This window comes from Sinohyriopsis cumingii, chromosome 4 (genome assembly GCF_028554795.1).
Source record: "Sinohyriopsis cumingii isolate HCF-2022 chromosome 4, ASM2855479v2, whole genome shotgun sequence".
NCBI lineage: Eukaryota > Metazoa > Mollusca > Bivalvia > Unionida > Unionidae > Sinohyriopsis > Sinohyriopsis cumingii.
This window is the reverse complement of record NC_142964.1, coordinates 53,240,836-53,486,147: the sequence shown is the minus strand read 5'-3', so window position 1 is coordinate 53,486,147 and position 245,312 is coordinate 53,240,836. Positions and strand designations below refer to the sequence as shown.

Sequence of the window (245,312 nt, the reverse complement as noted above, 5' to 3'; positions counted from 1 at the left end):
TGCAATATCCGATTGACGTTGGAGTATTGGTATAAGTAGTATATAAATTTGCAGTACTGGACTTTAGAATATTGGTGTAAGTAGTATATAAATTTGCAGTACTGGACTTTAGAATATTGGTGTAAGTAGAATATAAATTTGCAGTACTGGACTTTAGAATATTGGTATAAGTAGAATATAAATTTGCAGTACTGGACTTTAGAATATTGGTATAAGTAGTATATAAATTTGCAGTACTGGACCATAGAATATTGGTATAAGTAGAATATAAATTTGCAGTACTGGACTTCAGAATATTGGTATAAGTAGTATATAAATTTGCAGTACTGGACTTCAGAGCATTGGTATAAGTAGTATATAAATTTGCAGTACTGGACTTTAGAATATTGGTGTAAGTAGTATATAAATTTGCAGTACTGGACTTTAGAATATTGGTATAAGTAGAATATAAATTTGCAGTACTGGACTTTAGAATATTGGTGTAAGTAGTATATAAATTTGCAGTACTGGACTTTAGAATATTGGTATAAGTAGTATATAAATTTGCAGTACTGGACTTTAGAATATTGGTATAAGTAGTATATAAATTTGCAGTACTGGACTTCAGAATATTGGTATAAGTAGTATATAAATTTGCAGTACTGGACTTTAGAATATTGATATAAGTAGAATATAAATTTGCAGTACTGGACTTTAGAATATTGGTATAAGTAGAATATAAATTTGCAGTACTGGACTTCAGAATATTGGTATAAGTAGTATATAAATTTGCAGTACTGGACTTTAGGTTCTAAATCCGGTGTTCTCTCCAGGATTTCGCATACCACAGCTGCACAGGCTAGGCTGAGGCCTTTTTGGAGGGACAGAAACATCACGCTTGGGTCCAAGATCACGCTTATGCACTCCTTCATCATGTCCACAGTCTATATTCCTGTGCGATGTCAGGCATGGACCCTGACAGCGGAACTAGAGAAATGAATCCATTACTTAGAGATGAGATGTTGTCGAAGAATCATGAACATCTCATACTTGGACCAAATTTCTAATGAAGAGGTACGCATTAGACTCCAAAGTACAATTGGATGATATGAAGATCTGCTCACCACTGTAAAGAAACGCAAACTATGATGGTTTGGTCACGTCTCATGATTATTTGACCTGTCAAAGACAGTCCTACTGTGTACAGTGAGAGGAAAGAGAAACCGAAGCAGACGGAAAAAAGTTGGAAGATAATATCAAAGAGTGGATACAGATAGTATATAAATGTAAAGTACTGGACCAATGGGTATTAGTATAAGTAGTATATAAATGTAGAATACGGGACCATTGGGAAATCAGTATTATACAAAATGTAGACTTATGCACCATTGGGAATTAGTAGTATACAAATGTAGAGTTCTGGACCATTGAGGAAATTAGTAGTATACAAATGGAGATTTCTGGACCACTGGAATTAGTATAAGTAGTAAATAATTCAGAGTGATTGACCACAGAGTACTTTCAGTGGGAGTCTTTACATAAGCTGGGAAGACAGAACATTGGATATATCATCTGTAGATGGTTCTCATATTTAATATATAGTTTAACCTGCCATTGTTGGTCAAGCTGGTGATTAGATAAACTTGGCCTTATAAACTATACACAGATGGTTTTAATACAGATGGTCACCAGAGATATGAAGAACAGAAAGCAAGCATGCATTATAATGGAAAAGCTCAAACAGTATTTTGGACTTCTGAGTGCAAACATTGAAATATTTGTCCTGTAAATTATTATTTCTAAAAACTCAAACTCATTTTAGTCAAAGCTTTCAACTTTAAAAACAAGCAAAAAACAAATGTGGATTTGTGCCAATGTATTATAAACAGGAACTACAAGCCTGTAAATGGAGAGTACTAAAAAGGTCAAGATTATCCTTAACAGAGATAATAAATACAAATACCAATCATTTTTGTTTTTATGAGCAGGTGTTCTTCTTATGGAAGTGTCCAATAAGAAGAGTTTCACCGTACATACCATATGATAAGCTCATACTTGATAATAAAAATGGCGTTAAACCCAACAACAACAACAACAATACTTAATAATAAGGAATACCCTCCTCCTTTTATACTGTATATTTTGGTCTGTATGTACTGGTATCCAACATCTTATCATGGGATAAATACTGGATATTATAGACAGTACATGTATATACTGGTATCCAACATCTTATCATGGGATAAATACTGTATATTATAGACAGTACATGTATATACTGGTATCCAACATCTTATCATGGGATAAATACTGGATATTATAGACAGTATATACTGGTATCCAACATCTTATCATGGGATAAATACTGTATATTATAGACAGTACATGTACTGGTATCCAACATATTATCATGGGATAAATACTGTATATTATAGACAGTACATGTATATACTGCTATCCAACATTTTATCATGGGATAAATACTGTATATTATAGACAGTATATACTGGTACCCCAGATCTTATCATGGGATAAATATTGTGTATATTAGCACATCAGGTCTTATCAAAGGCAAAATATTGGGAATACTGACATCCCAGGTCTTATAGGGGTATAAATACTGTATATAGTCGCACCAGAGATCTTTTTATGAGATCAATACTGTATATTATGAACTATATATATTTTCTGTCACCCCAGGTCTTGTCATATGATAAATATTATATACACTAGCATATATATTATCATGGGATAAATACTGTACATTATGGGGTATATATATATATATATATATATATATATATATATATATATATATATATATATATATATATATATATATATATATACTGTGACCAGTCACAGTCATTGTGCAGGGACTTCTTTATACAGTTTATTTATGTAGTGTAGTATCCTTATTATTCGGTTTGACTGTTGACTGTTATAATAAAAATTATGTAGGAATTGTTTTATCTTCTTACCAGGTCCAAGAACATCATAGTATCCTAAAAAGGATTTGACTGTTCATCAGTTTAATCTTCTTTGTCCTGCTACTGAATGCAGTGTAATACAGAAATTTTGTGAATACAACTTTTCTCTTGCAATTTCATGGATTGCTGTGAAACCTGGTATAGTCATTATCTGATCATGACAAAATCTGTGAACTCCCTAGATATTTTGTAGAGATCTGTTTCTGCCATTGTTTTAACTTTCTTCTTGAAGCAGTATATGAAATAATATTGACTGCACTTTTTAATTGGATTACACTCATCATCATCAGTAATGCATGCTGAGAAATTAATGTAATCAAATCGCTTTCAGAAGAGATATCTGTATGCTTCACTATAAACTCATCTCCATCTTCAGGCAGGATGGGATGTGCAAGTTAGTTTTTGTGAAACAACTCTTTTTACACAGTGGTGTCACATCTGAAAACAGGTGAGACATGGGGAACACTTTTCTGATGGTACTCACTGATATCAAGGTTGACTTGGATAAAGTTTACCAAAGTAATTCTATGTCTTAACCTACAATGCTGAGGTGTTTTAATCATTTTAAAGGTCACATATTCATGGAGGATGACCCATGGTCTGGAAGGGCACTGTCTGCAATTGGTGAGCCAAAAGTATTTTGCTGTGAACAGTGCAATTAATGAAGATACTTGAAACAGTGCAATATATTATAATGTATTACCACATGTATTAATTCCTGAGCTGTATGAGTATGTTAAAGAATAATTTGAAGCTCAAATAGGTTTGTGCAAGATGGGTTCTGCATTTATTGATGGCTGATCAACAACAGGTTTGAAATTGGCAAATATAAAAAAGACTGATCCAAAATGTTTAAATGAGGTTGTCACTAGTGACGAGGTTGTCACTAGTGATGAGGTTTCACTAGTGATGAAAAGTTGATTTACTTTCCTGAACCCAACTCAAGATAAAATAAGAAAGTTTAAATTGGAGAAAACAAGTAGCAACCACAAATATTTTTGTAAGCAAAAGACCTGTTCATACAGGTCCCTATGCCTGACTCTCTGTACATTTGTATGACAATGCATCAGGTCCCTATGCCTGACTCTCTGTACATTTGTATGACAATACATCAGGTCCCTATGCCTGACTCTCTGTACATTTGTACGACAATACATCAGGTCCCTATGCCTGACTCTTTGTACATTTGTATGACAATGCATCAGGTCCCTATGCTTGTTCATACAGGTCCCTATGCCTGACTCTCTGTACATTTGTATGACAATGCATGAGGTCCCTATGCCTGACTCTCTGTACATTTGTATGACAATGCATGAGGTCCCTATGCCTGACTCTCTGTACATTTGTATGACAATGCATGAGGTCCCTATGCCTGACTCTCTGTACATTTGTATGACAATGCATGAGGTCCCTATGCCCGACTCTCTGTACATTTGTATGTCAATGCATCAGCACATAAACCTGCCATCATGACAGACATTTTGAAGAAGCACAGCATCCAAACTTTGTCATATGGCTCATATTTAGCTCTGAGCGATTTGTGCCTGAATCCGGTTATCAAAGATTTGCTGATGGGCAGACGATTTGAAAGCTGACAAATGGATGATAGTCCAGTTTTCCAGTGTATGAATATGGATAGTCCATGATAGTCCAGTTTTCCAGTGTATGAATACCATGATAAATAGTAAATAGCAAATGAATTTAATAACAGGGTATTCTGACTGAGGAGAATGTGTAGAGGTGCAGGGAGAGCACTCTGGGAGGATGCACCAATGTACTCTTTGCTAATAACAAGTTTGTGGTACAGTGCACCAATATTCTGAATTTTTGTATACTCCTCATACAGTCATGACACTCAATGGATATATTTATCTTGAAGGGTACCACTAATCATGTGCAAAAGTAGGTCACAGTGACCTATTTTTCTTCCTCTATAAATTTTGCAAGCTTTAATTATGCTTTGGCAGAGCAAGTGAGACATCATTTAATGGAATTTTATTTTATCTGTCTGGACTTGGACTTTTTTCATACAAAACTTTTTTATTATGACCAAGCAAAGTCACTAAATGCAGTCTTTTGAAATCTGGTAATCATATTTGTATTTATATGCAGATAACAGTATTTTATTAAGAGACCATTACAGCAATTTTAAATGTTTTTTATTCATTTAAAACTATGTTTTGGACTTTAACTTTTTTAATGAAAACACTTATCACAATTAGTAAAAACCACTAAGAGTTGACAAATAAAATTTTGGAACTGTATATATTTACTCATATTTGGGCCCAACTGCATACTGCATTGATCGAGATCTGTTGCCACATATGCACTGGCAGATCTGGGTCTATGCAGTTTGTTAGCAGTAATCAACAGAATAAACACCACAGACTCTGATCTGTTAGCACATTATCAAACAGCAGATCAGGATCTATGTTGTTTTCATCTAGACCTGACTTACAAATGAGTATATATGGTATACATGTTTGGTGCAATTATAGATAATTTAATAAAATGTTCATGCAATTATAGCAGTATATATGGTATACATGTTTGGTGCAATTATAGATAATTTAATAAAATGTTCATGCAATTATTGCAGTATATATGGTATACATGTTTGGTGCAATTATAGATAATTTAATAAAATGTTCATGCAATTATAGCAGTATATATGGTATACATGTTTTGGTGCAATTATAGATAATTTAATAAAATGTTCATGCAATTATAGCAGTATATATGGTATACATGTTTTGGTGCAATTATAGATAATTTAACAAAATGTTCATGCAATTATAGCAGTATATATGGTATACATGTTTGGTGCAATTATAAATAATTTAATAAAATGTTCATGCAATTATAGCAGTATATATGGTATACATGTTTTGGTGCAATTATAGATAATTTAATAAAATGTTCATGCAATTATAGCAGTATATATGGTATACATGTTTGGTGCAATTATAGATAATTTAATAAAATGTTCATGCAATTATTGCAGTATATATGGTATACATGTTTGGTGCAATTATAGATAATTTAATAAAATGTTCATGCAATTATAGCAGTATATATGGTATACATGTTTGGGTGCAATTATACATAATTTAATAAAATGTTCATGCAATTATAGCAGCATTTTCATCTGTTCACAATTTCTGACTTTTTAGGACTCATACATTTTGATCTGCATGTTTGCAATGGGGGGCATACATGTTCTACAAAGACAAACCCACACATGTAAGTAAGATACTTTGAGAATACATTATCACACTGATCACTGGTAGGATACCATGTTGCAGAAATATTTACCTTCTTACTGGATTGCTACATGATCTGTAAGTATCGTATATTGCCACTAGATTTAATAAAAAAAACAAAGTACAGAAAGAGTATTTTTATTTGTGAGGTAACATGTGGATATTGTGGTTGCTCCAAACTACTAATTTAATGACCTGACAAAACATGATCCAACCTGAAGAAAGTAGAACCCCTACCCCTATCACACACACATATCAGATGTAAATCCACAATTTAAACACTAAATTTTGTTCTTCTTTCATGTTTTGAAAATAAATCCAACAACCCCAAACCAACAAATCTGATATCCTGCAAGCATGAAGTTTTAGTGTGCATAGCTGAGGAAGAAAATATGTGCAAAGAGAGTGACTTCAGCTATTCCTGAACATCAGAAACTAACAAAGGAGTATATCCCTGTTGCATTTGTTTGCTTGGCAAATTAACAAAGGAATATATCCCTGTTGCATTTGTTTAGTTGGCGAATTTCAAAGCTGTATGGGTATGGTTTTTGAATAACTGAGATTCTTTGTTGATCAGATAAAAATGGTGTGGCCCCATAAATGAATGGGGCATATCTATCTTATCAATAACAAATGAAGTCATTTATGCACACAAACATTACCAATAGAGCCTCTTGTCTTGCAATTCTTACCTTATACCACTGCGTTTGGAAATAAGAAAGTTTAGAGGGCTTTACATAAAGGAAAACAAAAATGAAATTACCCAATAGATTTGAAATTTTAAAAAAAAATCATATAATCTAAGTAATAATAATAATAATAATGATATTAATCAGCATATGAGTAAACTTTACAGTGTACCTCTTAGAAAAGACTTTTAACCCCCCAAAATGATATGAAGAACACACACACACACACACACATATATATATATATATATATATATATATATATATATATATATATATATATATATATATATATATATATATATATATATATATATATATAAAATAATGATCATAATAAGAAGAACAACAAAATTAATGTAATAATATTATTAATTCTTTCTATGTCATGAAAATTATATTATGCCACATATAATTCATTTAAATAAATGCTAAAAAGAATAATATTTAAGAACTAAAAATGAAACATTTTCATGTTAAAATTTGGATGATATTTTTAAAGACTGAAATACATTTAAGACTTCATAATTACGGTATCTGCAAAATGCCTAGCTTTTTACAAATAGTCCATCGATGCTGTTATGGCTAGTGAAAATCAATCCTGGCTGCAAATACATTAACAAGGTCAATTATTACATTAATTTTTGTATTACATTAACAAGGTCAATTATTACATTAATTTTTGTATTACATTAACAAGGTCAATTATTACATTAATTTTTGTATTACATTAACAAGGTCAATTATTAGATTAATTTTTTGGTATTATTAGTATCTGGCCATGCATTTTTAAAAACACACTGTCACTCAGAAACAGCCTCCAGCTGTATTTGGCAGGGATAACCTATTCAAATTTGATGACCTATAAAGTCATATAACACAATAGAATATTCCACTACATAGTTCCAACTATAAGTGTCTGACTGGGTATTAAATACATATACGATAAGGTTCATAGAATAGCAATTACATATACAGTACAATGTGGGTTAGATGTTCAAAAACTGCCAAAGAAAACTCTATGTTCAAGTGTAAGTATACAAAGAATTTATAAAAACACTTATTACCAATCAGTAATGGGCAAATAATCATTAAATGGTACATGTACTGAACAAAAATCTAATGCCATTAAAATATTATATTATACAGAAAGTTAGGTTTTTCCCATGGATGGAAAGATCCTAGGTATATCACAGGTTTATTACCACTGATCAACACAGTTGCCAGTTGATGGCAAGGGGATCCCATTTTAAGTTCCAAACAGACAAATAAAACCATCCAAATTTTCAACATGTTCTTCCTCAGATCCCCATGTAAGTATCAATGAGACTAATTTTAACAAGCATATTTTAACGTGATCATAAATATAAAGTTTGAGTCAAAGACTTGTTTGTGATAACAAATAAAAGAGTACATAAGATAATTACATGAAACTTGCTACATGTTCAGAACACAAATTTTACAGAACAGGGCAGATCTAAACTATAATTAAAATATCAATTTTCTTGTGCATTTTTGGGGGAATCATATTAGAGCCATTATGGTATACAATTTATAAAAATGAGTTTTTGTATTATTTAAATTATTAGAAGATGATGAGATAAAAATATATTATAAAATACTGGTTTACATGACAAAAATATTATGAAAATAATGAAGTACGTTGGTATTAGGTATATACATCATCGTTCTATATATAAATATATTAAATACAATTCAGGGCAAATGAGAAACAACAGAACATATTGGTAAAAAAAATTATACAGCATTTCATTTGAAGAATTGTTTTAAAAAGAATGTTGCATCATGGAATGCAAACAAATCGAGGTCACATAAGTACAAATACCGATGATAGATAATTATATTTGGCTACTGATTTAAGTCAACTAAAATGTCAAATTCTGCATCTCATTTGCCCCTTGTAATGGACGGATTATTAATCAGCACACCTATTCCATTTCATTCACACAACTCCCTTGCTGACAGCGTTGAGGCCAAGGTAATACTCATCAGTTCAGGGAATACATTATCATACCTAATTCAAGCACAAACAATGTGATCCCAGTTATAGGACATAATTAATGTGTATGAGATTATTCACTTATAATTTTTCCATGTATCACATCCAAAGTAAGTCTACTTAATTAACAAGACCCCAAAGATATATATCTAATTAACAATACCCCAAAGGATATGTACCTAATTAACAATACCCCAAAGTATATGTACCTAATTAATAAAACCCCAAAGTATATGTACCTAATTAACAATACCCCAAAGGATATGTACCTAAGTAATAAAACCCCAAAGGATATGTACCGAAGTAATAAAACCCCAAAGGATATTTACCTAATTAACAACAAAGTACATGTATCTAATTAACAAAACTTCATAATCTGTTAATACTGGTGTAACAGTATAGTAAATGATATCAACATAATCTATTTCTAATATATCATGAAAAGAATGGAAAAAAATTATGACTTTAAGAAAACAACAACCAACAAGCTACCATGTTTCTTTCACACTGTCAATATCAGTCTTAAGAAATAGATGTAGATAAAAACTGGGCTCTATTAGCTCTTCCTAATTTAACTTTCCAATACACCTGTTGATGAAGCAGCAGGAGCAACATAAGCAGCACATTTTACACCTGCCCATGTTTAATAGTCAACGTGTTGACTTGGGAGATCATTGCATTACAAAGTTACAAAGCATTATTTTCTTATTAGACCCCTGATCTCAAGGCCCAATAATCTATCAAGATGCTTTATTACATAAGCTCAAGTCAACCAGAAAATTTGATTATCGAGCTCTGAAATATGTTAATTTGTAAAACCCATTTTTTTTAGCTGCAGAGTCCTTGAAATCTGATCTTTCTGTGCCTTAAGTGCAAGCTCTCCACAAACTCTGATCAAGGTAAGTGGTCTAGTACTAAGTTATTATGCAAAAGCCAGTTTTGTCCTTTGAACTGATCTGACCTGGAACTTTCAATCCCCTTATAAAGATGCCTTACTTGCTCTAAGTACATGCCATCAACATAATTTTGTCCAGGTCTGTGCTATTGTTATTGCAAAGAAACCATTTTTCTTCTTTAAATCACAGTTACCTTTACTTTTGATTTTTGATCCCTATTTCACTAGGCTATTTCCTTACCCAATATGCAAGACATCCACAAACTTTGGTGAAGATAAATGGTCAAGAACTAAAACCTTGGTGCATAAGTCATTTTCTTTTCTGTCACAGTGCCTTGACCTATGACCTTTTCAACCTCCAAATCAATTGGCTTCTTTCTCACCTCAAGTGAAAACTATCTACTAACATTTAGTCCACATCTATGATGCAGAACTAATGTTATTGTACAAAAAAAATCATATCTTTTTCAATTACAGTGACTTTGATCTCTGATCAAAAGATGCAGTCTTATTCAACACTGTCAAGTGAGGTATAGAGCTAATGTTACTGTGTGGAAACCATTTCTCTTCATTCATTCAGTGACTTTGACCGTTTACCTTTCCATTCCAAAACTGACAAGCTTCTATCTTGCCCCAGGTACAAGTAATCCAAAGTTTAATCCAGGTAAGTAAAGAAGAGCTAATGTTATTGTGCAGTGAAAAAATTCTTCTATCAGTCAGTCACAATGACCATGACATCCCTAAGTGCAAGATATCCGTAAAGTTTAGAACTAATGTTAATATTCTTCAGTTGCTGTGACCTTCACCAATTTTATGTAGTTCTTGTAGAGACTGGGTATTTATAAGAAGTGACCTCCACCAATTTTATGTAGTTCTTGTAGAGATTGAGCATTTATAAGAAGTGACCTTCACCAATGTTATGTAGTTTTCGTAGAGATTGGGTATTTATAAGAAGTGACCTTCACCAGTTTTATGTAGTTCTTGTAGAGATTGGGTATTTATAGGAAGTGACCTTCACCAATGTTATGTAGTTTTCGTAGAGATTGGGTATTTATAAGAAGTGACCTTCACCAGTTTTATGTAGTTCTTGTAGAGATTGGGTATTTATAAGAAGTGACCTTCACCAATGTTATGTAGTTCTCGTAGAGATTGGGTATTTATAACAAGTGACCTTCACCAGTTTTATGTAGTTCTTGTAGAGATTGGGTATTTATAAGAAGTGCAAACACTTCAATGTATGCCTCTAATAATCTCTCTGAAACACAGCTAGTCACTCGATTGTCACAGGCCCACTGAAATTTGTTATGTGACAGTACAGTGACATGTAAATCAGATAATTTGGATCATCTCAATATACAAGTGCAATAATTTGGATCATCTCAATATACAAGTGCAAGAAATGTTATAATACCATACTGGAACATAAAAACATTCTATTAAGAGTCCTGACAATAACAAATCCTGACTGAGAATGCGCTGTTTTGATGATACATTCTATTAAGGGTCCTGACAATAACAAATCCTGACTGAGAATGTGCTGTTTTGATGATACATTCTACTAAGGGTCCTGACAATAATAGATCTTGTCTGAGAATGCGCTGTTTTGATGATACATTCTATTAAGGGTCCTGACAATAACAAATCCTGACTGAGAATGTGCTGTTTTGATGATACATTCTACTAAGAGTCCTGACAATAACAAATCCTGACTGAGAATGCACTGTTTTGATGATACATTCTATTAAGGGTCCTGATAATAATAGATCTTGTCTGAGAATATGGTGTTCTGATAATAAACTGCATCCTCCAGTAAAACTTTAATGTCAGCTGTAAACAACGACTGAATTATAAATCAACCCATGCCAAAACAGTGTCCACTTTCCATAAAACCAATCAAAGACAAAAGGCACACTGAACTTCTGTTTTGTTATAACTCCATCAATTTAAACAAGTTGCTCTGTGGACTTCCTAAGCAATTGCAAGGCAGTGGCATGTCTGTCCTGACCAATTAGATGTGTAATAAACAATATATAGAATAGATTATTTATAACATTTCACAGAGGACTGGGATTTTTGGAATGTTATAACCAAAATTCATCAATTATTTTTCAAAACGTTTATGTACGTGTCCATGTAAGTGGACCCATATAAAATAACAATTTATACTGGATTTATCACTGTCTGACCTCGTATGTAATGGTAATAATCAAGCCTTTGTTTCCTGGCACCTATGTTAGAACTTTGTTATTTAGAACTTTGTTATTTACCAATTATGAATAACATGTAATTATAACACTTTTGTTACCATGTACCCTTGTTGTTATGCCTCTGTTATTTGACAGCCACCCTTTATCTGATGCATCAGGTGATAAAAACATTAGATGTATAACTGAACTTACTTCCTCAAGTGAATAACATAAATCAAATGCTAAACCCAAAAAACCATTGTAATAAAGGAACATTATAACAAAGCCTTTGCATAATAATTAGGAATTTGGCTGAAGAAATTAAACTCAAATGTTCTATGAGAGATAACATTGTATTCATGAACATAACGAAACGATCTTTACTGTAGATGGTTGATGCAGTATTCATCTTGGGCAAGTGCTTCGTCACAAAGTTAACATTATTTTCAGCCACTAGTATAGACACGTACAAGTAGTATAGACACGTACATGAACATATTAGGGTATGAGTGCTAAGATTCAATCTGCTCGAAATTTTGTATTCTGAATTATGCATATTAAAAAGGTAGATCATCATATTCATTTTTTTAAGCCAGCATAATAGTTATAATTTCTGATCATCTTCACTATCGTAGTTTGGTCTTCGTGTTTGATTTGGGGGTTCCTCATCAAAAGAAAGGTCCTCAGCAATGGCCCACTTCTTGGAGGAATAAACTGAAGAAAACAAAATTGAAAGAAATGCTGGAATTAATTTCTGCAAGGCAAAAAAACTGTTGAAAAGAGACTGTTCACAATGCATGTTGTTCTAATCACTTTTATACTATCAGTAGTTGTGCCATTTGTCTGAAAGACAACATTCACTGAACAAACGCTAGAAGCTGTTCTACAGTACCACACCCTGAAGAAGGTATACCAGTCATGTTATTATCAACTCTAATGAATGGCAGGTAAAGACTTAGAAGCAATCTGGTGTACACATTTGTTGCAAACATGCCATAAATATTGGAGACAAAAGATGGGGATATAGCAAAGGGCATAATTCTCAATAATTACACAGTGTTTCTACTACAGTCACATTAGCACAGATTGATCAGCTGGTCAATTGACATGTACGTTTTATAAGTCTGTATGCAATCAATAAATAACTGTTCCATCTAATTGGTGCCATTGGTACTAACTAAAAGTCTTGGATGCATTATAATGGAAACTTATTTTTCAAAATGGCAAGAATGAAGCTGTCATTCTTGTACAGGTTAAGGGTGGCAAGTACTATTTTTGCAACTAAGGTATGAAACTATTGCATTGTTTTTAAAAGAACTATGTTCTTCTAGAAGAAAAATAACTTTCTTTGGATACAAATAAATACAAATAAATATGTAAAGAAATTCTTACACTTAGATACATTTATTTGTGTGCATAAGTACTTTTAATTCATTAGCCAATAATAAATTCCTATGCCATGTTTTTGTTTATAAAAAAATCTTAATTCACAAGATTGTAATAATTCATTGGCATTTTACAAACATTATATATATTTATCATTATTATAATTTGCTGGTGCTTTACAAACTATGCATGTATTTATCATTATTATAATTTGCTGGTACTTTACAAACTATGCATGTATTTATCATTATAATAATTTGCTGGTGCTTTACAAACTATGCATGTATTTATCATTATTATAATTTGCTGGTACTTTACAAACTATCCATGTATTTATCATCATAATAATTTCACTGGTATTTTACAAACTATCCATGTATTTAGCGTTTAACTGCACCTCAGCACAAAATGGCAATATGTGTCACTTAGAAATCCTATAAAATCTAAAAGGTGAAGGATAATGTTATAAAATTAAATTATCAAATTTTAAAAATTAAGTGTTACTTAAATTATAAATCATTCATTATAAATCATAATGTGTATTACTGTAAAAGTTTTATAACTAGTTCAATTAAAATGAATGTTTACATTTAAAACTGAATGTTTTATATGTTCTAAACTGTTTTCTTCAAGGGAAAATACTGCACAACTGCAAATGTCATTCTAAATGGTCCTCACAATAGGTTACTTCCCTTGTCTTTTGCTAACAAGAAATCTGGGTCAGCTGAAGGCTTTCTGTTGAATTTTCTCTCAATGCTGTTGTTTGCATATTCTATGATAAAAATTATTTCAAGATTTCTATAGTTTTTGTATCTTCATCCATATTTTATGGCACCATTTGTCCAACAGTGAAAAGTCCATATGCCAGGATGCTTTGTGCCAAAGTTCTTAAAAAAATGTGTTTGCTATTTTTTATGTGAAATATAAATATTAGTAATTGTCTTTAAAATTTACCCAGCCAGGACATGGATTTTTGCATGTTCAATACATAAAACACCACATAATTAAATATGTCAATCAACCTGGAGCCAGCCTATCATTTATTTTCTATAGTTGGATTGGCAACAATCCTCCTTTAAAGTGTAAAATGGGAGGTGCAGATATGAAAAGAAAGGAAATTTTCATGGTGTAATCTGTTTGAACAAGAAAAAGCTGAAGACATAAACAGTAAACTTTTGGATGTGACGAACTGACAGATGTTCAAACTGTCACACAAACACAACAGCAAATGGATAAAAATAGGACTAAAGGTCAGATGGACTGAGAAATGAATCAACATGGAGGGAACAGATGCGTGTAGCTTGGATATGGATCAATGGATCTAAACCCAAATAGATAGGTGAACAAAAAAAATGAAAAGACAAATGGATGAATCAGCGAAGAGTGAAAAAGGGCAGATAGGCAACTGGTAGACAGATGGATGAAGAAATTGATGGCAAATTTATAAATGATTAAAAGTTGGAAGTGTGTAGAGAGAGAATAGATAAAATAATGGTCAGATTGAGATGGTGGAGATAAAAATTAACTTATAAGTGACTGGGATTGGAGTTTTAGACAGATAACAAAGCTGTCTGATGAATAATTGGATAGAAGCATGGGCAAACTTTCCAAAAATTCTTTAGAAATCACTCAAACAAGTGAAAGTCTTGTTAAAACAACTATAAACACCTTTGAACTGGATGGAAGAGGATGCGACTTATTTTGATGCGACCCATTTACTCATTTCAGACTCAAACCTCATGATACCCAACGAAAGAATGTTTCTAAAAGTTGTTTTCTATGAGCACACTATAACTGAAACACAGAACCAAGGTTCTAATGATGTAATATTTCTACATTTACCAAACTCTTGTCAACTCTTTCATTTAAATGCCTATTCCTCCTCTTCCCCCTAATCTCCCCTTCATTAACTACTGGCAGAAGACATTTAAATACTTTATTATAAGTGGCTTAATTATTATTGACGATAGAGCTGCATAGTATAGATACTGAATTCAAAGTGTATGCTATCAATGTCCTAGTGCTGGCTTTTATAAGTTTAAAAAAGTAGCAAAGTGTTACAATATTTATTTATTTAGACTTCTATACCCATACTGTATATTATTTTGCAAACAGTTGGGGGGATATTTCTCAGGTGTATTAACTGTTTGTATCTTACACATTCTCTGTGGATACAATATATATCACATCTTACACATATTACTTCACCACATTCTCTGTGGATACAATATATATCACATCTTACACATATTACTTCACCACATTCTCTGTGGATACAATATATATCACATCTTACACATATTACTTCACCACATTCTCTGTGGATACAATATATCACATCTTACACATATTACTTCACCACATGCTCTGTGGATATAATATATATCACATCTTACACATATTACTTCACCACATTCTCTGTGGATACAATATATATCACAACTTACAAATATTACTTCACCACATTCTCTGTGGATACAATATATATCACATCTTATGCATATTACTTCACCCCATTCTCTGTGGATACAATATATATCACATCTTACACATATTACTTTCACCATTCTCTTCATATATATAATACAGATCATGACTTAATGTGAAAACTGGGCTGTAACCATGATTTAATGTGAAAACTGGGCTGTAACCATGACTTAATGTGAAAACTGGGCTGTAGCCATGATTTAATGTGGAAACTGGGCTGTAACCATGACTTAATGTGAAAACTGGGCTGTAATCATGATTTAATGTGAAAACTGGGCTGTAACCATGACTTAATGTGAAAACTGGGCTGTAACCATAAAATTGTATTACTTTATCTGTTAGAGTTTTCTTCTCTATCCTTACCATTTATGCCAGGATTGTCAAGCATTTTACGAGGGCTTCTTGTCCATGGAAGGGGATCTTTTGGGGAGTTGTGAACATCAGATAGCTCAAATTCATCATCTGATGGTGCCACACTGTTCTTTATCAGTTTCTTTTTCTTCTTTTTTGCCCTCAGTTTCTTCACTGGTGTTTCTGATCGGACTTCTTCTTCTAGAACAAAGAGAAGAAAATTGACGCTTATTTTCATACAACAATAATAATAATGAGGATTTTGTAAAGCGCCTAATCTTTAGAAGCTCTAAGCACTTTACAACATCAGACAACACCTATAACATAAAAAACCCATATATAATGATATTATTACAAAAAACAAACACCATGAAATTAAAAACATAAAACATACTGAAAATATTTAAGGTAGGGAACATTATTAGGTCTTTAAGTTGTTCTTGCAGTCAAAATAAGTGAGTTTTAAGAGTACTCTTGAATAGGATCACTGTATCTTTAAGTCTAAGTTCAGTGGGCAATTCATTCCACATTGCTGGGCCCCGGTATGCAAAAGAACGTTGTCCATATGATTTCGTTTTCATAGTGGGAATAATGTGTGTGTGTGTGTTTGATCTCACCTGCACCATTGTGGTATTTTAACTCATGCCTGCCAGGAGATATTTCCTTTGCATCCTCATCAAGAACTCTGCGAGTGTCAAAACTTTCCTGTCCAAATTTTCCTTTCTTTTTCTTTCCCTTTTTCTTTTTTCCTGTGGTTTTTTTATTACCATCCTCCTGACTGTTAGGGACCTCATATGAATTGTCCAAGCTATTCACTTTCTTCAGCTCCTCTTCCCCTGATGAAATTTCCTGTTCTGTTGTGACCTGAATCCTGGACACAGACTGTGAGGATTTTCTAGATTGCCAAAAATGATCTTCCTTGTAAGAGTTATTTTGATCTTCATCAGTATGATGACTCCTCTCTCTTTTATGATTCTTTTCTTTCATATTCTCATCTTCCATGAACTTTGTTCCAAGAGGTTTTTGAAGTGGCGGCAATTTTTTTCGAGAACCTCTCATACTTAAGGTGACTATATTATCACTATCTTCATCCGACTTGTGTCTATCATCACCAATTGGGGAATGAACAGAGTCTCTGTTTGAATGATTATAACTGAGGAAGGTCCTTGAGGATTTGGGTGCCTTGAACCCAAGAATGTCTTCATCATCCTCATCATCCACTTCTGACCTTTTATGGTTTAACTCCCTTTGCTCTTGTTGTCCTTCAGTGAAGCCAGCAGCAGCAGCAGCCTCTTTTTTCTTTCTCTTTGCCTCCTTTAACTTTTCTTCCTTCAAATATAAACGTGATTTGTAATAAGTCAATCTTCTTACATCATTTACCTTGAAAATTTACAATATGTATATTATGATCATTATAGTTAATATTGCTGAAGAAAGAGGTAGTTGACATGAGCAGCAACTTGACTGATGAAAATTCAGACAGGCAACCACTGACCAGTGATTTGCAAGTGCCAGCGGAAGGAATACAACTAATGTAGAGACAATGTGTGTGTAGTTCTTTACTGTAAACTTAAAGTAATATTTTTCCATAATTTGACCAAACTCAACGACAACCCTGTTCCTAATTTTTTAAGACAATCTTTTGTAATGAAAAAGCTTTATTCACCAACATGTCAACCAATATATTTAAAAAATGGGATACTTGTTTTTTGTCCTCAAGGTATTGGACCATGTAATTTTAAATTAAGTCACAAAGAATTCTATGTGGTTTCCATCAAGGTGGTGGTATACATGAGACTGGTGACAAAACAAAATTGCAAATAATGAAAATAAATATGTTTCCAAATACGCAAAGGAATTGCAATTTATTTATATACAAAACTCAACAAAAGATATTACTGTAATGAGGTGATACAAAAATCTAAAATGTTTATTCTATAAAAGGTACAGAGTCCTCCAACTCACTTGATATGATCTCAATGAAACCTGATTCTATAACTATTTGCAGAACTGTAAATCAAGTATACTCCTGGTTTTATCATATAACAAACACTATTTTGAATAGAACTTTCAGAGGTAAAAATGAAGTTTTCAGGGTTCCTTCTGTTCACTTGATTTGATCTCATGGAAACAGGCTTCCATAACTCTATTGAAAACTGTAAATCAAGTGCACTCCTGAGTTTATCAGAGGAGAGACATGGAGCTTTGTACAGAACATCTTGATCAAGTACTACTCACTTGATTTGATCTCGAAGACATTGGGTTCCATAGGTGGCACTCTACAGTTTTGTTTCTGCATAGGGTTAGATTTTTTTAAGAAAAAGGATTTCCCAGCTTTTCCTAATTGGTTATACTAGCTGCATAATAAATATCTTGTATATCTTAGGTATTTTTAAAAGAACTATTAGCTCCCTTTATTTTGCTGCTTACTTTTGATTAGTGTAGGATGGATTATAGTTTATACAGCTAGCTTTACTTCAGAAGTTCATTTATAAAAAAAATTGCTAGCTCCGCTTGGTCATTTTCATTTCCTGAACTGATAAGAGCCAATAACTATTTATTTACATTTTATATCATTAGTAATTTATTCATTGCACTTTTAGAAGCTGATATTGTCTAGTCCGGCCAAATTAATGTTCCATATTTTAATAACTACTAACGATAGCATACTTTAAACTAAGTAAGACCGATTTTTCAAGAACATGGGTGCACATGGCAGAAGCCCCTTTGCTTAGCTGTGTGCTTAAGTCATCTACAATTTCACATGTACAGTATCCAAAGAAATTTCAGCCATAGTACACACAAGTAACATAGAGATATCCCAACATTCTCTCCATTGTGCATGTTGCAAATGCAAAACAAGTTCACCTCACACCTGTCACTCTCTCAGAAGTTCATAATATCTCAGAGCACCCCCATAACTATGTGCAGATTTGCAAATCAAGTGTGCCTTTGAGTTCATCATAGGAGACAGTTTTTCACACAACTTTCAGTGATCTCTATGAATATTATTTATAAAATTAAAGTATGAATAAAAATTCACTTCAATTTTTTCAATCATATTGACCACAAAAAGTATAAAAAAATGTACCAAAGCGTTTAATTGCTCTGTTACATCTATTTCAGAATGGTCAACTTATGCAATACTTGTTTTTCTTCCAATACATGTGTCCAACCATACACTATCGCAAAATTCCAGTCCTTTCAAGCTTAAAAAATATGCTACTCATGTATTCTGCTCATTTTAGCAACAGAGGTGCTAAAACATCATTTACTTACTAATGTGGAGTTCTAATGAATGACTGGATTGCTGCCCACATCATGATAATCATCATTTGCTAGGAAGCATGCTATTTCTTAAGGCCTTGCAGAAACAAAATTCTCTTGTGACTTTTCAGGAGATTAATGCCACCCTGGCCGTTCTTAAGAATTTGAAGGCTCACAAGCACATATACTTTCCTTGATCCAACATTTATCCATAAAAGACTCAGCATTCTGTGCATCAACTGAAATAGTTATCTGGCCTATACCTTCTTTGCTTTGTTGATGGTCTCTTACAGAATTCAGACATGGAAGGGGTTTAGGCTATGTCTTTTAAGTGCTTGTTCTGTTCTGACTTAGATACAATTAACATTTTACTGCAAATCTATTCTACGATATACCCTACTATTATCCTTATTGGTGAGTTCGAATAACAAGCAGTGCAAATGATCGCTTGTCCTTATAACATCTACTGCATGGACAATGGCTTCAATAGCGCATTGACAGATTTTCATTTCCCTAAAGAGAACCTCATTTCCCTACTGGCAGCCTTGCTGATTTGACCTCTTCTGTCCATTCTTGCCCTCAATCTGGTTTTAACTGGATAACCAAACCACTAAGCATGTTTAATTACCATGTAAATAACACTGCATAGCCATGTGGTTGTTGCGATAATGTACATCGTAATTTAATACAAGAATGAATTGTTGATTTAGCAGTGTATATTGATAATGGCATATAGTAGTGTCATAATACTGAAAATTTTTTGTTTCATCTCTTTCTCTCTCACACACACACACACGCATGCTCACACTCATGCGCATTAACTAAAACAAGATGTCAAGTTCTTTATTTATTTTTTTGTAATTTGATAATGAGATTATTGTTGCTGTAGAAATACATGTTGAAATTAATTTCTTGACAATGTGGACTCGTATTGTTGCATACAATTTGCCAATAAATAATGCCAATAACTAATACATGTTCAAACCATCTTAATCATTTTGCCAACAATACACAACATAACAGCTATATATGATGTAATGCAGATGAGCTTCCACAATGAGACATAATCCTTTCTCTCTCTCGTTCATTAATAACAACAATAATCTTTTTTATTTTTATTGTAATTAGAATCTTGAGTTGAGGCAGGGTACAGTTTCCCTGTCAGGGTCAGTATTATCCCTTGCCCATCAAACAAGGCAGGGTGTAGTTTCCCTGTCATGGTCAGTATTGTCCCTTTCCCATCAAACAAGGCAGGGTGCAGTTTCCCTGTCAGGGTCAGTATTATCCCTTGCCCATCAAACAAGGCAGGGTGTAGTTTCCCTGTCATGGTCAGTATTGTCCCTTTCCCATCAAACAAGGCAGGGTGCAGTTTCCCTGTCAGGGTCAGTATTGTCCCTTGCCCATCAAACAAGGCAGGATGCAGTTTCCCTGTCAGGGCACTTAAAACAGGATAATATCTCTTTGATGGACAAAACTGTTCAGCATTCCAAGTATTATTTTGAAGTTAATATTTTTTTAAAAAAGCAGTGCACATCTTGTGTTTTAAGCTTTAAAAGGGCAATTTCTCCATTAAGAACAGGTGCACTGCAAAGGTGGCAGGGTGCATCTCCATGTTATTTGCTTATAAGGGAAAACAATGTATGAAGAACATAGTAAAGCAGAAAATGAAGTAGGCTTTTGCAAAATTAAACTGGAGATGGTTCAAAGAAATAACACCACTAACCGCTAACTTTTCGAATACAAGTCAATAATATTGCTCCAAAGGGTTTCTGTAACACAGTCATGCATATCGTTTACCTTAAAGATGAACATTTAACTTTAAAATACAGTTTTCATTATTGAATGACAAAATTGGGGGTGGGGTGTCTAAGTGGTCTAAAGTTTGAAATAATGATGAAACAAATAAAAAACTCAACAGCTGATCTTGATCCTGTAGTTTACTAAATCTGGGACATAAACAGTGTGCTAGAATAATTTTGCTATCCTACATGGGGATACATACATAGAAAATGCCATACGAAGTGTGTATGTACTTAGATCCCCTCCAACACCATTCCCTGCCAACTGTACTTTAACACAGGTTGTTAGAATTTGCAGTACAATAAAAGTATAAAAAAAATTTAAAAATGAGGAAAGGATTTTTGTTTGCTAGTGCAATCACCAAACAAATATGATACTGCACTGGACGATGACCTATAATGAACTAAACATGTGCCAACTGTTTTTGGTCTGTACCTTCTTTTTGATTTCATCAATATCAAGGCGCCTAAAGGGATCTCCATCCACCATATCCTCTTCTTCATCCTCTTCAATTTCCTCAAACCCTGATTTTTTCTTCTCCTCAGCTTCCTGAAGTTCCCTGAAAATATATTTTTTTAAAAGTTGCATGTATTATCCTAATTCTAAAGAATCGAGTATAGATCCCTGTGATGCACAACAGACACTCCAAAAATTGAAAGTAACACGTGTAGTAAATATTTATTTTTTAAAACTGATCATGCTTGAATAATCAAGTTTATGAAAAAGAAATAACAGTATTTAAGAAAATATAACAATATATAATCATGTGTAAGTCGAGTCTAAATGACAGCTGCACAGACTCTGATGTGCCATCATATAACGCACTGGCAGATCTGTGCCTATGCAATTTGTTATGTGTAATATGTAAAACAAAATAAAAACAATATAGATCCTGATCTTCTGGTGCATTATGAGCTAGCAGATCATTCTACAAAATAGTCAAATGCAAAAGCAGCTGGCCTAGAAATCTGAATCAACAGGATGCTCTCTGTTGAAATTTTTTCTAATGCTGCTGACTACAAGAATCTCTAGTTACTTGTATTTTCAGCCATATCGGATGGCATGTCAGCATCATTGTCAAATAAAGAAAACTGTGACAAATTCTGTCCAAATTTTGTTTTGTTTTTTGTTTTGGTTAATAAAGTTGTGTAAATGCTTTCCTTCTTTTAGTGGTGGCTTGGCATCTTTTGTATAAATTTGAAAGCCCTTTTTGCTTGGGATGCTATCTGTAATGTTTGATCAAATTGTGCTGAGCAGCCATTCAGATTGTTTATATTTTTAGCAAGAGTGGCCATATTTGACAGCATATAAACTGAAAGACATCCATGCCAGAATGCTTTTTTGTCAATTTAGCAAGAGTGGCCATATTTGACAGCATATAAACTGAAAGACATCCATGCCAGAATGTTTTTTTGTCAATTTCTAACGGGTGGATAATCAGCAGCTACACAAATATGAAAGCCCTATATGGCTGGAAATATTCTCTCAAATTTGGTCAATATAATTGGGTGGTCTTTTACAAGAAGTTACTGAAAGGTTTTTCTGGGTTTTTTTTGTAACAGTGGCCACATTGGCAAAACTTGTACAAATTCAATAGGTTTTGTTTCTAGGATGCTGTCAAGTTTGGTTATATTCCCTCTAACAGTTTTGGAAAAGATGTCCTTTCAAGGTCTATCTAATTTTAGTAATGGGAGACATATTTGATTCATGATCAGAATCATTTGTACAGCTTGAAAGTCTTTAAGCTGGCATGCTTTCTGTCAAATATGATCAAACTCTGTTCACCAGTTTTGGAGAAGAGGTCACTATCAAAGCTTTTCTGTTTTTAGTGATGATGGCTATAACTGATTGCAAATCAGCATCAGTTGTATAAATCTGACAACCCCCATGCCAGGGTATTTTCTATCAAACTTGCCATGTCATGTTGTTTACAAGTTTGTTTTAATTTAGAGTAAAAGCTGCCATAAGGTATAATGGTACCAATTGCGCAAGACCAGGTGGGCGGAGCCTAAGGTGTAGGGAAGATTGCATTCAGAAATAAAGAACAACACTAGCTGTGATTGGTGCATTATGTAAGAGTTATACTTTCTGTTAGGCTTAAAAAAAAGTGTAGCCTCTTGGCAACATGTGAGTGTATGTTAATTTCTATTTAGATTATATTTTGTATTTTTTATGATTTTTTTAAAATATGGTACACATGGCTGAAAATGTGCCTGTTGTGACTAGATAACTCTCACCCCTGTCTAGTTCCAGTGGAGTTATCTCTCTTAAATGCAATGGAGTACCTGGTTCTGTCATTGTCAAATTGACAATCTAACACTGCTCTCTAGAAAAGTGTGTGACATGCATGCTAAAGTAGGATAGAAAATATATTTATTTCCCCAAACATTAGCATTAAGGTCTATGGAAAAACAATTGGTACCGTGATACCTAAAGGTAAGATCAGCTTCACAGTGTATCCATAGTAACGAGTATACATAGCCGCCATTTATAAACTGTCATAGTGTCATTTGGTAAAACAATGGATATTGAGAAGTTTTGGTCTAATATTGACAGACTTTTACATAGAAAATGTATAAAATCTTCAGAAAAAAACACATGCTGGTTTTGGAGAGGGGCATTTGATAAAGACGGCTATGGCAGACAGAAAGTTGTATGGCCAGATGGCTCAATATCAGTTGTGTCTGCTCATAGACTGTCATACATGCGACAAAATAATTTATTTAAACACAATATACCACGTATGGATGATTATGGTCACCTTTTAGATATTTCACATATATGTCATAATAAATCATGTATAAATAGTAAACATCTAGTTCTAGAACAACATGCCATAAACCAGGATAGAGAACACTGTAGGACTCAAGGAAGCTGTACCGGTTGCCATAGACCACTTTGTGTCATATAGGTAATGCAGGCTTAAGTGATTTTTGGTAATTTATTATTTACATGGTCTTCTTTTCCCCTTTTCTTTTTGACATTTGGCATTAATAGCCCTTTCTTGTAATTTTTTTTCTCTTGAAATTCTTCATACAATTTATAAAGATAAGTTCTTTTCTCACACCTTCTTCTTTTAAATGCCATTGACTTTTTGTATGCTTTATATCGTGTAAAAATTCTCTGCTCCTGAGCTAGTCTTTGAGCAACCCTAGTTCCAGATGAAATGCTACAGCCAATTGCATTGCATAGTTTTAGTATGGATTCCCCAGGCCCATTATTTAAAGAGTGCACTGCACTGTGTGCTCTACCAGGAAAATTTCTTGTCCATGTTATACATCTTGGTAATGAACGCCTTAAAACCCTATTTGCTGCCTCAACCTTTTGAGTATTTGTGTTTAATTTTGTTTTTTCCAAATTTAATGGTCCCAAACGATAATTAATACAACCCCGCAATATGCCCTCAGAGAGTTTTGTTACATGCATTTTAAAATTAGATGGCAAGTATGGACTTTTCTCCAACCAGTTACCATTGCATGCATATGAATTACACTGGTCAACAGTGAAATCATTACTGACTTGAAAAGGCCCTAATCTGTAGTATTTTGGTGTGCCGAACACGAATATAACCGTGAAAAATTTGTATTGGCTCTCGTTTTGAAGATATTCATATACCTCATTTTCTATGTTTCACTGTGTAAATTTCTCCAGTAGGACTGCAGCAACATCCGGAATAATGATGTAACATTGCATAATACCATCATGCTCACATCATCCACAGTTGATTGCATCATTTTCTGATGCAATGCAATACTAATGCCATGCGGCTGCTGAAGTAAGTTGACGTCAGCAGTGTACTACACATGTGTAGGCCTATTATACTAATGCCAGGCGGCTGCTGAAGCTGACGTAAGCAGTGTACTATATAAAGCCCAATCAGATAGGTTCAGCATTTAAAATATTTTAGACGTTGTGCGAGACAGTTCAAGCTACTGTTACATAAAACTTATTATTTTATCCATTTACGTACAATAAAGAACAGTAATGCCTCGAAAGTGTGTTAATACCGCGGACAATTTTTGCTATATTTGTGGGGAAGTGACATTTGCCAACCAGAAGAAAAGTATCAATTCTCAAGTGAAGAAGGCATATCATCTTTACTTCGGATGCAAGGTTGGTGACCAAGACAAGCCTTGGGCTCCGCATATATGCTGTGCTACATGTACAACACTGCTTTCACAGTGGTTGAATTGCAAAAGGTCATCAATGCCGTTTGCAGTCCCAATGGTGTGGAGAGAGCCAAGCAACCACCTAAATGACTGTTACTTCTGCTTGGTTCCTCCTCTTTCCGGCGGAATAACGAAGCGAAAGAAGTCGAGAATAGTCTACCCAAACATTCCGTCTGCATTGAGACCAGTTCCACATGGTGAGGGACTTCCTATTCCAGAACCTCCAGCAGAATATTCTCTTGATTCATCTGACGAAGACAAAGGTGAGTCGACCTGTTCTTCTCCTGGTCCATCAGCATGCAGTGATCCAGATTTTCACTGTGGTGCATCATCAACCCCACACAGAATAACACAGGAAGAACTAAATGACCTGATTCATGATTTGGACTTATCAAAGAACAAGGCAGAATTGCTAGGATCAAGACTCCAACAATGGAATCTTCTAGAAGAAGATGTCACAATTACTGCATATCGAAAGCGCCACCAGCAATTGGAGCCTTTCTTCAGAAAGGAAAGTAATCTGATATTCTGTTCCGATATTGAGGGCCTCATGAATGCTTTAAAAATCACTCATGACCCACAAGAATGGAGACTATTTGTGGACTCTTCGAAACTGAGTCTCAAGGCTGTGCTTTTGCACAATGGAAACATTCTTCCATCTATTCCAGTAGTGTATGCTGTCCACATGAAAGAGACATACGATAACTTAAGGCAGCTACTGAATTCCATTGAGTATAACAAGTACAGCTGGCACCTCTGTGGTGATTTGAAGGTAGTTGCCCTTTTAATGGGACTGCAGCAAGGATATACAAAATACATGTGTTTCTTATGCGAGTGGGATAGCCGAGCAAGGGAAATGCACTACATGAGGAAGGAATGGACTCACAGGCAGAATGTAGCCATTGGAGAGAAGAATATCCAACACCCAGCTCTGGTTGAGGCTCAGAAAATCTTGCTACCACCCCTTCACATCAAACTAGGTTTGATGAAGAACTTCGTGAAAGCCATTGACCGGACTTTGCCAGCATTCCGATACCTGCATGAAAAATTCCCTCGACTCAGCGAAGCAAAGATTAAAGAGGGAGTTTTTGTGGGTCCTCAGATTCGAGAGCTTTTCAAAGATGACCGGTTCAACAACTTGCTGGAAGGTGACGCGAAACAAGCATGGAATGCTTTTCGCCTAGTTTCTACAAACTTCCTCGGAAATGTTAGGGCAGAAAACTATAAGGAACTAGTAGAAGACATGTTGATGAAGTATAAGAAACTTGGCTGCAATATGTCTCTAAAGATTCACTTCCTTCATTCCCATTTGGATTTCTTTCCTAGCAACTGTGGTATTGTTAGTGATGAACACGGCGAACGTTTTCATCAAGATATCGCAACAATGGAACAAAGATACCAGGGAAAATGGTCCACTACAATGCTGGCTGACTACTGCTGGACACTCCTCAGAGATGCTCCCGAACAGCTGTACAAGAGACAGGCGAAGAAATCTAAGATGTAGTCAATGACTTGATTTTTTATAGGTAGGCTATTACAGTTGACCTTTTACTATTGGAATGCATTTCGTTATGTAAACATTAATTTCTTGCAGATTACAAAAAAACTAGAGCCAATTTTGCAATTTGACTGTCATATTCGTGTTCAGCACATAAAAATTGATAAGAATTGACTAATTTTATTTCAGTAACATGACTTTTGTAAAAATTTGTTGTCCAGTGTATCAGTACACAGACTATGATCTCCTTGGTAACACTGTACAATAGCATCTACACTGTATGAAAGGCAACCCTTGACTCTGTCAGTATCCCCATTAAGTTTATTAAAAGCATTTTCAAACTCCACCTGACACCGCTGACTCAAGTCAATGGCAAACCTTTGACACATTTTTTGTCTAGCAGCTTTGGTAAGCCCTGGCATCATGTGAACCAAATTTGGGCACCTTTTTATATATCTCCTATGGTTTTCAGAGAAATGTCTTGTGTCAATAAACTGTTTAGGGATAGTCTGAGTGATCCCCTCATTGTATAGGTTGACTGCAGCCCTATAGCTGCTTGTATCTGGATCAGTTGTTATGTTCCGCACTTCAAAATTATCTTCTTTTAGGTTGAGAAGACATTCCGAGGCCCAAGTTTCCTCATCACCAATATTAGTTTCCATACTTATATTTGCAGTGCAATCACAGGTCTTATTTGTCATATTAAGTTCATCTGATTGGTGTTGTATGTGATGAGAACACAATTTATTTTTAGTTGTTAGGGCAATAATGTCATTCTTTGATGTTACATTTTCAGCCTGTAAGTAGCAAACTTGTGTTGCTGGCTGAAATGGAGTTTTTCCAACACCAGAATACAAAGGACTATTGTATAAACCATCTCCTTGTACATCAATGATATCAGGTGGATTTCCCCTTGCGATATTAATTTCTCTTAGCTTTTGTCTCCGACTTCTCATATCCAAAATATTTTCTTGTATGATCTCTTTACAAATTTTGTTTGAAACCTTTTGCATCCCCTTTGTGGAAGGGGCAGGAATACTGGCAGACAAGAGTAATTTCCTTAGGCCAGCATTTCCCATGGACACTTGTGTCAGCCCCACTTGTAGCCCTCTATTTATACTGGCTGCTTTGCGTCCAGGATTTTTATTATACATTTCTTCATACAGATTAAACATTGCTGATTTATAACTGCATGTGTTGCATATTGCCCGTTCTCTCCAACCAAGGCCCCATTGTTCCTCAGACTGTTGGTCCCATTTCAAAAACCCCAAACACTTTGGGGATATTTGTGCATGTTCTCTGAAGACGCTGTTCCACATTATTTCATTCTGATGAACATTTATAATGCGATTAGTGGATGACTCCTCATCTCTGACAAAAAACAAGAACAATAATAACTACCCTGAGACTCTCTGCTGTACTTATATAAAGATATATATATATATAGATCTTTGATTATGTAAACACTCACATTCTGGCATTGTAATTTTCTTTGATTTAGTGCATGTAATTTAAATCACTTTTATGTGAAATGACTTGTATGACATGGATAATTAAGACATGAAAAGAAAATTACTACACATGTGTAGGCATCTCATTAAGTTATCTCCCTTCATAGCACAAATCTTTTCAAGAAATAAAAAGTTACATTTTCAGTACTTTTTCTGCCAATAATCAGAAGATTAATGATACAATATTACAGTATCACTAAATAACTATGCAAATTATAGTAAAACTGCTTCCATAATTTGTCAGAGCAAAGCTTACTGTTTATTTGTTTGTTTTGTTTTTTTTAAAATTATTCTTACACCAGTTTAATTGAAGCCAATTAATATGAACTTAATGTGTATGACCCATACAAATTGCATATGTCTGTATGCTTTACATTATTTACCCTTTTATTACAGATGGATATGCACACTGTTCCACCTGAAGTCTTGATGCAGGTAGCGGGCGTAGCAGTACCGGTGCCAATGGATTCTCATTGCTATGATTTGGCACAGCCTCCACATACTGATCTGATGTGAGTCTTATAAACTTTCTATTCTCTGTTTTCTGATCATTATTGTTGTCGTATGTGAACCCTTTATTGTGAGGTACATGTCCCTTTTGGAAACACACTGTCCTCCTGTTTTTAACTTCCTTGGATTTGCCAGGCTTAGTACTTTTTCTTGGCATTTTTCTGGTCTTGATTCCCCAAATTATTAAAAATTCCAATCCAAAGTGGTTAAAAGTTGTACTGTATAAGGTATGATTACAGTGTGGCTTATTGTATGAATATTAGTTACTATTTAGGGGAGGAAAGTTTGTTGTTTATGTTACAGAAGGGATGGGGGAGGCTGAACTGTGTGAAAGGACTGGGGTTAGTGACCCCATTTATTAAGAGGCAGTGAAAGTTGTTGATAGCCTAGACAATTTTTTAAGATTGGGTCATATCAACCTGTCCCTGATGTTAAGTTCTGTGTTTATGAAACAAATATAAAGTCCTTTATTTTAGATCAAAATGTCCTTTTAAGAGTAGAACAGGTACATGCTAACTAGTGCATTGACCTTTGACCTTGCTATTACATAATATGACATAATGTGATTTATCCCATATTGCCAAAGTGAAGTTAGTTAAGTGTTGATATGAATAAGACACAACTCATAGTTAAAAGAATTCATTTTATTTCAAAATATGATTTTGCTAGTGAAGCTAAAGTATGAAAACAAGAGTTGAAAACAGCTCAATGACATTTCTATACACATTCATATAAGACATAGCTTAGCAACTCATAAAACTGTTTTTCACAAGTGAGACTAAGTACATTTGTTACTTATACAGTCCCGAACCATTTTGCAGATTATAGGAAAAATTAAGGTTTGCTTTAGGTATAACGGTACCAATTGCGCAAGACCAGGTGGGCGGAGCCTAAGGTGTAGGGAAGATTGCATTCAGAAATAAAGAACAACACTAGCTGTGATTGGTGCATTATGTAAGAGTTATACTTTCTGTTAGGCTTAAAAAAAAGTGTAGCCTCTTGGCAACATGTGAGTGTATGTTAATTTCTATTTAGATTATATTTTATATTTTTTATGATTTTTTTAAAATATGGTACACATGGCTGAAAATGTGCCTGTTGTGACTAGATAACTCTCACCCCTGTCTAGTTCCAGTGGAGTTATCTCTCTTAAATGCAATGGAGTACCTGGTACTGTCATTGTCAAATTGACAATCTAACACTGCTCTCTAGAAAAGTGTGTGACATGCATGCTAAAGTAGGATAGAAAATATATTTATTTCCCCAAACATTAGCATTAAGGTTTATGGAAAAACAATTGGTACCGTGATACCATAATTGATGGTGGACTGGAATCTTTTGAAAATTGTTTTGAAAGATCTTCATTCTAGGATTCTTTCTATCAATTTTCTTCGGGTTCTATTCAGTGGTTTCAGAAAATCATTTAAAGGTTTTCATATTTGAAGTAATGATGGCCAGATCTGAAGGTGGATTGGAACCTGTAAAAAAAAGTTTGAAAGGTCTTCATTCCAGGATTCTTTCTGACAAGTTTAGTCAAATTCTATTGAAAGAATCATTCCAAGATCCTTTCTGACAAGTTTAGTCAAATTCTATTGAATGAATCATTCCAGGATCCTTTCTGACAAGTTCAGTCAAATTCTATTGAATGAATCATTCCAGGATCCTTTCTGACAAGTTCGGTCAAATTCTATTGAATGAATCATTCCAGGATCCTTTCTGATAAGTTCAGTCAAATTCTATTTAATGAATCATTCCAGGATTCTTTCTGACAAGTTCGGTCAAATTCTATTGAATGAATCATTCCAGGATTCTTTCTGACAAGTTTGGTCAAATTCTATTGAATGAATCATTCCAGGATTCTTTCTGTCAAGTTCGGTCAAATTCTATTGAATGAATCATTCCAGGATTCTTTCTGACAAGTTCTGTCAAATTCTATTGAATGAATCATTCCAGGATTCTTTCTGACAAGTTCGGTCAAATTCTATTGACTGAATCATTCCAGGATTCTTTCTGACAAGTTTGGTCAAATTCTACTGAATGAATCATTCCAGGATTCTTTCTGACAAGTTCGGTCAAATTCTACTGAATGAATCATTCCAGGATTCTTTCTGACAAGTTCGGTCAAATTCTATTGAATGAATCATTCCAGGATTCTTTCTGACAAGTTTGGTCAAATTCTATTGAATGAATGATCAGAAGCTTCAGCTGTTTCAAGATTTTCAAATTTTTGTAACATGATGGTGGATGTGCATGCATCTTACAGGTTTTCCTGCCAACATGCTTTGTATCTTCATTCAAATTCTATTTAGTTGTTTGGAGAAGTGATTTAAAGGTTTTTCCATTTGTAGCACCAGTGGTTATATCTAAGGTTTGGTCAAATTCTACTGAGCTGTTTTCGATAAGAAATTACTTGAGGTTTTCTCTATTTATAGTAACACTGGCCGTATCTGATGGCCGATTCCTGACAAATCTGAAGATCTTCGTGCCATTCTATCAAGTTTATTCAAATTCTATACATTGGTTTTGAAGAAAAATTATTTAAAGTATTTTTTACCCATAGTGGTCATAATTTACAGTGGCTGACCATCACTTCAAAGACCATCATGAGCTGACCATCACTTCAAAGACCATCATGAGGATACCGTTGAGTTTGGTCAATATCAGCTGAGTGATTTTTGACATATAATTTAAAGGTTTTTCAATTTTAGTAATGGTGGCCATATCCGATAGCTGATTTGCACCATTTGTATAAAATTGAAATAGTCCCCATGCTAGAGTGATTTCTGTCAGGTTTGTTTAAATTACACTCATAAGTTCTGGAGAAGAAGTTGTTTAAAGATTTTACTATTTTTAGTTATGGCAACCATTACATATAATGGATCAGTAAGCCTTGTAAAAACGTGAAAAGTCTAATTGCCAAGATGCTTCTGTCAAGTTTAGTCCAATTCTTTTCAGCTATTCTGGAAAAGTCATTTAAGTGTTTCCATTTTAATTAACAGTGGCTTTCTATTTTTAGTACTAATAACCTCGAGACCATCTGAAATATGTTCTGTTCGCCTTTCAACTATCTGAACTATGTAATTCCCTTTTTGTACATAAACAAAGTCTGCTTTGTGCAAACCAAAACGTACTCCTTAATTTTATTCATATATTTAACTGAACTATGGCATTTCCTTTTTGTCCCAATATAAAGTCTGATGTGTGCAAACTAAAAGGTACTCCTTAATTTTATTTATATATTTAACTGAACTATGTCATTTCCTTTTTGTCCCAATATAAAGTCTAATGCGTGCAAACCAAAAACTACTCATTCACTTAATTCTTATATCAAACCATACTTAGACTACAGCTTATGTCATGATACCTTTCCTCCTTCATTTTGCGTACACGTTCTGCCCTGAGTCGATTTTCCTCCTGTCTTTTCCGATCAACTTCCTCCATATCTTTGGCTATGCGATCTTCAAGCTTTTGATATATCTGACCGATGATGTTACACAGCCAAGTCAAGCCATTCTTGATGTTTGGGTCTATCTTCTTTCCAGTGCCCTTTATTGCACAGCAAGTTACCTGCAATATCATACAATCATAATCCCTTTTATTGTATAAACTTTTAAGATTTTTAAAAAGTCATAGGAGCTATTTTCTTGCTTTTTGGTTTTATTATAATTTTCTTCCGTCCAAAAAAGTTCAAACCAACATTTTAGATTCTCTTTCATTTTCGTTTTATGCTCCAACAGTAGTAGAGATATTTATTTAGCATAAGGTAGCCATCACTTGAATGCAACCAACACCTGTTTACACTACTTTTTAGAGTGATAATTCTCCAATCTAAGGACTTAGTGTGGCTCAATGAACTGTTTATTTTGATTCAGTTGAAGGCAGCAATTTAATTGGAAAACAACTGTAAAAGGTTACTTCTCATAGTTGAATATAAAGATAATAGTAAAACTAAGACAATATTCTGTAGTCAGAACAGTGCATACAAACTGAAAAAGGAAAAATGACTCATGAAATGGAGACCTTGGTCAAGAGCAAGGCTGAAAAGAAGGTCAAAGTGGAGATGTGGATTAGACTATGTGGTGGGTAGAAACAACTGCCAGGACATTAAAGGAATAAAGAGAGATCCTCAAAAAACAGGATTCCTACAAATAAAAGATGAGGAAATTAGATTGGACCAAAAGTGATATTTATAATAACCAGCATAAGTAATCAAAAGCACCTGTAAATTAGTAGTTTGTATACAGCTATTTCTTGCTTTCTGGAATATTTCATACAAGACTCAGTAACTTAACTGAAACCAGGGTTTTATTTTCCTATTTTAAGAAAGTTGGGCAAGTGCTTGTTTTCATGCTATAATTACTTTATCTACCTATATCGGTCCCATCATGCCCTCTGGGCATATCGGTCCCATCATGCCATCTGGGCATAATGAATATCTTGATTCCGCCCCTCTCCATATGTTTATTTAAATCCTGTATCACACCAACCTGTAGTCATTGATAAATGTTGTATCTATTACAATTTGTTACAATTTGACTGTATACTGGGCTAAGCAACCAAATTATTGGCCAATCAAAACATATGAAACCAAACAAAACTGGCATTAATGATTGACACTGTTTTAAACAGCTTTGTTATATTGTGTTTACTTAAGCCAGATCCTCACGAAAAACTCACCCTTTGATTTTAATCAAAAAAGTCAATCCAATTAAAATAACAAAAGGTTCTATACCGACTTTAGTGTTGGTACCCTTTATGAACTGATTAAAAGGATTATTTAAGTTTTAATTGATTATACAGAGAAAACACTTCTACATCTGATATTGCATTTGAAAAAACAATTATGCTAATTAAGGAACTGTATCTGTTCATATCTAAAAGACAAAATGTATTTTATGAACATATTAAAATTAGTTGTCAAGCAAGGTGATATTTACTATGGGAATAAAGTGAGTTGACTAAATTATTTTCACAATGAAGTTAATAAAAGATTTGGAGAAGGAAAATTCATGTGAAAGTTGAGGGGTAAAATGTATGACTTCCACTGAGTGTGAGGAAATTATTTTTCCAAAGAGACATAAGCCAGAAGCTGTGGCAACAAACAATGTCAAATATGACACTACCAAGAGACTAAGTAATTTTCGGCTTGACTCACAAGGAAAAATGTTTTGTAGTTATTGAAAACAATATCTCAGACTGGCACAGGTTGGAAATTAAACCAATGGTTTTATCAATGGATGAACCAATTAAGTTTCAGAACAGTTCTGGACCTCAAAAGGCCTGTGCAGCACATTATAGGCACGACATGAGCCAGCATGTGTAGAAAATACCTTAAGTTAGATTTGCTGACACTCCACAAGGAAAGACATCTTTCAAAACTAAATGGGAAAATAAAATGAGAGGTCAGTTTAACACAGCCAAGGAGATGAATGGGGTTGAACCTGGTGCTAATTATATGAACAGATTCAGGCAATGACATCATTCAATCAATCAGAGAAGAAGTTACGGAAAGCCTGAGTCCCAGTAAATTCTTTTCCATTCTTGCTGATGCAAGTAGTGATGCTACCATATCAGAGAAAGAAATAGTGTACACATGAGACATGGACAGAGGAAAACTGAAGCCTCTGATGTAACAAAATGTTTAACATAAAACTAAATTCTCTAAAGTAAACATTAGGAACATTATTTTGTTTGTTCGTTCTAAGGATTAAAGTTAATTCTTGACAAGAGTATTTGCAATTCTACAGGGGCACTTGTTTTGGCAAACTAGTTGTTCCAGAGTCACTCTTCTTCCAATATAAGCAGCCATACTTACAATGTTACATGGGCATTTATTTTGGTTGACGAGTTCTTCCAGGGACAGTGCATCACAGATATCCACCTCTTCCATGTGTCCTTCTATATCCTGCTTGTTGGCCAGCCTGTCAAGTAATGTCATAGTCTTAATATTTGAATCATTCAACATGTTATGGGATAAAATTCATACATTTACAGATATGCAAGTATTTGATATATGAGGATAATTAATTATCACATTATTTATGCTAATATACACTGTGCTTTCGCTATATTTCATGGGGTAACAATTTTTGTGGACTTTGTGCTTGCTATGAACCATAATTTAAAGACCCAATGAAAACTGACTCAAATGTGATGCAGAACCCCAACCCCAGTTATTGGTTTTCTTATACATAAATTCCTAGAGATTAATAATGTTTAGCTATTTGGATCATTAAATGATGTAAGTCCAATGAAATATAATCATTTCAAGTAGTTTATATTATTTCAATGCAAGACTATGTATATAGTGTCTGGGAACTGTTTTTTCCACTCACTGTCTAAAATCCATGCATTTTTAATCCAAAACAAAATCAAGATTATAACATACTAAAACAATTCTTCAAAACATAAGTTTTATTTAAACTTGATCTATACACACAAATCACAATTCATTACTAAAGTTCACACTCAATGATATTTGCAAAAAAACACACTGAATAAACATCATGCCAAGCAAGTCTTCTGGTACATGTACACATAAACATCATGCCAAGCAAGTCTTCCGGTACATGTACACATAAACGTCATGCCAAGCAAGTCTTCTGGTACATGTACACATAAACGTCATGCCAAGCAAGTCTTCTGGTACATGTACACATAAATGTCATGCCAAGCAAGTCTTCTGGTACATGTACACATAAACGTCATGCCAAGCAAGTCTTCTGGTACATGTACACATAAATGTCATGCCAAGCAAGTCTTCTGGTACATGTACACATAAACGTCATGCCAAGCAAATCTTCTGGTACATGTACACATAAACGTCATGCCAAGCAAGTCTTCTGGTACATGTACACATAAACGTCATGCCAAGCAAGTCTTTCGGTACATGTACACATAAACATCATGCCAAGCAAATCTTCTGGTACATGTACACATAAACGTCATGCCAAGCAAGTCTTCTGGTACATGTACACATAAACATCATGCCAAGCAAGTCTTCTGGTACATGTACACATAAACATCATGCCAAGCAAGTCTTCTGGTACATGTACACATAAACATCATGCCAAGCAAGTCTTCCGGTACATGTACACATAAACATCATGCCAAGCAAGTCTTCCGGTACATGTACACATAAACATCATGCCAAGCAAGTCTTCCGGTACATGTACACATAAACATCATGCCAAGCAAGTCTTCCGGTACATGTACACATAAACATCATGCCAAGCAAGTCTTCCGGTACATGTACACATAAACATCATGCCAAGCAAGTCTTCCGGTACATGTACACATAAACATCATGCCAAGCAAGTCTTCCGGTACATGTACACATAAACATCATGCCAAGCAAGTCTTCCGGTACATGTACACATAAACATCATGCCAAGCAAATCTTCTGGTACATGTACACATAAACATCATGCCAAGCAAGTCTTCTGATACATGTACACATAAACATCATGCCAAGCAAGTCTTCTGGCAATACAGACTGACTTAAGAGTCATCTTACCATGAGCAACTTTCCTCCACGTCTAAAGCTGCCACAGCCTGATGACAGCATTGAAGAAGAGGCAGTTGTAAAACTGTTGGCTGTCTTGGCTCTATTTGATATTGTACACTTAGACAAAAATATGTATTTTTGTATCAACCTTAATACTGTTTGATTTGTGCTCATACTGACTATAGTACTGTTCTAACTGTTCAAGCCAACTGAGTTTGTTGTCAGCATATTTTACTTTTTTCTTTATCTTTGATATTTGTTGAGGCTAATCCATGAAATAAAATATCTATAACAATGCAACCTTGACAGCAACAAACCCATTACAACTATGTGGAAATCTCTGGAGTGAGAGAGAGAGAGAACGAATTTGAGCCTGATGAAATCCATAAACTTGAATGCACACTAAGAAACCAAGAGGAAATCAAGTACTGATAGTTGTTTATATCTTTCTCTGGGCTTTTGCTACCAATGATATAAAGTTGCAATGGAGACAGCCACATAATAAATTCATGTAATATATTTAAAGCTTTCTTTTAAAACCAATAATATGGATCAAGAATATAATTTTAATTATTAAAATTTCTGAAGGTTTCTCTTCTTCTCTCTGTCTGTGTTGGTTGCTCTGTCAACTAGTAAGTTTATGTCAACTGATCATGAACTCTCTTTGAATGTATGATGGTAAAACTGACATACTATTTAACTAACAGAGAAACTGAGTGATTGATGATAAAAATCTAATATCAAGTCCCCACCCCCAATGGATTCAGTTTTTCTCCCCCCTCCATTGTCACATGTGGAGAAAAAAATCCATGAAAGAAGATCATAAAAGATTTTGTCTATGGAATGCAACAATGTCTCTGGACCTATGATGGTAAAATTGGCAGACTAACCAACAAACAGAGAGAGAGAGAGAGAGAGAGAGAGAGAGATGATAAAAACAATTTTATGGTCAGTAGCAAATGTAAAGCGAATAATAAATAATTTATATCAACTGTAAATAACTTTAAAGTTTTGGGATACCTCTTGTTATTTGCTTAATTCTCAACTTGTTTCACTGTGCATGCCAAGATTCAAATGTCCATGCTTTCCATGATTGGGAATCAAATGTCCATGCTTTCTGTGATTGGGAATCAAATGGCCATGCTTTCCATGATTGGGAATCAAATGGCCATACTTTCCATGATTGGGAATCAAATGGCCATGCTTTCCATGATTGGGAATCAAATGTCCATGCCTTGTGTGATTGGGAATCAAATGGCCATGCTTTCTGTGATTGGGAATCAAATGGCCATGCTTTCCATGATTGGGAATCAAATGGCCATGCTTTCCGTGATTGGGAATCAAATGGCCATGCTTTCCATCATTGGGAATCAAATGGCCATGCTTTCCCTGATTGGGAATCAAATGGCCATGCTTTTCATAATTGGGAATCAAATGGCCATGCTTTCTGTGATTGTGAATCAAATGGCCATGCTTTCCGTGATTGGGAATCAAATGGCCATGCTTTTCCTGATTGGGAATCAAATGGCCATGCTTTCCCTTATTGGGAATCAAATGCACATGCTTTGTGTGATTGGGAATCAAATGACCATGCTTTCTGTGATTGGGAATCAAATGGCCATGCTTTCTGTGATTGGGAATCAAATGGCCATGCTTTCTGTGATTGGGAATCAAATGGCAGTGCTTTTCCTGATTGGGAATCAAATGGCCATGCTTTCCCTGATTGGGAATCAAATGGCCATGCCTTGTGTGATTGGGAATCAAATGGCCATGCTTTCTGTGATTGGGAATCAAATGGCCATGCTTTCCATGATTGGGAATCAAATGGCCATGCTTTCCATGATTGGGAATCAAATGGCCATGCTTTCCATCATTGGGAATCAAATGGCCATGCTTTCCCTGATTGGGAATCAAATGGCCATGCTTTTCATAATTGGGAATCAAATGGCCATGCTTTCTGTGATTGTGAATCAAATGGCCATGCTTTCCGTGATTGGGAATCAAATGGCCATGCTTTTCCTGATTGGGAATCAAATGGCCATGCTTTCCCTTATTGGGAATCAAATGCACATGCTTTGTGTGATTGGGAATCAAATGACCATGCTTTCTGTGATTGGGAATCAAATGGCCATGCTTTCTGTGATTGGGAATCAAATGGCCATGCTTTCTGTGATTGGGAATCAAATGGCAGTGCTTTTCCTGATTGGGAATCAAATGGCCATGCTTTCCCTGATTGGGAATCAAATGGCCATGCTTTCGCTGATTGGGACACTGGCAAAGCAATCATCACTGTGCTCTACTTACTAATTTAAACCAACTCTCATGTTTAAATCCCATGTGTCTCATTTATTTAGTAAACAGGAAATGAAAATAAAAGTTCAAAAACAATGCAAATAACCAATTTCTAAACGGATTATGAATAGCTACAATGATGCAGAATTACATTTTCTGGGAATCACTGAGGAGGATGTGAACAGCTCACTCCCTAACATGCAGCTGCCTGTAAACAATCTTACACTCATTGAAACAAAAGCATGCGTATTTGTATATGGTATAAATAAAGTATATACACAGTATGTGTTCTGCACCTTTGATATGTACCATTTGTATAGATCTTTCAGTGAAAGGAAACTTGGCAAGCCTTGTTTCCTTTAATGAAAACAATTTATCTATATAATACATATATATGAGGATCAAAGCTATATGATTGCTGTATGGTGGAAAAGTAGTTGTGTTATTACAGCAGAAATGAAAGTCACCTTCTGTGCCACTGTGACAGACATAGAGTGGAGCCTAGTTAATCCGGACTCTGTTTATCTGGAAACCTCGCTATCTGGACATAATTCAACGGGAAGGGAATTCATAAACATTAATTTGCTCCATTAATCAAGATATCCGTGTTCCGGATCCGGAAATCAAAATCGGGGACCAAAGTGTAAAATTACTTTAAAACTTGTATTGATAATCTGGAAACAATCTGTCCACAAATAAGAAAGTTCGAAAAATCATATATGAAAATAGAGTCAGTCAGATAATACAGATTCACATACGCAAATTTGTAGGTGTGTCAATTTATCAATCTCTGATTGGTCAAATTCTAGTGGTATGTTAAAGTTATCAATTGATCATGTGATCATGTGTGTGGAAAAACTAAGTAGTGTGACTATACTGTAACCAGCAATTGTATAAACAATGTCTTTTTTAGCTAGTCACTGACGGGGGTGTTAATAATTAAATAAACACACTGGGATCAAATTGTCCATGCTTTTTGACATAACATATGGTAAATAAATTAAGTGTGTCATTGAGCCTCTTTGTTGTTTACCAATTGTATGTTTATTGACGGCTGTACAAATACAGTTGATTGATTTAAGCTGTGGACAGTATAGGGCTTCATTTCCAAATAAAATGGGGACATCAATTATCAGCTCATTAGCAGCTATAACAGCTGTAAAATACGACTTACAAAAATGACTGCATTTTATTAGCATAGCCACATTAATTTTGTATTCTGAGTAGACGTCAGCAATATTAATTTCGTATTTTGAGCAGACGTCAGCAATATTAATTTCGTATTTTGAGTAGACGTCAGCAATATTCACCTGTGATGACATAAAACACAATAGTGATGCCCTTGAGAATCTATGGTCACTATCAATAATCATTGCAGATAGACCCGCCAAAGAATCCAGGCAAACAAAAGTTACAGATTTCTTCAGGAAATTCACATAATAAATGTATGTACAGTACTTATATTTACTGTACATGCATGTACAAGCACATGTTATAATAATGTGAAATAAACACATGTCAATAAATGTATTAATTTATTTCAACCATTATTAAATACTGAGTACATTTACAGCTAGCATGTGTGACGTGTTCGATGTGATAATTGTCTAACCTTATATTTACTGTACATGTATGTACAAGCGCATGTTATAATAATGTGAAATAAACACATGTCAATAGATGTATTCATTAATTTATTTCAACCATTATTTAATATACAGGACATTTACATCTAGCATATACATGTACATGTATACGGTATGATGACATTGTAAAATAAAAATGCGCATGATTCAATTATCTGGAAAACTCTTTAATCTTCTCATATTCACTGGGAACAAATGTGTCTGGTTTAACGAGGCTCCACTGTATCCATATATTTTCATCTATCTGCTGTGAATTAATGTTATTTTTGAAGATAAAATGTTCCTCTCTGAGAAGAGATACAAGTTAAATCCCTTTTCATTAGGGTCAGGGGGTCATTCAATATTCAAAACATGTCTGTAAAGGCAGGCAATGTATTGGTCATGAGTCACAATGAATAGCCACATAAGGCTTCTTTGGATTTTCTGTTCATCACAGGTGTCTCAGATAAGCTGACTGTCTTTTTAATCTTGGTAAGGTGGGCAATTAACTAATCCATATAATGTCAAACTAAGATCAATGTAAGCCAGCAATGTTTTCATTTCCAGGATGGGTTAAAGTAAGCAAGATAAAGCAATCTTGTGAGAAACATAAAATTTGGGAAAGAACAACATATACCCATAATTAAAATCTTGTTGAACAGAGCACATAAAACAATCTTGATAATGTAATAACAATAATAATAACAATAACAACAATAATAATAATAATAATCTTTGGGGATGGTATTTGTTCAAAAGTCAATTTTAAAAAGTGAATCTGTACATAATGGTCACATTTGAACAAGTACATAAAAAATATATTTATTTGCAAGGCATCTATAAGGCACTACCAGCCTACAAAACCATGCAGTGGTGTATGACTTTTATGAAGCTTATAGAAAATCTTCATACTCATGTTGATTGTGTCATTGTTGCTGTTATAAAATGATATTTGAACAGTGCTGTCCCAAGTCTATTGAAGCAGATTGCCCTGCCCTGCCCACTCTGGGCGGTACACTGCCATCTTTGGATGGAAATAGTTATTTTCAATAAATGAGATTTAATAAATGGCGTATTTTAACATCCATTGGGAAATTTCAGTACACAGGCATTGGACGTGTACCATATCATCTATTGGGAAATTTCAGTACACAGGCATCAGAGGTGTAACATATCGTCTACTGTACACAGGCATCAGAGGTGTAACATCTCATCTATTGGGAAGTTTCAGTACGCAGGCATCAGAGGTGTAACATCTCATCTATTGGGAAGTTTCAGTACACAGGCATCAGAGGTGTAACATCTCATCTATTGGGAAGTTTCAGTACGCAGGCATCAGAGGTGTAACATCTCATCTATTGGGAAGTTTCAGTACGCAGGCATCAGAGGTGTAACATCTCATCTATTGGGAAGTTTCAGTACGCAGGCATCAGAGGTGTAACATCTCATCTATTGGGAAGTTTCAGTACACAGGCATCAGAGGTGTAACATCTCATCTATTGGGAAGTTTCAGTACGCAGGCATCAGAGGTGTAACATCTCATCTATTGGGAAGTTTCAGTACACAGGCATCAGAGGTGTAACATCTCATCTATTGGGAAGTTTCAGTACGCAGGCATCAGAGGTGTAACATCTCATCTATTGGGAAGTTTCAGTACACAGGCATCAGAGGTGTAACATCTCATCTATTGGGAAGTTTCAGTACACAGGCATCAGAGGTGTAACATCTCATCTATTGGGAAGTTTCAGTACACAGGCATCAGAGGTGTAACATCTCATCTATTGGGAAGTTTCAGTACACAGGCAACAGAGGTGTAACATCTCATCTATTGGGAAGTTTCAGTACACAGGCATCAGAGGTGTAACATCTCATCTATACCTATCAGTATCACAATAATGTCAGTGCTAATGGAACTACTGTTGAAATATACCAATCCATTTGCACCATGAGTGTGACAATACATCAATTTCGTAGCTCATGTATTGTGATATACATCATTTTCAGGTATTTTGGTACACATATTTTTCACCTGCAGCATTGCAATTATCTTAAAGGTAGAATGAAATTCAAAACTCAAAAAATACTTTACTGCCTCATAGTATTCTATGGTCCCAAACTTTAAATTTATACACAACTAAATTTGTTTGCATGGCAGCCAAAAATAATGGATGCAAAAAATCTAAGTCTCAAAAGGTTTCTCTATGCAACCTTTTTAAAGCATATCATATTTTGTTGAAATATCTTTAATGGTCTGAAAATTATGCTCGAGATAAAAAAGTGTTTAAAGGCAGACAAAACAAGTTTACAGATAGGCCGACAGTGGTAATATGTGAGACAAATCAACACCACAAAGCCAGGAATTTTTTTAGTTGTCAAAAGGGTCCCATAATAAGTCCTAATTCTAATTTATATGGACCTAAATCCCAGTGTAAAATATTTCAGACAGAATTTTAGCCATTTAATCCTGCAAATTTGACTCTTTGGTCTATTTTTTCAACAAAATGTTGGGCCCAGGACCAATTTCAAATCACACAAGAAATCCCTTAATGTAATAGATCAATATAAAGTCTTATTCTACACAATTGTTGAGAGTGATGGATTTTGTACAGGTACTGTAACTTTAAGACAGTTGATTTACTTACAGAAGCAATGGTTTTCCCGAGACTTGTGGGTTTTGCAGTAAATTGGTCAAATTCTCCTTAATTTCTTCTGTCCTATCTCTGGTGCTGGAATCCACCACATAAATCACACCATATAGTTCAGCTAGGTAATTTTTCCAGATATCACGGATCTTCTTTCCTCCCCCAAGGTCAAATACTGTAATCTCATAGTTTTCATGTTGCACCTTCTCCTCAGTAAATCCAACAGTTGGAGCTGTATCGAGAGGTTCTGTGAAAAGGTGAGGTACAGATATGTGTAAAGACACAAAGATCAATAATCCTCAATAAAATAATCAACTACTTGTATATTGATTCACTTTGTAAACAGTCTGTGCTCTTCTGAGTCTGCAAAAATGGTATATCCTCAACTAGGGAGTGTACGTAAAACATACATCCTTGAGTCTAAATGAAAAAAAATAATCATGTCTTATTTTTTGTTGACAATAGAGGACTTCAGTAAACCCCAAACCTTCTAACACTGAAATTTTAATTGGATCCTGAGGCCTTTTGGACTTCAGAGTAATGTCAAGAAACCAAACTATTCTTAAGGAAGCTTGCTTCTTAAATCTTGTAGTATTTAACTTTGTGATAATTGATACTTTTAGACAGCTAACCTCTCAGCAACCCAAAATTACATGTAAATGAATAAGCTGATGCACATTCTGTCACACTACCCTTAGCAGAACACAATAGTCATCAGACTGACAAACATCAGCAAAATTACACATACAGTAAATGACGATTAAAAAGCCCCAAATTATGAGTGTTTATAAATTCATCAAATTTACACAGGTTGAATACCATAAGCTCCACTTATTCCAAACACAAATAAATAAAGCATGCTGGTGGTTGAAGTTTTTCATTATGAGACATTTACTGGGACACTGATTTTCAGTACTGGAAAGCAGGCACTGATGATTTATGGCAGGTTATGAATCTCTGCAGATTTCCTTAAGTTTTGTTGATTTTACCAGTTTTCTTCACATTTAGTGCTATGGTAAAATACTACATGTATGCCTCCAAGAAAACTCTTTCAAAGTGTATGCACTGAATACATTTTATACAAAAAGACAGAAACTTACCACCAAAAAAGGAGAGACATGAGTAAAGGAAAGAGATTTAAATGTACCTCTAAATAAAGAATAGAAACATACCCCCAAGTAAAGCATTGATTATTGTTGTTTTACCAGCGCTATCAACTCCAAGAACAGCAACGGTTATTCTCCTGAAATCAGAAAAATAAATTTCATCAGGCATGTCCTATTATTCCATTAACAATAACATTGAAATAAGATCAAACAATTACAACATGATACCAAATGCATTTTGTGTCAAATCAACTTTAACATCAAAGGGTATATTCCTGGTATTTAAATACAGTTCATAAGTAATATTCTCCAGGCACTCAGAATATTAATTCTCTTAGTTTAAAAAATGACCATGGGTCTATATGGCTCTGACAGAAAATGGATTTTCAATATGGATTGAAACTAAACTGGAGGTTCCACCAATCAAAATATGTTTGACATATTTCAGCCATGATGTATTTAATATTACTATATGCTCATTTTTTTCTCTATTAACTTTACATTGTCATAATCGTTCAGTATTTTTCTATAATTTTTCATGCTGCATGACACGCATGTCTAAAAATAGTATCGTGTATTAGGAATTACTTTGTATGCAAACAATGCATGCTCATTGAGTACAAGCTTTAGGTTTTGGTTTTTTAAATTTGTTTGTGGATAAACTAAACAAGCTGTTTCATCCATTTGAGAATAGAGATGATAAAGTTAATGATGTGGATGCGTCACAAATGAAACTTTCAAATGAGCAAACAATGAATTTGTGATAATTGCAATGTCAACAGCAAATGCAAGAAACACAATAACTGAAATACCATTATGATCATTTAAACAGCTATTTAGGAGAAATACTCATAGCTTTTCACAAACAGAATGGTTCAGACTATGACCAGTGCTCTCTAGGGTCTAGAAAAATAGTACAGAAAAGCATTCTGAGGCCAAGCCAGGGCTATGCATAATCTATTAGACACATACCAATTATACAACTTAGTCAAACCACTAAATTCCAGAAAAAAAACAGAACTGAAGGTTTTGGTAGGAAATTAAGAGCCTCAAAGCCAATGAGCCAAGATAGTATTATTTCCACTGGCTATATGGACTGTCACACAGCTGCTTCGCAATATTCCCCCATTTAATTGTTTTGATACACTGTTAGGCTAGCCACAGAAGACATACAGGTCATAGCTGGGGTCCCTCCAACAGACAGCAAGCATGTGAAAGAGCATAAAATTTTGCTTCTTTAGATGATAATACGAATGGTAATAAATATACTAACGTTTATGCATCCTGAATTTCCTCAAAATGTACTTTCTTTGTTAGCTCTGCAAATCCAAATGACATGACCCATGTCATGGAAAACCTGATACACACTGAAATTGTACTGTACTTTCAACTAAAGTACATCCATCACAGACCAACTGGAAAACTTTTTTTAATGCGAATTCATTCAAACTATGACTCTAAATTACAATTTTAAGTGATCAAAATGAGACTTTTCTAAAACTAATGTCCAATGTGCAAAGAAGTTCAGATGTCGCTGGGCAGAGCTATTTGCACACTAATATTGCAACTGTGTATTGATGAATCTACAGTTGTATATTTATTTTTAAATACAGCATAAATTCAGTTACTTTGTTTCTTATTGAGTATTCCTTTATTATTATTTTTAAGCCTTAGGAAAAAAAAATGAGTATATAATAAAAAGGTTACCGTATTTGTATGGTAAATTATTAACTAATTTTTTCTGAATAATACTTCACTCCCAAGGTCATTTATTGTTGCTGTTGTAGGATTTAATGCCATTTTTCAGCACACAATAGACTATACATGGCAGCCAGTATTAATGGTGGAGGAAGAACCCGAGAAACCCACAGAAAGAACCACTGACCCTCGAGAAGCTACTGGCAAGCTTTCTCACATACCAACATAGGCCGAATCCGAGACTCGAACCCACGCAGACAGAGGTGAGATGGCAGTGATCCGTAACGGAGAGTGCTTCAGACCACAAGGCCACTCAGGCCCCATAAAAGTATGAAGAACTAATGTCAAGTTCATGCAGTATTATTCAGATAAAACTCATTCATATTTTCCCATACAACTGCAGTAATCTATAATTATCCATTTATAATACAGGAGGAGGTATGATGTCATTTTCTGCTTAGAATGTTGGAGGTCATGTTTTTTTTACTTTCAGCATCAAAGATTGCTATAAATCTCCTGTATTCTAATTGGAAGGTGAAAGTGGAGGTATTGACCATTATTTTCAATATGATTTTCAATCCTTGTGTATGTGAAGTCATCATGAGCCATTATCTTGATCACAGACACAACAATTTAGAAAACTGAAAAGTAGGAGAGTTTCAAGAGAGTCTAGGTTTATGGACCAGCAATGCAAAGAAGCTTGTGAAGAACAGTGATGAGGTGCGGTACACATTAAACATCTTTGATCAATTGTCAATGGTCTTTTTCAGTGTCACCCTGTTTTCTTAGGAAGGAAAGAGTTACTATTCAATCACTGCCAACATAATATGCGTTTTAGGCTTGTATAAGCCTTTGACTACTAAAACTTACTGGTAAACCCTCATTCAACTTGTGTGTCTTTTGTCTCTCCATACACTTAACTACTAGGGTTAAACAGATTATAAAGATGGTACAGGGTGCTAGTTTTGTTTATTTGGGGAGAACTGGGAAGTTTGAAACATCATGTTCATTAGTGTGTATAGGTAGGTGTTCATTAGCAGATGAATGGGAGACTGCCAACGACTGGTATGGGTAAATATATGACTAGGTGTTGTGTTGGTTAGCAGATGTTGCTGCTGGGGTCTTAACATCATTTTTCAGCACAAGATAGGTTATATACAATGGACAGTATTTCTGGTGAAAGAGGAACCTGCAAAAACAGGAATCTACTTGCAAGCTTTCTCATATACCAAAACTGGCCAAGCCTAGTACTCAAACCTACATGGACAGATGATAGTGGTCTACAAAATTATGCACTGTAGACCATTTGGCAGCCATATTGATTAGCAGGTGTAGTTTTTACATCACAATTCCCAATTGTGGTCACAGAGACCCTGGAGCCATTTTTGAAACCAAAAAGTATACCCTCAATCTTCAGACTACAGATGTATATTTTCAACATTACATTTTTCATTAAGGCTATAATCAACCATAATGTTAATCATATGGATTAATGTTACATTGAGGTCATAGCAACCCATTTTAAAATGATGGTGTAATGTTAATTCCCACTGAGGTAATATAACCCAAATTGAGGCTATATCAGCCCATTTTCTACTAACAGTTTGTTTTGAAGTTTTTTAACGTTTATTCTTTTTAGTAACAGTATACTTATTTCAAACACATTAAAAAGGTAATTGATCATACCTTTTATGATTTTTCTAACAAGTCTACAAACAATGTTTCTGAAATATAAATACTATAGAAATTTCAGGATGGTCTTCTTCAAAAATACATTAAAAGAAACTCAAATAGCCAAGAAGTAATAAAACACTTTTTGACTACAAAAGAACTCAATAAAAAGCTTTAACTTCTCTGAAATCATATATTTAATTACTCACAGCTTGTACCTTATATCATTAATTTTTTTTGGGTGCTGGTGGTAACAAGATTTATAGCTGCATCAAGAAAACTACCTTAACATACTAATCAATCAAATTATGTCACATTAGAGATTTTATCCTGAGAAAAGATATGGAAAAAGAGGGCTTTAAAAATGACACAAGACTGCATTGACAAACTTACTATAACTTTGTGTTTATTCTGCAAACAATCTTGTTATCCGTAACCACCAATTTAAGAGGACAAGTGGATTTAAAAGCCTTGCAATAAACTGCAATGCCTAAACAGTAAATAATGAAGGATACTTTTAGTACAGGAATTAGACTATGAACTAAAACTATATTATGTTCTTAAGATTTCAGAAACTATTTATCTCCTTAGTTACAAGCAGATTTTTAGCAAGTAATAAAATACCCAATATTAAAATCATTATTATTCCTATTTTAAAAGGAAAAACAACTCCTCACATATCAGTTAGTTTTGAATATCACTAAAAGCACCCTTAAATGACCCAAAATTTATAGAATATGGAAAAACATTATTTGCTTTAAAAAAATATTTTATCAGGCAAATCTGCAACCTATCACTTTGCAGTTGTTGAACGTGATAACTACTACAACACCGACGAAGTGGTGTGTGCAAATTCCAGAGTATGACTCACACTGGAGTCAGTAGAGGATCATTTCATTATATGGCTTAAACATTCTACATACTGCTGACCAATTGAGTGAGGATGAGATAAAGTATTTATAAATAATGTATGCAAAATAGCATATCTCTTTTACCTTTATTATTTATATTTAAGTGTTTGTTAGTTGTTTTTCATTTTTTAAAATAATTTCATTACATGCTATTGTAATGTAACATTGTATGTTGGACTTGACCTTGTCCAAAATTGAGTTCGTTTCTACTAGACCCAAATTGACTCTTTGTTATTTTATTCATTTTTAAAAACTAAAACATAGCTAAATTATAAATGGGTTTAAAATCAATATTATTATTAAGAGAAGTAGTAAATATGATTATCTGGGTCAAAGTTTTGGAATTTCCTAAGTGAATTATACATAATCCAGGTTATTGTTTTGTAAACATCAGAATTATTCTAGAAGGTTATTTTCCATCAGGTAATGTTTATTTTTAGAAAATGCTAATTGTGACCGAAGGTCAAGTAGAGAACTGTATAATCTTGCAATTGTGAGAACCTGGTCATTCATGCTTTAAGTTTTAGCAGAATCAAGCTGTATGTTGTGTCCAGTAATCTTTTTATTTTGGGCTGGAATCTTTTTCTTCAAGTGATTATTTTTTCTGAAAATACAAAAGCACTCTGATGAAATTCTTGGATAGTGACATTCACTGGAATTTATAGTGTATTCAAACCTGGAATTATATTAATGTGATTCAACAAAAGACTTTTGACACATCAACACTCTATAAGCTATCACAGACACTTCATTGCCTTTAGTTTTGGATTTATTTTGGACCTGTACTGTGTTTTATTCAGGACTTTAAATTACTAGGACCAGTTTCTGATCTAATTCTTGGCTTATTATTTTGGGATTTAATTTGCAATATTTAAGTTCTTTTATTTTTCATTTCCACTTTGTATTCTCTGGAAATAAATTATTTGTTAAATTTTACAAAGTTTGTTGTCTTTCAATCTTTTCTGTTACTTTTTTAAGGGTAAAGACTCAAAACAACTTGAATACTAAATGAGGTACAGGCCAATTCAAGCAAATAGGGCATCCCCTAGTCCGATAAATCATCCCCCAAAATCTGTGTTGATTTATGATGGATGATATGTGGGTCTGATGTCACTTGTTCATTAGAATGCACAATTTTGCTGCATGCAAATCATTCTGGAACAATCATGCATACACTTTAGACACACACCGGTAATTGGTAACAGCAATATCTAGCGCAAAATTCAAAAATGACCACAGATCTGATGGTTGTGCTATTACACATAGATTTACAAGTCACCAAACATAGAATTTACTCTGGAAATATAATGTACACCAATGTGTGCAGATAAAACTGGATGCGATAAATTGCAGCTGTCAATGAATAGGTGATATCGGTCCCTAACCCGAAAGTCAACATCATCAAGGGTGAGGGGTTGATTTATTGGTCTAGGCATCCCTGTGTAATTATTACATCATCTCATGTGTTTCTCTGCTATCATCTGTAAGTGTCAATTGTTAAAGTAACATTTGCCTAGCAGGATTACTGAAAAATATTATTCAGTCACTGAAGGCAGTTAAACCTATGCCTGATATGATGTGTATACAATAAGAGTCTTAATTCTAAAACTGTTTGACAAAAATACTGAAAAACAAACAAGGCCAATTTTATTGAAAGATTTCAGTTGTTTTTGGCTTTCCCTCTGGTGATGTTGACCAGTTGGGTAACTCCAACCACCCAGGAACACTAATGAACAAACCCAAAACGTCACTAAAAAAGGGCAATTAACCTCAGATGGACAATGAAACGTTAAAAATTTCAATTAATATGTTTTATGAAATTTTTTTCATGATTCATTCTGAATGTTTTTCTCCCTCTTTATACATTAACTATTTGGACTGTGTATTAAACAAACGATTTAACCATGTAAAAAAAAGGAGTTAAATCCATAAAAAAAACAAAATTGTTGGGAACAGGTATTTCAAACAAACAGTAAGCATCATTTTCTTGGTAGTAATACGCTCTAACACCAAACCAATTCAACAAAGCACAAACAAGTGACTTGCTCATGGCCTGGGTTAATAATGAAGCCTTATATAACTAGTTTCAGTATTTGACAGTACTAGTATGTTAAAATGAGAAGTAAACTTGATTCTGGAATATACATTACAGATTTTATAGAATTAACGCCATTTTTTCTGCACATAATATGCTATACATGGCGGCTGGTATATTTGGTGGGAGAACTGTCATTATTTATAGGTCAGTTACAATCATCCTCAGAGGTATACGGAATCACTGATACAGTAACACTGGAAGAACAACAATGAGCTTACCTTTTCGGTTGACGTCTTTGCTTGATACAGGATATACAGTTTCCCATTATGCTAAACATGTATTACGGTCTGCTGGAAACTAATTTTTTTCATGTGTTTTAAAACTATCTGCAGCCCAATAAACAAAAATGATTACACTGCTACATTAATATTGTAACCAACTTCATGGCGGCCGCCATATTTGAATCCAACGACACTGTTTACGTTAGTTTGTACGTCTCTATGAAAATATTTGGAGAAAATTTCTATATAAGTTGATGCAAAGGTAACAAAAAACGAAATATAAAACACACTGTAGACATTATAAATCCTGTAAAATTTTATTTTAATGTAAATTATTACCAAATAAAAATTAATCTTGTTAGACTTTCTTCCATATTAGAGTAAATCACAGAAAACTCTGTAACAGTACGGTGGCCGAGTGGTTAAGGCGTTGGACTTAAGATCCAATGGACGCATGTCCGCGTGGGTTCGAACCCCACCCGTACTAATATGTATATTTTTATATGTTTATTTTGGATACTTGTACGCAATATTAGGTTATTATATTATAGTTTTTATACTCAGCAATGTAATGATAATTTAAATAGCCAGTATAACCAGTGAGGAAAGCCAGGCAAATTCTTTATCTTTAAAATGCAAACCCTATGCAAACTATGAAAACTGTAGAGCACCACCTTAGCAATATAATTATATAATCATTATTATTTAAATGTCGTTTTTCATTTTACTGCAAGAAACACAAATCACAATCAGCTAACAATCTACTTGTTAGGTCTGAGGATCAAACCTCCGTACCAATAGGTTTTTTACACTTTTTATTATTTTGGGGGCATTACTGGCAGTCAGAATGTAACGAAAAGTGCAACTTGCTGGTCCAGTGACCCATCAGGAGCGAGTCAGGTGGTCAAACTAAATTTCATGTACATTTTTACCAGCAAGAAAGAAAAAAAATGTATTATTGTAATTTTGATGTCTGATTTTCTAGATCAAATCTGCATTAATTCTGCTGAGCATTTCGATGAACAATCAATGAAAAACAAATGCAGATAGAGGAACTTGAGTATTATAGACATAAACGGAGAAACATAAATATATTCCTGCCAGTGCAACACCACACCGCTACTAGATGATAGAGATCAATAAAGAAGCACATAGCAATTTGTGAATACAATGATTGGTCTACATGCATGTGTTCTGAAGACGCTCATAACAAGTACAAGGTTTCACATAATGCTTAAAGTTTAGATGATTTCCATATTAAGTATAAAGTTTAGATGATGACCATAAAAGGTACCACGTTTTGACGATGACCATAACAAGTGCCAAGTTTAGAGGATGACCTCATTAAGTGCCATGTTTGGATGATGACCTCATTAAGTGCCAAGTTTAGAGGATGACCTTATTAAGTGCCATGTTTAGACGATGACCTCATTAAGTGCCAAGTTTAGAGGATGACCTCATTAAGTGCCATGTTTATATGATGACCTCATTAGGTGACATGTTTAGACGATGACCTCATTAAGTGCCATGTTTGGATGATGACATCATTAAGTGCTAAGTTTAGAGGATGACCTCATTAATTGCTAAGTTTAGACGATGACCTCATTAAGTGCCAAGTTTAGAGGATGACCTCATTAAGTGCCAAGTTTAGATGATGACCTCATTAAGTGCCAAGTTTAGACCATGACCTCAATAAGTGCCATGTTTGGATGATGACCTCATTAAGTGACAAGTTTATATGATGACCTCATTAAGTACCAAGTTTAGAGGATGACCTCATTAAGTGCCAAGTTTAGAGGATGACCTCATTAAGTGCCAAGTTTAGATGATGACCTTATTAAGTGCCAAGTTTAGATGATGACCTCATTAAGTGCCAAGTTTAGACCATGACCTCAATAAGTGCCATGTTTGGATGATGACCTCATTAAGTGCTAAGTTTAGAGGATGACCTCATTAAGTGCTAAGTTTAGAGGATGACCTCATTAAGTGCCAAGTTTAGAGGATGACCTCATTAAGTGCCAAGTTTAGATGATGACCTCATTAAGTGCCAAGTTTAGACCATGACCTCAATAAGTGCCATGTTTGGATGATGACCTCATTAAGTGACAAGTTTATATGATGACCTCATTAAGTACCAAGTTCAGAGGATGACCTCATTAAGTGCCAAGTTTAGAGGATGACCTCATTAAGTGCCAAGTTTACATGATGACCTTATTAAGTGCCAAGTTTAGATGATGACCTCATTAAGTGCCAAGTTTAGACCATGACCTCAATAAGTGCCATGTTTGGATGATGACCTCATTAAGTGCTAAGTTTAGACGATGACCTCATTAAGTGCCAAGTTTAGAGGATGACTTCATTAAGTGCCAAGTTTAGAGGATGACCTCATTAAGTGACAAGTTTATATGATGGCCTCATTAAGTGCCAAGTTTATATGATGACCTCATTAAGTGCCAAGTTTAGAGGATGACCTTATTAAGTGCCAAGTTTAGAGGATGACCTCATTAAGTGCCAAGTTTAGACGATGACCTCATTAAGTGCCAAGTTTAGACGATGACCTCATTAAGTGCCATGTTTGGATGATGACCTCATTAAGTGCCAAGTTTAGAGGATGACCTCCTTAAGTGCCAAGTTTAGACGATGACCTCATTAAGTGACAAGTTTAGACGATGACCTCATTAAGTGCCAAGTTTAGACGATGACCTCATTAAGTGCCATGTTTAGACGATGACCTCATTAAGTGCCAAGTTTAGAGGATGACCTCATTAAGTGCCATGTTTATATGATGACCTCATTAGGTGACATGTTTAGACGATGACCTCATTAAGTGCCATGTTTGGATGATGACATCATTAAGTGCTAAGTTTAGAGGATGACCTCATTAAGTGCTAAGTTTAGACGATGACCTCATTAAGTGCCAAGTTTAGAGGATGACCTCATTAAGTGCCAAGTTTAGATGATGACCTCATTAAGTGCCAAGTTTAGACCATGACCTCAATAAGTGCCATGTTTGGATGATGACCTCATTAAGTGACAAGATTATATGATGACCTCATTAAGTACCAAGTTTAGAGGATGACCTCATTAAGTGCCAAGTTTAGAGGATGACCTCATTAAGTGCCAAGTTTAGATGATGACCTTATTAAGTGCCAAGTTTAGATGATGACCTCATTAAGTGCCAAGTTTAGACCATGACCTCAATAAGTGCCATGTTTGGATGATGACCTCATTAAGTGCTAAGTTTAGAGGATGACCTCATTAAGTGCTAAGTTTAGACGATGACCTCATTAAGTGCCAAGTTTAGAGGATGACCTCATTAAGTGCCAAGTTTAGATGATGACCTCATTAAGTGCCAAGTTTAGACCATGACCTCAATAAGTGCCATGTTTGGATGATGACCTCATTAAGTGACAAGTTTATATGATGACCTCATTAAGTACCAAGTTTAGAGGATGACCTCATTAAGTGCCAAGTTTAGAGGATGACCTCATTAAGTGCCAAGTTTAGATGATGACCTTATTAAGTGCCAAGTTTAGAAGATGACCTCATTAAGTGCCAAGTTTAGACCATGACCTCAATAAGTGCCATGTTTGGATGATGACCTCATTAAGTGCTAAGTTTAGACGATGACCTCATTAAGTGCCAAGTTTAGAGGATGACTTCATTAAGTGCCAAGTTTAGAGGATGACCTCATTAAGTGACAAGTTTATATGATGGCCTCATTAAGTGCCAAGTTTATATGATGACCTCATCAAGTGCCAAGTTTAGAGGATGACCTTATTAAGAGCCAAGTTTAGACGATGACCTCATTAAGTGCCAAGTTTAGACGATGACCTCATTAAGTGCCAAGTTTAGACGATGACCTCATTAAGTGCCATGTTTGGATGATGACCTCATTAAGTGCCAAGTTTAGAGGATGACCTCCTTAAGTGCCAAGTTCAGACGATGACCTCATTAAGTGACAAGTTTAGACGATGACCTCATTAAGTGCCAAGTTTAGACGATGACCTCATTAAGTGCCATGTTTAGACGATGACCTCATTAAGTGACAAGTTTAGAGGATGACCTCATTAAGTGCCAAGTTTATATGATGACCTCATTAAGTGCCAAGTTTATATGATGACCTCATTAGGTGACATGTTTAGACGATGACCTCATTAAGTGCCAAGTTTAGAGGATGACCTCATTAAGTGCCAAGTTTATATGATGACCTCATTAAGTGCCAAGTTTATATGATGACCTCATTAAGTGCCAAGTTTAGAGGATGACCTCATTAAGTGTCATGTGTATATGATGACCTCATTAAGTGCCAAGTTTAGAGGATGACCTCATTAAGTGCCAAGTTTAGAGGATGACCTCATTAAGTGCCAAGTTTATATGATGACCTCATTAAGTGCCAAGTTTATATGATGACCTCATTAGGTGACATGTTTAGACGATGACCTTATTAAGTGACAAGTTTAGAGGATGACCTCATTAAGTGCCAAGTTTATATGATGACCTCATTAAGTGCCAAGTTTATATGATGACCTCATTAAGTACCAAGTTTAGAGGATGACCGCATTAAGTGCCAAGTTTAGAGGATGACCTCATTAAGTGACAAGTTTAGAGGATGACCTCATTAAGTGCCAAGTTTATATGATGACCTCATTAAGTGCCAAGTTTAGACGATGACCTCATTAAGTGCCAAGTTTAGAGGATGACCTCATTAAGTGCCAAGTTTAGACGATGACCTCATTAAGTGCCAAGTTTATATGATGACCTCATTAAGTGCCAAGTTTAGAGGATGACCTCATTAAGTGCCAAGTTTATATGATGACCTCATTAAGTGCCAAGTTTAGAGGATGACCTCATTAAGTGCCATGTTTATATGATGACCTCATTAAGTGCCAAGTTTAGACGATGACCTCATTAAGTGACAAGTTTAGAGGATGACCTCATTAAGTGCCAAGTTTATATGATGACCTCATTAAGTGCCAAGTTTAGAGGATGACCTCATTAGGTGACATGTTTAGACGATGACCTCATTAAGTGACAAGTTTAGAGGATGACCTCATTAAGTGCCAAGTTTATATGATGACCTCATTAAGTGCCAAGTTTAGAGGATGACCTCATTAGGTGACATGTTTAGACGATGACCTTATTAAGTGACAAGTTTAGAGGATGACCTCATTAAGTGCCAAGTTTATATGATGACCTCATTAAGTGCCAAGTTTATATGATGACCTCATTAAGTGCCAAGTTTAGACGATGACCTCATTAAGTGACAAGTTTATATGATGACCTCATTAGGTGACATGTTTAGACGATGACCTCATTAAGTGACAAGTTTAGAGGATGACCTCATTAAGTGACAAGTTTATATGATGACCTCATTAAGTGCCAAGTTTAGAGGATGACCTCATTAGGTGACATGTTTAGACGATGACCTCATTAAGTGCCAAGTTTAGAGGATGACCTCATTAAGTGCCAAGTTTAGACGATGACCTCATTAAGTGCCATGTTTGTATGATGACCTCATTAAGTGCCAAGTTTACATGATGACCTCATTAAGTGCCAAGTTTAGAGGATGACCTCATTAAGTGCCAAGTTAAGAGGATGACCGCATTAAGTGCCAAGTTTAGAGGATGACCTCATTAAGTGACAAGTTTAGAGGATGACCTCATTAAGTGCCAAGTTTATATGATGACCTCATTAAGTGCCAAGTTTAGACGATGACCTCATTAAGTGCCAAGTTTAGAGGATGACCTCATTAAGTGCCAAGTTTATATGATGACCTCATTAAGTGCCAAGTTTAGAGGATGACCTTATTAAGTGCCATGTTTAGACGATGACCTCATTAAGTGGCATGTTTGGATGATGACCTCATTAAGTGCCAAGTTTAGAGGATGACCTCATTAAGTGCCATGTTTAGACGATGACCTCATTAAGTGCCATGTTTGGATGATGACCTCATTAAGTGACAAGTTTATATGATGACCTCATTAAGTGCCAAGTTTAGAGGATGACCTCATTAAGTGCCAAGTTTAGAGGATGACCTCATTAAGTGCCAAGTTTATATGATGGCCTCATTAAGTGCCAAGTTTATATGATGACCATAAAAGGTACCACGTTTTGACGATGACCATAACAAGTGCCAAGTTTAGAGGATGACCTCATTAAGTGACAAGTTTATATGATGGCCTCATTAAGTGCCAAGTTTATATGATGACCTCATTAAGTGCCAAGTTTAGAGGATGACCTTATTAAGTGCCAAGTTTAGACGATGACCTCATTAAGTGCCAAGTTTAGACGATGACCTCATTAAGTGCCAAGTTTAGACGATGACCTCATTAAGTGCCAAGTTTAGACGATGACCTCATTAAGTGACAAGTTTATATGATCACCTCATTAGGTGACATGTTTAGACGATGACCTCATTAAGTGACAAGTTTAGAGGATGACCTCATTAAGTGACAAGTTTATATGATGACCTCGTTAAGTGCCAAGTTTAGAGGATGACCTCATTAGGTGACATGTTTAGACGATGACCTCATGAAGTGCCAAGTTTAGAGGATGACCTCATTAAGTGCCAAGTTTAGACGATGACCTCATTAAGTGCCATGTTTGGATGATGACCTCATTAAGTGCCAAGTTTACATGATGACCTCATTAAGTGCCAAGTTTAGAGGATGACCTCATTAAGTGCCAAGTTTAGAGGATGACCGCATTAAGTGCCAAGTTTAGAGGATGACCTCATTAAGTGACAAGTTTAGAGGATGACCTCATTAAGTGCCAAGTTTATATGATGACCTCATTAAGTGCCAAGTTTAGACGATGACCTCATTAAGTGCCAAGTTTAGAGGATGACCTCATTAAGTGCCAAGTTTATATGATGACCTGATTAAGTGCCAAGTTTATATGATGACCTCATTAAGTGCCAAGTTTAGAGGATGACCTCATTAAGTGCCAAGTTTATATGATGACCTCATTAAGTGCCAAGTTTAGAGGATGACCTCATTAAGTGCCATGTTTATATGATGACCTCATTAAGTGCCAAGTTTAGACGATGACCTCATTAAGTGACAAGTTTAGAGGATGACCTCATTAAGTGCCAAGTTTATATGATGACCTCATTAAGTGCCAAGTTTAGAGGATGACCTCATTAAGTGCCAAGTTTATATGATGACCTCATTAAGTGCCAAGTTTAGAGGATGACCTCATTAGGTGACATGTTTAGACGATGACCTTATTAAGTGACAAGTTTAGAGGATGACCTCATTAAGTGCCAAGTTTATATGATGACCTCATTAAGTGCCAAGTTTATATGATGACCTCATTAAGTGCCAAGTTTAGAGGATGACCTCATTAGGTGACATGTTTAGACGATGACCTCATTAAGTGCCAAGTTTAGACGATGACCTCATTAAGTGCCATGTTTGGATGATGACCTCATTAAGTGACAAGTTTAGATGATGACCTCAGTAAGTGCCAAGTTTAGACGATGACCTTATTAAGTGCCAAGTTTAGAGGATGGCCTCATTAAGTGCCATGTTTGGATGATGACCTCATTAAGTGACAAGTTTAGACGATGACCTCATTAAGTGCCATGTTTGGATGATGACCTCATTAAGTGACAAGTTTAGATGATGACCTCATTAAGTGCCATGTTTGGATGATGACCTCATTAAGTGCCAAGTTTAGATGATGACCTTATTAAGTGCCAAGTTTAGAGGATGGCCTCATTAAGTGCCATGTTTGGATGATGACCTCATTAAGTGATAAGTTTAGACGATGACCTCATTAAGTGCCAAGTTTAGACGATGACCTCATTAAGTGCCATGTTTGGATGATGACCTCATTAAGTGACAAGTTTAGACGATGACCTCATTAAGTGCCAAGTTTATATGATGACCTCATTAAGTGCCAAGTTTAGAGGATGACCTCATTAAGTGCCAAGTTTAGATGATGACCTCATTAAGTGCCAAGTTTAGAGGATGACCTCATTAAGTGCCAAGTTTAGAGGATGACCTCATTAAGTGACAAGTTTAGACGATGACCTCATTAAGTGCCAAGTTTAGACGATGACCTCATTAAGTGCCATGTTTGGATGATGACCTCATTAAGTGACAAGTTTAGACGATGACCTCATTAAGTGCCAAGTTTAGAGGATGGCCTCATTAAGTGCCATGTTTGGATGATGACCTCATTAAGTGACAAGTTTAGACGATGACCTCATTAAGTGCCAAGTTTAGACGATGACCTCATTAAGTGCCATGTTTGGATGATGACCTCATTAAGTGCCAAGTTTAGAGGATGACCTCATTAAGTGACATGTTTAGATGATGACCTCATTAAGTGCCAAGTTTAGACGATGACCTCATTAAGTGCCAAGTTTAGAGGATGACCTCATTAAGTGCCAAGTTTAGAGGATGGTCTCAGTTAGGTGACATGTTTAGATGATGACCTCATTAAGTGCCAAGTTTAGACGATGACCTCATTAAGTGCCAAGTTTAGAGGATGACCTCATTAAGTGCCAAGTTTAGAGGATGGTCTCTGTTAGGTGACATGTTTAGATGATGACCTCATTAAGTGCCAAGTTTAGACGATGACCTTATTAAGTGCCAAGTTTAGAGGATGGCCTCATTAAGTGCCATGTTTGGATGATGACCTCATTAGGTGACATGTTTAGACGATGACCTCATTAAGTGCCAAGTTTAGAGGATGACCTCATTAAGTGCCAAGTTTAGATGATGACCTCATTAAGTGCCAAGTTTAGAGGATGACCTCATTAAGTGACATGTTTAGATGATGACCTCATTAAGTGCCAAGTTTAGACGATGACCTCATTAAGTGCCAAGTTTAGAGGATGACCTCATTAAGTGCCAAGTTTAGAGGATGGTCTCAGGTGACATGTTTAGATGATGACCTCATTAAGTGCCAAGTTTAGAGGATGACCTCATTAAGTGCCAAGTTTAGAGGATGACCTCATTAAGTGCCATGTTTAGAGGATGGTCTCAGTTAGGTGACATGTTTAGATGATGACCTCATTAAGTGACAAGTTTAGACCATGACCTTAATATGTATCATCTTTAGATGATGACATTAGAAAGTATCAAGCTCAGATGATTATCATAACATGTACCAAGTTTCACATGGATACATAAGAAAAATGCAAGATAAGTTGTGTTCACAAGATTCTGCTTGACATTGCATACAGTTGCATCACACAAAATGGGCAATAACTTACAAAAATTATCAGCACAAACTGATTTGTCGAACAGCTATCTTCAAATGATGTCCATACAATATGAAAAGTTTCATGCCAATTCTTTGAAAACCGTAAGATTATATTAGTTCACAAGATTATTTTATACACCAGTTGATCACTGACATCTCACTGCTGTTCATCTGGGTTGGTTAATGTACGTATGTGAGAAAGCTTCCCAGTAGCTTCTATGGGTTGATAGTTCTTACCAGGGTTTTCCTAGGTTCCTCCTTCACCGGTTATACTGGCCTCCATGTATAGCCTTTTGTGTGCTGAGAAAATGGCAAAACCCACAACAATGAATGCGAACATTGTTGTAACAGTGTGAATTTTGTAATGTTATGGCACAAGTGAATGTTGCAGGTGCCAGTGTGGCACAGCCAATTAAGTTGATGTGTTAAGTCTAGATCCTGGGCTAGAATATGGTGTTTTAATGTCCCTAATGAGGGAGTGATTTTTAATGAGGTTGCATTTGATAACAGTTGAGAAAATTGATCAAGGTGAGGTGAATTTGGTTCAAAGTATCAAAAATCCCAAGGCTTGAAATGTTGCAGAAAATGCATTTGTACTTACTGAAAAATTTGTTTTAAGCTGAAACTTTGCCAAGATTGGTTATTAAGGGAAGCAAGAAGTATGTGGAATTATCCAATCCTCGATGATTGTGCATTCATTTGGCAGTGAAGTAAACATAGATCCTAATTGGATAAGTAATGGCATGGGGTGTATTTGTCTGGTTTTATGTTTTATAAATGTTTTACATTGCAAAATTAGTCAGTCTGAGTGTTGCGTGAGGCAAATGTTTGGGCTCCGAGGAAGAAATATAGGGTACTTTCTTGTTAAATAAAATACCAAGGGACACATGCTGGAAGTCTTAAAAGACGATTCTGTAAAAGAGGAGACAGTTCCACATAACAATGGAGCAGGAGGCATAGAAGACCATTCATGCTGCAATTAAAAAGGCTGGAAGAAAGATTAATGTTGTCATTACAGGGTGGTGGAGGTGGTCTAATGCACTCATTTTTACTGATCACTGCAATCTCACCTCTGTCTGCATTGGTTTGAGTCTCTAGCTTGGCCTATGAGGGTATGTGAGAAAGCTTGCCAATAACTTCCTGAGCATTGTTGATTCTTACTGGGTTGTTCCCCAGTTCTTCTGCTGCCAGTTATAATGGCTGCCAAATACAGCCTATCATAAGCTGAAAAATGACATTAAAACTGTAGCAACCAACCGTTCTTTAGCTGTTCTTTAGCATACATTTGTTATCACCACACCTACTAAGCTATACACATGTATACGTGATTCTCAACAAAGGAACAAAGACATATCCAGAACATAATCGATGGTTAAACGAGTTTTACAGTTAGAAAACTGATGGTGCTATAGTTTGTCCTTTTGTAGGTCAATACCAACTATGTTACCAATTTATCACCAGTCACAACATCGAATATTTTCAAATAATACTTCCCTTAGGCATCATCATGTAAACTTTAGTAATTTCTTTGTGTTTATTGTATATCTTGTTTTGTTTTATGTTTGCCTTTGGCAAATACCAAATGATAGTCAAAATCACTTAGCCTAGTTAAAATCAAACTTTGCACTGTTCATTTTCAGTTTGTTGCATGAACTTCATCCCCGACGTGGGTGATCCCCTGCTGGATCCAATGCTTTGATGGGACTTTTATTTTCCATATGTTTTGTATTCTTCACTCACTTAGTCACGTTCAAATTCTTCACAATGCAAACTTTATCCTACAATGGCTTTAGAGCAAAAATGAAATGGGAAAACAAACAGGCAGATTAACAGAAACAGCAGTACGTTGTTTCTCGCCATAATTTGTGAACAAAACAAACCTCTGAACTGTTAACTTCACAACAAAATATTTCTTTTGAGTTTGATCAATATCTGCGATGCATGCATTTCTAATCTATTTCTACTAATATAAATTTGTGCAAGATGGCATAAGCAAAACCTCAAACTCATGATCATGGAAAATTAGTTTTCCAAATCATACAGTAACAGGTTTTTAAGTCTCAAAATTGCCCACCCCCTGCAAGTTTCATTAAAAGACTTTTCAAATTGGAACAAGGGCCCCAAGTAGGCCTGATACCACTGATCTACATAACAAATGACCATTTCACCAAACAGTGTAATGTAGTATTATAAGAACACATCCAATGTAAACAAAAACTTTTTACATCATATGAAGTTGACCTATTTTAAGTTATTGTCAGAAATAAAGGCATACTCAGTATAACAGACATCACATACAGCCGAATGTATCAAAGATCTTGGTTGTTAAGAACCTGTTTAACAAGTTTTTTGAAATATTTTGAAATCAGATGATAAATACCAATGTAATAAGCTCAGTCACTAAAATTCAAATAAACTCACTCATAGGTGGAAAACTCAACTGCTGAACCTAAGACAACGATGGAATCTTTTTTTTTAACTGAATTGACACAAACTCTGATCAAAATGCTGCCTCCAGAACAGGAAAAGCTCAACCAGTCATACATAAATATATATTGATCTGGCTCATAGTTCAGCTGATTGCTGATATGATTGTTTGGCAGGCATGATTTGAAACGGTCTAGAGTGCTGACAAGCTCAGCCAGTCAGATAATAGATCACCTACTTAATATGCACAATCACATTCATCCAAGATCATAATGACATGTGCCTATTTACCACATTTGGTCATAATCCTATTAAAGTCTCCAAAGTGGAAGCAAAGTCATCAATTCATTAAATAGTATTTCCCTATCTACCAAGTTTGATCAAAATAGGACCAGAAATACTGTCCCTATAGAGAAAAGAAGCTTAGCCAATCAGATGCGAGATCACACCTCATTGATACGGGTAGATTGCATTCATCATTATAATCATTTGTATCATGATGATATAAACATATTTACTATTATGTATATCTATTTTTGTAACTTCTGGTACATGACTTTATCTAATTTGTATAATTTGTATTCATGGCTGTAAGTTAGAATATCTTTAGTTTTGCCCATGTGGCCTGAGTCTGTTAAGAGTGTAATATTTCATACCGTGTATATTCGCTTATAACCCGAATAATTTAGGAAAAAATAAAGGCCTGGAAGAAGGAGGGTTGGCTTATCCGCGGGCTAATGTGTAAACTTGATAGTTTTTAGGTCTTTTTGTTGACTACTGTAATGACTGTTGATGTTGTTGTTGTTCTAGCGTTTAACGCCATTTTTCAGCACAAGATAGGCTATACATGGCGGCCAGTATAAATGGTGGAGGAAGAACCCTGGAAAACCCAGGGAAGAACCACCGACCCACGAGAAGCAACTGGCAGGCTTTCCCACGTCCCCACGCTAGCCGAACCTTGGACTCGAACACACGCAGACAGAGGTGAGATGGCAGTGATCCGGAACGGTGAGTGCTTTAAACCACTCAGCCACTCGGGCCCCCCTGTAATGGCTGTAAATCTTGGGACACTAACAATAATTTTGTCCGTGTTCTAAGACATAGGCATGTAAAAAAAGTAAAAGTAACTTTCGGTGACCCGACAATTATTAAACTGTTATAAAGTACTATGATTGATTTTGTTATTATTTTGCATGTACATATTTTCTGATTTCTCCAACACGAAGTTAAATAAAGGTAAATACAGACTTCATATTGATTGATGTTGATCCTAGTTTATCTCTATGAGAATTTTAGCCTTTATTATTACCACTATTCGTGAACATGTAAATTATGATGGTTATGTGCCTTGTACAATTTCGTTTTGCGACAGCAGTACGGGCCAGTTAATCATTAAAACCCTGAAACTGGCTTGTGATAAGAGGGAATTATGACTGGTAACTATACAGTTTAACATTGGTATATATGGTATAAAAATGCCAGGTGTTCACTTGTATAAGTTTCTTTCGTGGGAATGGAGCTATAACATATGGAGTTACAGCATTCGTAGTGATCATTCTTGGGATTTAAATTAATTGTGGACGATTTTATTGCTGTGGTTAACTTTTTGTTTTGGTTTATTTTTTTTAAATTTATGTATTATTGTAGAAGTAAAAAAATCATTAATTTACGTGAATAATGTTTAAACTTAACATTCTATTTAGTGAAGAAGCGAATTCTTTATAGCAAAGTAATTATTTCGTCACAACAATAATCCACAGGTGATACAACAGAACATGTTGGACTTTTCTTGTTTAGAAGAAATGAAAATCGAAGACATAATGTAATAATCAGGAGTTCTCTGCAAAATCGGAAGATATTATGAAATCGGAAGGTAGGTGAGAAGCGACACCAAAAATCGGGAGTTTTTTTCCTCCTACCTCCCTGCGTGAAAGTTGACGGGTATGGTGTAAGATCGCTTTCATCAAAACAAACTACAACTCAGCTTTTACGGTATTAGCATAATTTTCGAAGCATTATTTCCGAAACTTTATTATTGTATTTTGTAGATATCATAAAAGTTGAGCACAATGCCCATGATTCGACTCAAAGGGATGTACTTAATTCAGCACATAATCAAACCTACAATGTACATGCGGTGGCACCATTATGTAAATACGTTCAGTAGCCTAATTGTGAGCACTGAATCGAAACGTTGTTTGTTCATTGTGTTATCATACTGGGATTCCATTTTAATGAGTTTAGGTATTTACAATTTCAAAGCAAAGTAAAAACGTAATTACTGGTGCACTGACATAAAATGTCAAATGCAATAATGCATAAACAAACAATAATTGAGTCAAAAGGGATAGGTAGTGTTACAGGACCTCGCAATTGCTAAATCCTTGTTATCGGTCCATCAAATTATACACAAATCTAAATTAGGCAGAAACAATAAGAAAACAGAAATTTAAATAAATTACTTTTCAAACAAGTTTATACCATTTCTTTTTAATAATCATGCACACAAACCTACCAGTAGCTGGCTAATTGAGACAAAAACTACATAGGAATGTTCTTTTTGTTTCTTCTTTACTTTTAATTTCTACAGGCTATTGTAAATAAGAACAGAAATGCTTGCTCATGGTGTGAGACCATTTTATTGTTAAGATATGTAAATGGACAAATCACCAAGTAAAGCTGAGCCATGCATACTTTTAGAGGATGTAGCTAATGTTACAATGAATGGCATACAAATATGAAAGATGGCAACCACTGGGTATGCATATACTAAGACACAAAGGATTTTCTCATAACTTATCAGAACATTAAAGGAAATGCATTAAAATCATGCTTAAATCACACACAGCAAGGATAAATATATTTTTTTGCAACAGCTATTTTGAGATTATGAAACTTTTTTGTGAGATGGAAATGAGATTTAGCCATCAGCCAGGTGTCAGGGAAGAAAGTTGGACTTGTTGTTATCATTACAGTAGGATAATTGTTGCTTTCTTACAGCATGGCAAACTTTTTCAAACACCTATTTACCTGTAACCTCAACCTAAGCATTGATGTGACTCACATTTACATTTTGCCTAGCATTAACACGGGAGAGATAAAAAGCCAAAAGTACTGGCAGCAATTCTATGTAAAAAGTGACAAACCACAATCCATCAACCTGGAAAAATGGGAGAGTGAATGATGTCCACTGTTACTGCATGTCAGGTAGTATTTGATGTTTTGGCAAGCTTTTATTTAATAGGAAATAAAATGAAATAAATAAATAAATAAATAAAAAACAAAAATAGATATTAAATCTTATATTACAACAAAACACATGTGCGGTAGCAAAAGAAATTGGAAAGTAGATATAAATAGCTAGTAACAAAAAATCTTTAAAATTCCTATAAGGACTCGTATACATGGAGAAAACTTAGTAATTTTTATACATGATCTCTGCCTGAAAATACTGTTTTTACTTTTTAATTTAGTTTATCACTAATGACATGAACTATATTTATGAACAACAGAGAGTACATTTATTAAAAATCCTTTTGTCTACATTAAAATGAAATACTTGTTTCTATTTGAAATGTATAACGAAAAACAATTCTGAATTAAAATGGTTTGGTGTTGCTCCTGGTGACATGGTAAATAATTTGTTCACTTTGCTCAAACCAGTCCATTAATATTATTCAAATTTTCATTCCAATTAATATTAATATCATCCAAATTTTCATTCAGACAGAGTCATGAGACCTTTTCAGTGACTTTATTATAGAATTTATAATAATGTAGACATTAACATTTCATATTTCTAACCAACTCTTATATATAACGTTTCATTTCTATCCATGAGATAAAATCAGGAAGTAGACAATTACTGCTCATAAATCACAATTGGTGTGTAGCCAGATGGGTTTTTGCTCAATCAGCTCATTGCTATTGTGGAGTAATTCAACTCGGTATGAGAGTAAAGTTTTTCAAGGGATAAAATTAAGTTGTGGGCAGAATTTGAGGATTTGTCGATTTCAACAGTACAACAATTATCAGAGTTTAGTACACAGCTTCTATCGAACCTGTGTCCCATGTATTTAAAATATTTTGATAAACTTTCACATATACTCACTTACAGGCTGAGTCATACTGCAGAAACCCAGATCACGTAATGTGCCTACAGATCTGGGTCTATACAGTATGCAGAAGTAATCAGTAGATCAAACAACACAGACCCGTATCTCATTATGCAAACAACACAGACCCTTATCTCATCATGCTGCGGCACATAACTGTCCATGTTGCTTGCAGCTAAATTCATCTTATATGCAAGTATATACTCAGTTCATGCAAAATCAGGCACACCCCGACAGACCTAGATAAAAATCGTATTAATTATACATGTATAATAATACTGCCCCCCCATCCAATTCTGATATGTGCCTGTTTTGGACTATTGTGGGAGGTGGGGATGGAAGCACACTGTAGTTACAAGTGCCCCTGCAGCCTAAACATATTTTTATAATAAAGCTTTGATTGTTGGAACTAACAAGGAATGAAATAACAATTTTGATATTCAAAGCTAAGACAACAATGGAAAGAGCGGCATAATATGTTAACATTTATAAGCTCCATATCATGTCATAAAAACTGTATGTCACACTGTGGCACAATACTTTGCAATATGACATGGCAAATCAATTGATTGAAGCTTTTTGTTATGTGGTGAACAGAATCACAAATGTTGGTTCATTTAATAGGTAATTTATAAAATACTGTGCAACATGAAAAATACAATATGCTTAAGGTGTTATAACATTATTAGTTTAATAAATCTGATAAAAAACATATTACAATTAAAGTGTTAGTGAATATCTATTAACACTAATAAATCTTGAAATGTAACTTTGCATCAATAATGAGATCTGGAAAAAAGACTTGTTAACAACTTAAGTGTTTCAGTGTAAATCTTTAAAAACAATGTCATTACTGATTATTCACTTGCTTTTAAAGTTTTGAAGTATTTATGCAAATTCAAAATGTTCATGAATGTATTGTTTCCTCCCAAAATTAAGAAAATGACATGACATAAATATACATTTGTATACCAAGATTTCTTAAATACATCTTTTTTGGTCTGTGAAAAATAAATAACCTGGAAATACAAGTAGTTTAAAATATTATCTAAGTTAGAAAATACTCAAAAACTTTCATCACCTGATTTTTCTTTTTTAGTATACTATCTTATATAGTGGGGAATCCAGCCATAACTCAATATCTGCCAACCATGTGATGTTCTGAACCATATTATAGCAAGAATGATCAAAATTGGTAGAATGCATTATAAACTCAACAGCAGTACATTCTTCACAACAGAAAACTGGATTAATGCATTTATGAATGTGTGTTGTGGGTAGGAGAATGTGTGTCTTGTGGGTAGGAGAATGTGTGTGTTGGGTAGAGGAGAATGTATGTGTTGTGGGTAGGAGAATGTGTGTTGGGGGTAGGAGAATGTGCGTGTTGGGAGTAGGGGAAATAAACATAATGGCAGTCATTACTTCCTGCCAATTTAAATAACAGCTGGAATTAAGATATCCCTGTGTTTCATGAAAATTTCTGGTGTGTAATACCAGTATATATTACCTGTAAACTATAGGTTTAACTTACTTATTTTCACATGTTTGTCACCATGGCTAATGTTTGAAGTAGTGTCAGGTATTAAGGAACAGCTAATAAAAATAATCTGGAGCCATGTTTTAATGAAGCATGTTATGGGGGGGTTTATACTTGTAATGAGGAGTGTTATAGCGGGATTCCCCTGTACAGGTAAAAAAAACAACTGTACATAAATACACACAATTGTAGATAAATACATTGTGTATACCAATCTATTTGCTTATATAGTTTGTAAATAAAATGATGCATAAATAAAAGCATGTATCATCTGCTGTTATTTTAATTTTGTGGATACGTTTCCTTTCAATCATTATACCTTAAAGATAAAAATACAGGAAAAAGTGCACACCCATTTATATATAGTAAACACTAAAATGAGCACCCAAATCAGGACTAAACACACACGCACACACACACACACACACACACACTTATTGAATTAAAATGAATAATGTATTTATTAGTCTATTTTTTGACAAAAAATATATTTGCTTATTCTGAATATCACATACATATATAAATATATCATACAAAATTACCAAATATAAGAAAGATTTAATTTTTTAATTGGGGGTTAAATTTCATGATGGGAAATGCAAATAAAAAACTCCATGATACAATATGTCCTCCCAAGGCTTGATCAGAAAAATCAATGTGTAGATAAAAACTGTCACTTATTTTTTTATTTAAGTCTGAAATTACCATGATCACTGGTCAGTTATGATCACTGGTCAGTTATGATTACTGGTCAGTTATGACAAAATGAAAGGATAATTTTCCATATCTATACCTGCTGTGTTGTTGTAAAGAAAACAGAAATTCTGACAATCAGTTCAATCAGCAAATTAATTTTTCCATCAGATTACGTTATTTTTAATAATTTTTAAAATGAAAAACTGTGTACAAGCTGAATAATTATTGTTTGAGTTAAACTATGGCAACCTCTTTTGATATTACTGGTAATAATAAAAGTAATCACATTATAGTTCATGTACAAATAATAACGAACAATGATACTAATATTAGAAGACTTTATGGGAAATATGGATACTTTATGTAAAATGAACGTGACTACTGGTTTCATAAAAATTACTTGCAATGTTATGTCCAGAATATTACTAAATGAGCTCAAGGGTTGATTTATGATGGAATGGAGAAAGCAATTTATTCAAACTTTAAAAGAGTTCATGTTCATTCTTGTATGGGACTGATACAGTGCAAGTACATTTGTTGCATTACATAAGAACACTCTCACCGAACAAAGAGCAAGATTATCAAAATCACAGAATAATTTGTACAAAGACATTTCCCTCCTTAAATAAGGCTGGACAGTAAAACTCAGCTTGAAAGACCAATCATATCAGATACCACCTGTCTTGAGATAAGGTTCTCAATGCACTGATTTATTGATCATGTAGTATAATGACCTGCTTTTAGACCACCTGTCTCAAGAGACCATCTATCATGAGATACCACCTGTCTCAAGAGATCACCTGTCTCGAGCGACCAGATTCTCAGTATGCTGATTTATTGATCATATAGTGTAATGACCTGTCATTAGACCACCTGTCTTGACAGACCATGACTTTTTTTCACAAAAGGGGTGATCTTTAAAGACAGGTTTTATTGTAGAACGTCCATATGAATAGCACAGGACCCTAATTTATTAGCACATTATTTAATGGCAGATGGCCTTGACCTCAATGTTCTCAGTCAGGTGTGTGATATACTCTTGTAAATGTGGGAGTGTATAATTTCCACACTGGTAAATGTAGTAGATAAATTCCACACTGATAAATGTAGTAGATAAATTCCACACTGATAAATGTGCTAACAGATTAGTAGATAAATTCCATGTTGGTAAATGTGGCAGTAGATAATTTCCACACAGCTAAATGTGGTAAATATTGGAGAGGAAAAATTCCACACAGCTAAATGTGGTAAATATGGGCGAGGATGACATTCCACACATTGTGGTAAATATGGAAAAGGATAAGTTCCACACAACTAAATGTGGTAAATATGGGAGAGGATGACATTCCACACATTGTGGTAAATATGGGAGAGAACAAGTTCTAGACAGCTAAATATGGTAAATATGGGACATAATAAATTCCACACACAGGATGCACAATCACCATGATATCTATACCATGGTCTTTAATTCAATGACATTATATGTTTTAATCAATTATACAGAAGTCAAGAAAAAATATTTTGTTTCATTCTTTACTAATATTCACATATATAGTGTGATTATGTCACCACTGTTTTGATTTTCATGCAAAAAAATTGATACAAGATTACAAAAAGAAGTCAGGAAAACCCTACACATTTTAAAATGAGCCATTCCTTCAATATAAAGTCTAACCTACAGGTATCTATACAACACGACTGATAATTATTCACTGTGAGAGAATATCTTAATTTACTAATCCAACTGATAACGTCATGCTTTCTGAAGATTAAAAAGTGCTAATGAAACCTGTGTAAGGAAATATTTTCATGCAAAAGACAAATTTAAGATCTTCAATTCTTTATTTCACTTTCAAATTCATCATTTATATTAAGAACACCTGTTCATATCGATAAATTGTATCAATAAAGGACACCCACCCTCCCAAGTGTCCTTCATATCTGAATTTCATTGTTTTTTGACAAGCAGCATTAATTTTAATACCAAATGCTCTGAAATGCATATGATTAGCTCCATTTTATGATCATACATATCTGACAAATGTGTTCAGATGGAAGCAGTAAGCTCTTCAAAGCATAAAAGAACTTGCCCCCCAAAAATGAAATTTTATGATCAATATAATATTAGCAGATAGATACCAATCTACCATTCCATTAGGGAACTCATTAGTATTGTTAAATTAAAAAATGTCAGTTACCATATTCATCATATTAACCACATAAACCTTAATAAGTGCACCCCATTTCTTTTTGGTAAAACCTACAACATCATGATTTATGTATCATCAGCAAATAACTCTGTGTATCAAACAAATCTATTAAAAAAAAAAAAGGAGAAAGGCCATCATAGATAAGGGGAGATAACTCTTATGGCATTTACATACATGTGACGGGACACAGTTTATGACAATGTATTGGATTTCTTATTTTTTTAATTAAAAAATTATCAAAATTACATTTTAAGCACACGATGCATGTGTTATGTGGAACACAATATGTCTGGCAATAGATGTAAAATGGTGAAAAATAATCACACAGAATCATAATCTAACCCAAAGTTCACAATAATTATAGACAAGTCCATGAAAAAGACAAAACTAACAGTCCTGGTATGACAAACAATAAAGTATGAATAGATTCAAGAACTAAATTCCGTCCAAGAGCAATTTTCATCAGTATCTTGTGTTTATTTACTAACTGTAACTAATAACAGTTTAATGTAACATTAAAATATCCTAATTCTTTCCCATGTCTGTAAATATGAGATACTACATTATTGTATTATCCCTTTTATATAATACGTACATTCTTCTTTAATTAATGAGCAGTTCAATCTTTTCTTCACTTAATTTTCTTTGTAACGAATATTCCTGTTAAAGTCAGTACTCTATCACATTCAAATAATTGGTTACCCACAGAGACATTCTGTCCAGGGTACTGTTGACCTAAAAATGCAATATTTGCTTTAATAATTTCTATAACAAAAAAACACTTTGTAGAATTCATAATGTCTTTACTCAGTGTAGCATATAAATATCTGAAATACTGTATGCTAATACGTCAAGCCTAATTGAACTGCACAGACACAGATCTGCCATGACAAAATGTGCCAGCATATCTAGATCTATTCAGTTTGCAAGGAGTAATCAGCAGGGTCTAAGTTGTATAAAGCTGGACAAAACTTATATATGAGTATATATAGTAATAGAAAGACTCCGTATTTATATTCTCTTGATTGCATTACCACGCAGCAGGTCCTGTGAAATGCTTAGCGTTTCCATCCAAAAGATATTTTTTTCTAATTAAAAGATGCTGTTCACTGTTTACTTGGTAAGGTGTATACTCCTAATTCATTAAATCATGTTTACTTCATGCCAGATATATCAAGTACATCTGCTAAGCATCTGAGAGATTAATATGCATATTTCTCTAAATAATTTTTGAAGTAATACAGTGTATCAGGAATAATATTACTGCATTAATTTTGGCCACATGGTGGCACCATTTTCCACTGGAGGTCCCAGAATCTGTAGTTTGAAATATCCTAACAGAATGTTAGAAAAGTCTGCTTGCAGGACTTTTCCCTTCATTTGATTTATCATATGTTATTATGTTAGAACTGTAATTTAACCATTTCCTTATGGAAAGCTTGATGCTGTTTGCTTTTAGGTGCAACAAATATTCAGATTTTCAAGCATATATGTACAGTAGAAAATATGTCAGGTGAGCAGACTGCTCTTCTTTTCATTGCAATGTATTCCTTCCTTATTTAGAACCTTTTGTTTGAACAAGCTGTTTGGATAGTAGACAATACATACTGGTAATGATATATACATTTTTATGCAGTGAATTCCTTAAATTAAAAAATGTTATCATGGAAGACCAGAGATTCATCTGTCATAGTATATTTGGAGTTACACCAATTAAATGCGAAATGGCTATTTCTATAACTTCATCTCTAATGAACCAAATCATGTTTTTTATTTAAAGGTTTTATAAAAAATCTGAATGCAGTTTTTTTACTGTTTAATATTCTAGCTTGTTAACTTACGTTTGAACAGAACAGAACAGAATTTTTATTTGACATGAAACTAATTGGAAGTTCCATTTGATTACAGAACATTTTTATTGCAAGATAACCAGTAAATAACACAGAATGTTTATAAAGCTGACTAAATATACATTACGTTAGATAAATAACAGATACATTTGCTGACTAAATATACATTATGTTAGAAAAATAACAGATACATTTGCTGGCTAAAGATCCTCTTCCTCTTATTAAAGATTTGTTTGAAAAAAGTACTTTTTCTACACTTAAGAAAACATCTGTACAAAACAACAGCAAAAGTGTAAACTAAGTTTGGCTTACACCATACACAAAATGTTATAATATAATCTGCCATAAGAGAACACATGAAGAAAACAAATTACAGGAGTGATTAAGAAAAGGAGGTTAGACATGCCAGAAGCCTATGTGTTACATGTTCCCCCCAAAAAGACTGTTTTATAATAAAACAACCTCAGTTACTGTCTCCAACATTTTCTTGTTGGAATCATCCCTGGTGTATATACTAATATATAGATTACACCTTAGGATGACAATGTAGTATTGTTTAAAATTTTTACTGGTAAGGAACCACAAGTACCTGTACTGCATAGTGGACTAGAAAATAAGGGATAAAACGGCAATGCTGTCTGTGCTCACTTGTAACTTAGATCCAACAGCAAACCGCACAGACAGCACATTAATGGTCTATGATAAGACTAATTGGTAGAACAAACAGCATAGACCCTGATCCACCAGTGCAACAGTCATTCTGGGTCTAAGTTCTTTGCAGATGGACTTGACTTATATAAGCAATTTAAAATTCATTTATTCTGATTTTATAAATCCATACAATGTATTCCATTTAAAATATGACTGTGATGTATGGAATCCAAAAAGATGGTCTTCAGCAGTAATGACATTCTAGCCCATCACAATGATATTCTAGCCCTTGACAATGACATTCTAGCCCTTGACAATGATATTCTAGCCCTTGACAATGACATTCTAGCCCACCACAATGATATTCTAGCCCACCACAATGATATAACAGCCCATCGTGATATTCTAGCACATTATAATGATATTCTAGCCCATCACAATGATATAACATCCCATCACAATGATTTTCTAGCCCACCACAATGATATTCTAGCCCATCACAATGACATTCTAGCCCATCACAATGACATTCTAGCCCTTGACAATGACTTTCTAGCCCACCACAATGATATTCTAGCCCATCACAATGATATTCTAGCCCACCACAATGATATAACAGCCCATCGTGATATTCTAGCACATTATAATGACATTCTAGCCGATAACAATGATATAACAAGCAATCACAATGATTTTCTAGCCCACCACAATGATACTCTAGCCCATCACAATGACATTCTAGCCCATCACAATGATATTCTAGCCAATCACAATGACGTTCTAGCACAATACAATGATGTTCTAGCACATTACAGTGATATTCTAGCCCATCACAATGATATAACAAGCAATCACAATGATATTCTAGCCCACCACAATGATATTCTAGCCTATCACAATGATGTAACATCCCATCACAATGATATAACATCCCATCACAATGATATTCTAGCCCACCACAATGATATTCTAGCCCATCACAATGATATAACATCCCATCACAATGACATAACATCCCATCACAATGATTTTCTAGCCCACCACAATGATATTCTAGCCCACCACAATGATACTCTAGCCCATCACAATGACATTCTAGCCAATCACAATGATGTTCTAGCACAATACAATGATGTTCTAGCCCACCACAATGATACTCTAGCCCATCACAATGACATTCTAGCCAATCACAATGATGTTCTTGCACAATACAATGATGTTCTTGCACAGTACAGTGATATTCTAGCACATTATAATGATATTCTAGCACATTACAATAATATTTTAGCACAATACAATAATATTTTACCACAATACAATCATATTCTAGCATGTTACAACCATCTCATTCAGTGTGTGATTTATATCATTCATCTACACAAAATTCTAAAAGATTGCTAACTGTACGAGTTATCTCCTCCTGTTTATAAACTGTCACACATATCACATGTCACATGTCACATAGAGAGGTTAAAACCTGTAGCCATAATAGTCCACATATTTGAAAGCCTGGTTCTCCCTGATGGCACGATAAAGGGTTTTAGATCTACGTGCTTTTCTTGCAGCCATTCTGATTGTTCTTGCTTTCTGCCTTTCCAGGGCACGAGCTTTTCTTATCTCAGCATTTTTCTGCTTCAACCATCTGTAACAGAAAGTTAGGAATCTTGCCAAAATGTTTATTAAATAATGTGAGCTTATAAATGGATGCAAGTGCATGCCATTAGTGTCTGCAGAGAGGAACATGTAGCCTTCTCAATATTTTTTTAAGTAGCCAGCTCAAAATTAAAATTAAGTCAATTTAACAATATAATAAAAAATGTTGTTATAAAAGTAGATGGCACAACTGAAAAAAGTTCATGGCAATTAACCAGCAGCCAGCTCATAATGTGAAGGATGAAAATGGTTCTGGACTATGCAGTAACATCTGGACAATTTTTAAAATTTGTTTTATATATTCAGCCATTTAACAATGCACTCAATAGTATGCATCATAAACTGGCATCTTCCACATGGCATCAAACCCCTTTGCACTAAAACTCTCAAAACTGAAATTCTGCTGATCTTTACTCAATAAAATGATCCACTGTGTTTAAAGGAATGTGGGGGCAAAGTGGAAATGGCTACTTATGGTCAGTGGAGATGCTGACAATGTCAGGGAAAGTGGAAATGGCTGCTTATGCCCAGTGAAGATGATGACCTTGTGCGGTAAAGTGGATATGGATACTTATGGCCAGTGAAGATCCTGTCAATGTGGGGTAAAGTGGAAATGATACCTTGTGCCCAGTGAAGATCCAGAGAATGGGGTAAAGTGGAAATGATACCTTGTGCCCAATGAAGATCCAGAGAATGGGGTAAAGTGGAAATGATACCTTGTGCCCAATGAAGATCCAGAGAATGGGGTAAAGTGGAAATGATACCTTGTGCCTAATGAAGATCCAGAGAATGGGGTAAAGTGGAAATGATACCTTGTGCCTAATGAACATCCAGAGAATGGGGCAAAGTGGAAATGATACCTTGTGCCCAATGAAGATCCAGAGAATGGGGTGAAGTGGAAATGGCTGCTTATGCCCATTCAAAGGTAGATTGAAGCGGATATGTTTACTTATACTTAGTGAAGATCCTGACAATGTGGGATAAAGTGAAAATGGCAATATATGCCAAGTGAAGATGATTATAGTGGTGTAAGGTAGAAATGGCTACCAGTACAGAGTGAAGATGCTCAGCGTGGGATAAAGTGGAAATGCCTACCTATGCCTAGTGAAGATGCTTACAGTGTGGGGTAAAGTGGAAATGGCTACCAATGCCTTGGGAAGATGCTTACAGTGTGGGGTAAAGTGGAAATGATTACCAATCTCTAGTGAAGATGCTTACAGTCTGGGGTAAAGTGGAAGTGGCTACCAATCTCTAGTGAAGATGCTTACAGTATAGGGTAAAGTTGAAGTGGCTACTTATAGCCAGTGAAGATGCTTATAAAATATTTATAGAAACACTCTAAAGACAGACTGAGCTAATTTCTCATTTGGTTTGTGAAATGTCTCTGAAAAATTGCTGATTCTCTGAAATCTTGTTTATGCAAGTAAACATCATGGCAACCCAATGCATGATTAGTAGGAAATTTTGCAACACATAATAGGTTTATATGTTCAGTGTTTTCATATGATCTTGAACTAGCAACAATATGTTTGGAATAGGTAACAGACAAAGGTTTTTCTACTTGGAAAAAGCTAAAGGAAAGAGCTGCATCCAAAAGAAAGATATGGATGCCATATACCAAGCCAATGTCATCAATTAAATGTTGTGCAATGGTTGTATGAGGTCTTTCCAAATTTGATAAAAGAGACAAAGCTATTTGAACCCCAAAAATGTATACAGTATATAGTAAACCCCAAAAATGTATACAGTATATGTTGTTGTTGTTGTTGGGTTTAATGCCATTTTTCAGCACACGATAGGCTATACATGGCGGCCAGTATTAATGGTGAAGGAAGAACCCGGGAAGACCCGGAAAGAACCACCGACCCACGAGAAGCTACTGGCAAGCTTTCTCACATACCCACATATACAGTATATAGTAAACCCCAAAAATGTATACAGTATATAGTAAACCCCAAAAATGTATATAGTATATAGTAAACCCCAAAAATGTATACAGTATATAGTAAACCCCTGAATTATGTATACATTGCATTCCTGAGAAACCTTGTGCATGCTGAATTTCACACAATACAGTATATAGTAAACCCCAAAAATGTATATAGTATATAGTAAACCCCTGAATTATGTATACATTGCATTCCTGAGAAACCTTGTGCATGTTGAATTTCACACAATACAGTATATAGTAAACCCCTGAATTATGTATACATTGCATTCCTGAGAAACCTTATGCATGTTGAATTTCACACAACTTCAATCCATCCATCAATGAGGAACTGAATCCTCACCCTGGCTGAACTCATAAAAAAGGCAGTTCCTGCTTGGGGACCTGTCCTGCAGAGTCATGTATAAAATGACTGACATGCATTCCATGTTTTCCTGCATGGGTGTTAATATTAATTCACATAAATGCAGGGAAGTTGAATATGAATAAATTGAGAGTTTACTGTAATTACATCCTATGGAACCTTTTTTACATGACATATGCAACATCCCTTACTCTTTAAATGCCTGGTCACACTCTTGGCGACTGCGGATGTAGTAGCCATCATGCATTTCTTGCTGAGCTCTCTTCTCTAACAGCCTATCCTTCTTGGTCTGATTCGACTTGGTCTTCAACCATTCCTTGTAAGCTTCCTCATTCTCCTTGGCCTGCCAGGAAAGATCAGAAAACCTTATAAATATAGTCTAGTTCTATAAATCTCATGTGATATATTCAATTAACGTGTATACAGGAGTTCTGAGTGATTTGCTAATGTATATATATACACCCAACTTCTCAACATTCCACTCATAAAACTGCAAGAGAAACTGGAACTCTGTGCACTAATGAAATTGCGTTATATAGTGAATTAAACTACAAAACAAAAAAGACAATTACTCTGACAAAATCATCTGTCGATATATGCATCTTCAGGTAATGAACATAATACATGTACTTATAAAATTTTATAGTAATCCATCAAAAACTTAGGACTAGCTGTGCTAACAAGGTGGTGTCACACACTGCATTAATTTAGCAACTAGACTAAAAGGCAGTACCTGTATCAAAATTATGGAACCAAATTTATTTATTAAAATGTGCATTTTCAGGTGATGATAATAATATTTACCAAGTTTCATATCACTCATTAAAAACTGAAAGACTGTAAAACTGTAAGACTATTGTGCAAATGAGATTGTGTCATGTACTGCAACAAGCTGCTACATACAAAAGGGCAATAACTCTAAACAAATTGCTATGGACATCTGCAGGTTATGACCATAATATTTGTCAAGCTGTATGGAAGTCCGTATAAAACTGCAGGACAATGTGTGTCAATAAGACTGCCATGCATAGCATTATGTTGCAAGATAAAAAGGGCATTAACTCTATTTAAAACTCGCAGAAGCAAAGTGATTAATGATAATAATAATAATATTAATAATAATGCTTTACTTGTAGAGGTGACTCATTAGTCAAGGACAATTTTCCCTTGAGGCCCTCTTAAATAGAGTATAACAATGCACATTATAAGAAGATAGTATATACATCTTCAAGTGATGAACATACTGCGCAGCTTACTCTTTAACAGACGAAAAATACCCTTGACCATTTGTCAAAAATTCCTCCTCCTGTAGGGTCATTCCAGAATGTTCCAAAGTGCAACCCATAGCTACCTTGCCCATCCACACAATCTTATTCTTCTTCCAGACGAAGCCCTAATTAGTTGGACATCAGTGCAGCTGTGAGAAGGGAATGTAGCAATAGCAACTGGTAAGTATTATATCAATGACATTAGCTTTATCCCCCTACCAACATTACAATATCAGTATTACTTAACCCGATGCTAATGTGTAGCTGAATTTGCCAGTTTGGTAGAAGGCTGATCATCTCACAACTGATGAAGGAAACAAAACCCCAAGGAATATTTAACCTCATCGTAGATAAGTAGACTACTGCCAGACTGTATCGGCCACTTTTTGAGCTAAGAGTATTGGTCAGCCCTAAAGAAAATATGCCTTTGCTTTTGTGATTCAACAAGTGGAGAAGGTAGTGTGAGATAAGGCTTTCATCATATCCTCCAAAGACAAAATAATTAGAAAGGCCCATGACACAGTAATGGCTCGAACCTCATGGGTTTTAATTTTCATGAATGAAAGGTATCTCTCAACCAAGGAATGACAAGCTATCTCTCAACAAAGGAATGACAAGCTCTCTTGATAGTTAATGTAATATACCTTGAAATGGTGGAAGCTGAAATATCGCCTGAGCCCTTAAGGGGAGGAAAAGGGGCTTCCTACCATTATTTCTCCCTTAAGAATTTGCCAAATATAAACATAAAGTTCTAGTTGGACATAAAAGTCTATCTTAATCATCTCCAGCATGGATATGACTGAGACTGGGGATCTCAGTCAGGAGTGTTGGAACTGACGGAAGCTGTGTTTTTGTGCTAGTAGACTTGATTGACAAAGGATTAATAATTTCCAATTAACCTGTTACAGCCTTGCTCTGTGACAGGGCATTAAACTCACTCATTCAGCTGATGGATGGTAAGGAGAGCCAGAAAACCATCTTGAAGGCAACGTTCTCAAACATCTTGAAGGTAAGGTTCTAAAACATCTTGAAGGTAAGGTTCTAAAACATCTTGAAGGTAAGGTTCTAAAACATCCTGAAGGTAAGGTTCTCAAACATCCTGAAGGCAAGGTTCTCAAACATCTTGAAGGTAAGGTTCTAAAACATCTTGAAGGTAAGGTTCTAAAACATCTTGAAGGTAAGGTTCTCAAACATCCTGAAGGTAAGGTTCTCTAAAATATTGAAGGTAAAGTTCTCAAACATCTTGAAGGTAAGGTTCTAAAATATCTTGAAGGTAAGGATCTAAAATATCTTGAAGGTAAGGTTCTAAAACATCTTGAAGGTAAAGTTCTCAAACATCTTGAAGGTAAGGTTCTAGAACATCTTGAAGGTAAAGTTCTCAAACATCTTGAAGGTGAGGATCTAAAACATCTTGAAGGTAAGGATCTAAAACATCTTGAAGGTAAGGTTCTCAAACATACTGAAGGTAAGGATCTCAAACATCTTGAAGGTAAGGATCTAAAACATCTTGAAGGTAAGGTTCTCAAAGGTCTTGAAGGTAAGGTTCTAAAACATCTTGAAGGTAAGGTTCTAAAACATCTTGAAGGTAAGGTTCTAAAACATCTTGAAGGTAAGGTTCTCAAAGGTCTTGAAGGTAAGGTTCTCAAACATCTTGAAGGTAAGGTTCTAAAACATCTTGAAGGTAAGGTTCTAAAACATCTTGAAGGTAAGGTTCTAAAACATCTTGAAGGTAAGGTTCTAAAACATCTTGAAGGTAAGGTTCTCAAAGGTCTTGAAGGTAAGGTTCTAAAACATCTTGAAGGTAAGGTTCCCAAACATCCTGAAGGTAAGGTTCTAAAACATCTTGAAGGTAAGGTTCTAAAACATCTTGAAGGTAAGGTTCTCAAACATCCTGAAGGTAAGGTTCTAAAACATCTTGAAGGTAAGGTTCTCAAAGGTCTTGAAGGTAAGGTTCTCAAACATCTTGAAGGTAAGGTTCTCAAAGGTCTTGAAGGTAAGGTTCTCAAAGGTCTTGAAGGTAAGGTTCTCAAACATCCTGAAGGTAAGGTTCTCAAAGGTCTTGAAGGTAAGGTTCTAAAACATCTTGAAGGTAAGGTTCTAAAACATCTTGAAGGTAAGGTTCTAAAACATCTTGAAGGTAAGGTTCTCAAACATCTTGAAGGTAAGGTTCTCAAAGGTCTTGAAGGTAAGGTTCTAAAACATCTTGAAGGTAAGGTTCTAAAACATCTTGAAGGTAAGGTTCTCAAACATCCTGAAGGTAAGGTTCTAAAACATCTTGAAGGTAAGGTTCTAAAACATCTTGAAGGTATAGTTCTCAAACATCCTGAAGGTAAGGTTCTAAAACATCTTATGGTAAGGTTCTCAAACATCTTGAAGGTAAGGTTCTCAAAGGTCTTGAAGGTAAGGTTCTCAAAGGTCTTGAAGGTAAGGTTCTCAAACATCTTGAAGGTAAGGTTCTCAAAGGTCTTGAAGGTAAGGTTCTCAAACATCTTGAAGGTAAGGTTCTCAAAGGTCTTGAAGGTAAGGTTCTCAAACATCCTGAAGGTAAGGTTCTCAAACATCTTGAAGGTAAGGTTCTCAAAGGTCTTGAAGGTAAGGTTCTCAAAGGTCTTGAAGGTAAGGTTCTCAAACATCCTGAAGGTAAGGTTCTCAAAGGTCTTGAAGGTAAGGTTCTCAAACATCTTGAAGGTAAGGTTCTCAAAGATCTTGAAGGTAAGGTTCTAAAACATCTTGAAGGTAAGGTTCTAAAACATCCTGAAGGTAAGGTTCTAAAACATCTTGAAGGTAAGGTTCTCAAACATCTTGAAGGTAAGGTTCTCAAAGGTCTTGAAGGTAAGGTTCTAAAACATCTTGAAGGTAAGGTTCTCAAACATCCTGAAGGTAAGGTTCTAAAACATCTTGAAGGTAAGGTTCTAAAACATCTTGAAGGTATAGTTCTCAAACATCCTGAAGGTAAGGTTCTAAAACATCTTATGGTAAGGTTCTAAAACATCTTGAAGGTAAAGTTCTCAAACATCCTGAAGGTAAGGTTCTCAAAGATCTTGAAGGTAAGGTTCTAAAACATCTTGAAGGTAAGGTTCTAAAACATCTTGAAGGTAAGGTTGTAAAACATCTTGAAGGTAAGGTTCTCAAACATCCTGAAGGTAAGGTTCTAAAACATCTTGAAGGTAAGGTTCTAAAACATCTTGAAGATATAGTTCTCAAACATCCTGAAGGTAAGGTTCTCAAACATCTTGAAGATAAGGTTCTAAAACATCTTGAAGGTAAGGTTCTAAAACATCTTGAAGGTAAGGTTCTAAAACATCTTGAAGGTAAGGTTCTCAAACATCTTGAAGGTAAGGTTCTAAAACATCTTGAAGGTAAGGTTCTCAAACATCCTGAAGGTAAGGTTCTAAAACATCTTGAAGGTAAGGTTCTAAAACATCTTGAAGGTATAGTTCTCAAACATCCTGAAGGTAAGGTTCTAAAACATCTTATGGTAAGGTTCTAAAACATCTTGAAGGTAAAGTTCTCAAACATCCTGAAGGTAAGGTTCTCAAAGATCTTGAAGGTAAGGTTCTAAAACATCTTGAAGGTATAGTTCTCAAACATCTTGAAGGTAAGGTTCTAAAACATCTTGAAGGTAAGGTTCTAAAACATCTTGAAGGTATAGTTCTCAAACATCCTGAAGGTAAGGTTCTAAAACATCTTGAATGTAAGGTTCTAAAACATCTTGAAGGTAAAGTTCTCAAACATCCTGAAGGTAAGGTTCTCAAAGATCTTGAAGGTAAGGTTCTAAAACATCTTGAAGGTATAGTTCTCAAACATCTTGAAGGTAAGGTTCTAAAACATCTTGAAGGTAACGTTCTAAAACATCTTGAATGTAAGGTTCTAAAACATCTTGAAGGTAAGGTTCTAAAACATCTTATGGTAAGGTTCTAAAACATCTTGAAGGTAAGGTTCTAAAACATCTTGAAGGTATAGTTCTCAAACATCCTGAAGGTAAGGTTCTAAAACATCTTATGGTAAGGTTCTAAAACATCCTGAAGGTAAGGTTCTAAAACATCTTGAAGGTATAGTTCTCAAACATCCTGAAGGTAAGGTTCTAAAACATCTTGAAGGTAAGGTTCTAAAACATCTTGAAGGTAACGTTCTAGAACATCTTGAAGGTAAGGTTCTAAAACATCTTGAAGGTAAGGTTCTCAAAAAAGGTTCATAGGCAGTTAGAGACCACAGTACATAAGAGATATTCCATCTAATCACTAGCAAGTGAAACACTGATATTTTTTTGAAGCTTGAAATATCTTATCAGGTCTGATATGTGAAATTTTCCACCAATGGCCAGGCATTTAACAAATTGGAGTGTGTTCGATAAAGCTTCCCTATAGCCTTAGATAATGGAAACAAAGATTGTCTTTTTTCAATCAGGGAAAAAAGAAACTTGGTCACTGCACTCACAGAGTGGAGATTGTCTTTTTTAAATAAGGGAAAAAAGAAACTTGGTCACTGCACTCACAGAGTGGAGATTGTCTTTTTTAAATAAGGGAAGAAAGGAACTTGGTCAATGCACTCACAGAGTAATAATTGAGACTGACATGTTTTCTACTACACTAATCACAAAAGATTCTCTACTTGGCCTCTTGGATCTTAGATGTAGATCATCTCTGGGGCTGAATGATGCATTCAGTGAATTTCCTGGCAAACTTGTCATGGCATTGAGACCATGGGAGAGAGTCCCTGTGCTGAAATAAAAGTCCCTCCTCCAGGGCTATTTACTGGGCAGGTTGACAAGATCAATGAACCATGATCGTTGGGGTTACACATGGGCTATCAAAATAAGAGCACTGGAGTTCAATACTTTGTAATGTACTTGTGGGATCATTCTGAAGGGTGGAAGGCATAAGCAAGCCGAAGGTGATCCCATTGCTGACCTAGAGAAATCTGAGCATTCAGAGGGTCCCATTGTTGTTTCCAGCTTGCCAGAAGAAGAAACTTGGGAGGATGAAAGTGCAGTCTTCATAGAGAAACCATGTCCACTGCTGAGTTCAAAGTGCCACTTCAGCATCCAAGTTGGAGGTGCGAGTGGCCTGTAAGGGTTGTGAACCACATAACTAGCTGCAGAGACCTCAATGTGGGAGAGGTTTATATACTACCCTTAAATTGTATAGCAAACTGATGCCCCTTATCAAACCTGTTTGGAAAGCTCATTATCATAGCTGTGTAAGGAAGCAACAAGAGATCTAGCTGAGAGATAGCTCACAAGTGTTTCTCCAAGCTGGACAGAATCATAGTGTCATCAAAGCCTGAAAGCTTGGGAGACAGATCAATGGGTTAGACACGGTAAACTTTGTTAACCACTTTGGTGCACATGGGCATGGTAGCCGAGGATTGGACTTAAGAACATTTTGAAATCTCCCTATAGGAGGATGAATTTTCATCATAAAGTCGAGGGTATTTTCCATCTGGAAAAGAGTAAGTTATGCAATAACAACAGGTAACATATTAGTGACGTTAAATGTGCAACCAATATTGTGTCATACACCACTTTAAAATGCATGACAAAATGGGAAATATCTCAAAATGATTTGCTGATGTGTGCATTTTCTGGTGATGACTATAATATTTACCACGTTTTATGGCAATCCATCAAAATAATGTGGGACTAGTTGCATTAATAGCATTGTGTCATGCACTGCATTATGCTAAAAGATAAAAGGGCAATAACTCTAACAAAAATTGTGGGAAAAAAGTGATTTGTTGACATGCATATGTTTAAGTGATCACCATAATGTTTCATGGCAATATAATAAAAATGATTGGATTAATAATCCAACAAAAATAATGGGATAAGGTGCACTAAGAAGATTGTGTCATACACAACATAAAGCTACAAGAAAAAGATTACCCAAAACAAAATTGCTTGAGTAAAGTGATTTGTTTAAATTCACATCTTCAGGTGATGACCATAATATTTATCAAATTCATGGCAACCTCTAAATCCTGCAGGACTAGCTGTACTAACGAGAGTGTGCTATACACAGTAGTATGGAATAAAACAAAGGGCAATAACTCTAAAAGCAATTGCAGAAGCAAAGTGATTTGTTGATCTGCTCATCTATAGGTTATGACCATAACATCCATCAAAAGCTGCAGGACTAGTTCCATTAGGGAATGCCAGAAAGAAGGATGGAAAGATGCATGGATGGACAGATATGAAATTACTGTATATCCCCACATTGATAGGTGTCATATAAAAATGGCAGTCGAGTCAAATGGCTGTTAGAAAAACCGATCATTCTTCATGACCTGAATGAATTTATTTGCTTATGATATCAATGGGGCTAGCGCATATAGAATCAGGTAAACGTCCAACACTTGATATCATATGATGCTAGCACACATAGAATCAGGTAAGTCCAACACTTGATATCATATGAGGCTAGTGCATATAGAATCAGGTAAAAGTCTAACACTTGCCAGATAAACTACAACATTTTTTTGCACACTTATCATGTCACCCCTAATACGTTTATTTTACTCTGGAACAGAAAAGTCAGTGGGTAAAATCACCCACCCCCCCATTTCGACTAAAACCATTACAAATGAAATGTAAAATTAACAGAATTTGGCAATTACCTGTCAAGTGAACTCAACAGGAAGTTGCTCATTTTATGAACAGATCAAGTTAAATAAAACAATGAAGTTGATAATAAATGGGTGTGTGAAAATTGATGAAAACAGATGTATCAGATAACTCAAAATAACAAGGAAATCTCACTTATCATGCATAAAATAAAATCACATCTTTAGCTCCTGTGGCCTTGACCTTGTACATAGCAGCCAGGTTTCTGCCTTTACCCATGGTTAAGACACATATTAAACTTAAGACAAAAAGCCACAGCAAACTAAAGTCCATAAACCACATTATCCATGGATGGACAGACAGATGGAAAATGAATTAACAGTCAGAGAGATGGAAATATGGATACTGTATGACCTGTCCTGCATCTCTGGCCAAGGGGACAAAAAGAACCAAAATTTCTAAATATCAGGTAGATTTATCAAAGAAAACAAAGGCAGGGCTTTCAAATATGATCTGATTCAGTTAATTTTTTGGCACAAATTTTGAGAGCATTCCTGAATCCCACAAATGTGTTTCCAATAATGGACCCTGAATACAGACACTTTTCTTTCTCATGACTTTGATATGGATTAATAAGGAATATGAATAAATGAACATGCTTCCAAGAGACACAGGAAGTTTGTTTCATGTGGATACTGTTGTATGCATACTGAGAGACTGCAATAAATGGAGTCTGAATTAATGCAAAATTAATGTACACCTCAAGAAACATCATCTGCATCATTTTAAAGATAAATGCTACAGCACAAAGGTTTGAAAATATTTAATACAGGCTTCACTGTGATATTGTTCTCTTTGCAACATGCTCGTTTTTTGATTATGGTCTTCTTTCTGATAAACAGATTCATTGTTATATACTGATTTTGGTGCAATGGATTTCATTGTGATATGATTTTCTTGGTGCTATGGCCTTCATTGTGATACAGTTTTCTTGGTGCTATGGCCTTCATTGTTATATGGTTTTCTATGCATTATGGCCTTTATTGTTACAAGACCCTCATTGTAATATGGTTTTCTTGGTGCTATGGCCTTATTGTGATGTGGTTTTCTTTGTGCTATGGCCTTCATTTTGCATTGTCTTCAATGTTATATGTTTCTCTTTGCGCAATGGCCTTCATTGTTATATGGTCTTCATTGTTATGTGGCCTTCATTGTAATATGGTTTTCTTTGTGCCATGGCCTTCACTGTGATATGGTTCTCTTTGCACTAGGGCCTTCATTGTGATATGGTTTTCATTGTGATATGGTTTTCTTTGTGCCAAGGCCTTCATTGTGATGTGGTTTTCTTTGTGCCATGGCCTTCGTTGTGATATGGGTTTCTTTGTGCTATGGCCTTCATTGTTATATGACCTTCATTGTGATAGGGTTTTCTTTGTGCTATGGCCTTCGTTGTTGTATGGCCTTCAATGTGATATGTTTTCTTGGTACTATGGCCTTTATTGTGATATGATTTTCTTTGTGCTATGGCCTTCATTTTGTATGGCCTTCATTGTTATGTTTTTCTTTGCACTATGGCCTTCATTGTTATATGGAGTTCACTGTGATATGGTTTTCTTTGCAATATGGCCTTCATTAATATAGGGCTTTCATTGTGATAGGGTTTTCTTTGCATTATGGCCTTTGTTGTTATATGGTTTTCTTTGCACTATGGCCTTCATTGTGATATGGTTTTCTTTATGCTATGGCCTTCATTGTTAAGGTGACACTCCACAGTTTCATATTTTGCACAGGGTTAGAATTTTAAAGAAAAAGAATTTCCCAGGATTTCTTCACTGGTTATACTGGCTATATAATAAAGACTTTGTACATCTTAGGTGTTATTAAAAGAACTTTTAATTCCCTTTATTTTGATGTATGATTGATGGGTGTAATTTAGGTTCTAGAGTACACAGCTTGGGCTTGCTTAAGATGTGCTCATATAAAAATACTGCCAGTTCTGCATGGTCATTTGTAATTGGTTCATTGTACTTTCAGTAGCTGCTATTTTCTACTTCAGCAAAATTTGTTTTCCCTATTTTAATAACTGCTAAAGCTAGTGTACTTTTTATTAATTCTGATTAATTTGTCAAGCACAGGGGAGCATCCATTTTGTTGTATCGTGTGCTTAGGTCATCTACAATTTCTACAAGTACAGTATTCAAAGAAAAGTCAGCCACATTACATAAAAGTAGCATAGAGGTATGCCAATATTATCTATATTGTGCATGTTACAAATGCAAACAACTTCACCTTACATATGTCACTCTCTTTAAAGTACATATCAACTGGTGAGTGCCCCCTAAATGGCCTTCATTGTTCTATGTTTTTCTTTGTGCTATGGTTCTTCATTGTGATATGGTTTTCTTTGTGCTATGGACTACAATGTTGCATGGCCTTCATTTTGATATGGTTTTCTTTGTACTATGGCCTTCATTGTTATGTGGTCTTCATTGTTATAGGGCCTTCATTGTTATTGAGCCTTCAATGTTATAGGGCCTTCACTGTTAAAGGGCCTTTATTGTTATGCCTGAATGCTAAGCATGATGAAATTTTGTGAAGCAATCAGAATGTATGAACTAGACTTACACCAAAAAGACAAGTATGCCCTGCCAGTATGGAATAGCTGAAAAACCCTTGGTTAAAGATGAAAGGAAAATGGCAGTCAATACTTGATCAAAACACCATCAAATTGTAAAAGAAATTATTTTAAAAAAATCTAACCTGGTTGTTTAGCATGAAAGCTTCAAACTTTGGTTTATGTTTACAAAGTTCTTGAAAAGTTATCAATGAGAAATTAAACCTATAATGCAATGGTAAGACTCTAAGTTGAACAGGGCAATTTCTGAGTTAAATTTGATGGAAAATGGTAAAACTTCAAGGTCTATCAAATCCCTTTTCCATTAATTCCCTCAAAAGGTATCAAGTAAAAGCAAAATTTGTATCAAGTAAAAGCAAAATTTGTAACAAAAACTACATAGAAGGATGAATGAAGCATAAACAGCTCTATATACAATGTCCATATTATATAAGGCAGAGGCTGGGCATGGCTAATGGTTGGTGGAAAGACGTAAGAATGCTTGAACCAAAAGCAGAAAGCATAAGGAGTAATATATAAGAAATGGAAAAAGCACAATCCAGATGGATGTCACTTTTCCAATAGTTTCTTCTCAAGCTTGCTGATATAAAGTTACGGAAAACATTTTATAAAAATGTAGTTACAAGTAGCTAAACCAGTCACATGCAATTAGACAAGCTGCTGTTAAGATATGTAATGATCAATCAGGACAAATAGATTTATCAAATCATGTTCTCTAAAAGATTGTAAATATAATTTTTATTTAAATCCTTTCTTTGAAAAGCATTGGTGCAAGTAGCTAAATTCTAAAATAATATTTGATTTTACATGTATTTCAGTGCAATAATTCAACATGTTGTGCTATTAGAATGTCCGAAACATGAGACAAAAACTGATTTTATTTAATTCAATGAAGCCATATAAATTTATCAACATAACTTGTTGGAAAAATACAATATTAGCTGGAATAAAAGATCAATGAAACTGCAAAAAGTCTAAACTCAGATATGACATCATATGATCTCGGTCTATGTAAGTCACTCCACTCACGATTTCAAGCAAAGAGCATCGATCCTCATCTGTCTCTGGTCTATGTATAAGCTCAACGTCCTTGGCCTTTCCCACTGCATGCTAGAAAAAGACCATGGATGTAAATTGTGGCCAGTCTGAACTACCAACATTGCCTGTGATTGTTATAATATCATAATAACTTTACTGATGTCACAATGACTTGATGCCATGTCATTACACCATAAAAACTGTATTGATGTCACAATGACTTGATGCCATGTCATTACACCATAAAAACTTTATTCATGTCACAATGACTTGATGCCATGTCATTACACCATAATAACTTTATTGATATCACAATGACTTGATGCCATGTCATTTCACCATAAAAACTGTATTGATGTCACACTGACTTGATGCCATGTCATTACACCATAAAAACTTTATTCATGTCACAATGACTTGATGCCATGTCATTACACCACAATAACTTTATTGATGACACAATGACTTAATGCCATGTTATTATACCATAAAAACTTTTTTGATATCACAATGACTTGATGCCACATCATTACAACACAATAACTTTATTGATATCACAATGCCTTGATGCCTTGTCATTACAACACAATAACTTTATTGATATCACAATGACTTGATGCCTTGTCATTACACCATAATAACTTTATTGAGATCACAATGACTTGATGCCACGTCATCACAAATAGCAAACATAAGCAATAGTCAGAGGCCTAATGACTTTGAATGATTTCTTTCATTATTTTCTTTTCTTTCAATAGTTGCAGGAATACATTTAAAAATTAATGTTACAGGTATCCTTGATGGTCTAAAACTTTGTTAAATACTGTTTGAACACTTATCATTTATACTTGCTTATAAGGTTAGTCTAACTGCAAACTGCACAGACCCAGATCTGCTATTCCATAATGTGATGGCAGATCTGGATCTATGCAATTGCAAGAAGTAGAGGAAAATCAATAGAACAAAGAAGTTCAACAAAGAACCTGATCTGCCACCACATCATGTGACAGCTGATAAGGGTCAATGTTGTTTGCAGATGGACTCACATTATATGGAAGTATATAAGATATCTTTCATTATGAGGAGCTAAATAGTCATGTGACAGAATAAATCGAATTTGGATAATATTACAAAAATTAAGATTACCTGCAGGTCTCTTGCACTGAGACAGAGTTACACTACAAATATTGAGTGCACCATATACCCATGTAAATGCAATGAGTCAGTGTTACACTACTGAGTGTACCATAAACCCATGTAAATGTACTGAATCAGTGTTACACTACTGAGTGTACCATGTACCCATGTAAATGCAGTGAATCAGTGTTACACTACTGAGTGCACCATATACCCATATAAATGCACTGAATCAGTGTTACACTGATAATACTGAGTGTACCATATACCCATGTAAATGCACTGAATCAGTGTTACACTAATGAGTGCACCATATACCCATTTAAATTCACTGAATCAGTGTTAGACTACTAAGTGCACCATATACCCATATAAATGCAATGAGTAAGTGTTTCACTACTGAGTGCACCATATACCCATGTAAATGCAATGAATCAGTGTTACACTAATGAGTGCACCATATACCCATATAAATGCAATCCTCATCTAATCCACTGTATCCATCATGAAAAATGGACCTGACTTGTAAGCATGTACATATGGTAACTGTTTCAACTGATAAAAGAATTACTTCAACAAGAAATTTGCTTTTATTGAGAACGGCAAAGTCTCAGTCTATCAACCATCAGAAATGGTCCTGACAGCTTCTCAGTCTATCAACCATCAGAAATGGTCCTGACAGCTTCTCAGACTATCTGACAATATACATGCTACTGACAGCTTACCAGTCTATCAGCCAATATAACTCCCGACAGCTATGTTATATGTCACCTAATCAGATAACAGTGCAATCCATCACTAAAACAAGAGAGCCATACATGTGTCCTGTTTTGGTTTGGTGCCTTATGACACAGCAATACAAGTAGGTTATTTAGTGCTGTGGCACTGCAGTAGAGTGCCTTGTCCAAGGACATACCACAGTAGAGTGCCTTGCCCAAGGACATACCACAGTAGAGTGCCTTGTCCAAGGACATACCACAGTAGAGTGCCTTGACCAAGGACATACCACAGTAGAGTGCCTTGCCCAAGGACATACCACAGTAGAGTGCCTTGCCCAAGGACATACCACAGTAGAGTGCCTTGACCAAGGACATACCACAGCAGAGTGCCTTGACCAAGGACATACCACAGTAGCTGACCCAGGCTGGTCTGATGGTAGGATTCAAACCAGCACCCTTTTGGCTTTGAGTCTAGTATGCAAACCACTGAACCATCACAGCTCCCAACGCACTGTGCTATAAGTGAGGTTGCCATATAACGAGGTACATTATAAATAATACTACTATTATATACTTTGATGGGAGCAGTGTTAAATTGAGTCATCTTATCGTGAGTGACCACTGTATTTGTTTACAAGTGTACATTATCAAGGTACATGTATTTAAATGAAGGACCAATGTCAATTTGAACTGTCGAAGGAAAAGAATGGAAAACAAGGTACTTTATTATGACATTAGTTCTAGATACTTTAATGGGGCTCCGAGTGGCCGAGTGGTCTAAAGCGCTCTCCGTTACGGATCACTGCCATCTCACCTATGTCTGCGTGGGTTCGAGTCTAGGATTCGGCCAATGTGGGTATGTGAGAAAGCTTGCCAGTAGCTTCTTGTGGGTTGGTGGTTCTTCCCGGGGTTTTCCCGGGTTCTTCCTCCACCATTAATACTGGCCACCAAGTATAGCCTATCGTGTGCTGAAAAATGGCATTAAACCCCACAACAACAACAACTACATACTCCAAACAGCATAGCCACTGAAGTGATATGCAGTCATGTAACATAATGTGCCTGCTGATTAGGGGCTATGTTTTTAAATTATAGTTAGCACAGACCCTGACCTGCTAGCACATTTTGGACTTGCATATCTGGTTTGTGCTATCATCGTTTGTTGCAAGTTATCAATAGATCAATAAATACAGTACTTAATGACAATAAAGTCCTTCTTTTAATCCAGTTATAGTCATGGACCCCATTAAATTGGTCCAAGGTTTATTCTTCTCATTGCTACTTAATTTTATTCACTTAATATTACTTCTTGGCTCATGAGAACCAATGTGATTACATGTAATTTTTAATATTCTGTTTTTTGCATTTGAGTGTGCCATCATGACACAGCCTTATTGGAACCTCCCATACAATCTCAAGAACAAGGCATAAGGTTCCCTCATTTTAATAAAAGTGACCATTATGGCTCCCATGGGAAGCATTATAAAGAGGGAGTCATGTACTGTGTCATTAGGAGATCACCTGTTGGTTGTCAAGGGACAGGCTTATTCTCATTAGAGATAGCTTGTAATCCACTTGATAACAATTATGGAAAAATAAAATGCTTCAACCAAACCCAACAAAAGTACTATGAAATGCACATTATATGCATGCACCATGCTAAATAGTCCTCTAAATAGATGACTGAATGTTTTCCCCAGAAACCTTTTCTTTAGTGTCATTGATCATGTCCTATAACCCTTATATTTACAGGCTTTTTCATTACCTTAAGCGCAAGCCTTCCTCAAATGCGTGACCCAGATCAGATGTAGAACTAATGTTCCAGTTTGGAAACCATTTGTTTTTCTTATTTCAGTAACAATGACCATGACCTTTGACTTTTGACCCAAAATAATTTAAAGGTTTCTTCCTTACCCAAAATGCAAGCCATCCACAAAGTTTGGTTGATATTATATATAACTATTGTCATTCTGTGGAAGTAATTTTCATTCTTCTGTCTCAGTCACCTGACCTTTGACAATCTGATTCAAAATAAGTAGGATTCTTGCTTAGTCTGAATATACCTCCCTGTTTGTTTGAACCCCCAGTGATGATTTACAAAAAGAAAGGCACAAATGAGATAAAAGATGCACAGAACGTAGCCAAATCATTTATTGATTTATTATTTTAAACCAGATTTTACCCAGGGGGGCCCTAACACCATTATCACCTGAAAGTTTTCCGTGTAAAAGATGACCCTGCTTGCAAGTCATTTTCAGTTCCTGGACAAGCCCATTTTCAGCAAAGGATAGTACGCAAGACTACACATGTAGGTACATAGAAGGAAAATACTACATTGTCTGCTTCCAATATTTACAATGTCGAAACAAGCAAAGGAAAATAATGACAACTATTAATTTGCCTTTCACATGGATTTAACAAGCAGTGTAATTTCTATGTTCATATGTGCAAAGGGATATAACTCTAAACTCTCAACATTATGGTAATTTACAGAATTATCAGGCCGTTACGAAGTAGGATGAACTATGTCAGTCTGTTCCTGGAGGAAAATAGACATGCCCATAGTGTATGCAATATGGCTCTGTGTTAGTATGAAAAGTCCATTAAACATGAAAGGCACCGAGGATGCCAGTGTTAGGGACACTCTGATCACAGTCAGGTTAGAAATTATAAATCAATGAATGAATTGACTAAGTTCTTTGCACTTTTTATCACATTAAAGATTTCCGTTAATGAAATTGGTGTGGGGGTACAAACAAATGGGGAAGTATATTCAGACTTAAGTGTAAGCCATCCACAAAGTCTGGTTGGTGGGGGATCTCTGTGGTTTCTAAGATATCGGCAGGTGGAAAAAGTCTGGTTGATGTATGGTGGGGGATCTCTGTGGTTTCTAAGATATCAGCAGGTGGAAAAAGTCTGGTTGATGTATGGTGGGGGATCTCTGTGGTTTCTAAGATATCAGCAGGTGGAAAAAGTCTGCTTGATGTATGGTGGGGGATCTCTGTGGTTTCAAAGATATCAGCAGGTGGAATAATTGGAAAGGACAGAGTTAATGCCAGTTTCACGAATACATTTGTCCAAATCTTATGTCTGATAAGTGGATAATATGGTTACAGAGCTGGGATTTTGATAGTTTACAAGTTATAATTACCCAGGAACTAAGTGACATATAGAAAATTGAGGACAGACCATGGAGTCATTGTCACTTACATACATAAGTTTGTCTTCTCATGTCTGATAAGTGTATAATATGGTTACAGGGTGGGGATCAAGCTAGAACCCAGGAGCAAAGTCCTTGGGAATAGTGATTTTCCATAGGATCAATGTTATTTGCATGTATAAATTTGTTGTTTTTTTTCATGCCAAGGCTAAGTCCCTGGAGGGTAGAAAAAGACCCTGGTGCATGACCCAAAGGCCCAAGTCTGTAGTCTATAATGCCAATTTTCAGACATGCAAGTTAAACAATTTGGGAATTATTTAAAATTTATGTAAAATCACCCCCACTACTTAATTCAACCCACAATGACATGATTATAGTTCCTAAAGTTTCATCTCTCTAATCATAATGCTTGAGAAGGACAGACTGTATACCATATTCCTATACAGATTGTATACCATATTCCTATACAGACTGTATACCATATTCCTATACAGACTGAATACCATATTCCTATACAGAATACCATATTCCTATACAGACTGTATACCATATTCCTATACAGACTGTATACCATATTCCAATACAGACTGTATACCTTATTCCTATACAGACTGTATACCATATTCCTATACAGACTGTATACCATATTCCTATACAGACTGTATACCATATTCCAATACAGACTGTGTACCATATTCCTATATAGACTGTATAACAACATTCCTATATTACTCTGAAAGCACAGCTATAATAGGAGTCATTATTGGGTAGGAGTCAGTAGGACTCATTACTGAGTATGAGAGTTGTTGGTTACAATTTATAAGACATTTTTATGAAAATGTAAGAGAAGGTCACAATGACCTGGTTTAGGTGTAACTGACACCTACACTACCAGGACTTAATTAGTTGTGTCTATAGATATTTTGAAATTAAGAGCTTTATTCGGCGTTGAAAGACAGATAGATGGCTGAGTCGATGTATGTTTGGACAAAGTAAATTCTACAATACATGTACCAGATTAATCTCAAAGTGGATAGATATTATATAACTGAAGGACATGCATATAAAAAAGTGTGTAGTTAGTACTTTAGGATCACCTTAAAACTGTAAAATAAATGTCACCACACAGGGATGAAGAAAAAGCGGTGTGTGAGCTGCATATACAAAAGCAAATTATATAATGCATATCAGATAATAAGATATTGCCTTATAGCATATTTCATGTACTTTCATGAACCAAAGAATGAAGATGTATATTTTGTTAAAAAACAAACAAAACTATTGTCTCCCCTTATACTGTAAGCCATCCACTGCAAAAAGAGGAAAGGATGACTAGTTGCTGTCTTTTTAAGTCAAAATAAATACTGTACAGAGTAAACACATTTGCAGGGTCCATTCTAGGAACTGTACAGTCAAACACACTTGCAGAGTCCATTCTAAGATGTGTACAGTACAAAACACCTGCAGGGTCCATTTTAGGATGTGTACAGTAGTATAAACTTGCAGAGTCCATTCTAGGAAATGTACAATAAATACACCTGCAGGGTCCATTCTAGGAAGTGTACAGTAATGTACACTGGCAGAGCCCACTGTAGAACTTGCAGAGTAGTATATACCTGTACAGTCCATTATAGGATGTGTACAGCAGTATAGACCTATAGGGTCCATTCTTAGTTGTGTACAGTAAACTACACCTGCAGGGTCCATTCCTGGATGTGCTAATTTCTAACAAAAATCATGCTAAAAATTCAACCATACGCAAAAGAAGTGGCTCAACAAGTTTTCAAGTTCTATTTTTATTTCATGTTAAAATCTGTCCTATACTTTGAAAATGTTATCCCTTTTCTTCAAAGGGGGTGGGTTTCTGCCCTAAATCTTCAGTTATAGAATAGATGCTGCACCCAACTATGTAGATCCAGATATGCCAGTGATTACGCTTCAGAAGACCAGGGTCTAAGCCATAAATATTACTCAAGAACAGTCACATGACAAAGTGGTGAATCTGGCTTGCTAATTGCTAATTATTGCAACATCTGCTTCCATTAATTGCCTTTTAGGACATTCAGAAGAGTATTCTACATTCCCAAGCCTGCATGGTGTGTGTGTGTGTGTGTGTGTGTGTGTGTGTGTGTGTGTGTGTGTGTGTGTGTGTAAGATAATACAGTGAAGTTAACTATGATACATTTATTTTAAGCCTAATCAACATTCGTCCTGTTTTTATTAAAGTAAAAAGAACTGTGTGTCATACTAAATTAATGTTTTTCTTTTAAAAATTCATTTGCACTTGATCTCTTGTCATCTATTTTCCTTCAATTGTAGATTCATTGATTCTCACATGTTATTTTCTTTATCAGAGAGTTGATGTCTCAGTTTGACTAGAATTTATCTTGTTAGTGTCCACTGATGGTGCACCATATTCTTTTCTTGCAGAGGTAACCAACTTCCATCACAAAAGACAAAGTTTTTTGTACGTCAGCTAGATCAAGATGCTTTCTGATAATGTGCTACCAAAGAAAATCCTTTCCTTTCTTACATAATGCAGTTTTTTAAAGAAATTTTGATCTGTTTTAAGGATTCTACCTTTTTTGTTAAACCTCTTTAAGAATTTTGTAATGAATTTAATTTTAAATTTAAAGGAGAATATGTTTCATTTTATTAGGAATAGTTTATCTTTCTCAAGAATTGTCTGACCCTTATTATAATTACTGCATAATGTTTACTCTGTGTTATATAGCCAGGATTGTGCTGATGTACCCTATGTATATAAAGTTCTGTCATTATTGATAGTCTCAAGAATGAATTACCATACTGGAGCAAACCTGACACAAAAAAACCCCATAGAAAACAATCATCATTAAAATCTGAATGGGATGAGTAATGATGCATTAGTTGTGAAGAAAGTAACTGCATAATAATCTTCAAATTTATTTTAAATATCTTGCACAGCAAATATGAAAATGTCAACTGTTTTTATCTCAGTAATTATGAATTTAAAAAAATTGTTCATCTAAGCCAAATGTGTCTAAAATAGGTTGTCATGGATAAAAGGAAACATCTGTTCATGGAAGAAGTTTCATCTATATTTTTAAGAAGGTACTCAATGACAATACAATTCTGTTTGGCAAACAATCAATGACTTTTAAACTGCCATATGATTCTGCATGATAAGAGTTGGCACAGGAAATCCATTTAACTTTAATAATTGTATTTTTTCTTAAAGTAATTCTGCATGAAAAACGTTATCATTAAAAAAATGTTCATCTTTGTCAACGGTGTCTAAAATTAGTTGTCATGGAAAAACACATAAACATTCATTGAAAGAATTTTCATTTTCACTAAAAAAAAAACTTAAAAAGAATGCAGAATCTCACTGACAATAAACTCTTTTGAAAAATATATATTTTTGCCATTTGATTTTAAAGGCTAAAAGCTGGCTCAACAAATTATATTAACTTTTTATATTTTATTTTTTTTAAAAGCAAAAATTTAACTAATTTTCATCATGAAAAATAATGCCATAGGAATATATGGTCAACCTAGAGATGAGCAGTTTCTTATGGATGCTTGAAAGTACAGACAAGCTGTTTCTTATGGATGCTTGAAAGTACATACAAGCTGTTTCTTATGGATGCTTGAAAGTACAGACAAGCTGTTTCTTATGGATGCTTGAAAGTATAGATAAACTGTTTCTAAGGTGGTGCTCACCAGTTTCAAGTTAGAATTTTAAAGAAAAAGAATTTCTCTGGGTGTCCTCACTGGTTATACTGGCTATTTAAAAAGGACCTTGTATACCTTAGGTATAATTCAAAGAACCTTTAATTCCCTTTATTGTGGTATATGATTGATGGGTGTAATATGGGTTATAGAGTATACAGCTTGGCCTTACTTCATATGTGCACCTTTCAAAAAGCTGCTAGCTCCACTTGGTCATTTTCACTTCCTGGACTTCAGAGGTAAATTGTATTTAAAAAAAGTGACGATAACTTATTTTACATTTTATATTTTTGGTAATTCATTTATTGCACTTTTAGAAGCTGTTTTTGTCTAGTCTGGCAAAATTCATTTTCCCTATTTTAACAACTGCTAAAGATAGTGTACTTTAGACTAATTCAGGCTGATTTTTTCAGCACAAGGGAGCAGTCATTTTAGTTAGCTGTGTGCTTAGATAATTTATAATCTATTCAAGTACAATATCCAATGAAATTTCAGCCATAGTACATGAAAGTAATATAGAGGTATGCCAACATTCTCTCCATTGTGCATGTTGCAAATGTAAACAACTTCACCTTACACCCACCTCTTTCTCAGAAGTTCATAATATCTGTAGAGTGCCCCCTTATGAAAGTAAAGATGAAATGTTTCTCATGGATGCTTGAAAGAACAGATGAACTTTTTCTTACGGATGCTTGAAAGTAAAGATGAGCTATTTCTTATGGATACTTGAAAGTACAAATTAACTGTTTCTTATGGATGCTTGAAAGTCAATATTGTAAATTTTTTAAATACAGTATTCATGAAATAAAAGTGTCAGTAAAGACGGAAGCCATCTTTGTACCTCTTCTTTACACGAATCATGCCACTCATCAGATAAACCATGAAAGTGTTTTTAAATGATTTTTATTTATCAATAACTTGGAAAAGAAAGCGATTAATCTCAGTTTAACTGAAATTACATCATTTTAAGCATAAAAGTTCATTTGTTAATAGTGATAAAGTATCATTCTGAAGTTGCAGATTAAACATTCAATTTTGTTATTTAATCATTTACACATTTATTCCATGAATCATTAATTTGTTATTTATCTATTTCATTCATTTTATTTATTCATTCAGTTCTCTGTTTGTACTCTCCAAGTAATTTACTATAAGCTGTAAACTGTTTAACTATACATTATCTAGCAAAAATATGGACAGTAGCGACACAAGGCGGAACAATGTGAAAGGGGTCAATTTCTCAATGCATGCATCAATGGAATATACTATCAAACATGGAAATGATGTATTTAAGGCACAAAAATTAGCAAGTTAATCCATGAATGCAACAAAATGATTCTCAATCAGAGGCATCTGATCCAGTTTTTAAGTGAGGTGACTCATGGATAGACATTAAGGACAGTGAATTAGAAGCATGTTCCCCAATATATACAGTTTAGTTGTTGATTGTTTGATTGATTCACTAATTTAAATAAATTCTGTAAATTTTTGTCCCTGCATACCATGTTAGGGACTTGACAGTTCTCAATAATAAAAGCTGACATGACCTTAGAACAGAGTTGTAAGGTTACTGAGCAGTGGAGCAAATTAACCCTTGACCTTGAAGATCGGACATCCAATGTAGTATATTACATTCTTTGTATTGATGACATAAATTATACCAAGTTTCAAGTTAAAGAAAAGAACCCCAATATCGCATGTGACACACTATCTAGTGATGATGAACATGTAGATAAAAATTCATCCATTAACTCAAATCACTTTAAAGTTAAAGAGTAAAAGAAAGAGTGTGAGGGAAATACAAAATATTAATCTATGACCTTGACCTTGACCTTGAAGACAGCAGCTCCAATGTGGTACATGACACACCTTCTAGTTATATAAATTTTAGCTATTGATCTGGAATGACTTTAAAGTTATAGAGCATAAACTAAAGTGTGAAAGATGGATGTATCCAAATGCTGATGCAATGTTACTAACTTTTCTTCAAAAAGATGGGGAACAGGCAGTAAATATGTCTTGTTAAAATTCCCATAGTCCTTGTATCTATCAAGTGTCAGACTTATAAAGAATCATTTTCATCATAATCTTGAAAAGCTGGGCTGGCCTGGTATACTGGGGTCTTTGTCAATGCCAAAGTTGAAAAGTGGAGCTGGCCTAATATCCATCTCAAAATGACAAGTGGGGCTTACCAAATATTTTGAGGTCCTTATCAATGTCAAAGTTGAAAAGTGGGGACAGCTTAATAAGCTGATGTCCATGTCACTGTCAAAGTTGAATAATGAGAATGACCTAACACTGAAGACCTTGTCAATGTAAAAGTTGACAAATAGGTCTGGCAAAAAATATTTTGAGGTCCTAATTAATGCCAAAATTGAATAATGGTCTGACCTAATATATGGAGGTCTTTGTCAATGTCAAAGTTGAAAAGTGAGGATGGCCCAAAATATAGTGAGGTCCTGTCAATGCCAAAGTTGAAAAGTGAGGATGGCCCAAACTATAGTGAGGTCCTGTCAATGCCAAAGTTGAAGCATCTGACAGAGCTAGAAAGTTTTCATGATTATTATATTATTATCCATATACGTAAGTAAACTCTGACTTGGTAATGAACAGTACATCTTCAAATCTGCAGCCAGAATACTAAAATACTGAAAAACATTGACAAGCCTTTCTTCTGCTTTTGGTAACAAATTTATCTTGTCCTTGAGTCCTGCACATAATACATATGTTTATTTGAAGCTGAAATGACCATAACCATACTAAAGACCATACTAAAGCATACAGTTCTAAAGGGGTGCTGGCTCTTACCTCCTCATCGTTGTTATTCTGAAGAGAAATTAAAAATAGAAATATTACAGGTAGATAAAAATAAATACATCACAAGGGAATTATACTGAATGTATGTCAATTTTTAAAACAATTTTCTAGTCAATAAGTTGACCCCAAAATATGAGCAATTGATAATTATAAATGATATCTAAAATACTGCTACAATTTGATGACTAATTGTATACAGAGAACTGAAAGAGTATCATTCTCCATCTTTGTTTTTTCTGTTGCTATAGCAACCATGCAGCATCAAGAATGATCTAGTGATTTTCGAGCTGATGTGGTACCGTTACTACTCATTTGTAAATCGGCCCAACTGCATACAGTAGAGAACCTGATCTGCTGTCACATAATGTGCTGGTAAACCAGGGTCTATGTTGCTTGTTCTACTAATTACTCCTAGCAAAACTGCACAAATCCAGATCTGCTGGTGCATTTTATGACGGCAGATTGGGCTCTATAAATTCTGCTGTCAGATCTGACTTGTACACAATTACATATATTATATGATTGACTATATCTAGCTGTGTGTGCTAGTTAGTATACCAGACTTAGTTGCATCCAACCACAAATGGAATAGACCAAGATCATCCCTTCGATGATGAACCAGCTAACATTGTAATATTTTCAGGATATGAAGTGTATTCATTTTATATGCCTGTTCATGTGCATGACAGGGCTGCAAAGAGGGTTAAGTCAACTAGGACAGAAATCTGGGGGCCCATAAGGGTCAGGGAGCCCACTGCCAAAGAGAAGACATTTTTTGTTTTAATTCATAGGGGCCTACTGGAGAATTTTTCCTAGGGCCCACAAATCATGTCCGTGGCCCTGGTACATGGACGCTCTATGGAAAAATGGGTGAATATACACCTGTTCATGTGCATGGATGTTCTATGCAAGAATGGGTCAATATACACCTGTTCATGTGCATGGACGCTCTATGCAAGAATGGGTGAATATACACCTGTTCATGTGCATGGACTCTCTATGCAAGAATGGGTCAATATACACCTGTTCATGTGCATGGACGTTCTATGCAAGAATGGGTGAATATACACCTGTTCATGTGCATGGACTCTCTATGCAAGAATGGGTCAATATACACCTGTTCATGTGCATGGACTCTCTATGCAAGAATGGGTCAATATACACCTGTTCATGTGCATGGACTCTCTATGCAAGAATGGGTGAATATACATCTGTTCATGTGCATGGACGCTCTATGCAAGAATGGGTGAATATACACCTGTTCATGTGCATGGACTCTCTATGCAAGAATGGGTGAATATACATCTGTTCATGTGCATGGACTCTCTATGCAAGAATGGGTCAATATACACCTGTTCATGTGCATGGACTCTCTATGCAAGAATGGGTGAATATACATCTGTTCATGTGCATGGACTCTCTATGCAAGAATGGGTCAATATACACCTGTTCATGTGCATGGATGCTCTATGCAAGAATGGGTGAATATACACCTGTTCATGTGCATGGACGCTCTTTGCAAGAATGGGTCAATATACACCTGTTCATGTGCATGGACGCTCTATGCAAGAATGGGTGAATATACACCTGTTCATGTGCATGGACTCTCTATGCAAGAATGGGTCAATATACACCTGTTCATGTCCATGGACGCTCTATGCAAGAATGGGTCAATATACACCTGTTATGTGCATGGACGCTCTATGTAAGAATGGGTCAATATACACCTGTTATGTGCATGGACGCTCTATGCAAGAATGGGTCAATATACACCTGTTCATGTCCATGGAATCCCTATGAAAGAAAGGGAGGTTCATGCTTGAAAACAATATGACTAATTTATTAAAATTCAAAAGCTAAAAAAAAGGCTATATCAAAACCTCTTCGAACTGTTAACTGCTGCTGAAAAATCATGAAATATAGCTGACATGGTGCTTGTTCAAGTAAAAAGCAAAGTTTAGGGTTTCAAACTCAAGCAGGGACTGATATCAAGTACAAAGTATATGTTACATTTGCCTGACAATCCATAGCCTTGACATGACTTCCATCCGACAGGATACACATTTCAAACAAATATACCTTTAATAAATTATACTGCATAATAAATTATTATAAATTTTGATGAACCTTCATTTATATAATATTTTGTATGCTATAAATCATGAAAGAGATTTAACTGTATATACTCATATATAGGTTAAGCCAACTGCAAATGACAGATCCTGATCTGCCATCCCATAATGTAATAAATGTACATAAATACACATGGTTTTTAAAAGTACAATATTTCTTTGCAGCTCTACTCTTAGAATGTTTAAAGCACAATTTCACTGCTTTTTAAAAAATATATACATGTACAGTTCCCTCCAATATGGTAATAACATTTCTGAAACTGGAACAGAAAATGATTTGATTTGTGCAAGACATTTATGTAAATGACATATCTGTACATCTCAATAACTAGCATTACACAATATTCTCACATCTGTACATCTCAATAACTAGCATTACACAATATTCTCACATCTGTACATCTCAATAACTAGCGTTACACAATATTCTCACATCTGTATATCTCAGTAACTAGCATTACACAATATTCTCACATCTGTATATCTCAATAACTAGCATTACACAATATTCTCACATCTGTATATCTCAATAACTAGCATTACACAATATTCTCACAGCTGTATATCTCAATAACTAGCATTACACAATATTCTCACAGCTGTACATCTCAATAACTAGCATTACACAATATTCTCACATCTGTATATCTCAATAACTAGCATTACACAATATTCTCACATCTGTACATCTCAATAACTAGCATTACACAATATTCTCAGTATATATGATATTTCTCAATCTTAAAACTGAACTTGAATCGTGTGAAGCAAAACATACTAAAACCACTCAATGAGTCTACAAAATTAAGTGATAATCAAAAATTCACAACCACTGACAATAAGTCTATAAATGATTTTGAAAGTATGTCATGTCTTGTAAAGTATAAAGAAGTGAGCATGACATGGGGTCAACTTAAAGTCTAGTATCAATGATTATCCTTCTTTCCTAATGTTTCTAAAATTATCATTAAAGATATCAAGTACTGCAATTAATATTAATTATTGTCACATATTAACAATTTGGAAGGTAACTGTATCAACAATCCACTGTAAACCTTGCAACTGGACATAATCCTGGGTTTTCCAATGCCAACAAAGTTAAATGTCTATTTCTTACGAGTATCTCAAACTATAAATATAGGTTGCTTATCTATATTTAAGCCTTTAAGACTTTAATAAAGTCTCTTGTTGATATATTACTTTTCAATCTATGCATTCTGAATAAGAATAATAAGAATAATTTTTGAAAAAATCTAGAATTTTCTTTAGTATCCTTTTTGTAATTTTTCTAAAAGCAGAAGAAAGGATGTTGAACCATTCAATTATCAACTGGCCTACAAGGATGCTGACACCATTCAATTATCAACTGACCTACAAGTATGTTGATACTATTCAATTATCAACTGGCCTACAAGGATGCTGACACCATTCAATTATCAACTGGCCTACAAGGATGTTGACATTCAATTATCAAATGACCTACAAGGATGTTGACAACATTCAATTATCAAATGGCCTACAAGGATGCTGACAACATTTAATTATCAAATGGCCTACAAGGATGTTGACATTCAATTATCAACTGGCCTACAAGGATGTTGACAACATTCAATTATCAAATGGCCTACAAGGATGTTGACAACATTCAGTTAACAACTGGCCTACAAGGATGTTGACAACATTTAATTATCAACTGGCCTACAAGGATGTTGACACCATTAAATTGTCAACTGGCCTACAAGGATGTTGACACCATTCAATTATCAACTGGCCTACAAGGATGTTGACATTCAATTATCAACTGGCCTACAAGGATGTTGACATTTAATTATCAACTGGCCTACAAGGATGTTGACATTCAATTATCAACTGGCCTACAAGGATGTTGACAACATTCAATTATCAACTGGCCTACAAAGATGTTGACATTCAATTATCAACTGGCCTACAATAATGCTATTATTCATCATTTGCTACATACAAATTTTTTTATGGGTTGCGTTTATATACATGCTGGTGAAATACTATATATCAGTATTTAATGGCTTGTGTTTGTATAAATGCAAGTGAAATACTATGTATCAATTTTTCATGGATTGTGTTTGTATACATGCAAGTGAAATAATATGTATCAATTTTTCATGGCTTGTGTTTGTATACATGCAAGTGAAATACTATGTATCAATTTTCATGGCTTGGGTTTGTATACATGCAAGTGAAATACTATGTATCAATTTTCATGGCTTGTGTTTGTATACATGCAAGTGAAATACTATGTATCAATTTTCATGGCCTGTGTTTGTATACATGCAAGTGAAATAATATGTATCAATTTTCATGGCTTGTGTTTGTATACATGCAAGTGAAATAATATGCATCAATTTTTCATGGCTTGTGTTTGCATACATGCAAGTGAAATACTATGTATCAATTTTCATGGCTTGGGTTTGTATACATGCAAGTGAAATACTATGTATCAATTTTCATGGCCTGTGTTTGTATACATGCAAGTGAAATACTATGTATTAATTTTCATAGCTTGTGTTTGTATACATGCAAGTGAAATAATATGTATCAATTTTTCATTGCTTGTGTTTGTATACATGCAAGTGAAATACTATGTATCAATTTTCATGGACTGTGTTTCTATAAATGCAAGTGAAATAATATGTATCAATTTTCATGGCTTGTTTGTATACATACAAGTGAAATATTATGTATCCATTTGCATGGACTGTGTTTGTATAAATGCAAGTGAAACAATATGTATCAATTTTCATGGCTTGTGTTTGTATACATGCAAGTGAAATACTATGTATCAATTTTCATGGCCTGGGCTTGTATACATGCAAGTGAAATAATATGTATCAATTTTTCATGGCTTGTGTTTGTATACATGCAAGTGAAATACTATGTATCAATTTTCATGGCCTGTGTTTGTATACATGCAAGTGAAATAATATGTATCAATTTTCATGGCTTGTGTTTGTATACATGCAAGTGAAATAATATGCATCAATTTTTCATGGCTTGTGTTTGCATACATGCAAGTGAAATACTATGTATCAATTTTCATGGCTTGGGTTTGTATACATGCAAGTGAAATACTATGTATCAATTTTCATGGCCTGTGTTTGTATACATGCAAGTGAAATACTATGTATTAATTTTCATAGCTTGTGTTTGTATACATGCAAGTGAAATAATATGTATCAATTTTTCATTGCTTGTGTTTGTATACATGCAAGTGAAATACTATGTATCAATTTTCATGGACTGTGTTTCTATAAATGCAAGTGAAATAATATGTATCAATTTTCATGGCTTGTTTGTATACATACAAGTGAAATATTATGTATCCATTTGCATGGACTGTGTTTGTATAAATGCAAGTGAAACAATATGTATCAATTTTCATGGCTTGTGTTTGTATACATGCAAGTGAAATACTACATATAAATTTTTCATGGCTTGTGTTTGTATACATGCAAGTGAAATACTATGTATCAATTTTCATGGCTTGGGTTTGTATACATGCAAGTGAAATAATATGTATCAATTTTTCATGGCTTGTGTTTGTATACATGCAAGTGAAATACTATGTATCAATTTTCATGGCCTGGGTTTGTATACATGCAAGTGAAATAATATGTATCAATTTTTCATGGCTTGTGTTTGTATACATGCAAGTGAAATACTATGTATCAATTTTCATGGCCTGTGTTTGTATACATGCAAGTGAAATAATATGTATCAATTTTCATGGCTTGTGTTTGTATACATGCAAGTGAAATAATATGCATCAATTTTTCATGGCTTGTGTTTGCATACATGCAAGTGAAATACTATGTATCAATTTTCATGGCCTGTGTTTGTATACATGCAAGTGAAATACTATGTATCAATTTTCATGGCCTGTGTTTGTATACATGCAAGTGAAATACTATGTATTAATTTTCATAGCTTGTGTTTGTATACATGCAAGTGAAATAATATGTATCAATTTTTCATTGCTTGTGTTTGTATACATGCAAGTGAAATACTATGCATCAATTTTCATGGACTGTGTTTCTATAAATGCAAGTGAAATAATATGTATCAATTTTCATGGCTTGTTTGTATACATACAAGTGAAATATTATGTATCCATTTGCATGGACTGTGTTTGTATAAATGCAAGTGAAACAATATGTATCAATTTTCATGGCTTGTGTTTGTATACATGCAAGTGAAATACTACATATAAATTTTTCATGGCTTCTGTTTGTATACATGCAAGTGAAATACTATGTATCAATTTTCATGGCCTGTGTTTGTATACATGCAAGTGAAATACTATGTATCAATTTTTCATGGCTTGTGTTTATATACATGCAAGTGAAATAATATGTATCAATTTTCATGGCTTGTGTTTGTATACATGCAAGTGAAATACTATGTATCAATTTTTCATGGTTGTGTTTGTATACATGCAAGTGAAATAATATGTATAAATTTTTTCATAGCTTGTGTTTGTATAAGTGCAAGTGAAATAATATGTATCACTTTTTTCATGGCTTGTGTTTGTATACATGCAAGTGAAATACTATGTATCAATTTTTCATGGCCTGTGTTTGTATACATGCAAGTGAAATAATATGTATCAATTTTTTCATGGCTTGTGTTTGTATACATGCAAGTGAAATAATATGCATCAATTTTTCATGGCTTGTGTTTGTATACATGCAAGTGAAATACTATGTATCAATTTTCATGGCCTGTGTTTGTATACATGCAAGTGAAATACTATGTACCAATTTTCATGGCTTGTGTTTGTATACATGCAAGTGAAATACTATGTATCAAGTTTTCATGGCCTGTGTTTGTATACATGCAAAAGAAATAATATGCATCAATTTTTTCATGGCTTGTGTTTGTATACATGCAAGTGAAATAATATGTATCAATTTTTCATGGCTTGTGTTTGTATACATGCAAGTGAAATACTATGTATCAATTTTCATGGCTTGTGTTTGTATACATGCAAGTGAAATAATATGTATCAATTTTTTCACGGCTTGTGTTTGTATACATGCAAGTAAAATAATATGTATCAATTTTTCATGGCTTGTGTTTGTATACATGCAAGTGAAATACTATGTATCAATTTTCATGGCTTGTGTTTGTATACATGCAAGCGAAATAATATGTATCAATTTTTTCATGGCTTGTGTTTGTATACATGCAAGTGAAATAATATGTATCAATTTTCATGGCTTGTGTTTGTATACATGCAAGTGAAATACTATGTATCAATTTTTCATGGCCTGTGTTTGTATACATGCAAGTGAAATACTATGTATCAATTTTCATGGCCTGTGTTTGTATACATGCAAGTGAAATAATATGTATCAATTTTCATGGCTTGTGTTTGTATACATGCAAGTGAAATACCATGTATCAATTTTCATGGCTTGTGTTTGTATACATGCAAGTGAAATAATATGTATCAATTTTCATGGCCTGTGTTTGTATACATGCAAGTGAAATACTATGTATCAATTTTTCATGGCTTGTGTTTGTATACATGCAAGTGAAATACTATGTATCAATTTTCATGGCTTGTGTTTGTATACATGCAAGTGAAATACTATGTATCAATTTTTTCATGGCTTGTGTTTGTATACATGCAAGTGAAATACTACATATAAATTTTTCATGGCTTGTGTTTGTATACATGCAAGTGAAATACTATGTATCAATTTTCATGGCATGTGTTTGTATACATGCAAGTGAAATACTATGAATCAATTTTTCATGGCTTGTGTTTGTATACATGCAAGTGAAATAATATGTATCAATTTTCATGGCTTCTGTTTGTATACATGCAAGTGAAATACTATGTATCAATTTTCATGGCCTGTGTTTGTATACATGCAAGTGAAATACTATGTATCAATTTTCATGGCTTGTGTTTGTATACATGCAAGTGAAATACTATGTATCAATTTTTCATGGCTTGTGTTTGTATAAATAAATGCAAGTGAAATAATATGTATCAATTTTCATGGCTTGTGTCTGTATACATGCAAGTGAAATACTAAGTATCAATTTTCCATGGCTTGTGTTTGTATACATGCAAGTGAAATACTATGTATCAATTTTTTCATGGCTTGTGTTTGTATACATGCAAGTGAAATACTATGTATCAATTTTCATGGCTTGTGTTTGTATACATGCAAGTGAAATACTATGTATCAATTGTCATGGCTTGTGTTTGTATACATGCAAGTGAAATACTATGTATCAATTTTCATGGCCTGTGTTTGTATACATGCAAGTGAAATAATATGTATCAATTTTTTCATGGCTTGTGTTTGTATACATGCAAGTGAAATAATATGTATCAATTTTTTCATGGCTTGTGTTTGTATACATGCAAGTGAAATACTATGTATCAATTTTCATGGCTTGTGTTTGTATACATGCAAGTGAAATAATATGTATCAATTTTTTCATGGCTTGTGTTTGTATACATGCAAGTGAAATAATATGTATCAATTTTTCATGGCTTGTGTTTGTATACAAGCAAGTGAAATACTATGTATCAATTTTTCATGGCCTGTGTTTGTATACATGCAAGTGAAATACTATGTATCAATTTTCATGGCTTGTGTTTGTATACATGCAAGTGAAATAATATGTATCAATTTTTCATGGCTTGTGTTTGTATACATGCAAGTGAAATACTATGTATCAATTTTCATGGCTTGTGTTTGTATACATGCAAGTGAAATACTATGTATCAATTTTCATGGCTTGTGTTTGTATACATGCAAGTGAAATAATATGTATCAATTTTTTCATGGCTTGTGTTTGTATACATGCAAGTGAAATACTATGTATCAATATTTCATGGCTTGTGTTTGTATACATGCAAGTGAAATACTATGTATCAATTTTTCATGGCCTGTGTTTGTATACATGCAAGTGAAATACTATGTATCAATTTTTCATGGCCTGTGTTTGTATACATGGAAGTGAAATACTATGTATCAATTTTCATGGCCTGTGTTTGTATACATGCAAGTGAAATAATATGTATCAATTTTTCATGGCTTGTGTTTGTATACATGCAAGTGAAATACTATGTATCAATTTTCATGGCCTGTGTTTGTATACATGCAAGTGAAATACTATGTATCAATTTTCATGGCCTGTGTTTGTATACATGCAAGTGAAATAATGTGTATCAATTTTTTCATGGCTTGTGTTTGTATACATGCAAGTGAAATAATATGTATCAATTTTTCATGGCTTGTGTTTGTATACATGCAAGTGAAATACTATGTATCAATTTTTCATGGCTTGTGTTTGTATACATGCAAGTGAAATACTATGTATCAATTTTCATGGCTTGTGTTTGTATACATGCAAGTGAAATACTATGTATCAATTTTTCATGGCTTGTGTTTGTATACATGCAAGTGAAATACTACATATAAATTTTTCATGGCTTGTGTTTGTATACATGCAAGTGAAATACTATGTATCAATTTTCATGGCCTGTGTTTGTATACATGCAAGTGAAATACTATGAATCAATTTTTCATGGCTTGTGTTTGTATACATGCAAGTGAAATAATATGTATTAATTTTCATGGCTTCTGTTTGTATACATGCAAGTGAAATACTATGTATCAATTTTCATGGCCTGTGTTTGTATACATGCAAGTGAAATACTATGTATAAATTTTCATGGCCTGTGTTTGTATACATGCAAGTGAAATAATATGTATCAATTTTTCATGGCTTGTGTTTGTATAAATGCAAGTGAAATAATATGTATCAATTTTCATGGCTTGTGTCTGTATACATGCAAGTGAAATACTATGTATCAATTTTTCATGGCTTGTGTTTGTATACATGCAAGTGAAATACTATGTATCAATTTTTTCATGGCTTGTGTTTGTATACATGCAAGTGAAATAATATGTATCAATTTTTTCATGGCTTGTGTTTGTATACATGCAAGTGAAATACTATGTATCAATTTTCATGGCTTGTGTTTGTATACATGCAAGCGAAATACTACATATAAATTTTTCATGGCTTGTGTTTGTATACATGCAAGCGAAATACTACATATAAATTTTTTCATGGCTTGTGTTGTATACATGCAAGTGAAATACTACCTATCAATTTTTTCATGGCTTGTCTTTACATACATGCAAATGTAGATTAATTCACAAATATAAACAAAATCAAGGTAAAGCCACACAAAATAATTGCACATAGCAAAGGTACACTCTCACTCAATGAAGGAAGGACAGGCTGTGTAGTCAATGTCTTGAAAAACACAACTGAGTTATTAATCATTCTTGATTTTGGATTAAGTCAAGGTAATCAGTGTACCAATTTCTAAATCTGTCACACAATATTAACATACAACTCTCTCTCTCTCAACTGCTCCAGTGGCCTAATGGTTAGAGCATCCGCTTCAGATGTGGGTGGTCATGGGTTCAATCCCCGGCCGAGTCATACCAAAGACTTACAAAAATGGTACTAACAGCTGCCTCGCTTGGCGCTCAGCATTAAGAGTTAGTGTTAGGACTGGTCAGCCTGGTATCAGGATAATGGGACTGGGTGCGACATCATGCTACATGTCTGCAGCATGATGCCCAGTGCTAGACATCACTATTAACTGTCACACTGCAGACATTGTAGTGATATGACTGAAAAATTGTTAAAGCTATGTTAAAACTCCAAGTCACACACACACACACACACACACACTCTATCTCTCAAAAAAATCTTTTTTAATATAATTAAATACAGAGAGACACTGGATAATTGGTGATGTGAGATAAAACAAATTTATTCCAGTATAAACATGACAAATATAGTGGTGTGGTCCAGGGGAAGCAAAGCCAATGTCCATGGAAGCCCTGTAAGTGCCTTTCCAAGCAGAATATATCTATTTCTTTGCCCAGGTATGCATAGGTAAACCCCACAATAATAAGCCTTGTATTAAACAAATTTGTATATAACACATAACTCTTCTTACTCATACATTAGCATTCATGAAATTTTACCATTCTCACTATACTGTACCATATTTCAATAAATAACATGGTCAGCTGTTACGGACTCTGACATGTTTCACGAAAATATTCAAATAGCACAGTAACAGCTGTAACATGTTTTAAGTAAGTATTCACCGGTTTCAAATTGCGGTAACATGCCCCAAAAAGTATTCAAAGGGAGTCACTCAACACCATGGTGCATAAATGCGTAATGTATATCACTGCATTTGAACATTAAAGTACACTTTTTAGGTGTGTCTCTTGTATTACATGGCTCCGTTACTGTATTTTTTAGCTGTTACTTAAAGTCCTTAAATTCCAATGGGCTTGTTTAATTCAGATTATTCATTGGTGACTAATTAATCTGGTGATGCTGATTTGATGGATGTTATTGTTCAAGACATTGTCATGGGTCTAGATTCTGGACCAATGGGTCAGTGGGGTATGGAATTTCCCAAGGGGTCAAGGAGTGGACTGCATGAGATCATTCCTCAACCATTCACTGTCAATGGGAGTATTCAGCATGGTATTCAGTGTGGTCATCAGGGACGTCATCAGATAACAGCATCATATCTGATGATGAACAATACATGTATTGTGAGTATTCAGTGTGGTCATCAGGAATGTCATCAGATAACAGCATCATATCTGATGATGAACAGTACATGTATTGTGTGGGGCCCCGAGTGGCCGAGTGGTCTAAAGCGCTCTTCGTTACGGATCACTGCCATCTCACCTCTGTCTGCGGCGGTTCGAGTCTAAGATTCAGCCAATGTGGGTATGTGAGAAAGCTTGCCAGTAGCTTCTCGAGGGTCGGTGGTTCTTTCCCAGGTTTTCCCGGGTTCTTCCTCCACCATTAATACTGGCCGCCATGTATAGCCTATCTTGTGCTGAAAAATGGCGTTAAACCCCACAACAACAACAACAACAACAACAACATGTATTGTGAGTATTCAGTGTGGTCATCAGGAATGTCATCAGATAACAGCATCATATCTGATGATGAACAATACATGTATTGTGAGTATTCAGTGTGGTCATCAGGAATGTCATCAGATAACAGCATCATATCTGATGATGAACAATACATGTATTGTGAGTATTCAGTGTGGTCATCAGTAATGTCATCAGATAACAGCATCATATCTGATGATGAACAATACATGTATTGTGAGTATTCATTGTGGTCATCAGGAATGTCATGAGATAACAGCATCATATCTGATGATGAACAATACATGTATTGTGAGTATTCAGTGTGGTCATCAGGAATGTCATCAGATAACAGCATCATATCTGATGATGAACATTACATGTATTGTGAGTATTCAGTATGGTCATCAGGGATGTCATCAGATAACAGCATCATATTTGATGATGAACATTACATGTATTGTGAGTATTCAGTGTGGTCATCAGGGATGTCATCAGATAACAGCATCATATCTGATGATGAACAGTACATGCGTTGTGAGTATTCAGTGTGGTCATCAGGAATGTCATCAGATAACAGCATCATATCTGATGATGAACAGTACATGCGTTGTGAGTATTCAGTGTGGTCGTCAGGGATATTGCCAGATAACATTATTATATTGGTTGATGAACAGTACCGTAAAACCTGCTATGAAAGACCACTAGTATGAGAGACCACCAGTCTTGGGATATCAAAATCTTAATGTATGGATTTATTCATTATATAGTGTTATAACCTGTCATAAGAGACTACCTGCCTTGAGAGACCACAACTATTTGGCAGAAGGGGTGGTCTTTCAAGACAGATTCTACTTTATGCACCTAAAATTCATTGTTAAGATATGTATGAAAAAAACTAATGTACTATCATACTTATTCACGAACAATAAACATATCTGTAATATTTGCTGATAAACTATACAATGAACAGATATGTACTGACCTTAGAGGCATAATGCTGCCACGGAGGACAGGACACTGATGTGGTATGTGACACATCTTCAAGCCATAATCTTGCCATGGAGGACATGACCCCGATGTGGTATGTGACACATCTTCTAGCCATAATCTTGCCATGGAGGACATGACCCCGATGTGGTATGTGACACATCTTCTAGCCATAATCTTGCCACAGAGGACAGGACCCTGATGTGGTATGTGACACATCTTCTAGCAATAATCTTGCCACAGAGGACAGGGCCCCAACGTGACACATCTTCTAGCCATAATCTTGCCACGGAGGACAGGACCCCAATGTGGTATGTGACACATCTTCTAGCCATAATCTTGCCACGGAGGACAGGACACTGATGTGGTATGTGACACATCTTCTAGCCATAATCTTGCCACGGAGGACAGGACACTGATGTGGTATGTGACACATCTTCAAGCCATAATCTTGCCATGGAGGACATGACCCCGATGTGGTATGTGACACATCTTCTAGCCATAATCTTGCCATGGAGGACATGACCCCGATGTGGTATGTGACACATCTTCTAGCCATAATCTTGCCACAGAGGACAGGACCCTGATGTGGTATGTGACACATCTTCTAGCAATAATCTTGCCACAGAGGACAGGGCCCCAACGTGACACATCTTCTAGCCATAATCTTGCCACAGAGGACAGGACCCCAATGTGGTATGTGACACATCTTCTAGCCATAATCTTGCCACGGAGGACAGAACCCTGATGTGGTATGTGACACATCTTCAAGCCATAATCTTGCCATGGAGGACAGGACCCCAATGTGGTATGTGACACATCTTCAAGCCATAATCTTGCCACGGAGGACAGAACCCTGATGTGGTATGTGACACATCTTCAAGCCATAATCTTGCCATGGGGGACAGGACCCCAATGTGGTATGTGACACATCTTCAAGCCATAATCTTGCCACGGAGGACAGAACCCTGATGTGGTATGTGACACATCTTCTATCAATAATCTTGCCACACAGAGGACATAATCCCAATGTGGTATGTGACACATCTTATAGCCATAATCTTGCCATGGAGGACATGAACCCGATGTGGTATGTGACGCATCTTCAAGCCATAATCTTGCCATGCAGGACATGACCCCGATGTGGTATGTGACACATCTTCTAGCAATAATCTTGCCACACAGAGGACATGACCCTGATGTAGTATATGACAAAACTTCTAGTGTGATGTATACAAAGCTGCACCTCTTAATATCAAAGGTTTCAAAGTTATAAAGTGGAAGGGAAAGTGTGAGGGAAAACATACAATAATTATGAATCAATGGTCAGACAGAAAAGTGGATACTATGTCACCTGCTTTTATTCACACAAAAAAATAAATAAAGGATAATAACATTTGCTATAAGGATTTTCATAACTTAGTACTTTCATTAATGAAGAGAGAAGGAAATGTCTTAAAGATAACACAATTATAAATGCATTGCTTGAAGAAAAAATTCTCTCTGTCATGAGAAAAAACCCCCATATATTACAAAGGATGAATATGGCATGGGGATATTAAGATACATTACTTTTTTTTACTGGGTATGAAAAGATATATTTACACATGCAACTGACCCAGGGTGTATGACATACCCCATCCCCATCACTCCCCATCCCCATCACACCCCATCCCCATCACTCCCCATCCTCAAAACCTAGCTGCAGGGTCATAACCTGAAAACTACTGAGATCCCTACCCTGTAACCTTGTAAACACTTACTCGATACAGTAGAACCTGTCTTGAAAGACCACCCCTTCTGCCAAATAATTGTGGTCTCTCAAGACAGGTAGTCTCTCATGACAGGTCATAACACTATATAATGAATAAATCCATGCATTGAGATTTTTGTCTTCCAAGACAGGTGGTCTCTCACAGTAGTGGTCTTTTAAGGCAGGTTTTACTGTATAAAGGAAACATTTATACATGCAACTGATGATGGCCCTAGAGTTTATCCTAACCATTAGCTGGATCACAGCATGAAAACTACTGAGACCCCCACCCTATAACCATGTGCATACATAATGGGCATGCAAAGACAACTGTACATAACCAACATATATTTGCTCTTGGGGCAGTCTTCCCTTAAGGGACCCATCTAAGAGACAGAGTCGGAATGGATAATAATGGGAACATTGTTTTATAAACTGAAAAGTCGAGTCATGAATGGAACATGTTTTTGTTGTTAAAAGTTTATTAAAGGTTTATTTGGTGTTTAGGTTAAATCATATTTTTTTGTTTTTCAAGCCTTCTTTAATCTTGAGAAAATTACAAGTTTGAAGAATAGACAAAACATACAGCAATAAAGCCTGCAGTTAAGTCCCTCAGAAATAAAATCTTAAAAGCAATTAAATCATCAACTAATTAAGTAAAAGAGCAAGTAATGGTGGTATCTGCATTTGTAGAAAGGTGCAACACTTCAGTATATATGGTAAATTATGATAGTTTGAAGTGAACTGGCAAGAGAAAGTCCTAAAAGTGAACTGGAAAGAGAGTCCCGGTGCTTTTGGTTGGATAATAATAATATAATAATAATGACCTTATTTAAAGAGGGTAACACAATTAGCTAAAAACTAATCTACCTTGAGGCCCTCATACAAAGGAATTTATTGTATTAAAGTGATTAAAGTGATCTAGCAAGAGAGAATCCCAATACTTATGGTTGGATTGAAATGAGCTGGCAAGAGATAGTCCCAATGCTTTCAGTTGGATTGAAGTGAACTGGCAAGAGTTTCAATGCTTTTGGTTGGATTGAAGTAACTGGCAAGTGAGAATCCCAATGCTTTTGATTGGATTGTATTGACCTGGAAAATAGACTCCCAATGCTTTTGGTTGGAATGAAGTGAACTGGGAAGAGTTTCAATATTTTTGGCTGGAATTCAAAGTTCATTCATATGCTGGTATTACATAGATATATGTCAATTAAATTTTTTTTAGTCTTTCAACCATTTTCTTCAAGATGGGATCTTGAGACCATGAACAAGAGGCCCAAGTGGACCCGAGATCATTCACCTGGGTAACAGCCAACTACAAGGGCAAATTAATCAGGTTCAACAGAATGCATCCTGCTAAAATTTCATCCTATTCTATTAACTGCATATGTTACAACACATCATATGCTCATTTCCTATTTAATAGCATCTAGCAGGAATGGATGGAGAATGATATTTGGGACACTTTGATTTGCAAAAACATCTGAATTTAGCTCTAATGTTTTATCCCATACATTGGAACTGTATGATCAATTTTACTAAGTACTTCAAATAAAATACACTTTTGAGTGTGACATAAAAATGCATAGGACATTGACTGAATTAATCTCATGGCACATGCTATTTTTTCTTTGTCAGGCTTATTTAAATATCAGGCAATTGAATTTATTATAAGCGATTTTAAGAAAATCATAAACTGTTATTGTCTGGCTCTGTATTGTATCTACTGTCGTATGTAAAACCATCCATTACAAGTTACAAAACTCACTTTTTCTTAAAGTTACAGATTTGTTTATAGAGCAACAAAAGTAGATTGAAGAAAATGTCTTGTGATTTCAAGTCTGATGCAGAGGTGACATAACTGTAACATACTGTATAAATCCACTTACAAGTTAAGTACAACTATAAACAATATAGAACCTGATCTGCCATCACATAATACACCAGCAAATCAGTGTCTGTGTTGTTTATTCTACTGATTAGTCCTAGCAAACTGCACAGACCCAGATCTGCCAACACATTATGCATTGGCAGATCTGGTTCTGTGCAGTAAACTCAACTTATAACAAGCATATATGGTAGATTTTTTCATATTTTTATAATAAGTTGGTTGATGTTGTTGTTGTTATTGTTGTGGACTTAATGCCATTTTTCAGCCCAAGATAGGCTATATATAGAGGCCAATTTAATTGGTGGAGGATTGTTGTTGTTGTTGTTGTTGGGTTTAATGCCATTTTTCAGCACACGATAGGCTATACAGGGCAGCCAGTATTAATGGTGGAGGAAGAACCTGGGAAAACCCTGGAAAGAACCACCGACCCAAGAGAAGCTACTGGCAAGCTTTCTCACATACCAACATTGGCTGAATCCAAGACTCGAACCCAAGCAGACAGAGGTGAGATGGCAGTGATCCGTAACGGAGAGCGCTTTAGACCACTCGGCCACTCGGGGCCCCAACTGGTGGAGGAAGATTCAGGAAAACCCTGGGAAGAACTAATGACCCATGGAAAACTAGTGGTTAGCTTTCTCATGCACCCACGTAGGCTGAGCCTGAGACTCAAATCCACACGGACAGAGGTGAGATGGTAGTGATTTGTAAATGATTTAGACAACTTGGCTATTTGCTTATTAAGAGTAAACTGTAGGACACGCCTTAGACTCTGTGGAAACAAAATCTCAAGATATAGTAGCACCAACTGATAGGTGATTTTCAACAATTCACTAATTAACTGTAGAAAAGTGCTTTTAAAGTTTTAACAACCACAAATAGTTATTATATAATGAAAGAGCAGAAATAAAATATGAAAACTTAAAAGACACACAGCAGAGTTAGAATTACTGCCATTGCACACACTCGTCTAACTATACAGAATTTAGTTTTGCTTGTTTCTGGCAAAATCATATTTCTCTGTTTTCTGAAAAATATATTTCTTTAAGGAACAAACTGAGTAGAAAGTTCAAGATTTTGATTGTATTCTGAATTGTTTTACACAAAGAATTTGCCACTCCACTTTCCAGATAAATTTTCCCTCCATGCCTGCTTCAGGGCAGATTTCTCTAAACAAATGAAATCTTTACCAAAGTTCTACCCCTGTTTCAAATTTCTGCCAATTTGTATTAAAAACCTAAAATTCATTTTCCGCATGACACAGTCAGCTGCATAGGAGGAGGGTTAAGTTCTGCATTCCAATCTAAAAAGCAGTCTAGACATTTTTCTTAGATAACTCTGTCTTAAAAATCAGATTCACCTACAAATTCTTGACACCATGAAAGCATAAAATTCAAAGCCAAGCTGAGAACCCGAAAATGATGTATGATAATTAGACTGTACTTCTACAATTAAAACTGTACAGTCTAATAAAGGAATATAAGAAAAATTTGAATGTGTGATTCTTACTATATTTTAATTGCAGTTTTTGACATTCAAGTTTTTAGACTGTGGTTGAGATTCTTGCTCAAAAAGTTGAAAACACAAAGGCCAGTAATTTAAATAGCAATACTGTATCACTATGCAATTTCAGTGAGCATTGTTATAAATCTGCTGTTGTAAAGTGCATTGTCTTTGCTGTCTATAGTTGCAAGCAGTGACTATGGGTTGAAGACAGGTAGATTTGCAGAAGCAAGATAAATATTTACATAAAGAACTCATATGCCCTAACCTCATTTGTTAGCTGACACTGAAAATATATGAATTAATTATATTTTAGTCTTTTCATACATATATTTATTAAGAGATGAAATTTGATATATCACACACATAATACAATGCACAGTAAACATTCTTCAGCAGGTTACCAATGACATTAGGCCAATCAGCAAAAAATGAAAATATAGATATGGTAATGTAATTTTTCATACACTAACTTTTCATAAATTGATAAGATTACAATTACTTTCTGTCCCCTAAAAATTTGAACAGAGAACTTTTTTCTCTATATTCAGATTTTAGATGCTAAAGATAATTAGAATTCATTTTTTTACATTTAATAAATGTTTGTATATTTGCAGAAAAAGTGAACACAAAATTTCATACAATGCAGTATGCATTGCAAAGGACTCAACTGAATCAAGTTTGATTGACATGGCCTTAAACAGAATGGAAAAGTTGGTATTCAGGAGCCATAACTCTTCCAATGACATGGAATGCTAGAAACTAAATTTATTCAAGGTCTTATCATTATAAGTTTTGTTGAAATCAAAGAGACCCTTGGTAAAGTTATGTTGTGGAAACCAAAACAAGGACAATATGGGGTAATACCTGTTCTAAATGAAAATGTAGATCATTTAAAATGAAATTCATTCATGGTCTTATCAAACTACATGCCACCTTAGGTTGAAATCCAAGAGAGCATTATAAAGTTATGAGGAGAAACCAGTCATGGGCCACAACTCAGTATATGTCATGGAATGTTGGGAAAAATATTAACTCAAGGTCTATCCAATACATCCCCATATGGACTTGGGGATGAAGAACTGGACCAATGTGCCCAGCCATAACTCATAATAAACAACTAATGGGAACAGGAGCTATGTTGTTAGCATGACAAATTTGTTACTGAAAAGGTATAGGTTTATATAGTTCCAAACGTTTGCCAAGGTCAATCTTCTGCCATCTGGGATTTGTTCTGGCCTAAAACTTTTCGTACCCTGATATGTTACCAATTACATAGGTATATTTGTCGGAGACGTGATTGAAATTAAGATATACAGCCTAACTTATTTAGTAAGAATCATTAAGTGCACTGTTTAGTAACCTTTGCAACCTTGATCTTGAAATCCAAAATCAGTATGGCTCTATCTTGTGCAGAAGGGAGCACATGTACTGTGTTATCATTCAAAAACCCAAAAGGGAACCTACTCACCAGCCCAAAACGATCTTAGTAAACTACAATATCCTGCAACATTATTTGATGGGTACAAAAATGTAAGAAATAATAAAAAGGGATGTACAAAGGCCTAAAGGAAGAGGCATCCTTCCAATTCGTACCTTGCTAAAGCATTATTACTTAGAACCACATCAACTAAACAACAAAACAAAACAAGCAAAAACAACAAGAACAAAAACAAGATTAAGTTACAACAAATGTTTTCAACATCTGGTTACCTTGTCTTCCTTTGTATTCGCTTTCTGATTTTTTTCACCCTCTTCATTTTTCTTCTTCTCTTGTTCCTTCTTCTTCTGTAACCAATATTGAAAGGCTTCCATGCTTTCCCTTTGTTTCTCTTCTTCCTCTTCCTTTTTCTTTTTCTCATCTTCCTTTTTCTTCTTTTCTAGGGCCTCTGCCCTCTGCTTGGCCAACTGTTTTTGTTCAGGGGTTAAACCATATGGGGAACTGTATTCGGACTGAGCTGAAAGTGGTCGTTGTTTGGATGTTTGAGAGCGTACATTTCTCCTAGATGATTCTGAAGCTGTTGCCGGCCTTGGCTTGCTGGGCGGTCTAGGCTCTTTTTGATTCTTATTTTTAGAGTTTTTCTTAGCCTTTTCACCACTGGCAGTTGGCAGGCCCATGTCCTGTGCTGTAACATCATCTGCATTTACAAGTTCAAACGTACCACTTCGTTCTATGAGGACATGATTAGAACTAGATTTTTCACTCTTATTTTTCTCAGATTTTTTACCTGTATTCTCCTTGTCTTCCATGTTTGGTTGAAAATTATCTGGAGATTTGCTTTTTGACTCGTCGTCACTATACTCAGGGGGTGGGGCAACAAGATCAACTAAATTATCTTTGAACAGTACTTTGGGTTCTCTGTTATTTTCAACGGGTGTGGGGTCATTTGCAAGTTCCTGATTCAATTCCTTCAGTCTTTCTTTGACATTATACTCTGGAGGATCTTCATCTATAGATAGAAAAGTACAATTTTACATGCTTATAATAAACTCAGATTTATGAAATTGTCAGACATAGCAAATTTTAGATATCAAGCCAAAAATAACTTAAGTTTAAATGACTGCATATTCTATGAATTTATTTTCCTAGTTATAACAAATTTTGTTTTTAATGAAAACAATGTTATAGGTCCATTGAGCATTCCTTCAAAATGCATTTAACCAGAAATAAGATTTCAATGGGAACCTCTGATTCCAGATGTAAAAATACATGGGCAAATTATTTCAACAGGGTTTGATTTCAGAAAGGGTAGTTCGCATTGCCTGAACAGACCAATTTTATTTTTCTGTATAATTTTTTAAAAACTATTTCAGTGGAAACTGGGCATTCATCTGAAACTCATCCTCTGCCTATCTGCTAAAGTAAAACTTAGAGTCATGTGAAGACCTGGATATTTTATAGCAGGTATTTTTCTCAGACATCAACTTTGGAAATTTTGTTCCAAAAAGGGAATTTAAATTTGGCAAGTTAAGTTATAGTGAATATGACTTCAAAGAAGTTATCATATTTAAAGTGGCAAACAAGACTGGATTTATTTTCATTAACTCTATTAGAGACATCAAAGTCATTCAAATGTCTCCGCTTCTCAAAATTTCTGCTATACAGTAGTGGTTCTCAGGATATTTAAAGAATACACTGTATATGTAGCAGACGTAAGGCCATACAGTCATGAAACAATCTAAACACAAAATGTAATGTCAGGTTTAAGATTCCAAAGGGAAAAAGTATAATTACTGTATATAATTGCATATAAGTTGTCTTCAACTGCAAACAACATAGACCCTGATCTGCTGTTACATAATTATGTGCAAGAAAATCAGGGTCTATTTTGTTTATTTTCAAGTACAGTCAAACCTGTCCTAAAGGTCACTTGAGTTCAGTTGGCACCTGCTCACAAGTCCATTCTAATTTCCCCCAGGCAAATAGTCAATATAAATGTCATGTAATCAATGATCTCACTCTTCCACAAAGAGTGGCCACGTGTTTCTTAACCAAGCAATGGTCTCACACTGCCTTCCATGGTCACTGGAGTGTATCAGCAGTGACTGCTCCAAGTATGCAAGTTCAACTTCTTATGTTTGATATGCAAGGCTTGGTAAATGTAAATTGATGGCATGTCAAGACTTGGTAGTGTAAATTGATGGCATGTCAAGGCTTGGTAGTGTAAATTGATGGCATGTCAAGGCTTGGTGCATGTCAACTGATGGCATGTCAAGGCTTGGTACATGTAAATTGATGGCATGTCAAGGCTTGGTACATGTTAACTGATGGCATGTCAAGGCTTGGTACATGTCAATTGATGGTATGTCAAGGCTTGGTACATGTCAATTGATGGCATGTCAAGGTTTGGCACAGTCAAATGATGGCATGTCAAGGCTTGGTACATGTAAATTGATGGCATGTCAAGGCTTGGCACATGTCAATTGATGACATGTCAAGGCTTGGTACATGTCAATTGATGGCATGTCAAGGCCTGGTACATGTCAATTGATGGCATGTCAAGGCATGGTACATGTAAATTGATGGCATGTCAAGACTTGTTACATGTAAATTGATGGCATGTCAAGGCTTGGAACATGTCAACTGATAGCTTGTCAATGCTTGGTACATGTCAATTGATGTCATGCTACTACTGCTAATTATGACATGCAAAAGAATAATAATAGTACAGCTATTAATAAATCATAATCCCGCCTAGTACATGCATTTCTCATGAACAAAGTTTGATAGATGAACCTGCCTTCTGAGGTCACCTGTCTATAATGCTCACTTTCACCATTTCCCTTGGGTGGCTACTGTAAACAGGTTTGACTGTTAATAACAAACTGGACAGACCCAGATCTCAAAGAACATTATGCAATGGCAGATGTGGGTCTATGAAGTTTGTAGTTGAAATATGTATTATAGACAGCAATAAAGTTAGATATGCCATAAAATGTCTAAATTTTGTCCACATAAAATATGCCAAAATATAATACCCTGACATTAGTTCTGTCCAAATACAATATGCAAAATACCTTCACATTAGTTCTGTCCACATATAATATGCCAAAATATAATACCTTCACATTAGTTCTGTCCACATAAAATATATCAATTTATAAAATATGCCAAAATATAAAATATGCCAAAATATAATACCTTGACATTAGTTCTGTCCATATAAAATATGCCAAATTATAATACCTTGACATTAGTTCTAACAATTTCAGGGCAAACTGTTTTTCATTGTTAAAAAGTGATTGATGTTTTTCAGTCCTTATTTTCTGTTTGCTAATGAATATTCAAAGTTAAATATGCTAATGAATATTCAAAGTTAAATATGCTAATGAATATTCAAAGTTAAATATGTTAATAAGCATTCAAAGCTAAATTTGCTGAAGAATATTCAAAGCTAATTTGCCAATAAGTGTTCAAAGCTGAAGACTGTCATACAGTATTGAAGACAGCTATGCCATAGTTTCTTTATCTTCTACTAGTGAAAATGGAAAACAATGACATAAAGTGCATGTACAATTTAGCATGGCCTGACCCTTATTAACATTTATATGGATGGAGGAATTGTTGATTCTAGTTTGACCTGGTCTTACATCCTTTTGATTTACCATCTTAAGCATATATTGTCTGCACCTATGTACTCTTTATGTAAATATGCAAATAAAATAGTTCCATGCAAAGAATTATTTCACCCTCTTTTAAATAAGGTTGATATTATTATTATTATTAATATTATTATTACTATCATTATTATTATTATTATTATTATTATTAATGTGGTTGCTGATCCCCAACCCCCATTCCTGTTAGACTTTTCCTTGTACATGAACACTGGCTGTATTACTCATGGCACTTAGCTTATTTTTACAAGGATTTGTTTGTTTTTGTTTTTGTTTTGTGAGTTTATCACCATTTTTCAGCACATGATACATGGTGGCCAGTATATCTGGTGGAGAAAGAATCCAGAAAACCGCTGGAAAAAGTATTAACCCACAGGAAGCTACTGGCAAGCTTCCATATGTCCCTGCACTGGCTGAACCAAGACTTGAACCCACATGGACAGATGTGAGTCGTCAATGAACTGTAAAGGCTAGTGTCACAGATCACTCAGCCACCCAGGGCCCTTTGTTTACGAAGAAAATGTTTGGTTTTTATCATGTAATCATGTCACTCAAGATGGGAAGGTATGGGTAATGCCTTTTGGAACAAGGAGGATTTATATTTTCATCTAATTATCATATGATCTGTGAATCCTGCAAAACAATAAGTGCAAAAATGTCAAAGTTCAAAACTTCTTTCAACTAGATAAAAAATAAAAATACACATTTGTTAACACTTTCATATTAACACAGTTTATCTTCTGACAGAAAATGAAAAATCCATTTATGTTTTCTCTTACACTTGTGAAACAGTACCATCTTCAAAATTTTGAGGAAAATAAATGTTTTCACTTCTGGTCTCAGTTCAAATATAATGCTATAGATTGGTATCTATTTAATTATCAGAATGGCACACTATACTCTTAGTATGTCATATTAATTTGCAGACAGCATTTTTCTTTCAGTCGAATGGCCTAGTGGTTAGAGCATCTGCCTCAGATGTGGGAGGTCGTGGGTTTGATCCCCAGCTGAGTCATACCAAAGACTTACAAAAATGGTACTAACAGCTGCCTCACTTGGTACTCAGCATTAAGAGGTTAGTGTTAGGACTGGTCGGCCTGGTGTCAGGATAATGTGACTGGTTGGGACATCATGCTACATGTCTGCGGCATGATGCCCCAGTGCTAAACATCACGATAAACTGTCACACTGCAGACATCGTAGTGATATGACTGGAATTTTTTTAAAGCTACGTTAAAAATCCAAATCACAAACACTTACACACACACTCTTTCAGTCTGTGACACTGACCTTTGACCCAGTGACCCTATTTAATTATCAGAATGGTACACTATACTCATACATGACATATTTTGTGAAAAGCATTTTTCTTTCAGTCTGTGATACTGACTTTTGACCCACTGACCCTAAATCTATAGGTGCTTTTCCTGTTTCAAATGCAAACCATCCATAAAGCATGGTCACAGTTCTTGTGGCACAGAACAAAAGTTATTTTTATGGAAACAGTTTTGCTTCTTTAAGTCCCTCTGACCTTAACTTTTGACATTTCAATCCAAAATCAGTAGGTGTCTTCCTTGTCTCCAATGCGTGCCATCTGTTAAGCTTATCCAAGGCATGTGGTACAGAACTTAAATAGTTTTGTTGAAATCAGTTTTTCTTCTTTCAATCCCTGTTATGTTGACATTTGACCTTTTGGGCCAGAAATCAATGCCTGAAATACAATCTACATGGTAATGGTTGATGGTGGATAATTCGAGTTATTGTGTGCAAGCAAATTAGGGAAAAAAATGGAAAGACAGATGGACAACATCATAACATAATATATTCCACCTTATAGTGGACATATAAAAGCCATGGTGACAGCATCATGATAACTTACTACAAAATCAAGTCTGAACTTTGTCTTGATTACATCTAGTGAAGACTGACATTCATGTAACCCAATTTCTAAATTTGTATTGAGTCCATATTTGAAAGGTGATGTTGAGATCTGGTCTCTTGGATTGGTAGTCCATGTTTCCATGGTGGTATCCAGTTCTGGTCTCTTGGATTGGTAGTCCATGTTTCCATGGTGGTATCCAGTTCTGGTCTCTTGGATTGGTAGTCCATGTTTCCATGGTGGTATCCAGTTCTGGTCTCTTGGATTGGAAGTCCATGTTTCCATGGTGGTATCCAGTTCTGGTCTCTTGGATTGGTAGTCCATGTTTCCATGGTGGTATCCAGTTCTGGTCTCTTGGATTGGAAGTCCATGTTTCCATGGTGGTATCCAGTTCTGGTCTCTTGGATTGGCAGTCCATGTTTCCATGGTGGTATCCAGTTCTGGTCTCTTGGATTGGTAGTCCATGTTTCCATGGTGGTATCCAGTTCTGGTCTCTTGGATTGGTAGTCCATGTTTCCATGGTGGTATCCAGTTCTGGTCTCTTGGATTGGTAGTCCATGTTTCCATGGTGGTATCCAGTTCTGGTCTCTTGGATTGTTAGTCCATGTTTCCATGGTGGTATCCAGTTCTGGTCTCTTGGATTGGTAGTCCATGTTTCCATGGTGGTATCCAGTTCTGGTCTCTTGGATTGTTAGTCCATGTTTCCATGGTGGTATCCAGTTCTGGTCTCTTGGATTGGTAGTCCATGTTTCCATGGTGGTATCCAGTTCTGGTCTCTTGGATTGGTAGTCCATGTTTCCATGGTGGTATCCAGTTCTGGTCTCTTGGATTGGAAGTCCATGTTTCGATGTTGATATCCAGTTCTGGTCTCTTGGATTGGAAGTCCACATATCCATGTTGATATCCAGTTCTGGTCTCTTGGATTGGAAGTCCACATATCCATGTTGATATCCAGTTCTGGTCTCTTGGATTGGAAGTCCATGTTTCGATGTAGATGTCCAGTTCTGGTCTCTTGGATTGGTAGTTAATGTTTCATAGGTGTCATCTAGCTCTGGTCTCATATTGGTAGTTCATGTTTCATTGGTGTCATCTGGTTCTGGTCTCAGATTGGTAGTTCATGTTTCATGGTGTTGTCCAGTTCTGGTCTCATATTGGTAGTTCATGTTTCAAAGGTGTCATCTAGTTCTGGTCTCATATTGGTAGTTCATGTTTCATAGGTGTCGTCTAGTTCTGGTCTTATATTGGTAGTTCATGTTTCATGGTGATATCCAGTTAAGGTCTTTTAGATTGGGAGTCTCTGTTGCAAGGGTGATGTCCATCAAATGCTCATCCTGACTGGCATACATGAAACTATGTGTGTGTGTGTGTGTGTGTGTGTGTGTGTGTGTGTCTGTGTGTGTGTGTGTGTGTGTGTGTGTGTGTGTGTGTGTGTGTGTCTGTGTGTGTGTGTGTGTGTGTGTGTGTGTGTGTGTGTGTAGGGTTTAACAGCACGTCAGAACAATCCAGACTACATAGTGCTGATTGAAGTTCTATAAATCTACAAAGAAAGAATTGCCATTTTTTTTTTAGAAGATGGTTTCTTTCAATTTCTTTTAAGATAACCCCTTCAAAAAAATGTAAGGGAGATAACCACTTAAAATAAACGGAAAGCATGTAGAACAGCATGATAAAAGATAAAAGGTGAGGGTGTTATCATTCTTTAAAAGGTATATACCGGTAATATAAAAGATAAAGGTAAAAACTAAAAGTCATCAAAACATAAAACTAAAAATCATCAAAACATAAAACTAAAAATCATCAAAACATAGATTCATTTTGTTATATAAACCACATTCCCTTGAAAAGATTTTCTCCAGTGGTATGTCATCATAAAGTTAAATCAATAAACTTCTCTTTTGTATGATGCAATTACGGTAAAAAGAATGTGTTCTGCTGTCAGTGGACATTGTCAAGGTATGCACTCTGATCAAGGTTTACTTTTCAGGATGTATTAATGAATAATGTATTTGTCCTATACTGAAATGTCCTAGTAAAATAAGGAAGACCATGTGTCATGTATTGTAATGTCCAAAAATGAGGCAGGTTCTGTGCCAAGTATTGAAATGCTCTGTGTCCAGTATTATATTATTATTAGTACTATTATTATTATCACCATGTGCAGTACATGCTCAGCCATTTAACAGCATCATCATCAGCAAGGTGCAGAGCCTGCATGCCACAGGGGAACTTTGTCAGTGGTGTATCTAGTATTGAAATGTCCTAAAATAAGGTACACTGAGTGTCCTGTATTGAAATGTTTATGTTAAGGTAGACTGTGTGTCCTGTATTGAAATGTCCTATAATAAGGTAGACTGTGTGTCCTGTATTGAAATGTCTATGCTACGGTAGACTGTGTGTCCTGTATTGAAATGTCCTATAATAAGGTAGACTGTGTGTCCTGTATTGAAAAGTCTATGTTAAGGTAGACTGTGTGTCCTGTATTGAAATGTCTAAAAATAAGGTAGACTGTGTGTCTTGTATTAAAATGTCTATGTTAAGGCAGACTGAGTGTCCTGTATTAAAATGTCTTTGTTAAGGAAGACTGTGTGTCCTGTATTGAAATGTCTAAAAATAAGGTAGACTGTGTATCCTACATTGAAATGTCCTAAAATATGGTAGACTGTGTATCCTACATTGATATGTCCTAAAATATGGTAGACTGTGTCCTATACTGAAATGTCCTAAAATAAGATAGACTGTGTCCTATACTGCAATGTCCTAAAATAAGACAGACTGTGTACTATACTGAAATGTCCTAAACAAAAGGTACGCTGTGTGTCCTATACAGAACTGATCTAAAAATAAGGTATATTGTGTGTCTCGTACTGAAATGTCCTAAACTAAGGTAGACTGTGTGACCTGTACAGAACACCACTTTGGTGGCCTAGGGGTTAGAGTGTCCACCCTGGAAGCAGGAAGGTCGTGGATTTGAACCCTGGCTGAGTCATACTGAAGACTTACAAAAATGGTACTAACAGCTGCCTCACTAAGTGCTCAGCATTAATAGGTTAGTGTTAGGACTGGTCAGTCTGGTGTCAGGATAATGTGACTGGGTGGGACATCATGCTAATTGTCTGCGGCATGATGCCCCAGTGCTAGACATCACTATACACTGCCACACTGCAGACATCGTAGCGATATGACTGAAAAATTGTTAAAGCTATATTAAAAATCCTAATCACACACACCTATACAGAACTCTTCTAAAAGTGAGGCAGACTGTGCATTCTATACTGAAATATTCTACGAATAGGCAGACTGTGTGCCCAGTACTGCAATGTCCTAAAATAAGGTAGACTGTGTGTCCAGTACTGCAATGTCCTAAAATAAACTAGTTGTGTGTCCTGTCCTAAAATATCCTAGAAAGAGATCAACAGTATATTGTACAGAGCAATGTCTTGAAATAAGGTAGATGAAGGATCAGAGACCTACCTTCAATAAATAAAATTCTCTCAATGAAAATACCTATAGTAGGTTTGATGGTAGAATCAGATCAATATGTCGTCTGCTCTAAGCTAAGCACATCAATTTTACCATTACCATTTATGCCATGTGACAGATTCTACATGAATTTTCAAATGGATATACACCTGTATTGAAATCTGAATAAAAGGCTTCATGATAATAACTAAGGAAAGCTTTTAAATAGCTTCCTTTTGAGATAGTCAAGGTGATTAATGACTATTTGGAATGTTCATATACCCTTGGTAAAGTAGGATTATTATACAAACAAATAATAAGATGTCAATTCTTTCAATTGGACATCTTTACTTCAGGGTTCAGGAATGGCTGCCATTAATCAAGTCAGTATTAGTTGCTATTGGCAGCCAAGGGGTTTGGGCTCAACAAAGAATAATCCTAAAAGTCAAACTTTACTCAAGGCAAACAAAAGTAACAAAATATCTGTCAACACTAGGCGACCAGATAAGATAGGATCTTATTGTATATGGGGGCTTGAAAGTACTGCATGGCAATCAGCACAGTATACACTGTATACCCTTTATCAATATCCACAAATATACACTGTATACCCTCTATCAATATCCACAAATATACACTGTATACTCTATCAATATCCACAAGTTTACACTGTATACTCTATCAATATCCCCATGTTTACACTGTATACCCTTTATAAAAATTCAGAAGTTTACACTGTACACCCTTTATCAATATCCACAAGTTTACACTGTATACCCTTTATCAAAATCCACAAGTTTACACTGTATACTCTATCAATCTCCAGAAGTTTAAACACTTTATACTCTCTATCAATCTCCAGATGTTTATGCTGTATGCCCTCTATCAATATCCACAAGTTTACACTGTATACCCTCTATCGATCTCCAGATGTTTACACTGTATACTCTCTATCAATCTCCAGATGTTTACACTGTATACCCTCTATCAATATCCATAATTTTACACTGTATACTCTCTATCAATACCCAGAAGTTTACGCTGTATGCCCTCTATCAATATCCACAAGTTTACACTGTATACTCTCTATCAATCTCCAGATGTTTACACTGTATACTCTCTATCAATCTCCAGACGTTTACACTGTATACCCTCTATCAATATCCGTAAGTTTACACTGTATACCCTCTATCAATACCCAGAAGTTTATGCTGTATGCCCTCTATCAATCTCCAGAAGTTTACGCTGTATACCCTCTATCAATATCCACAAGTTTACACTGTATACCCTCTATCAATATCCACAAGTTTACACTGTATACTCTATCAATATTCCCATGTTTACACTGTATACCCTTTATCAATATTCATAAGTTTACACTCTATACTCTCTATCAATATCCAGAAGTTTACACTGTATACTCTATCAATCTCCACAAGTATACACTGTATACCCTCTATCAATATCCAGAAGTTTACACTGTATACTCTCCATCAATACCCAGAAGTTTACACTGTATACCCTCTATCAATATCAAGAAGTTTACACTGTATACCCTCATCAATATTCAGAAGTTTACACTGTATACTCTCTATCAATCTCCAGAAGTTTGAACTGTATACTTTCTATCAATATCCAGAAGTTTACACTGTATACTTTCTATCAATATCCAGAAGTTTACACTGTATACTCCCTATCAATATCCACAAGTTTACACTGTATACTCTCTACCAATATCCACAAGTTTACACTGTATACTCTCTATCAATATCCACAAGTTTACACTGTGTACTCTCTATCAATATTCCCATGTTTACACTGTATCCTCTCTATCAATATCCACAAGTTTACACTGTATACTCTCTATCAATATCCACAAGTTTACACTGTATACTCTCTATCAATATCCACAAGCAAAAACAATAAAACACCCAACAGATTCAGATCTTTATTTGTATTGTGCTGGAATATCAATGTTGATGTGTTCCACTGACAAATGATATTCCTCAAAAAGTATTACCCCTGGATAAATATGGAGATGTTCTTTATGAAAGGATTTTCCTTTAAAATGGTCACATACAGTAAGCAGTTAAATGGGTACAATATATAATCATTTTTAAGTCTGGTCTAACTGCATATACACAGTTCCTGATCTGCCACTGCAAAATGCACTAATTTATCAATGTCTATGTTTATATTTAGTGATTACCATATATACTTGGTTATGAGTCCAACTGCAAACTGCGCAGATCCAGATCTGTCAGCACATAATGTGCTGGCAGATCTGGGTCTGTGCAGTTCATTAGGAGTAATCAGAAGAACAAACAACATGGACCCTAACCTGCAGGCGTATTATGCTATGGCAGATCTATGCAGTTGGAAGTTGGAGGTGACTTATATATGAGTATATTTGGGATGGTCAAACAGTTAAATGGGTATATATGGTAAGGAATTATCAGTTGGAGGATTATGTCTTGTCAAATAAAGATTTATAAAATCACATTTAAGGATCTGAATGAGAGTATTTATGTTCATATGGAACCATTACACACAGGCAATGGATATCTTTTGTGTTCTTCCTGGAAGAGATATACAACTTACACAAAGAGACTATAAAAACAATTGGACATTTAGGAGTGTTTTTGGATTTTTAAAAATAAAATAACAGTCAAGAATTTTTTAATCTTTTTTTATAAATTGTTTACCACCATGTTTATTAAGTTTACATCATTTTTCTTTTCAATAATTGTTGAAAGGCATATTGTAGTACAACAAATGGCATAAATTTCCAGATGTTCCAAAAACATGTTAAAAGAAAAACAAAATATCATTCAGGCAAATAACTGCACCAAAAGAATTAACCATGTGAGCAAATTTCTCCGGCAACTTTGTTGAAAGAAAGCCACAACATCATATTGTTACAACAATGACTGTCTTGATTAACAAGGTTCAAGCAGTTGTAAGTAAAGAGATTGCAGACTTTTTCCAGTCTGGTTTGAAATATTTTCCAGACTGATTTACAATTTTTTCCAGACCCCTATGGGACATGTATTTAAAGTCTGTCACTAAATGAGTATATGGTATCCAGATGATCCACCAATCACAGATATTTCTTGTCTTATCAGTATTAGAGTAAGTTGGCCGATCATATCTCAAGAAAAGCGTGACTTTAGCCATCCGATCAAAATTTAAGAAGAAACCCATACCTGGGTAATCCATCTCCTTCTTCAGGTTCTCCAGCTCCTGGAGGGCCCGCTGTTGGTCCTCGGTGATCCTGTAGTCATCTGGCTCGGAGTCTTCATTGTCAGACTGACCACTGTTGTCCTCTAAAACCTTCGGCTCTTTTCTCTTTGTGTCTAGTGTTTCTCTTTGTCCTTTTTCTAGCTCTTCTGGATCTTCTTCAGTCTGAAATATACATGGAGGGTTTAAGGACTCCTATGGCCTCTTCAGCTTTCTACTTGTGTAAATAAGGTCCTGGTATGGACTATTAAGAGTCTATATGGTCTATTTACAAATATCCAGCTTTCTACTTGTGTCAATAAGGTCCTGGTCCATTTACACATATCCAGCAGCAAGAAATTTTTTCAAGATTTTTCAACTTTTGCTTCTTCAAGAAAAAACCTCATGGGAGATAGTTAATTTATTTTCAAGAGTAAAGTTATGTCATATATGAAATAAGGGACTGTCACTCAATCCTCCAGCTCTGAGGCAGGAGGTACAGTAGAATTTTGTTACTTTCCCTCCTCCAGCACATGTAAATATTTACATCCAATGGGATCATATTCTCCCATTTTATGCCCTTGTTTGTTTCTTCATGCATCTGTTACACCCACAACATCCTGAACCCCAATTCAATGAACCTTCGAAAGTTGTATGTAGGTGCATACCAAGGAAAGAACCGTATATACTTACTTAAAAGTTGAATAAACCTGCAAACAACATAGATCGTGATCAGCTGTAGCATGATGCAGATCTGGGTCTATGTTCTTTATTCTACTGATTACTCCTATCAAATTGCACAGACCCAGAAATGCCAGTGCATTATGCGATGGCAGATCCGGGTCTGTGCAGTTTGCAGTTGGACTCAGCTTATAAGTGAGTATAGGTGGTAACTTGGCTCTACCATAACAAGGTCACTCTAACATAACTTGCACACTTTGAGTGATTTGTGCTTTTACAGGTATTTGTTCATTATACCCATGACATTTTGAACCCTAAAGGGCTTATAATGACTACTGAAGGCACTCCATAGTATTCTGACAGGTTCTGTGATTTCTTAAGACAGTGTGGTTGTTAATAAGACTTTTAAGGATTTTACCCACTTATGTTTTCATCCCCTGTTGGGAAACCCTAAACTTACTGATACACCACTAAACCCTTTACATACTTGGACCTCATTTCACCTCACTCAAGAATATTTGAACATAGATGTATCTTAGAATGAAAAATTCAAACTTCTAAAAGTAGATCACTACAGCCTAAGTTTCATGACTGAGTCACTTTTATATTGTCAGCTATCCATTTCACATGCCCTCAATTATCTTGGACCATATTTCATCAACAATCATGGAAATTGGTATCTGGATGCATTTCAGTGAGACTAAATCAGCCATAAAAAAACTAGGTCACTGAAATAATTTTCACACTTGAATGACTTTTGTATTATAAGCTGATCCTTTCACTCTCTTTTGCATATACTCATGGAGAGTAACTCAATTATACCAAACTAGCAAACTAGGTCAATGTAACCTAATTTTCATCTCTGAGCAATACTTGTAATTTCAGCAATTTATTTTTTTGGAACATCCTCTGAATCTTTATTGTTATTACATTCTGACTAATTCAACTTTGTTTCAACCTTACACCGATGAAACTTTGCATGTGGATGAATTTTAATAAGCTGTATATAGCAGTTATACATTGATGAAACTTTGTATGTGGAATTTTAAATGTATATGGCTGTTATATGACTTCCTTGACATCTGGCTTAGTCATTAGCTTAAACTCACAAATTTTGGGAAAAGGGTCTGAGTCCTGTCCAGGGCAGCTTGAATCAGCTGTCATGGCATGTCTTTTCAGGGCTCTTAATTCAATTCCCTTGACAACAATCATTTATCCCAGTCTATATAATGGGGGCAAGAGCAAATGTGGTCCAATATGTGTTGGGATTTGTGTTTATGTGGTGATGCCTTACAAGATATTTCCTTTAAAAAGGTGAAGTCTAATTGTTGCAAGATACAATTAGTGTGGCCTTCTCTAGCGCTGATGACTATGATGTTCTGCTAAAGTTGAAGGCACCTGTCTATGAGGTCAAGAGGGATTCTAAAGCACTTGTAATATGGATTTAAGTTTTTCCTAGATCACAAATCAAGGTTTTTATTTTTATCTTTTTGAAGAGATTTGTATCTTTATCCTATTTGTGCATTTAGAACTAGTTCAGTTTTGATTGATTAATACATAATTTATTAAGAAACCTGAGCCAAACACATAAATTGCATTGACTGACAGAAATGGGGCTGAAGATCCTGATGATTCTGTTATTGGTTGGCAGAGACAAGACTGAAGACCCTGATGATTCTGTTATTGATTGGCAGAGATCAGAATGAAGAGCATGAATATTCTGTTACAACTGTATTGAATGGCAGAGATGGTGTTTAAGAGAAAATCCTTGATAAAATACGTTGCTTTGGGAATCAAAAAAATGTTCAGTTGTAAATGGCCGAAATTGAGGATTATACAATGTTAAAGAAATCTCTTGTCTGAAAAGGGCCCAAGTAGCTGCAAGATATGCTACTCTTATGAACTGTGTATTCTAAATTTTGGCCAAAAATGGTTTAATGATGTCCAATAGCTGTCTGAATATTCACTGAAGTTATCTGAATTACATCAGCATGTGTGTAAAACTAAAATAAGAATTCTGAATTTTGTTGTTCAATCTTGAATTTGTCGTAAGTGTTATTTGCTACCATCCAAGGTGTAGAGAGGTGCATTTCTGATGTGAAATCATGGATGACATGTAACAAGCTGCAGATGAATGATGATAAAACTGAGGCCATTCTGATCACAACACAAAAACTTTCTCATTCACATCCTTTACCTCAAACAATAAATATCACCAATGCTAACATTAAATTCACACAATCAGTACGAAACCTAGGTGTTACTCTGGACAGTACTCTCACATTGCACCAACATGTCATGAACATATGCAAGGCTGCATATCTTGAGCTGAGACGCATCAGCTCAATTTGCAAATATCTTTCAGTTGATGCTACTAAAACACTTGTGTGTTCATTAGTACTTTCAAGACTGGACTATTGTAACTCAATTCTGTCTGGTTCATCTCAATATCTACTCCAGAAACTTCAAAAAGTTCAAAACACAGCTGCTCGGATCATACTTAGAGTACCACGATCAGAGCACACCTCCCCGCTGCTCTGAACCCTACACTGGCTATCCATTTGATCCAGAATCAAACACAAAATTTGTTCTCTGTGCTATGTTTCATTGTTGGACTCAAGTCAAACATACCTATCCGATCTCACCTACGTGTACACACCAGCAAGATACTTACACTCCTCTTCTGACAATCGTATACTCATTATTCCCACTATGAAAACAAAGTCATATGGACAGCATTCTTTTGCATACCAAGGCCCAGCAATGTGGAATGAATTGCCCACTGGACTTAGACACAATGACACAGTGATCACATTCAACAGGGCTCTCAAAACTCACTTATTTCGACTGCAAGAACAAACTTAAAGATCTAATAATGTTTCCTACCTGAAATATTCTCAGCATGTTTTTTATTTTTTAATGTTTTTTTCTTCTAATTTCATGGTGTTTGTTTTTGTAATAATATTATTATATGTTTTTTTTATCTTATAGGTGTTGTCTAATGTTGTAAAGCGCTTAGAGCTTCTAAAGATTAGGCGCTATACAAAGTCCTCATTATTATTATTATTATTATTATTTAAACATGTTTATTAATCCAGTCAGACTGATTGAATTTCGGGGCCCCGAGTGGCCGAGTGGTCTAAAGCGCTCTTCGTTACGGATCACTGCCATCTCACCTCTGTCTGCGGCGGTTCGAGTCTAAGATTCAGCCAATATGGGCATGTGAGAAAGCTTGCCAGTAGCTTCTCGTGGGTCGGTGGTTCTTTTCGGGGTTTTCCGGGTTCTTCCTCCACCATTAATACTGGCCGCCATGTATAGCCTATCGTGCTGAAAAATGGCGTTAAACCCCACAACAACAACAACAACTGATTGAATTTCCTGGCAGTAAGACTACTTTAAATTGGCTGGGAGTCAGACTGCTTATTTGAAATGCTACAGTTTGAGCTTTGTCATGATATGGAAACACAAGAGAGAATGTCAAATTCAAATTACATCTATTTCAAATTAATTTTGAAACTATAGAAAATTCAAGTACATGACCCATTTCACAACTTCTAAATTCTAACTAATGACAGCAAATTTTCCAATGACTTCTGACATTTATGAGTGGTAATTTCCTTCACACGCTTGTTATAAAAGATCAGCAGCAAACATTATTGTTCTTATCATTTTTATTATTGTTTTCATTATTGTTATTATTATTATTGCTCTTCTTCTTCTTCTTATCATGTTTGTTTTTCACTGATCCCAGGCTTAATGTTTAATCCATTGTTAACTCATCTACAATTATATTGTTTTTCTCCTAATCTGATTTTGCTCTGGTCCCTTATTACATTGAACCCCAAACTGGAAGTTTTGTTTTGGGGCCAAGTTATTGCTATCAGCAGAAAAAATAAACTTATCAATGTTTGCTAATAAATTCAGATACAAGTGTTACAGATACATGTGTTACATGTGTTACAGATACATGTGTTACAGATACATGTGTTATAAATACATGTGTTACAACATAGACTGTTTGCAGATGTAAGCACATGTTTTGAGAGAGCTGGTTCAGGCCTGTTTATGAATCTGCACTTCCTTGATGAAGGCAATTTGCACAGTACATTGGGTAAATATGATTTGTATAGCCTGCTCATTAGTGAGTACACCAAGCTTTCAATGGTGTTTGAGAATCTGATGACATGCATGGTGATCAAATCACACACACACACACGCTAATTAGTTCCACATATTCCTCCATCAATTTGATAATACTTATGTTAAATCAACATGAGCAAATTTGCGTTTTTCTTCATGTTTAACGGGGCCCTGAGTGGCCGAGTGGTCTAAAGCACTCTCCGTTATGGATCACTGCCATCTCAGATTCAGCCTATGTTGGTATGTGAGAAAGCTTGCCAGTAGCTTCTCGTGGGTCGGTGGTTCTTTCTGGGGTTTTCCCAGGTTCTTCCTCCACCATTAATACTGGTTGCCATGTATAGCCAATCATGTGCTGAAAAATGGTGTTAAACCCTACAACAACAACAACAACAACAACATGTTTAACATGGCTTTAGGTTCATGGTAGATCTACAACAGGTCAAGTCTAAACATAACCCAGCAGTTGTATGGTCATAAAGAGTAAGATGTCAATCTAGACAGCATGAGGACAATGTCTTGTTGTCCTTCTAAACAATGTTCCATAGCTCTGTTGTCCTTCTAAACAATGTTCCATAGCTCTGTTGTCCTTCTAAACAATGTTCCATAGCTCTGTTGTCCTTCTAAACAATGTTCCATAGCTCTGTTGTCCTTCTAAACAATGTTCCATAGCTCTGTTGTCCTTCTAAACAATGTTCCATAGCTCTGTTGCACCTACTTCACAAAGCAGCTAACAGACAATTTTAAAGAATACCTCTCACAAAGTAATTCATGTTACTTTTTGTAAATGGTTGATCCATACAAAAATCACAATTATCTTTTTGTAATACTATTTTTTTATTATAGAGAAGTCTCTTTAATTATTGAAAATTTAAAGTTTTTCATGCAAGTGAAGTTTAAAATTGGAAGCAGGATGTATTGGTGAATTAAAGTGTACATATGTATACTAACAGAAATAGATCCGAAGTGTGTTCCATGCATTACTTAATTCATGCCTGTCATTTTTATTAATTTTAAGAACTAACTTTATTTTGCACACTGAACCTTTGTCATGTACACAAAATTAGATGAAACACGGTACTAACTGGCAGCCATATTGATACAGCTCCATACAGGTAGCTTAGAGTCAAATTGCTTTAATCATCCTATATTAACTCCATACATGTAGGCTAGCTTAGAGTCAAATTGCTTTAATCATCCTATATTAACTCCATACATGTAGGCTAGCTTAGAGTCAAATTGCTTTAATCATCCTATATTAACTCCATACATGTAGGCTAGCTTAGAGTCAAATTGCTTTAATCATCCAATATTAACTCCATACAAGTAGCTTAGAGTATAATTGTTTTAATCATCCTATATTAACTCTATACAAGTAGCTTAGAGTCTAATTATTTTAATCATCCTATATTAACTCCATACATGTAGCTTTGAGTCTAACTGCTTTAATCATCCTATACTAACTCCATACATGTAGCTTAGAGTCTAATTGCTTTAATCATCCTATACTAACTCTATACATGTAGTTTAGCGTCTAATTGCTTTAATCATCCTATACTAACTCTATACATGTAGCTTAGACTCTAATTGCTTTAATTATCATGTATTAACTCCATACATGTAGCTTAGAGTCTAATTGCTTTAATCATCCTATACTAACTCCATACATGTAGTTTAGCGTCTAATTGCTTTAATCATCCTATACTAACTCTATACATGTAGCTTAGACTCTAATTGCTTTAATTATCATGTATTAACTCCATACATGTAGCTTAGAGTCTAATTGCTTTAATCATCCTATACTAACTCCATACATGTAGCTTTGAGTCTAATTGCTTTAATCATTCTATATTAACTCCATACATGTAGTTTAGCGTCTAATTGCTTTAATCATCCTATACTAACTCCATACATGTAGCTTAGAGTCTAATTGCTTTAATCATCCTAAATTAACTCCATACATGTAGCTTAGAGTCTAATTGCTTTAATCATCCTAAATTAACTCCATACATGTAGATTAGAGTCTAATTGCTTTAATTATCATGTATTAACTCCATACATGTAGCTTAGAGTCTACCTGCTTTAATCATCCTATACTAACTCCATACATGTAACTTAGAGTCTAATTGCTTTAATCATCATATACTAACTCCAAACAAGTAGCTTAGAGTCTAATTGCTTTAATTATCCTATACTAACTCCATACATGTAGCTTAGAGTCTAATTGTTTTAATCATCCTATATTAACTCCATACATGTAGGCTAGCTTAGAGTCTAATTGCTTTAATCATCCTATACAGCTCCATAGATGTAGCTTAGAGTCTAATTGCTTTAATCATCCTAAATTAACTCCATACATGTAGCTTAGAGTCTAATTGCTTTAATCATCATATACTAACTCCAAACAAGTAGCTTAGAGTCTAATTGCTTTAATTATCCTATACTAACTCCATACATGTAGCTTAGAGTCTAATTGTTTTAATCATCCTATATTAACTCCATACATGTAGGCTAGCTTAGAGTCTAATTGCTTTAATCATCCTATATTAACTCCATACATGTAGGCTAGCTTAGAGTCTAATTGCTTTAATCATCCTATACAGCTCCATAGATGTAGCTTAGAGTCTAATTGTTTTAATCATCCTATATTAACTCCATACATGTAGGCTAGCTTAGAGTCTAATTGCTTTAATCATCCTATACAGCTCCATAGATGTAGCTTAGAGTCTAATTGCTTTAATCATCCTAAATTAACTCCATACATGTAGCTTAGAGTCTAATTGTTTTAATCATCCTATATTAACTCCATACATGTAGGCTAGCTTAGAGTCTAATTGCTTTAATCATCCTATACAGCTCCATAGATGTAGCTTAGAGTCTAATTGCTTTAATCATCCTAAATTAACTCCATACATGTAGCTTAGAGTCTAATTGCTTTAATCATCCTAAATTAACTCCATACATGTAGCTTAGAGTCTAATTGCTTTAATCATCCTAAATTAACTCCATACATGTAGCTTAGAGTCTAATTGTTTTAATCATCCTATATTAACTCCATACATGTAGGCTAGCTTAGAGTCTAATTGCTTTAATCATCCTATACAGCTCCATAGATGTAGCTTAGAGTCTAATTGCTTTAATCATCCTAAATTAACTCCATACATGTAGCTTAGAGTCTAATTGTTTTAATCATCCTATATTAACTCCATACATGTAGGCTAGCTTAGAGTCTAATTGCTTTAATCATCCTATACAGCTCCATAGATGTAGCTTAGAGTCTAATTGCTTTAATCATCCTAAATTAACTCCATACATGTAGCTTAGAGTCTAATTGCTTTAATCATCCTAAATTAACTCCATACATGTAGCTTAGAGTCTAATTGCTTTAATCATCCTAAATTAACTCCATACATGTAGCTTAGAGTCTAATTGCTTTAATCATCATATACTAACTCCAAACAAGTAGCTTAGAGTCTAATTGCTTTAATTATCCTATACTAACTCCATACATGTAGCTTAGAGTCTAATTGTTTTAATCATCCTATATTAACTCCATACATGTAGGCTAGCTTAGAGTCTAATTGCTTTAATCATCCTATATTAACTCCATACATGTAGGCTAGCTTAGAGTCTAATTGCTTTAATCATCCTATACAGCTCCATAGATGTAGCTTAGAGTCTAATTGTTTTAATCATCCTATATTAACTCCATACATGTAGGCTAGCTTAGAGTCTAATTGCTTTAATCATCCTATACAGCTCCATAGATGTAGCTTAGAGTCTAATTGCTTTAATCATCCTAAATTAACTCCATACATGTAGCTTAGAGTCTAATTGTTTTAATCATCCTATATTAACTCCATACATGTAGGCTAGCTTAGAGTCTAATTGCTTTAATCATCCTATACAGCTCCATAGATGTAGCTTAGAGTCTAATTGCTTTAATCATCCTAAATTAACTCCATACATGTAGCTTAGAGTCTAATTGCTTTAATCATCCTAAATTAACTCCATACATGTAGCTTAGAGTCTAATTGCTTTAATTATCATACAGTAGCTTTGATTCTTCTTCCGAAATTAAGTAATACCTGGTACAATCAAGTATTTATGGTTTCAGCACATGTTGGCCTCTATTTCATGTGTTTGAAAATGAGTGTTTGCAGCTAGCGCACAATTCTCATTAATGAAAAACATGCACAAAGATACTGTTCTACTCACACATTATTTTTCCAATGTGAAGAAGCAAGTCATCTTGCCTTCATGCAAAAGACATATAAGTTTTGTCAAAGAAAATTATCCAGTTAAGTTCCAACTGAATTCAGCATTCAATGGAGGCCAACATAAGTTGAAACCACAATTGCTTGATCATACTAGAATTTACTTTGGTCAGAAAAATGGCACCAAATAATTTATGACAAGAATAGAGCAAATAGCCTCAAAGATATGCAACAGTTCATTAGGTCTTTCAGATTACCTAGTTACCTCCCTTAGAAGGTGCTCTTTATTATTTTGGCAAAACTTCTGGGGGCACCATCCATCTTTTTGTTTGGACCCATGTTGGAATGTCAGTAGAAAGAATTTATTTTGATGATTTTTGTCAGTGTAACTGCAGCAGTTTTACAGATATGCTCTTATCCTTGAAATGTCTACCAGAAATGTTTTTCATGGAAAGAAACTGTATTTAATCCATAGTTGTTGTGACTCTAGGACTTAACATTATGTAACAGGAGGGTAGTGAATGCAATAATTTAAGTAAAATTAAACAAAAAATTTATTTCCCAATGAATCAAAAGTATAGAATGTTACGAATGAATTCCAATATCGTTGAATGTCATGATTGTATTATAATTTAATTGGTTAAATGCTGTTTAAGTAATACATAATGCATCCTTCTCTGGCCCCTTGCTGCACCCCTCTTTGTCTACTATGGTTTCTTTGCTCAGACATGATGCCATTGCAGCCAATATATGTTAATAAGCTAGTAACTAAATTTAGATATGTTGTCATGTTGAACCAATCAGATGACTGAGTTGGAGCATGTGATCAAACATTGTGTGAGTTAGGGTATCATTCAGATAGCAACTGAGACGCATGTAGAGATACTTTCTTTTCAGTGCAGATGCTGCATTTAATATTTAACATTATTTGCAGAAAGAAAATGGATTTAGATTCTCGGCATCAGACTATTCTTATGGATTTGAATCTGTCTACACTGGGACAACGTTTACAATATGGCTGACAGGAATCAGTGAGGCAGCCGTTACAGTGGAGTTGACCCTCTTGCTCGCCCAGGCTCGCCATCAGAGGCCAACTATGACTAGACACTATTGGAGAATTAGTCTCTGCCCAAGCTTAGACGAAAACTTTCTAGACAAAGCATTCATTTCAGCTGGGGATAAAGGAAATGTGAAATTTGTTTTTCGGAGGGATGTAGCAGCAACATTTAAATGGATAGTAAGCCAATTCTCAGAGCAGACAAATTTGCCTGTGTCCAACCAGAAATAACTTCAACAGAGCCTAATGGTTTCAAAGTTACATGGTGGTGGCACTGCAAAAAACAGTGGCTATGTTAGCCGAAAGTATTCACTCCTTGATTGACTCTAGGAATATTGGCACGAGGGAATCACAGATTGATCAGACACGCTATTCTTTAGGCATGCAGAATCATTCCTGTGGGTATGGGGAAATGAGAGACAATCTGGTTGTAGAAACCCAAACTTAACTTTAGTTCTCTCAGGTTCAGATCAGTGACAATGGTTTAGTTGTTGAGTTCACACATTACAACACTGTAAGGGTACCCTTTATTACCTTAAGTGTCATGCCACCCACCCCCCAATTACAAGACCAGTGTCCTGTAATTGCATTGTATCAATATTTACAACTGCTGGGTTGTCATTTGGATGCACTCTTCCTTACTATGAAAGGGTTGCCCATAACTAAGCAGGAGTTCAACCAGTCCTTGCCGACATTGCCCTTGCTATGTGGTTTTAATCCTCAATTATTCAAGAATCCTAGTTTTAGGACTGGGGCAGCAACAGAGGGTGCTAAGCAGGGTCAATCAGACAGTCTTATTCAGGTCTTAGGTAGGTGGCAGTCAGATGTCTTGAAGAAATATATCTGCCTGAGCAATAGTAAATAGAATTTCTAGTTTATAATCCAGTGCTGACTTAGGTATTTCTACATATTACCACAGCACTTCCTACTACCTGGTTCTGCTTCCAATTTTTTTTTGCTTTTAGGTTTCAATGGTGCACAGATCAATACAGCTGTCCACATCATATGGGCACTGCACTTCATATGGGTTCCTTAGAGATCACTTCACTTCATATGGATTCGTTGAAGATGTGACCGTCTTACAGCACATTCTTTCACTGGTGTTCTGTGACATGGAATACAAGCATTCACAGATAATGCATGCATAGTTCAACAGTCTCACTGGTGTACAGACTGACAGAGCCATCCATATCACATGGCACTTCATATGGTTCATTGAAGAATACTTCATATGGTTCATTGAAGAATACTTCATATGGTTCATTGAAGAATACTTCATATGGTTCATTGAAGAGCACTTCATATGGTTCATTGAAGAGTACTTCATATGGTTCAATGAAGAGCACTTCATATGGTTCATTGAAGAGCACTTCATATGGTTCATTGAAGAGCACTTAATATGGTTCATTGAAGAATACTTCATATGGGTTCATTGAAGAATACTTCATATGGGTTCATTGAAGAATACGTCATGTGGGTTCATTGAAGAATACTTCATATGGTTCACTGAAGAATACTTCAAGTGGTTCATTGAAGAGCACTTCATGTGGTTCATTGAAGAGCACTTCATGTGGTTCATTGATGAGCACTTCATGTGGGTTCATTGAAGAATACTTCATATGGGTTCACTGAAGAATACTTCATGTGGGTTCACTGAAGAATACTTCATATGGTTCACTGAAGAATACTTCATATGGTTCATTGAAGAGCACTTCATGTGGGTTCATTGAAGAATACTTCATATGAGTTCATTGAAGAATACTTCATGTGGTTTCATTGAAGAATACTTCATATGGTTCATTGAAGAATACTTCATATGGTTCATTGAAGAACACTTCATATGGTTCATTGAAGAGCACTTCATGTGGGTTCACTGAAGAATACTTCATATGGTTCACTGAAGAATACTTCATATGGTTCATTGAAGAATACTTCATATGGTTCACTGAAGAGCACTTCATGTGGGTTCATTGAAGAATACTTCATGTGGGTTCATTGAAGAATACTTCATATGGTTCATTGAAGAATACTTCATATGGTTCATTGAAGAACACTTCATATGGTTCATTGAAGAGCACTTCATGTGGGTTCATTGAAGAATACTTCATATGGGTTCATTGAAGAATACTTCATGTGGGTTCACTGAAGAATACTTCATATGGTTCATTGAAGAATACTTCATATGGTTCATTGAAGAATACTTCATATGGTTCATTGAAGAATACTTCATATGGTTCATTGAAGAGCACTTCATGTGGGTTCATTGAAGAATACTTCATGTGGGTTCATTGAAGAATACTTCATATGGTTCATTGAAGAGCACCTCATGTGGGTTCATTGAAGAGCACTTCATGTGAGATCATGAAGATGTGACTATCTTACAACACACTTCAGTTTCCCATTCTGTGACATGGAATAAAAACAGTTCTGGATACTGTGTGCCCCCTGACTTCAGAATTCATGCTATTTTGACACAACATGTGCAGTAGTTTGTGTTTTTTGTGTCTGATAATACTAGGTTAGTGTATAGAGCTAGCTTCAAGTGTTTGTTGAATTGTTTGGCAATGTCAGGTGTTGTTGCTCATTCATACTCTTTACATGAACTCTCCGATATTTTGATTTATTTCATCATACTGTGTCACACATGGCTGCATCTGCAGTACTCCACAATTAATGTGTACCTTGCAGGAATTAGATTCCATTACCTACAGGCTGGTCATAGTAACCCTTTTTGGAGTCCAGCAGGTTACAGAGTATACTTCATGGGATGAAAAGGAACAACATTTCATAGTAATCCCAGATTTTCTATTACATACAGTATGGTGGCGCATTTGTCACCTATGTTGCAAGAGGGAGTTCAATGGCTGTGGACTTGTTGCTGCAGTGCATGTGTCTGGTGGCATTTCTTGGATTCTTGCAATGTGGTGAATTTACCGTTTGATCACTGCAGACAAATTCCTCATGCAACTGCCTGAGCATTCAAGATGTGACATTTTCAGTGGACAAATTTATATTATATTCACCTTGCAAAAAAAGAAGGGGGGACCATTCCATGCAGGTGTCAATATTCTAATCCTTCATAACTCATGGTTGTGTCCCATGTTCTGTCTGGAGCAGTATTTGAGTCTGCAGCAGCAAAGTGCTTTGGCTGGAGGTCATCTGCAGCCATATCTGAAGCTGGAGTTGGTATGGAGGACCATTTATTTCATCTTTAGGACAATTGTCTTTGTCATGATAAACAAGCTACATCAGATTTCTCCCTAACGATCTTCTTTCTGCTCAGGAACATTTGTGTACATACATTTAGTGTCATGTGGTCTGGACAACATTCCTTCCAAATGGATTGTCATATTCAAACTGACATCCTCTTTGGGGCCTCTAATTTGATATATTTTATAATTGAGTACACTGAACTCTTACTACAAACGTCTTGTGTGCTGGCTTCTTATGCTTTTTTTTGCAGTGTGGATAATTTTCTATTCATGGAGCCCATTTTTTCTACAACAAATAATCTGTGTATGTTGGACATAATATTTCATATGGATAAACGCCTATCCATTCTGCATCATAAAGCATCTAAGACTGACATTTTCCGTCAATGTGTGGACATCATATTAATGATATGAACTATGATGTCCTTGTATGTCCTTTCCATGACATGAGGAAATTACATTGTATTTGAATATTAACTGGATTTCGATTTTGTGATCCACTATTCCAAAAGTCTTCACCGATTCAACTATCCACATGAAACAAAGTTTCCATGTACTTACAAATTGATGTAGTTCTGGTATTATTGTGTGAGTGAAATATTTTCCACCAATGTTTACCAACACAGCAGGAACAAGACACGAAATTGTACATGTTAATGCTGCATGCATGAATTTTGCTCCCCTCTGCTTCTTGACAACCACAACTTTTATGATGGTGGAATCAGTGAGAAGCTGCAGGGTATGATGATGCCAGAACCCAGCAAGAACATTTTGAAATTTCCGTGAACTCTGAATGCTTCCTGTGGATGCTGAGGTTCAATCAAACACAACACAATCTGCTATCTCCAATGTCATGACTGTACACCTGAATGTCATGACTGTACACTGTACATTTGAATGTCATGACTGTACATGCAGGTTTTGCTACACTGATGTCACATGTGATGTACAAACAATGCTGCCAATATAAATGGTGGCAAGGGCTCAGTTGACATGTTTATTAATAGGTCTGACGTTACACTGAAATGGATCTGACAAGAGCTTTCAAAATCATGACCTGTAATGATATTTGCCACTTGTTAACTGCATCACATTGCTGGTTCTTTTGGGACCAAAGTTTCTGAAAGCAGTCTCTAGTGAAGCTGGAAGCTCCAAAGTTCGCAATCACTGTCATATCACTGTTATGTACAGAGGAGGTGTATGCAGTGCATGCAATCTAGAGATGCAAATTTACTGTAACAAAATAAAAATTCCAGTGTGCTGGTATGATGGACACTTAAACAAGGCAATAAGTGTCAACATGGAAAAATCCATGATGCTCTAGCTAGACCAGCTGCAATTCATGACTTGCTGCAGTATCTCAGTTCAAGCCTGGGCAAACTGATTGATAATCTTGAGGCAGAAAGTGATGATCTCTTTACAATTACTTGTAAATTTAATGGTGGTGCTGAATCTGATGTGTTTAAGTTGCTTACACACAAAGGAACCTACCCTTGTGAGTATATGAGTGACAGAGAAGTTTTTTGAAACTCAGCTGCCATCAATTAAGGCCTTCAATTCATTGCCATCGTGTCAAGGTATTTTTCGCCAATGACTATGCGCATGTGTACATCAGGTCCAGATTTGGAAGTCAAAAACTCAATGATTACAACTTACAATATGCATGTGCACAAAGATGTATCCTTAATTCTTTTTGTGATACTGCATACTGTGTACAAGCTCCACCACACAGAGTACATCTCACCGTCAGAAATGACTTCAGATGCACTACTGTCTAAAACCAAAACTGAGATGTAATTGCTCATTAAAAAAATGTCATCTAAAATATTATGCTGTTCATTTCGTCTCAAATAACTTAATGTTTCATGGAAATCTTGATGTACAATCACAGGTGGGAATTTATTATTTACAAAACAGCTAGCATCAGAGTTTGTCTTTCCTAATGAATAATCTACATCAAGATATTTATCTGTCATATGAAAATTCACTTACCTGGGCAATAAACAATGGGAATTTGGAACAACAGATTAACAAACAAGATACAATGATTCAGAATAATGGAATATTTCTGTTTAAATTTGGTTAAAATTAAAGTTTTCACATTAATATTCTTTCCTTTCTTTTTGTTTGTAGTAGAATCTTGTTTACCATAATGTAATTTAGTAGAATCTTGTGTACCATAATGTAATTTAGTAGAATCATGTGTACCATAAAGTAATGTAGTAGAATCATGTGTACCATAATGTAATTTAGTAGAATCGTGTGTACCATAATGTAATTTAGTAGAATCTTGTGTACCATAATGTAACTGAGTAGAATTTTGTGTAACATAATGTAATTTAGTAGAATCATGTGTACCATAATGTAATTTAGTAGAATCATGTGTACCATAATGTAATTTAGTAGAATCTTGTGTACCATAATGTAATTTAGGACATGGTTGGCATTGAAATGTCTGCTTCCTAGCAATGTGAAAAACAAAGCATTTATCATTTGTAAAATTATAACTGATGGGAAGTGGACTATATAACTATGTATCAATGCGACCCAAAATTAATTAAGACCTACAACAGACTCCCTACCAGCATGTCTCCACCCACAAATGACTTCTGAAACAATTAAATATTATTCAATGCTATATAAAAAAATGTTTTCTGGATTCTATCTTAATCATAAAGATCAAAAATCCTGTCTTAAAATGTCTTGGATTCTATCTTAATCATAAAGATCAAAAATCCTGTCTTAAAATATCCGGATTCTATCTTAATCATAAAGATCAAAAATCCTGTCTTAAAATGTCTGGATTCTATCTTAATCATAAAGATCAAAAATCCTGTCTTAAAATGTCTGGATTCTATCTTAATCATAAAGATCAAAAATCCTGTCTTAAAATGTCTGAATTCTATCTTAATCATAAAGATCAAAAATCCTGTCTTAAAATGTCTGGATTCTATCTTAATCATAAAGATCAAAAATCCTGTCTTAAAATGTCTGAATTCTGTCATAATCATAAAGATCAAATATCCTGTCTTAAAATGTCTGAATTCTATCTTAATCATAAAGATCAAAAATCCTGTCTTAAAATGTCTGGATTCTATCTTAATCATAAAGGTAAAAAATCCTGTCTTAAAATATCTGGATTCTATCTTAATCATAAAGATCAAAAATCCTGTCTTAAAATGTCATGGATTCTATCTTAATCATAAAGATCAAAAACCCTGTCTTAAAATGTCTGGATTCTATCTTAATCATAAAGATCAAAAATCCTGTCTTAAAATGTCTGGATTCTGTCATAATCTCATCTAAAAATATTTTAATTTTGTTTAAATCCTGTCTTAAAATGTTTTCATTTTGTTTGTCATATTTTAACATGTCTGAATTTTGTCTCAGTCTTGTCTTAAATTGTCTGAAAGTTGTCTTAAAATATCTGAATATTGAATTTGTCTAAACTAGACGCTGAGATACATGGAAAGACAATACATAATTTAGACAATCACAAATGTGGAATGACAAAACATAATTTAGACAATCACACATGTGGAATGACAATACATTACTAAGACACTGAGATACACAGGATACCAAGACATAATTTGGACACTGACATACATGGGATGACAAGACATAAATCAGTTAACTTTCAGACTGAATTTCAGAACCTTACAACACAAAAGTCAGACACAACAAAATTTTGAAGAAATCCAGTCTCTGAAAATTGTATAATAATATATTTATATCCTTTATATTGACTAACAAGTGCTGATTTAATTTAAACTCTTAAACCACCCGACACCTATAGACTTGACAAGATAATCAATTTTCTTCAAGTGGATCATAACTGCAACATATCTCCATTTTAAAAGCACAGATTGAACCTTTAATGTGAAAGTCAAAATTAATATCACAATCACAGTTCATCACACACAAACCAACATCAGAAAATAGGAATGCTAGAAATAACAAAGTGTACAATAAAAAAACTTTGAAATCAGATGTATAAATCTAAAAGTCATTTTAAAAACAAAACTTGCAGAATGATGTACTTACTTAAGCTTGCACATGTACTAGGTGTATAAGAATGCGTCTGCTTGCCACAAAGTTGCTATTGTCTGAAATGGTTTCCAGGTAGATGCTAGTGTTTGAAGCAAGTCTAGCAACGTCTCTTGCTGGGTATGTGTAAACTAAGCTGTTCAATCTGAACCTCTCAGTGCTGTATTGTTGACAAAGTTCATAATTCTTTTTCTTTCTTCCTTGTTTTACATTTGCAGCAAGACAAAATAAAAAACTTGCAATAACAGTTAAATTGTCTACATAATTGTTAATGCAAACTCTCATTGTTTCTGCTCCACCAGATCAAAACAGCCACTTATTAAAGTGTTTCAATATACATTATTTTAAAAATGTATAGTTCTCCAAATTATAAAATTATATTTTCATGGCACCAATAGGGGTTAGTTACCCTCATTACTGATCATAGTCAAGTAATCTCTGGCTCACAGGATATACTAATAGATACCTATATAAAATCAGTAGTCCGAAAAACACATCCATAGTTCGGAATAAAATAAATCAGTCCCAGTATGTAGTTCTATTCTGCACCAGGAATTTGAAACTATTTAACAAAGCCCAGTTTTGTGTTCTGTCTGCAATGATGAACTTGAATTTATTTATCCTGTGTCAATTTATTCTGGATTGAATGCTAATGACTTGTCCTTGTCCTTAACTGACATAAATGTTTGTAGTGAGGAATGTATTGATCAATGTCTTCATTCAAAAAAAAAGATTTTAATGTGTTTAGCATTTTAAGACTACATGGGAAATATTTCCCAACAGACTGTAATATTCCCATGTGTGACTCTAAGTACAGTGACCCTCCCTCCCTTGTAAAAGAGCACCCCTTCTGCACCAGAAAGTTGACCTTTCAAAATGCGTGTCCTTTCTTGAGAGAATCAAAATGGTACAAGTATTCTACTGTGATGTCGGGCAAGATGGCTACTGATCTTGATGGGGGGTCTCTCTTGAGATGGGCCTCCCAAGAGCAGAACAACTGTATCCATGTCAAATTCATTGAAAATGTCTTGCTTGGAACACAGCTGCTTTTGCATACATGTATACACAGCAAATTAATGATTTCATCTTTTACAGCTGTTTGTTCTATAAACATGTACCTGGATAACTCTACTTTGTACAGCAAATTAATTGGTTCCACTCTGCCCAAGAAAAGTCAATCATCTAAGTGCACAAAACAAAACACAGGTAAAAGATAAGATCCTTATTTTATTTCATCTGAGAACATAAATCTATGTGTATAAAACAAAACACATGTGTGAAGCATCAAATTTTAAACTGTATTGAACTTTAAAGTTGAATGCATTGAGCATTAAAATTTTATTGCATTTAAGCCAGAAATGTCTTTGTAAAGGGTCACTTTGACCTTTCTTCTTTTCTCCCCCGTGTCAGTGTTAAAACTGGAAAGGCTAAATTTTATGACTGAATGAGATTTGACCAGGGTCATTGCTACACTGTCCTGAAAATGTAAACATTTGAGCAACCAACCATAATCGCTTAATAGGAACCCAAGTCAAATTATCATTTTCAAAGGGAAATTGATATGCCTCATACTTCATAGATTCTATGCTGTCTAAATCTGACGTTAAGAAATGATTGTCTTGGGGAAAATTTAAGAACCACTGCCTATGATTGGCCAGAATAAATCAAGGCATACACTTTTGAAGTAATGTGAATTTAAAGTGACGACCATAGTCGAAATTCTTTAGTCTGAAAACTCCTGAAGGAGGATGCTTGGCTTCGAGGATGCCTAAAAAGAATAGTGCTTTCTTTGTCAAACAACAAAGGGACCAAGTAGCTGTCTTGTAATAAAAGACAGGGTTTAGTGCTAGGATGCACAAGTTCTGAAAGAGAACAGCATTAAGATACACAATTTTAATTTCAAGTAATATTCTATTTTTTGATTGTTTGTTTTATGCAAATGTGTTTGATATGACTATGTTCCATATTATGTATCGTTTATTCAATTTCATGGAAAGGTGTTGATGCTAGAGTTGTTATGCAATTTATTTTATTTCAATTTCACAAAAATGTGATGGTGCTAGAGTTGTTATGCAATTTACCTTTTAATTTTACAGTTATTAGTTCACTGGTAGAATTGACTGCAATAGATCCAAACTTTCATATGTGTAGGATTTCATAGGGTTATATGAAATAATTTCCTTTGTCTGTTAGGATGATACTGATTATCATGAGTTAACGATATTTATATTTGATTTTTTAATGTTTAAATAATCTTGCAGGTTGGAGATTGCTGTGAGTTAGAATTTGTGAATTTCATGCAACAGTAATGAAACATGTAGTAGCACAGGTAAAAGAAAAAAAGAATACAGTAATGCTCGATGGACACTCATGTGGTAATTTATGACCTGTTGCTGTGACGTGAGGGTAATGTACTACCATATTAAGTCAGAATTTATGCAGTGTTCGGGTAGTTATTTATGCTTCTAAGTAACATAATTAGTGAGGGAATTTATGTAATGTAGAAAGTGGTACATACATAGATTTAGGGGTAATTTTGTCCTTTAAGGAACAGCTTTTTGAGAGAGAGATGGGACAGTCTGAAGACAGAAGTCTGAGAAAAAAAGAAGGACGAGGTCAGAATAAAGGACCAGGAAGTCCATGAAGGGGCAAAGCATAGAGAACAGGAAGTTGATGAAATAGGAAGATGCTGATACACGGTCACGGGAGGAAGGTGATGCAAATCAGTCGTGGACATTTTACTCTTTTCATCATTTGTTAATATGCTATTAAATTCTGTTGACATAATTTAGATTGAATTGGAATTGCTGTTATTAATTTGTTTTGAATAAATTTGTTATTTTTCTTGTCTGAGGGGGCTCATATTGCTTTATTTCTTCCCAATATTCTTGCTCAGTTCTCTGTTGAAATTCTATTCTTTTTCACTCCCAATGAGCTATAACATTGAAGGAGGTCATCCTCTAGATAATGCCAGCCAAATCCAATTAACCACCTCTGTTACTAAGAGGGCAACATTACAACATGTAACAGATAAAATCCTTAATTTGCTTCATCTGAGAACATAAATCAATGTATATAAAACAAAACACATTTAACAGATAAAATCCTTAATTTGTTTCATCTGAGAACATAAATCAATGTATATAAAATAAAACACATGTAAAAAATGAAATCCTTAATTTGCTTCATCTGAGAACATAAATCAATGTATATAAAACAAAACACATGTAACAGATAAAATCCTTAATTTGCTTCATCTGAGAACGTAAATCAATGTATATAAAATAAAACACATGTAAAAGATGAAACCCTTAATTTGTTTCATCTGAGAACATAAATCAATGTATACAAAACAAAACACATGTAAAAGATGAAATCCTTAATTGGCTTCATCTGAGAACATAAATATATGTGTATAAAACAAAACACATGTAAAAGACGAAATCCTTAACACGTTAACTCCTAGTGACGATTTAATGGGGAAAGAGGTAGTAGCCTACTGCCGAGCTCTGTAGCGTCATGGTCATGCAAGATACACTAAAGTGGGTGGTATTATAGAAAGGTAGACAGATGTAGCTTTACAATGATACCAAATAATCTAGAATATCTAGTTGCACTACAAAATACAGATAAAAAAAATCTCATTTTTTGGACCCGACTTTTTTCTACCGAAAATTCGTCCGTGGTCAGAATCCCATTTTGTGTCTGGATTTTAGACTTTTTGGTCTCAGATCTAAGGCAAACTGGTATGAACTGCAAACAGACAGATGAGCGTTTGCAAAAAGTAGCATAAGATGGTCATTTGGAATAAAAAGTGGTCTCGATACAAAAATAATGGCTCCGTTTAGCAAAAAAATAAATAAAACTTTTACCCCTCTGCTCAAGTGCGAGTCAAATAGTGAATGAAAAACAATGTTTCTAACACAACTAGGCAGTATGTTATTGAAAGATCACCGGGGCTTTTGGTGTTTTCGGATCTATTCAGAAATGGCTTTCAAAATGTGTTTCCTACTTGATTTTCAGGCAAAAATGACAAAAACCTCCAGGGGTTAATGTGTTAATTTGCTTCATCTGAGGACATAAATCTATTTTTATAAAACAAAACACATGTAAAAGATGAATCCTTAATTTGCTTCATCTGAGAACATAAATCTATACATGAGCTCCCTATTAAGGTTACAGGTATTACCATATATATTACATGCATTACCATATATATTCACATTAGTTGAGTCAAACTACAAACAACAAAGTAAGATACTTATTTGCCATAGCATAATGTGCCCACAGATCAGGGTCTGTGTTTTTTGTTCTACTGATCACTCCTGACAAACTGCACAGACCCAGACCTGCCAGCACTTTATGCGACTGCAGATTTGGGTCTGTGAAGTTTGCAGTTGGACTTGACTTATAAGCAAGTATGTACAGTAACTCTTTAAAAACAACCTGCAGTCTTTAAAGCATTACGGCTTCTTTCAAACATTACCCCTCATAATTTATTATGGAATGACCATATTGATAAGTTTTGTAAAACACTGTCATCCATAATTGCCCTACTCAGCAGAATCAAGAAATATTTACCTATGGAAACTTGAAATCTATACTACAAGTCATATATTCATCCAACAATGGATTATTGTTCTAATGTATGGGGAAACTGTGCTAAAGCTGAGCTTAACAGGATTTATAAACTTCAGAAACGAGCAGCACACATAATTTTAGATGCATCTATTGATCATCCCTCAAAAGCAGTATTTACAGAACTCAAATGGTTCACAATTTATCACAGGACAGATTTTCACAAAGCAGTTCTTTTATATAAATGTCTACATGGAACTGCACCAGAGTATCTTCAGGACTTATTCAGGGCTTTTTCAAGACAATATCAGTTGAGATCAATATCACATGGATACCTTCTAGTACCAAAACCAAGAACAGAGCAATTTAAAAAGAGTTTTCAATACTCTGGTACAGTTCTTGTTGTTGTTGTAGGGTTTGACGCCATTTTTCAGCACAAGATAGGCTATACATGGCGGCCAGTATAATTGGTGGAGGAAAACCCTGGAAAACCCCGGAAAGATCCACGACCCTCGAGAAGCTACTGGCAGGCTTTCTCATGTACCCACGTTAGCCGAGCCTGAGACTCGAACTTATGCAGACAGAGGTGAGATGGCAGTGATCCGTAATGGTGAGCGCTTTAGACCACTTGGTCACTCGGGGCCCCCTGGTACAGTTCTGTGGAATAAGCTTCCACTACATTTAAAATCTGCTGAAAATATTAGAGTATTTAAGAAGAGATATCATGAGTATGCATGTGTTTCTAATAGATAATGGAATTTAGTATTCCAATACTAAACATGTTAAAATAAGCAGTAATTATTGCTATCTTCATATAATGTGCATTGTTATACTCTCCTTAGAGGGCCTCAAGAGAGAATAGTCCTTGACTAATGAGTCACCCTCTATAAATAAAGCATTATTATTATTATTATTATTATTAATTATTATTATTATTATTATTATCTTCATATAATGAGCATTGTTATACTCCTTAAGAGGGCCTCAAGGGAGAATAGTCCTTGACTAATCAGTCACCTTCTATAAATAAAGAATTATTATTATTATTATCATTATTGCCTAGCACAGTATTCCACCATGTTCTACCTGACAGATCAGCTGCTCAATATTTTCCAAAATAAGTCTATAAAACAATGGCTTAATGAAGATATGAGTCTGCAGTTAAAATTTCTGTATACTACCTTCTAGTGAGACTACCTTATAGTGAGACTACCTTATAATGAAGTGCATTACATAGTACTTCCTCATTATAACACTGGAGTCTTAATATTATACTAACTTATAGCAAGACCAACTGATATTGAAGTACATGATACACATATTTTTACTGTCTCTTAATGAAACAGAATTCATGCCCTTACCCACCTTCTGACATAGGGCCTTATAGTGAGGGCTATCTTTCCTATCACTTAATGAAATGGAATTCATGCCCTTACCAGCCTTCTGATATAGGGCCTTACGGTGAGGGCTATTTTTACTATATCTTAATGAAATGGAATTCATGCCCTTACCCGCCTTCTAACAAATGGCCTTATAATGAGGGCTATATTTACTATCTCTTAATGAAATGGAATTCATGCCCTTACCCGCCTTCTAACAAATGGCCTTATAGTGAGGGCTATATTTACTATCTCTTAACAAAATGGAATTCATGCCCCTACCTGCCTTCTAACAAAGGGCCTAACAGTGAGGGCTATATTTACTATCTCTTAATGAAATGGAATTCATGCCCCTACCTGCCTTCTAACATAGGGCCTAACAGTGAGGGCTATATTGACTATCTCTTAATGAAATGGAATCCAAGCCCTTACCTGCCTTCTGACATAGGGCCTTACAGTGAGGGCATGCTGTAATACACTGCAGTGCAATATGATACTTGTTTTTACTGAGCTATATACATGTACAAGAGGTGCACACACCAGCAAACAAATAGATAAAAAGGGGTCTCTCAGCGTAGCCATAAATACCCTATTTTGAGTCTTTAGGTCTAATCTTCCAGTGAAGTGCACTTTTGAGAAAGTCTAATTTAGGATGATAACTTAATGTAAATTTTAATCTGCTTGATATGAAATATTTATTTTAAAAAATTTCACATGATTAGGGATTAATTGTAAAAATCAAGAAAGTAAAACATTAGTGAACACTTTAGTGAAAAAGTGAAGTCATATAAACTGTTGTTAAATATGCTGGTTGAAAAAGGTTTAAAATCTTTGTGCTTGTGACTCGAGAGCTTGCTTATGACTTGAAAACTCAAAGTTTATTTTAAAGATTTCCAGCATGAAATAAATATAAACTTAATTAATATAATACCAGTCTCCTGCAGCATATTTGAATTTTCAAGGAGATGATGAATCAGTTTGCTGTTGTCAAATCAAAGTATACTGAAACTTGGGTAAATAGGTATAAAGAGGATTAACAAGATTTCCTGGCATAGCCAGTACTGAGATAAAATGTTCAATGTAAAATAAATAAGAATGACTAAGTTTACAGAAAAAACCAGAGAAGGACACAATGCAATACCTTGGGTCTCAGTTAGTTACACTAGACACATGTTTCAGAGTACTGACTCTCCCTTACATTATGACCATGACAAGCCTTGACCTAAATTACGCACCATTCTAAGTAACATTGAGCCATAGTTGTCCTGGAACCATATGTATCACTCAGAGCCAAAATTGTGTCACTGAGCCAAATGTGTGTGTATGTGTGTGTGTGAGATTTAGAATTTTAATGTAGCTTTAAAAAAAATCAGTCACATTTTTGTCATGTCTGCAGTGTGACAGTATATAGTGAGGTCTAGCACTGGAGCATCATACCACAGACATTTGGCATCATGTCCCACCCAGTCACATTATGCTGAGACCAGGCTGACCAGTCCTAACACTAACCTCTTAATGCTGAGTCCCAAGTGATGCAGCTGTTAGTACCATTTTTATATGTGTTTTGTATGACTTGACTGGGGTTTGAACCAGTGAGATTTCTCAAAATCTTAAAGAAGTAGATGTAATATAAAGTATGAGAAGCAAAAATTTAAATTTACAACTACACGTATATACATGACATCATTTTATTCTTCAAAAACAGGAATAAGAAATTCCTGAAATAAGGAAATCTAAAATATTTCCTCTGAGATAAAATTAAATAGTCTATTATGACTGTACTGTAATGTCTATTTTGACTGTACTGTAATGTTTATTATGACTGTACTGTAATGTCTATTATGAATGTACTGTAATGTCTATTTTGACTGTACTGTAATGTTTATTATGAATGTACTGTAATGTCTATTATGACTGTATTGTAATGTCTATCACAACTGGATTGTAATGTCTATTATAACTGTACTGTAATGTTTATTATGACTGTATTGTAATGTCTATTTGACTATTGTAATGTCTATTATGACTACTGTAATGTATATTATGACTGGGTTGTCATGTCTGTTTGACTGTACTGTAATCTCTATTATGACTGGGTTGTAATGTCTGTTTTACTGTATTGTAATGTCTATTTGACTGTATTGTAATGTCTGTTTGACTATATTGTAATGTCTCTTTGACTGCATTATGTCTGTTTGACTATTGTAATGTCTCTTTGACTGTATTATGTCTGTTTGACTATTGTAATGTCTCTTTGACTGTATTATGTCTGTTTGATTGTATTGTAATGTCTATTATGACTATTATAATGTATATTATGACTGTACTGTAATGTATGTTTCACTGTATTGTAACGTCTATTATGACTGTACTGTAATTTCTGTTTGACTGTATTGTAATTTCTGTTTGACTGTATTGTAATGTCTATTTGACTGTATTATAATGTCTGTTTGACTGTATTGTAATGTCTATTATGACTATTATAATGTATATTATGACTGTACTGTCATGTCTGTTTGACTGTATAGTAATATCTATTTGACTGTATTGTGTGTGTGTGTGTGTGTCTGATTAGGATTTTTAACATAGCTTTAACAATTTTTCAGTCATATCGCTATGATGTCTGCAGTGTCGCATTTTTTAGTGATGTCTAGTACTGAGGCATCATGCCGCAGATATGTAGCATGATGTCCCAACCAGTCACATTATCTTGACACATTAGGCCGACCAGTCCTAACATTAACCTCTTAATGCTGAGTGCCAATCAAGGCAGATGTGAGTACCATTTTCATAAGTCTTTGGCATGGCTTGGCCGGAGTTCGAACCCACGACCTCCCACTACCTAGGCAGACACGACTGTACTGCACTGTCTAATATGACTGTACTGTAATGTGTATTATGACTGTACTGTAATGTGCATTATGACTGTACTGTTATGTCTATCATGACTGTACCATTATGCCTATCATGACTGTACTGTATTGTCTATTATGACTGTACTTAATTGTCTATATGACTGTATGTAATATCTATATGACTGTATGCAATGTCTATCATGACTGTACTGTATTGTCTATCATGACTATACTTTAATGTCTATTATGACTGTACTCTAATGTGTATTATGACTGTACTGTAATGTCCATCATAACTGAACTGTTATGTCTATCATGACTGTACCATTATGCCTATCATGACTGTACTGTATTGTCTATTATGACTGTATGTAATGTCTATAATGACTGTACTGTATTGTCTATTATGACTGTACTGTATTGTCTATCATAACTGAACTGTATTGTCTATTATCACTGTACTGTGTTGTCTATCATGACTGTATGTAATGTCTATCATGACTGTACTGTATTGTCTATTATGACTGTACTGTATTGTCTATCATGACTATTGTAATGTTTATAATGACTATACTGTATTGTATATTATGACTTTACTGTATTGGCTATCATGACTGTATGTAATGTCTATCATGACTGTACTGTATTGTCTATCATGACTATACTTTAATGTCTATTATGACTGTACTGTAATGTGTATGACTGTACTGTAATGTCCATCATGACTGTACGGTTATGTCTATCATGACTGTACCATTATGTCTATCATGACTGTACTGTAATGTCTATTATGACTGTACTGTAATGTATATTGTGACTGTACTATAATGTCTATTATGACTATTTTTATGTCTATCATGACTGTATTGTAATGTCTATTATGACTGTACTGTATTGTCTAGTATGACTGTACTATATTATCTATTATGACTGTACTGTATTGTATATTATGACTGTATTGTAATGTCTATTATGACTGGATTGTAATGTCTATCATGACTGGATTGTAATGTCTATCATGACTGGAGTGTAATGTCTATGTGACTGTACTGTAATATCTATCATGACTATTGTAATGTCTATCATGACTTGATTGTAATGTCTATTATGACTGAATTGTAATGTCTTTTATGACTTGATTGTGATTTCTATCATGACTGGATTGTAATGTCTATCATGACTGGAGTGTAATGTCTATGTGATTGTACTGTAATGTCTATCATGACTTGATTGTAATGTCTATTATGACTGGATTGTAATGTCTATCATGACTGTATTGTAAAGTCTATCATGACTATTGTAATGTCCATCATGACTGTATTGTAATGTCTATCATGACTGGATTGTAATGTCTATTATGACTGTATTGTAATGTCTATCATGACTGGATTGTAATGTCTATTATGACTATTGTAATGTCTATCATGACTGGATTGTAATGTCTATTATGACTATTGTAATGTCTATCATGACTATTGTAATGTCTATGTGACTGTATTGTAATGTCTATCATGACTGGATTGTAATGTCTATTATGACTGTATTGTAATGAATATCATGACTGGATTGTAATGTCTATCATGACTGGATTGTAATGTCTATTATGATTGGATTGTAATGTCTATGTGACTGTACTGTAATGTCTATCATGACTATTGTAATGTCTATGTGACTGTATTGTAATGTCTATCATGACTGGATTGTAATGTCTATTATGACTGTATTGTAATGAATATCATAACTGTACTGTAATGTCTATCATGACTGGATTGTAATGTCTATCATGACTATTGTAATGTCTATGTGACTGTATTGTAATGTCTATCATGACTGGATTGTAATGTCTATTATGACTATTGTAATGTCTATCATGACTGGATTGTAATGTCTATTATGACTATTGTAATGTCTATCATGACTATTGTAATGTCTATGTGACTGTATTGTAATGTCTATCATGACTGGATTGTAATGTCTATTATGACTGTATTGTAATGAATATCATGACTGGATTGTAATGTCTATCACGACTATTGTAATGTCTATGTGACTGTATTGTAATGTCTATCATGACTGGATTGTAATGTCTATTATGACTGTATTGTAATGAATATCATGACTGGATTGTAATGTCTATCATGACTGGATTGTAATGTCTATTATGACTGGATTGTAATGTCTATTATGACTGTATTGTAATGAATATCATGACTGTACTGTAATGTCTATCATGACTATTGTAATGTCTATGTGACTGTATTGTAATGTCTATCATGACTGGATTGTAATGTCTATTATGACTGTATTGTAATGAATATCATGACTGGATTGTAATGTCTATCATGACTATTGTAATGTCTATGTGACTGTATTGTAATGTCTATCATGACTGGATTGTAATGTCTATTATGACTGTATTGTAATGAATATCATGACTGGATTGTAATGTCTATCATGACTGGATTGTAATGTCTATTATGACTGGATTGTAATGTCTATTATGACTGTATTGTAATGAATATCATGACTGTACTGTAATGTCTATCATGACTGGATTGTAATGTCTATCATGACTATTGTAATGTCTATCATGACTGTACTGTAAAGTCTATCATGACTGGATTGTAAAGTCTATGTGACTGTATTGTAATGTTTATGTGATTATTGTAATGTCTATTATGACGGTATTGTAATGTCTATCATGACTGTATTGTAATGTCTATGTGACTATTGTAATGTCTATCATGACTGTACTGTATTGTCTATCATGACTGGATTGTAAAGTCTATGTGACTGTACTGTAATGTCTATTATGACTGGATTGTTTATGTCTATCATGACTGTATTGTAATGTCTATCATGACTATTGTAATATCTCTCATGACTGTATTGTAATATCTATCATGACTATTGTAATGTCTATCATGACTGGATTGTAATGTCTATTATTACTGTATTGTAAACTTAGAATCTTTTGAAACCATATATATTTGGTCACAAAGTTGTTTGTTAAACTTTTTATTTTGTTCACGTGTTATCATTTCCTTATCAACAGCATCATCTCTGTGGTAGCCTTGGCAACATGTTAGGTATCTCCAGCTTACAAAAATCTAGGTTACGTATAAGTGGGATATAAGAGACTATAAAGCCACATACTACTGGCAACCATGAAAAGCTCATTGAATTGTTTAGTGATATATGTTTGTTGATAGTGGGATAGATCAAATGAGGATGAACTTATTTTTTTACATATGAGTTATTTGTGTTGTCTAATGTGATGTGAATGATACAAAAAATTTCTAACATGTTATAAATATTCAAATTTATGGATTTTTTATATACAAGTACAGTACTTTATGCATTATGGATTCCTCTACATAATTGGAAGTTGTCAATACACACATGTACTTCGAATTAGTTTTGTCTTCAATTAATTAAAATTTAAATTGCTTTATGGTCTCTTAGTGTAAATCCTACTCACTGATGTCAGGTCACCTCTTACAAATTTCACTTGTATGCAGAATTTTATTTTTGTATCCCTACCTAAATTATCTCTACATCCATGTACGTCAACAATATTACTTTGGTAACAGGGATATCGAGGTAAACAATATTACCTTGTAACAGGGACATTGAGATAAACAATATTACCTTGGTAACAGGGATATTGAGATAAACAATATTACCTTGGTAACAGGGATATTGAGGTAAACAATATTACCTTGGTAACAGGGATACTGAGATAAACAATATTACAGGGATATCGAGATAAACATGTAATATTGTATTATAAAAATGGTGACATCTTTTGAAAATTGGCAACAAAATATTGAGGTTGTTTGTTTTTTTTCCAACAACTTTCTTAATGCCAGTGTCATCCGTGGAAAAGTTATTTACAGTGCATTTTCCTCAACAGACATGTTTTATTAACTACATGACTTTCATTGAAAGACAAAATAGAGAGCAAACTGACTGTGGGAGAAACGTTACATACAGTATAGCCTTATTGATAAAAAAATAATAAGGAATGTACTACCACCCTGTACAATGATTGTGAATACTGTAACCATAATACCTCATAACAAACACGCTGATATATAAATTATATAACAAGTAAGGTTTCAGTGTTTACAAAACTTTGTAAACGTGAATACAGTATAAAATAACCAAAACAATACCATTTAATCCAAATGATTACAAACTCAACCTTTCCCCCATCATCTGACAATTAACTATTTACACGTAAGACATATACATGTTTTGACTTTTATCGTGATTAGTTTAGCTTGTAAGACTTCCTGTATATGCAGTGACATTTAAAGTTGAAACAATCTTTTTTTAAATTAATGTTACATATCAAAGGTTCTATTAACAAGCATGTTTTTTTAAATGTAAACACTGCAATGTAGAAATGCTTGGGTTAGCATTTTCAGTAAACCAGCCTGATGAATTATGTGTGGTATAATCAATTCTTGTCAAGCTAAATTCCATGCGATGCCAGGATCTACATGGATGTCATACATACTTTTAAGAAAATGTAAATGACACAGCCCTAATAAAAAGATACCTTTTCCTTTCTCTCTTGTTCTTCTTTCTGTATAAATGATTCCAGCTCTTTTTCTATGTCATCTATGTCATCATCAGCCATTGTGTATCAACCTAATTAGAAATTATTATGTTTAATGTAATGTAAAGAGCCAAACTAAACTAATAAAGACACTTGGCATTTAACACTAGAACTTGTGTAGTTAATTAATGAATTAAGCAAAAAACTTGTGAAAGTCCTTTAAAAAAGAATGACATTAGTTTTAATCTCTTTGGAGCACTTCTGATCATTGACCATGGATGGGTCTCCAATTTTGTCTTTTGTCATTTAACAAAAATTGTTAGATAAGCAATGATTCAAACATGAAGAAACAAATCATGATACCTAAGGAATACTACAACAACCTCACTAATTCAGTCCTCCCAGGCTAAAATATTTAGGTGTGAGAACATTTAGCTAAGATAACTAAAATTTGCCTGCACACATAGGTGGCATTTAGAGTGATCTCCCTTGGTCTGGGATTGACACCAATCCTATGAATACTTAAGTTATTATTGAATCAGAAGCAGAACCCTCTTAGTAGGATGTAACTATGGGAAAGCATGTCCATATTATGATCTGTCAATCAGTATTATCAAAGAAACAAATTTTTACTCCAAAAATTACTTTCTTTTTCAACTACATACAAAATCATAATAATTTTTTAGAAGAGGTGGATATATCCCCTAACCCTGATGAGGACATCTCTGGTCCCATAATGTATGTGATGCAAGAGAAAGTTAATTTACTCTGACCTCCATCCCATGGCTTTTATAATGTCAGCTTGGGAACAGTTTCACTCAAATGCAGTTATTATATTTGTTGTGAATGCCCTTCATGAGCCAAAATATAAAACAATTTAATTTGATCTTGGGTTAATTTTCCATATGCAGATCTGATAACCCATTATATCCCTCATGACTGAGCCTGCACAGAGATAAGAATAGATATTATCTCCCGCATGACTCAGCCGGCACAGAGATAAGAACAGATATTATCTCCCTCATGACTCAGCCTGCACAGAGATAAGAACAGATATTATCTCCCTCTTTGCATTGGCTCAGGTATTTTCAGGTACCATTTCAAAGCTCTGACTGGGTCCTGAAATGACCTTGAGTTGAAGGACTTATTGCCCACGAGAGGAAGCCTGTTCTTGGCAATGAAAGCAGTTGGGCTGTTATGAGTGTTCCTGTCTGAACTATAACTGTGAGGTCTTTGTTTTGTTCTGTTGTTGTTGTTGTTGTTGTTACAGAGGTTTAATGCCATTTTTAAGCACAAGATGGGCTATACATGGCAGCCAGTATAAATGGTGGTGGAAGAACCCGGTAAAACCCCGGAAAGAACAACCTACCCACGAGAATCTACTGGCAAGCTTTTTCATGTACCCACATTGGCAGAGCCTGAGACTCCAACCCATACAGACAGAGGTGAGATGGCAGTGATCCATAACAGTGAGCACTTTAAACCAATTGGCCACTCAGGGCCCATTTTGTTCTGTAGCCTCTCTTCTGTGTTGACACAACATATCAGATATTATGGAATGGTAGCTTTTATCGTGATTGGAGTTAACTATTTCTGTTCAAAAAGCCATAGTAGGATGTTAGTTATTTGTACATAGACGTTCTGTGTCAGCTTTGATTCAGCCATCACAGAAATGGATTTCGTTGTGCATCCTTGAGGGAGACAAACTCTGTTCAGACGTGTTTTGGATTGGGTAAAATGTTGAGTTGGTATAGTATCAGATTTTTCCTTGTTAATAAGGAATCTAAAACTAATGAGGAGTGTAACAAGGGTAATTAAAATATAACTAACTGGGCATTATTCAAAGATGTCGTTTTGGTCTGTGACTGTCCTGTATGTAGAGACAGTCCTGAAGTGAGCCATTACTGAGGTGGAAATGCAGGGACTGATAGGTCCAAAAGGGAGTGTCCTGGACTGGTAAACTATCTCCCTGAAGACAATCACAGAAACTTCCTGGAAGATTTGTGAAATGTTTAGATCAGCATCTTGCACATGTACTCTGATAATGAGGTTTCCCTCCTAAATGGCATTTAAACCACACCTTGGTGTTTCCATTCTGAACCTGGTGGCATTGCTCAAAATATCTTTTAGCCCAAGGCCTGGGTCCTCTCTAATTTTAGATTGGGTCCATCCTGTATTCTAAGTGAGGCACCCATCGGGGTTCTCTAAAAATTTCTAATTTTCCTGTGGAAACTTTGATCACACTGATGAAATGTGTAAATGAATTTTCAAGATGTTAACATACCTACCAAAACATGGTGCAATCTAAATCAGATCACTACTGTCTTATTGAAATTAAGGACTGATTTGAATTAAATTGAAGCATGGTGTGTCATGCTGAAAATATGATTTTGTACTCCCAAAACCACTGACATGTTCATGGTTTGAGAAAACACAATTTTCAATAATCTTTAAAAAAAACAAAGAAAAAACCACCACCATTTTCAGTATATGCCTGTTACTCGAAGCATGTATAAATGGTAAACAGTATTGACTGGAACTGATGTGATGTCCTTTGAGCAGTTTAAATAGAGGCAATTAAAGGCAATGATGTCAGGTATAAACCACCTTTTCACATATTACTTAACTGGCTGACAAATGTCTTTGAAGGCTGCAGTGGGTAAGCCTATTGTGCTAATTTGCATATGTAGGATCAGGAAGTGGAACAACCCAATATAGGTAAATCAAATAGATGCTAGATGCATAAAAAAAAGTTATAACATATTGCCTCAAATGAGAATGTTTAAGCCATATGTATTATATTTTTGACAGGTTTGTGAACAGTCGCAACATTTCCTTGAAGTATCAGCAAAATCCAACAAAAATATATTTCAGAACTCTTTGTAAAGGGAGTTTTAATTTGTGAAGCATAATGTGAAACATGCCACCAAAAAAACCCAAAACAAAAACAGATAAGGGACACGCTGACATATGTCAACTTGGTTCTGACCAGGATTCACTCAAAGAATCCAGCAGAGAAGTTTGAACATCGGGGCCATCCAGTCCATAGTGAGTGTAGTGATGAACACTAATGACACGTGCATTACGTTCAAACCCCTTTGAACCCTATTGAATTTCCATTTGAACTGCAGTTATTGCAACGTTGTGTGACAATATGTGGATACTGGAGTCTGGGCTTTTGGAATTTCAGTCAGGGCTTGTTGAGTTTATTTAAGTCACCATTCCAGGGCCCAGGACTTTAAAAAAATTTCTTTGAGCACTGCATGGTACACATATTAAACAAATGAAAGTGAATTAGGTCTATGGCTAGTTCAAGAGTCTTGATGTCCTTTGGGACCAGGAAAATTATGTAATAAAAGCCTAGTGATTTTATGCTGTGAATAATAGCAACCACCTTTTCGTGGAGAAGATTGTAGATTTCTCACTGCAGAATGCCATGTTAAATGGTTCTTTGGTGATGTCTTTAGCTAAAGGCACCCTGGGCCATTGTGCAATGAACATGAAGTCCTCTGAAACTACTTGCAGGGTCCATTTTTATCATCATGGCAAATTCTTTATCATTCTACAGCAAATATCATGAGTCCTACCCTTATTGGCAGTGTGAGAATGTTGTCATTAAAAGGAGGTTGTCATGGAGACAGCTGCCTTTACTTCTTATTTAGCTTTGTTACTGACAACAGTGGCTTTCTACATGTACAAGATGTTTCCCTATCTTTATCTTGGGGTTATCCTTTCTATCCTTTTGATTACTTCCCTGAAAATATTTTCTCAGCCTCAGAGTCTGTATCTGTGGGAGATTTGTTTCTTTGGTGGCATACTTACATATTTCCTGCACCTGGCCATTAAAAAAAAGAGAATGGCAACAATCTTTGGCCTTGTAAAAGTAAAGATCCCTACATCTCTTTCCACTGGTTGTTAATTTGTCTGCTGTTAAGATATTGGCATGTCCAGAAAGAGTCATGGTGAAAGAGAACAAACTGTTTTCTGCTAGTTGGAAGATGCCATAAAAACAAAGTCCGACAAAGAACCTACTGCCATAACATTCTGGACCAACTGTTGTGTCATTAAAGGATTTCCAATCCATTCATACTAATTACAGTTTTTACATTCACAGGCCTGCAACATTGCTGTCTACTGCTGGGGTGTCAGTGTAAAATAATGGATTGTGTGTGTTTTATAAAATCTGCAATTAAAATTTGATGGTGAGCATCGCTGCAAAAAGAAAATCCTATTAATGCTAAGGTCATGCAATTGTCTGTGTAAACAACCCAATAAGTAAGTGACTTGATCAGACTGTGGTAGCAGCTTGAATGCTGGTTGTCTTTCTTGATTAACAAGCCAAGGAATGCTAGAACTATGGATCCAGCTATTGACAGAGGTGGAGAAGGACAAAATTCTGGAGCTATTAAGTAAAAGGCTCCTTCATTCGATGTCCAGAAGACACTCCTCTTTTGCCATTGTCAGGTCAAAGATAATGGAGCTTGTGAGCATAGTTCATCATCTCTAGAAGTGTGGCATTGCCTATACCTTTTGTACAATATGAGATGTATCTGGTGAACATTGATGCAAGTGGTGGTTAACTAGTAGATCATTTCATTTGGTATAATGTAACTTCTAGATAATCACTCAGCAAGTCCTCCCTTTGAGTGGCATAGGCATGTAAATGAGCTGACTCCATATCACAAGGATACTGTGACAGTGCAATGAGTGCATAGTATCTTTTGGCACTATATTGGTGAGGCCCAAAAAGAAATATGTTTACTACTGCACTGGTTTTAAATTTATGGTAGGATTTTAAAAAAACATATCTATGATTTAAGTACATATACATACATATGCACTTTAAGCACTGTGCTAAATTGGCTCAGTTAGATGCATAAATTAATTTTCAGGAATTTTTCATTTTTCATTTTTTTTAAACTTACATCATATATATTATAATGATTAGTATACATAATGTAATAAGTGCTTTCAGTACTGGGCAAAACAGACACAATTCAATTTTGGAAATTTTAAAATTTATTTATGTTTTTACTCTAGGGGAAAATAAGTGCTAGGATCAGCACCAAAAAACCCCCAGGACAGTCAGCCAACCCAAAACACAAGTTTTTGTGTGCCTTATGATGAGCTATGATAGTGACAGTATTCTGGTGTTCAGTAGGCATACTGGACAAGGTATTTTTTCCTTTAAGGATAGGACTGAATCCAGCATTGACCTAATCACCCTAAACTGGGACTAGCAAAATTAAATTACCTCATATTGAACCTGACCATTTTAAACATGTGCTAATCAATTTAGGCAACATTATATCAAATCACACCTGCCCGAAATCAATAAGTAGACTATCTAATTTGTAACATTAGTTAGCCATGGCCATTTCTACGGGAAAGTCTATCTGCATTTGGTACAGTGTAGGCGAGCTTCTGAGTAAATTTATCAGAGAGAGAGAGAGAGAGAGAGAGAGAGAGTTAAACTACACTACACGATTATCCTGATGATTTGACTAAAATGATGCTTTCACGAGGAATGTTTGTTTTTCTGATGTACGGTTGAACAATTATTATCTATAACCGGTCCTTTTACAATATACCTGCTACAGTAATCGGTATTTCAGGTCTTATTTTGACGTCTATATTTAGTTGATATACAAAAATGTTCTAGTGATAATGCTGTCACTAACCCCACGGCCATTTGTAAATAATGACCATTCGAGTTTTTGTATAGGTGGTGGGATATGATGACCCTAACAAAATGTACAGTTAAAAATAAGAAAATACATTCATCGTAAAAAAGCGTTTTCTACCTATCGTCGGTTTAGAGGAGTGGCTATACTGCGCTGTCAATTGTTTACCATATTCAGTTTGTTAATGTGAGTTATGTGGCTAACAGTGTACGTGTTGAAGTAAAAAAAAACACAATAAAAAACAAAACCTTACAGCTTTGCCTAATGACCATGCACATTAAGTGTATAAAAATGTTAAGCGTACCTTTTACACACAAAACCTCATTCCATCAGATATAATTACTGAAGTATAATTATATTTTTCTCCCTCTGTAGCTCACAAGAGAAACTGTTTTGACCTCGTTTCTTGGCAATGAAGACGCTATTAATGTTGTATGGTTTCGTATACAAGGCTACATTGACTATCTCAGCATGAAAAATTAAATGGGATTTTTCACATTAAAGTTAATAATATGCTTTGTAACAGCGATACATTATAACGGTTTAGAAAGCATCCTAATTTATAACTTAAAATTAAAAACATATTCATACGAATTTGAGGCAGGTGTTGCACGAATATGTAGCTAGCTCTGCTGCAAGTTCTAGACTGGGTATAAAGAAACTAATCTACAAACGAGAGAGAGAGAGAGAGAGAGAGTCATAAAAGAAAGAGGTACAACCACTGATCAATGCAGAGAGCGTGGTCTCGTACTACAATGATAGAGCTTTCCTACTACAATGATACATAAATAATTTGTATGTAGTGCTAAATATGTCTCTAATCACATTTTAGAGTTGTTTGAGAAAGCAAAATGTTTGTGTAAATATGTTTTTTCATCAAACAAATGGTGGGTTAAAAATACATTTTTTAAAAGTCAGATAGAAAAAGAGAAAACAAAAACATTACTCTGAGTCAACTATAATAATTATAATGGTGAGAACTATTCCCAATGCATTCTATACATTCTGAATAATGAGCAGAAAATGAACAATTGTTTTTCATTTGCTGTACCCTAATAGACATATTTTCAATTTTTTTTTTGAAATAGTGATCTGATCTTTCTTGTTTATCCAATACAGTGAAAGTCATACAAGCATGTTGGCATTCAGTAGCATTTATGAAATTAGTGGGTGTCATTTTTATTAGAAAATGATTATTTGAATTCTCATATGTCAATATTCCTTTAGAAGGTCATTAATTTCACTCCCTAAGAAAAAAGATACATGGTAAAATCAATTTTAAAGTACGTGAATATTTTTTGGATGAGGTCAACCTAAAGGTGTCATCCAGTACAGCTCTACATTGTGCCAAAATGTGATGAATAACAAGATTTTACAAAACATTATATATGATTAACTTGAGTTGTAATAATTGATATTAGTCAGTTTTATCTTCAAACATTTAGACACGTTTGAAAACTACAACTTCTACTACAACTATTTTTAGCACTAATAGTAGTAGAAGTAGTAGTTATGCTGCAAACGTTTCTAATTTGATTCTTTGGCCGTGTCAGTATCCCGGTTTGGTGAATTCAGAATCCATTGTGGCTTTGGATAGTTAAGGGAACCAGGCTATTACCGGAAGTAGACGTGGTTGAGTTGTGGTTTGCTGACAACATGGTTTACAACGTGTTTGTTTTCGGCTTTTTGTTGCTGGCCGTTGTCAGGTGGTCGTTGGCCGAGGAAACATGCTATTCGTATGCAGGTGGTCAAGTTTACCCTCAAGAGACCAGGAGAACCGCTGGTCACACCATACAGTACAGTCAAGCTGTTAGTAAGTCGAGTGGGAAAATGCCAAATGATTTGCCCAGTCCTTTATTTGAAAACAATAAAAATCGTAGCAGTCCAATAGTTGATCCAAATTATTAATGCAAAGATGCAACAAAAAAGTACAGTAATGTTGTTAAACTGAGCTTTTTTTTAATTATATAACCAAAATGCATGTGCATTGTTGCATGTGGTTTATGAATGTTGTCGTCTGGTCACATTCATACATTTGTTATGATGATGATTGTAGATACCTCTGCTACTTTATTGGTGTGTGGGTAAAATAGGATATAGGCAGGTAGTAGAGGACACGGGGTTTGTTTGACTGGCGGCGGAGACCAACGTTGTTCTGCACCACTCGTGCTGAGACGTCCGCGCTATGTCACCTTGGATGATCGAACCGCACACTATTAATTAATACATTTATTTAGACTAACCTTTGTATCCAGACGGTAAGTATAATCCCTCTTCTAATGATCCACAGCATTAAATCCTTTAGAACACACACTTTTTTAGTATAAATCCCTGTTGGAACAGAACACCTGTGTATTCATCAGCTGTTGACCTCAGATTTGAATTACCCACGCATGCATGTAAAGCAGCATCACCACGAGGTAAGAGTAGCACGTGAAAACCGTCTAGTGAGGCATAGATCACTGGGAATTTACTGATGCTTGGGTGGGAACTGTCTCGTTACGGCAGAAATTTAGGAGCTTGACAGAGAGAGAGAGACGTCATGTCAGAAATGTGAGATGGAGTGAATGATAAATAAATTGTAAAAAGACCACAAACTGTATTCAGATGTGAAAATATGCTACACAGTAATAATAATAATATTAATTTATTATTATTACTAGTGGTAGTATCTTCAATCATATTTAGTAACATTTACAATGGTATAAATGGATTTTATGACATACTACATACATATCTACATATTAATACTTTACATTACTTATAAGAAGTTACTTATATCCGCCGCCAGTCAAAAAAAAAAGGTGGAGAGCAACTTGCTGGTCTAATCCTTAGAATGATATACTCTTGTCCTATAATGTAAGACATCTACCCTGATATTTTATGTTGTTTGGGTCATCTTTTTCCTGATAGAATCAAATTCTGACACAAGCTAGTTGGTACATCTTAAAGTTCCATTGGCATACATTTCAGTTGGTTGAAATGCAATAATAACCAAATAATGCAGTAGACAGTTGGAGGAGAGTTAAGTCTCTTTGATGAAAGAAAGCTATCTAATTGCTTTTATCAACATTTTTTGACTACCACTGCATTTTCATTCAACTGAAATTCATGTCAGTAGAACTTGAAAATGTGCCCACTTGTGTCAGAATTTGATTCCATCAGGAAAAAGTATATTCTGACAATTAAACTTAATTTGTGGAAAAGTGTCAATATGTGCTGCCATGTGTATGAAATATTAATGAAAATTTGGCCCCTAGTTCACCTGTAAGTTAAGCCAGGAACGTGGTACACAATGCCATTTATTTTCAAAGTAAGACAACAAATAAATAACATAAATATCAGGGTAAATATATTACACTACAGGTTTAGATATACCAAATAACAGCGTTTTCAATAGATTTCATAACTGAAGAGTCAGTTGACCCTTGACCCCAAAATATTATAGTCAAAATGAAAATCCCTAGAGTCAAAACTTAAATTTTGAGAGTCAGTTCTTTTGGACAGTCAGTTGAGCCCATAGCTGTGATTCGTCATTATTGGTGGAAACATGATGTTTAAGATTTCTTGTCTTGTGATGAATAATCAGAAACACTTGTACAATATTTTGTAAGAAACATACAAATTTTTGTAAAAGCATTTCTCTAACTTTGTGTTATTGTGTGTTTATTTTATATATGAAACATATATTTTATGCTTAATTATATTTTCAACTTCTCAGTGTATTCTGTTATCAGCTGCTAAGATCATTTTATATGCAAAATATATCCATTTAACTATGAAAGCTATATATTATTCAAATATTGGAAGTACATCAGAGAAATCTCAGTTCACTTTTCTACTTTGACTCTCCTTCTCCCTCCTCAGATCTCACACTATCTTTCTGTTTCTTTGGAGACTGAAGGTCAGAAAATTAATCACCAGCAGATCCTTTCTGAGACTCGGACAGAAAGAAAATATACTTCATTGCACCAGCGTGATTTTAAAATTCAGATGTATGTAGTGTTATGTCCATTCAATTTTTTCTGAATGATCATTTGTTAAAAAGCTTAAGGTTTTAAACATTTTGCCAATTGAAGCAAATTAATCACGAATAAAACACAATCCTGCACTTGAAACTGGCTTCATGATAATCCATATTTTCCCATTTCCCATTTGTCTGATTATAATTTAAAGTGCAATCAAACAAACACCAATATTTTATCAGAAATGAATCCAGTAAAGTTATGAATGATTCCGATATTTTAAACATTCCGCCAAATGAAGCAGATTAATTGCCAATAAAGCAGTTTAAGTTGGTCCACTTTCCTTGTCAACTGGCTTTCAGTTCTGTGTAATTGAATATAATTTGATATGCAAACATAACAATGCTGATATTTGATCACAAAGTCAGTCCATTCATCTCATAATTGCTTCTTATTCCTCTAATACAAACTTCAAACATAATCTCAAAGGTCAGTGGTATCTGTCTCTGTTCTTGTGATATGGTCATTCATGGAACTGGACAGACTGGTCCCCTGCAGTACTTATACATATGGGTGGTAGCTACATAAGGGCAGGGAACCAGGTCAAGTGCTGGACCATCTGCATGTACTTTAGTCTGGTTTACAATCTAAAATATACAATACAGGCATACCTACAAAATTTCAGAAATCAGTAGCCATTCTGTTGTATAGAACAGTAGGAGTGGTCATTGTTACAAGGATTAAATAAAGGCCGGCAGAGTTTATCCCTGTTTTTGTATGCAGTCATTCATATCAGTGTTTAAATGCATATTTTCCAAGGTATTCCAGTCGATTGTCGTGTTCAGCAGGTAATTATGGTTGTAAATAACAGGTGGTTGTTTGTAGAAGAGGTCACTCATAACAGGTTATACTGTATTGACATGGGATTTTCACTGAAAGACTTGTGACATTTTCTTTGTCCTGAAAGAAAATGGCACCGCTCGGACACACAATATAGCTACCATGATTGTCATTTTGAAAATCTTTTAACCTTCCCTAAATACATGGTCAGATCTACATGGGGTTTTTACTTAAAAAGTGATCTCTACTTGGTACTGAATAAAAATGGTAGTGATCTGACTTCCAGCATTGTCACCAAATCTCATTATTGCTACTGCTCTGATATAATAATAATAATAATAATAATAATAATAATAATAATAATAATAAGAATGACTTTATTTAAAAAGGGTAACACAATTAGCTAAGAATTGATCTACCTTGAGGCCCACATACAAAGAATTTTTTATTTATTTATCTAAATCTCTGAAGCCACTAGATATATTGAGTTTGGAAGAAGCAAATAAAGTGGGCATTTCTAATCTCAACTGGAATACTATTTCAGAGCGAAGTTCCAGAGTATTGGAAACTTTTTAAAAATAATTCCTGATTTGGTTTTGGAAATTTTATACTGTTTGGTAGACATGGATCGCAGGTGGGAAGTATTGCCAGGTAGCCTATACTGGAACAGTAATTGTAAATTTTCAGGATCACTATTGTTGGATATCCTGTACATTAATTTGGCTTTTCTCAAAAGGATTCGGTCTTTAATAGGTAATATTTGCTTGGCCATAGCTACCAGTACATGGCGTTTTCACCAACATTTTCTTCTGAAACAGGTTGGTTATAGGTCTTAAATTATACCAATCTGATGTACAGTACAGCTGACATGGCTATTATCTTGAAAATCTTGTCGTGGCTACTTTTTACTGGATAGTCATATCAACGTGAGGTTTTCCACTCAAAGAGTCCTTACGATTTGTAGTTTATGAATGAAATAGAAACTACCTGACATTCAGTATGGCTGCTATGGTGGTCAGCTTTAAAACCTTATTATTCCTAATTGGATAATAATTGTGACATGGATTTATATTAAAAGATTTATTATGATATCTAGGTATGACCTCCACTATGGCTGTTGTCACATCCATCTTGACAATCTTATTGTATCTACTTCTCATAGTTCATGTGCCTTTATTGTTCATTTCATCATGTATTTTGACTTCACATCAGCCAGCAGAAGCCATGCATTGTAATTAATTCCAACTGAATGGAGTACATATACATGCATTACATTATTGTATTTAAAACTAGGTACAAATAGTTTATCAGTTGCCACTAGTACAGGAAATGATTTTTTTGTGGTTTGAAAACCACAACAAACATTGGCAAAATTCAAAAGATTCACCTTCGCTTTTGAATTAACTTGTTAAGCATGATGTTGTATGGTTTACCGCTATTTTTCAGCACAAGATAGGCTATACATGGTGGCCAGTATAAATAGTGGACGAAGAACCCAGGAAAACCCTGGAAAGAACCACTGACCCACAAGAAGCCACAGGCAAGCTTTCTCACATACCCACATTGGCTGAATCTGAGATTTGAACCCTCACAAATTATTTAAATAGTGAAGTTTATGTATGTATGTATGTATGTAAATTCGTTTTTTGGTGATGTTATTGTTCTAGGGTTTAATGCCATTTTTAAGCGCAAGATATGCTATACATGGCAGCCTATATAACTGGTGGAGGAAGAACCCTGGAAAACCCAGGGAAGAACCACCGACCCACGAGAAGCTACTGGCAGGCTTTCCCACGTACCCATGCTAGCCAAGCCTTGGACTCGAACCCATGCAGACAGAGGGGAGATGGCAGTGATCCAGAATGATGAGTGCTTTAGACCACTCGGCCACTCTGGGTAAATTCGTTTTTAACATTTGTTTGAGTGGAAGCTGATAATGGACTAACAGGAAACTATTTTCAGCCTGTCAAACATCATTCCTTTCAAGTGACTCCTTTTATATTGCAATCGATTTTTTAATTTATTTCAGTCTCCAAACCGGCCCCTGACTGGAATGGTACTGCAGTTGTGAATGGAGAATTCAAAGATATTAAGCTGTCTGATTATAGAGGAAGCTACTTGGTCTTCTTCTTTTATCCTCTGGATTTGTAAGACCTTTTCTGATCTGTTCACTACCAGGCCATTTATTTTCTCCCAGTTTTTTGTTTTTAAATTGGGAGACCATACAGGGCTTATTTTTTCTCCATATGTTTTGCAGAATTGTTAGATTTAAGAGAAAGATACAGTGTGACCCAGCTATAGCATGCTCCATTATAACATGAATTCTGATATAGCACAGTCATGACATGGCTCCCAAAATTTCATGATTATTTTTGTACATGCAAAAATAAATATGACATAATGATGGCATGGCTCCTAAAATTTTACAATTTCTTTAAGTTTTGTGCCAAAATAAACATATCAGAAACGTGTATCTGAACCAATTGCTGGGCCTTTTGAGAACTTTTGACCTTAGTTTATCATTGAAAGATGTCAGTTATTAATCTTACTACTGATTCATAAACAAGAAAGCCATTAAGTCTTTGTGCTTGTCTTCAGTGCATTCTGTGTACAATCATTGTGCATTCTGTGTACAATCATTGTGCATTCTGTGTACAATCGTTATGCAATCGTTGATCCACAATAGCCGCATATGTTTGTTCTTTAAACTTGCATATAGAAGATAGAACATACAGAACCAAACACCAAAACAGTGCAGTGGTTAATAAAAATTCAGTTGAAAATAAAAGAAGAGAATTGTGTAGAGTTGAATGTCAGTATTTTATTTTATTTTGGACCCTGGATTCGGGCATTTTACCAAACAAAATAATAGATCATAGTTGATTGTTGTTTAATGGAACTTTTATTGGATACATCCTATCATGGAGCTAAGTGCCTTTCCCTAGGACACCCTTAAGCAGCCAGGCTGGGCTGGACTGGGTAGGTATTGAACCCAGGATCCTTGGATTATGAGTCTGATGCTCTGCCCACTTTGCTAGCACAATTTCCAGAAACAGAAATAGAATGCAAAACAGAATAAAGGATAAGCACACAATGAAATACAGAATGAATGCAACCAAAATAAAATGTTGAATGAATGTGTTTTAAAAAAATGGAGACCACATGTGAAAAGCACAAAACAATGAATGATAAACAGAAATTGGAAGAAACTCAAATGCATATTATAAATGGATTTGAAATTTGGCTATTTGTCTAAATTTACACAATTGAAAACCCTTTACCATGAAAATATAGGGTCTTTACAATCAGAAGCATCCCTTACAAGCCATGCCATTATTCTTGTCATGGGTAGACATAAATCAATCATTATTAATGTGATGACATCACTAGTGAGTGTATAATATTCTATGCTGTATTTTTATGCTTTTTGCAGTTATATTAAATTCTCTAATTCATCTTAAATCAATGCTGTCATTTGCTATTCATTAAAGTACAACTAAATGAGACATTATGTGACAGGTATAGTTCACTCCATGTACATTACCAAAGATCAACTAAATGAGACATTATGTGACAGGTGTAGTTCACTCCTTGTGCATTACCAAAGATCAACTAAATGAGACATTATGTGACAGGTATAGTTCACTCCTTGTACATTACCAAAGATCAACTAAATGAGACATTATGTGACAGGTATAGTTCACTCCTTGTACATTACCAAAGATCAACTAAATGAGACATTATGTGACAGGTATAGTTCACTCCTTGTACATTACCAATGTTCAGAATTGAGAACCTGAGTTATGTAAATACATTAAATTTTCCAGTTTGGTCTAAACAATCCAAAATGAATGCAAAAATGAATGAAAATGATAAACACAAAATCTGAGGCCATGACAAGATGATAAATGAAATGAAAAAGAAATGCAGTTCTTGGGTCTGTTCTGATCTGAATATTCAATTCAGCATGTCAAATATGCTACATATAGATGGTGCCCCTTTGTTGACAGGCATCACATACTTATGAATGACTAATGCAGATCTGATTGCAGCAAAGGGAACTCTGTCAAGCCAAAGTTTTGAAATTTAGTTTTGCTGGGCTTTGCTTGCTTTTTTGATAGTGTATTGCTTCCTGAATCACATATTTCAAAATGAATCACAATTGAACACTATTTCATCAACTGAAATAATCATATTTTGCATTTTATGTCTGGAGTAAAAATTCGACTTCAGAGAAATATTTTTGTTAATCACAAGCTTTATTTAAGTTAGCTTCAACATTCTCATTCAGTGCAGTGATGTCTTTGATGCCTTTTAGCATGTCTCTTTGATTTACTTAAAGGAGACTAGAAATCAAAATTTTCCTTCTACGTATGTAATTCTCTACAGATTTTAATTCGACTGACATATTTATAAATTAAATATCGTAAGCGGGTAGTGATTTTATTGCATGGAAGATACCACGATTCCGTAAATTGCCGAGTTTTTCCAAGTTTTAATGAGACGACAGATCACGTGGTACCGTGACGCAATACTAGCCAGTCCTCGAATACAAACAAACATTGGCGAGCGAGGCAGACGGAAGGAGACAACATTTGGGTTGCACATTCAAAACTTGAATCTTCAGTCTGATATAATAGTTTATGTACTGTACTGGTCAGTGTTAAAAGAATTTTTTTAGGCACAGGCCCCGGGCAGGTGACTTAAATAAACTCTAGCCCTGACTGAAATTCCACAAGCCCGGACAGTTCATACCTGTCAACTCTCAAGCCGGGAGAAAAACCTCCTGATTTTGGGGGTATTTCCTCATCTACATCTCGATCTCGTAATATCTCTAAATTTTTCGCAGCGAAGTCCCGATAATTACATTATGTCTGTCAATTTTCATTTGTCAGAAGAAGAAAAAGCCAACCCCAAACCGTTTATAAATAGATATAACGTATGCAATCCACAGTCTAAGCTGCCACACTGCAGACATCGTAGTGATATGACTGAAAAATTGTTAAAGCTACGTTAAAAATTCAAATCACACGCACACACGTCTAAATCCGGCACTGGATGAAATAATTAATATCACACAACATTTTTTTTCTTCTTTTTTTTTTCTTCTTCAGTAAATAGAACGTGAAAATTAAACATTATTCAAGTAAATTTCAGATGTTTTTAAACAACTACAACAGTACTATAGTATAACAAAATTAAAAGAATACAATTGTTACCAATTAGCTTAAATGAATGATCACTGTGAAATTTTCTCTGCAAACAAAAATTGCATCTCCATTTCCGCCAAAGAAACTCGGCCAGTTAACACCTGACATTCCTCGACCGTATATGTAAAGTTTAATTACCATAATTAAATTAAAAGGAATAAAACAAAATATACCATGCAGTATATGTGGCCCTAAAGAACTAATTCTGAATAAATATTTTGTTCAGCAAACAGTGTTACATGCATTAAGACTTAAACCTGAAGTCCATGGCATCGTAAGTAACAACAAAATAGGCATCGTTTATTTTGGCAATCAATTGCTGGTGCTTACACACACACACACACACACACACTGTCGAACAGGGTTTCTTTGAAGTATGTCCGAAGGGCAGTCCTTTTCACAAGATCAATGCAAGGATGGAATATGTTCATCAGTCACATCGGCTTTATTGTGATGTGATGTGATTTTGATTTTTAACGTAGCTTTAACAATTTTTCAGCCGTATCGCTACGATGCCTGCAATGCGTCAGTTTATAGTGATGTCTAGTACTGGGGCATCATGCCGCAGACATGTAGCATGATGTCCCACCCAATCACATTATCTTGACACCAGGCCAACCAGTCCCAACACTAACCTCTTAATGCTGAACGCCAAGCGAGGCAGCTGTTAGTACCATTTTAAAAGTCTTTCATATGACTCGGCCGGGGATCGAACCCACGACCTCCCGCATCCGAGGCGGACGCTCTAACCACTAGGCCACCGGAACGGTCATATTGGCTTTATTGTTTGCGTACTTAAATCAAAACTTTAGCTATTTTGCAATTTAGCCAGAGCTGACCAGAATATGCAAAATGGGCTTGTCCTGGGGGAATAATAAGGCGTATCACATGGAGAAAAGGTACGTCCCATGGGCGCTCGCACATTGGGGCAAGGGGTTGGGTCACTAGTCCCCCCCCCCCCCCAGTTTCTATTGTCAGCCATTTAATGTGAAACTTTGACCTCTTTTCTTTTAATCGCTGTTATTTAAACTGCCCAAGGAATAATTTTATATCAGTTCCAATCATTACAGATTACCGTTTATACATACTACATGTATACAATGATTTTTTTTTAAATTTGTAATTTTTATAAGATTACTGAAAATTGTGTTTTCTCGAAACACGACAGGTTTAGAATATTATTTTTGGCAAAGCCTCCATTTGATTAAAATCAAATCTAAATTTCACCTTGGACAGTAGTGATTTGATTTAGATTGTGCTGTGTTAAGGCATGCATGTCAACATCTTGAAAATACATTTACTAATTTCACCAGCGCGATCAAAGTTTCCTCAGGCAAACAATTTTTGTTTCGACAAGCCTGACGGGCACCTCACTTTGAATACAGGATGGGCCGGAACTAAAACCAGAGGGACCCAGGGTGTCGGGCTATCCGTTTTATTTTTAGCACTGCTGGTGTAGATAAAAGATCTGTGAATTGATTGTTGCATTTTGTGGTCACTTACTCGGCCTTCTGCCTATTTTTGTAACTCGCACGTTCAACACTTTTCTCAGGATTTAAAATATTCAACGTTATGTCTGGAACAGAGCCAACTTTTTGTCTAAGCTTAGCATTTGCGTATCCTTGAGCTGCCATTTTTTCAGAATCCCTCTCGTAACAGTTCTTTGATAACGAGCACATAGGGCTGTATGGTGTTGCTTTGAAATCGACTCGTCTGTAATAATGTATCCATTTTTTCAGTATGCCTTTATCTTTCGGAAAAGAAAAAAAAAATGTTGTCCACTGGCTTTTCTTAATGTTTTATTACACCCGTAAGCAACGCAAAACGGTATTGTGTTTTACTCTGGCAACTCCCACTTGGGCTGCTGGAGTCGCTACTATGACGTCACATCCCGAAAGTAACCGAATAGGCGCGGAAATTTTGCATACGAGGTCACGGAAATTCAGCTCCTAGAAGATAGGCCAATATTTTAATATTGGCATTTCGGTCGCAGATGATACTTCAGAATAAGGTTTACTGCTATAGTACCTTTATTATTATCCAATATTTCCATTGGTTTCTGGTCTCCTTTAAACTAATTTATTCGTTCTACTTTGTCTCCTTCACCTATGCAAATTAGCAAAATGGACTCTCCCACACCAGATTATGACTCACATGAGCAGGCCTATTTATTGTCAGGCAATTTATCTAACCTCTCAAAGGTCATTGTTAATCTCAGACCACCATGCTTTTTAATTGGCTCAGTTATAATTATCAGCTATTTTCCTGGAGGAGAGGATTAGCTGGACTGTTTACTGTTCATACATACTGATTACATGCACAATTATATCATGGTGGTCAATAAATGTTGTCTTTTGGTGTATTTTTTTGAAAGAAACTTTGTGGGTAAGATTCCTAAAAATCCTGTTTCTTGAAACAACCATGTTAGGGGAGGGGTAGGGTTGGGAGTCCATAATCACATTTTTCATGTGACACCGCATGTTATGGCAGGTACGGTTTTAGTAATTTGTTGGCAGCTTCACTAACTGTGGGATAGCTGATACATATTAATTTCCAGACATGTTTAATAGATTGTGGGGGATATATGTAGTGTATTTTGGGTGACATTCCCTGGGTCATCGAGTTTTGGGGGGATATATAATAAAATGTATGGGCTGTTGCCATAATAGTAGTTCTGGTTTGATTTGCATTATGTATATCTAGTTGGTATTGTTCCATTTCAGCACTTTTGTCTGCCCCACGGAGATTGTTGCATTCAGTGACAGAATTGAGGAATTTACAAAAATAAACACAAAGTTGATTGCCTGCTCAGTTGACTCACAGTTCACTCATTTATCATGGTAGGTAATGTACCTTTGTCAGAAATATCACTTGACTCACAGTTCACTCATGTATCATGGTAGGTAATGTACCTTTGTCAGAAATATCACTTGACTCACAGCTCACTCATGTATCATGGTAGGTAATGTACCTTTGTCAGAAATATCACTTGACTCACAGTTCACTCATGTATCATGGTAGGTAATGTACCTCTGTCAGAAATATCAGTTAATACTTTTTATGCTACTTAAGGACCATTTTAATAGGTATGTTTTCAGTTATCTTGTTTGGATGATATCAGACATGTATCACCAGCAAAACTCGCATGTGTAATGAATTATGTACTTGTTTCTCCTTTGAATACATTCCCTGATCACATTCACATTAGGAATATAAACCTGCTACCTCCTGAATTCATACCTGCTAAAATTCATCTTTTCTGACTGCATCATATTGACAGAGACAGTCACTCTTGCCTGTTACCTCCCCTTGCCACCTCTATGTGTCACCAGCTTTTAAGCTTCATTTAAATACACAGAATAACAATCCCGTTAATCCAAGTCTCTTTGTATGAAAATTCAAGCCATTCATTCAAAAATATTATTTATTTGGTCATTATTCAGTTATAAACAGGTGATATACTTTATTTTTTTAATATGGTGTACAATCTGTGAAATTTCATCACTTTCTTAGATCTTTTTATTTTTTTACTGCATGGTTCAACATGCTATCATTTATATATATTGGCTTTCAAGTGTCTATGCATGCTCTCTTTAGTTTCTGCACATTTATAATGGGTGTTATTTAGCAAATTATTAACACAAGGACGTGTTAATTTATCTATTTTTTTCTCTTTCTTTATCATTTCAGAAACTTGTCTTCTCAGTGCAGTAAATGCAAGAAATACAATGCAAGGGAAGACATGTACGAGTTCTGCATGGTATGTGAAAAATGTACCTCTTCTATCCCCATGCAGCATGCACACTTTGTGGTCTGAGGCCGCCAGATCAGCAATTCTGCATAAATCAGCGAAAGACAAAGAAGAGGAGACAAAAGACTATTATGGATGTACTAATTATACATCTAAAATACATATATTTGAGGAGCACACTTTTTGTGAGGCTTGGATATGGTAAGTGGCAGATGGGGATCAAGGGACTGACTCTGGGAAGTCAGTCCTGATTATGTTCAACAACTCTGTAATAGTGACTTACCTCAAACAGAGGCACCAAATCACCCAAACTGTGTGCTGATTTGTCATTTTCTTGGTTGGTGTATACAAACTTCAGATCGATGTGCAAATTATACACATTCCCGGCCGGTGTTATGTTTAGACATGGTCAGGTTTTTAATACAGAATTATCCCATCATCCGTCTGTTTTTGATTGGATTTCTGATATCCGGGGCATCTGATGATTGACCTGTTTGTAACAAGGTGTAACCCCAAGCTGCCCACCATGTCTCACTGGCCTTGGACCCAGATGCCTGGGCAGTGAATGCACTGTTGATCAGTTGGGGGTTCTTTTGCTCCCCCGCCGTGGTATCATTACCAAAATTATTACAGTATATATGTGGTTAGAATGGCAAGATAATTCTGATGCCCCTCTCAGATGGGACAGCGATCTGTTTGATTTAGTGATAGATATAAGTCAAGCTGAATCTTCTCAAACAACAGTTGTTTCACCCCTGTCTGGACTGCTCTCTCCTTCGTGCTTGGCTCTTGTCAGGACAGCCTTGTGAGAGAAACCATTCAGACTATTCAGACCTTCAGTTGTGGAGAGAATCTCAAGAACAATAGTACCAAAGTCACTTAAGGCTTATGAGAGAAAATGGCATGTTTTCAGGGAATTGTGCAAAGCAGTACCATCATCCTTTTGAGTGCCTTGATCCCTCAAAAAGCTGAAAAATTTCTGGCTGTGTGAGGAGAAAAGTAGGCACCAATTTCTTTCAAAGGCAGCTGTTCCTTTATATCTGACACTTTTAGGCACCATGGCAGAGGAGATATCATTCTTGGTAAAGAATTATTAAAACAGCTATCCAATTTTAATTTGAATAGACCAAAATCCCTCAGAGTTTCCAAAATGGAATCTGTCTAGGGTCCTAACATGGCTCCACGAAGAGAAGTTTGAGTTTTAGCTAGGACCTTGCTGTTGCTGTTATCATACAATACCTGTTTCTATATGGCTTGAGTTTGCGAGGTACAGGTCCTTTAAGTCAACCTGAACTATATTCAGTTCCGATTGGATGGCTTAGTGATACTCTTGATACAACCTGGCTTCATGGCCAAGAACCAGCTACCATCAGCAGGCAATCAGAGTAGTCACACGCTCCCTCTCATCTTTAGATAAGTCGGGAGTAGCAACCACACAGGATCTGTCAGTACCCTCAAGCACAACTTGAAATGCGTAGAGACAGGTCCATGCAACTGCCAAAGACTCTTTCTCCCCATGAAAGCAGGAAAGCAGAATATCACCTCTCAAACTTTCATGGCTTAAGTCAGTTATACTTTGCATATATACCTGCATACTTTGACATCTTAAAATATCAAAGTGCAGATTTCAGCACTTGAAATCAGACTGATCTCTGTTTCTATCCAAGGCATCACAGAATTTCTATCCAAGGCATCACAGAAGCTGTTGACTGGAATGCTGAGTCAAACCTTCTAGAGTTTGTATCTCTAGGATTTAGCTTTGCAGAGACAAAATCTGAATTTGGTGAGTCTTATGGTTGTGACCCAGACCTAATTAATCCAACACAACATCTTACCTCCCTGGTTCACAAATGAATTTCTATGCCAAAAACCCACCGTCCATTCAATGTTAATGCATCTTTCCACAGAGTGGAAGAAAGTCAGTATTACTTTTTGCACACGACTACATGCTGCATGGTGATGCACAGAAGGTAGATATTAAATGACTTTCTTTTTTATGGATGCCAACTGCGTAGCTGTTTGATAAAATTAATACTGGAAAAATTATTCCTATAGCAGCTTACCACAAATAAAAGTGATCTTCAGCTGTTTTAATTAGTCTGTGTTACAACTGTCTTTTCCACAGTATGGAGACAGGGTATGGACCAAGTTCACTCCTGTCACGGCTCTACCATCCCATCCTATGCGGGATTTGGAGTCTACCCACAGGACTTGGGCTAAGGATGGGAGTTGCATTGGTTTCCCCCCCCCCTTCCCAATTATACCAGTGAACCTTTAAGGGATAAGGATCCCTCCACCGTAGGGCCCTTGGTCCATTATGCACACATGGACTACTGGACCTTGCCCTTGCAGATGAGGTGATGCTGTGGCTTGTGCCCCGCCTTAACCTTCTCACCAGGTGGCCTCCAGTTTGAGGGCTAAAGGTGCAACGTCATCCAGGGTAGACAGATGTTCTCATTTTCCCGCTGGAACTCATGCTGAACTATAGGCTATGGTGTAGACTGCTCCTATGCCTACTCCACCAAGGGACATGGATGCTCTGCCATTCTCCGACTCGGTGACATGGATGCTCTGCCATTCTCCGACTCGGTGTGTATTAGACCATGATGATGATGACACCCTCTCTATCCTCATGGACTCAAACTAGTTTGGAGAAGGTCACTATGGGCAAATATTGCTTGATAAAATAGAAGGTGGTTTGTTATCTTTCAACATTGAGACCTCTTGTCTCTTCTGCCAGTTACAGGGTACACTCCTGGAAGTGGCCTACCAATCTTCCAAATTGAATACCAATGCGGCCAAAGTGGGTAATTATATGGGAGCCTGGGTATGCCTTCCCATCAAAATAATTGATGCCGTAGAGCAGAAAACCTGGTTACTCATAGTAGACATATTTCCTCTAATATGCAGAGAGGGACATCATTCAATCCATCAGCCGTACAATTCATGCTGGAACCTGCGGCCAAGATGTCTCAGTGCGTGCTTTCTGTTGCCATGGCATTGTCAGTGGAATCTCTTCACATCTGCCATGATGCTGCATTGAACTTGTCAAAGATCTTGCTTAAAGACCTTCTTAGGGCTGTTCCACTAGAAGGCAAGACCCTCTTTGGGGCCCTCATGCTTTCTGTGGCTTTTCAAAAATTGCTATATAATCCTTCACATCTACTCCTGGCCCTTCACAATCAGCTAGGAAATGTGCTCATGCAAATCACCCTCAGGGCCACCTTAAAAATGTTTCAGGCAGGCACAGTTCCTGTCCAATCCAAAAACTCGAGCAAGAACGCCTTGTGTGTCAGGTCCACGGTGTCCAGGTTGCTTCAGACCCCAAAAGAGGAAGTCTGCTAACCCTTCTTCCTGTCCCACTGGGGTAAAGTGGGTGACAGCCCTAGCAATTGAACCCCTCTCCAGCCATGCATCGCACTCCTGAACTTGCCAGTAAGTGCTTGCCTAGGCCTTTTCACAGGGGCTTTATATAGTATCATGGATAATGGGTGGGTCCTCTCCATCATGAATGAGGATTATCAGCTCCAGTTTCAAGAACAACTCCCACGATCGAGGACCCCAATTTTCATTCCCCAGTCCAATCTTGTGAAATTGAGGGAAGAAGTGCATACCCTATTGCAGAAAAGGGCATTCAAGAGGATCCTGAAAAATCAGTTTCCTCCTCCCAAATCTTCCTGGTCACCAAAAAAAGCAGAAATTTGTTAATTATAATCAATCTCTCCCTGCTCAACCAGTCGTTTTTTTGTTGTTGTTGAGAAAACGTTCAAGATGGAGACATCTTCCTCAATCAGGTATGCTTTTTGTCTGTTCTTTTGGGCCATCTCCAATGACCTTCAGGTTGGTTATTTGCATATCTGGATATTTTTCCCACACCACAAATATCTGCAATTTTGCTTGGACCATGCTGTTTCCAGGTTCTGCTGTTCAAAATCTCTTCCATGCCCAGAGTCTTCACCTGAATTGCATGAGTGGTGGTGACCTGATTTTGATGACTGGCAGATCCACAATCTTCAGGTGCAGTCACTTCATCATGCCCATTCTTGGTTCACCATAAATCATTTGGGTCTTTTACCAAACCTCAAGAAGTCAGAACTTATTACATCACAGAATTTTAATTAGGTGGGGATGAACTTCCTCTGGATCTCACCCCTATCTATCCTGTTTGGAACCTTGAATGCCACAGCTGACTTGGACATCTCCATATGACCCTCTACACTTTTTCTCTATCAACCCTGATCCTACTAGGATTTGAATTTCACCACCATTTTCACTGGTAGATGAATAGGGACAGATTCTTGGCTGGAGTCCCCATGCATGCCCCCAGCCCCCACTCCAATCTGTTTGCCAATGTATCATATTCCTGTTGGGGCACTGATTTAGAACTGGAGGGCATTATTCTCCAGGTTCTTGAACTATGGCAGCATTGTCCCTCCACATCAACAACCTAGAAATGACAGTAGTAGTAAATTAAGAGTTGTCACAAGCTGGTAGCAAAGGAGTTATCATAGACTGGTAGCACAAGAGTTGTCATTGACAGTTAGCACAAGTTTCCATACCTTGATATCCTGCCCAGGGATTGTTCCAGAGAAATAGCAGATTTTAGCATGGATACAGTAGAGACAATTCCAAAAGATGACAGAGCCCTACTTCTCGCCATCATGCAGGGTCAAGTCTTCTGTCACTTGCCTCCCCCCCCTGCGGGGAATACACCTGTGGGTGCCAGACTATTTTTATTTAGTCTTACTTGGATCAGTCTCTTTCCACAAGAACTATTGGGTGATCCAAGGCATGTCAGTAGGCCTCAGAATATTGTTTATCAGACCTCCTTCACTTTCATCCTCTGCCTTTATGACAGAAACCCTGAAAGATCCATGAGGGTGGACATAACCTCAGAAGGAGATGCATCATTTACTCATAAAGCAGATGGTGGAGATTGTACTAAAATCGTACATTGAAGACTTCTACTCCAGAAACACCATCATGTATATTTAATTTGTATTGTGTGCTGGCTTTTCTCCATGATTATGTAATGTATAACTATATTGTGTGATTGACCTTGGTCAGTAGTTGAGTTTGTGTCCCTCCTGACTACTTGCATATTTTTTATTAAAAAAATGTATAAACATATTACCTAGCTAATATTTCTCAATGATTTTGGATGATATATTAAGATCATTATTAATTAGAGGTTGAAATATTTATTGATGTTGAGTTCAAGGTCTGGCTTTATTAAGAAATTAAGAATGTTCTAGAGGCAAGTTTATGAATTTATGGGAAAATGACTTTCATCCTGGTTCTGTTCTTGTATCTTAGCTTTTTATATAAATTTTCTGTACTTCCAATCACTCATTTGTACCTTAACATCAGCCTTTAGAAGAATTGGTTTTAGTTGTGTTTTAGTTAATGATTTCATTTATTTATTTCATTTATTCATTGAAATTACAAAGTGCTCTTTGACTTAAGGACTAAGGTACTATCTTGGAATTATTATGAATTCATTCAAGGACATTTGCATTATATCATCAAGACTGTTCACACATTAGCACATTCCTGGCTATTGGAACATCAGTTCATTCAGTATTGGAATTCGTTTGGAACACCACTAAAATTCATTTGGAAAACTATATAGTTTTGGAATTGTAGTAGACCTTTTAGGACTATTTGTGATTTAATCAGCAATAATGTAAGTTCTTTTTAAATTTTCACTTTGTATTCTTGTGAAATAAATTATTTGTTGAATTTTACAAACTTGTTCCTTTTAGCTCTTTTCTCTTACTTAGTTCAACACTGTAGAGTCATAAAAATAATAAAATCCAGTGACAGATTGGAACCAGTGATTGATCTCAGCAAGTTCAACCAGTTCATTTTTGGCCCCAAAATTCAAGGTGGTGATGTTTGATGTTTGAGATTACAATAAATAATAGATTAAAAAAAGTTTTGAAATTTTTACAATGGACGAATTTAGAAAAACATGTGCTGTAATAGAAACAAAGATACTTATCTAACTTTAGTGCACATGTAAATATTATCAAATTGTAATATGTGAGCAGTTTTACTAAAATTTTGAAATTTAGTTTAAAACTTTAAAAATGGATGATGTGGGGTAGGTTCATCCAAGGAAAATTCTGGAAGTCCGAACCAATTAACAGAGTATCTGCCCTAGTGTAGGAATTAGATACATTATAAGCTATACATCGCAAAGGAATGCTAACTCATGACCACTTTGGATACACAAAAGATAATTTAAGTAATCGTGACCTACCTAATGAGAAATATATACCATTTTTAATTGATGACGATTGCTTGATTATTAGCACACAATTACTTTGGTCTAATACGGACAAGTTCAGTTTTTTTAATTGAAACAAAACTCATTGGACATTATTAAATCAATGGCAAATTTAAAACTCCCTCAACCAAATAGACAACAAAGGATCAAATAAAGACAGTGGTAAAAATTTCAATAAAGATGGCAGTGAATGATTAATTTGGTCTGTAGGAAGCCACATAAGTTCCAACAGTACATAATACTCTCGTTCCATGCAGTTATACTTTGCACTGGTGTTTCATCATCTGGGCCTGTACTGTCTGGGGGCAGTTGACTGAGGCTTGATGTGCTGACAATTTTTTAAAATGTATATTTCTATTACAAGCTTGAAAAAGCACAGGAAACCATATCAAAATATGCTGTGTCTGAGGGACAACAATGGGGTCAAAACACATGCATCTAGGCAGCTGATTGCTGTTCTAGGACACAGGTCCTTGGGTAAGTGGAAATTCCTGATTCAGTATGCTTATTGTATTTAATTTAAAATATTATATATGTTCTTATTTTATTTGTGTATCTTATTTTAGGATCAACACACCAAGAAATAAAGGTGGCCTTGGACCGATAAAGTTTCCCATCCTATCTGATTTAACGCACGAAATATCCAAAGCTTATGGTGTTTATTTGCAAGATCTGGGACACACTCTAAGGCAGGAACCTTTTATTATTTATTTATTCACATTAACTCAACTTTAGTATTTTGTGTCATGTGTAATTGATGTAAAAATGTTCAGTTTATTAAAGGTTGCCTGCAATTGAGTATAAACTTTACTTACAAGCATTCCAGGAGAATAATTAACCTAAATGAGTTTCAGTAATTTCATCATGCATTTAAAAAAAAGAAAATGCTAAATATGAATTGTCAGCAGGTATGCATAAGCATAGCTGCCAACCCTCATGAATTTGAGTGAATTTCGTGACTTTTTCAGTGATTCACGGATTCACGCCACAAGCCAGAAATTCACGAATTCTCCAATTCTCAATTATTTTAAATCTTTAATAAAATAACTGATTTCCCGTTAAGCGCTAGTCGTGATATTCGCAGTTGCCAAAACAGTCCGGTACTGCTGGCCGCGATATTAGTAGATCTACAGCCTATTAGTACAGTTGGCATGGTAGCAAGCATTTTAGCCTATTTTAATCTATATGTATAAGAGTAGTTTTACAAATGCTTATGAGAGAAACTGGGGCCTAACCGGAATTTTGCTCCATGCACGAGTCACCAATACTTATTTGAGTTACTGTTCAGCATCGCATGTAAGATCTTGAAAATGTCTTCACCACCAAGGAAAAAGAAATGTATTGCTCAAAAAGTGAAGTTTAATTTGGAATATATAAAAATTGGCCGTGCATTATGCCATTAGACATTGATATTCATCATGCTTTTTGCACTCAATGTCCCATTGCAGAGATGATGTGAGGAAGCACATCGGTTGCAAAAAAAACCACGTAGAAGTTGGGAAAATTAAGAATTCGCAGGTTTCAGCTCTGGAATATTTTAAGCCATCGGCGGAAGACCTGCAAACTACCAACGCTGAAGCATTATTTGTGAGTTTTCTTGTTGAACACAATCTATCTTTATCAGCTGGAGACCATGCTAAACATTTGTTCCGACAAATGTTCCCGGACTCAAAAATCGCTTCCAAATTTTCCTGTGGAAAAACCAGAAGTGCTGCAGCTCCTGTGCATTCCTCACAGCAACTGTGACAGAGAAAGAGTATTTTGTCTAGTGAAGAAAAATAAGAGACTTTAGGGCCTCCTTAGGTGCAGAAAATTTGTCAGCAATTTTAGTCACCAAGATCAACCAGCAGGCAAGAAGTCTGAACTGTTTAGAAATCAAATTTACGTTCAAGCAGTTGAGGAAGTTCAAGTCTACCACAGTATCATGTCTTGATAAATAAATATTTCTGCATATATGTAGTGTTTTAGTTTTATATTGCGACCTTGATGTAGTGTAGTGTTGACAGTCAGAGTGGATGGAGTTATTATCATGGTATTTTTCACTAATTCATGTCCAAATTCACGACTTTTTATCCCTATTTTCACTAATTGTGAGCCTCGAAGGTTGGCAGCTATGCATAAGATCCAAGCATTTCTGTAATGCTTATTTAGAGTTTCAGAGTTAATGGCAAGGGTAATCTCCCTTACTATTTTCCTCCATGGTTTAAACTTGTGTTAAGAATTAATATCCAAATTCTATAGCATTTTCCCTTCGATGATAGGGTACCAACAGTAGGTGGTAAAATTCTGAAACATTTCCTTCATTGACAAGGTTTCCTCTTTGTTAAAGGTGAACCACCTTTAAATAAAATGTCATTTGAGGTAGAGATGCAAATTGATCTGTTGTTGAGGACATGTCACGATTTTTTTTCAGAAAAGATGTAATTTATTTAATATTCTCTTAAATGTGTCAGTTTTATTGTCATGTACAGAGGTCTGTTCATAATTGATCCCAAGGGAATCCTGCGACAGATTACCATGAATGATTTACCAGTTGGTCGATCAGTAGATGAGACAATACGACTTGTACAGGCATTCCAGTATACTGACACACATGGAGAGGTTTGCCCTGCTGGATGGAAACCGGGTTCTGATACAGTATGTACTTGTCATCTCCATGTGATTATTACGTTTTTTATGAACCACCATGACTGGTTTTTTATGACCCACCATGAATAGTTTTTTATGATCCACCATGACTGGCTTTTTTATGACCCACCATGACTGTTTTTTTATGTGTCTGAGGAAACTGTTCTCCTATAATGTTGTGTGCTGTGTTTAGTGTCGGAGCTGAAAGTGATTGATTTATACCCCACAAAATAACAGCATAGGAGAACAGTTTCCAAGGGAGGAGGCATTAATAGGTTTAGTATTTCATATGACATCAGCACATGGCACATCTGTTAGAAAATATGTAGTTTCAGTATTGTGGATTAAAGCAAGCAAGTCTGATTTCCATAGTTCATTGTTCTGGAGTCAAGGGAACATATTTATTAATTGTAGTCATATATAGTAACCAGAGTAAAGGGAACCAGTGTAATTTTTATAGCCAGGTTTGGTATCTTGGAGTCAGGGGAATGTGTGTAATTACTGTAGCCAGGTTTAGTGTCCTGGAGTCAATGAATTAAGTACTGTCTAAAAATTAATACCATTAGATATTGAACCGAAACTTAAGAATTTGTTATTCAGTGTTGTAACCTTCAATATCATTTCTGTACTTTTTCCATTTCAGATAATTCCTAATCCCGAAGAGGCTAAAAAGTATTTCAGCAAACAGAATCCAACAAATTAGCAAAGTTCAGTCCTGATATTATTTTGAAATACCTTGTCTAATTTTTGGTCAGTTTTCTTGTCCTGGTATTTTCTTTGTACATCATTATGCAGCTCAGAATTTTGTAAGTAATCTCACTTCAAGATACTCCATATTTAGGTGTCAGTTTGGTGCTGAAGATGAAACACCCTATTCACAGGACGAATTTGAGGCTAGCAGTTGACATTTATGTCTAATTTTGTCTCTTATGTCAAAACATTCTATTTCTCTCTTCATATCCTAATTCTGAATTCTGTCATAAAGAGGGCATTTTCAGAAAGGATTCAAATTTCCATGATAGATAAATAGCTCCCTGTCCTGACTTGTGATCTTTGAACAGCATTGAAAGTCTTACTGCAGTTTTAGGTCAAATGCTAAATGCAGGATATATATGATTGCATTATTAATGATCATATTTGAATCGCTTTGTTATCTTGAAATCCATGTATATCATTTTAGAAGTAGCAGTATCTGACACTAATGTCTAAAATTAGAGAAAACCAATAAAATCTCCACAGATGGTGTTGATGTCATTGCTATTTTACACCCCAGACATTGTTGATGTCATTGCTATTTGACACTCCAGACAGTGTTGATGTCATTGCTATTTGACACCCCAGTGTTGATGTCATTGCTATTTGACACCCCAGACAGTGTTGATGTCATTGCTATTTGACACCCCAGACAGTGTTGATGTCATTGCTATTTGACACCCCAAAATATGGAAGGGCAAATTCATTGCTAGAGCAGTTACAGTTGTTTTCTCACCTACATAGCCAAGTTAATTATCTGCACATAGGGTATTTTTATAATTTCATAAAAGCTAAATGAAGGGGTTTATAGTTTTATAATTATGCTAATTGTATGGGAAAGTTATAATGGTGTGTGATATCTACCTCTGCAAGTAAAGTATCTTACTGGACTTTTTTATAGTCTTGCACCCAGAGTTCCAGATCACACAGAATTTTGGACCATCTCTCAGTCTCGTTTCCGGAGTTACAGATCTCACAGAATAATACATTTCTTTCAAGATTTGTTTAAAGTGATAGTTTGGAACCCAAAATATTCATACATTGCAAACATGTGAGTTATTATGTAGATTGGTTGTAATATGGATTATTTCAGCCATGAATACATGATATTAGGTAAAACCTGCAATTCATTAACCTGAAACCAAAGGAGAATTTGTCTGTTGCACCAGAATATTTTGTCAAATTGCTCAGTATGTACTCTTTAAACATCAGAGTTATATGAGAGGTATATTTCAATGCATGCAGAATTTCTGTGCATTTGTGGAATTTCAAGGTAAATGGTAGAATTTCTGTGCATTTGTGGAATTTCAAGGTAAATGGTATAATTTATGTGCAGTTGTGGAATTTCAAGGTAAATGGTAGAATTTCTGTGCAGTTGTGGAATTTCAAGGTAAATGGTAGAATTTATGTGCAGTTGTGGAATTTCAAGGTAAATGGTAGAATTTCTGTGCAGTTGTGGAATTTCAAGGTAAATGGTAGAATTTATGCCAGAAGATATGATGCACATATACACATATTTGGAGTTTCATCAGACATTATGGAAGAGTTGTAGAGTTGTCTCCCTTGTCAGACATTATCCTGGGTCTTCCAGTTTGGTGAGGATTTCACCCATTTTGGTTCACGTCTATGAAGTGCGTGATAAGTTGATATGCAGGATTTTAACTTGGTTTATGCTTTGATAAATTGGTCAGTTTCTTAAATGCATTAGGCACATCATAATACTTTGTGTGTAGATGCATCTTAATGTGTACAGCACCAGTTTACCTGAGTAGGTCATTGTGACCTACATTTCATATTTTAGTGATATTCATTACTGTATGTACTCACTTATTTGTCGAGTCCAACTGCAGACAGCACAGAACCAGATCTGTCATTGCATAATGCACTGGCAGATCTGGGTCTGTACTGTTTGTTAGAAGTATTCAGTAGAACAAAGAACATTAGACCCTGATCAGCAGGAACATTATGCTATGATATATCAGGATCTCTGTTGTTTGCAGTTTGACTAGACTTATAAGCGAGTGTATACAGTAAGTTTTTCTCATGGATTAGTTTGGTATGTACCGTTGGTTAGGTAGTCCTGTAGTTTGTAGATATGTCATGTTGGTTAAGATACCAGTGCCAAAAGTAGGTCAGTCTGACCCAGATTTCATGCTTTAGTGACTTTGGTACTATTGGCCATAGAGTCATAGAAATTAATGTGCGACTTGATGGGTACAGCACCTCTCCATACAACCTAATGAGTATAACAAAACAGTTTACCAAAGTATGTTATGTAGGTCAGTAGAAGCTACATTTCAATGACTTTGGTTAAGTTTTTATTTACCTCAGTTTCTTGTGTACTATTTCTTTAAGAAACCATACGACTTAGTTTCTGAATACATTTTGGATAAAATACCAAATTTGTAAAAGCCGTGTCATGTTGAAGCTGCATTTCACACTAAAGTAACTTTAAGTTATGCATTTTAGTCACTTTCTTGGCTGCTAATGGCAACAGTGGAAATTGACATGTGTATGTGCCTTTATGGGTACACCTTTCCACCAAAAGTAGGTCACTGAATTATATTTAATGCTTAGTTGACATCTATCAGTTTCAAGTCCATTATTTGTCACAGTGTCTTAAAACTTAGTACACTTGATTGAGTTCAACAAATCAATACCTTTTAATTGCATTAAAATTCATTTGATGAAAACTTGGTGCCTGTTTCATGGTTGGTACTAATTATTTCAGATATGATCCATAGTAAGTAATTTGTACTGATTTTTCTGGCCCTCAGAGTGCCAATAAGTATGCAAAGAAATCTAGGAAGGTTGAAGACTCCCAGCTAGAACTATTTTTGTCTTTGTGTTCTGGCATGTTGGTTATATGTATGTTTTACAGTCAGAATGGAGTTTCTAATGTTCACATATTGATCGTTACATCTTGTATTTTGGCAGTGTGACTAGATGAGCACAGAAGAAAAGATTCATTGTAATTCTGGCGTCTAGCTATGCCTTGACTACATTAATAAATACAAATATATTTGTTCAGCTGCTACTAGAATAAAAAATAATCTGTTGATTTTTAGTTTAAAAATTAATTTTTTCCAATATGTAATCAATAGAATGGAATCAAGGTATTATTAATACTCTGAATTAATTGCAGTATATAGTTTCTGCTGTGCATGGTTTATTGACTCAATTCTGAATATGAACCTTAATATTTTTACTGTAAAGGGTGTTTGTGTGGAGAAGTTGATCTGTTCTTTTTTATTTCTGTATTATAATGTACATGTTACCATCTCTAGTCCCATATAGCTTTAATATTGTCAAGTTATGTGACATATCTGGGTAGTTTATGTGATTTGTTACTTACATCGGAAGTTATCATTTATTTCAATAGACAATAAGACCGCTCTGGTGGCCTAGTGGTTAGAGCGTCCGCCTCAGATGTGGGAGGTCATGGGTTCGATCCCCGGTCGAGTCATACCAAAGACTTACAAAAATGGTACTAACAGCTACCTCACTTGGCGCTCAGCATTAAGAGGCTAGTGTCAGCCTTGTGTCAGGATAATGTGTGGCATGATGCCCCAGTGCTAGACATCACTATAAACTGTCACACTGCAGACATCGTAGTGATATGACTGAAAAAATGTTAAAGCTACGTTAAAAATCGAAATCACACACACAATAGACAGTAATTTTTGACATACTTTGTTTAAGTGTCTGATTGAATGAAACTGAATCAATAAACTGCATGTAGAATCTGGTCAAATATAAACCTACATAATGATCGTGGTCATTGTGTTTTACGTATAGCAACACAGGATGTAGACACAGTGTTCCTCAACTCCACATATATTTTTGTTTGAGATTTGTGATGGCAATACTGACAAAATACGGGATCAAAAGAAATACACACCTGTTAATCGATTAATTGTGCAAAATTCGGGATCAAAGGAAATACACACCTGTTAATTGATTAATTGTGCATAGCCAGGAAATAGATTTCAAACAAACTCCCTCAACAGTTTAAATTCAGCAGATTCTTTCCATGGTGCATGGTACACTTACATGCCATTTGGTGTATAGAATATACACTATTCTTTCCATTGTGTACAGTATAATTACATGCCATTTGGTGTATAGAATATACACTGTTCTTTCCAATGTGTACGTTATAATTACATGCCATTTGGTGTATAAAATATACACTATTCTTTCCAACGTGTACGGTATAATTACATGCCATTTGGTTTATAGAATATACACTATTCTTTCCAATGTGTACGGTATAATTACATGCCATTTGGTGTATAGAATATACACTATTCTTTCCATGTGTACGGTATAATTGCATGCCAACTGGTGTATAGAATATACACTGTTCTTTCCAATGTGTACGGTATAACTACATGCCATTTGGTGTATAGAATATACACTATTCTTTCCAACGTGTACAGTATAATTACATGCCATTTGGTGTATAGAATATATACTATTCTTTCCAACATGTACGGTATAATTACATGCCATTTGGTGTATAGAATATACACTATTCTTTCCGACGTGTACGGTATAATAACATGCCAACTAGTGTATGGAATATACACTTATTTTTTCCATGGTGTATAGTACATTTACATGCCAAATGGTGTATACAATATACACTATTCTTTCAAATGTGTATGGTATATTTAAATGCCAACTGGTGTATGGAATATACACTGTTCTTTCCATGATGTATGGTACAATTTCTTTTCAATTGGTGCATATGTGATTTAGATTTTTTTAACATAGCTTTAACAATTTTTCAGTCATATCGCTACGATGTCTGCAGTGTGGCAGTTTATAGTGATGCCTAGCACTGGGGCATCATGTCACGGACGTGTAGCATGATGTCCCACCCAGTCACATTATCCTGACACCAGGCTGACCAGTCATAATGCTGAGCGACAAGTGAGGCAGCTGTTAGTACCATTTTTGCAAGTCTTTGGTATGACTCGGCTAGGGATCAAACTCATGACCTTCTGCATCTGAGGCAGATGCTCTAACCACTAGGCCAGCAGAGCAGTCACCAATTGATATATGGAATATACACTATTCTTTCTATGGTGTATGGTACAATAACATGCCAATTGGGGGGCCCCGAGTGGCCGAGTGGTCTAAAGCACTCTCCGTTCCGGATCACTGCCATCTCACCTCTGTCTGCGCCAGTTTAAGTCTCGAATTCAGCCAATGTGGGTATGTGAGAAAGCTTGCCAGTAGCTTCTTGTGGGTCGGTGGTTCTTTCCGTGGTTTTCCCGGGTTCTTCCTCCACCATTAATACTGGCCGCCATGTATAGCCTATCGTGTGCTGAAAAATGGCATTAAACCCCACAACAACAACATGCCAATTGGTGTATAATAATAATAATAATGAGGACTTTGTATAGCGCCTAATCTTTAGAAGCTCTAAACTCTTTACAACATTAGACAACACCTATAAGATTTGTTGTTGTTGTTTTTGTAGGGTTTAATACCATTTTTCAGCACACGATAGGCTATACATGGCGGCCAGTATTAATGGTGGAGGAAGAACCCAGGAAAACCATGGAAAGAACCACCGACCCTCAAGAAGCTACTGGCAAGCTTTCTCACATATCCACCTTGGCCGAATCCGAGACTTGAACCTACACAGACAGAGGTGAGATGGCAGTGATCCGTAACGGAGAGCGCTTTAGACCACTCGGCCACTCGGGGCCCCTTAAACACCTATAAGATAAAAAACTTATAATAATATTATTACAAAAACAAACACCATGAAATTAGAAGAAGAAAAAAAACATTAAAAAAATAAAAAACATGCTGAGAATATTTCAGGTAGGAAACATTATTAGATCTTTAAGTTTGTTCTTGCAGTCGAAATAAGTAAGTTTTGAGAGCCTTCTTGACTGTGATCACTGTGTCTTTGTGTCTAAGTTCAGTGGGCAATTCATTCCACGTTGCTAGGCCTTGGTATGCAAAAGAACGCTGTCCATATGACTTTGTTTTCATAGTGGGAATAGTGAGTATACGATTGTCAGAGGAGGAGCGTAAGTATCTTGCTGGTGTGTACACATGGGTGAGATCGGATAGGTATGTTGGACTAGAGTCCGACAGTGAAATGTAGCACAGAGAACAAATTTTGTGTTTGATTCTGGATCGAAAGGATAGCCAGTGTAGTATACAGAGCAGAGGGGAGGTGTGCTCTGAACGTGGTACTCTATGATCCGAGCAGCTGTGTTTTGAACTTTTTGAGGTTTCTGGAGTAGATATTGAGATGAACCAGACAGAATTGAGTTACAATAGTCCAGTCTTGAAAGTACTAATGAACACACAAGTGTTTTAGTGGCATCAACTGAAAGATATTTACGAATTGAGTTGATGCGTCTCGGCTCAAGATATGCAGCCTTGCATATGTTCATGACATGCTGGTGCAATGTGAGAGTACTGTCCAGAGTAACACCTAGGTTTCGTACTGATTGTTTGAATTTAATGTTGGCGTTGCTGATATTTATTGTTTGAGGTAAAGGATGTGAATGAGAAAGTCTTTGTGTTGTGATCAGAATGGCCTCAGTTTTATCATCATTCATCTGCAGCTTGTTACATGTCATCCATGATTTCACATCAGAAATGCACCTCTCTACACCTTGGATGGTAGCATCAACTTCAGTAGGGTGACTAGATTTGTATATTTGGGTGTCATCAGCGTACAATTGGTGAGACACTGGATGATGATCTATGACACTTGAGAGCGGCTGAGTGTACAGAATGAAAAGAACAGACCTCTGTGGAACACCACAACATAGATCAACTGGGCTGGAGTGTATTCCATTTGCAGATACAATTTGTGTCCTGTTGACCAAGTAGGACTTGAACCACAGTAAGGCTGTAACATGAATGCCAAATACATGCTGGAGACGGTGAAGTAATATAGCATGGTCTATTGTGTCAAATGCAGCAGACAAATCAAGGAGGGTGAGGACTGTAATCTTTTTCGCTATCCAATGCAGAGAGAATGTCATTAACTACTTTTAGAAGAGTAGTTTCAGTACTGTGGTAAGGGCGATATGCAGACTGTACATTGCTAAAAAGACTGTATGAATTTAGATGAGATACAAGCTGGGATAGAACAACCTTTTCTAAAGATTTTTTATATGAATGGGAGATTAGAAACTGGGCGGTAGTTCTTTAAATCATTATGGAATATACACTATTCTTTCCATGGTGTACAGTATAATTACATGCCAATTGGTGTATGGAATATACACTATTCTTTCCTTGGTGTATGGTACATTTACATGCCAATTGGTTTATGGAATATACACTATTCTTTCCTTGGTGTATGGTACAAAATTGCATGCCAGTTGGTGTATGGAATATACACTATTCTTTCCTTGGTGTATGGTACAAAATTGTATGCCAATTGGTGTATGGAATATACACATTCTTTCCTTGGTGTATGGTACAAAATTGCATGCCAGTTGGTGTATGGAATATACACTATTCTTTCCTTGGTGTATGGTAAAAAATTGCATGCCAGTTGGTGTATGGAATATACACTATTCTTTCCTTGGTGTATGGTACAAAATTGCATGCCAGTTGGTGTATGGAATATACACTATTCTTTCCTTGGTGTATGGTACAAAATTACATGCCAGTTGGTGTATGGAATATACACTATTCTTTACTTGGTGTATGGTACAATTACAGTGTTCGTATTATCTTTGAAGGTCTTTGAGAGTTTGTGAAAAATGAAATTGCATTTTCAAGGCCTTGAACGTTTGGGAAAATGAGCAGATTACCCCGAGGTCTTTAAAAGTCTTTGAAAATTGAAATAAACCCCAAAATTTTAATTTCTTTCCATAATCACAAATAAAATTGTCCAAGGTTGTAAGATTCGGATATACAGTCTGACTATACCAACCCATTTGTTTGTAACCCCCCCCCCCCTTCAGATTTCAATAATAGAAACGTTTAATGTGATAAAAGTGCATGGAACTTAATCAATTCATTCACTGATTTATAATTTCTAACCTGACTGAGTAGTGGCCCTAACAACGTCATCATCTGCGCATTTCATGCTTGACGGAAGTTTTCAGTATAATAGACGGACATGCTCAAGATCCATTTCCAGTTCCTGGACAAGTCCGTTTTCAGCAAAGGGGTGTGTGCACGACTTCAGATCTACATACATTTGTCATCTGCTTCTGATCTTTACAATGTCGAATCAAGCAAAGGAAAAGAATGACAACAACAAATTTGCCTTTCATGTGGATTTTTTACAAGCAGTTTAATTTCTACGTTCATGTGAGCAAAGGGATATAATTCCAAACTCAAAGTTATGGTAATTTACGGAATTATCCGGCAGTTACCGAATAGGATGAACAACGTCAATATGTTGTCTGATGGTAATAAAGTAACCCATACTGTACAGAATATGGTGCCATATTAGTATGGAAAGTCTGTTAAGCATGAAAGGTGCAGGGATGCCAGTATTAGTGCCATTCTGGTCAGTCAGTTTATAAATTATAAATCAATGATTCAATTGACTTAGTAAGGGGTCCCGAGTGGCCGAGTGGTCTAAAGCGCTCTCCGTTACGGATCACTGCCATCTCACCTCTGTCTGCGTGGGTTCGAGGAACGGATTCGGCCAATGTGGGTATGTGAGAAGGTTTGCCAATAGTCTCTCGTGGGTCGGTGGTTCTTTCTGGGGTTTTCCCGGGTTCTTCCTCCACCCATTAATACTGGCCGCCATGTATAGCCTATCGTGTGCTGAAAAATGGCGTTAAACCCAACAACAACAACACTTTACTTAGTTCTGTGCACTTTAAACGTTTTCATTACTGAAATCGGTAGGGGGTACAAACAAATGGGGATATATAGTCACGTTTTCCTGGTTTCTTTCTTTTGATGACCTGTTCAGTTTCATTGCCGCCGCAATAACAAACGAGCATTCGTTTGGCCATCCAAAGTTGGCCTTGGCGGCGACTTCAATAACATATGCACTCTCCATCAAAGCAAAGTGGCTACACCCTTTATCAAAAAAAGTCGGCACCATAGCTATTTTCAGCACATTTTTTGTTTTCTAATTTCATGGTGTTTGTTTTTTGTAATCATATCATTATATATGCTTTTAGGTGTTATCTAACGTTATTAGGCGCGTAGAGCTTCTAAAGATTAGGCGCTATACAAAGTCGTGATTATTATTATCATCGGAAATAATATTGCCTAAGGTCGTTAGATTCGGATGTAGTCAGTTTTCTGGCTTCTTTCTTTTGATGAATCATTCAGTTTGATTCTACGAGTCCATCAGCTTTGACCAATAAAAATGTTCATTACACTGATTCATTATTTTTTAAAACAAGACTTCCGCCAATTGAATTTTGGTTACATTGAACAAATGCTCGAGGATTCAAAATTTGTTCAGTCGATTTACGTCTTCAGTTTTGTTTCACCTCTAGTTTAAAAATGCAAGGTCTTTGCACTTTCAACGGTATCAGGCTTGAAGAAGAAAATTACAAGGAATGGCTAAAAAAAAAGGACAAAACATCTAAACGAAAGGCGTTTTTATACATTGTCAGATAAGGAAAAGGGAGAAGGAAAACTCCATAGGGTACTCAGAATTATGTGTGAAGCAGAAAGAGAAGTAGAGTCCCGATGTGATTCAATATTAACTCAGTATGAAAAATTAGTGGACGAAGTTATCCAATCGGACAATCATCTCTTGAAAGGCTTGAATAGAACAATTGACAGTCTTGAAGTGTTTTATTCCTTCCTTTACAAAAGAAAGGAATATGTTGAACTTTGGAATGTCCTCCAGAAAATGTTGTCACATGGGCAGGCAACAGTGGATAGAGGATTTTCTGTCAACAAACGGGAACCTCAGCAGAGAAAGTCTCAGAGCTCAAAGTCTAATCATTGACACAATGAGAAAAGCAGGTGGACCGTTGGAAATCATCATTAGCAATGAAATGATGACATTTGCCTCCTCTGCAAAACATAAGTACCATCCTATCTGGATAAGAAGAAAACTGAGGAGGAGTTTGAGTAGAAAATCAGAAAAGGAAAGAAACGGGAGTTAGCCATGGATGAAGTGGAAAAACTGAAGCCAAAAAGCTGCATCCTGAAGCTGATATTGCTATCCTACATGCTTCCTCTGTTCAGAAGGCAGAAGAAGCAGAGTTAAAAGGACTCATTGTGCATGTGACACATGCTCTTAGGAGAAAAACAGAGGAAAAGATGACAGCAGTGGCTTCTCTTTTCAAAATGATTGAAGAGAAAATAAACCAGCAACTATAATAATGCATTTAAAGCAGTGCTGATGTATGTTAAGAGAACAATTTATTTTTGTATTAAATCTCATGCATAAGTTACATATTTCTGAAATAACAATGAACCTATCTTCCAGATCATTATAAAGCAATTTTAGGAAATTAATTAATGTTTGAATTTCATCATTAAATAGTATTGTAGTATTTTGCATTCGTTGTTTGCATATATAAACTGTATACAAAATGTTAGCGAAAATAGGTTTTGGATATTTATGTTTGTGGTCTTTGAAAGTTTGGGAAAAGTCTTTGAATATCATTCAGAGTTCACTGTGAACCCTGAATTACATGCTAATTGGTGTTTGGAATATACACTATTCAAAAGTAACCATCGTTACATTCTATCTTTATGCAGCAATCTATTCCTCTAAATCAGGGATGGGTAAAATACAGCATGTGACTTAATAGGATGTGGCTTTAAAAATTACTTATATGGCTTTAAGAAATTACTTTATGGTTTTAAGAAATTACTTATATGGAGGTTGCTAATGCCTGATCTACACCAAAGATATTAGATAGCTCCAAACTGTTTGAACAATTCATTGTTTAAATGTACACAATATTTTCTCCATTACCAACATTACATTTATCTAATTGGTTACAGCAGACATAATACTGTATCAACTGTCTTAATTTTTACTCAGTTATATATCTCATGGACACCATGAAGTTTGGTATGTCTAGAGCATACAGTATTTTCCTACCATATTTGAAGTAAATTGACATGTGCTTTTTTCTAAATGATTGCTGTGTCAGGTGTGAAAAAGTATTTTAATTTCATATATTGGTCCAGAAATTGGAGTGCTAGCTATCTACTAGTTATAGACCAGGAAATTTGTGGCATGACGTCTTATTCATTGGTCATCCATTAGCACACGTTTGTTATTCCTAAACTATTTGGAGGATTGCCATAAAACTTCAGAGACACATTCTGCCAGCAGCCTACTCATAAATCTTGTCATCGATTCTCCTCCTGATTGGGTGGTAATACTGATGTGGGGTTTTCATTCAAAGGATTATGATTTCTAGTTGGTCTTAAATGACATCAAGTGTGACTACAACGGCTTTAATTTGTGCCACTTTAATGTTAGCTTTTGAATGCAGGGGCCTTGGGTGGCCAACTAGTGTAAGGCTCTCATCTTTAAAGACCACTCGTATAGCTCACTTCTGTTCATGTGGGTTTGAGTCTGGCAATCCACCATCTTAATTATGTGAGAAAGCTTGTGAGTAGCTTCCCGAGGATCAGTGATCTTCTCAGTGTCTTCGCTGATTTTCTCGACCAAATATACAATTTTTAGCCTGTTATGTTCCAGATTTGTCGATTGGTACAAGAAGCAACAATGCAGTTACTAAATTCAGGGCAGTTTATGCCCATACTTTTTGACATATCCTGTTGATGATTGCACCTTGTTGGGGAGTGTTGACAATTTGTAGGCAGTTCACTGGGCATTCCTGCATATCTTAGCATAGCCTTTGACATGTAAGTTAAGATCCACGCTTTTTTCTAGATCTTAATGATCCATGCCGATGTCCTATTTTACTGTACGAATCTCCTCTAGCTGCCAAGCAGCCAGCCCAGTCACCTGTCCAACCATACATTTCGTTCAGTGAATATGGGTCCTTCACATAGGTGATGAAATACCACATACCGGCGGGTAGTATCAGTGTATATGGGACCATGCGAGGATATACTCTCTGATCCGTCCGTTTCACCTCACAGTTTGCATGTGGGGTTTTAATTCCTACTCTCCAATTGTCTGGCCAACCTGCAATTGATCTGACCGACAAACACCGCTATTTGTTCAGCTTTTCAACTGGCACACCCCTCTTTTTTTTTACGACTTATCCCTTGAGATACCATATTTTATTTAGAGACGTTTGCTGCACTCCATTTATTATGCCAGTGATGTTTCATATGATGATACATCTGGGTTTCTTTCCAGATCCGACAACGGAATGAACTGCATTTAGTTCTTAGTTTCTGTCGAGGAAATCTATAGGGTGCTGCCAGCTTCTGAAATGTCCACCACCGCCAGCTGTAAACCTGTTTTATAATGTGTAGGCATAGGAGATTTGGAAGATGAATCGGTACTCCCCTCACTCCGTCTACTGCCGTAGTCGGTGAAAATAAAGGAAGTTTTCGATCGTTTGTCAGAAGAAAAAATAAAGTTGATAATCCAGGTAATGCAAAAGCATTCTTTTCCGCAAAAAAGGGAATTTTCATCGTCCTTTTCTGCACGCATGTACATGACCCATTCAGACACTGTTATCAGTGAGTTTCTGACATTATATAAGAACACCGCAGCGGTGAATATGCCTTCCCCATTTTTCTACAATGTGGATAAAATGCTTTTCATGCCATTCCGAAGGTTATTCGGAACCTAGTCGTAACATAATCAATGTGAGATCACTACTATTATCAACTTGCCAAAGAGCTGACAGTGACCATACTTGGGACTAGTTGGGTAGCATCGCCGAGGTTATCAACAGAGCTTGACACATTCAATGGTGAACGCTTTGACGGCTTCTGACAATTTAGCTTTGGTGAGACTAGATCCACTCTTCATCTCTTGAATCACACTATGCATTGACACTTGGTTTGACATATTTTGGGTCGCTCTTATTATTCTGCGGTAGGATAGAGAAGTGAAGAGGCAAGCAACACAAGAACTGCCCTTCTAACCGGCTGCGTAGACATTCGGGCAGAATCAACCTCAACCTCAAGAGGAGTTGATCGTGGGCAAAGATTCAAGTGGCTGAATTCTGTACAGCAACAACAACGGTTTCGTCAGCAATCTGATTTCACGAGACATATCCTTAATATTTGAGTCAAATGTATGAAGGAGAATAATGTTTATCTTTCCACCGACTCTAAACAACTGCCGTTAATTCGCCACCCCGACAACTCACTGACAGTCTACCAGTTGTCACTAGACTCCATCATTTTCATCGGCGTTGGATGGACGTTTCTTCTCATAACGCATGGCCAATCCGATTTTTTTCAGAAATTGTTTTGATTTCATTTATCCAATATCCTCCAGTTTGTCTTCTTCCATCATAATGAATGTTCCCTCAGATGCGAAGAAAGCCGAAATTATGCAGAAGGAGGTTCGGTTGTCACTCTACAAGCGAGCGGTCATGATTCGGAAAACATTATCCAGGGTTTTATTCTAATTTCTTTCATGTGTCTCAGGCCGATAATCGACTTTTGCCACACCAACCAATACATTGCGATGAAGTCTTGCATGGAAACAGATCTGTCAATCAGACTTCCCATATTAAAGGACGAATCTGACGATACCTAAAAGTAGTGAAAAGGAAGTAATGGGTAACAGTTTTTTCTTCTGCTATAGGGGCCACGAGTGACTGAGTGACCTAATGCTATAGGGGGCACGAGTGACCTAATGATTTAGGGGCCACGAGTGACCTAATGCGCTGACCTTGATATATCATATACAGATCTGATCGTGTTTTAGTCTCGACTCGACCAAAGAGAGTATGTAAGAAAGCTTTCCAGTAGCTTCCTCTGGGTCGGTGGTTCTTTCCGGGGTTTTTCCCGGGTTCTTCCTCGATCATTAATACTGGCCGCCATGTATAGACTATCGTGTGCTGAAAAATGGCGTTAAACCCTACAACAACAACAACCTCAACTTGTTTCTTCACTTTCTCTCCCACGATTTTGTCTTGTTCATTTATTTTCTCTTTTTCGTTCTTTGTTTTGTTGTTAGAGGGTAAGAGACGAGAATGTCTAGCAGAAAATTATCAATCTGGGAGTTGGATTGAGTTTCCAGATTAGGAGAGGGGAGTGGTACTAATACATATCGCTACAAGGGCTTAAGGAAATGTTAGCAACAAGGTCTTCAAGAAATGTCATCCTAGCTGCTAATTATTAATTATGCAATTTGTACTTTAAATCTTTAGATATAACTCGGAGTGCTCTCAAGTATATTAATACATTGTATCCTTACTAGTCTTAATATGGTTAAAATAGAATGATGGGGGACAGTCCACCCTCACCTCCTCCTGTTGCTATTTATTTTCATAACTTTTTACGAGTCTGTTCCGAGACTGATTTTTTAAAGGAATTATGATATGCAGATCAATAGTTGTGAACAACGGGTGATGTGAGGACCCACTGTAATACGTATGCTAATAACAACGGGTGATGTGAGGACCCACTGTAATACGTGTGCTAATAACAACGGGTGATGTGAGGACCCACTGTAATACGTGTGCTAATAACAACGGGTGATGCGAGGACACACTGTAATACGTGTGCTAATAACAACGGGTGATGTGAGGACACACTGTAATACGTGTGCTAATAACAACGGGTGATGCGAGGACCCACTGTAATACGTGTGCTAATAACAGGTTCACTACAGTACCGTGTATATGTATATATAGTCCAACTGCAAACAACATAAACCTTGTCTTCCATATCTGATAGGTTACAACTAGGCAGTAAATTCTTTCCTATGGCAAGTCATGAGAGCCATAACGCGGTAACGCTTCGCGAACTCGAGGTTAGATTTCACGAAATCGAGAGAGTCAATTAGAATATACTTTTGAATCACTTTATCTCTGTCAACTCACGTAATTGAACTCGCCAGTACACGCATTGAAGTTCGCTGCTTTACTAAACGAAATCCCACTTTATGTAATCCCACTTTATGTAATCACACGGTAACGGCGAATACTCTGAAGGTTCATTTTTCAAAATTTTCGCAAGTACAAACTATATTTGTATACGAGTTCCGTTTTTCGAACACTGTCGCAAAGTTCCATCGATCTGAAGTCTCACGATCAAAATATATCTGGGTCAGTAATCGGAAGGGTTTTGACCACAAGGGATCCATTGGTCCGAAGGGGCATCGTTCTAAAAATATTTGAAAAGAAAGGGTTAATTCATCCGAAGGTTCTTTGGTATGAAAGTATTTGAAAATGGGCTGATTGGTTCGAACATTCAGTATTTCGAATATATTTTGTTTGGTCTGAATGAAAAGTAACTTCGGACTAATGAACCCTTCTTTCCAGCCATTCGTATATCTGATATGGCTGACAATGCTATCACATTGAGAATCTTGTTATCGCTACTTCTCCTCTATAGACAGTAATATCAACATGCTGTTGTTTTTTATAAACACTAAAGTGCTTCATGTGATGTCTAGTTGGTCCTAATGAATAATGGCTTAGCTTAGAAATACAATGTGGCCTTGTTGAAAATTTTGTTATAACTACTTTTCCAAGAGGAATGGTCATATCAACATGATGTTTTCATTGAAAGACTTCTTGTGATGTCAAACCGCCCGACCTCCAATATGGCCACCACAATGGTTATCTAGAAAATCTATTATTGGTACTAACCCTAGATGGCTGCTAATTTAGACATGTACTTTCACCAGAATAATTATGATGCTTGTTGGAAATGATGTGCATCTGATATTTAATACAGCTATCATGACAGCAGTGAAATTTTTACTTAAAAAATATATAAAAGGAAAGTTATGTCAAATGGGGGTTTCACCTGAAGACTCGGTGTTGATCTGACCTTCAGTAATGGCCATTTTGCAAATGTTAACGCTACTCCTCTTGAATGGAAAATTATTTTGAAATGGACTTTCATCAGAAGACTTTTTATAGTGTATAGTTGGAACTAAATTAAAATTTTTAAACTGACCCTCAGTTCGGTCACCAAGGTAGCCATCTTGAAAATAGCGCTATCTCTACTTCAAAAGTTATGGTTATATCAGCATGGGTTTTTTGCGAATATACATCTGATAATATCTTGTTGGCCCTAAATGAAAATGATGTCATTCGTACCTTCAGTATTGCTGCCACGATGACTGTCTTGAAAATTAGTAGAGTTTTTATGGTGTATGCCTGGTTCTAGATACAAATTATGCAAAGTGACACTCAATATGGCTGCCATGGTGACCATCTTGGAAATACTATCTGTACGCTTTTACAAATAAACTTCTTATGATACCCAGCTGGTCCTAAATGAAAATGACGCTAATCGTACATCTAATATGACTACCATGATGGCTGTCTCAAAAGTCTTGTTATTGTTACTCCCCTGAATAAATGACCTTATTGACATTGGGTTTTCACCAAAATAGTCTCACAAAGTGTTATAAGTTGTGCCAAATCATCTCTCTCTCTCTCTCTCTCTCTCTCTCTCTCTCTCTCTCTCTCTCTCTATATATATATATATATATATATATATATATATATATATATATATATATATATATATATATATATATATATATGTGTGTGTGTGTGTGTGTGTGTGTCTGTGTGTGTGATCCCAAAATATTAGTTGGCATTCTTCTTCTTGAGACATACGTGAGATGCATTTTAGGCGTACATGGCATACTAATAGCTCTGCACGAGTTCGTTCAGTCTTGACCATTGCATACTCTGTTCGGTCATTGTAAGGCAATGTATGAAAAGGAAATACTTTTGCGACCTAACGATATATCTACAGTTTTTATTTTTCTCTAATATGGTCCTTCAATTTAATTATTAAAGTAATAAATCTGACTTTGCAAATGATGCTGTAGGCTGATTGAATCAGGATCACGTTCGTGACCTACCAGGTTCCACGCTTATTAAGATCTTGTCCACAGTCAAAACAGGCAATGTAGCAACGTTCTATTTTAAAAGAGTTGCTGATAGAAATTGGTTTCTTCCTATTTCTATTTACAATTGAAGCCCACAGTTAATGATAAGGTCAGAAACTAATTGAATTAGACCCTCGAACTTGTGGACAATTTTGTTTTGAAATACAGCTTTATTGGATGTCATAGCTAGTACGTTCGATATTTATGTTCCTGTCATTTTTGCAATGAAGAAAAACATGACCTTTGTACACTCCATTCATGGAGCTTAATCATTCGTGTAGAAGTGCAATATGTAGATTGCTATCGTAATTGATGGTGCGCAAATGCAATAGAGTAATTTTCCATACAGCAACAAGCAGTCATTGCAAAGTATAGACTGAACAAGTGAAACTAGAAATTTTCCTTTCTGAATCTCTTAAACTTTTCATGAAGTAAATATGGGTTACGATTTCTTAGAAAGAATAGAAGTTTCGCAATAATTTTATCAGATGTGAATGATGGAAAGAGACTTGCCACACGCTCTGGTTAATATCGACATTTTCTTCAAACGTTAATGAGCTTTTGCTGCAAGCGGAGCTAGATGTACTTTTTTACCGTCTCGGTGTGTACACATCACACAGATGAAGATTTATCGTCAGGATGAATAGGTCAATAAACTAAATCGGAATTTTGTTTAATTGATTCATTAAATATGTATCCCTATGGAGTTAGACATGGGTCAAGTTTCGAAGCTAAATAGTCACGACTAGAGGCGGTAAACCAACGTTTCTGGTCAATTAACAAACTTGAGATAAACCTTTAAGGATGTTATCTAAAATGACCTTTGATTTTTAAAAAAAATCTAAAATGACATTTTTATCTAAAATGACGTTTGATTTTATATAAAATGACGTTTGACAGTCAAAATTGTCTAACTTTTCAATTTCCTTTTATGATTCATCTCATTATAAACGGTCGGAAATTTATAAATATCTTAATATATGAGTTGCATGCCGTTTTTCAAGCCTTGACCACAAGACTATTATCGTGTTACTCTGGCCTTCAAAAGTATGAGTTGATTTGGATTTGGATTTTTTTAAATGTAGCTTTAACATTTTTTCAGTCATATCGCTAAAATGTCTGCAGTGTGGCAGCTTATAGTGATGCCCATTCACATTATCCTGACACCTGACTGACCTAACACTAACCTCTTAATGCTGAGCGCCAAGCGAGGCAGCTGTTAGTATCATTTTTGTAAGTCTTTGGTATGACTCGGCCGGGAATCGAACCCACGACTTCCCGCATCCGAGGCGGACGCTGTAACCACTAGGCAACCGGAGCGGTCAAGTATGAGTTGAAGATCGTTGTTCAAGCTTTGTACACGAGGCTGTCATAGAGTTACTCTGGACTTAACAAATCGCACTTCCTGAAGAGTCATGGGGGCTGACTGCCTGGAGAGTCACGGGGGCGGCCGGCCTGAAACATCGAAGCTAACCATTACGATATTATCTAATCGTATTGTGATGGCTTTTTCACCTCGCTGTTGTTTATTTACTTTCCATTTTGGTTCTTTTGCCTTTACATCACTTTTTTTTATTATATCGATGATGCTTCCTTCAAACCTTTTATGTTCATTTCTCAAAAATTGCATTTCGAACTCAATCTTTTTGCTGGGATTTTTTTGTGTGTGGTTGATTGTGGAAATCACAGAATGTCTGATGACCATCGTTTGCAAATCAAATGATAATTTGAATGGTCAAACAAAAGTATATTTTAATCTGCACGATTTTCTTCCATTTCTATCATTATATTTAAAGTTAAATTCGGTTTATTTTTAGATTTTGCCCCCACGCATATGAGACCTTCATAATGTCTGAATACAGCCATCTCCTAGTAGTGGTGGCGTATGTGGGTAGGTTTTGGGGAAAAGTAGCATTGATAAATCCCTAACGACATTATATCGCTCAAAAATAATTTTTGATGACTAAGTTATCATCGTTGTACCTTTTCTATCAATATCGTTTTGTTTGCTTTATTTTTCACTTTTTTGTCTTGCTTTAAGGCAAAACTTTTTGCTTTTAATTGGTTTGAACTACTGACGATATATGGCTTCTAAATAAAACTCGATAGAGTGATGGTAGCATCACAGTCAGTAATCAGATGGAATACAAAAAAATACAAAATTGCAGACATATCTGCACACTGCAATACACGGATATTGTTAAAATTGGAAAGAAACAAAATAAATTAAGGTAAATGAACCACAAATTAATCTGTGGTGAATTCATTTCTTTACACTGACTAACACAAGTGTTATGGCCTGTCGACTCTGATAGCATTCTCGTTCTGAAATAAAAGGAAAGCACAACATATATATCAAGTACAAATGACTAGGAATCAAGTAAAAATTAATTAAAGTCGTTCTTTACACTTTCTTACCGCAGTCAGAACTCAATAATTCTCTGAATTTTGTGCATTTTGTCTCCTTTAGTTGTATTTGGGCAGTAGCAACTTTCTTCTTGTTGTTGTCAAAATTAAATAGTGCATATTGGTATGCTGCACTTGCCATGTTTTATAAACTAATTTCTTTAGGGGTGTTTTTAGGCGGGGGAGGGAGTGCATAAGTCTTTTTTCTGCTTCTTGCAATATATTATTCTCAGGACAGAACTGTTATGATAACGGATTTCAAAATGAAAATGAAACTGAAGCCATGTTTTCGTACCATATTTTGATGGAATTGCGATAAGATATTTCCTGTTTATTTCCACAACGCTGCTTAAAATGACGTTTGAACACGAGATCGCGTTTAACGCTCTCTAATGTTCAAAAGTCCACATATGAGAATGAAAAACCGATTTCCTCATTTATAAAAATGAATCACGAAGACCATTGAAAGGACAATTCTTGTGGGAATAAATCCCCAATTCTCGCACTGCAGCACGCTCATCATGTAAGTACGACGCGTGATGATTGACGTCTCGGTTGTCGCTTGCTTGATGGTGTTTTTTATTGCTTCGGAAAGTCACTCCATATTACAATCTAAGATTAATTTAAAAGATCAATTCTTCTGGGCCGCTGTGCTCAACTCAGAGTACTGTTATATATAACTCTGAACGGCTTGTCGACACAAGAATTTAAAAGCAAAAGTGATTAAAATCCGCAATCGTATATGGTGTACATATGGAGTCGACAGTCTAGAATTGTTTGGATCATTATAAATTATATTAGGGTTAGCCCAAGTTTAGGGTCAGCCTAAACTAGTTTAGAATTACCATAAATCTTACACCACAAGGATGTTTATTGTAAAGATTATATGCTAATTATAACCACATATATCAGCCAGTCTAAATACACGTCTTTCATTCATCGTCAAGAATTTTGGTCTGGTTTGTTCAGTGTTTAACTGCACATCTACATTTGAAGATTATAACCTGCCGAGGCAAGCAGAATAAAGAACCGGGAACATGCCACGGTAGTTTATATTGGCTGATTGATTGGTGGGATTCGAACACGTTTCGTACTGGGTCACGAGTCCCATGACCGAGAAAAAAAAAATAAGATGACCCAACATTCGAAAATGTATTGTTATTATTTCAGGGTGACCCTCGAATTTGGGTCACCTTAAAATAATATGGCGATCATGCATTCGATTTGAAGGCCACACTAATGTTGGATGACCCTAACATGATGTATAGTTAAAATAAATTCAAATTTAAGGTCACTCTAAAAGAATAACAATCTGGTTAGAATTTACGGTCACTCTGGAAAGAAATAAAAATGGTATTTACCTTGATCATTTATGCAAGAAATAATAAATCACTAAATGTATTTAGTAGAATCGAACATGTTCTTGAACTACTAATTGATTTACACCACAATTATCCTTATATATTTAAAGATTATGGACTTAAATAAGAAACAATTTTCTATTCTGAACTCTGTGCAGTTTTTTTTTTTAAGGCTATGTGAGAATCAGAAGTAATAATAATAATAATAATAATAACGTGTGTGTGTGATTTGGATTTTAACATAGCTTTTTCAGTCATATCGCTACGATGTCTGCATTGTAGCAGTTTTTTGCGATGTCTAGCACTGGGACATCATACCGCAGACATGTAGCATGATGTCCCACCCATTGTCCTGACACCAGACCGACCAGTCCTAACAGTCCTACCTCGTTTGGCCCTCTTAATGCTGAGCGCCAAGCGAGGTAGCTGTTAGTACCATTTTTGTAAGTCTTTGGTATGACTCGGGCGGGGATCAAACCCACGACCTCCCGCATTCGAGGCGGACGCTCTAACCACTAGGCCACCGGAGCGGTCAAGTATGAGTTGAATACTACTACTACTACTACTACTATTACTACTAATAAATTTTTTGTAAAATAAGCCACCCTGCAAAATTACATGTCCGTATTAACAACATGCTACAACCACAAACATAACAATTCTAGGATTAACACACCGAATCTTTAACTTTTATCGCTTTTTCTAGATAAATATCGAAATTATTTAGGATATTGTTATTGTTGCTCTGGATAAAGTTAACAAAATAGTTGATGTCTTTTACATTATCAATGAACTCATGAACGTACATAAGCCATTCTTGGGTTATCATACATTTAGCAGCACAGTGAAACTCAGCTTCTATATCTACATTAAAAAAGTACAGCATTTCAAAATAGGGGATATTTTTTATACCCACCTATATTTTTACCATTATGGGAAAGGTTCCATTTTTGAACACACATAGCAAGCTAACACTGTACGAAGATATAACACTATATGGGGATATAACACTGTACGAAGATATAACACTGTACGAAGAGTTCAAAATAATTTATATAGTATTGACTACTCGGGTAGTTTCTGATCTTATTATAAAATCGTAATTTAATTTAACTCTCCATTTAGGTCTTGTTGGAAATTATCGTTACAAGGTTGTTTAAACATAATGAAAAAACGTTTTTCAACATCAACCTTTTGATTAACCCCAACTTCTCTCATTCCTTATGAAAACAGTCGACTTTTAACTTCATTTACCCCATATACACAATGTTCGCACCATCTCATTACTAAAAGCGAAAATATAAATTTTTCAGAAACGGGTCGTTTGCAAAGTTATTTTACGATCCTAATGTGGCTCCATGGTCGAGTGTAATAACTATTATGCAACGGCCAATTCGTAAAGAAAGTGTAATTTTATCTCCATAACGTGAAATATTAAAGATATAAAATATATTTGTACTCTTTTAACGTGCGTATGTATCATGTTTACTTCGTTCTACTTCAAAGTTACGCCGGCTGGATATTTAACATATAAGTAAATTTATTTTCCCATGGCGTTTCTTTTTATTTCGCAATTTGTATACTGATGCACACATTACACTCACAATTTTTATACTGATGTACACATTACACTCACAATTTTTACACTGATGCACACATTACACTCAAAATTTTTATACTGATGTACACATTACACAATTTTTATGCCGATGTACACATTACACAATCAAATATAAATCAATATAATTATCACATATATTCACAAAGTTCTTCATTTATCTAATTTTAAATGTTTTGACCCGTCTTATCACTGCTGTGTACTCTTTTACTACTTATTTTTATGCCATTTAATACTACCCAGGTCCACAGTAACACGTCCTCGGCATAATTAAAGAAATTTTAACTTTACGATTCAATCTAGGAAGTTTGTGAGCGAAAATGCAAGGAAGCGGACAGAACAGATAGCGCCAGGTCAGCCAAGTCATTCACTGTTATCAGAAAATTGCCGCATCTATCTAACATGGGCGCAAACACGAGGTGGTTCGCTTGCTATAGGTAAATGGAGGACATTGGGAATTCTGTACAGCACTGCGGACTTGTAGTTTCCAAACGTTTTCCGTTTCTGAGTTACCAGATGGTTTTGTATATAAAACACATTATCTAGCGATTAATGATTTCACCGCTCTCTGTGCCATACTTAAATCGTAACAGTGGATATACATTTCCCCGGAGGGAGAGTTATTCGAATTTCAAATTCAATGATAACTTCTTTGTACCGGATCACATACATGTACTTTGTGTGTACAACCAATAACCTTCAATTCAAAACATGACCTGAATACAATTTTTACAGCCATCATTCGAACCAATTCTGGAATATGCATCTGAAATATGGTATTCCTTTAGTGTCCCCATCCTACGAAAAACTAAGACTGAATTTGCCAAATGGTTTTTGGACTGCCAAAATTTGCTGCAGAGAAGCAGTTCACTTTGAAACTGGATGACCTACTCTCGCAGAAAATCAAAACATAATATAAAAATAATAAACTGTAGTTTCCACAAAATGATCCACAACCACCTCTGGATATTGATTGATTTAATATTTATTTGTTTATTGATTTATTTATTTATTTATTACTCCCTCCTTGTTTGCGAGGCTCAGTGCCATAAAATCTGAGAAACTCGAACAATATCAATCCAGAACCTTTTTGTTAAAAGAATCGTATATACCAATGTGTTTGTGGGGTTTTTTAATTTTAACTAGTTTTAACAGTTTGAGTTATAACGCTACAATGTCTGCAGTGCGGCAGTTTATAGTGATATTGATAGTTACTCTGACACCAGCCAGACCAGTCCTAAAATTAACCTGTTAATGCTGAGCACCATGCGAAGCAGTTGCAAGTATCATTTAACAAATCTTTGGTATGACTCGGCAGGGGTTAGAAACCCGCGACCTCCTACATCCGAGGCGGACGCTCGAACCACTTAAGCATCGACTTAAGGAATTACTTGCCTCAATCCATAAGAAATTGTTCATCTATTTTAAAAAAATTGAAATTACAGACGGTAACAATTCTTCTTCAAGTTGCTCAACATTTTAGCTTCTGTGTTATTAAGGCAGTTAAGACACATGCAGTTTGCTGAACTAGATGTATTTACATGCAATTTTACCGACCATTCTTCCAGTTCTTGTGGATTTTCAGTAGAAAATGACCATCATTTTCTTTTTGAATGCAGGCTGTTTCATTATTCAAAAATGAGTTTTATCAGAAACCATGGCAATGACTATTAATAGTAACACTTTTTTGGCTACGAACTTTACACAAAAGAAAACATATTTTGCTACAAAAAGGAAAATCCAGATATTTAGTAGTAACAAAACAAATTTCACAAACATATGATTAATTTTTGTTCCATTACAGTTAAACTTTTATGTACCAAAACTCACCAAGCACAATCCATCCCCTCGTATCCTTCATTCATCCCTCTCCTTTCATTAGATCGATGCACGTCACGTGTCTTGACATTTTCCAGAATTCTTGCCTGCATGATTGTTAATGAATTATTTGTGTTTGTAATGGAGTGGAACTTGTAAATTGAAGAACATGTTTCCAATCCCTTTGCCATGTATGCATACTTTTTAAGTTGTTGGCAATATAATACGTTTAAATAAACATATTAATTTATAGATGTAAAGGGATATAAAACAGTCTGGCTGTCACTATCAAGAATAGAACCACGTTCGTCTTACAGTCAAGCGCACATGCCATTCGACTAAACGTTTTGGGCAAGCTCGGCTAATTAGTAAGATACCATTACACTAAAAGGTCTGCACTTGCTAGGCTGGTTAGGAACATACCACTCGACTAAAAGGTCTGGACTTGCTAGGCTGGTTAATAATATACAACTCGACTAAAAGGTCTGCACTTGCTAGGCTGGTTAATAACATACAACTCGACTAAAAGGTCTGCACTTGCTAGGCTGGTTAATAATATACAACTCGACTAAAAGGTCTACACTTGTTAGGCTGGTTAATAACATACAACTCGACTAAAAGGTCTGCACTTGCTAGGCTGGTTAGTAACATACCATTAGACTCAAAGGTCTGCATTTGCTCGGCTGTTTAGTAACATATCACTAGACTCAAAGGTCTGGACTTGCTAGGCTGGTTAGTAACATGCTACTAAAAGGTCTGGACTTGCCATGCTGTTTAGTAACATACCTCTAGACTAATGGGTCTGGACTTGCTAGGCTGGTCTGCAACATACTACTGAAAGGTCTGGACTTGCTAGGCTGGTCTGTAACATACTAAAAAGTCTGGACTTGCCAGGCTGGTTAGTAACATGCCACTAGACTAAAAGGTCTGGTCTTGCAAGGTTGGTTAGTAACGTAGCATTAGACTAAAAGGTCTGGACTTGCTAGGCTGGTTAGTAACATACCAATAGACAAAAAGATCTGGACTTGCTAATCTGGTTAGTAACATAACACTAGACTAAATGGTCTGGACTTGCTAGGCTGGTTAGTAATGTAGCTCTAGACTAAAACGTCTGGACTTGCTAGGCTGGTTAGTAACGTAGCACTAGACTAAAAGGCCTGGACTTGCTATTTAAACTTATAGTACGGTCTAGCTATCTGCTAGTATTTTACCCCCTGTGACGAATAAGAAGTGTGTGTGTGTGTGTGTGTGTGTGTGTGTGTGTGTGTGAGAGAGAGAGAGAGAGAGAGAGAGATTTAGTCATCATTGTGATGTAAGATTAAACCATAAAATAAATCCTAACTTTGTTGATCCAACTGAAAGCTCCTTTGAACTATCGGTTAATTCTGGCATTACTATGCCTTTTTTGAAATAAAGAAAAATTAAGGTGTCACTCCAGTGGTCTACTAGAAATCATGTCGAGTTTTCCAATGTGTATGAGAAGTTGCCATGTTTCCCCTTCTTCATTCGAATTTCACAGCATCGTCCAATACCAGACGCCTCTTCAGTATCTCAGTAACAACTTTAAGACCTTTTGTTATAATGTAGTTCGATCACAGACCTTGGTCTAGCCCTATAAGTGAAACTGTGCATATCTGATAGACCCATGTGGTAGAAATGGCTTTTGTTTTCCTTGGTCGCTGCTAGATGGCATAGTCGAGTCATTATAATGTTTTGAGGGGTGAAGCAGTACAAGTTTTTTCTTTCTTCCTTCTCCCATTAGCATTATACCAGACGTGCATTCGATGAAACTTTACGATTTCTCTTTAATTCATCAACTAATTAATAATTGCACCAGACCTGTAGGTAACGATGCTTTATGAATAACTCTCCATTCCTGTTCATCAGGGGTTCATCGGTGGTGCTCTCGGAAAAGGGCGGACGTGGCCAGTTTATTATGAATATAGCTTGCATTGAAATTTTTCATTTTTTCCAAATGAGAATTGGGGACAGGTGGTTAGTCATATTCTGTGTGTATTTACAAAGTTTCACAATAAAAACAAAATTCTAAGTTAAAAAATTCAATAATGTATTAGGCAAGTATGAACGGGAATAATGCCGTGTTAAATTCAATTACCCGAGTCCATGAATGGTTAGGTTTTTGCGTTTATCTCACGACCACAGTTTTATCTTTATCTTTACAAGTAAATGTGTTTGGTCATGAATAAAACTTTATGAGATGACAGACGGACGGACGGACGGACGGAGCTGAATAAAAGTACTTGCATGTAAAATTCCCCATACATCATGAGCATCTACATATCACTGATTACCTTGTGAGTAGTGAATGGGGCCACTTTGGTGTCATTGTGAATTACCGTTACAAAATCCCCCCTAGGCCACTTTGGTGTCAACATTTTTAAAATCACTCTGGGCTACTATAGGGTCAAGACAAAAGGTTGGGTTTTGTATAGGGAAAATATGAATGGAACAGGTGGGTGACGTCACGGTACTGGACATTGCCAACAATGCTGCAAGTGTCTGACATGAATACGCGCTACTCTAGATATAGACATATACATATCAATCTATCACACTTAAAATATAAAATCGACTAAATAAATTTTCAGGCAAGAGACTAAATAATTTTGGAGGCAAATATAAAATATAAAATATAAAATCGACTAAAACATTTTTGTAGGCAAGAAAGCAAATCTTTTCGAGGCAATAGAGTAGCCGTGAAATGGACATTTGTGTTACTTCTACAGTCTCTTCTCTCTTCTTTTTCCACCATTTTCTTATCTTTTCCATCACATCCTTTTTCTTTTTATCTTTTCGTTTTCCTTCTCCTTCTCTTTCTCCGTCTCCTCAATTTCCATTTTCTTCCTCTTTTCATTCTCCTCTTTTTTTTTAATTTTAGCATTCCATGTTCTCATGTTCTTTCTCCTCTATATCTTTACCCTCCGTTTCCTTTTTAAATAGCTCATTTACTATTTCTTTACCTTTCTTTAGATTATTTAACTCTTATCTTCACACGATGTACGCTATAACACCCATATTCAACCTTTACCAACATTTCCTCCAACATCTCAAGCGTTCCTAGCATCTCCTGCGATTTCATCATCTTCTCCATGTTGCTTGCCATCTTCTTCGTTTTATTCCGTGTAAAATGGCGCGAATCGTTCGTTCATTGAATTCAAGTCGTTTTTGCCCATGCGGGCATGTACGACTGGTAAATGGACACACGGGGGCTGATAGATTATTTCTTGGGGGAAGGAATGATGCCACATACCTCAACGCATTAATTCACTCACGGAGTGCTGTTTGATTTTGGCTGACTGGTCGTGGAACAATAAATCCCATTCGACCTGTATGAAAGGCTATAATGTGTGGGAATGGACCCAACTCATACTCATTGTTAATGATGTCTGTATAGTGCAGGATAAGACGTCTCGTTGGATTGGGCACTGCTCTTATGACGTCATCCTGGTTCCGTGCTTACACACTCTTGGGGGCACCTGATTTATAGACGAGTGGGTATCAGCCCAGCCACTCGTCTTTAAATGTCCGAGTTGGCATGGAGGAGAGAGACCCGAAAGGAGGGAGCAAACGTCAGCCAGGACGCACCTGAAACGCCACAAAAAAAAAGAGTCATATTCAACCCAGTTGTCTACATTGTGGGTAAATCCTACTACCAATTTTGTGTTAGCCACAATTGTAATTAGAGTCACGCTAATTAGTTATAAATTTTCCAATCACAACATTTTTGTATTTAGTGTACAATTGTACCTCCAAATTGCAGTTCTAAAAGGGATCAGTTTGACCCTTCTAATTTGGATGCCAAGTTAGGTAATTAATAATTTTAATTTAGAACGGTGTTCAAAGATTCAGGTGGGTGTAGAAGTTTTATCAAGTGGAGGTTTCCTGCCAAACTGAAACCTCTAAATATGAGGCATTTGGTTTAGCCCTAAAAAGGGCTGGGTTTACCCCTCAGGGGTTGGTGGTATCAGCTGATAGATAAATTGGGGAGCTTAGAATCTCTCATTTGGTCTCCCCTTGTTATTTGTGAAGGGATACCATATCTCCCACAACTAATCTATCCTAGTGGTAATGAATTTCGATTGGTGTAATCTGTACTTCGTGGATCTTGTACAGCTCGTTGGCGATTAGGGCTAAGACTGCATAGGGGCAGTCAAGGAACTTCCGTTATAACATATATGGTATCATTGCAAGATGATTCCCAATGTTTCAATGTGTTTTGATGTTGTCTCATTGTTTTCGAGCACGTGTATTATACCCCATAGTTCAATTATTTCAAAGATGTAGTTGATTATATCCGCCCGTTTATTAACATCTATATTTCTCTTGTTTTGTCTTCTCCTGGTTCTGGTTTGATCCTCTTTAGCACAATATCTTATTAATCTTTGTTTCACTGATGTGATTGATGGTCCTGTTGTTGTGGTGGTAGCCGTTGGCATCACTATCAGTGACTTTGCTGTTATAGTTGGAGTAATTGTTGTTTTAGCATATTACTCGTTGTCTCAGTTGATTTTGTTTTTAATGTTATTTTTTTATATCTACATCCTTGTTTTCTTCATTGCTTGTTGACAATGTAGATGTAGATATTGCTGCTGTTTTTGTTTTTGTAGCGGGAGGTGAAGGAGCTGGTGTTATTGTTGTTCGCACTGGTGATGTTTTCGTGATTTTGTGTTGATGAGGTATATTTGACTCAGTAGTTTTTACCTCTGTCACTCTTGATGTGGCATTATGTTGTACCAATGATTCTTTTCCTGTTGTTATTAAATTTTTCTTGTCATCCTTTAGGATACCCTTGTTAACCTCAATCCCCTTATCTTCTTGTTATGGTGGTTTGTTTACTATTGTTTCAGTACTCCTTGTGGTTACCTTTGGAGTAATGTTAGTAGTATATGGGGATACCCTACGGACAATGGGAATTAGCATTACAGAACCCCTTGGGACAATCTACGGACAATGGAAATTTAACATGGCGAAAAATCGTGGGACAATCTACGGACAAGGGGAATTTAACATGGGAATAAATCGTGGGACAATCTACGGACAAGGGGAATTTAACATGGGAATAAATCGTGGGACAATCTACGGACAAGGGGAATTTAACATGGGAATAAATCGTGGGACAATCTACGGACAAGGGGAATTTAACATGGGATTTTTTTTTTAAAAAATAAAAAAGGGGTAGGCAATTCAAAGACTATCTCTTTTCGAGAAATATGGCTGGCCCTGAAAAGGGCCTTTGGGTTTATGTTAATGTATTCATAAACATAAATGGCACCGCATTGGTCTTCTTCTTCTCCTTAGGCTGCGTCTTACTGTTGGTCCGTACATCAGCACTCTTTTCAGGCATCCTTGTCTTTCGACGTAGATCCTACGTATCCACAGGCTGGTGTTGGTCCTGTGGACAACGGTCCACTTCGATCGGACATACATAAGCAAGTCTGTCCGAAACATCATGGAAGACACAAGGGTGGATGACTCAACTGTAGTCCACATCTTGAAGCGACGAGAATAGGTGAATCAATGCAGTGAACGGCGCTTATTTATAGGGACAGGAGGGATTGAAACGGATTGAGTTCATTCACCAATCCGATCACGCGTTACAGAATTCAGTCAGCCCGCATCCAATCCGAAGAGAGCAGTCTGTGACGTCACGTAGTCAATATAGATTCGCTAACGCTTGTGTGCAGTCAATCTATGCGACAGTGATTCAACATGACGGAAACTCAGAAAACGATCCATTGGGCTGCACCAGCAGGGGAGACTGCCCAAGGGAACTCGGACTTACTTTCAGAAGAAGTGAATTGGGATTTTGTGGATTTTCTCTCCTCGCAAGAATTTGTTCCGGAACCTTCGTTAGCTTCTTCATTACCGCAAGTGGAGAATTTTAGACAGAGACAGAAAGAAGAATTGGAGAAATTTATGCAACGACAAAAGGAAGCGGAACAAGCTTTTCTCCTACAGCAACAGCAACAAGAAGAAGAGGTAAGAAAAAAACAACAGCAGCAACAGCAAGAAGAAGAAGAAGAAGTAGCAGCAAAGAAACAAGAGGGTGAAAATCAAACGGCCACGGTACTGTTGGACATTTTAGCGGAGTTAAGAAGTCTGAAACAAATGTATCAGACTTCTTTATCACGACCGAAGAGAATACGACCTTCCCGAGCTAAACACGTCAACCCTGTGACTAAGCCTACCGTACCACCCTTAGTGATTTCAACCCAATCATCATCAACATTACGCAGTCCAGAAGTAGGCCTTGGCCGTGGCAAAGGCATAAGGCAGTTAAAGTTGATTGCTTAAACTCACCCCTTCACCATGAAGAAAAAAAGGCCCTTTTCAGGGCCACCCACATTTCTCGAAAAGAAATACAATTTCAATTTGCCAATAACTCAAAAAAAAATAACCCACCCATTTTACCCTTATAGTACGTGTCTGTGTATGAGTGCGTGAGTGTATCTTCTTATTTTAAAATCATAACTCAAAGACACTTACCTTATATCATTCATTTATTCTTTTCTCCATTTTTTACAATTCAATTCACAATTCACAACACAACACTTTAATTAAAAGTTCATTGACTTCTTCTTTCTCCTTGTTTAGTCTCTCTCTTTTTTTAATTTCTTCACCGTCTCACTCTTTTCCTCTTCTTCTTCCTCCTCGCTTTCTTCCCTTCTTCTTTTTTTCTCTTGTTTCTTTTTCTTCACCTGTCTTCTTTCTTCCTCAGAAGAATCCCTCTCTTCTTCTGAAGAATTCCTCTTTTCTTCTGACTCCTCTTGTTTCTTTTTTGGGCAATCTGGAGACCAATGTCCTTTTTCTTTACAATAATAACAGGTATCTTGACTTTTGTCTTTTTTATCCCCTGTTTTTTTTCTTTTTTGACGGTCTGGACACTCTGAAGACCAATGCCCTTTCTTCTGACAGATATAGCAAGTATCTTGACTTTTATCTCTAAAGGAAGGAGAGTAGTCCGTAGGCTGGTCTGAAGAGAATTTTCTAATGACCCCTCGCAAAGCTCTGACGAAACGTTCCATCTGGTCAGTCTCTTCCATCGTTGTGTTCGGCTTGAGAGTGAAATGAATAGTGAAAGGACAAGACACACATCCTTTTATATACGCTGGTCTGCTATGACTATAAAGTAGTTTATGGTGTTTGAACTTGAGTCATTTGACTTTTTGCTTTCAAGATGAAACGATCCCATTCATTCGAGAAGAAAGAAGAAGAAAGTAAGAGGCAGAAACGTGATCTATCGCCTCGTACCAGGGCTGAAATCTTGGCACAAATTCATGCCAGTGATTTTGAAGAGGACATGAGTGAACCAGAATCCGAACCCTCTAAACCAAGTTCACCACCCTTAGTCAACCCTGAAAAGTACTATTCCATTCGAGAGACGGAAAAGCGCTCCTCTAGAAAATTTAGAACCACGGCTTACAAATACACGGTGAAGTTTAAAGATTTCAAGGCTGAAGTGCCGTTAGAGAAAGCAGAAGTGTTCATCACCGAGGTGTGGGATTCTTTGCTCACTTCACTCAAGCAGCAATGTCAACCCAAAGAAGACGATCGCTTGAGACTTTCCATACAACACGACGGTTTGAAATCCCCTGTTTGGATCGAGTTTAGCACCCCTGCAGAATTGACTGCTTCCAAAGTCATGGACAAGATTCAACACGTGCAACAATCTAATGACCAGTTTGACATCACCGATGGTAAAGCCACACTGGACATGACCCACGTCTCTCCTCCTCAAGGGACTGGACGCAAAAAGATGTTATTGGTAGACGACCTTCGCAACACCAAAACAAGTCTCGTCCGAATTAACAACCCTCAAGACCAGATGTGTTTAGCCCGTGCCATCGTGGTGGGACGAACCTATGCCAACAAGAACGACACGGTAGAATGGAAAAGAACCTGGGACACTATTCAACGTTCCGACCGAGCCAAACAACGAAACGAAGCAGAACTCTTGTTACAACAAGCCGGATTGCCCAAAGACACACCCTGCGGCATTCCTGAGATGCAAAAATTGCAAGATGTCCTAGCTCCACGATACACCTTGAAAGTGCACCCTCAAGAAATGCGCGGACCTCTGTTGTTTCGAGGCCAAGATTTTAAGGACGGAAAATACATTCATGTTTATCATCACGATGACCATTTCGATACGATTACCAGTATCACCGGATTTCTGGGATACGGTTATTACTGTGAGAAATGTGACCATGGTTATAATAATCGAGAGCAACACAAGCATTGTGGATGGAAATGCTCAGGATGTTTGGCCTCTTCACCCTGTCTGAGCGAAGAACCAGTGCCTTGTTCCACTTGTCTGCGCACGTTTGTCAGCCCTACCTGTTACCAACAACATCTGAAAACGCAAGGTTCACAGAAGAAATGTGCTTGTCAACTGCTGAGATTGTGCCCCGCGTGTGGACAAGGCATACGTACCAATAGTGTCAAGGCACACGTATGTTCAGGAAAGAAAAAATGTCACATTTGTCACCACATCGTGGACTTGGAACACCAATGCTACGTGCAAAAATACCAACCCCCACCAGAGAAAGAGGACGGTCACAAGAAGAAAGGCAATTTCATCTTTTTCGATTTCGAATGCATGCAAGAGACCGGCATTCACATTCCTAATTTCTGCGTGGCTCATCGAGCGTGCGAGAAGTGCATTCAAGAACCTATCTTCAGTCATTGCCCTCACTGTAGCAAGATACCCGGAGGGCGTGAAAAAATCTTTCGGGGACCAAACACGTTAGCCGATTTTGCCCAATGGGTCTTAGACCCCGTCGACAAGACGTGGAGCCAAGAGGACATCGAACGTTACCGAGATTGTCATTGTCATGCCACGGTGATGGCTCACAATTTCTCCGGATACGATGGACAGTTTCTTTTGAGGTACTATACGGAACAAGGCACCGAGCGTCCTAAAGTGACTTTGAACGGAGCCAAAATCATTTTCATGCAAGTGGGACAAGTACAGTTTAAAGATTCGATGAGCTATTTGGCCATGCCTTTGAGTCGAATGCCTAAAACGTTTGGAATGACAGAAATGGCTAAAGGGTACTTTCCACACTTTTTCAATACGGAAGCCAATCAACATGCCGTTCTACCCCATTTGCCTGAGGCTCACTATTACGACCCCAACAACATGCGTACCGAACAACGAGAAGCTTTCTACGCTTGGTACCAGATTCATGCCTCGGACCCTTTCGACTTTCAGGAAGAAATGCTAAAGTATTGTCGTTCCGACGTGGACATTTTACGGCGTTGCTGTGGAAAATTTCGAGAACTGTTCATGGAACACGGAGGGGTCGATCCTTTGAAAGAAGCTTGCACCATTGCCAAAGCGTGTTCCTTAGTGTACCGCCAACGATTCATGCCTGAAAATACCGTGGCTGTCATCAGTCCTCAAACGACCCACTATGTCAAGCGTCAATACTCGGTCAAAGCCCTACGTTGGTTACATTACTTGTGCGACAAGGAAGACAAATGGATTCAGCATGCCCGCAACGGAGGAGGCGAAAAGACCATTGGAACGTATTCGGTCGATGGCTGGGACTTAGAAAACCCCAAGATCGTGTACGAGTTTAACGGTTGCTTATTTCACGGATGTCCCGTCTGTTACCCTGACCGTGGCACTAAAAATCAGTTTTTGCAACGAACCATGGAAGACTTGTACCAGGACACTTGTCAGCGACGCCTAAAGTTAGAACAGCAAGGATACCAAGTGGTGGAAATGTGGGAACACGAGTACGATCACCGTATGAAAACCGATCCCGAGTTTAAACGCCTCGTGGAAAGTTACCAGTTCATGGACCCGCTGAACCCGAGGGATAGTTTGTACGGAGGAAGGACCAATGCCACCTGTTTGCTGTACCAAGCCGACGAAAAGAAAGGAGAAGAAATCAAATACTTGGACGTGTGTTCGCTGTATCCCTACGTGTGTAAATATTGTCGCTTTCCTGTAGGGCACCCGCAATTGCTGACGGAACACATCGACCTGAAAAACATTCGACAATACGAAGGCTTGATCAAGTGCAAAGTTTTGCCTCCCACGAACCTCTACCATCCCGTCTTACCTCACCATTGTCAAGGCAAACTGATGTTTCCCTTGTGCCGTACTTGTGCCGAAACGTGCAACCAAGATCAGCCTTGTCAGCACAGCCAGGAAGAACGGGCCTTGACGGGAACCTGGGTCAGCGTAGAATTGTTCAAAGCTCTGGACATGGGATACGAACTGTTAGAAGTGTACGAGATTTGCCACTTTCCCAAGACACAACAGTACCGCAAGGGTGATCCCAGTCAGAAAGGCATTTTCGCAGACTACGTGGATGCCTTTTTGAAACTGAAGCAAGAAGCCAGCGGCTATCCTTCCTGGTGTCACACTCCCGAAGACCAAATAAAATTCAAAGAGAAATACCTGGAACAAGAAGGCATCACTTTAGACCACATCGAGAAAAACGAAGGCAGGCGATCGTTTGCCAAAGTGATGTTAAATTGCTTGTGGGGTAAAATGGCACAACGACCGTGTTTACCCAAGACGGAATATTTGACAGAACCTTCCCGCTACTTCCAGATGATTCACGACAAAACCAAATACATGAAACACGTGGACGTCGTTCGAGAGAATTTGATCTTGGTCAATTACGAAGAAGATCTGGACTTTGTACAAGACGACCCTTTTGGAAATGTCATCATTGCGGCTTACGTGACAGCCCATGCTCGCTTAAAATTGTACGAAGCTTTAAAACTGTTAGAAGAACGCGTCCTGTACTTTGACACGGACAGTTGCATTTACATCCATCACCCGATTCAACATCACCCTGACATCGAAGGAGACCGTTTAGGAGCCTGGACAGACGAGCATCCCGACGACAAGATTCTAAGTTTCGTCAGTGGCGGTCCCAAAAATTACGGCTACGAATACCGGGACAAACAAGGAGAAGTGCACACGACGTGCAAAGTGAAAGGACTGACTCTGAATTATCGTACCAGTCGAGTGGTCAACTTTGGGGTATTGAAAGAAGCCTTGCAATCGGGAGAGGATGGAAACTTTAAAGTGACCACCTATCAACCTAACAAGATTGTACGTTTACCCACTCACCACATCGTCAGTCGACCCTTGGAAAAAGTCTATCAAATCGTGTACCAGAAGCGAGTTCGACTTCCCAATCATTTCACCTTACCGTATGGACACGTCGGTATAAAACATTGGTTGTAAGAGGATAGCCCCCCCACCAGAAAGATGACTTCGCCACAGCAAGAATCGAGTGAGAAACCCGATGAGAACTCCAAGTTCAAACCCTACCATTTTCCAGTCTTCTTACCTGACTATTGTGATTGTGCCCGTCGATTGGACACGTTTCAGAAATGGCCTACGGATAGGGAAGGATTACTTTCTTCGCATGTTTTAGCTAGAACAGGATTTGTCTACTTGGGACCTGAGTCAGGATTGGGATACGAGGTACAGTGTTTCGCTTGCGGACTGAAGTTACGAATGGATCTATGTATCTATAAAGATTCAGCTATTCTGGAACATACTCGATGGTCTCCGCACTGCCCTTACCTTTCTATGGCCTTTCCACCCATCACACTACGGTACAATGTTGACGGTACCTTAGAGACGGTACCTTCCAGAACAAGACATAAAAAACGTAAAAAAGGAAAGATGTACAAGCTGGAGACTGCATTGCGACTAGTATAAAAAGAGGGCTATGGTCAAGATCGATAGTTCATTGGGACTACCAAGACCGAGCGAACAAGATGAATACTTTGAAAAAGACATCGTTCCAGTTTGGGGATTGTAAAAAAGCTGTATCTTTCTCTACTGGATGGATAAGACCCAGGCATTGCGACGGAAAATGTCCGGAAGGAAACTGCGATTGTCCATGTGGTTACCATTGTAATTGCGTAACGGAGTTTGCAGACGAGTGCGATTGTGAGCCTTGCGATGGGACCGATGCTGTACGTTGTGATCTGAGGGATGCCGTAAAGCATCATGGGAACTTTGTTCTCACTACCCCTGTCATGGAAAGTGATGCTGTGCGTGTCAAACCTGAGGGATGCGAAAGCGATGCCGCTCGTCCTCTTGGACATTTTACTGGGTTTAAAGGGGAATGTCGACCTTCACGTTTACCTCCCTACGGATGTCATCCAGCCCTGAGCAAACTCCTGCCCATGTCACTCAACCCTCATCGAAACGAACCTGTGAAAAACGAATATTCGTTTCCTGTGCGTTCGTCGGAATACTGCGACTTTGAAAATCGTCTTCAATCGTTCAAAGGAAAATGGCCTAAGTATCTGGGAGGACCGACCCCCGAAGAATTAGCCAGAGCCGGATTTTTCTACTTGGGCGAAGGAGATAAAGTCAGGTGCTTCAGTTGCGATGTGACACTTCACCACTGGGAACCGGAAGATTCGGCCTACGTAGAACATGCTCGATGGTCACCGAATTGTCATTACTTACCTTTAGTGGGACCGAGACATTGAAGTAACTTTTTTTACCATAATAATCTGTTCATGAATACTTTACAAGAGAACATTCGTGCTTTGCCTGTGGAGTTGAGAGAACGCATTTACCGAGAGCTGGTCAAAATACAAGTGAAACGTAAAGAACAATTGCATCCGTTACGTCACCGGTGTTTGAACCACTGGTACCTGAAGGCTATACAAGGACTGATTCAATTGAAAGTGTTCCATTGGACAGACATTGATCAACGACCTCCTGGTTATAAAAAGGAATGGTTTGGTATGGACGATTTTATTTACTACATTGTAAACGTACTGCATCGAATTCCAGAGGAAGAGTTAACGAATTACCAACATCTTTCACACAATGTCAACTTGGTGAAAGAGGAAACTTCTGAACGAATTGTAATGTGTAGATTAGTGACTCAACGATTTAAATTCGACACTGAAGTGAAACCATGTTTGTGCAAAGAGTACATTTCTTGTGTCAGACCAAAGAGAATTTAGTATGACCTATTCATGGATACTTTACAAGAGAACATTCGTGCTTTGCCTGTGGAGTTGAGAGAACGCATTTACCGAGAGCTGGTGAAAATACAAGTCAAACGTAAAGAACAATTGCATCCGTTACGTCACCAGATCTTTAACCACTGGTACCTGAATGGTATAAGAGAACTGATTCGTCAGAAATTCTTTCAATGGTCAGACATTGTTCAAAACTTTGAGGTCGCTAATAATCGACATGTTCATGATTATGGTTACTTCGAGATTCACCTACAGCAATACATTGAGGAAGACAAGTTAAAGGATTACCAACATATTTTACGTGGAATCTACTTAGAGGAAGAGGAAACACCTAAACGAACTCTGACGTTTCGGTTACAGTATGCAAGATTTAGATTCCCTACTGGAGAACGAAGATCTCTGGCTAGAAAGTACGTGTATTGCATCCGAAAAAAAGAGAATATAAAAACAGGCTGTCATGCCACGGTTTATGTCACATGTCATCCAACAGATTCCGTGGAAGGAACTCAATGACCATATTCAAACCGTGGATCATTACCATCAATTATTACAAGAACTTTATCCATTCAATTTTGGACGACAAGTGGTGTGTGTCTTAGTGACTTGTTTTCTGGGATTTCGTTTACCAGCCGATTCTTTGTGGACTCTTTACGATCAGTACTTACCACCTCCATGGCCTTAAATGGTCACGAAAAACTCCTTTTGTTCAAAGCCTTGCGTTTTCATCTGGATACTTCTCGACCTCAACAGGAAAAAAAGATTCGTCAACTTTTAGCGACCCAAGACGTGTATGACGATGTGTGTGTAGCTTGTGACTTACACCCTCATTGGACAGATGTTCGTGATTGGAAAAAGGGGGGTTTTGAGGTTTGGACCCAAGACGTGGCCCAGTATGCACGAGAGTTGTTCAAGGAAAAAAGTTACTTTTCAACCTGTGTTAGTGACGGTGCCAGAAGAACCCGTCACCGAGAACAACCACTCGCTTCAGGACAGGACTGTCATGGACATGCCTGAAAGGTCATTCCGGGAGGACACTTGTGTGACAATACCTCATGTAGAGACTGTAAGAACATTACACACTGTCCCTAGGACATCTTGGTTACCCAAAACATGTTGTACAGACACTTGTTTATATTTCACTTTGATTGTTTTGCTGTGTTTCATATTCCTGTACATCACTATTTGGGTTGTATGTATTTTTGTCTTTCGTGTTCATATTTGAAACATTCAATAAACGTGTTCTGAAAAAGTATATAAACTCTTGTCTTGTTTGTTTTTAGTGTCACAAGTGACATTTCTCACACCATGGCTACCTCTGCTGTCTCTGCTCCCTCTTCCTCTACTGTCAAAGTCATTGACGAACACTTAGATCGTGCCAGTTGGGAGGCTTTGTATCTTCGCCATCCCTTTAACATGCTCATTGCTGGACCTAGCGGTTCAGGCAAAACCGAATTCGTCAAACGTTTGATCGAACATAAACATCATTTGATCGATCGACCCCCTCAACGGATCGTGTGGTGTTACAAAGAGTGGCAATCGGCGTACAGCCTCTTGCGAGAAAGTCAAGGCGATTCCATCGTGTTTGTGGAAGGCATTCCTAAAGAAGACGATGGCATCGTCTCTGACTCCCGTCTAACCCATTTGGTCATTTTCGACGACATGTTAGGAGAAGACGAAGAAGAAATTAAATTGTGGTTTACGCGCAAAGGGCATCACCGTAATGCCAGTGTCGTTTACATCACCCAAAATTTGTTTCAACAAAGTAAAGCCCATCGCACCATCAGTCTCAATGCGCATTACGTGGTCTTGTTTAAAAGTCCTCGAGATAAATCGCAAGTGCAAGTCTTAGCCAAACAGTTAGGAACGCCTTGGCTGACTCAGGCGTACGACGATGCCACTCAAACGCCACACGCCTATTTACTCGTCGATTTGAAACCTACGACCCCCGAGGATTTGCGATTTCGTACCCACTTGTTTCACCACTGGTGCCAAGACGGAGGGCCTGTCCTGTACACGTCTCCGTCCTCGACTTCATTTCACTCCCCATGAAAAAAATCTATAAAAACCTCAGACCCTTTTTCGTCTGTCTCACACAGTGTGAACATGACGTCCCTTCAGTCGCATCTTCCCGTCAAATTGATTCGTGCCTTGTATGGCATCAGTCGAGAAAAAGATCCACAAACACGAGCCCGTGTCTTAGAAGCTAGTCTCAAAGAAGTCTTACGATGGTTCACGGTGACGGCACGTCAATTACTCCAAGGAATCATTCAGATTCCTCATCAAACCCAACGCTTTTTCGATCGAAACAAAGTCGCTTTGGTCCAACTGGCCGATCCCCGCATCGACACTCAAACCAAAAAACAAATCATTTTGAAACCTGGAGGGAGCGGTACTCTAGGAGGGGTCATCATTCGCTCACTCTTAAGATGGGATCCTAATGCCCCCAAAGTTATCCCCAAGACAAAAGTCCAACGAAGCCCCAAGAAGAAAAAGAAAAAGACCAGGTCCCCAAGAAGAATAACTTCTCCAGTGGCAGGACCCTCCTCTTACCAGACACCACCCCGAAAAAAGAAAAGAAGCCCCCAGAAAAAGAAACAGAGAAAAAGTCCCCAGAAAAAGAAAAGTCCACAGAAGAAAACTAGTCGCAAGAGAGGCACTTCGGCCAGGACGCAACCTTACACTCGCAAACCACGACCTGCCACGGCAGTGACTGCGTCTCCGGCATCCTCACGTTCATCCACTTCTCCGTTGATGACACCCAGAACTGAAGAGTACTTGGAGACGTTGATCACACCAAGAACATCTCCGTTGATGACCCCCAAAAGAACTTCCCCAGTGGCAGGACCCTCCAATTTAGTGGCAGTGGCTGCTGCTCACAAAGTACCTTCTCCCAAAATCAAAGTCCAAGAAAGATCGGGCATGTTACAAAGTTTACTGGATTTGTCCAAGCAAGAACTGGCTCGATTTAGTCCGTTGCGTACCCCTGCACGACGTGTCATGCCTGTCCTCAAACTGATAAAACGTAAAGACAATCAGTGGCGACGCGTTCCAGTATAAAAAGAGCCTGTGACCAAGTCGGGGTATCAGTGAACTTGTAAAAAAGATGTCACCTCCAAGAAGCCACAAAAGAAAGAGACAAAGGCAGACGCGTCATCCGACAAAGCGCTTAGCCAAGCATCGACATTACCCTAAGAAAAGACACAGTCGTTCCAAGAAAAAGAGGCGTCAACAAAGGGGAGGATTCCTTGGCGATTTTGGGAAAAACATTGTCACCTTTATGACAAAGCGATAGTCCCAAAAAAAGATAAAAGGGTGTGCGTTAAGTCATCGACGTTAGTGTCTGTTCGGTGAATGTCCCGGAACGCACAAGCAAAAATGTCACCCTCCAGAAAACCCCAAGGAAAGAAAAGGAAAGGACTGCCACCACGTTTAGCTAAACATGGGGACCTGTTATCTGTCCTGTCCAAAGCTTCTCCACCCCTACGAAAAAAACTCATTCAAACGGCCTCCAAAGAGGTCATCGATACCGTCTGCGAATGTTGTTTGAACGTTTTGAAAGGCACGATCCCTTTGTCCAAACACCAGAAACAATGCTTAGGCAAACATCGTCACGTTCTTCGCCAAATGGTTCGAAAAAAAATTCCCATTCGTCAAAAAAAGAAGATGTTGGTTCAACGTGGAGGCATTTTGCCTCTCTTGTTAGGCCCCATACTGAAAGGAGTCTTGGGAACCATGTTGGGAGGACTGATGGGAGCAAGATAAAAAGGCCTTCGAAAGTCCCAAGATCTCAGAATCGACCCCTGACAACCCCATGGAAGGACGAAAACTAGCTTTAGTGCCTTACAAACGATGGATGGAATACCATCGGTGGCAAGAACAACGCACCCCGCATTTACCTGCCAATCCCAATTTGAGCGAAATGTCCCAGTTACAACACGAATTGCAATCCTTGATGGATCGCCAAGATTTGTCCGAAACAGAAAAATCGCAAAAGTACGGTCAACTCTTGCAACGATTGCAACTCTTTCACCAGAAAGCTTTAGACGAAACAGCTCTACCCACTCTGAAAGATTTTAAGACCTTGATGAAAAGTCCAGCACCATCACCAGTACCAGTACCAGTACCAGTGGTCAAGACAGAAAAAGGAGAAGAAGAAGAGGAAGGGTTTCTAACTCCACCAGAAAAAGTACGCAAGTTAACAACACCACCTACCTCCAGAATTGGATGGATTAAAAAGATGATGGCCACCCCTTCTTCATCACAAGAGAAAAAGAAAGTGAAGACAGAAGTGAAACAAGAACCCATATCCCCTGCACAGACATCCTCCTCCTCTTCGACACCTATTGCTGGTCGCACACGCAAAGCCTTGCAATCCAAGAAAATACCCCAAGAGAAAAAGAGTAGCCTCTTCCAAGAGTGGGTGCCTTATTAACACATCAACCAACACAAAAAATGGAAAAAGTCTTAGCCAGCATTTACTACGATCCCTCGCATCCTGCAGGTTACGCAGGAGTTCAAAAATTGTATCGTGCTGCCAAAACTCGACTGAAAAGTCTCCGTTTACCTCAAGTGCAACGATGGTTACAAGAACAAGCTACCTACACTTTACACAAACCCATTCGACGCAAGTTTGCCAGAAGTCGCACCCGAGTGGAAGGCATCGATCATCAATGGCAAGCCGATTTAGCCGATGTCTCTCATTTGGCCAGCTACAATCGCGGCTACAAATATTTGTTTTGTGTCATCGACGTCTTTTCCAAATTTGCCTGGGTCGTGCCCTTGACTTCCAAATCGAGCAGCGAGTTAGTGCGAGCCCTGCAACGGGTGTTGAAACAAAGCGGTCGTCGCCCTCTTCGATGGCAAACGGACAAAGGCACCGAATTTCTGAACCAAGCTTTCCAAAAAGAATTAAAGAAACGTGACATTCATTTTTTTACCACCGAGAATCCCGAAACCAAAGCCAGCATCGTGGAACGTTTTCAACGTACTTTGAAAGAACGCATGTGGAAATATTTTACGCATCACCACACTCTGAAGTACATCGACATCTTACCGCACCTGGTGCAAGCGTACAACCAATCTTACCATCGAAGCATCGGACGTGCCCCGCAAGAAGTGACTCCCGACAACGAAGTGCTGGTGTTTGAGCGTCTGTTTGGTACGTCCCCGACGAGGGCTGTCCCCAAGAAAAGTGGAGAGTTGACCGTAGGAGATTGGGTGCGCATTGGCAAAACCAAACGCACTTTCGACAAAGGTTACTTACCTAACTGGACGACCGAATTGTTTCGCGTCACTGGACGAGTGCATGGCCGTCATCCTGCCGTCTATAAATTGGAAGACATGAACGGAGAAGTACTCAAAGGAACGTTTTATTTGCCCGAGTTACAACGTGTCACCAAAAAAGAAGACGACGTGTACGACATCGAAAGCATTCTCGAACGCAGAACCCGTAAAGTGGGCAAACGACGTGTCAAAGAAGTCAAAGTACGTTGGAAAGGATATCCACCCAGTTTCGATTCTTGGATCGACGCTTCGCAAGTCATCGACTATAAAAAGAAGAAGTGACCATCATGCCCTTTCACACAGCAGACGCAGCTACGTCGACCAGTCCTTCTTCCCCTAGTTCTTCTGTGCAAGATTTACAAAAACAACCCTTGTGGGTGTGGTGTGGAGAACGTGTGCCTAAAACGCAAATCGTCTTTTTCTGCCAAATCTTCGTGGTGTATTGTGTCATCGGGGCAGCCATCGCCAATTTGAGTTTGCAACAAGGAGACAAACAATTGTGGACCATTTTATTGAGCAGTTGCATCGGTTACCTGCTTCCCAATCCCTCCCTGAAATTCTCCTCGAACGGAAACGTTGTGTCCAGTGCCAGTGCCAGTCACCACTCCAACCACAACCAGAACCCCATTTTGGGCGGAGACACGCCTCTGACGTCCACTAATATTCCCTCGGACAGCCACAGAACTCTGGAATTATGAGTCACCAAAATCAATTTTACTTAACCTTACCCAGTGACAGTTCCATGGAGGTGTTTCCCCACAACACGTTGTGCTGTTACACGGCCAAATTACCTCAGGCCATCCCCTTAGATCACGAAGCCCATTGGGAAGTGGCTTTAGTGGAAATCATTCACCCGACCCAAGTCCTCAATGTCCTTCCCAATCAAAATTTTTTTCATGTGGAAGTTCATGACGAGTCATTGCAACAGGAGTTGAATAAGAAAGTCATATATGACAATAAAACCTATAATGAGAAAACTCAAAAGTGGACCTACCACTTTTTCATTTCCCCAGGCTATTATTTCAGTGGTCAACATTTGGTCAGCACCATAGCCTCCAGGTTTAATGCCGTGTTTCTGAAAGCTTTGGAGCATGTTAACAAAAGTGTTACCATGGAGTACCACAAAGTAGCTCGTCGCTTCTGGATGAAATTTGAGCGGAGTAAAATCATGTCCATTTTATTTTGTCCTGAATTGTTTGACATGTTGGGCGGAGACATGAACCTGAGAATGAACATACTCAAGAACAACGAATTACCCATCGTTTACGACAACGAGTCTTTTAGCAAGTTATTTCGTACCCCAGTAGAACTGAACCAAGGACTGAATTTGATGTTCGTGTACTCCGATGTGGTGGAGTATAAGGTGGTGGGACACACCTCCGTACCGTTACTGCGTGTCATTCCTTTCAAAGTGGATTCTGCCACGCTCGCTGACGAGGAAGGTGGAAACACTTACCACGTCCACCGCGAATTTGTCCATCCTCACTATTTGCCCGTCAGCAAGTCGTATTTGGACACGGTCAACATTACTATAAAAGGAGATCTGGGACAAAATATTCCATTTACCAAAGGAAAAGTCACGGTGAAACTCCATTTTCGAAAACGGTTCTCTCACGATTCGTAAGTAAGTCATGTATCCAGTGTACCAAGGGGTTGCACGACAGCGAGGACACGGTTTAGGAGACATGTTAAAATCGGCCTTTCGTTCGGTGGCCCCGGTGTTGAAACCGATGGTGACACGCGGATTGCACGCCTTGAAAGATGCCGCACTGACGCAAGGCAAAGAATTTCTCCAAAATGTCATCATCGACAAACAAAACCCTAAAGAAGCCTTCATGAGGGCAGGCAAAAATGTCCTGCTGCAAACGGGTAAAGACATTTTAGGCCGACGAGACACACCTATAAATGCCCTGCACGCTACCGAGTCAGGCATTCAGCAAGGACAAGGCAGAAAGAGACGACGAAGAAAACACCCTTTCACCAGACTTCAAGCTAGAAAAACCAAGAAAAGAAGAACCGTTCGAGACTTAGACGTTTTCGATTATTGAGACACAGAAAAAAATGATGCACCGAGAGTCATGTGCTTGTTCCAAGACGGAACTGGATATGTTTGCCATGCCCCCCACCATGATGACGATGCAAGAATCCCAGTGGGTGGAATTTCATCCCGTCTCCTCTTTGACGGATTCCGCTCCCATCGAGTTCGAAATCAAAGGACAACCCGAAGATTACATCGATCTGAATAGCAGTTACCTGTATTTGAAAGTCAAAGTGATCAAAACTGACAACACCAATCCTGGAGCCAATGATAGGGTAGCGCCCGTCAACAATTTCATGCATTCCTTGTTCAGCGAAGTGGACTTGTACTTGAATAACAAACTGGTCAGCAGCAGCATGGATACTTACCCATATCGTGCCTACTTGGAAAATCTCTTGACGTACGGAAAAGAAGCCAAGAATACTCATCTGGATGCTTGCGTGGTATGGAAACCTGACACGGCAGGTGCAGGCACGTTTAGCGACACAGCCCTGACAGAAGATGACAATCCTCACAATGTGGGGTTTAACACACGTAGAACTAAAATTTTGCAAGGACGTAGTTTAGAACTGATGGATCGTTTGCATTTGGACATGTGGTTACAAGAAAAGTATTTACTGAACGGAGTGGATATTCGCCTGAGACTGAATCGTAGCACTGCCGCTTTCCATTTGATGGCCCATGCCAACGAATACAAAACTGTTATCCAAGAAGCCAGACTTTACGTACGCCGTGTGGAAGTGTTACCTAAAGTGGGAAACGACATCAGTCAGACGTTGAGCAGAACGACCGCCAAGTATCCCATACGACGTGTGGAAGTGAAAACGTTCACCATTCCTGTTGGACAGCGATCCATGATCGAAGATCATCTGTTCCAAGGACAGTTACCCAAGCGTTTGATCGTTGGTATCGTCAGGAATTCAGCTTTCAATGGACTTCACAACGAAAATCCTTTTGAGTTTCGACACTCTAGCGTGTCCAAAATCGAAGTCAGTCGCGACGGCAAGACCTTGTGTACACGACCCTTTGAGCCTAACTTTGCCCAGAACAATTACTTGAGATCGTACTTGTCCCTGTACGAAGCCACCGGACAGTTAGGAACCAATACCAGTCACGGTATTACGTACGAAGATTATGCAGGAGGCTACGCTTTGTGGGCTTTCGATTTCACTCCAGACCAAGGCAGCGACGAGGGACATTTCCACCCTATAAAATCTGGTCAGATTCGTGTGGAAATTCAGTTTGCAAATCGAGACCCTGCTGATCCAACGTTGAACGTCATCCTGTATGCAGAATTTGACAATACGATAGAAATCAACAGTTTGAGAGAAGTCATTCTAGATTACTAGAAGCCATGGAAGACTGTTATCCCTCTTTACCTAGTGAAGAAACTTTGGACATGAAATGTGAGGAGACCGTGGAAGGAGAATCCCAAGACAAAGACGAAGAAATTGTCATGATGAAGTCGAGATGGCCAGAACAAGAAGCCCATTTAGTCTCCTGTTTTGCTACAGTCCTGGCAGATATAATGAAAGAATTGATCAAGAAAGAGTGTTATGGATGTCACAACGATCATCCCAGTCAAATTCAACACGACAAATGTCTGATGTTGAGTCAAGAAGAAAAGTTGGACGAATATCTGGACGAAGCTTGGGGTCACATCGAGATAGAATTCGTGTTGAACGAGTGGTATAAAGGGTTGGATAAACATTCTTCTCCTCCATTAACGTCTCTGGAGTGCCGTCGCATCGAATCTCTCTTGGACCAGAGTAAGAAGTCGGATCTAAACGCCTCTTACTTGTCAGACATTTTCAAGCAAAAAGTCAGGATCGAATTGATGACTTATCATTACCTGTGAAGAAGAAAAAAACACAAATCAATGGATACCTGGGAACTTTATTACCTTTTGAACCATAGTTCGTATACGGCTTCTTGGAATCCTGTCGTCTGTGCTAAAGATGAACTCCCTCATCGCAAACCTAAAGACCATCAAGCTTACGTGATCAACACGGACGAAAGTCATCTCCCAGGAACCCACTGGGTAGCCGTCTACTTTCCTCAAGAAGGATGTGTGGAATATTTCGATTCGTACGGATTGCCCCCTTTGGAAGACGATATCATCGACTTTATGAGAAGAAATGCTCAAACCACCCGATTCAATAACGTGAAATTACAAGGCACAGATTCCTTGGTGTGTGGACAGTATTGTGTGTATTTTCTGCATCATCGCAGCCTGGGCTATTCCTTAGAACATTTAGTGACTCATTTCGATCCTCGTTCTTCTGCTAGAAACGATGTGAAAGTAGATCGATGGTTTTGTGACCATTATGCTTATCTTTTGTCTCAAGCTAGGAAACGTAGTGTCCATCAATGGCCTAATGATTTCCAACAGTGGAAATCACAATTTCATTCACAACGTTGTCAGCCCTGTTCAAAAAATAGTTAGTATTTGAAGAAAAAAATGTTTGTGATTAGAAAAAGGTTGTTAGATGTTATAGTGTTGGATTATTGTTAAAAATGTTAGAAATGTTGTTGTTTAGTGATAAGTGATTTTTGAATAAAAATGTTGTGTTTTGAAAAAAATGCCTTTGTGGTTTGTTTAGCTATAAGAATATTGGATTGATGCTCTTTCATTTCTTACTATCCCTCTCATGAACGTTGCGGCTCGAAAACCGTGTGGGGGATGTTTTCCTTCACGTCCGCGCTTTCACTATAATAACCGGGGTTGTTTCCAGTCTAACCATCCATTGTCGACTCATCCTCCTAAGAAGATGTGCTCCAAACTAGCTAAGCTCAACGAAGCCTACGTGAATTTGCATAGGGTCAGACACAGTCTGATACCGAAGCCAGAAGAAATAGAGAATGTGAGAATGTTAAAAATCACTGAAGACCTAATAGAAGAGCTCTTCAGAGAAGAAGTGAACAGGGAAAAAGAAGAATGGACAGAGAAGTACAGACTTCAAAAACAGCAGCAACAGCAACAACAAGAACAGCAGCAGCAGCAACCTGAACCTGACAGAGGCTTTGTCGATTGCCGTATCGACACCAAAGAGTTCTTCTTCTCTTTCCGAAGAAGCAGACCTATTGCCAGAAAGTCTATCCTCAGAGGACATCGCATTCTTAGAAACTAAAAAAGAATGCCATAGCAAAACAAAAAACAGCCCTTTTCAGGGCTACCCAATACTCTAGAAAAGAAATAACGATCCATTTGCCAATGTGTGTGTAGGTAGAGTAGTGTGTATATAAACACTAACTCTTTATTGATAGTGAGAGTGTATGTGTTTGTAAGTGAAAAAATAGATTGATGTGTATAGTAGATTAAAATGATGTTAGTTTGTTTGTTTGGGGTGATTGAGGTGTATATTTGGGGTTAGATTGGATTGCCTTGCGTATGTGGATAGTCAATTGAAGTGATGGGTAGCATAAAAACGTGAGCGAGTGTTTCTTTTAGGTCCGCGCGTTGTTGTTGTTTTTTGGTCATGATCTAGGTAAGATGGATTTTATGTTTTTAGGGGATGTTTTCGTTCACGTCCGCGCTTTCAGTATAAATTGAAACTCGTTCGGCAGTCCAGCTACCCTTGTTGATTGATCAACACCAAATATGAACACGAGACTTGAGAAACTGTTGGAGCTTCATGTGCATCTGGAATATGCCAGGCGCATATTAAATGAACTGGCCGCGGAAGCCATTGTCGAGGAGGGAAGGATAAGAGAGGAGGAAAGAAGAAAAAAAGAAGAAGAAGAAGAAAGAAGATATAAAGAGGAAAGAAGAAACAAAGAAGAGGAGGAGGAAAAGGAGAGAAGAAATTTCAAAATCCCAGAGAGTGAAAATTGGGATTCTGAAGCGACATATCCTGCCTCTGCTCTCTCCCCCAAAAAGGTAAAAAGTAACTGGGGGATAAGATGTGTATGTGGCGCCAGGCCTGGAAGGTGCCACCATTAACCAGGTGCCCATGAAGTTCCAAACAAAACAGCCCTTTTCAGGGCTACCCAATACTCTAGAAAAGAAATAACGATCCATTTGCCAATGTGTGTAGGTAGAGTAGTGTGAAAATAAACACTAACTCTTTATTAATAGTGGAAGTGTATGTGTTTGTGAGTTTGTGTTTGTAAATGATGAAGTAGGTTGGTGTGAATAGTAGATTATGGGTTTCTTTATTGTTTCTTAGAGTATGTGGAGAGTATAGTTAGGGTTTGATTATATGAAATGAGAAAAGTGGGGATGTTTTCCTTCACGTCCGCACGTTGTTAGGTTATGATATAGGTAAGATCCATTTTATGTTTTAGGGGATGTTTTCCATCACGTCCGCGCTTTTTGTATAAGAACCCACAGTATTCGTGGTTCAAACCATTCTGCAAAGAATAAAAAAGAAGATGGCTTCAAACCACCTTAACAAAATGGAAAAATTGCAAAACGTCATGGACAATTTAGGAATGTTTGAGCAAATGTTGGTTAACCTAAACGAGGATCACTACTCATATAGTCCCCATAGAGTGAAGATGGAGATAAACAATTTACGAAAAATGAAGGTAATCATCAGTGATCTGTTAAAAGAAATAAAGGAGGAAAAGGAGGATGAAGAGGAAAGGATAAGGATGAGAGAATGGAATGAAAAAATTGAAAAAGAAGAAGAAAATGAAAAGAGGAAGAAAGAAGAGGAGGAAGAGAAGAAGAAAGAAGAGGAGGAGGAGAAGAAAAAAAAGAAAGAGAAGAAGAGTGTAGGAGATAAAATAAGAAGTTGGTGGAGGAAAAGAAGAAATTAGAAGAAGAAGAAGAAAACCCAAAGGCCCTTTTCAGGGCCAGCCATATTTCTCGAAAAGAGATAGTCTTTGAATTGCCTACCCCTTTTTTATTTTTTAAAAAAAAAATCCCATGTTAAATTCCCCTTGTCCGTAGATTGTCCCACGATTTATTCCCATGTTAAATTCCCCTTGTCCGTAGATTGTCCCACGATTTATTCCCATGTTAAATTCCCCTTGTCCGTAGATTGTCCCACGATTTATTCCCATGTTAAATTCCCCTTGTCCGTAGATTGTCCCACGATTTTTCGCCATGTTAAATTTCCATTGTCCGTAGATTGTCCCAAGGGGTTCTGTAATGCTAATTCCCATTGTCCGTAGGGTATCCCCATATACTACTAATGTTCACCGGTTTAGATATAGGTGATGTATGCATAGCGGCGATAGTTGCTGTTGGTAGTTGTAAGGTGTGATCTTCCACTTTACTAGGGTGAACTGACGGTGACTTAGCCTGTGATGTATATCTAGGAGAATTTTGGGGGTTAATGATGAAGCACGCAATGTCAATTGTGATCTTGAACTTGTAGCTTGCTAATTCCGTGATGCCTCACGTGACCGTATTAATGGCTCTTAATGGCGCGAATGGTTGGTTGGTTGGTTGGTTAGTTGGATTATAGTGGTTTTCGTTCTTTTGAACATGTACCTCTTGTTTATTCACGCACTGCGTGATTTTTAATTACTCCTGGGGGAAGGAAAAGGAGCCTCATCCCCCCAGGCTTTTATGAACTCACAGAGTACTTTTTAATTTAGCCACTCAGGTGTAGGACTACCTAGTCCTTAACAACCTGACTGAAAGGCTAATAAACATGAGTGGGAATAGTCACACCACACACTCATGTTTCTTAGTTGGATTGAAATGCCCCAGGTGTCAACCCAAGCAGTATGTGACGCCCGCTACGACTGGTCGGCAGCGATGACGTCACATTAGGACACCTGGTCTTGTGGTAGGTGGAAATCGTTCCACATACTAGCACGTGTACGTTGTCCGAGCGTGGTAAAGGAGGAAAGGTACTCGGAAAGCCAGCCATGGATGTCATGTACTCCCCAAAACGCCAGCCCGTACTTATTCCAAATCATGTCCAGTTTTACTAATTGACAAAATATACCAATAATGTGTTAGCCACCTCTGCAATTAATCAAATCATAAGAGTTATAAATTTTGAATAAATTTTCCGAACAAGTTTGAATTTAGTGTACTTTGTGTACATACTTATTGAAATTAAAAACCAATCGGTCAAGTCTACACGACTTATAGCAATTGAGTAACGCATGGTAAAAGAGTAAGTGTGAGAATTTAAACGGCGGTACCAAAACAGATCAATTCAGATGTAAGATTAGTTGATAAAGAGGGATACCAAGCCAAAATGGACCCCTATTAGATATTTACAGGCAATTTTAGTAGCCCTAAGAAGGGCTTTTTGTTTTTAGGCAAACGTTCCCCGTCTGTCCTCTGCTTCCCTGCATAGCTGGGCTGTTTTGCTTTCTTCGTTAGTTTCCCCAGGAAAGGCATAACCATGAAGTTTAGCGATGTATTTAGCCGCCTCGGTCAGCTGGCGCAAGGAGAACTCTGAGTAAGCTTCATAATAGAATTGGCTAAAAATTCTGACTCCATAATGCCATTGTGCCGGTCGTGGTTTCTGTGTACCAAGAGAGCGCCAATTAATGTATTGGATTGCACTGACGAAGTGGCCCGCTTTTTTGATATCATCAATTGCCTTTCCCAGTCCCATATTCCGGAAGAGAGAGCCTTCCTTTTTTCCACTCTGTTTAGGTGGTGCAGGTTCCTCAGCTTCATCGCCGCTGGATGATGATACTTCTAGGGCCGCTGCCAGCGTGGAAGTTTCAAATTCTTCGGGGTCGTCTGCCAACATTGCCTGGATTTGGCTGAGTATGTTAGTAGAAATAGTTTGTGAAGCTTGATTAAAAATTTCAGCCAGTTGTTGGTGAGTTACTAACGGATTTTGGTCCGTATTGGTATGGACAGTCTTATTTTCAATCCCGGCCCTTTGTGTTGTAATTGTGTGAGAGGTAGACTGTTGTAGTTTGTTCTCTTGTTGAGTCGCAATACTGGAGTCACGTGGTAACTGGGTCTGCTTTCGCTCCGTGAGTGAGTTCGTAGAAGTGTTAATTTTCATGCCAGATGTTGTTTAAGAGACAAGGAGACAGTTAAGAGTAGATCAGGAAGGCAGTATAGACAAAAAAGAAGAAAAAATATAATTTGTTTTTAAAAATTTTTATTCAAAATTTGTATTTTTTAAATTTATTTTTGAATTTTTTTTTCGTCTTGAATTCCTTATTTATTTTGATTCCTTATCTTATTGGTTTGGAGTGAAAACTTGTTTTATGGTTGTTTGTGTGTTATTATGGAGTCCTGTTTTAATTAATTCCTATTTTCCTATTTTAATTTTTTGTGGCCTAAATTGGTTTTTATTATTCGGGCTATGAACGGCTGTGTCAGTCTGTGAACCCACGAGACCTAGAAGGCCATCATAATTCCCAAACAGTGATTTTGTAAAAAAAAAAAAAAAAATGGTTTTTTTAATTAGATTCGTCCTTAACTGGTTTTTATTATTCGGGCTATGAACGGCTGTATCAGTCTGTGAACCCACGAGACCGAGCCGGCCGTCATAATTCCCAAACAGTGATCTGTAATATTTTTGACTGGTCTTTGATTTACTTTCTTTGATTTTTTTGATTAGATTGGATTCGTGTATAAAACTTATGATATTTTCGAATGTTAGATTAATATTGGGGTTTGTGTTCATCAAGAATTCTGGGTCTGTTGCAGGGGATCCAATATTATGCTGTTTGACTTTAACTTTGCCCTTTCTTTTTCAAGTGTGTGGCAGTAGTTAAAAATATGATCTAGGTCTTCTGGGACCCTGCAGTGGTAGCAGTTAGGGTTACGTGGTTGTGGTCCTATGTACTGTCCGAAGCTGTTAGCCGGCTTGGTTTTGAGTATTCTATTTATGAATTTTTGTTCATTGCCTTTTGTTTTGGGTGGTTTCCTATTTCTACAGACTTCTTTAATGATGGTTTTCAGTTTCCTGCCTTGAGTGCTTGTGTTCCATAATTCTTGCCATTTATTGTCAATGAGGGTTTTAGATATTCTATTGAGTTCGCATATGCTATAATCTAGGTTGATGTGAATGGTTTCGTTTAGTTTTTGTTTAGCTGTTATATCTGCCATATCGTTACCTGTTATGTTAATATGGGATGGTATCCACATAAATTCTACTTGTAAGTTATTATTGTTCAGTTTTTATAACAATAAATTGGTTTGCCTAAGATAGTTTTCTCTTGATTTGGTGTTGTTATTAAGTATTGAGTTTATGACGCTTAGCGAGTCACTTATTATTACCGCTTGGGGTATTTTGTTCTCTTTGATCCATTTGAGTGCTTCAAGTATGGCCCAGAATTCAGTTGTGTATATGGGGCAGAGGTTAGGTAGTCTTCGTCCTACTTTAATGTTAAGTTCGGGGATTACGTAAGCTGCTGCTGTTCTGGGTGGTTCTGTAATTTTGGATCCATCAGTGTAAATCTTAATGTAGTTGCAATATTTTGAGTTGATTTCTTCTGTACAGATTGTGTTTAGTTTGAGTTCCTGTTCGTTTTTATTGCCATATTTCGTAATGAGGGTGTTAACTGAGGGGTTGATATTTATCCATGGTTCTTTGTCATAGTGATTTGCAATTTCTGCTTGGAGGTTGTCTATAGGAAGTCGTTCAAC

At 36.2% G+C, this 245,312-nt stretch overlaps 3 protein-coding genes and 2 non-coding genes across 8 annotated transcripts; 2 read left to right on the top strand and 3 right to left on the bottom strand.

Annotated features, from left to right (window-relative positions):
* Positions 1–6,354: 6,354 nt before the first annotated feature.
* Positions 6,355–50,955, bottom strand: LOC149801171 (uncharacterized). The gene is made up of 9 exons (XM_089955199.1): positions 50,770–50,955; positions 44,240–44,310; positions 43,068–43,314; positions 34,817–34,922; positions 32,366–32,568; positions 21,749–21,872; positions 16,864–17,575; positions 16,259–16,447; positions 6,355–12,736 (listed from the first exon to the last, which is right to left on the bottom strand). The coding sequence occupies exons 1-9, from the start codon at positions 50,826–50,828 to the stop codon at positions 12,627–12,629; spliced, it is 1,821 nt and encodes a 606-aa protein (XP_089811325.1). The 5' UTR covers positions 50,829–50,955; the 3' UTR covers positions 6,355–12,626.
* A 221-nt stretch (positions 50,956–51,176) lies between these two features.
* Trnal-uaa (transfer RNA leucine (anticodon UAA)) lies at positions 51,177–51,259 on the top strand. Its single transcript has one exon. It is a non-coding gene; the product is annotated as a tRNA-Leu (tRNA).
* A 13,779-nt stretch (positions 51,260–65,038) lies between these two features.
* Positions 65,039–169,271, bottom strand: LOC149801169 (uncharacterized). Of its 4 annotated transcripts, XM_089955194.1 has the most exons (8): positions 169,156–169,271; positions 163,168–163,259; positions 132,422–132,620; positions 120,473–121,209; positions 100,487–100,504; positions 88,940–89,020; positions 77,637–77,788; positions 65,039–75,122 (listed from the first exon to the last, which is right to left on the bottom strand). In XM_089955194.1, exons 2-8 carry the CDS (start codon positions 163,246–163,248, stop codon positions 74,951–74,953), a joined length of 1,440 nt encoding a protein of 479 aa, XP_089811320.1. In that variant the 5' UTR covers positions 163,249–163,259; positions 169,156–169,271; the 3' UTR covers positions 65,039–74,950. The 4 variants fall into 4 exon arrangements, with proteins under 4 accessions (XP_089811320.1, XP_089811322.1, XP_089811321.1 ...); XM_089955196.1 differs by lacking the exon at positions 88,940–89,020; XM_089955195.1 differs by lacking the exon at positions 100,487–100,504.
* Positions 169,272–170,458: 1,187 nt separating this feature from the next.
* On the top strand, positions 170,459–192,778 carry LOC149801168 (peroxiredoxin-4-like). The gene is made up of 6 exons (XM_089955198.1): positions 170,459–170,664; positions 175,686–175,803; positions 181,590–181,706; positions 189,476–189,598; positions 191,381–191,546; positions 192,181–192,778. Exons 1-6 carry the CDS (start codon positions 170,508–170,510, stop codon positions 192,238–192,240), a joined length of 741 nt encoding a protein of 246 aa, XP_089811324.1. The 5' UTR covers positions 170,459–170,507; the 3' UTR covers positions 192,241–192,778.
* A 20,696-nt stretch (positions 192,779–213,474) lies between these two features.
* Trnas-cga (transfer RNA serine (anticodon CGA)) lies at positions 213,475–213,551 on the bottom strand. Its single transcript has one exon. It is a non-coding gene; the product is annotated as a tRNA-Ser (tRNA).
* Between the last annotated feature and the right edge of the window lie 31,761 nt (positions 213,552–245,312).

What these genes read in the sequence shown, in the direction of transcription:
- LOC149801171 (XM_089955199.1), bottom strand. Translation starts at nt 50,828, where the DNA reads ATGTTTAGCATAATGGGAAACTGTATATCCTGTATCAAGCAAAGACGT. An exon ending in CAAAGACGTCAACCGAAAAG is followed by an intron (nt 44,311 to 50,769) that starts GTAAGCTCATTG and finishes TTCTGATTTCAG; the next exon opens with GAGAATAACCGTTGCTGTTC. An exon ending in TTGATGAAATCAAAAAGAAG is followed by an intron (nt 17,576 to 21,748) that starts GTACAGACCAAA and finishes TTATATTTGAAG; the next exon opens with GAAGAAAAGTTAAAGGAGGC.
- LOC149801169 (XM_089955194.1), bottom strand. Translation starts at nt 163,248, where the DNA reads ATGGCTGATGATGACATAGATGACATAGAAAAAGAGCTGGAATCATTT. An exon ending in GATGCTCTTTGCTTGAAATC is followed by an intron (nt 77,789 to 88,939) that starts GTGAGTGGAGTG and finishes CTTTCCTGGCAG; the next exon opens with GCCAAGGAGAATGAGGAAGC. An exon ending in TGTGACCAGGCATTTAAAGA is followed by an intron (nt 75,123 to 77,636) that starts GTAAGGGATGTT and finishes TTTCTGTTACAG; the next exon opens with ATGGTTGAAGCAGAAAAATG.
- LOC149801168 (XM_089955198.1), top strand. Translation starts at nt 170,508, where the DNA reads ATGGTTTACAACGTGTTTGTTTTCGGCTTTTTGTTGCTGGCCGTTGTC. An exon ending in ACAGTACAGTCAAGCTGTTA is followed by an intron (nt 170,665 to 175,685) that starts GTAAGTCGAGTG and finishes AATTTATTTCAG; the next exon opens with TCTCCAAACCGGCCCCTGAC. An exon ending in GATCTGGGACACACTCTAAG is followed by an intron (nt 189,599 to 191,380) that starts GCAGGAACCTTT and finishes TGTCATGTACAG; the next exon opens with AGGTCTGTTCATAATTGATC.